We start from the raw sequence: 278,037 nt of genomic DNA, 5'->3' as shown, positions 1-278,037 counted from the left end.
CTCCTGGAGGTGTTTGTGTCCCAGCCCTGGTGACACCCAGGGGACCCACACGAGGCCAAGGGCTGCAGGGTGACTGCTCACCCCCAGACAGCTGGATTTGGGGTTGGCACAGCTGGATTTGGGGTTGAAATAGCTGGATTTGGGGTTGCCACAGCTGGATTTGGGTTTGCCACAGCTGGATTTGGGGTTGGCATAGCTGGATTTGGGGTTGGCACAGCTGGATTTGGGGTTGGCATCGCTGGACTTGGGGTTGGCAGAGCTGAATTTGGCTTTGGCATAGCTGGATTTAGGGCTGGCACAGCTGGATTTGGGGTTGGCACAGCTGGATTTGGGGCTGGCACAGCTGGATTTGGGGTTGGCAGAGCTGGATTTAGGGCTGGCACAGCTGGATTTGGGGTTGGCAGAGCTGGATTTAGGGCTGGCACAGCTGGATTTGGGGATGCCACAGCTGGACTTTGGCCCAGCCCTGCATTCTTCCCAACCATCCTCCTCCTGCCAGGGTCCCTGAGGTGCTGTGGAGCCGTGTGTGCCCCATGGGGAGTGAGGGGCTGGGGGAGGAGGGGAGGATGATTTTGCATGGAAAAATTGTGGGAAAACGCTGAGTCCTCTCAGGATCTGTGTTCCTCCAGCTCTGAGCATAAACCCACGGTTGGGGTGTTTGGGCTGTGTTTGGGCTGTTTGCAGCCCTGTTTGGGGCTGTGTTTGGGCTCTGTTTGGGGCTGTGTTTGGGCTGTGTTTGGGCTGTGTTTGAGCTGTGTTTGGGGCTCTGTTTGGGGCTCTGTTTGGGGCTGTGTTTGGGCTGTGTTTGGGCTGTGTTTGAGCTGTGTTTGGGGCTCTGTTTGGGGCTCTGTTTGGGGCTGTGTTTGGAGCTGTGTTTGGGGCTGTGTTTGGGCTGTGTTTGGGGCTGTGTTTGGGCTCTGTTTGGGCTGTGTTTGGAGCTGTGTTTGGGCACTGTTTAGGCTGTGTTTGGGCTGTGTTTGGGGCTGTGTTTGGGGCTGTGTTTGGGGCTGTGTTTGGAGCTGTGTTTGGGCTGTGTTTGGGGCTGTGTTTGGGCTCTGTTTGGGCTGTGTTTGGGCTCTGTTTGGGGCTGTGTTTGGGGCTGTGTTTGGGGCTGTGTTTGGGCTCTGTTTGGGGCTGTGTTTGGGGCTGTGTTTGGGCTGTGTTTGGGGCTCTGTTTGGAGCTGTGTTTGGGCTCTGTTTGGGGCTGTGTTTGGGGCTGTGTTTGGGGCTGTGTTTGGGCTGTGTTTGGGGCTGTGTTTGGGCTGTGTTTGGGCTGTGTTTGGGCTCTGTTTGGGCTCTGTTTGGGGCTGTGTTTGGGCTGTGTTTGGGGCTGTGTTTGGGGCTGTGTTTGGGCTGTGTTTGGGCTCTGTTTGGGGCTGTGTTTCGGGCTGTGTTTGGGGCTGTGTTTGGGGCTCTGTTTGGGCTGTGTTTGGGGCTGTGTTTGGGGCTGTGTTTGGGGCTGTGTTTGGGGCTCTGTTTGGGCTGTGTTTGGGGCTGTGTTTGGGCTGTGTTTGGGGCTGTGTTTGGGCTCTGTTTGGGCTGTGTTTGGGGCTGTGTTTGGGCTGTGTTTGGAGCTGTGTTTGGGCTCTGTTTGGGGCTGTGTTTGGGCTGTGTTTGGGGCTGTGTTTGGGCTGTGTTTGGGGCTGTGTTTGGGGCTCTGTTTGGGGCTGTGTTTGGGCTGTGTTTGGGGCTGTGTTTGGGGCTGTGTTTGGGCTGTGTTTGGGGCTGTGTTTGGGCTCTGTTTGGGGCTGTGTTGGGCTGTGTTTGGGGCTGTGTTTGGGCTGTGTTTGGGCTGTGTTTGGGGCTGTGTTTGGGGCTCTGGGCTGTGTTTGGAGCTGTGTTTGGGGCTGTGTTTGGGCTGTGTTTGGGGCTGTGTTTGGGCTGTGTTTGGGGCTGTGTTTGGGGCTCTGGGCTGTGTTTGGAGCTGTGTTTGGGCTGTGTTTGGGCTGTGTTTGGGGCTGTGTTTGGGGCTGTGTTTGGAGCTGTGTTTGGGGCTGTGTTTGGGCTGTGTTTGGGGCTGTGTTTGGGGCTGTGTTTGGGGCTGTGTTTGGGCTGTGTTTGGGGCTGTGTTTGGGGCTGTGTTTGGGGCTGTGTTTGGGCTGTGTTTGGGCTGTGTTTGGGGCTGTGTTTGGGCTGTGTTTGGGGCTGTGTTTGGGCTGTGTTTGGGGCTGTGTTTGGGCTGTGTTTGGGGCTCTGTTTGGAGCTGTGTTTGGGGCTCTGTTTGGGCTCTGTTTGGGCTCTGTTTGGGCTGTGTTTGGGGCTGTGTTTGGGGCTGTGTTTGGGCTGTGTTTGGGGCTGTGTTTGGGGCTGTGTTTGGGCTGTGTTTGGGGCTGTGTGTGGGGCTGTGTTTGGGGCTGTGTTTGGGCTGTGTTTGGGGCTGTGTTTGGGGCTCTGTTTGGAGCTGTGTTTGGGCTCTGTTTGGGGCTGTGTTTGGGGCTGTGTTTGGGCTGTGTTTGGGGCTGTGTTTGGGGCTGTGTTTGGGCTGTGTTTGGGGCTGTGTTTGGGGCTGTGTTTGGGGCTGTGTTTGGGGCTGTGTGTGGGGCTGTGTTTGGGGCTGTGTTTGGGGCTGTGTTTGGGGCTCTGTTTGGGGCTCTGTTTGGGGCTCTGTTTGGAGCTGTGTTTGGGGCTCTGTTTGGGCTGTGTTTGGGGCTCTGTTTGGGCTGTGTTTGGGGCTCTGTTTGGGGCTGTGTTTGGGCTCTGTTTGGGGCTGTATTTGGGGCTGTGTTTGGGGCTGTGTTTGGGGCTCTGTTTGGGGCTGTGTTTGGGCTGTGTGTGTGGGGCTGTTGTGTGGGCTGTGTTTGGGGCTGTGTTTGGGGTGTTTGGGGCTGTGTTTGGGGCTGTGTTTGGGGCTCTGTTTGGGGCTGTGTTTGGGCTGTGTTTGGGGCTCTGTTTGGGGCTGTGTGTGTGGGGCTGTGTTTGGGCTGTGTTTGGGCTGTGTTTGGGGCTGTTTGTGGCTGTGTTTGGGGCTGTGTTTGGGCTCTGTTTGGGGCTGTGTTTGGGGCTGTGTGTTTGGGCTGGGTTTGGTGGCTCTGTTTGAGCTGTGTTTGGGCTCTGTTTGGGCTGTGTTTGGGCTGTGTTTGGGGCTGTGTTTGGGGCTGTGTTTGGGGCTGTATTTGGGGTGTGTGGGGCTGTGTTTGGGCTGTGTTTGGGGTGTGTGGGGCTGTGTTTGGGGCTGTGTTTGGGCTGTGTTTGGGGTGTGTGGGGCTGTGTTTGGGCTCTGTTTGGGCTGTGTTTGGGGCTGTGTTTGGGCTGTGTTTGGGCTCTGTTTGGGCTGTGTTTGGGCTGTGTTTGGGGCTGTGTTTGGGCTCTGTTTGGGGCTGTGTTTGGGCTCTGTTTGGGCTGTGTTTGGAGCTGTGTTTGGGCTGTGTTTGGGCTCTGTTTGGGGCTGTGTTTGGGGCTGTGTTTGGGGCTGTGTTTGGGGCTCTGTTTGGAGCTGTGTTTGGGGCTGTTTGTGGCTGTGTTTGGGGCTGTGTTTGGGCTCTGTTTGGGGCTGTGTTTGGGGCTGTGTTTGGGGCTGGGTTTGGGGCTCTGTTTGGAGCTGTGTTTGGGCTCTGTTTGGGCTGTGTTTGGGCTGTGTTTGGGGCTGTGTTTGGGGCTGTGTTTGGGGCTGTATTTGGGGCTGTGTTTGGGCTGTGTTTGGGCTCTGTTTGGGGCTGTGTTTGGGGCTGTGTTTGGGCTGTGTTTGGGCTCTGTTTGGGGCTGTGTTTGGGCTCTGTTTGGGCTGTGTTTGGGGCTGTGTTTGGGCTGTGTTTGGGCTCTGTTTGGGCTGTGTTTGGGCTGTGTTTGGGGCTGTGTTTGGGCTCTGTTTGGGGCTGTGTTTGGGCTCTGTTTGGGCTGTGTTTGGAGCTGTGTTTGGGCTGTGTTTGGGCTCTGTTTGGGGCTGTATTTGGGGCTCTGTTTGGGCTGTGTTTGGGGCTGTGTTTGGGGCTGTGTTTGGGGCTGTGTTTGGGGCTGTGTTTGGGCTGTGTTTGAGCTGTGTTTGGGGCTGTGTTTGGGGCTGTGTTTGGGGCTGTTTGTGGCTGTGTTTGGGCTGTTTGGGGCTGTGTTTGGGGCTGTGTTTGGGCTGTGTTTGGGGCTGTGTTTGGGGCTGTGTTTGGGGTGTTTGGGGCTGTGTTTGGGGCTGTGTTTGGGCTGTGTTTGGGGCTCTGTTTGGGGCTGTGTTTGGGCTGTGTTTGGGGCTGTGTTTGGGGCTGTGTTTGGGCTCTGTTTGGGCTGTGTTTGGGCTCTGTTTGGGCTGTGTTTGGGGCTGTGTTTGGGCTGTGTTTGGGGCTGTGTTTGGGCTGTGTTTGGGGCTGTGTTTGGGCTCTGTTTGGGCTGTGTTTGGGGCTGTGTTTGGGCTCTGTTTGGGCTGTGTTTGGGGCTGTGTTTGGGCTCTGTTTGGGCTGTGTTTGGGGCTGTGTTTGGGCTGTGTTTGGGGCTGTGTTTGGGCTGTGTTTGGGGCTGTGTTTGGGCTGTGTTTGGGGCTGTGTTTGGGCTCTGTTTGGGCTGTGTTTGGGGCTGTGTTTGGGCTCTGTTTGGGCTGTGTTTGGGGCTGTGTTTGGGCTCTGTTTGGGCTGTGTTTGGGCTGTGTTTGGGGCTGTGTTTGGGGCTGTGTTTGGGCTCTGTTTGGGCTGTGTTTGGGGCTGTGTTTGGGCTCTGTTTGGGCTGTGTTTGGGGCTGTATTTGGGGCTCTGTTTGGGCTCTGTTTGGGGCTGTGTTTGGGCTGTGTTTGGGCTCTGTTTGGGCTCTGTTTGGGGCTGTGTTTGGGCTGTGTTTGGGGCTGTTTGTGGCTGTGTTTGGGCTGTGTTTGGGCTGTTTTTGGGCTCTTTTTGGGCTGTGTTGCAGCTCTGCTTGGGGCTGAGCTGGCTGTGTTGCAGCTCTGGCAATGCCCAGCCCAGCAGCCCTGTCCTTTCTCCCGCAGCCCCCCAGAGTCACCATGCCCCCCACTCCGTGCCCCCGGAGCTGCTGCCTGCTGCTGCTGCTGTGCCTGTTCCCCCGCGGGCTGGGGGCAGGCAGGGAGAGCCCCCCCGTGTCCGCAGCCTCCTTCCTGCAGGAGCTGCTGCAGCGCTACGGGCAGAGCCAGAGGCTGAGCCTGGGGCAGCTGCAGGAGCTGCTGAACCGCCTGCACCTGGGGCTGGGGCGCGGAAACGGCAGCGAGCAGAGCGGCCAGAGCAGCGTGGCCCGGGTGAGACACAGCCCCGGGAGCCCCAAAAACCCCCAAACCCCTGGGAACCCCAAACCCCTGGGAACCCCAAACCCACCAGCACCACAGCGTGTCCCGGGTGAGACACTGCCCCGGGAGCCCCAAAAACCCCTGGGAGCCCCAAAAACCCCTGGGAACCCCAAACCCCTGTGAACCCCAAACCCACCAGCACCACAGCGTGTCCCGGGTGAGACACTGCCCCGGGAGCCCCAAAAACCCCCAAACCCCTGTGAACCCCAAACCCACCAGCACCACAGCCTGTCCCGGGTGAGACACTGCCCCGGGAGCCCCAAAAACCCGGGAGCCCCAAAAACCCCCAAACCCCTGGGAACCCCAAACCCCTGTGAACCCCAAACCCACCAGCACCACAGCGTGTCCCGGGTGAGACACTGCCCCGGGAGCCCCAAAAACCCCCAAACCCCTGGGAACCCCAAACCCACCAGCAGCGCCGCAGCCTGTCCCAGGTGAGACACTGCCCTGGGAGCCCCAAAACCCCCGGGAGCCCCAAAAACCCCCGAGGAGCCCCAAACCCCTGGGAGCCCTAAAAACCCCTGGGAGCCCTAAAAACCTCTGGGAGCCCCAAACACCCCCTGAGAACCCCAAACCCCTGGGAACCCCAAAAACCCCTGGGAGCCCTAAAAACCTCTGGGAACCCCAAAAACCCCTGGGAGCCCCAAAACCCCTGGGAGCCCCAAAATCTTCTGGGAGCCCTAAAAACCTCTGGGAGCCCCAAACACCCCTTGTGAACCCCAAACCCCACCAGCAGCGCCACAGCCTGTCCCGGGTGAGACACAGCCCTGGGAGCCACCAACCCTGGGGGTCCCAAAACTTCATGTGAGCCCCAAAACTTCCTGTGAGCTCCAAACCTCCCTTTGGGGTCCCCCAAATCATCCCTGTGGACCCCCAAAACTTCCCTGTGGACCCCCAAAACTTCTCTGTGAATCCCCAGATCCTCCCTGTGGGTTCCCAAACTTTCCCTGTGGACCCCCAAATCCTCCCTGTGCACCCCCAAATCCTCCCTGTGGACCCCCAAAACTTCCCTGTGGACCCCAAAATCCTCCCTGTGCACCCCCAAATCCTCCCTGTGGACCCCCAAAACTTCCCTGTGGGTTCCCAAACTTTCCCTGTGGACCCCCAAATCCTCCCTGTAAGTCCCCAAATCCTCCCTGTGGACCCCCAAAACTTCCCTGTGGGTCCCCAAATCCTCCCTGTGGACCCCCAAAACTTCCCTGTGAGTCCCCAAACTTTCCCTGTGGACCCCCAAATCCTCCCTGCAGACTCCTGGCCTCCCCCTGTGGAGCTGTGGGAATCTCAAGGTGCATTTCTGTGGTTTTTTTCCCCCCTCCAGTGCTTCAGCTCTGTGGAGCTTTTTGCCATCCACAACCTGAGCCAGGGCTCTGCTGTGGGGCACAGGGAGTTCCAGGAGTTCTGCCCCACCATCCTGCAGCAGCTGGAGTCAGGGGCTTGTTCCTCTGAGAACCTGCAGGAGCAGCAGGAGGAGCAGCCAGAGGAGAACAGACCCAGCTCTGCTGAAGGTAATTGGGGTGCAGTTCCCAGTTCTGGGCTGGGGATCCTCCCAGTAAAGGAGTTTTGCTGGTTTGGATGGTGCTGGGATAAGCTCTGTGCCTCCAGAGCAGCTGGATGGGCACTGGGGATGTGCTGGGAGATGTTTGCTGCTGGTTTGTGTCCAGCTTGGAGGGATGTGCTCAGTGGCACAGAGGGGAAAAAGTGTGAAATAGCCATGAAAATGTGATCAAATATCAATATAACTCTGCTGTGAGTTCCTGTGAACCAGGGGAAAAAAATGTGAAATATCTATGAAAATGTGATCACATATCAATATAACTCTGCTGTGAGTTCCTGTGAACCAGGGGAAAAAAATGTGAAATATCTATGAAAATGTGATCACATATCAATATAACTCTGCTGTGAGTTCCTGTGAACCAGAGGAAAAAAATGTGAAATATCCATAAAAATATGATCAAATATCGATAGAAATCTGCTGTGAGTTCCTGTGAACCAGGGGAAAAAAAAGTGAAATATCCATAAAAATATGACCAAATATCGATAGAACTCTGCTGTGAGTTCCCATGAACCAGAGGGGGGAAAAAAAGTGAAATATCTATGAAAATGTGATCACATATCAATATTACTCTGCTGTGAGTTCCTGTGAACCAGAGGAAAAAAAAAGTGAAATACCCATGAAAATATGATCAAATTGCTGTGAGTTCCTGTGAGCCAGAGAGGGAAAAATGTGAAATATCTATGAAAATATGACCAAATATTGATATTACTGTGCTGTGAGTTCCCATGAGCCAGAGGAAAAAAAAGTGAAATATCCATGAAAATATGACCAAATATCGATATTACTGTGCTGTGAGTTCCCATGAGCCAGAGAGAAAAAAAATGGGAAATATCTATGAAAATATGATCAAATATCAATATAACTCTGCTATGAGTTCCTGTGAACCAGAGAGGGGAAAAAAAGGGAAATATCCATGAAAATATGATCAAATATCGATATTACTGTGCTGTGAGTTCCTATGAACCAGAGGACAAAAAAAGTGCAATACCCATGAGAATATGATCAAATTGCTGTGAGTTCCTGTGAGCCAGAGGGGGATAAAAAGTGCAAAACCCATGAGAATATGACCAAATCTCAATATTACCGTTCTGTGAGTTCCCGTGGGTGGGAGTGGGTGACCCCACCCCCGAGCCGGGGGATGCTCACCCAAGGACCCCAGTACCTCCCCCTCCCCAAAACCCAGAGTTTTGTTGCAGCTGGAGCCCCGGAGCCCCCCGAGCCTCCCCGCCCGGGTGATGCCAGCCCCTCGTCTCTTCTCGTTCCGCAGCGTGGGGCTTTGGTTTTGTCAGTGTGTCGGTGATTAACGCGGCCTCGCTGCTGGGCGTGCTCCTGGTGCCCTGCCGGCAGAAGGCGTTTTTCGGCCGGCTGCTGCTGTTTTTCGTCGCTCTGTCCATCGGCACGCTGCTCTCTAACGCGCTGCTGCAGCTGCTCCCGGAGGTAGAGCCGCCCCTGCCCCTCCTGCCCCGTCCCCGATCCATCCCGGGGCTCCCTCCGAGCGCCAGGAAACCTCCGGAGCCGCGGGGATTGCGGGGAGGGGGTGCTGCGAGTGCGGGGTGGGCTCAGCTGCGGGGTTAGTGCTGGAAATGGGGTCAGCTGGGACTCTGCTCTGAGTTCTGCTGAGCCAAAGGGGAAAAAAAAAGGGAAATATCCATGAAAATGTGATCAGATATCGATAGAACTGCTCTGAGTTCTGCTGAGCCAAAAGGGGAAAAAAAAGGGAAATATCCATGAAAATGTGATCAGATATCAATATAACTGCTCTGAGTTCTGCTGAGCCAAAAGGGGAAAAAAGGGAAATATTGATGAAAATGTGATCAGATATCGATAGAACTGCTCTGAGTTCTGCTGAGCCAAAAGGGGAAAAAAAAGGGAAATATTGATGAAAATGTGATCAGATATCAATAGAACTGCTCTGAGTTCATCTGAGCCAAAGGGGCACAAAAAAGGGAAATATCCATGAAAATGTGATCAGATATCGATAGAACTGCTCTGAGTTCATCTGAGCCAAAGGGGCACAAAAAAGGGAAATATCCATGAAAATGTGATCAGGTATCGATAGAACTCTGCTGTGAGTTCTGCTGAGCTAGAGGGGGAATAAAAAGGGAAATATAGATGAAAATGTGATCAGATATCAATATAGTTGCTCTGAGTTCCTCTGAGCCAAAGGGGAGAAATATCGATGAAAATGTGATCAGATATCTATGTAACTCTGCTTTGAGTTCTTCTGAGCCAGAGGGAAAAAAAGTGAAATACCCGTGAAAATGTGATCAGATATCAATATAGTTGCTCTGAGTTCCTCTGAGCCAAAGGGGGAAAAAAGTGGAGTATCCATGAAAATGTGATCAGATATTGATATAACTCTGCTCTGAGTTCCTCTGAGCCAAAGGGGAGAAATATTGATGAAAATGTGATCAGATATCCATTTAACTGCTCTGAGTTCCTCTGAGCCAAAGGGGCACAAAAAAGTGAAATATTGATGAAAATGTGATCAAATATCGATATAACTCTGCTCTGAGTTCTCCTGAGCCAGAGGGAAAAAAAAGTGGAGTGTCCATGAAAATATGTTCAAATGTCCATATGACTCTGCTCTGAGTTCCTCTGAGCCAAAGGGGAGAAATATCGATGAAAATGTGATCAGATATCAATATAATTCTGCTCTGAGTTCTCCTGAGCCAAAGGGGGAAAAAAAAGTGGAGTGTCCATGAAAATGTGATCAAATATCCACATAAAAGAATTACCTGGAGAAACACCAGCTTCCTCTGCAATCAGCCAACTTTTACAAATCCTTTAATTGCTTTTTTTTTCCTCCCCCTACCTGGTTTCCCAGTTCTGGCTTCCATGAGGTTTCCTGGTGCTCTGATGGGACCGACAGAAATATCACTAATTAATTGTGTTGTAATTGAGCAGTTCTGGAGCTGAATAAATAAACCCCCCTGGACTGGGAACCTTTGGAATGTGGTCCAGGTACCTCCTCGGAGGATGAGCTGGATTTGGCACATCCACCTTAAAATTCCAGTGGGTTTTCCCCATGGGTGTTGCTTTGCTGCCAGGCAGCAAACACCTCATCTGAGCTATGAGATATTTAATTTTTTTATTTTGTTTTTCAAGGCTTCTTTTTCAGCTCCAGAACTACAACTTTTATTTGCTGGAGACATAAAAATCGAGCACCTCCAATTCCAGAAGTGTTGGAGGCACGCTCCAGCCCCAGCAGCAGCTGCCCCAGCTGCAGGGCAGGGCTGGAGCGTGGAGGTGCTGGGGGAAGCTGGCTGCTGTTTGGCTTTGGGAATGGCTCACACAGCAGAGCTGGTGGCTAGCTGGAACCCAACCTGGCTACCAAACCGGCTTTTCCCAAATCCGCCCAGCGCCGGCTCCTCCCTTGGGCCGGATGAAGGAGAATCACTAATGAATTTCCTCTTCTCTCCTTCCCTCCCTCTGCCCTGCCGTGGATCCTCCCCTGCCCGTCCCCACGCTGCTCCCATCCCTTCTCCCCTCATCTCCTGGGGTGGGCTTGGCTCTGGCCAGTCTGGGGTTATGGTTTCCTCTGCGTCTCCGTCATCTCCCTGTGCTCGCTGGTGGGAGCCAGCGTGGTGCCCTTCATGAAGAAGACATTTTACAAGAGGCTGCTGCTCTACTTCATAGCTCTGGCGATTGGAACTCTCTACTCCAACGCCCTCTTCCAGCTCATTCCCGAGGTAGGGACAGGATGGGGGCTCTGGGATTGTGCTTTGCTCTCTCTCTGGGGCTGTTTCTGGCTGGAGAAGGGGAGCCCAGAGTTGGAGGTATGGAGGGCTGGGAGGGAATCCTGCTCAGGGAATCATTTTATTGCCTTTGCTGGCTTTTTCTAGCCCTGAGGGCAGAGCAGAGCCTGATTTTGGGATCCCCACCCCAGTGCAGCATCCGATGCCTTGGGTGAGGGAGTGAGGGAGATCCAAAGCGCTCAAAGATTTTTTTTTTTTTTCCCTGAGCTTGTCCTGTCTGCTCCTCAGTGAGAGCTCAGAGCTGTGTCACCCCTGCAGTGTCACCCCGGGGGCAGAGGCAGGTGAAGGACCTGCCAGGACCTGCTCCTCACCCTGCCCCTGTCCCCTGCAGGCGTTTGGCTTCAACCCTCAGGAAGATTATTATGTCTCCAAATCTGCTGTGGTGTTCGGGGGCTTCTACCTCTTCTTCTTCACAGAGAAAATCCTCAAGATGCTCCTGAAGCAGAAGGACCAGGTGAGGCAGGGCAGGGGTGGGGAACAGCAGGGATTTGGGATGGGAGGAGGAAAAAGCAGGGATTTGGGATGGGAGGAGGAAAAAGCAGGAATATTGAATGGTGGGGTGGGAAAGAGCAGGAGTTTCAGGGTGGTGGGATGGGAAAGAGGAGGAATATGAAGATGGCTGGGTGGGAAAGAGCAGGAATTTTGGGATGGTGTGATGGGAAGGTGCAGGAATTTTGGGATGATGGGGTAGGAAAGAGAAGGAATATTGGGATGGTGGGATGAGAAACATCAGAAATTTTGGGATGGTGGGGTGGGAAGCACCAGGAATTTTGGGATGGTGGAGTAGGAAAGAGCAGGAATATTGGGATGGTGTGATGGGGAGCACCAGGAATTTTGGGATGGTGGGGTGGAGAGCACCAGGAATTTTGGGATGGTGGGGTGGGAAGCAGCAGGAATTTTGGGATGGTGGGGTGGGAAACAGCAGGAATTTTGGGATGGTGTGATAGGGAGCACCAGGGATTTTGGGATAGTGGGGTGGGAAGCAGCAGGGATTTTGGGATGGTGGGGTGGGAAGCAGCAGGATTTTTGGGATGGTGTGATGGGAAGCAGCAGGATTTTTGGGATGGTGGGGTGGGGAGCACCAGGAATTTTGGGATGGTGGGGTGGGGAGCAGCAGGGATTTTGGGATGGTGTGATGGGGGGCAGCAGGAATTTTGGGATGGTGGGGTGGGAAGCACCAGGGATTTTGGGATAGTGGGGTGGGAAGCAGCAGGGATTTTGGGATGGTGGGGTGGGAGCAGCAGGAATTTTGGGATGGTGGAGTGGGGGGCAGCAGGGATTTTGGGATGGTGTGATGGGGAGCAGCAGGAATTTTGGGATGGTGGGGTGGGAAGCAGCAGGGATTTTGGGATGGTGGGGTGGGGAGCAGCAGGGATTTTGGGATGGTGGGGTGGGAAGCAGCAGGAATTTTGGGCTAACACCAGCCCCTGCCCCAGCAGCACCACGGGCACAGCCACTACGGCCCCGAGGCCGTGCCCTGCAGGAAGGACCGTGAGGAGGGGGTGACAGAGAAGCTGCAGAACGGGGACATGGACCACATGATCCCCCACATCCCCGGGGAGCTGGAGCACAAAGCACAGAGTGGGGACCCCACGGGGGTGGTGGGGTCCCTGTCAGTGCAGGTGAGATGGGGTGGGACCGTCAGAAAGGAGCTCTGCACCCCAAAATCCTCGGGGTGGGGTGGGAACAAACAGCTCTGCTGGTTTAATCAGTGGGGGGAAGGGGAGCAGAGACCCCATTGAGGGGCTGGGGGCTGTTTTGGGGGGGCTAATGGTTGTTTTGGGGTGCTGATGCCTGTTTTGGGGTGCTGATGGCAGTTTTGGGATGCTGATGGCAGTTCTGGGGTGCTGATGCCTGTTTTGGGGTGCTGATGGCAGTTCTGGGGTGCTGATACCTGTCCTGGGGTGCTGCTGCCTGTCCTGGGGTGCTGATACCTGTCCTGGGGTGCTGATACCTGTCCTGGGGTGCTGATGCCTGTCCTGGGGTGTGTGGCAGGACCTGCAGGCCTCCCAGAGCGCGTGCTACTGGCTGAAGGAGGTCAGGTACTCGGACATTGGCACCCTGGCCTGGATGATCACACTCAGTGACGGGCTGCACAACTTCATCGACGGGCTGGCCATCGGCGCCTCCTTCACCGTCTCCGTCTTCCAGGGCATCAGCACCTCCGTGGCCATTCTCTGTGAGGAGTTCCCACACGAGCTGGGTGTGTCCCTCCCTCTCCCTCCCCAGTCCTTTTTTCACCCCAAAAAGGTGAATTTTGGGGGTGGGATAAACAGTGATGCTGCTGGAAAGGGTGGGGTGTAAACTGCTGTGAGTAATGGTTGCTCTAAAAATAACGGGGTAATGTGATGTCTGAGGTTTAAATTTAGATGGAGGCATCTGAAGGGAAAAAAAACCACACAAAAAAAGCCCTCAACACCTCTGTTTGGGAGGGGGAGGTGGGTTTGGGTGGGTTTGGGGACAGTGCTGTGGTCAGTGAGTGGGAGGCAAGTTTGGGTGGGAATGGCTGAGTTTAGGAATAGTGGTGAATGTCCAAATTTAGGGGTAGTTGAGGGGGAGGCAGGTTTGGGTGTGAATGTTCAAATTTAGGAATAGTAGAATGGTCAGTGAAGGAGGTTTAGGTGTGAATGTCTGAGTTTAGGGGCAGTGTGATGGTCAGTGAAGGAGGTTTGGGTGTGAATGTCTGAGTTTAGGGGCAGTGTGATGGTCAGTGAAGGAGGTTTGGGTGTGAATGTCTGAGTTTAGGGGCAGTGTGATGGTCAGTGAAGGAGGTTTGGGTGTGAATGTCTGAGTTTAGGGGCAGTGTGATGGTCAGTGAAGGAGGTTTGGGTGTGAATGTCTGAGTTTAGGGGGCAGTGTGATGGGGTGAAGGAGGTTTGGGTGTGAATGTCTGAGTTTAGGGGCAGTGTGATGGGGTGAAGGAGGTTTGGGTGTGAATGTCTGAGTTTAGGGGCAGTGTGATGGGGTGAAGGAGGTTTGGGTGTGAATGTCTGAGTTTAGGGGCAGTGTGATGGTCAGTGAAGGAGGTTTGGGTGTGAATGTCTGAGTTTAGGGGCAGTGTGATGGTCAGTGAAGGAGGTTTGGGTGTGAATGTCTGAGTTTAGGGGCAGTGTGATGGTCAGTGAAGGAGGTTTGGGTGTGAATGTCTGAGTTTAGGGGCAGTGTGATGGGGTGAAGGAGGTTTGGGTGTGAATGTCTGAGTTTAGGGGCAGTGTGATGGTCAGTGAAGGAGGTTTGGGTGTGAATGTCTGAGTTTAGGGGCAGTGTGATGGTCAGTGAAGGAGGTTTGGGTGTGAATGTCTGAGTTTAGGGGCAGTGTGATGGTCAGTGAAGGAGGTTTGGGTGTGAATGTCTGAGTTTAGGGGCAGTGTGATGGGGTGAAGGAGGTTTGGGTGTGAATGTCTGAGTTTAGGGGCAGTGTGATGGTCAGTGAAGGAGGTTTGGGTGTGAATGTCTGAGTTTAGGGGCAGTGTGATGGTCAGTGCCAGCAGCCACAGGGAGCCCACACTTGATCTGGCACATGCTGTGACTTTTGGGGTTTCCTGTGCAGTCCAGTTGGATTCTGATCCTTCCAACTCAGGATATTCCAGGATTGTCTGAGTTCAATCCCAATGCTGCTGACAGCCCTTCCCTCCTCCTCCTCCCATCTTCTTTCCCCAGGGGACTTTGTGATCCTGCTCAATGCTGGCATGACCATTCGCCAGGCTCTCTTCTTCAACTTCATCTCTGCCTGCTGCTGCTACGTGGGCCTGGCCTTTGGCATCGTGGCTGGCAGCCACTTCTCTGCCAACTGGATCTTTGCTCTGGCTGGAGGGATGTTCCTGTACATAGCACTGGCTGACATGGTAAATCCTGAGCCCAAATCCTGAGCCCCTGGGATTTCCCTCTTGGAAAAGCTCGGCTTGCCCTCTGTCCCCTTGGCACACGCAGGGGGACAATCCCCGGGATGGGAGGGTGCTGAATGTTTGCTGAGGGGCTGGCACTGAGCCCTGCCATCCCAATTTTTCCTTTTTTCCCCCCAGTTCCCTGAGATGAACGAGGTGAGCCGTGAGGACGAGCAGAAGGGCAGTGCCCTGATCACCTTCGCCATCCAGAACGCGGGGCTGCTCACGGGCTTCACCATCATGGTGCTGCTCACCATGTACTCGGGCCAGATCCAGATAGGGTAGGACCAGCCTGAGCTGCAGCCCTGATCCAACTTTTCCATGGTTTGGGGTTTTTTTTGGGGGGGGGGAAGGTTTTTTTTTTCTTTTTTTGTTTTCTTTCCTGCTGCAAACATAGACGGTACCTGTGCGGGCACTGATTCACACTACAGGAGAGACGTTGCTTTCAAAGCTGTTCCAAGGATTTGATTTTCTGGTTTAAGGCTGAGGGGAGTGGAATTCCCCTTCCCACAGGACTGACCTGACTTTTTCCAGTGTCATATCCCTTGTCACCTCTCCCAGGAAGGATGGAATGGGGAGACAGGAGCTGCTCCAGCCCTGCTGCTCCTCTGGAGCTCCGAGTGCTCCCGTGGGATGTGACACTGTCCTGACCCCTCTGGGTCAGGGGACAGATGGGGACAGACCCTTCCCTGTGCCCTCTGAGGATGAGGAGCTTCAGCCTGGCACCATCATCCGACTGGACGGTGCCCTGGCACCAGCAGGGTGAAGAGGGCAGGGGGTTTAAAGCACATTGTGGGTGTCAGTGCTGGGAGCAGAGGACACTGAGGTGGCTTGGGGTGACACTTGGGGTGCTGGGAGGATCCTGCCAGGATGGCCTGACCCCCTCCAGTCCATGGAATCGGGGGCAAATCCCACCTGCTCTGCCAGGGCCGGTGAGAGGGGTGGGAGCAGAGCCCTGCCCTGCCACAGGCACCTTTCCTCAGGTTGTGTCCAAGCTCATGGTGACACCTGGGAGCAGCCACCGGCTTTTAGACACTGCTGAGGTTCAGGGTGGGGTGTTTTGAAAAGCAGAACTCAGACTGTGAACCTCTTCAGGTTGTGTGCTGCCAGCCTTGGGGAGTAGCCAGAGAAGGGTGTCCAGGCACTTCCCAGCTCTGCCTCCAGGCTGGCTTCCCCAGATTCACTAGGTGAATTTCTTATTATCATATTGATAAGGTTGCCCACCCCACCTGTGTTGCTGGAGGTTCCCCCACACCCCTTTTGCCCCCAGACCCCTCAAGCTGTGCCTGCTGTGACCCTGTGTGGATTCTCCTGGTTTGGTGCTGGGTGGGGATGGAGCAGAGCTGCAGGTGCTCTGGAAGTGTCTTCCTTCCCTGCCCACCTGTGCAGGTGTTGGGGTGTGACAGGGTGGTGGCACCACGAGCTGAGCCTCCCACACCTCCCCTGAGCAAAGCAAACCTGAGGCTGTGCCAGGTGTTTTTCCAGAGGGATCTCAGGATCCTCATGGATCATCACCTGCACTCTCACTCTGGCCATTTCACCCTGGCTCTTGGCTTTGTCTGCACCCCAAACCTAAATAACTTCTAGAGGAGTTTTTTTGGGATCACCCTTCACCTGGGTGATCCCTCAAGGAGAGACAGGCTCTGCTTTGCCCTGTGGTGTCACTTGAGGATTGTCACAGCAGCCGTGTGGCCCTGCTGCCTCTGGCAACCATCCAGCACCTCGCAGGCATTCCCTGTGCTCCTGCTTCCAGGACAAAAGTGGCACTGCAAACATTTTCCTTGCTTGAGAGAGCTGCAGTGCCAGCTGACTGAGTGGATGTGGAAAATCTGAGTCCTTTCACTGGCACAGGTGCCCTCTCCTCTCCTCTCCTCTCCTCTCTCTCAAGGAATCACTTGGGAAACTCCGTGTGGCTGGCAGGGCACTGGAGGACGGGGAGGAATCCAGGGGTTTGTCCCCTCTGGAGGTCCCCAAGAGCTGGGGAGTGGCAGAGAGCCAGCAGGATTCACTGTGGGAATCACAAATCCCCTGTCTTCTCATTTCCTATTTATCCCTGATTCCTGAAAAATCTGCAGCCTGGAGATTTGGGGTGAGATAATTGAGAAATGATGCTGCCCTGCCAGCAAGGAGAGCTGTTCCCAGGCTGGGCAGGCTGGCACTGCCAGAGGGAAAGGGATGGGAAGTCACCCAAATCCAGCTCCTTGTGGATTTTCATCCATCTCTCCAGCTGGGAGCTCAATTTCCATCTCAGTATTTCAATTATAAACTCAGGTGTCGGAGGAGAGGACGCGCCGAAACAAAGAGCGTTAACTTTAAAAAAAAAAAAAAAGAAATAAATTGTCACGTGGCTTGTACAGATATTTGTAAAAATCCATAAATAAAATATATTCTGTAATGCTGGAGGCCCCCAGGCGTGCTCCCTGCTGGTGTGGGATGCAGGGGTGGGCAGCAGGATTTGTCTGGGTGATGCAATCCTGCTTTTCCAGCTGGGTTTCTGTGGCTGTGCAGTGCAGCACGGCTGACAGGAGGTGGCACTGACAGCCCCAGCCTGGCACGGCCTTTGCACCTACAAAAAACATATTTTGTTTATTTTTTTAATTTTTTTTTTTCTTACTAATTTAATTTTTTAATTTATCTGAAATATAAATTTGGCTGGGAGGTGTGGGATGCTGGTTCCTCTGTTTTCCTTGTTTCCTACCCTCCCCTAGGAAAAAAAAAAAAAAGCAAACTTTGCTTTTCTATTTCCCCTTTTCTGCCTTTTTTCTACACCATTCTATCCCTTCACCATCATCAAACAATTTTTAGAAACCCTGTTGCAGCTAAAGATACCAAATCGTGACATGTGTTTTGTAAAAAAATGAATGTTTTATTAAGCAAGGAAGGTCCCAGTGAGCATTGGACTTGCTCGTGCCCATCAGCATTTCTAGAGGGGCTTTGGGTGGGTTTTTATTTGCCACAAAATCTTTGCGTTCTGCTAAAAGCCTGAAATGTGAGTTACCTTAAAAAACGGTGCTGGATCCGCTCATGGAATTCCTGGAATGGTTTGGTTTGATTAAAGCACATCCAGTTCCATCCCAGCCCCTCCTCACCCTCACAGCGAGGAATTCCTTAACATCCCATCCAAAACTACCCTCCATCTTCAAGTGGTAGGAACAGATAGAAGTGTTTTTCCTTTTCCTTAAAACATTTATTTTTTTCTAAGGAATATCAGCTGTGGAGCCAGCCTGGGAGGGGGTCTGAAGGGGCTGCAGGAGAGATGGAGAGGGATTTGGGATTTGGGATGAGGGAATGGCTTCCCATGGAAGGCCATTGACCCGCTCCCCCTCAGCGCCATTCCCGGGCTCCCCCTCAGCGCCATCGCCCCGCTCCCCCTCAGCGCCATCGCCCCGCTCCCCCTCAGCGCCATCGCCCCGCTCCCCCTCAGCGCCATCGCCCCGCTCCCCCTCAGCGCCATCCCCCCGCTCCCCCTCAGCGCCATCGCCCCGCTCCCCCTCAGCGCCATCCCCCCGCTCCCCCTCAGCGCCATCGCCCCGCTCCCCCTCAGCGCCATCCCCCCCGCTCCCCCTCAGCGCCATCGCCCCGCTCCCCCTCAGCGCCATCCCCCCGCTCCCCCTCAGCGCCATCGCCCCGCTCCCCCTCAGCGCCATCCCCCCGCTCCCCCTCAGCGCCATCGCCCCGCTCCCCCTCAGCGCCATCCCCCCGCTCCCCCTCAGCGCCATCCCCCCGCTCCCCCTCAGCGCCATTCCCGGGCTCCCCCTCAGCGCCATCCCCCCGCTCCCCCTCAGCGCCATCCCCCCGCTCCCCCTCAGCGCCATCCCCCCGCTCCCCCCTCAGCGCCGCCGCCATGTTGCCGCCCCCCCGTTGCTTAGCAACGCCCCCTTCCCCTTCCAAGATGGCGGGCGGGGCGGGGCGGGCGCGGCGCAGGCGCGGGCGGGTTGGGGGGGGCAGAGGGCGGAGGGCGGTGTGGCGGCGGCGGCGGGGGCGGGACGGGGGGAGCGCAGCGCCGCGGAGCCGCCGCCGCTGCCGGGGCAGCCCAGCGGGTCCGGCCCCCGCTGCGGGGTGAGGGGAGCGGCGGAGCGGGGCACGGCGGCGGGGGGAGCGGTGCTGCTGCCGCCGCCGCCACCATGTCCGGGCGCGGCCACAACAAGCTGCCGACCACCGAGCGCATCGTCAAGGGTGAGGGGGCGGCGAGGGCGCCCCCTGCCTGCGCGGGGGGCGCCGGGGCGGGGGGCGAGAAATGGGGGGCGAGCGAGGTTTTGGGGAGGGGTCGCCCTGAGAAAGGAAAGGGGAATGGTTTGTGAGAGGGCATTTGGTTTGGGGGAGGCCGGAGAAAAGGAGGGGGGGAAGCGTGGTTTTAGGAAACCCCGAGAAAGGAGGAGGCAGCGTGGTTAAAGGGGGGGGTCTCCAAATTGAAAAGAGGGGAGGCTCATTTTGGGGGGATCCGTATGTTGGAGGAGCTGGGAGAAAGGAGAGGGGATGTGGGAGAAAGGGGAGCCTGGTTTAGGGGGTATTCCCGAGAAATCAGAGGAATATGTCTGGTTTGGGGAGGGGGTCCCCCGGTTAGCGGAGTTCCCCCCTCAGGCTGGGGAAACCCGGAGAGAGGGAGGGGGAAGGTTTGGGTGGGGGGATCCTGTTCTGGAAGGGGGGTCTCGTTTGAGGGGGGGTCCCCAGCTTGGGGGAACCCCGAGAGAGGGCGAGGACTGTGTGGTTTTGGGGGGAAGGGGGATTGTTCTGGCAGGACAGAAAGGAAGGAGCTGGGGGTCTTCTGGTGGGTGACCCCCATTTAAGGAGGATCTGTTTTAAGGGGTTCATCCTCTGATTGAGGGGGACACCCTCAGGCTGGGGGGAGGCTGGAAATCAGGGGGACAGTGTGATTTTTTGGGGAGACAGAGTGAGGAGGAGAGGCCTGGAGCTGCCAGGGATTGGGGGGGTCCAGTGGGACACCCCCTTAGGGACAGGGGTGATCTGGGGGGACACCCAGGTTCTGTCAGAAACCTCTGCAGAGGAGCCCATTGGGGGATCATCTCTTTGATCTGGGGGCGTTTCTAGGGGTCCTAAAGGCTGCAGCCCCCTCCCTCCATTCTGCGGGGTGACAGCAGAGCCACATCCCTGCCGTGACCGATGATCCCCATCCCACCCCAAAACCCACTTTGCTAAAACGGGGGGGCTCCCTTGAAGCTTTGGGGTGAAGGAGCCGTGAGATCCCTCCCTGCCCTTCACCCCTCCAGCCCCCCCAAATTCTCCTTTGATTTTCCCCCTCCCCAAGCCCGCTGCCCCCCTGCGCGGCCCCGGTAGAGCCGCTACTATTTTGGAAAGAGCAGAAGACACCGAAGCAGTTAATGAGGAGAGAACTACGTTAGCGGAGAAACTCCTGCCTGGGGAGGAGGTTGGAGAGAGGAGACAGGAGGGGAGGGGGATGCACATTTTCTGCCCTCATGGATCCGCTGCCATCCTCATCGCCGCGCTCCGGGAACATCCAGCGGGAGCCTCAACTTTGCCCGGGAGGCTCCAAGTTACACAATCACCCCCTTATTAAACCTCCTCCCTCCATGGCTTCCATCATTTCTCCGCTGAAATAAAAGCACCGATTTTTCCAGCAATGATTAAAACCCACAGAGCTGCACCCACCATCTCTCCCTTCCCCTCTGCATGTACCCAAGCGATTTTTATTATTATTTTTTTACCCCCCTTGGATTTTTTTTTTTTTTTTTTCCTTTTTAGCCTTTAGCCTGTCATGTGGCCGATCACATGTTTGATGTTAATAACCTCAAACCCAGGGAAAGGGGATCCGGAGCGTGGAGGCCCCTCAGGCTCCGGGGGGGAAGCTTGATTTGATTTTATTTCATATTTTTTTTTTTTTTTTAGGAATAATCCCCCAGCACTCAGGGATTTTTGGGGATCCCAAGGCTGTGGTGATTTGTAGGTCTCAGAGTGACCAGTGCTGTCTGTAAATCTCCTGTAAATCCCAGGCAGCTGCCTGTGTTTAGGAAAGGTAATGTCAATGCAGCCATTATGATTCAGCTGACTCGGCTCTCTCTCCTTTTTTCCTGGGATTTCCAGATCCCTGGAATCCCTTTCAGACATCCTGCTGCTCCCTCTCAACCCAAAAAAAAACCCCTACTAATTACATTTATTAACCCCTATCAATATCATGTAAAAACTCAAAACCTACTCCTTCAAAATCACCCCCAAAACATCCCAAAAATCGCATTTTATTCCCCCTCAGGAGAGCTGTGGAAATTTGGGTTGAAATATCCTCAGGTCAGGGTTATTGTTGAAAGGTGGTGGCATGGTTATTAATAATTAAAAGCTGAAGATAAAAAGCTCATTTTGTTCCGTGGAAAATGCCTGCAATTAAATAGGATGTGGAATTTTAACTATGTTTAACCTATATATTTACATCTCCAGGGCCTTGCAGGAGGCCTGAACTATAATTACATTTAAGCAGAGGAAATGCAGTTTGGGCCTAAAATTTGTTCATTATTAAAATTGCAAATTTTGGGGTGTGTCAAGAAATGATTTTTATTAAAATCTTGCATTTTTGAGATAGGCCATGAATTGCTTTTTTTTTAGATTGTAGATTTTTTGGTGCTTCAAGAAATTATTTTTATTAAAATCTCAGGTTTTGGGATTTTTCAGGATTTCCTTCTTATTAATATCTCAAATTTTTCAGGCAAGAATTATTCATTTTAGCTTAATTTTAGCAGGAAATTGATGGTGATAAACACCATTAATATCCAAATTTTGGTCTCCACAGATCACTTGGGGAATCTTCTACTGGAAATCTGAGGATTTAGGGAATTTGTTTTTCTTCATTAACCCAAAATTAACCTTAAATTACCTGATGCATCCATGAGATTATAGATCCACATCCTAAAAAAAAAATCCCCATTATTCAGGCAGGTGGGAATGATTCTTTGAGCTGCTGCAGTGGATACATCAACAGATAAATATATATATATTTTTAAATTTTCTGCTCATTTTTTGGGTTGAATTTTGAGTTTCTGCTGGAAGGTGTGAAATCCTCAGGGGAGCTGAGCTGTGTCCAGCTGCATCCATGACAAATCCTTTAAAAATTCAGGATATTGGCACTGTAAGATGTCCTGGAAAATCCAAATTTCCCCAAGTTTTGCTTTGCTGTCCTCCCTTAAAAACTTTCAGGCAGCTTTAGCCATGTCCAGTCTGGATTTTTTATTTTTTTTTAATTATTATTTTTTCCCCCAAATGGAAAACATTTCAAGTTTGTGTGGGAATCTCCTGGGTTTGTTTGGGGTGGAATTAGTTTATTTTGGGGTGGAATTAGTTTATTTATTTTGGGGTATAATTAGTTGATTTTGGGATAGAATGAATTGATTTGGGGTGGAATAATGTGATTTTGGGGTGGAATAATGTGATTTTGGGATAGAATAATGTGATTTTGGGGTGGAATAATGTGATTTTTGGGGTGGAATAATGTGATTTTGGGATAGAATAATGTGATTTGGGGTGTAATAATGTGATTTTGGGATGGAATGTGGTGATATTTGGATGGAATAATGTGATTTTGAGGTGGAATTAGTTGATTTTGGGATGGAATGAGTTGATTTGGGATGGAATAATGTGATTTTGGGATGGAATGAGGTGATTTTGGGATAGAATAATGTGATTTTGGGGTGGAATGAGATGATTTTGGGATAGAATAATGTGATTTTGGGGTGGAATGAGATGATTTTGGGATAGAATAATGTGATTTTGGGGTGGAATAATGTGATTTTGGGATAGAATAATGTGATTTGGGGTGTAATAATGTGATTTTGGGATGGAATGTGGTGATATTTGGATGAAATAATGTGATTTTGAGGTGGAATTAGTTGATTTTGGGATGGAATGAGGTGATTTGGGATGGAATAATGTGATTTTGGGATAGAATAATGTGATTTTTGAGATAGAATAATGTGATTTTAAGATGGAATAATGTGATTTTGGGATGGAATAATGTGATTTTGGGATAGAATAATGTGATTTTGGGATGGAATAATGTGATTTTGGGATAGAATAATGTGATTTGGGGTGTAATAATGTGATTTTGGGATGGAATGTGGTGATATTTGGATGGAATAATGTGATTTTGGGGTGGAATTAGTTGATTTTGGGATGGAATAATGTGATTTTTGAGATAGAATAATATGATTTTAGGATGGAATAATGTGATTTTGGGGTGAAATGAGGTGATATTTTTTAATATCACTACAACTCTGGGAACTGGAGCATTGGATTTTCTCCAGGTTGAGGATTTTCATCACAGAGCAAGCACTGATAAAAAACTCCCAAGTAGGTTTTTAATTGAGTGAAACCTTCAAATACCAAGAAAATTGTGAGGGTTGAAACTGCCAGCTTGGTTTGTTGAATGTTGATGTTTTTGCAGGAATTAAGGAATAGCTGAGGTGGAAAAGGAGCTCTGGAACTGGCTAAAAATGGAATCAAGGCCAAGGTCCATGTGCTCAGAACTTTGGGATGCCAAGGGAAAAGTGTGAATGCCACCAGGGTCAGGACATGCAGGGGGATCCCCAAAAAAGCAAATTGTGTCATAAAACAGCAACTTGGCTGGGCTGAGCTCAAAGAGGAGTGGGGTGAGGCAGTCCCTAAAGCTGGCATCCCATCAGATTTATTGGGAATGTTGGATTTTGGGGGGGATTTCCAGAAAAAAAAAACCTCAATTTGTCCAAATAATTCCAATATTCTTAATACTGTTGCATATAAACAGGGAAGATACTTGGTTATCCATAAATGGGGAAAAAAGGGGCCAGCCCAAAAATGAAGCCAAAGGTAAATATTTTGGGCTAACACAAGCAGAGTGTTGCTGAGGTGCCTGATTTTGGGCTGAATCTCTGGATCCTGGCATGCAGGGATGCTCTGCTGGCTAATGAAGGTGCTAATTAACAGAAATGTTATTAAACCAACATCAGGGCTGATGGTTTGGGCTGGGATTTATTTCTTATTCCCTCTGGGAATAGCAGTGAGTGCTGGAGAGGGGAAGGTGTTTCCCCAGGATCTCACCCTTTAATCTTCTTTTTCTGCCTATCAAACTGAGCAAACTTCATCCCATTTTCCCCACTCAAGGCCATGAAGGGTTTCACAGCAATAAATGAGGCTGGATGAATTGGCTATCAGGACAAAATGTTGTTTTTTATGTGGGGAGGGATGCACTGGAACACTCAGGCTGTTCCTTAGGAAGTAGGGCAGGGTGCTGGCTTAAAATAGCTCCCAGCTCTGGGCTGTGCTGGAGGAGCTATTTAGGTAAATCCTGGGGTCTCAGTGGGGGCAGAGCTGCCTGCTAATCTAAAGATACTCCTTGCAGATCTATATTTGTCCAGGATCCTTCCCACTTGGCTGCTTTTCCAGGTATTCCCTGCCCCATCCTGCCAGGGGATGGCTCAGCTCCTAATGGAATCGAACTTCATTAACAGCAGGGAGGGAATATTGCTTGTTTCAATTATTTATTGAATTGTTAGCCCATCATGCAGGATTTGGCTCTCCTGGGAGTGTGGAATCCTGGGATGGTTTGAGGTGGAAAAGGATTTTCAAGTTTGTCTCATTGCAGCTTTTTGCTCTAAGCTTGGTCTTGGATAATTCCAGAGATGGGGAATCTGCAAATATCCTGGGAAAAGCTCTCAGGGCAGAGGTGAGGTGGAGGATGCAGGGTGGGTGCTCTAAAGAAAAAGGAATCTCAGTGCAGATTGAAAGGATTTTTCCTGGCAGCATGTCCAGCTGTTCTCCTGATTTTCCAGCCTTGCTGCTGGAGCATCAGGCCAGGGGTGGATCCAACCCAAACCATTTTGGGATTGTGTGATCTCCCTGTTCCCACTGGAGCACAGCTGCATGTGGAGCCTCTCTGAGGAGCTCAGGATGGAGTTATTTCTCCAAAATTCCCTCCCAGCCTTCCATCTGAGTGTTCCTTTTGCCATGGTGGGTCTGTAAAATAAAAGTTTAAAAGCATTTTCCCTGCTCTGAGGTGGATCAGGGGAGAATTTCTCACGATGAATTTCCCAGGGTGAATTTCACAACAGGCAAAAGTGGTGTCAACCTAGATTTCTCCACAAGATATTCCCTTTTTATCAGCTGCTGAGCCTAGCAAAACGTGCTAAAATGGCTTCTCAAGCAGAATATTATCCCAAAGGTGATGTCTTGGAAAAATACCACCAGGATTTCCTGGAGGAAGAGTGACCAGGGCACAGAGGCTGGAATTGCTGCTCCTCTCACCCTGGCAGGTCTGGGAATCTGCTCTGGAAGCAGCACTGGGACTGATTCATCCCCATTTTTTTGTGACTACTTTTTTTGTTTGTTTGTTTGCAAATTGCTCTGGCTGCTATCCAGATTTGAATTTGTTTGCAGCTCTTTTTGAACCATCAGTATAGATATTCCCATATGGGTGTATCTATATGTGGGTATAGATATTCCCAAAATTGGGAGTAAGAATCTTACAAGGAATGTTTTATACAGAGTTTATCCCAGTCAGGGTGAGGATTTGGGACCAGAGATGGGAAGAAAAACCAACCACAATTGATCATTTAATGCTGCCATTGCTTTTGCTGGCTCCACTGGCTGCTCAGAGCGTTTCTGGGGGTTGCTTAGCCCAGGATTCCATTGGCCAGAGGGGATTTTGGGGCACGTTCCCGGGCCGGTGCTGCACTAACGAGCCGGGAGTGGCCGAGCCTTGGCAAAGGGGTGGAGAATTTCCCTCTGCTGACATCGAGGAATCCCCTCCCGCCTCCTCTGGGAGCTCACTCTCCTTTAAAGCAGCAGCAGCTGTTTGCTCCAAACTTCCTCCTTTTTCCTCTGTTCCTTTTCCTGCCTTCCTTTTCCTCTCCTCCTTTTTCCTCCCTTCCTTTTCCTGCCTTCCTTTTCCTCTCCTCCTTTTTCCTCCCTTCCTTTTCCTGCCTTCCTTTTCCTCCCCTCCTTTTCTCTCCCTCCTTTTCCTTCCCTCCTTTCCTCCTCCCTCCCTTTTCCTCCCTTCCTTTTCCTCCCCTCCTTTTCCTCTCCTCCTTTTCCTCCCCTCCTTTTCCTCCCCTCCTTTTCCTCTCCTCCTTTTCCTCTCCTCCTTTTCCTCCCCTCCTTTTCTCTCCTTCCTTTTCTCTTCCCTCCCTTTTCCTCCCCCCTCCCTTTACTCCTCCCTTTCCTTCTCCTTTTCCTCCTCTTTTCCCTCTTCCCTTCTGCTCCTTCTCCTGCTCCTTTTCCTGTTCATTTTCCCTCCTTTTCCCTTCTTTATTCCCTCCTCCTTTCCCTCTTCAGCTTTTACAGCAACTCCCTGAAATCCCACATTGAAAGGGAGACACCAGCTTTATTGAGTGATGATTTCCTGGGAATACATTGATTTTTAACCTCTGGAAAGTTTCTAGAGCTGGAGAATCTCCCACAGAGATATTTTTCCAGGCTGGAATTGCAGTTTTGGGCTGTCCTTGCTGAGAGGACTCAGCTCTGGGCTGATTAGCTCAATGACAATCCCAGGAAAATCCTCCTCAGTGGCACTGCTGAGGAGCCAGATGTGAGCTGCAGACTCAGAGCACCTTGTGGGTTTATTTGATCAGAGCAGGGAGCCTGAGGACACCCAGTGCCCATGAGAGTATTTGTGAGATCTGTGACCCACAGGGAGCTTGGGCAGGGTCATTCCAGAGGCAGGACAGATGTGGGCTGGGAGGAATGCCAGGAGAGCTTTGTGAGCAGCTCTGCTGTTCTATTCACCCCTCCAGTTCAACCCTCCAGTTCCAGTTCAATTCAAACCTCCAGTTCCAGTTCAACCCTCCAGTTCCAGTTCAACCCTCCAGTTCCAATTGAACCTTCCAGTTCTAATTCATCCTTCCAGTTCCAATCCAACCCTCCAGTTCCAGTTCAACCCTCCAGTTCCAGTTCAACCCTCCAGTTCCAATCCAACCCTCCAGTTCCAGTTCAACCTTCCAGTTCCAGTCCAACGCTCCAGTTCCAATTCAATTCAAACCTCCAGTTCCAATTGAACCTTCCAGTTCCAGTTCAACCCTCCAGTTCCAATTGAACCTTCCAGTTCCAGTTCAACCCTCCAGTTCAACCCTCCAGTTCCAATCCAACCCTCCAGTTCCAGTTCAACCTTCCAGTTCCAGTTCAACCCTCCAGTTCCAGTCCAACCCTCCAGTTCCAGTTCGTCCCTCCAGTTCCAATCCAACCCTCCAGTTCTAATTCATCCTTCCAGTTCCAGTTCAACCCTCCAGTTCCAATTGAACCTTCCAGTTCTAATTCATCCTTCCAGTTCCAATCCAACCCTGGAATTGGCCAATTTTTGGGTTGAATTCCTGCAATTCTGTGATTTTTGGGTTGAATTCCTGCAATTCTGTGATTTTTGGGTTGAATTCCTGCAATTCTGTGATTTTTGAGGGGGGAATTCCTGCAATTCTGTGATTTTTGGGTTGAATTCCTGCAATTCTGTGATTTTTTTGGGTTGAATTCCTGCAATTCTGTGATTTTTGGGTTGAATTCCTGCAATTCTGGGTGATTTTCCAGCCTCCTGTGCTCTGCTTTTATTTCCATTTTCATTTCCAACAGCTGCTTTTTTTTAACCACAAACCCACCTGGCTCCTGCTCAGCCCCAGACTCTCCCAAATTTTGGGTGTTCCTTCTGGAAATTTGATTTTTCAGGGCCAGAATTTGCTCTGTGGCTTCATCCCAGCTCTTTGCAATAAAAGTATTTTTAGGGTTATTGTGAGGAGATAATTCTGGTTGTCCTACAAAAAGGAATCCAGGTGAGGATCAAACAGGATTCTGGATAAAAATGAGATATTTTTAACTCCATCCCATTAAAAGAGCTGCTGATCTAGAGAAATTCAGGTAAACCCAAATTTCATGGTTTTCCTGCAGCACTTCCAGGCTTCAGGAGCAGAATTTTGATTTTTTTTATTTTTTTATTTTTAATTTTCTTTTCTATTTGTGAGTGTTTGAAGCTTCTGAAATCTGGAAGTTCCTTACCCAGAGGAAAAAAAAAAAAAAGGATTGGAACATGCAAAAATTTAGGAGAAAACAGATGGAAATGACAACAACAATAAATAATAATAATAATAATAATAATAATAATAATGAAAATGATGGTAATAATAATAATAATTCCTGGCTCTTGCTTCATTTATACAAGAAAATGTCTTCTTTATTTGGTGATTTTTCTTTGATATTAATTTTTATTTAACAAGGGAGACATTACTGATTTCCTCAGGTGGGAGGTGATGAAGTTCCACTTTTTTTTAATTCTTTTTTTTTATTTTTTATTTTTATTTTTTTCCCCTGCAGCTGGAACAAGCAGCTCTGTGCCAAAACAGGGTCAAGCTGCCCCTGCCAACCCTGGAAAATGACACAGATGATTTATCAGAGTTTGATCCAAGGGAAAAAAAAAAAAAAATCAAAATATCAAACACAAACACACCTGATTTTACAAGGAAAAAAAAAACAAACCTCCCAGAAATCAGGATTAAGATTATTAAAGCAAAGACATTTTGTGTTTAATCACCAAAAATTCATGTGGTTTAATCATTTGGGGGAGAATAAAGATTATTCCATGGAAAATGGTGAGAAATAGGGTGGTCAGATGCCAAAAACTGAAAATCCACCTTTTTCCCAGCAAAAAAAAATGTAATTTTAGTGCTGGATTTCATCACATTATTCCACTCTGAGCCCCAGAATCAGCTTGAAATGGATCAAAAAACTCCATGTCTAGTGTAAAAATAGTTTTTAAGATATAATTTGCTTTAAAAGTAGCATAAACTAATAAATATCTTTGTGATAAATAAATTATTTAGTTAAATATCACCCAGTAAAAAACACCTACTACTAATGTATCAATTACCAACCACTATAAAAATTGATTTAATTAATATTTTAGTTTCTTTCATTTTAATAAAAATCTAAAACCACAACCCGTATTAAAACTGGTATAAAAATCAATTAAAACCACAAGCAAAAAACCACCCATACTCTAAAATCTAAAAAAACAAACTCAAAAAATAACCATATAAAACAATTCCTAAAATATAAAAAAGTTTGAAAATCTATAAAAGATCCATAAATGTACAACAGGCTAATAAATGTAAAAAGTCTCTTTAAATTAAATACCAAACAACCAAGCATTATGTATTGTTTTATATTAAAAATTTTAAAATCTAAAATAAAACAAAAATTAAAATATAAACCTCATTTTTCACAAGGAATGGATTTTTTTTTTTTTTTATTATTATTCACTCCCAGCTGTGCAGCTGCAGCAAAAACCTCTCTGGGGTTTCTTTTTGAGGATTTTTTTGAATTTTTTGGGATGATTTTTGGGGGATTCAGAGGATTTTTTCCCAGAGCAGTGTTGGGCTGCAACAAAACCTCTCTGGGGTTTCTTTTTGAGGATTTTTTTGAATTTTTTGGGATGATTTTTGGGGGATTCAGAGGATTTTTTTTTCCAGAGCAGTGTTGGGCTGCAGCAAAACCTCTCTGGGGTTTCTTTTTGAGGATTTTTGGAATTTTTTGGGATGATTTTTGGGGGATTCAGAGGATTTTTTTTGCCCAGAGCAGTGTTGGGCTGCAGCAAAACCTCTCTGGGGTTTCTTTTTGAGGATTTTTTGGGATGATTTTTGGGGGATTCAGAGGATTTTTTTTCCAGAGCAGTGTTGGGCTGCAGCAAAACCTCTCTGGGGTTTCTTTTTGAGGATTTTTTGGGATGATTTTTGGGGGATTCAGAAGATTTTTTTCCCAGAGCAGTGTTGGGCTGCAGCAGGGGAGCTGCTGCTCCTTTTTCAGTCATGAATGCTGAAATATATAAACAATCATTTGTGGATCACTCTGCTTCCTCTCTCTGGAGGTAGGGTTGGGGCAGCCCTGCTGAAAATGAATTTTAAGTGGATTTTAAGGACAGAAATAGAGAGAAATGGGATTTTTTTTTTTTTTTCCCCTGTGCTGCTGGTGGTGGAAAAACAAATTCCCCAAATTCTCCCACCCTTAACTCTCCATGTCCTCTCAGAGTGCTGCAAATCCCCCAGGACAACCACATTAAAAATCATTTCCCAACCTCTCAGTATCCCAAAAAAATCCCTTTTTCCACTGGAGCCCCATTTCCACCCTGCTCATTTTGCCTTTTCTCATCCCATCCAATCCTTTTATCAGCCCCACATCTTCCCTCCCTGCCAACCCTGCAGTGACCCAAAAGGGGAAAAAATCCTGCCCAGTGCTTGTTTCATCCATCTCCAGAGGTTTTTTTTGTATTTATTTATTTTTTCCTTTTGAACAGAACAGTACAAACCTGGAATTGGCAGGGAAGGCTCTGGGACACAATTCCAAAATCATCCAAATTTGCAAATTGGAGCCACCTCTTTGCAGCTCCCCCTTCATCAGAGCCACTCCTGCACTCCCTGGGGTTGGAAAATTGGTTTTTTTGGGTTTTCAGGGTGAATTGCTGCAGGATTTGCATTTGAAAAGGAGCAGTGGCACTGCTGTTCTCACTGGGTTGTTTGCCCAGCTCCATCCTGGAAAATTCAATATATTTTGGTGTGTCATGGGGTGTGCAGGTTGGGCAGCTCCAGAATCCCCAGCTTGTCACCAGCCCAGAGCCCTGAGTGCCACATCCAGGGACACCCCTGGACAATCCCTTCCTATATTTAACCATTTCCAGGAAGAAATTCCAGCCTGAGCTCATTCCCTCTCCTCCTGTCCCTGTTCCCTGGGAGAAATCCCAAAATCCCCCCAGTGTCCCCTCCTGCCAGGGATTTCTGCAGAGCCCCAAAGTCCCTCCAGTGAGCTGGAGAATCCTCTGAATTCTTCAGGGAGAAATCAAAGTGCAAAAATACAATAAAAACCTTTAGATAAATTACAGTGTATTAAACCACTCATAAGTTTAAATTTTAAGATAAATAAATCAGTAAGTTTTAGTGTGAGCCCTAGTGCTTTTAGTAAGTGAAAAGTTTTAAATCCCAAAGTAGCAGTGTGAGTTCTAATGAGTTAAAAAAAAGTTTTTCCTTCTAGTAAAAGATGTTTTCTAAGCATAACAGAGCTGCAGAAATCTTAACCTCACACCTGGAGCCTCTCCCCATCCCCTTGATCCCCCCAAAAACTGGGCACAGCCCCAGGTGTGGCCTCAGCAGAGCAGAGTGATGGATGAGGACAGGCATTTATTGTTATTTATTTATCTGACTTGCATCCCAGGTATTCCAAATTTTGGGGGTGCCTGGCAAGGTGGACAGCAGAGCTTGCAGCACTTTTTGGGGGAGGTTTTTGCCAGCTCCCTGTGGGATAAGAGGCTTTTCTTAAGAGGCTTCTGCTTTTGGGGGGTGAAACTTGGAGTTCTTGGAAGAGAGGAGCAAATTCTGCTTTTTGGGGGTGGAACTTTTTGAGGTGAAAAGCAAATCCTGCTTTTGGGGGTGAAGCTTTTTGAGAGATTGGGAAAGAAAGCAAATTCTTTGTGGGTGAAAATGAGTTCTTGGAAGAGAGAAACAAATTCTGCTTTTTGGGGGTGAAGCTTTTTGAAGTATTGGGATGAAAAGAGGAGCAAATTCTCTGTTGGGGGCGAAACTTTTGAGACATTGGGAAGAGAGGGACAAATTCTGCTTTTTGGGGTGAAATTGAGTTCTTGGAAGAGAGAAACAAATTCTGCTTTTTGGGGGTGAAACTTTCTGAATTCTTGGGGTTAAGAGGAACAAATTCTGCTTTTTTGGGGCTGTGTGGTTTCCTGATAAGTCAAAGTTTTCCATGTTGATCCTCCTACCTGGTTCTCTGGCTCCTGCTTTTCCTGGTTTTGCTGATATTCCCATGGAATCTTTGGTGGCTTCAAACCCCATCCCCTCAGGGTTGGGAGGCAGCTCTGGGACAGGCACAGGTGACATTTAGTGGGATTTTAAGCAAGCTGAGAGGTGAATCAGCAGCTCTGGCTGTTTCACATCATCATTGCAGTGAAAATCCCATTTCTGGCTGTCGGCTGGAGGCCGGGAAGCAAATGCTGTCTCCGAGAAGCTCCGTGGTGCTGACTCCTTGCCTTGCCTTTGCAGCTGTCCCATTCCCTCCCACGCAGAGGCTGACTCTGAAGGAGGTGTTTGAGGATGGGAAGCCCAGGCTGGATGTCCTCAAGAGCCACTTGGTGAAGGAGGGAAGGCTGGAGGAGGAGGCGGCGCTGAAAATCATCAACGACGGCGCCGCCATCCTGAGGCACGAGAAAACCATGATTGAGGTGGAGGCTCCAATCACAGGTCAGAGCCAGGAATCCTGGAGAGCAAAATAACAAACCAGCATCACCCCAGCAGGGGGGTTTTGTTTGGTTTTTAACTCTCCTGAGCTGTCAAAAGAGAGGATTTTGCCACGCTGTCCTGGTTTGGAGGACAGGTGTCTGCCAATAAAGGCAAGAGCTTCTCTTGGAAATGGAGAATGTAAACCCCCTAAATCCAAATTATTATAATTGTGAAATTAAGGGGCTCTCAGGCAAAGATATGGGAATAGGAATAACAGTTCTTTATTAGGAAAATGAAAATAGAAATGCAGTATTACACAGAACAATCCCAAACCCTGCCAGAGTCAGAATCCAAGCTGACACAGTCAGTCAGTCAGGGTGGTGGCACAGTCCCATTCCATGGTGCTGCATCCTCCTGCAGGGGCAGATGTGGCTCAGCTGGAGCAGTGCTCCTGGAGAAGGTGCAGTTTCCTCTGAAGGTGCAGGGATGATGTGGAAGGGTCTGGTTTTCCTCTGGAATCCAGTGGGAAAGGCTGCTCTGCTGTTCCAAATCTCAGTTTTTCTCTGGGTAGGAAAGGCTTGGCTCCTGCCCTGGCTGGAGCATCTCCCAGTGGGATGATGGAATTTTATCAGCCATGCACTGGGACTCACTGGCCATGAACAGGAGATATCTCCTGGAGGGAGGATGGGCTGTGGGAAGATAAAGATGATTGTCCCAGCTGGTTTAAAGATGGCCCATTAGCAGATAATGTGTGCCAGGAGATCAGGGTCACTGCCCCACCCAGTTTTTAACAATGGCCCATTAACAGGAGATATCTCCCACAGGGATAGGAATCGCTGCCACACCCAGTTTTTAACAATGGCCCATTAACAGGTGATACCTCCTGGATGAAGGGTGGGTCATGGGAAGATAAAGATGATTGCCCAGCTGGTTTTTAACAATGGCCCATTAGCAGATAATATGTGCCAGGAGATCAGAGGCACTGCCCCACCTTCAGCAGATGGTGACAAAATTCACATTTCTGTCCACATTAACCCAACTCCTCACTGCTGTTGTGGCCTTGCTTTTCTCACCTTGGTAATTCTGTCTCTTTTTTTGTGCTCTTCTTCCTCCCCCAGTGTGTGGTGACATCCATGGGCAGTTCTTTGACCTGATGAAGCTGTTTGAAGTGGGAGGATCACCCAATAACACTCGCTACCTCTTCCTGGGGGACTACGTGGACAGAGGCTACTTCAGTATAGAGGTGACCAAAGAGCTGGAGCTTGGGGGTGCTGGGGGTAAAAGAACCCAAAGTGTTGAACCTCAGCTAAAACCCAGCTCAGAATCAGTTCAAATCCAGCTCAGAATCAGTAAAATTCAACTCAGAATCAGTTCAAATGCAGCTCAGTAAAATATAACTCAGAATCAGCTCAAATGCAGCTCAGTAAAATTCAACTCAGAATCAGTTCAAATGCAGCTCAGTAAAATATAACTCAGAATCAGTTCAAATCCAGCTCAGAATCAGTAAAATTCAACTCAGAATCAGTTCAAATCCAGCTCAGAATCAGTAAAATTCAACTCAGAATCAGTTCAAATGCAGCTCAGAATCAGTAAAATTCAACTCAGAATCAGCTCAAATGCAGCTCAGTAAAATGTAACTCAGAATCAGCTCAAATGCAGCTCAGTAAAATATAACTCAGAATCAGTTCAAATCCAGCTCAGAATCAGTAAAATTCAACTCAGAATCAGTTCAAATCCAGCTCAGAATCAGTAAAATTCAACTCAGAATCAGCTCAAATGCAGCTCAGTAAAATGTAACTCAGAATCAGTTCAAATGCAGCTCAGTAAAATACAACTCAGAATCAGTTCAAATGTAGCTTAGAATCAGAAAAATGCAGCTCAGAATCAGCTCAAATGCAGCTCAGAATCAGTAAAATGCAGCTTAGAATCAGTTCAGATGCAGCTCAGTAAAATTCAGCTCAGAATCAATAAAATTCACCTCAGAATGAATGAAGTGCAACTCAGAAGCAGTTCAGTAAAATACAGCTCAGAATCAGTGAAAACCAGCTCAAAATCAGTTCAAATTCAGCTCAGAATCAATGAAACTCAGTTCAGAATCAATAAAATCCAGTTAGTGCAAATCAAAATCAGTTCAAATGCAGCTCAGTAAAATATAGGTCAGAATCAATTAAATCCAGCTCAGCATCAGTAAATTACAACTCAAAATCATTAAAATCCAGCTCAGAATGAGTCCAAACAGCAATCCCAGATCTGTCCTGCTGGATTTACCCTCCAGTGGAGTTTTGCATGGGATGAAAGCAATGCTGATAACTCACAGAGGGATTTTGGGCAGGAAAATGTTGTCCCAATCTTTGGATCCTCTCTCAGTGCCACTGAGGTGGCAGTGATGGGGTTAATCCAACCTCTGCCTTCTGGAGTGGTTTTAATGTCACTTGGAGCTGTCACTCAGGCACAGGCAACAGGATCCCAGCAGAGAGTGGGAAGAAAATGTTGGAAAAGCTGCAGGATTCAGGATTGAGCAGGAAGAGAAAGAGCCTGAGTCACTGCTTGCCTCTGAAAAACCTGGAATGGGAACAGGAAAAGCAGCAAAAATCACCTGGGCTGGGACAGGGATTTGCAACTCCCTGGGATTCCATCAGCAGGAAATTGGGGAGTTGTGGGTGTGGGGGATAAAGGATTCAGTGGATCCCTGTGGGGCAAAAAAATTGGGATTTCTTGGTGTGGGGGATAAAGGATTCAGCAAATCCCCATGGAGCAAAAAAATTGGGGAGTTTTGGTGTGCAGGATAAAGGATTCAGTGGATCCCTGTGGAAAAGGAAATTTGGGAGTTCTTGGTGTGCAGGATAAAGGATTCAGTGGATCAGGAAATTGGGGAGTTGTTTCTGTGCAGGATAAAGGATTCAGTGGATCAGGAAATTGGGGAGTTGTTTCTGTGCAGGATAAAGGATTCAGTGGATCAGGAAATTGGGGAGTTGTTTCTGTGCAGGATAAAGGATTCAGTGGAAATCTGTGGATCAGGAAATTTGGGATTTCTTGGTGTGGGGGATAAAGGATTCAGTGGATCAGGAAATTTGGGATTTCTTGCAGTGCAGGATAAAGGATTCAGTGGATCAGGAAATTGGGGATTTCTTGGTGTGGGGGATAAAGGATTCAGTGGATCAGGAAATTGGGGAGTTGTTTCTGTGCAGGATAAAGGATTCAGTGGATCAGGAAATTGGGGAGTTGCTGCTGTGCAGGATAAAGGATTCAGTGGATCAGGAAATTTGGGATTTCTGGGTGTGCAGGATAAAGGATTCAGTGGATCAGGAAATTTGGGAGTTGTTGCTGTGCAGGATAAAGGATTCAGTGGATCAGGAAATTGGGGAGTTGCTGCTGTGCAGGATAAAGGATTCAGTGGATCAGGAAATTGGGGAGTTGTGGGTGTGCAGGATAAAGGATTCAGTGGATCAGGAAATTGGGGAGTTGCTGCTGTGCAGGATAAAGGATTCAGCAAATGCCTGTGGCTGCTGCTGGCCCAGTGCAGAGCTGGGATGGGACAGGAAGGGACAGCTCTTAGCAAATGCCACAAATCCCAAGGAGATGCAGCCATCTGATTCACAGAGGCAGGGCCCAAGTGGAAGGGCAGCTCTTATCCAGTTGGAAGCAGAATGAGGAAGGGTTTTTGGGGAGCTAGGGAGCTGAAGTGTGGCAGAAATCAGCTGGATGACACAGGGAGTGATTTCTTCTGGAAAAAAAGGAGCTGCAGGAACAGCTGAGCTCTGCAGAGGAACCTTCAGCCAGTGAGAAATGTTTAGGGAGGAACTGTCAGGAATGAGTGCAAGGGGTTCTTTGAAGGATTCTGCAGAGGATTTAGGGAGAGCAGGGCTGACAGCTTGAGCTCCAGCAGCCCCTGGCTCCCTTCCAGCCCTGAGCTCTGGAATCCTGCCAGGGAGCCAAGGTGTGAGGAGGAGGAGCTGGGGCTGCTGGGGAGGAAGGGGAAGGACACATCCACTGCTGGGTTTGCACTTGTGGGAATGTTTCACCTGCAAAAGGGATTGTATGGCAGAGCAGCAGCTCCTTCTGAGAGAAAAGGAGGATTTTTTTGGTGTTGAGCTCTGTGTGTGTGTGTCTGGCTTGTGTAGAAAAGTGCTGCTCCCACTCTGCTCTTAGCTCAGGATTTCATCTCAGATCTCCAGAAGTTCTGGGGATCAGCAGCCTGGTGTCTCCATGCTGGGATCATCACAGGATCATGGAATGGTTGGGGTTGGAAAGAACATTAAATCCCCTCCTGTTCCACCCCCCTCCCATATCCCAGGTTGCTCCAGGCTCCATCCAGCCTGGCCTTGGACACTGCCAGGGATGGGGAAATCTTCCCCAGCTTCTCTGGGCACCCTGTGCCAGGGTCTCTCCACATCACAGGGCAGAAATTCTTCCCAAACCTTTGGTTCAAATCCATTCCCCCTTGTCCTCTCTGCCTGTGATAATATGGAAGAATTCCAATTTGGTGTCTCTCCTTGGAGAACTGAAGTGGTAGAGCTAAAAAGATGTTTTATCTTTTATTTCCTGCTGCTTTTTCCTTTCATCCTGCCCCAGATTCCTCCTGGAGAATCCCTCTGATCCCACAGCTCAGGGTGGGCACAGGCAGGGGCTACTCCAAACACCAGGATAAGGCAGAATCCCAAATTTTCATTCCCACGTGCCTCTCCCTTCTACCTGGTGCACTGTGCTGGAGGAGATTCCCACCTGGATGCACAAAATCTGCTTCTGTAGTAAACAGCAGGTTTGGAATATCCCAGATGGAAAAAAAAAAAAAATCCAGTTTTTCCTTGTGAGGTGACCCTGGGAATTTAGGGAGCAACAGCCTCATGAGTCACCACACAAAATTTGGATCCATGGGGAGATGAGCAGAACCAGGCACTGGAATATCCCTGTGGATTCCTTCCAGCTCAGGATATTCCACAATTCCACAACTGTGACCTTTTAACAGAATGAAATAGGAGGGGATGCTTTAATTGCATCCTGCTGCAGGAAATGATGCCAGAGTGGGGGCCAAGGAGGTGTAAGGGCCAAATATCCCTGCCAGGTGTTCCCTGTGCCTCCAGGTGTTTGGTTGTCCAGGTGAAAGGAGGAATCTGTGGCTCAGATTCCACAATTCAACCCCCTCCCACCCCCTGGAAACCTCTCAGCTGGATGTTGGCAACAAATCATTCAACAAATTCTTGCTGAGCCTCTGGCTTAGGGGAAATTCTCATTGAAAAAACATGAATTCCCAGTATAATGAGGCCATGGAGAGTAGATTGGTTGCTTTTTTTTTTTTTTTTAAAGAAAAGAATTGTGAGGGGAGGGGAAGAAACATGTGAAAAATGGAATGCTGCTGGAAGGGTTTGCTGTCCCACAACCCACTGTGACAGCCAGACTCATGAATCTGCTCCCAGATCCCAGCTCCAGGCTGACAGGCAGCAGGGAAATCAGGGTGAATTCCTCCTTTGGGACAAGCTGAAGGATCCCCACTGGGGAATAATGATCCTTTCATGGAGCTTTTAATCCCAAATCCCACACTGGGCACAAGAGAGCTCTGTGCTCCTGGTAGGGAAGGACCATCCCAGTCCATGAGGCTGGAAAACAATTCATGGTTTTGTGAAATTAGGAAGCAAAAGAGTTGTTAAGGCCAGGAACAGAATCCATGGAAAGAGGAAATTTATCAGGAAAAGTGCTGTGATAATGGATGCACCTTTCCCAGGCCACTTTTTCCAATCCAATTATGACAGGACACAAGATTGCTGCCTAATTATGGAATTATATGTTAACCTTGATTGGATGCACTTTTTACCCAGAATAATATTAAATATCCAGAGTAATATTAAAGAGTCATCCCTGTAAAGTGGGAGTGAAGGTGGGTTTGGGAATTCTGCCTCTGGCAGGCTCTATGTGTAAAACTTCCTTACAAATTCCAGATTTTGGGAATTTGTGAATTTTGGTGAGGGAGGTCTGGGTAGGGCAGGTTTGGCACTCTTGCATTTTTGGAGTTGCAGATCCAAATTCTTCTTGGAATTCCCTCCCTGTGTCCTGCTGAGCTTTTCCTTTCCAAGTGGATCAAACCCTTGGCTTCAGCCTTCACCCTGAGGTGCAGAATAAGGAGAGAAGGAGATTATTTAACATCATTTAAACCCAAAAAGCTGTGACTGCCTGGATTTGATTATTGCAAACAGGCAGTAATCAATTTTGGGGTGCAGCAGGGGAAGGGATCTGTGCAAAACACCAGGAAACATCTGAAGCATGTGAGAGCAGGAACTCCCTCATTGCTCCTTTCTCATTGCAGCCCCTCTGGAGCCCTGGAGGGCTCTTCAGTGTCCTCCTTGTGCTGGCACCTGGCAGTCCCCAAATCCTTGGGAATGGCCACTCTCCACATCCCAGGAATGATTGTGATGCCAAATTCAACCCCAGTTCACTTCAAACCCCTTCAAATATGATTTAAAATCTCTCTTCTGCAAGCTGCCACCCTCCCATCCATCCCAGCCCTCCCCTGTTGCTGCTGTATCTCTGCTTTGCTTCTTCCTCCAAGTCATTTAGTTCATTTCTAGCAACTTCCAAGCTCTCCTGCCAGCCCAGAAAAGTGACATTTCACTTGCAAACACAGGGAGGTTAAAGCTTTAAATCCCAGAATAATTACAAATGGTTTTGTTGGGAGCATTCCTCCTGGTAACAGATGCAATAAAACATCATTCTGGCTACTGTTCTCTTTTGGAATTCCCAATTAATCAAGTTGTTAATGTGGGGTTGAATTCCAAGTGAGCCACAGGCAGTGCTCTGCTGCTCCTCAGGGTTTTTGGGATCAGCTGGGCTGATTCCTGCAGAGCTTTGAGTGCTGAAACACCACTGGGAACCAGCTGGGACCTGCATCTTTGGGTTCCTGGGGGTCTCTGCCCTGGATCTGGGATGTTGGGGGGTGTAACCAGACCTGGTGCTGCTTCCCATTCCCAGGATAATCCTGTTAGAGGCTTTAACCCAGATCCTGCCCTGCAGGATTGTCCTTGCACAAGGAGGGCAAAGTGCCAACAGCCTGACCCAGGGTGGCTGAGCCCTGGCACCCCCAGCCCTTCCCTCAGCCTTTTTTTGGGGGAAACCAACATGAAATATTTCTGCTGAACCCCCACTTTAGGCCTGACTTTGTTCTGTGCCTCATCAAAGGCTCAGGTTTTGCAGGTGCAAAAAGCCCTTTGCAAAGCTTTGCTAAGCTAAGCTTGTTTATTGGGCTCAGCTTTTCCTGTTTTCAGCTTGAACTTCACATGACTGTAGAGCAAGCAGAAAAACCAGGCAGGGGGGGGAGAAATCAGTGGGGAAGGTGAAATTGAATTTTCCAGGTGTTTTTAGGCAAATGTCTGCCTGCTGCTCTCACTGCTCTGCATCCCACTGGAACATCTGGAGCAAACAGCTGGTTCTGCTTTGCTGCTCTGCTGAAGAGTTTTGGTTTTTATTTCCTTTGGTTTAAGCTGCCCCCACCCAGCCCTTGAGCTGCTTTCTGTTGCCTCTGACCTCATCTGTCACTTCTCCAAGTCAGCCCTAATATAGAGAAATCCCAGTGGCTTTTCCAGCAGAAGATCCACTGCCCATTATGGAGCTGGGTTCCACTTTGGGTGTCTTCCCAGAACCTCTTAGTGCAGTCTCAGCCTGATGAGTGGCCCTGGGAAAGGATTTTTCTGACCTTGCCCTGCTTGCCTCTCTTGCAGTGTGTGCTGTATTTATGGAGTTTAAAGATAAATCATCCCAAAACCTTGTTCCTCCTTCGAGGGAACCACGAGTGCAGGCACCTCACAGAATATTTCACCTTCAAGCAGGAATGTAAGTAGCAGCAGTGGGAGAAGGATTGGAATGCATTTAAATAATTCATTTTAAAATATATAGTTAAAAAAAAAAAGGGTGTTGTGAGAAGATGTGGGCTTCAGTTTTTGTGACATCAGAGCTGTAAAAACCTCGTTGTCTTGTTTTCCTCTTTCAACCCCTGTTATAAAAAACACCCCAAAACCCAAATCTTTAAATTCTGCTGAGCACCAAATGTGGCCTTTTGGTTTCAAAGACTGAGTGTGGATGGAAGAGATGAGCCTGACCAGCAAAAAGACTCCAGATTGTGCAGCTGGGATCAGTGATGCACTTGGGAAAGGAGCTTTGCACTGGGGGGATCATTTACCTTTCAGATTTTTAGGGTTTTTTGTTTATTTTTCAATTAAAAGATGGCTTTGTGCACAGAGTTTGAGCATTTTTAAGGGAAGGGATGGGGTGGTTTCATCAGCATCCCAAATTTATTCCATGATCCCAGTTTTCATTGTGTGGAAATACTTCATCTCCTTTGTGCTCATCTCAGTGCAGGTGTTTAGAAAAAAGCCTGAAAGGTGATGAATATTGTCCAATTCCAGATTAAAAAACTCTTTTCTTTTACACATCCAACAATTCTTTTCCAAGTCAGAATTTTCACAAATACACAGGTGCAAGCTTTGATTCCAAATCAGAATTTTCATGAATATTCAGGTACAGAGTTTGATTCCAAATCAGAATTTTCACAAATACAGAGGTGGAAGGTTTGATTCTAAATCATAATTTTTACAAATACACAGGTACAGAATTTGATTCCCAATCAGAATTGTCACAAACATGCAGGTGCAGAATTTGATTCTAGACCAGAATTTTCACAAATCCACAGGTGCAGAATCTGATTCTAAATCAGAATTTTCACAAATCCACAGGTGCAGAATTTGATTCCCAACCAGAATTTTCATGAATACACAGGTACAGAATCTGATTCTAAATCAGAATTTTCACCAATCCCCAGGTACAGAATTTGATTCCCAACCAGAATTTTCATGAATACACAGGTACAGAATCTGATTCCCAACCAGAATTTTCACGAGCACGCTGTCGCACAGTTTGATTCTAAGGAACACCCTGATGCAAAACTTAATTTTTGGGCCATTTTGATTTTGAGCTGCCATTCCTCCTTTAGAAATAGAGTTCCCTGAGTTTATTGATCAGCACTTTACCCCATCAGAGCCTGTTGAATCCCCCCTGCCAGGTCGAATCAAGTACTCGGAGCGAGTGTACGACGCCTGCATGGACACCTTTGACTGTCTTCCTCTTGCTGCCCTCCTCAACCAGCAGTTCCTGTGTGTGCACGGGGGCCTCTCTCCAGAAATCACATGTCTAGATGACATTAGGAAAGTAAGTCAGCTCCATGGAGTTCTCCTTTCCTTGGCAAAACAATCTCTTCCCAGCCATTTCCCTCAGTTCGTGCTGGTGAGGGTCAGGGGGGCAGGTGGAGAGAGTTTAAACCACTTTTAAATCTTTTTAAACAGAGGGTTTTAAATCTCTGCAGTTTGGGGACATCTCTGTGGGCTTGGTGTGTGCTGGGAGAGCTTCTCTGCCAGCAAGAGGGCAATCAAATCCTAATGCAGGACCTTTAGCAAATCCTTCCATCCCAAACCCTCATTCACACAAGGCAGTGGTGCCTGGGGTTCTGACTTTTATATCTTCAGATTCTGCTGCTTAGTGTGTAACTGAAACTTCACATTGGGTGTTAGTAAGGTGTTAGTTGGGTGTTAGTAAGGTGTTAGTTAGGTGTTAGTAAGTTCACTTCACAGGGTAGTTGGACAAAAGAGCCAGAAAATCAAGGACACACAGTACCCAAAAAGCAGAAACAACAGTAAGGGAAAAGAGAAAGCCCAGGGGGCTGAGACTTCATAGCCTGGGGCTGTGGTTGGATGGTTGACCCCAATGTGTGGATGAACCAAAATTTCTAAAAGAATAAAACTCAGGATCCCTCTTGGGTTTGATTTGTTGTAGCCCCATCCAGGCTCTTGCACTGCCCTTCAATAAATTCTGATTTTATCCCTTGTGCTCTGCCCAGTCTGTGCTCCAGGCAGCAGTGGGGTTCCCCCTGGGTGGGTTTGGGGCTGCAATCCTCCCCAGCTCCTGCTGATGGTGTGTCCCCTCTCCAGTTAGACAGGTTTAAGGAGCCTCCAGCCTTTGGTCCCATGGTGACCTGCTGTGGTCGGACCCCTCGGGAGGATTATGGCAACGAGAAAACCCTGGAGCACTTTGCCCACAACACTGTCAGAGGCTGCTCCTATTTCTACAGGTGAGGGCTGCTGCAGGGGGCATTTCTCTGCCCTCACACTGAAATCACCCTTCAGGCCACTCTCTGCATCAAATTCTCCTCACTTGGCTCTAATGCACAAGTTCTTGTTTGGTTTTTGACTCTCCTGTAATACTGAGCTGTCTTTGGATAAGTTACTTTCTAGAATTGTCTCAAACAGCAGAGATGATGCTTTGGACTGGCCCTGCCAGTGGTTTTCAGCACCTGGATCTCTAGGAAATAATCTCTCCTTGCTAAAAAAGGATTTGTGCTGACAGTCCACTAAAAACCAGAACCCTTTACATTCATTTTTGAATGAAAAACATGTTCTGGGGTGCTGCACAGAAGCTGGATGTTTTCTCCAAGTGGTTTCTCCCTGAAACCAAGACCACCCGAGCTTTCCTTTGCTCCCTGCTGAGTTCTCCTCCCTTTTTGTTTTCCAGTTATCCTGCAGTGTGTGAATTTTTGCAGAACAATAGTTTGTTATCTGTAATCCGAGCTCATGAAGCCCAGGATGCTGGGTGAGTGACCCTGCCCAGGGGCTGGGCTGGGTTTGGGCTGGGCTGGGCTGGGTTTAGGCGGGGTTTGGGCTGGGTTTAGGCTGGGCTGGGCAGGGTTTAGGCTGGGTTTAGGCTGGGTTTAACTCCTGCCCTGTTTTGCAGGTACCGAATGTACAGGAAGAGCCAGACCACGGGCTTTCCCTCATTAATCACAATCTTCTCTGCACCAAATTACTTAGATGTCTATAACAACAAGGGTAAGGGCTCTGCTGCCCTTGGGGGGGTCAGGAAATCCCTCTCCACTCTCAAAATCACAGGATAATTGAAGTTGGGAACCAAGGTCGTTGAGTCCAAGCTGTGCCCAGTCTCCACCTTGTCACTGAGTGTCACCTCCAGGAGTTCCTTGGACACCCCCCTGGGCAATCCCTTCCTATATTTAACAACCATTTCCAGGAAGAAATTCCAGCTGATTTCACCCTGAGGCTGTTCCCTCTCCTCCTGTCCCTGTTCCTGGCAGAAATCCCAAATCCCCCCAGTGTCCCCTCCTGGCAGGGAGTTGTGCAGAGCCAGAAATTCCCCCTGAGCCTCCTTTTCTCCAGGCTGAGCCCCTTCCCAGCCCCTCAGCCCCTTCCCCAGCTCTCTTCCCTCCCCTGGATTCCCTCCAGCCCCTCTGAACTGGGCCCAGCCCTGGAGGAACCTCCCCAGCACAGAGGGACAATCCCTGCCCTGCTCCAGCTGCCACCACACTGGTGTTGCTACAAAAAATACATTATTTTTGATACCAAACCCTCTCCTCCAGTCACATTCTTGTGCCTGGAATGAAAGAGAGCTTTGTGTGCTGAGCTGAAGTGCTTGACTTCATGTGTTAGTGGTAATGAACTGTGGAGTCACAAGGGCTGGAGTGGAGCTTTCATTCCCACTGGATTCTGCCATCCCACAGGAGCTCCTGGTGCAGGAAAACTTTCCACTTCCCTCTGCCCCTAAACCATGGAGGTCATGGTGATATTTTCTGCAGTTGGGGGGTTTTTCACCCCTCACTTTGGATCTTGGCTCTGAGCTTCACTGTCTAAGCTGAGAACCAACTTAAGGAAACCAAAAAATTATGGTTTAAACCTTCTCATTTTGGGGAGTTGGTTGCTTGATTCTGCACAAATGTAAACTGGTGTTGATAAAATGAAGATTTTTTTTTTAATACTGGTAAAACTTCCAGAGGGAGCCAGGCTGGGAGAACTGGGGGTAAAAAAGGAAAAAGCTCCTGCCAGAGCCTGGAGGGGCTCCAGGAGAGCTGGAGAGGGACAAGGGATGGGGATCCTTCAAATCCCTTCAAATCCAGCCCTTTCCTGGATTCTGTAGCTGCAAAGTGCCCATGGACATTTATTCCATTTATTCCCTTTTCTCCCCCAGCTGCTGTACTGAAATATGAAAACAATGTCATGAACATCAGGCAGTTCAACTGCTCCCCTCACCCCTACTGGCTCCCAAACTTCATGGATGTCTTCACATGGTCCTTGCCTTTTGTAGGGGAAAAGGGTAAGAGAGATTTGGGTTTCTGTTCCAAATTCCCTCAAATCCTGAGTGTCACAGTGCTGAGGGTGTTGCAGCTCCAGGCAGCACAGGGGAGCAGTTCAGGCTCAAGGAAATCTCCATTATTGGGTTAAATTCTTGCAAAAAACAGCTGTTGATACCCATTTCATAAAGCTTTTAGCAATAAAACCTCCTTTTTTGCTCTTCCTGCATTGCTGGTGGAGCTGATCTCGGGTGCTGTAGCCCCACCTCAGAATTTGGAATTTTAAATTCCTCTTGGCTCCTGGCCCACCAAAAAGAAGCATTCACTTCAATCCAAGGCTTATTTTGTTCTGAAGAAGGCAAAGCAGCTTAAAATATGACCAAGACTTTGCCTCAGCTTTTCACCAAAAAGATTTTTACCTCTCCAGATGAGCCTGAATTCCACCCCAGTCCCCATTTTGCTGCTTCACCTTCACAACTCCCAAAGGTTTTTTTTTTGACTTTGAGGCACCTAAAGTCGAATCCTCCCCCCTCCCCAAATTTCTCCCTTCTCAGAGGCAGGCTGTGGTGTGGGTGGGGATGGGGAGGGGGTTCTGGAGGCTGCCCAGGCTGTTGTGCAGGATGTTGGCAGCTCCTGTGATGTGCCTTGGCACAGCCGGCGCCGCTCGTCTGCTCCAGCAGCCTGTGCCTGAAAATCTCTTCAGGCTGCCACTTGCAGGGCACAGACAGCCCTGAAATCCTTCCCTCATGCTCCACACCCCCCTGGGCTCTCTGACCCCTCTGCCTGTGATTTGCAGTCACTGAGATGCTGGTGAACATCCTCAACATCTGCTCCGACGACGAGCTGATCTCGGACGGCGACGAGACCTTGGAAGGTAAAATATCCCTGCAGAGCAGGGCAAGGCTGGGCAGCTCCTGGAATCCTCAGCAGCTCTTGATTTATAGCTGCATGCCCAGCCATAGTTCCTTTTTGCCCAACCTTTGCAGTTTTGGGTAGGGAATTTTTTTTTTTTTGGTTTTTTTTTTTCTCCTTTGCTGTTCAGTCACAGAGCAATTAAATGACATTCACTGCCACAGACTCTTCTTGCCAGCTACTCTGGGAATGGTTTCCTGCTCCTTACACAGGCTGCTGGTTGGTTTTTTCCCCCCAATTCAAAATTTTCTGCACCAAAATATCCACCCAATCTTCTCATCTGTTGCAGTGAACTCCTCTCTAAAGTGGCTTCTCGTGTCACCCCTCCCTCCCCAAAAATGCCAATTTTGGCTCTGGTTTTAAGCTGTGAATGAAGGGGACAAAGCAGTGGCTGAGCTGCTGAGCAGTTTGGATTTTGGGGGGACTCAAGAGTGAGGTGGTGACCTGAGGAAGCTGAGGGGGGCAGCAAGAAATGGGGCCTGAGCTGTTTCAGCCCCAGGTGGAGACTCTAACCCTCTTCTCCCATTGCATTTCCTTTTTTTTTTTGGTTTTTTTGTTGTTTTTTTTTTTTTCTTTCCTCCCTCCCATAAAAATTAAATTTGTTTCTTCTATCTCTGTCTTCATCTACTTGTTTCTTGGTGTCTCCTCTCCCTGAAGATCACTACATTTCAAGCTATCCGAAAGGTACCCAGCTAGAATTTGCTACCAGCTTAATTATCACTGCCTGTGCCACCAGATCCTTGAAGTGGATTTCCAGAGCTGACTAGTGGGGCAGTCTCTTCATCCCCTTTCAGTTTTAACATAAGCTCCATGTGTTTTTTAACCCTTCTGTGTTCCTGCAGGAACTCTGAGAAACGGGGCTGACGTTTCTACCTGGTTCTGAATGCAGCCACGTAGTGCATGGCTGAGCCATGGTGCATGTTAGCCCTGCCTTTGGCTTCCCTGTCCCTGATGTCACTGGGCCACGTGAGGATCTCAGCTGAGAGGAGATGGATTTTTTCCTTCTTTTTTGACCCTCAATTTTCCCTTTTGGTTTCAGCTCCTTACGTGCTTTTTTTTTTATTATTTTTTTTAATTATTTCTATTGTTGTTTCTGTCTCCTGTCGGGTGTGCAGAGTGGAAGGGGAGCTCCCCCCATCCTGTTGTGTCCTTGTGGGGTCAGAGCAGAGCTGCCAGGCTCAGGCCAGCCCTTGGCTGTGCTCCTTGGATGTCACAGCTGATGCTTGGGTGCCCATCAGCCATCAGATCCCCCTGTGCTCTGCCTTGCAAACCGTGTCCTCATGGCTGAGTCATTTGTGTCCCATCCTGTGCAGTGTCAGCTGCCAGTGACACCCCCAAACCCCTGTCCTGTGCTGGTTCTACTCTCTTCAGCCCTCTCAAGTTCCCTGTGCCATCTTGGTGTTGCCCTCCTCACCTCCATCCTGGTGCCACCCTGGTGCCACCCTTCCAGCACTGTTCTCTCTCTGGTGTATCAATCTGTACAAACCATGATTTTATTTGGTTTTTTTTTTCCCTGGAGTCAGGCAGGTGCTTCATGCTGAGGTTCCCTGGAGAGCAGGAAACCCCCAACGTGCTGCTCTTTGCTCTTTTCTCTCCCTAAGGTGGGACAACAGTGAGGAAGGAGATCATCAGGAATAAGATCAGAGCCATTGGCAAGATGGCACGGGTGTTCTCAGTTCTTCGGTGAGATGGGCTGGGCTTAACTGGGGCTGGGCCTAATTTGGGCACTGAGTTTAATTGGGCTTCATTCAGGGACTGGGTTTAATTTGGGGACTGGGTTTAATTTGGGCACTGAGTTTAATTGGGCTTCATACAGGGACTGGGTTTAATTTGGGGACTGGGTTTAATTTGGCTTCATTCAGGGACTGGGTTTAATTTGGGACTGGGTTTAATTTGGGCTTAATTCAGGGACTGGGTTTAATTTGGGCACTGAGTTTAATTTGGGCTTCATACAGGGACTGGGTTTAATTCAGGGACTGGGATTAATTCAGGGACTGGGTTTAATTTGGGGACTGGGTTTAATTTGGGCACTGAGTTTAATTTGGGCTTCATACAGGGACTGGGTTTAATTCAGGGACTGGGTTTAATTCAGGGACTGGGTTTAATTCGGAGTCTGAGCTTTATTTGGGCACTGAGTTTAATTTGGGCTTAATTCAGGGGCTGGATTTAATTTGGGGACTGGGTTTAATTTCAGCATTGAGTTGAATTTGGGCTTAGTTCAGGGACTGGATTTAATTTGAGGACTGGGTTTAAATTGGGGACTGGGCTTTATTTGGGGACTGGGCTAAATTTGGGGCTGAGCTTAATGTGGCAACTGGGTTTCCTTCAGGGTCTGGGCTTAATTTGTGGACTGAGTTTAATTCAGGGACTGGGTTTAAATCTGGGAACTGAGCTTAATTCAGGGGCTGGGTTTAAATTGGGGACTGAGTTTAATTTGTGGGCTGGCCTTCATTTGGGGACTGGACTTCATTTGGGAAGCAGGCTTAATTTGGGGACTGGATTTAATTGGGGGACTGGGTGATGGGGAAACACTGGTCAGGGTAAAAAAAAGAGAAAAACTTCCTAAGGCAGGTGGTTTTTCCTGACTCTTTCAGGACACATTTGCCTGAAAGGAAGTTGTAGCCAAGTGGGGCTTGGTGTTTTCTCCCAAATAACAAGTGACAGATGGGAGGAAACAGCCTCAAGCTGCACCAGGGGAGGTTCAGGTTGGACATTTGGGAAAATCCCTGCATGGAAAGGGTTGCCAGGTGCTGGGATGTGGTGGAGTCCCCAGCCCTGAGGGTGTAGCAGGTGTGTGGATGTGGCTGTTGGGGACTGGGGTGATGATGCTGATGGTGGATTTGGTGATTTAGCAGTGTTTTCCATCCTTAATGACCCTGAGTGTCCACACCCCCCCTGGAGCCCTGTCCTGGCCAGGGTGTGACTGGTGCTGCTGTTCCTGCAGGGAGGAGAGCGAGAGCGTGCTGACCCTCAAAGGGCTGACCCCCACAGGTACCCTGCCCCTGGGAGTGCTCTCGGGGGGGGAGGCAGACCCTGCAGACTGGTGAGTACCCCTGAGCCCCCTGCCCTGCCCCAAACCCCCTGCAGAGCCCCCACAGGCCCGTGGGGAGCAAGGATTGCCAAGCAGGAGCAAGCAGAGGTGTAGGTGGGGATGTGCAGAGATGTCCCCGTGTCCCCTGGAGGAGGAAAACCCACAGCACACCCTGCCTTAAAAGCATGTTCAGTGCTTAATTGTTTGTTTCTGCAACCAGTTCTTGATCCTTTCTTCCCCTTCTAATGCTGCATGGTGCACATCCTCTGCCTCAGCTTGCTGTGCTGCTGCTGTGTGACAGCCTCTGTGTGGATGTGACAGTGACACAGCCTCTGTGTGGATGTGACAGTGACACAGCTGCTTGTTTGTTCTTTGTTCCACCAAACCCCTCCCAATCTGGCCCCTGTCAAGTCATGAATCCCAAATATGAGGAAGGTTCAGCCAAAGGAATGAGGTTCCTCCAGGGCTGGATGGTTCAGAAAAGTCTCCTCTCAGGTTTTGAGGTGCTTGTGGAGGTTTGTTCCCAAATTGTTGCCTCCCTCAGCAGCTCTGGGAGCAGGATGGAGTGAAGGATCTGCTCACAGGGCTGGTGCTCAGGGAATGAGCTCTCCCAGGGGGAATCCTGTAATCCAGTGTTTTAATCCTTCCCTGCCATCAGCCTTTGAAGCCTGGCACCTGCCCAGCTTCCCCCTTCCCATGGGCACTGGGGATTTCCTGCAGCTCTCCCTGAGCTGGGGCTGGGGTTTGCCTGGATTAAACAGTCCACGAGTCACAAACGTGGAAACATCACTGCCTGCTTCCAGGGAGGATGCAGCATCACCCCCAAGCTCATGGATTTCTCAGCCCACAGAGCAGGATGGAATTTTTTTCCCCTTTTTTATAGAAACCATCACAGCCCCGTTGCCCCAGTTCTGGGAACAGAGCCTGAGTGGGAAGGTGGCTGTTGCAGCAGCTCTGTCCCTGTATCCCACCAGCACAGGGTCATGCTGTGACATTCTCCAGCACCTTCCCCTCTCAGGGGGTTCTCTGAGGGCTACCAGGGATCTCCCCTTCCCCAAAATGAGCCTTTCCCAGGACAGAACAAACAAGCTGGGCCTTTGCTGCTGCCTCCCCCGCCCTGCCTGCAGGCTCCCCCTGCTCCCCCAGCTTCTCCTGCCCTCCTCACCCCCTTCCCCATCCTTCCCCCTTCTCCCACCCTCCTTTCCCCATCCTGACCCTTTCTCCCATCCCCTTTTCCCCATCCTGACCCTTCTCCCTCCCCCTTTTCCCCATCCTCCCACCTTTCCCTGTTTCACACATCCCTTCCCACTCCCAGTGAATTTATGGGAGCCCCGTCTGCTGGGTGAGGAGGAGGAGGGGGCTGCCCCCCTTTTGGGGTGCATGTGCACCCCAAAAAAAAAAAGGGAAACAGTGCTGCAGTGAGCCTTTCCCAGCCTTTCACAGCAGGGCTTGGCAAAATCAGCTGAATCAAGTCCCAGAATTGGGGCAGAGCTGTGCAGCCACAGCTCCATCCTTCCTCCCTGGCCTCCTGACGAGCACGTGGCCTCTCTATTGTATCCAGAATAAAAAAAGCTGCTGTTTGAGGCTAAAATCCAGGGAAATCTGCTTCCAGGGAAGGGCCTCCTCCCAGATGTTGAGGCAGGGCCTAGCAAGCTTGGACGCTGCTTGCAGCAGATTTAGGAAGGGGACATGCTCAGCTCTGTGGTGCCTTGTTGCTTGGTTACACTTTCAGGAACTGGAGCTGAAGCCAAACTGGATTTGGAGGCTGATTTTGCAACTCAAGGCACCAGGAGCAGAGCAGCAAGCACCTGCTGCTTGTCCTTGCCTGGAAAAGAGGGGAGGAGAAGAGGAGAGGCTGCCTCTCCTTCCTTCCCACTGCCCCAAACACCCCCTGGGGTCCTCCCCCACTCAGCCGTGCTGCTGGAGGGCGAATTCACACAATTCACCTAGCTGGGGGCAGAATCCCTGTCACCCTGCCCCTCTGTTCTTCCATCGATCAATCCAGAGCACAGGAGACTCCCCCTGAGCCCTTGGGGGTCCCCTTCCCCCTTTCCTCTCCACCTCTGTCACCTCTTTTCTCCCCTCTGGCCACTCGTTTGGCACACGGGGCTGGGGGGCCGCGCGCTCCGCGTCGCAGCCATGATGTCGGATCACTCACTGTCACTCTGGTTTTGTTTTTTTTTGTTGTTTTTTTTTCCTGTTCATGTTTTTTTTTATATATAATATTTTTTTTCCCTGTCCTTCATTTCTGCATGCCACTGTTCTTCTGTATTGCAGCCACAGTAGAAGCGTAGAGGCACGGGAAGGTAATGGCTAGACCCGGCGAGAGACATCAATCATCTCCGTGTGTGCGTGCTCATCCTAAGAGCTTCTCCAGCCCTTCACACAAGCTTTTGACTCTTGCATCACCAGAAGTGGGGGAGGAAAAATTAAAAAAAAAAAAATACCCAGGGGGTTGGTTCAAGGCTGTTGCAGCTTGAACAGTTTATTCCTTGCTGGAAATGCTTTGTTTGGAGTTGCCCGAGCGGTTGATGCTCTGACCTTGGGGTTGAGGTCCTGCCATGTGTCAGCACCATCAAAACCCCTTAAAAACCAGAATTTTGTGGTGCTGGTGTAATCCTTGACTTGCCCACAGCTGGGACAGGCAATTCTCTGCCTGTGGAGTGCAGGAATGACAGATCCAGGAGGATTTTTTCCTCCGTGCACAGGCTCTGCTTCCCAAGGGAAGTTGTTTGTGAGCCAGCCAAGCCCTTGTAAAAGATCTGGCACAGCCTCCTCTTCCTTAAATTCTCCACAGCACAAAGGAGTTTGACATTTGCTCTGTGTCACCAGGGCCAGGTGACGTGCTGGGATGGAACAGGGACATGAAATTCCTCAGTGGGATTCATCCCTCCCAAGCCTTGCCCGTGTGTCTCCTGGTCATGCAAGAATTATTTTTTTTTTTTGCCTTTGTGATCCAAGGACTAGCTGTTCCCTCTCCTGGTGTTGCAGTGTGTGGTTTGTGTCAGAGTTCAGAACCTTGTGGTGGTGTCTTTGTTCTGTTGTTCTGGGTTTTGCCTTTTTTTATTTATTTAACTTTTATTTTCTTTTTAATTGTTTGGGTTGTTTTTTTTTAGTGTCGTGTTTTTCAGCTTTGAAATTTTCCTGAGATTTCACTCTCTGGGGACAGCAAGCACTTGTCTGGTTTATCAAGTTCCTCCTGTTCTATTAAAAGAGGGGGAGGTTTGGGATATTGGGAGGAAATTCTTCCCTGGAAGGGTGGTGGGATGGAATTCCCAGAAAAGCTTTGGCTGCTTCATTCCTGGAAATATCCAAGGATGGAGAGGTTGAACCTGGGATAGTGGGACCCTGCCCATGGCAAGGGTTGGAACTGGATGGTTTTAATTTCCCAAACCATTCCATGGTTCCTTGAAAAGCAAATCCTAAACTTCTCTAAAAAAGAAAAAAAAACCTCCCAATCCTCATTTTCAGGAGCAGAGCAAATCCCAAACCTCTCTAAAAAGACCCCAAAACCTCCAAACCCTCATTTTGAGGAGCAGAGCAAATCCTAAAGCTCTCTAAAAAAGGAAAAAAAAAATTCTTAATCATCATTTTGGGGAGCAGAGCAAACCCAAAATTTACCTAAAAAAGTGAACCCAAAACCTCCTAATCCTCATTTTAGGGAACAGAACAAACCCAAAACCTTTCTAAAAAAACCCCAATCCTCATTTTGGGGAACAGAGCAAACCCAAACCCCCCAATCCTCACTTTGGGTCCCAAACTCAGCCGGGTGCTTCCCGTCCCCTCCCCTTTTCCTGCGCGTTCCGGCCCCTCCTTCCCCTTTCTTCCCCCATAACCACCCCCTTTTTTCCCCTATAACCACCCCCTTTCTTCCCCCTATAACCACCCCCTTTTTTCCCCTATAACCACCCCCTATTTTTCCCCTATAACCACACTTTTTTTCCCCTATTTTTCCCCTTTTTCCCCCTATTTCTCCCCTATAACCACCCCCATTTTTCCCCTATTTTTCCCCTATAACCACCCCCATTTTTCCCCTATTTTTCCCCTATAACCCCCCCTATTTTCCCCCATTTTCCTCCATAACCCCCCCTATTTTTCCCCCATAACCCCCCCCTATTTTCCCCCATTTTCCCCCCATAACCACCCCCTTTTCCCCCATTTTCCTCCCATTTCCCCCCCTATTTTTCCCCCATTTTCCCCCCATAACCCCCCCTATTTTCCCCCTATTTTCCCCCCATAACCCTCCCCTTTTCCCCCCTATTTTCCCCCTATAACCCCCCCATTTCCCCCCATAACCCCCCCATTTCCCCCCATAACCCCCCCTATTTTTCCCCCCATAACCCCCCCCTTTCCCCCCCTATTTTCCCCCTGTTTTTTCCCCCTATTTTCCCCCCTCTTTTTCCCCCCATAACCCCCCCCCATTTCCCCCCATTTCCCCCCCATTTTCCCCCCCATTTCCCCCCCTTTTCCCCCTGTTTTTCCCCCTATTTCCCCCCATTTCCCCCCATTCCCCCCCCCATTTCCCCCCCATTTCCCCCATTTCCCCCCCATAACCCCCCCATTTCCCCATTTCCCCCCCTTTTCCCCCTGTTTTTCCCCCTATTTCCCCCCATTTTCCCCCCATTCCCCCCCCATTCCCCCCCATTTCCCCCCATTCCCCCCCATTTCCCCCCCATTTCCCCCCTATTTTTCCCCCCATAACCAACCCATTTTCCCCCTGTTTTTCCCCCTATTTTCCCCACATTTCCCCCTCTTCCCCCCCTATTTCCCCCCTATTTTTCCCCCCATAACCAACCCATTTTCCCCCTATTTTCCCCCCCATTTCCCCCCCATTTCCCCCCCTGTTTTTCCCCCTATTTTCCCCCCCATTTCCCCCCTGTTTTTCCCCCTATTTTCCCCCCCATTCCCCCCTAACCCCTCTCCCTCTCTCCCCAGCCATCCGCGGCTTTTCCCCTCAGCACAAGATCCGCAGTTTCGAGGAGGCGCGGGGGCTGGACCGCATCAACGAGCGGATGCCGCCCCGCCGGGACTCGCTGCACTCGGACGACAAAAAACCCCAGTAACGCCGCCCTGCATTTTATTTATTTATTATTATTATTATTATTAATTATTATTATTATTATCGGGGTGGAGGGTGGGGGCAAAAAAAAAAGGGGGGAGAAATTTCAGTTTTTGCCGAGCTGGAGGCGATGTGTTTGTTCAGTTGGTTGGTTCTTGGAAGGGAGGTTGTTTTGTAATTTTTTTTTTTTTTTTTGGTGTTTAATATGTATGGAAATGGGGGTTTTTTTAAAATTTTATTTAGGGGTCGAGCCAACTGCTAAAAATGTCCCGGTTTTTTTTTTTTAATGGTCAATATATATATATAAAAATGTCTTTTTTTTTAAATTTTGTTTAGAAACCAATCCAACTGCTAAAAATGCCCCTTTTAAATTTTTATTTTATTTTATTTTATTTTAAAACCAGTCAAACTGCTAAAAATGCCCCTTATAAAATTTTTATTTTATTTTATTTTATTTTATTTTGTTTTATTAGAAACCAATCCAACTGCTAAAAATGCCCTTTTTTATTCATTTTATTTCATTTTATTTCATTCAAAAACCAGTCCAACTGCTAAAAATGCCCCTTTTAATTTATTTTATTTTATTTTATTTCATTCAAAAACCAATCCAACTGCTAAAAATCCCCTTCTTTTAAAATTTTTTATTTCTTTTCTTTCATTTTATTTCATTCAAAAACCAATCCAACTGCTAAAAATGCCCTTTTTTATTCATTTGATTTCATTTTCTTCGATTCAAAAACCAATCCAACTGCTAAAAATGCCCTTTTTTATTCATTTTATTTCATTTTCTTTGATTCAAAAACCCATCCCCTGCTCACCCTGCTGTCCTGCCCAGCTGCCCTCCCCGAGAGGCCAAAGCTCTGCAGGGGCAGAGGGTTGAATTCCCAAAAAAAACCCCAAAATTCACTCAAACCAGGCAGCTCCTTCCCTGCCTCCAGTTGGGTTGGTTTCCATTTCACTCCTGCTTTTTTCCCACCTTTTTCCTGCTTTTCTCACCTCTTTGTCCCCAAGGGTCCCCAAGGATTTGGGAGGTTTTTCCTGCAGGAATTGGGGGTGGGGAGGGCAGAGGGGGATGGGTGACCTGCACGTGCACGTGGCACGGTGCCTGTCCCACTTTGGGGACAGGGTGGTTCCAGTGTCACCTTCATGTGTCCCAGTGTCACCCCAGTGTCACCCCCTGTGCCCCAGTGTCACCCCCTGTGCCCCAGTGTCACCCTCTGTGCCCCAGTGTAACCCCAGTGTCACCTCCTGTCCCCCAGTGTCACCCCCTGTGCCCCAGTGTCACCTCCATGTGCCCCAGTGTCACCCCAGTGTCACCTCCTGTCCCCCAGTGTCACCTTCATGTCTCCCAATGTCACCCCCTGTACCCCAGTGTCACCTCCTGTACCCCATTGTCACCTTCATGTCTCCCAGTGTCACCTCCCTGTCCCCCAGTGTCACCTCCCAGTGTCACTCCCCTGTCTCCCAGTGTCACCTCCACTGGTGACACTGTGCCCCAGTGTCACCTCCCTGTCCCCCAGTGTCACCTCCCAGTGTCACTCCCTTGTCCTCCAGTGTCATTCCCCTGTCCCCCCCTGAAGCCCCCATCCCCCCTATCCCCCAGTGCCCCCCCTCTGTGCCCCAGTGTCACCTCCCAGTGTCCCTCCCTGTCCCCCCTGTCCCCCAGTGTCCCCTCCCAGTGTCACCCCGTCCCCCAGTGTCCCCCCTGTTCCCCAGTGTCCCCCCTGTTCCCCTTGTCCTCAGTGTCCCCTCCCTGTGTCCCCCCATCCCCCAGTATCCCCCCCCTGTCCCCAGTGTCCCTCCCCGTCCCCCCTGTCCCTCCGTGTCCCCACCCTGTCCCCAGTGTCCCCTCTGTCCCCCTGTCCCCCTGTCCCTCAGTGTCCCCCCTGTTCCCCAGTGTCCCCCCTGTCCCCCCCGTCCCCAGTGTCCCCCCTGTCCCTCCGTGTCCCCCCCCCTGTCCCTCAGTGTCCCCCCCTGTCCCCAGTGTCCCCCCTGTCCCCCTGTCCCTCCGTGTCCCCCCCCTGTCCCCAGTGTCCCCCCTGTCCCCCTGTCCCCCACCCTCCCGCTGATGTTTGCCCGTTCCAGAGGAGCCCTGGGTGCAGCTGGGGCGGGGGGGGGGTCGCTGATGGAGGTTTGGGGGTGACACTGCTGGGTCTGGCCAGATGTGACTGTGCACCCCCCCAGATTGGGGACCTGGGAAGGCAGGACGGGGTGGGCGTGGCAGGAATTTGGGCAGGAATTTGGGCAGGGTGTCACGGGCAGGGTGCTCCAGGTGTTTGCAGCTTTTGGGTGGCAGTGACACTGTGGCAGTGTGGCACTGTGACACTGTGACACTGTGACACTGTGGCACTGTCCTTCCCTCCCGGGGTTTGCTGAGGATCCATCTCTCACCTTCCCCTCTCCCGGGCCATCTTTGCTTTCCGGGCTTTTGTTTCTTCCCTCTCCAGAGGAAAGCACCAACTCCCAGGAATCGTTCATTTCTCTGAGCATCACCCATCCCCTGATCCCACGGGGCTCTTTAGGATTCCCTGAGCACACCTCTGGCTTTCCACCCTTTCCAGTCACACGCCTCCACTTTCCCCTCTTTGTATTTTTTTTTTCTTCTTTTTTTTTTGGTGTTTTTATTCCCCCTTTGACCCCTCGATTTTTCCAACCACGCCCACCGCTTAGCGAAAAATGCAACATGTTTGGAGCGAGCTTCTCTCCCCCCAGCCCGAGCAGCGGGGCCAAAAACATTTTGCCTTTTGTCTGTGATTATTTCTTTGTCCTTCCAGGGCCTCCTGTGAGCTGGGTGAGCCCGTCTTTGGTCCCCAGGCACACGCACATTGTGCCCGGGGCTGCCCGTGCATGTTCGGGCTTGTTGTGCTGACCCAGGCTGGGATCTCACCCAAGCTCTGCCAGGTTTTAGTCGGGACATTTGGGATGGGAAATGCAGGACCCCGAGCCTGGCACCCCCTGCTCCCGCTTTTGGGGGGGGTCAGCAGTGCCCAGCCCGTTGCAGAGGGGGCTTTTGTCCCCCCCACCCTCTTCTCCTTCTCAAAATCTTTTTGGATCTTGTGCTTTGTGGTTTAGGGGATCAAATCCAACCCCCTAATCCTTGGGGTTGCTGGAATTGCAGCTTCCCAGTGTCCCAGCCCTGGAAAAGGGCTGGATTTTGCTTCTGGCCCTGGACAAAGTGGCCAAGGGCTGGATTTTGCTTCTGGCCCTGGAGGAGGTGGCCAGGGGCTGAATTTTGGTTGCCCCAGCCCCAGAGGTGGTGGCCACGGGCTGGAAGTTGCCCCCATCTCCCCTGTTCCCTTTGCAGCAGTTCCCGAGGGGATGAGGAGCAGCAATGGGGCTCTGGGTGCTAATTACCCCCTCAATTAACATCCCCAAGCCAAGATCCCCCCTCCAACCTCAGAGCAGAACCCCCTGCCCCCATCCCCACCACATCAAACCAAAAAAAACAATGGAGAAATTCCCTTTTTCCTCCTTCTCCCCCCATCCAGCCCCCGGGAGCCGCCTTGGCTCCTGCCCGTCCCTTCCCCTCCCAGCTGCCACCTGCAGCTTGGACCCCCGGGATTGGGGGGACCCCCCAAGCCCAGGGAGCCCCCCAAGCCCAGGGACAGCCCCCACCTCCCCACAGCCTGGGTTTTTTTGCATGTTCTAGCAAGGTGCATGTCCAAGGAGGGGACTCGGCAATGGGGCGGGTGGTGGCTTGTGAGGTCAAGTTTAAATTTTGGGGTTTTTTGGGATTGGGAGAACCCCTGTGGCTGCCTCAGGCACGGATCCCACCTGGCCAGGGGAGCTGGCAGGGATGCAGATCCCACCAAACTCGGCCAGGGAGGAGCTGAAGCCCTCCAGGGGTGCAGGGATGGTGATTTTAGGGTTCTCAATGCTGAAGGATCATACACCCGTTGCCTGGAGACTGCCTCCTTTTTAATTTTTATTTTTATTTCTTGCTTTTTTTTTTCTTTTTTTTTTTTTTTTTTTCTTTTTTAGTTCTGTTGAAAGGAGAAAAAAATGGTGAAAATGTTATTTATTTGCAGAAATTATTTAATACAATTTCCTTTTTTTTTTTTGTGAAACAAGGAATGAATTTGTTAGAACTGTCTCGATGTAAATCGGAGTCATCTTTAAGGAGGAAAAAAAAAAAAGAAAAAAAAGTTAAAAATTGACACAATCACTGAGCTCCACTGTTGTTTTTTTGGGGGGGTTGAAGGGGGTTTCCTTGCTGACAAAAGAGGAATTTTGGGGGGTTTAGAGGCTCCCTGCAGGGCTGGGGCAGTGGCTCCCGGCTGATCCCGCCTTTGGGGAGCTCTGGGCTCCTGCTCCCCGTCCTTGCTAAAGAGCGCCGGGAGGGACGGGATGTGCCAGCGCTTGTTCCAGCCCTGCTCCTTCCGTGTCCCTGGGGGCTGTTCCTGCACAGAGGGACTTCTGGGGTCGGGAAATAGCGGGATGGATCAGCCCAGTGCCGGGCTGGACCCTGCCCGGGGATCCCCGTCCATTCCCGGGGTGTATCCTCATGGTCACAACCCCAATTCTGGGCTGGACCCTGCCCGGGGATCCCCCTCCATTCCCGGGATGGATCCAGATGGTCACAGCCCCAATTCTGGGCTGGACCCTGCCCCGGGATCCCCCTCCATTCCCGGGTGTATCCTCATGGTCACAGCTCCAATTCTGGGCTGGATCCTGCCCGGGGATCCTGCCCGGGGATCCCCCTCCATTCCCGGGATGGATCCAGATGGTCACAGCTCCAATTCTGGGCACGATCCTGCCCAGGGATCCTCCCTCATTCCCAGGAAGCTGCTGTGCCTCCCACCTGCGATCCATCCCCTCTCCCAAGCGCCAGCAGAATGCTCAGGATTTGCTCTGGAGCATTATCCCAACCACAGCAGCTTTTCCTTCAGGAATTCAGCGTCCAGCCTCGAGCTGGACTCACCACGTGCTGCCTCCCGACACCATTCCCACCCAGGGCAGGACACTCTGCCTCTCCCACCCTTTTCCTGGGTGTTCCCACCAAAAACGGGGAGCCCCCAATTCCCAGCACCGCTGCCAGACCCCGCTGTCGGCACGGGGGGGCTCCCGGCGCATCCCGGCCCACGGGAGCATCCCTGCGCGCTCCCGGCTGGCATCGCCGCGCTGAGCAAACAGGAAACACTCGCCCTTTGTTAATCCCGGCCCGGGCTGCGCGTTAAATATTTATCTGTGAGCGGAGGCTGGTGCTGGGAGCCGCGGGGAGGGAGGGAGGGACCGGGGCAGGGCCGGCGCTGGAGGCTCCTGCAGGGCACGGGGACGCTGCGTGGGGACCAGGAGGTGAGTGGGGGGCTTGGGGACCCCCTGTGATAAAGGGGGGCTGCTCCTGGCACGGCCAGCGGGAGCTGCGACCTGGCGAGGTGTCACTTGGTGGGCTGGAGGGGATTTGGAGGGGACCTGGAGGAGATGGTCACCCCTCGGCAGCAGGGATGGCATCGAGGGTCCCCTCGCTGGGTTTAACCCTGCTGCCATCCCTGCCCTTGTCACCCTGTGGTTTTCCAGCAGGATCAGCCCCTGTCCCCAACCCGTGTCCTTGCCACGGTGTGTGTCCAGCTGGCACCAAAGCATTGGGGTGGGAGCTGCGTCCCCCTGGGCCGTGGCAGAGGGAGGGACACCCGGCCCTGCCCCCAGTGTCCCCAGTGTCCCCGGTGTCCCCGGTGTCCCCGGTGTCCCCGGTGTCCCCGGTGTGCCCCGGGAGCAGCATCGCAGCCGGGCAGGGGTCTTGCCATCGCCCCCCCGCCCGCAGCAGCAGGGGGCGGTGGCGTGGTGGGGACCGGGGGGTGGCAGCGGCGCCACCATCGCCCCGGGAGCTCACGTGGGAGCTCACGGGATGAGGAAGGGCTGGGGCTGCCCCGTTTTGGGGGTGTCAGCAGTTTAGGGGAGCGGGAAGTGGCCGGCGGTGAGTGGTGGGTGCGGGCGCTGCCCGAGGGGGTGAGGGGGGACACGGGGCACCCCCCAGCAGGATTCCTTAGGGATGGGCGCATGGAGGGGTGCAGTGGGGATGGGGGCTCTGCTCTGGCTGTGCCCCCACACCAGGGCTTGGCGGGGAGCACACACCCCACTCCCCACTTCGGTCCTCACCTCAGCATTTCTCTCCTCATCCTCTTCCAAAAATTCCCCCTAAATCCCTTTCTCCATCGGGTTGGGAAAGCGGTGACGCTGGAGGTGCACGAGGATCTTACAGGGGGGTCCCCACTCCCCAAATCCCTGGGTATGGAGAAGTTGAAGGGAAGGAGAAATGCAGGAGATGGAGGGGACGGAGGAAATGGAGGGGATAGAGGGTCACCCGTGGGAAAGCGGGCGGCAGCTGGGGATGGGGGCTCTGCTCTCTCCGTGCCCCCATCCCGACGCTCGGAGTTCCACAGGAGCACAGACCCCACTCCCCTCCTCAGTCCCGCACTCCCTTCCCCCATTCTTTCCCGAAAATCCCCCCAAAATCCGCGTCTCCATCGCTCCGGGGGGCCGGCGGCGCCGGGCTCGCCCCGTTTCGTAAGCGGGGGCCGGGTGTGTGCGGGAACGCGTGCGCGGGGCGTGGGATGAGTTCAGCCTCTTGGCTGCGCTCCCTGGATCCCATCCCTGGAAATGTCACTGGAAACTCTGAATGGGCCGGCCCCGCTCCAGAGCTGGGGGGGCAGCGCACCCCGGGGGGGCCGGGGCACACGGGGACCCAACGCCGGGCGGGACGGCGGCTCCCGACCTTCCCGGGGGATGTTTTTGGGGGGTTCTGCCTGCCAGCCCCCCCCACTTTTCGCTGAGCCCCCTCCCTCCGCTGCTTCTCCCGGCAAAGTTCGTGCCGTGAATTTTTTCTTCCCTGCCGCTCGCAGCTCCGTCCCGCTCGCCCCGGGGCTCCCCAAAACCCCGCTGCTTCCCGGGGGTCCCCGTTGGCACCGCCCAGGAGGTAAGAGCTGGCTGGGGGGACCCCCGGGGACAAGTTTTGGGGGACCACTCCAAAGGAAGAAAAGGATGGGGCCGAGCTCTGTGTGGGTGCTGCTCTGGGAATGGCGTGGAGGTTTTGGGGGTGCCGTGGGGGGATGAGAGCCTGCACCCCATTTTCTGTGCCCCGGGGCACATCCTTCCCTGGTCCCCAGTTTCCCCGCGGGGGGTAATTAACATTAATTACAGCCTTGGGGCTGCGGTGTGGGGAATCGGGAGCCGAGGGGTCGCCAGGCGGATTTGGGGGTCCCACACACACAGAGGGCACCGTGCCGGGCTGGCACCCCCCGGGATGCCCCGTTTGAGGCGGGGTCTGCCCGTGGTGGGCACCTGGGCACGGAGCCAGGTGGGGACGGCACAGGTGTCCCCCAAAGCCGCGTTGCTGCTCTCCCGGTGTCGGGAACCGCTCCGGGGGTCCCGTGCCCCCCCAGCCGCCCCCCGGCCGGTGCGGGTGAGTCACAGCATCGCCCTCCCGACGGGCGGTGCCGCGCTCGGCCGCGCGTTCCCGGCTCCTCGTCCCTCCGTCCCCTCTCCCTCCCTGTTTGCGCTGCAGGGCGGGGAAATATTTCTGCCCTGTCGTGTTCCCGGCACTGGCAGCGCTCCCGGGCGGGCGACGCTGCTGCCGCCACGTGCCCGGGCGGGAGGGCACCGCGCCGGGATGCCGGCATCGCCCCGAGCCGCTCCGGGCGTGTTCTTTCTTCCCTGGGCTGGATCCATCCGTGCCAGGCGCGGGTGGTCTGGATCCCGCATGGAGAAGGCGCTGGGGACCCGTGCCAGGGCTGGCTCTGAGCAGGAACAGCTTCGCCTGGCACCGCGAGGCTCCCTGAGCTGGGGACGCTGCCACCCCACCGTGATGGTGTCACCCCACATTCAGATGGTGTCTGAAAAGCGGGCGGTGGGGCTGGGGGTCCTCCGAGCCCCCATCTCTCTGGCAAAGCCTGGGGATGCCCAGAAATCGGCACGGGACGCCCCGTGAGCACGGCTGCTTTTCCCGCAGGGCACGGGCACCATCGCACCCCCCGGCCATGGCGGGCCGGCTCCTGCCCCCCGACACCAGCCCGGCTCTGGGTGTGCAGGGCGTTCCCCACCCTCACCCACCTGTGCAGGTGACACGGGTGAGTGGGGCTGGGGGCTATCACGGGGATTAGGGGGGGCTGCACCCTTCCAATCCTCGGTGCTGCCGCCGTGCCAGCCCCTCCCTGTGCCACAGGTGCCCGTCATTCGCCACCGCGGCTCCAACACGCTCAACTTCCACTTCCATGACCCGGAGAGCCGCGGCACTGCCGAGAACGGGCAGGGAGCTGCCAGGAGCTCAGGTACAGCCCTGAGCATCCTGGGGACACCCCTGGGGGCACCCCGGGGGCTCCCCCGCCCGGTGCTCACCTGAGCCGTGCTCACCTTGTCCCCAGTGAATGACTGGTACCAGACCTGGCCGGCCAAGGAGCCGAAAGCCCCCAGCCCCCCGGTGCCCACCCACCCCACACCGACCCCCAGGGCCACCCCCAGCTGCCCGCGGCCCCCGGGCTGGTCGGCAACCTGGACCAAGGACAGCAAGCGGCGGGAGAGGCGCTGGGTGAAGTACGACGGCATCGGGCCCGTGGACGAGACGGGGATGCCCCTCGCCTCACGCTCGGTGAGTGGGGGCGCAGGGCGGGGGTGTCACCTCGCTGTCACCCCCTCACCACCGCAATGTGTCCCCCCAGAGCGTGGACAGCCCCCGGGACTGGTACCGCAGCATGTTCCGGCAGATCCACCGCAAGCTGCCAGGTGAGCGCGGGGGCGCGGGGGCGGCGCAGAGCGAGCACAGCCCGGCGCCCGCTCAGCTCCTCCATCCTCAGAGCCCGACTGGGACACCCATTCCTGCCCCAGCACCGCGCCCCCATCGCCCCCCAAGCCGCGGAGGAGGGGGTCGGCCCCGGCCGAGCCCCCCGGAATGCCCAACGGGATGGATTGGTGAGCGTGGCACAGGGATGGGGGTGCCAGGGGTGGGGGCTGCGGTGCCTGAACCCCTCCCGCCCTCCACAGGAGCCGCTGGGGTGCCACCGGTGCCACCGCCGAGCCTGGCAGCATTTTTGACTACGAGCCAGGGAATTTGTCACCGCGGGAGCAGGTAGGCAGCTCTTGGCACGCGGGGTGGGCACCGCAGTGGGCACGGACTGACTGACCCCCTGCCCCTTCCAGAGCCCGACAGCAGCACGGCCCAAGCGGGCTCAGTCCATCGAGGTGAGCTGGGGGTGGCAGTGGGGGTCAGGGGGTGGCAGCGGGGTCCTGGTGCCCCTGGGCAGTGCCAGCCTGGCCGCCACAGCCCCGCGCTGCCCGTGCCATGAGCAGGTGCTGCTGGAGCAGGAGCTGGAGCAGCTCAGCGAGGAGCTGGACAAGGACATGAGGGACATGGAGACTCGCAGGACGCCCCTCCAGGTACCGGGGCCCCTCCCACTGCCCCCGCAGGGCATCCAGCTGTGGGAACATCCAGCTGTGGGCACACCCAGCTGCGGGCACACCCAGCTGCGGGCACATCCAGCTGCGGGCACACCCAGCTGCGGGTTCAGCCTTTTTTCAAGGCTGGAACGTGCACATGGTGGGGTGCACAGCTGGATGCATGCGTGGCCGGATGCGTGCACATCTGGGTGCCTGCACAGCTGGCTGTGTGTGTGGCTGTGTGTGTGTGTGGCTGGAACCCTGCACATCTGGATGCCTGCCCGGCTGGGTGAACGCACAGCTAGCTGCCCGCACATCTGGATGCGTGCACAACTCGGTGCCTGCCTGGCTGGCTCCGCGCACATCTGGACCCACGCGCGGCCGCTCGGCGGCCTGGAGCCGTGGCTGCGGGGCTCTAGGACCCAGCCCGTCCGTCCGTCCGTCCGTCCGGCGGTTCATTGGCGCAGCCGAGCTGGACTCCTTCGCTTCCCGCCGAGACTCGGCCTCCTGGATGATTAATTTTTCTCTCCCACCCCCTCCCGCTCCTCCCGGCAGAACCCGGCGGCTGCTCCCACCGCTCGCTCCCCTGCTCCGGCCTCCCCGGCTGCTCGGTGAGTTCAGCGGCTGCTCCCCCTCCCCAGCACCCCAAAATCCCCCTGCCCAGACCCCGCTGAAGGAGAGGGACGGGACCCCGCTCTGGGGGTGGCGGGCGGGTTGTCCCTGCAGGGTTGGGAGTCCTCAGGCATCCCCCAAAGATCCCCACGGACCCCCCTGGTCCCCCCAGCGCCCGGCACGGGTGGGAGCGGCGCCGGGCCGGCTGCCCGCTGGGTGTGACCGGCCCGGAGCGGGACTGACCCTTTCCCCCGTCCCTGCAGCGGGGACACCGTGTCCCGGCGCTTGGCTCCTTCCCAGGGGAGGTGACGGCGCTCGGATTCCCACCGCTGTGTCCCCATGTCCCCACGGGCACAGCGAGGCGACAGCTGTGCCGGAGCACCCCGGGATGGGCTGGGGATCCCGGGATGGGCTGGGGACCCCAGGGTGTCCCCACAGACCCCTCCGTGCCCCGGCAGCGGCAGGAAAACAAACAAACCAGCGCCTCCTTTTGTAGGACCGACCGTAACTCCCCGGGGCGCACAGGGAGGGGTGGCTGCCCCCCTCCCCAACCCCTCCTCCGGCTCGGGGGGCGCATTTGGGCTCTTTAAGCGCCCCCCGGAGCGGGTTATTCATTAGCCAGCCCGCCCGCCCCTGCTCCACGCTTCCTGCTCGGCGGCAGCGGGGACGCGCTGCCGGAAAACTTTGGACCTGTCCCGCTTGGCTGCCTCTGGATGAGACCTGGGGGGTGAAGGGAGCAGACCCGGGGGTCCTGGTGCTGGGGGATCCCAGTATGGAATGGAATTGAGGGATCCTGGTCCTGTAGGACCCCGAAATCCTCGTCCATGGAACTCAGGGATGCTGGTCCATGGGATACAGGAGTCCTGAGGGTCCCTGATATCCTGGTCCATGAGACCCAGGGGTCCTGGTCCATGCAATTCACAGGACCCCGATATCCTGGTCTGTGGGACCCAGAGGTCTTGACACCCCCTAGAGCAGCAGGGTCAGAGCAGGGCTGGACATGAGGCTCAGCCCTGCCCTGAGCCACTGTCACCCCACAGGAGCCCCCTCTCACCCCACCGGCTGTGGAGCCCCCCTGTCACCCCCAGCATGGAGTGGGGTGGGCTGGGGCTGGCCAGTGACCGCAGCCACGCAGCCCCCGGCAGAGGTGAGCCCCCCTTTAGCCCCCCTGAGCCCCCCAAGCCCTGCCATGGGGCACCCGGCTGGTGACACCCCGCTCTTCACAGACACCCTCAGGCCAGGGACCCTCCCCAGCCTGTCGGACCTGGGGGACCCGGTGGAGGCCGTCAAGAAGGAGGAGAAGAAGGTGAGGCTGGAATGGTCCCACCCCATGCGGGATTTGGGATGGCTGGGATTGGGGGTGCCCCACGGCAGGACTTGGGGGGCTCAGGGGGGGTTTACTCTCCCTGTAACCTCTCCTCTGCCTCCCCAGATGAAAGCTGCTCGCCTCAAGTTCAACTTCCAGGCTGAATCTCCCAAGTAAGCACCGGGATCACCCCTGGGGTCCCACTGCACCCCTCGGGTGATGGATGGGGTCCCAGCACGTGGGGTGGCCGGGCTGAGGACAGGTCTGCGTCCCAGGACAGCTGTGACAGTGTCCCTTGCAGGGAGCTGACGCTGCAGAAGGGGGACATCGTCTACATCCACAAGGAGGTGGACAGGAACTGGCTGGAGGGGGAGCACCACGGCCGCGTGGGCATCTTCCCCTCCAACTACGTGGAGGTGAGCCCGGGGCTCGAGGGGACAGCGGGGACAGCGGGGTCCTGGCGCTGCCCCTCACCCGCGTGTCCCCCCCAGATCCTGCCCCCCACGGAGGTGCCCAAGCCCATCAAGGCTCCCACGCTCCAGGTGCTGGAATACGGGGAGGCGCTGGCGCTATACAACTTCAGAGGGGATCTGCACGTGGAGCTCTCCTTTCGCAAGGTACCGCCGCTCCCTGCTGTGCCATTCCGTGCCATTCCCTGCCCGTTCCGTGCCATTCCGTGCCATTCCCTGCCCGTTCCGTGCTGACCCGCGCTCTCCCCCCGCGGCAGGGCGAGAGGATCTGCCTGGTGCGGCGAGTGAACGAGAACTGGTACGAGGGGCGGATTTCGGGCACCAGCCGCCAGGGCATCTTCCCCGCCACCTACGTGCAGGTGTTGAAGGAGCCGCGCGTCAAAGCCACGGCCGAGGACATCCCCTCCTCTCCTGCCCCCGGGAGCCCCCGGCCCGCGGCCGCATCCCCTTCCCCGCAGCGCTCGCCCGCTCCCCGCACCCCCCAGGCTCTCCCCGGCTCCCCCCGGGAAGCCAGGCGGGGTCCCGGGGTGACGGGGGGGCGCCCCTCCTCTCCGCTCCACCTCGGCACCCCCACCCCAAAGCTGCCCCACGCTGGCACCCCCAGCCCCTTGGTGGCCTCTGCCAGCCCCCCACACCCTGCGGCCGCCCACCCCCAGGAGCCCCGGCGTCCCGCCTGGACCCCCGAGCAGGTGAGTGGTCCCCACCCTGGCATGTTGCCCCCACCCTGGCATCGCCCCCCAGCAGTGCTGGAGCTGCGGGTGCTGCCCTGAGCCCCCCCTGTCCCCCCACAGCGCTCGACACAAACCAGCGCCCGCCCCGAGCCCGCCCCGTCCTACAACGGCTCCGAAATCCGGTGGACACCGTAAGCAGCGCCAGGAGTGTCCCCAGGGCGCGGTGTCCCCACGAGGGACACGAGGGGGGTGGTCTCTGCGCAGGGGGTGGGCTCTGCCCATGTTTTTTCTCGCAGGTACCGCGCGCTCTACCAGTACCGGCCCCAAAACGCCGACGAGCTGGAGCTGCTGGAGGGGGACAGGGTGGATGTCATGCAGCAGTGCGACGATGGCTGGTTCGTGGGTGCGTGGCCACCAGCTTGGGGACAGGGATGAGGACAAGGTGCCACCCTCACCCCTCACCGCCTCTCCGCGTCCTTGTCCCCGCAGGAGTGTCCAGGAGGACGCAGAAATTCGGCACTTTCCCCGGCAATTACGTGGCGCCGGTGTGACCGGACCCCGGGGGGAGGAGTGGGGTTGGGGGCTTCTCCCCGTGTCCCCTCCGTGTCCCCCCACGGGGATGAAGCGTCCCCAGCTCCCTCCCGCCCCTATGGGGCTGCGTCTAACAGGGACAAATCCCCCGGTTCGGGGTGTCCCCCTCACTCCAGTGCCTTAACCCGCCCCCTCCTCACCGCTGCCCGCTGCCCCCACCCCGGGGGTCGCCCCGGGGTCTGTCCGGTGCGGGGTCTGACCATGACGGCCTCGACCCGCGCTGTGGGTCCGTGTCCGAGAGTCGCCTTCGCTTCTTTTCCATCATTAAAGCTGAGCTCAAGCCCGACTCTGCGAGCGCCGGGGTTGGGGAGGAGCCGCTCCCGGGACCCGTCCCACCGTGGGGAGGGGAGCGGGGGGAGGCGCTGCGTGGGGCCCGGGGATCCCCCCACGCCCACGGGCGGTGCCGTCGGTGCCGGGGCGGGTTCGGGGGGGGGAGGCTGTGCCCGCAGCTCCTCCCGAGGAGGCGGCGCCGTCCCGGGGCCGCGCTCGGCTCCGCAGCCCCGCGGGGCCGCCGGGTGAGTCCGGGGGGCTCGGGGGGGGGGGGTTTGGGGGGCACCGGCTATGGGGGGTGTCCGTCCGTCGGGGGTCCCGGTGCCCGGGGGTGGAGAGGGATGTGCGGGCATGTCCCGCCACTGTGTCCCCAGGTCCCCGCGAGTGCCAAGTCCCTGTGTCCCCAGGTCCCCGCGCCTCCTGGCATCGCCCGTCCCCCCCCGCTCGCCCCAGGCGGCACCGCCAGTCGCCGCGGGCACAAAGACATCGCTGTGCGGCGGGGACAGAGCCCGCAGGGAGCGGGGACACAGGTGGGGAGGGGGGTGTCCGAGGAGGGAGCAGGGAATGGTGAAGGGGTGCAGGACACCAAGGGGAGGTGCAGGGAGTGGAGAAGGAGCGCAGGGATGGAGGAGGGGTGCAGGGGATGGAGAAGGTGGGGTGCAGTGTCTAAAGAAGGGGTGCAGGCTCTGGAGAAGAGGTGCAGGGCTCTTGGGGGGTCTGGGGTCTGTGCCCAGCTGTGTGTGGGGGTCTCCGGGCTCCCCAGGGATGCTGAGCGGGGCTGAGCATGGGGAGGGGGTTTGGGGTTTCCTCCCGGCGCTGGAAGCCCGGCCCAGGAAATTCTTCCGGGCAGCCTCTCAAGCCCCTCTTTGTGCTCTTGGGATTTTTAACATTCCCGGCGGCTGCGGACGGGGTGCCCGGTGCCGGACGGGGTACCCGGTTCCAGATGGGCTGCGCAGCCCTCCCAGGCTGCGGCGGCATGGATGGGATGGGATCTGGTGTAGATTTAGGGGATGCAGCTGCTGCTCATTCCCACCCATCCCATGGGAGCCAAGGAACTCTGTGCCTCCCCCGGGGGATTCTCAGCGTCCTTTAGCAGTGTGGATTTGCTGTGGGATGAAGGACTGGAGCTGCTGGTCCTTGCTGGGTGTCGGATCCTGCTGTGGCGAGCAGCAGGACCCGTCCCTCGCTGCCACATCCTCCCCTCCAAACCTCACTGGCTCGGCTCTGCCAGGCCACAGCGCTGGCCTTGCTGCCAAGGCGTCACCGATTTCCTGCCTCGCTCCGGCTCCTGGGAACGACCTTGGCACTTCCAGCTGCACCGCCGGGTGCCTGGGACCCCCCGGGCGCCGGGGGAGGAAGCCACCAGCCTTGGGGACAAGAGGAAGCGGCGCTGGCTGGTGACACCCTGCGAGGACCTGGGTCCCCTCCCCGGAAGGAAAAAGCGCTGCCGGCGCTTTGGGGACCCTCAGGGTGCAGCGGGGACAGTGAGGCTCTCATTGGGTGGTCTGTGGGTTTGAGGGAGGGGGGTGCCCTCTGCCTCATCCCCTCGGTGCCCGGGATCGCTGACACCTCGTCCTGCCCCCCCAGAGCCGCCGCTGCCATGCCGGTGACAGTGACACTGCCCGGCCCGGCCCCGTGGGGCTTCCGCATCTCCGGGGGAAGAGATTTCGGGAAGCCCATCACCGTCTCCAAGGTAGGACATGTCCCCCACGTGTCGCCCGGGCCGGGGAAGGGCGCCGGGACGGGCCGGGCTGCTCCGGGGAGCGGATCCTGTTTGCTGTCCTTGAGGGATCCTGCTCCGTGGGAACGGCCCACGGCGGGTGACGGTGGCACAGGGAAGGGGGGCAGGCTCCCGTGGCCCCCGGGCTGGGCTGGGCTGTCCCAAATTTCCGGGTGTTGTTTCCAAAGCCGTGGTCCCCTCCTGGCAGAGGGTCTGATGCTGTTCTGTCAGGTGCATCCCAGCAGGGTGGGGTTCGGGGTTTGAGGCTGCACTGCCCGGGGGGGTCACCGGGGCCATGTCCCCTTCTCCATGGAGGTGACGGAGCACGGGAAGGCGGCCACGGGTGACCTGCGGCCGGGGGATGTCATTGTCACCATCAACGGGGAGAGCACGGCTGAGATGCTCAACGTGGAGGCGCAGAACAAGATCAAGCAGAGCCCGGGGCAGCTGCGGCTGGAGGTGGAGAGGTGGGTCTGGGGTCCCCAACCACGCGCGTGTCACTTGTTCCCCCTCCCCGGTGACTCTTGGGGCGGTGCCACCCCCGCGGGAGCCTGTCCCGGCTCTCTAATTAAGGAATCGGTGCTAATGAGGCCAGGTTGCCGTTACCTGGCCAACTGGTCCCAGTTGGGGACCCAGCGGCTCCCGGGAGTGTCACCCTGCCGTGCTCGGGGGTTTTGTGCTCCTGGGGCAGATCCCAAACCCTCCTTTGGTCCCCAGGTCCCCGGTGCCACCTCCCAGCCACACCAACGGGGACACCTCGCCAGAGAGGTTGGCCACACGTTTCCAGGTGAGCCCTGGGCAGCCCCCACACGCTCGGGTCCCCACCCGGGGCTGGTGGCAGCTGCTGGTGTCACTGTCATCCTCCCCTCGCCAGGACACGCTGCGGATGCGGGGTGAGAGCCAAGGTGTCCTGAGAACCCTGGAGCCCAGCCTGGCATCCCTCCCCCACCCCCCCGGCAGTGCCAGGTAAGGCAGCACCGGGCTGGGGCGGGGCTGGAGGTGGGGAGGGGTCTGGGGAGGGCCAGGGACCCCCCTGATGTCTCCGTCCTCTCCCTCAGCTCACAACCCTTGGAGCAGGAGTTCACCTGTCCTGGCCTCCGCCAGGTGAGCTGGGGGGGCTGCAGGGGGGCACGCAGAGATGCGGGGGGTGGGGGAAAACCTTCTGAACCTGCAAACCATCCCCCTCTGAACCCCCAAACCATCCCTCTCTGAAACCCCAAACCATCCCTATTTTAAACCCCAAACTACCCCCATTTTAAACCCCAAACCATCCCCATTTTAAACCCCAAACCATCCCCATTTTAAACCCCAAACCATCCCCATTTTAAACCCCAAACCACCCCTCTTTGAACCACCAAAACATCCCCCTTTCCAATGCTAAACCTTCCCCGCCTTGAGCCCCCAAACTGCCCCACTTTGAGCCCCCAAACCGCTCCCTCTGCCCCCCACGGCCACGTCGCTGTCCCTCGGGGTCCCCGTTTGCCGCGGGTGCCGTCGCTGTCCCCTCCCCGCCGCGCTGGCAGCGCCCCCGGCCCCGCGGGCACCGCCGCACCTGCCCAGGGATGTTTTGCTCCTCTTGGCAGCGGCGCCAGCCTGGGGAGGCCAAACCAGTTTGGGAAGGCGCAGCCCCGCTGCCGCCAGCCCGGGGCACTGGGGTGTTGGCCGGGCAGGGACCCACAGCACCGGGACACCCCGGAGTGGGACCGGGACACCCGGGAGTGGGACCGGGATAGCCGGGATGGGATCGGGATACCCGGGATGGGATCGGGATACCCGGGAGTGGCACCGGGACACCCGGGAGTGGGACAGGGATGCACCGGGAGTGGGATCGGGACACCCGGGAGTAGGACCGGGATGCACCCGGGAGTGGGACCGGGATAGCCGGAATGGGACCGGGACACCCGGGAGTGGCACCGGGACACCCGGGAGTGGGACCGGGATAGCCGGGATGGGATCGGGACACCCGGGAGTGGCACCGGGACACCCGGGAGTGGGACCGGGATAGCCGGGATGGGATCGGGACACCGGGGATGGGATCGGGATGCACCGGTAGTGGGATCAGGACACCCGGGATGGGATCAGGACACCCGGGATGGAATCAGGATGCCCGGGATGGGACCGGGATGCACCGGGATGGGATCGGGACATCCTGGGAGTGGGATCGCGATGCCCGGGATGGGATCGGGACACCCGGGATGGGATCGCGATGCCGGGGGCCCGGTGCCTCCTCCACCCCGGAGCTCAGTGCCAGGATCCCCGCGGCCGCCCCATCCCTCCCTGCGGGCAGCCGCTGGCTCCGCGCTTGGCGTCTCCCTCCTTCCCTCCCTCCCTGCTTTCTCTTTTTCTTGTTTTTCAAGCCCAAATTGGGAAGCGCCGCGGCCCCGAGCTCGGCCCTTCCCAGCTGCCTTTGGCCGCAGCCCCTTGGCTGCTCCGGCCGCCCGCTCCCTCCTTCCTCCCCAGCTCCTTCTTTGCTTTGCTGCCCGCTCCGAAGGGTCCCTCCCTGTCCCCGAGGGTCCTCGCTGGGTCCCTCCCAGTTCGGACAGCCCCGCCACAGGGTTGGGCACATGAGGATGCCGTGCTGGAAGCCCCCCACCCCAGCTCAGGGGGTCCATCCCACTCCTCCTCGCATCCCCGGGCTGGCGCTGGATGCCGGCGGGGATGAGGCCAAAGCCCGGCTCCTCCCGTGCCTAATTTTAGCTCGTCCCTCGTGACCCCACGGAGCCTCAGCGCTGCCCCTCTCGCTGTCCGTGGGTCCCCGCGCCCACGCCGGGGTCCCGCAGGGATTCATTCCCATCTGCGTGGCAGCTGCTCCCGGGAACATCGGCTTCCACTTAGGCGGGATTCCGCTTCCCGGCCTCGCTAAGCAGGAGCAGATGGAGGGGAGGGGACGGGCGCAGGGCTGGGTTTTGGGGTGGGGGTGCTGCCCCTGACCCCAGCCTGGGTGGGATGGAGAAGCAGCTGCCCCATGGAGCATCCCTGCATCCCTCTGGAGACCCGGGCTTGGGGAAAGGGGTTCCTGGGGGGAGAGGGAGGGTCTGTGGGCACTCTCAGGCCATTCTGGGGGGGCTGCCCCGGCGCCCCACCCCAGCCCGCCCCCCCAGGACATCCGGAATTTCTCCCCTGCCAGGAGCGAGGACGCCTGAGCCGCCAGAACAGCTCCCAGGGCCCCGTCCTGCCCCCACCCCCGGCGGAGCTCGGAGCCCCCCAGAGCCCCTGGGAAACCCTCGGGGAGAGGCGCCTCTCCTCCTCCTCTCCCATCACCTGCCACAGGTACGGAGCGGGCGGGGGGCTAAGGGGGGAGACACCGCCGCAGGGAAGCCCCCAGCCCCACATCCCCACTCCCGTTTGTCACCCGTGGGTGTTGAGGGAGCCCGTGGAAAGGGTTAAGTCACCTGCAGGCAGGTGGGGCCGTGGGAGGGCCGGGCAGGCCGGGGCAGCTCCCGGGGTGGAGGGAGCAGGTGGCGGCCGCGCTTTGGGGTGCAGCCGGGTGGATCCCGGAATCCGGCTGCTGGAGAACCCCCCCAAAAATCTCCCCACAGCCAGGGCTCGGAGGCGGCCATGAGGCGCTTGGAGGAGGACTCGGAGGTCTACAAGATGCTGCAGGAGAACCGGGAGCTGCGGGCGGCCCCGCGGCAATCCAGCACCTTCCGCCTGCTCCAGGAGGCTCTGGAGGATGAGGAAGGAGGTGAGGGGGGCACGGAGGGGGGTGTGGCACGGGGGTGGCGGGTCCCTGATGGCCTCGTGTCCCCGCAGGAGTGTTCCCCAGCCGGCTCTCGGCCGGTGCTCGCCAGCCCGTGGCCGGGGTGCAGAAGCTGCACGTCTGTGAGAAGTGCGGGAGCAGCATCGCGTGAGTGGGGCTGGGGGCTCGGGGAGGGGGTCCCGGGGGTGGGTCCATCCCTGCCATCCCTCCTGGCTAAACTAAAAAGGAGCTGAGCTCATCCCTGAGGCTGTCCCCGGGCAGGATCTGTCCCTCCGGGCTGGGATAAAACGCTGGGTGTGGCTGCAGCAGGATCGATCCGTGCTGTCACTCCCGGCAGGGTTCAAATGGGGCTGATTGTGGGGTGGGAACAGGATTCCGGGGTGCCAGAACAGGATTCTGCCTTGCCATTGCTCCCTCAGGGCGAAAATGGGGGCGGTCCTGGGGTGTGAGTGGGACCGGGGTGGTCCCGGGGTGTGAGTGGGACCAGGGTGGTCCCAGGGCAGGATCCATCGCTCCAGGGTCCCGATGAGGCTGACCCTGGGTGGGAGGGGACCCCGGAGACACGCAGAGTGATGATGGGGCAGACCCTGGGTGGGAGGGGACCCTGGGGACACGCAGAGTGACGATGGGGCTGACCCTGGGTGGGAGGGGACCCTGGGGACACGCAGAGTGACGATGGGGCAGACCCTGGGTGGGAGGGGGCCCCGGGGACACGCAGAGCGCCTCGCTGACCCCCCGGCTGTCCCCGCCCCGCAGGACACAGGCGGTGCGGATCCAGGACGGCCGCTACCGCCACCCGTCCTGTTACACCTGCGCCGACTGCGGCCTCAGCCTGAAGATGCGCGGCCACTTCTGGGTGGGGGACGAGCTGTTCTGCGAGAAACACGCCCGCCTGCGCTACCAGGGACCCCCGGGCGGGCCCGTCCCCCGCTCGGTGTCCCCCCGCTCCTGAGCGCCGTGACCCCAGGGCTGTCCCACCCCGCTGGGCTGGGGCTGAGGGCACTGCCAGGCTGGGGGGGGAGGGGATTTGGGGGGATGCGATGCCCATTTTCACCCCTTTGGGGGTGTGTGTGATGAGCTGGGTGAGTTCTCAGCCTGGGGGACACAGAGGGGACATTTGGGGAATATGAGGGGGGGTCGCTTGAGCACTTGGGTACCGGAGAGGGGGCTGGCACCGCTTGAGCACTGACTGCAGAGCGAGGAATTACACCAGATTCTCTAGAAATATAATATATATTTGCTCCACTGCCTTGTCTGCTCTGTGCCGAGTACTTGGGGCAGGGGAAGGGGGGTTTTACCCCAGACTCAGGGTGCGGACAGGGACCCCCCAAACCCCTCAGCCCGCACCCGGGGTGGGGGTCCAGGGCTTGGCAGGGGTCCGGAGCAGCGGCCCCGCTCTTTGTCTGCTCCCGGGAAGGTCAGGGCTGCCCGCGGGGCTGGTGGCCCCTCCCTGGGAGGGGTCCCTGGGAGGGGTCCGGGTTTATTGGGGGCTGTTGGCCGAGGCCTTTGTCCTGCTCCAGGTGCTCTTATCGCCTCTCCCCGCCCTCCGTGCCCGCCCGCACGGAGATGGCTTCGCTGTTATCTGGGGTTTGTTGTTATCTGGGATTTGCTGTTATCAGCGGTTTGGGAGGGACCTGTCCCTTCCCCTGTCCCCGTGCAGCAGGGACAGACAGGGCGCACCCCCCGCCCTGCCTGGGGTCTCACTGGGGTCTCACAGGGGTCGCCACAACCCCCAGTGAGCCCCGGGCTCTGTCACCATCGAATTCCCCAAGTAATCGGGGCTGGGAGCACCCTGGGACACCGGAAGGTGTCACCTGGCAGGGGTGGCACTGGATTGTCTTTAAGGTCCCTTCCCACCCCAACCGTTCCATGGCTCGATGACATCCAGGGAGGGAGGAGGATGATGATGGTCCTGCCCTCTACACACGGGAAAAAAAATGAATAAAACACTTTGAACCTTCCTGGGGTAACACAGCTGGGGCTGGAAGCAAAGGGGGCGGCCCCCCCCCCCCCCCCCCCTCCCCGGGGCTGTGCCGCCCCCCAGCCCTGCCCCATAAAGCAGCGGGGAGCAGCGCCAGTGCTCCGTGCCCGGTTCTCGGAGCCCCCTGCCCGGCTCCCGGCGCCCCCTGCCCGGTTCCCAGCTCCCCGTTCCCGGTTTTATCGCCGCATCCCGAGGATGCTGCGCCGCAGCGGAGCCTTCACGTTGCAGCCGCTCCGTGCTGATCTCGGTGAGTCGGTGGCCCCCGGGGCTATTGGCGACCCCCTGCATCTGCCCAGGATTGGGGGCTCCCTCGGGGTCTCCAACCTGCGAGGATCGTGCAGGAGGGGACCCTTAGGGATCTGTTCTGAGGTGTCTGTGCGGGAAAGGGAACCTGAGGTCTTTGGAACCCCAATTTGTGTCGTCTGTGCTTGAGAACGAACCTGGGGGTTCCCTGGAACCCCCAATTTGTATTAAAGAGGGTCCCTGGACCCCTGGCTTTCATCCCTGCCCCTCCTGGGAGGGGTCAGGCTGCCGGCGGCGCTGCGAATTCGGATTTCCCTTCCCGTGTTTGGGCTGACCAGCCCAAAAGTGGCGTGGGGGTCCCCAAAACCCAGGGCCCGTGTCCGTGTGTGCAGCAACACCTGGGAGGTACCAGGGGCTGAGCTGGAGCTGCCGATGCGGGGGGACCCCCAGGAGGAGCTGGTGGGGACCCGCACGCCCCTCCTCGCTCTGGTGACACCCCCGTGGTGGCAGGAGGAGTCCTGGAGCCTGTGGAATTGCGGCGTGTGGGGTTTGGGACGCTGGAGCTGCCCCCCGGAATTCCTGGGATTCAATCCTGCTGGGGCGGGCGGGCTGGGATTCAATCCCACTGAAGGGCCGGATTGTCCAGGGCTGGCCCTGAATTCCCTCTCCAGCCCCCGAGCGATGCACGGTGAGTGGCGCGGCTGCAGGAGAGGCAGGAATTTGGGAGAAGTGGGACTCCTCACCGGTGAATTCAGCCCACGCTGGAGCCCTGAGTGAGTTTTCTGGAATTCGGTGGGATGCAGGCGGCACCTGGCTGCCTGCCGGCTCCCAAACCCAGCTGGGCTGGGAAGGGAGTCCTTAACCACCGGCCCAGCCAGTATCGCCGATCCCAAACGCTGCGAGGAACCAGTTGGGAACCGGTCGGGTAATGAGGTGCCTCTGGATCCAGGGCCCGTCGCCGGCTGGGCTATAAAAGGCAGCGCCGGGACGCGCGCCCGGCACTCGGCTCTGGCTCCCGGCGATGTGGGGTGGCTCCCGCGCCGTCTGGAAGAGGAGGTTCAGCTGCTGTGAGTGTGTTTGAGGGGGTTATCAGCCCCCGAGGGGGATTTTGGGGGGTGGGCGCTCCGCTCCCACCTCCCGGAGCCCTTGGCCGCGGCCTGGCCGGGAAGGGAGCGAGTGTCGGGCTGAGATCTTCCCCTGGATGTGCCCTAATCCCACCCGGAGCTGCGGGGGTTGGGGGCGCATCCCGGCTGTTCTATGGGGACAAGTGCGAGGAGCTGGTGATCCCTGGAGCCGTCCCCGGTGCGGGATCCCTCGGCTGGGCTGTGTCCTGGGCCGCCCGCACCGAGCTGGGGTGGGCTACAGGAGGAACCCGGCTCACACCAGGGTGGGAGCCGTGGATGCTCCCTCAGCAGCGCAGCTTGGGAGCAGGAGGAGGATGGGGAGGCCGGGGCCGCGTTTTTGGGGAACAACAACAACGCGCCGGGGTTGTAGGAGCGCGTTCCCGGCTGCAGGAACCCTCTGGAGTGAGGTGTCTGGGCAGCGGGGAGAGCCCAGGGCGCGGCTGGAGCTGCTGTAGGGGGCTCGGGGGGCTTGGAGAGGTGCTGAACACCCACTTTGCTGCCCAGGGAGCCCCCAGCTGACCCCGCACATCCTCCCTCTCCCCGCAGATGGTCCCTGGGAATCGGCCGAGAGCTGCATCGTGCGCACCTCCGCCAGCGTCTACCGCCGGCTGCAGGAGAGCCCGCGGCAGCCCCCGCGGGCAATGAACACCCGAGGACCCCCCCAGCCACCCCCGCAGCCCCCCAGCAGCCCCCCGGCCGGCGGGAGGCTCCCCAAGTCCGAATCCGAGGATTCCGGCGTGGAGATGGCCAGCAACGAGCACTCGCCCTCCACCCCACTGGGCTCCGAGAGCAGCTTCTCCCTGGACGGTCTGGCGGCGGAGAAGCCCCCGGGAGGAGGAGAGGAGCCCCCCCGGGCCCCCCGGAGCCGCTCGGGCAGCAGGAGGCCGCCGCAGGCAGCGCAGAGGAGCAGGAGGCAGCGCTGCCCGCGACAGCTCAGCCGGCGCAGCGCCAGCGCCGCCGAGCTGGCACAGCCCGAGGAGCCCCGGGGGGCTGCGGCTGGGGGGGCTCGGTCGCCTCGTTGCCCTCGGGACCCCCCGGGGCGTGCCCGAGGTGTCGGGGCAGGGGCTGCGCTACCTGGAGCACGTGTGCCAGATGCTGGAGCGCCTGGCGCGGCTGCAGCAGGACAACCGCGCCCTGCGGCTGCAGGCGGGAGCGCGGGGCGCCCGCCCGGCCACGCTGGTGAGGGTGGGAGGACGGGGGGGCGTGGGGAGGGGGCGTGGGGGTCCCAGCTCGCACCCTGAGTGTCCTTGCCTCACCCCGCAGCCCTCCCGGCAGCTGCCAAGGCAGGATTTGGGCACCTGGAGGAATGAGAGGTTCCGGCCGCGCTCCTGCTCGGACAGCCAGGCACCAGGTGAGGGGGGTGGGATTCGGGAATGGCACCCGGGGCCAGGTGAGGGGGGTGGGATTTGGGAATGGCACCAGGTGAAGGGGGTGGGATGGCAGGACCTGGCACCAGGTAAAGGGGGGTGGGATTTGGGAATGGCACCTGGGGCCAGGTGAGCACTGGAGGATTCGGGAATGGCACCTGGCACCAGGTGAGGGGAGTGGGATTCGGGAATGGCACCTGAGGCCAGGTGAGCATCGGGGGATGCGGGAATGGCACAACCAGCGCCAGGTGAGGGGGGTGGCACTTGGCACCAGGTGAGGGGGCAGCAGGACGATGCCCCCAAACTTGACCAGCTCTGTTCCCCCACAGCAGCCGAGCCCGGGCCGTGCCGGATTTGGGGACACTCGCTCAGCTCCCCCAGCCTGCTGGACCCCTGCGAGGGCGGGGCGGGGGTCCCGGCCGCGGACAAGGTGGGCCCGGGGGGTGTCGGGGTGTGCTGGGGGGGGTCCCCGGGGTGCCCCCGCTGACGCCGCTGTCCCGGCAGGACGGGCGCTCGCACTGGGGCCGGGTGAAGGTGCTGCTCACCCGCCTGACCCGCCGCTCGCTGCGCGGCGGCCGCTGCAGGTAGGACGGGCCGGGTCCCGCTCCCAGCGCCGCACCTGGATGGAGGAACTGCGTCACACCTCACCTGATGACGTCACGCCTGCCCGGGGCCGGTCCCCGCATACTCCCTTCACTTATTTTTTTTCTTTTCCCCAATAAAATCTTTTCACGGATAAACACGCGGCTCTTAGCGAGGTGCTTTGCTGCCGCGCCCTGACGTCACACCCCTAAACCCAGCGTGACGTCACGCCAGCGCGCGTCACCGCCGCATCACTTCCCGCGGCTTTTCCGCCCCTTTTGTCCCACCGGGCCCGGTCCCGCGGCCGGTCCGAGCCCCCTGCCCTGGGTCTCCGCCCCGGAGGGGTCCCGCTGCCTCGGGCTGGGGGTGAAGCTTCTCCTTCCCCCAAAAACCTCCCCCTGGAGCCCCCCGGGCTGCTCCGCGGGTGGGTTGGTGGGGAGGGGGCGATGATGCTCTGGGGAGCACCGCGGCTTTCTCGAGGGGGTCTCCCCGCTTTGGGGGGGTACAGGAGGAGGGTGAGGAGGGGGTCGCTGCTGTTTTTGGCGCTGCCGGAGCCGCTCGTGGTGTCGCCAGCTCAGCGCGGGACGGGCCGGTGCCGCAGGTGAGGCAATCCCGTTATCCCTCCCTTTCCTGCCGACACTTGGGGCTTTTTCTTTCCTTCCTTCCCAGCGGTGAATCCTGAATCCCGCTGCGCCTCCCGAGTCCTCCCGGAACCCCGGGGGCATCCTCGGAGCTGCATCCCGCATCCCTCCATCCCATCCCATCCCATCCCATCCCCGGCGTGTCCTGCATCCCTCTCACCGCATCCTCCATCCCTCCCAGCATCCCGCATCCATCCCAACGCTCCTTCCCGGGAAACCTGAGTGCTCATCCCGGCCGTGCCCATCCTCACGGCAGAGCTGGATCCGAGCAGGGGTCCCAGGCAGTGCCCCCCGGCAGATCCCGGGGTGCTGGAGGGTTTTCGGAGCACACCCGGGGTCCGTGTGTTGTCCTCGTCCTCTATTTTCCAGCACTAAACTCCTTTCCATCACCCCCCTCTGCTGTCCTGAGCCCCCCGGGGTGGGGAGCGATGGGGAGGGGCTCGGGGAGGTGGGGAAGGGCAGGGCTGGGTGTTCCCAGGGTGGGGTGGGAGTCCGGGCACCCCCTCGGTGCTGCCCCTCTGCCACCTGCATTCCCTCTCACCTGGGGGACCCCGGCTGAACCCCCTCATCCCAGAGATGCTGAGGCTGCTCCAGGGGATGCTGATTCTCCTTTCAGGGCCCAGGTGAGGAGGAGGAAGAGGAGGAGGAGGGAGGTCTGAGCCTCTTTCCCTGCCCAGCACCCCTGGATCACCTGGAGCATCCGACAAGGAAAGTCAATGTGTGGATCCAGATGTGCGCTGATGTTGGCAGGCCTGGACAGGGTTAATTTATCCTGTTTGTGAGGAAAATCCTTGGGATTGGTGGCAGGCTGCTAAACCTGTCCTGAGGGGGTTGGGGGCTCTGGGGAGGAACAGTTGGGATTGCTGCTGCCACTGGGCTGACCCGAAATTCCTGATGGGGAGGAAAAAGGAGGAAGATTTGCTCACCAGCAGGGGCTGCTCCCCATCCTGGGATGGCCCCAGTGCCACTCCTGGATCTCCCCTCTGCTGCTGAGCTCCTTCCACACCGTAGAGTAACTTTCCCTCCCCTATTAATGACGCTGGCATCTTGTGGGTGGTGCAAACCCAGTAATTATCCACTTTCTATATCAGAGATGGAATCTCCTCCCCAACCTCTGCAGAGAGTGAATCCCTGGAACACCTGGGTGAAGTTTCTGTGGGTGAAATCCCTCTCCTGAGTGCTGGGATTTGTGGGTGCTCTGTGTGCAGGATGCTGGGCAGGACTGGCTGTGCCACACAGGGTGACAGTGACACAGAAAAAGCCACCAGGTGGGTTCAGGTGAGCCCAGGTGGGGTTGAATCCAATGAGGAATCAACACCTGCAGGTCAAGGAGGGGCTACCATGGATTTTTGCCACCCTGGGGTCTGCAGGACTCAGATCCTGGTGGGGGGGGAGTGTCTCCTGCTCAAGCTCATGGGCTCTGTGCATGGCAGTTAAATATATATATATATTTATAAATACCCATATTCTGTATATTTAGCATCCCTGCTCTGGGTAACCGTGGCAACCGGGTTTATTTTGCTTAAACCTGGCCTGGCATGTGATGTGGTGGGGAAGGAACAGCCAAGGGGAGAGGGAGGGATGAAGTTCTGGGAGCTGGGGAGGAGCTTTGGCAGGGGATGCTCTCAGAGGGATTTTGCTGTTCCTGCACTGGGGACGGCACTCCCAGGGCTCTGACCCATCCCCTGTGCCCCAGATGGGGAGAGAAGGTTTGGTTTTAGGGTTCCATCCCCATTTTCAGCCAGGTTTCTCAGGACACCCCTGCTGCTCCCAGCTTTGCCAAATCCAGGTCCTGGCAGCACGAGGTGCTGATGGTTCCCCCGATGTCTGGAGCTGTGTGCCCTCACCTGGACCAGCAGGACCCTCCTGCCACCCCAAAGCCAAGACAGAACCCTCAGAACCCCACCAGGGTGGGCTCCCAACCCCTCACCCCACTCCCATCCCAGCACACAGCCCCCTCCTTATCCTTAAAAGCGCCACCTCACTCCTTAAATTCTCCACATTTCCCTGGAAAACTCCACTCCTGGTGCCCCTCCGGGTTGTTGTCCCCTCCCGAGCCCCCCGGTGTCCCCCTGCAGTGGCGGCCGGGCGGCGGCAGCGGCCCGGCGGTGACAGCGACAGCGACACGGCCCCGGCGGTGGCACCGGCCCCGCTGCCCGAGACTTTATTGGGGACAAGCGAGAGTCCCTGCGGCATCCCAAGTGCGAGGGAAGCCCCCCCGGGTTTTCCCCACTTTGCTCCTGGCTGGGTTGTCTCCCTCAGGGATGTCCCCAGCTGTCACTGGTTTGGGGTTTGGGGTCCCCTGTGCCCACCCTGGGCACCCCCAGTTCCATTGCGGCGTTGCTGGGAAAAGGGGGATGGATGCTCGCCACGGGCAGCGCCGTCCTGTCCTCTGTGCCTCGAAAAATGGGATTTGAGTGATTTTTTTGGAGTGATTTTTACCTTCCCCTGAGGGTGCCTAAGGCACAAAATGAGGGGGAGGAGTGGGGGGTCTCACCCTCTGGGGGTCCCGAGGGAGGCACAAATCCAGCACATCCCCCTCCCCATCTCGATCCCAGCAGGATCCCTCCCTCTCCTGCTCCTCCACACCCCAAAATTTAAGGCGAAACTCATTCGTGGACAGACAGAGACGATCCAAACCCTGGCAGGAGCAGCCCCAGCCCCTCCAATCCATCCCGGGGATGGGAGTTGGGGTGCAGGGGGGGATCCCCATGCCCTGCCCGCCCCCTGCCCGCCCTCCCTCAGTCATCAGCCACGATGGAGAGCGCCCGCAGCTCGCTGAGCTTGGCCTCGTTCTCCCTCTCCCGCTGCTCATCGCTCAGCCCGGGCCGGTCGATCTGAGCCGTCAGATCCCCAAAAATCTTGTGCATCTCCGTGTAGTACACAACCTGGTGGATTAAAAACAAAAAAAGGGGGGATTGTGGAGGGAGGGGTCTCCTTTGCAGCCCACCCACCCCCTCGCTGCCCTCGGCCGCCCCTCGGCGCAGCGTTGGTGTTTAAAATAGCTCCCGCCCCCTCGGATTTATTACAACTCGACACGTTTGAATAACGCGCTGCCCTTCCCCATCTGCCGCCAGCAGCAGCGCCACCGTCCCGCAGCGTCCCTGTCCCCGCGGTGCCACCGCTGTCACCTCCCCGCGCCGGGCAGGGCGAGGGGGGCACGACCGCCAGGGCAGGGGGAGAGGAGGAGGAGGAGGGGGGGTAGAAGGGGGGGGGTGTGTTAATAACGTGCTAATTGGCACCGCCAATTATCTCCAGCAGCGCTCGCCGCGGGTCAGCGCAGGCAGATGGCAGCGGGGCGGCTGCTGGGGAGAGGGATCCAGAGGGGAGAGGGATCCAGAGGGGAGAGGGGGGGTCCCAGCCCTGCCTGGGGCACCCCCGGGGCTGTGGGACCCCCCCTGGCACTGTGGGACCCCCTGGGGGACCCCTGGGTGCTGCAGGACTTTCTGTCCTGCTTGCCAAACCCTGTAGGATCCCTGGCACTGTGGGACCCCCTGGGTGCTGCAGGACCCCCGGTGCTGCCTGTGAGACCCCAGGAACCTCTGGGTACCACACATCTGTAGGACCCCCGAGTGGCACAGCACCCCCAGAGCTGCCTGTGGGACCCCCCAGGATTCCTGATTCCTGTCCTGGACATTCCCCCCCAGGTCCCTCAGGGAGGGATTGGGGTGCCCTGTGCCCCCCAGCCTTGTCCCCATTTCCCAGAGGGGCCCCAGCATCTCCAGCAGCATCGGTGCAGACTCTCACAGTCTCCATGGAGACCAGCTCCCCTCATCCTGCTCCAAACCACGCTGATTTTGGGCAGCCCCAGGGGGATGGTGGAGCCCCAAATTTCTGCCTGAACCCCCCTTTCCCAGGCCTGTCCACCCCGGGGGTCTGGGGGTGCTCCCCACACAGCAATACTCATTTGCACTGTGACTTTTGGGGGCAGGGACCCCCAAAATCCCTGCACACCCCCCAGAGCACAGCCCCACATCCTCTGAAACCCCTGAGATGCCAAAAACACCCCAAATCCCTCTGCAGTGCCACGGGTGGGGAGGGATTTGGGGGGCAGGGAGCCCCCAAATGTCCCTTGTCCCCAAGCTGGAGTCACACATGGCCACGTGGCACTGCCAATTCCAGCGTGGAAAATGTGCCTTGGAATGAATCCTGGAGGGAGATGCTGCCCCCAGGATTGTCCCCAAGGTTGTCCCATAAGATTTGGGGACATTCATCCCTCAGGATTGATCCCAGGATTAATTTCTGGATTGATCCCCAGAATTTGGGGACAATTGTCCCCCAGGATTGGCTCTGGAATTGTGCCCCCATCAGGATTTGGAAATCTCTGAGGATTTCTCCCTGACCAGGATTGTCCCCAGGTTTGTCCCCCAGTGGATTGAACAGGCAGAGCAGTGTGAATTATTTGGTGCTGCTCCCCCTCTGCCCACATCCCACAGCCACTGATCCCTTCCCAAGGGACACCCCCTTGTGTCCCCAGGGCAGGGGGTGTCCCTGGGGATGCTCCTCTCCCCCAGTGCAGACCCAGCTGCCAGCCAAGCCCCCCAAAACTAAATCAAACCCCACTGGCACCAACCCCCCCGATGTCTCCAGTTGAAACAGGGAGGGGGTGCACCCCAAACTGGTGACAGTGACAGTGACAGTGGGGGTTGTGCCCCTGCCATCCCAGTACTTTTCCAGCTCTGGTGCCATATGCTCCATCCCCATCCCATCAAACCCAGCTTGCCTTTGAGCCTGAGCCAAGGGCCCGGGCTCCACCTGTCCTGAACTAATTCTGTTTGGGGACTCTGTGTTCCCTGCATTTTCTATAGACCCAGCCACTTGTTTGGGGTCAAAAAAAACCCCGTGGGCACTGCCAGGGCTGGGCTCCCCCAGCCCCATCCCTGCCTGCCAGCCTCACCTTCCCCCATCCCATCAAAATCCAGAGGAATCTGGTGTTTTCCAGCTGGAAAACAAAGCCCAGAGGGGGAAGGAAACGCTGTTCACGCCTCCCAACTCCAAAATCTCCCCCTTTCATCTCCATGTGGCCACTTCAAAGCCCCCAGCCAGGGAAATATTTGCCTCCCTTGGCTTGGCCTGGGCCCCGTGGGTGGAGAGAAGAATTTGGTGTTGAATGTTGCAGCCCTGTGAGCTGGGGACATGTCCTGGCACAGGAGACACCCCTGGGAACTCATCTGGCTTTGGGAGGGTCTCCCTGGGTCACAGCCATGGAGGTTTTTGGGGACAGGGTCCCTGTGCTCCCCTGGGAGGCAGCTGCTCCCTTCCCAGATCACTGTCACATTTTTTGTGTTGTTTTAACTCCTTAGTTTCCTCCAGGACAAAAAAATAAAGAAAATTACACAGTTTTGCCTTTGGATGGGGGTTTGACCCAGGGAGAAACAACCCCAAAAGTCACAGCACCCTGCACAAGGCTCCCTATCCAGGTCACTGTCACACAGATTTTTGTGTAACTCCCTGCTTTCATCCAGACCAAAAAATAAAGAAAATTACATTGTTTTGCCTTTGGATGGGGGTTTGACCCAGGGAGAAACAACCCCAAAAGTCACAACACCCTGCACAAGGCTCCCTATCCAGGTCACTGTCACACATTTTGTGCTGTTTTAACTCCCTGCTTTCATCCAGGCCAAAAAATAAAATTACACAGATTTGCTTTTGGATGGGAGGGTTTGACCCAGGGAGAAACCACCCCAAATTCAGAGCACTCTGCTGCCAGCCCACCCCATCCATCCCTCTCCTTGTGGATGCAGCTCCAGCCTCATCCCACTCCTAAAGAGGCAGGAAATGCTGAAAATAGAAATTCCATCGAGGAACACGACCCCCCCCCATCTCAGGGAGAGAAATTTGGGCAATATTCCTGTTCTCACCTGGCCTGGGGATGCTCCCAGCTGCCCTCCCAGCCAGGTGCCTGCAGGTGAGCAGCTGCCAAAGCTGACTCAGGGCTCCTGCTGCTATTCCTGGCTCGCCACTGACTCATTAGCTTGGGTAAATCACATTCCTTTTCCATTTTATTTCAGCCACTCGGGTGGGAAAATGCTTCTCAGAGCTCCTGAGCCAGGGGGGGCACAGCACAAACACTCCAAGCTTTCCTCCTGGGGGAGGAGGGATGAGATGAGGCTCCCAGGGAGGGAGGGAGGGATGTGAGGAGCTGCATCCATCTGGGACCAGCCTTAGCCCAGCCTACATCAGAGGGATGCATCAGCCTTGTTGTGACTCTTTTTGGGTGTTAAAAAATGGGATTGCACTCGGTTTTCCCAATAAATTCCTCACCTGAAGAGAGGCAGGGCAGATAGATGGGAAAGCAAGGAGAGGATTCCCAAGGGAGAGGAGTGGAGAGTGGCACAAACAGCCCCTGCTGCTCCCTGCTCACCCATCCCAACACCCTCCTCACCCCAAATTCCTGGGAAATTGGGACACAAACAGTGAGAGAAGCCAGAGGGGCAAAGCTGCTCTCTGAGGAAACACCACAAACCCCTGCAGAGGGCAGAGAACATTCCCATTTCAAGCTCTCACCTCCAGAGGGGTCTGCAGGGGGAAAGGGCCAGCGAGACCCTGGGGTGGCTCTGGGAATTCTGGTTATTCTGGGCTGGAACAGGGACAGCAGGAACAGCATCCCCAGCACCCACCCTGCAGCACAGGCACCATCTGCTGGGTGGGTCAGCCTGCAGCTCCACACAGAGCCCCCCCAGCCCAGGTGAGATGGAACACCTGCTCCTGCAGCACACCTGGGCCCCAAAATGCTGCAGGGAGCAGCCCCTGGTCTGGGTTCTGCTCTCCTCACAGTGCTGGGTCACCCCTGGGGTGCCAGGGGTTCTCAAAGCTTGGTGAGACCCCAACCCTGCCCCTCTGCAGCCTGAGGGGATGGGAAAGGCAGGAGGAGGAGGATTGCAGTGAATTTTGGTTATTCAGGGCATCTCTTCCTGCAAATCCTTGGTGTGGAGACGCCCCAGGAGCCTCTCCTACACTCAGACCCTCCAGATGAGCCCAAACTCCCCAAACCTAAACAAGAATGAGTTCAGGACTCCAGACTCCAGGAGATGGCATTCCAGGGGGGACAGAGAGGGGACAGCAGAGGGGCAGTGCCTCACCTGAGCCCTCACCAGGGACTCGAAGCTGGGCCTGAAGAAATGGATGCGGCTGTTGTAGAACTTGGGCATCTCCTCCAGCAGCTGCTTGTTCTTGGCCTCAAAATCCTCCTTGACAGGGCGCAGCTCCTCCCGGGCCTGGGGACACGGGGGACAGGGAGCGCTGGGGACAGCCCGGGACACGGGGCTGGGCTGTGGGGACGGCATGGGGACACCTGGGGGCATCCAGTGGGATCTGATCAATGGGATCATCCAATGGGATCTGATCCATGGGATCATCCAATGGAGCCTGGTAGAACTCAAGTGACCACCCAATGAAACCTGGTGAGATCCAAGGGACTTCTCAACAGAACCCAGTGGATCCAAGTGACCTCAGTGGATCAACGGATCAGTTCCAGGGATGGGACCCTGGCAGACCCCACGCTCTGACCCTGGAAAGCCACAGCACACCCAGAGAAGGTGTGTCCTCTGTCCTTCACACAAACAGGGACACAAAGCAGAGCTCAGAACGTCCCTGTCCCCTCACCCTCTGCAGGACCCACCCCCACTGTCCCCCTGACCTTCAGCTCAGAGCACCCAACTGGCTCCTGCCAGCAGAGCGTGGGGAGAGCGGGAAATGTCCCTGGGATGGTGTGGAAAGGGCAGGAGGGGGTGGGCAGTGAAATATTAGACTGGTTCATGTCTGCCACTTAATCCTGGTGCCATTCCGGCGGGAGGGGGGAGCGGGAGAGCCCGGCCCTGGGGACAGGGACAGGGACAGGGCATGGAATGGGACAGGGCATGGAATGGGACAGGGACAGGGACAGGGACAGGGCATGGAATGGGACAGGGCATGAACAGGGACAGGGACAGGGCATGGAATGGGACAGGGACAGGGACAGGGACAGGGCATGGAATGGGACAGGGCATGAACTGGGACAGGGACAGGGACAGGGACAGGGGCAGGGACAGGGGCAGGCTGGGGACAGGGACAGGGACAGGGACAGGGCATGGGACAGGGACAGGGCATGGAATGGGACAGGGACAGGGACAGGGACAGGGCATGGGACAGGGACAGGGACAGGGACAGGGCATGGAATGGGACAGGGACAGGGACAGGGACAGGGCATGGGACAGGGACAGGGACAGGGCATGGAATGGGACAGGGACAGGGACAGGGACAGGGACAGGGACAGGGCATGGGACAGGGACAGGGACAGGGACAGGGACAGGGCATGGAATGGGACAGGGACAGGGACAGGGACAGGGCATGGAATGGACTGGGACAGGGACAGGGACAGGGACAGGGACAGGGCATGGAATGGGAAACTTCATCCTGGGATGAAATTCATGGAGAAAATCCTGGGGAGAAAATCCTGGATGGAGTTCATGGAGAAAGGAGTTAATGGGGAAAGTCCTGGGATGGAATTAATGGGGGAAAATCCTGGAATTGAATTAATAGGGGAAAATCCTGGGGAGAAAATCCTGGGATGGAGCTCATGGGGGAAATCCTGGGATGGAATTAATGGGGGAAAATCCTGGAATTGAATTAATAGGGGAAAATCCTGGAAAGAAAATACTGGGATGGAGCTTAAGGGGAATGGAGTTAATGGAGAAACTGCTGGGATGGAGTTTATGGGGAAAATCCTGGGATGGAATTAATGGGGGAAATCCTGGGATGGAATTAATGGGGGAAATCCTGGATGGAATTCACAGGGAAAATCCTGGGATGGAGTTTATGGGGAAAATCCTGGGATGGAATTAATGGGGGAAATCCTGGGATGGAATTAATGGGGAAAAGTCCCAGTATGGAGTTAATGGGGAAAAAATCCTGGGATGGATTTAATGGGGGAAATCCTGGATGGAATTCACAAGGAAAATCCTGGGATGGAGTTTATGGGGAAAATCCTGGGATGGAATTAATGGGGGAAAGAACAGAAAACCTGGAGCAGACAAGAGATGCCAATTTGCATCTCAATAATTAAAAATACCTGAATGAGATGAAGCCTGTCCCTTTATCCAGACCCTCTGCCATCCCAAATTCAAGATTGCTCAAAGCTCTTTAAACTCAGTGTTTGTAAAGAATTATTACTTTTTTTTTTGGGGGGGGTGGGATTAGATAAAAAATTCATTAAAGGGAAAAAAAATAAATGAACTAACTAAACCCTGTTTAATCAGCAGAACAAAAGAATTCTCATTTTTTCAGCTTTTTGCTGAGGCTGAGCAAAATAAGCTGCTTACTGTTAAAGCAGAGGTGCCTTTTGTTCAACACAAAACTTCATTTTTTTGGGGGGGAAATTCATCAGAAAAACACATTTTCTTTGAGTCTGAGAATCAATTGTTCCTGGGAGGATCAAGCCACGTGCTGGAGCAACAGATTTAGGGGGAAAAAGGTTGATTTAAATTAAAAAAAAAATTAAAAAACCCAAAAAAACCCCCAACAAACTCATCACAATTCTGCTAAAATTCAAAAGAGAGGAAAAAGAATCTTGGCTGTGGAGTTCATTTTCTCTTGGAAAAAATTCCATTTCATACTGGAAAAAAAATTCCATTTCATACTGGAAAAAAATTCCATTTTATACTGGAAAAAACTTCATTTTCTCTTACAAAATTCCATTTCATCCTGGAAAAAAATTCCATTCTCTCCTGGAAAAAATTTCCATTTTCTCCTATAATATTCCATTTTCTTCTGGAAAATAAAGTCCATTTTCTCTTGAAAAAAAATTTCCATTTTCTCCTATAAATTTCTATTTTCTCTGGAAAAAAGTTTCGTTTTCTCCTATTAATTTCCATTTTCTCTGGAAAAAAGTTTCCATTTCTCTTGGAAAAGCAGCTTTACCAAAGCAACGTTGTGCTGTCCAAAATGTGATTTTTTCCATGGCTAAAAACCTCCCAGAATATTCCATTCTTGGCACATTTGAGGGAAAAGCTTTTCCTGGTTTTTTCCTGATTTTTTCCCGAATTTTCCCTGAATTTTTCCTGAATGTTTCCTCGATTATTCTTGAATTTTTCCTGGGTTTTTCCTGAACATTTTACGAATTTTTCCCTGTTTTTTCCTCATTTTTTTCTGGACTTTTCCTGTTATTTTCCCAATTTTTTTCTGGACTTTTCCTGGACTTTTCTGGACTTTTTCATGAATTTCCCCCGAATTTTTCCTGAATGTTTCCTCGAATTTTCCTGATTTTTTCCTGTTTTTTTCCTGAATTTCCCCCGGATTTTTCCTGAATTTTTCCCAATTTTTTTCTGGACTTTTCCCAGATTTTTCCTGAATATTTTACGATTTTTTGCCGAATTTTCCCCAAATTTTTCCTGTTTTTTTCCTCATTTTTTCCTGGTCTTTTCCTGAATTCCCCCCGAATTTTTCCTGCACTTTTCCTGGTTTTTTCCTGGATTTTTCCTGAATTTTCCCTGCACTTTTCCTGATTTTTTTCCTGAATTTTTCCTGAATTTTTCCCGAATTTTCCCCAAATTTTTCCTAATTTTTTCCCATTTTTTTCCTGACTATCCCCCAAATTTTTCCCAAATTTTCCCCATTTTTTTCCTGAATATTCCCCAAATTTTCTCCAGATTTCCCCCAAAATTTTCCCATCTTTTTCCCATTTTTTTCCTGAATATTCCCCAATTTTTCCCCGTATTTTTCCCAAATTTTCCCCGTTTTTTCCCCTAACTTTCCCCGAATATTCCCCAAATTCCCCCGAATTTTTCCTCATTTTTTCCCGAATCCCCCCGAATTTTTCCTCATTTTTTCCCGAATTCCCCCCGAATTTTTCCTCATTTTTTCCCGAATTCCCCCGAATTTTTCCTCATTTTTTCCCGAATTCCCCCCGAATTTTTCCCCGTTTTTTCCCGAATTCCCCCGAATTTTTCCTCATTTTTTCCCGAATTCCCCCGAATTTTTCCTCATTTTTTCCTGAATTCCCCCCGAATTTTCCCCCGTTTTTTTCCTGAATTCCCCCCGAATTTTTCCTCATTTTTTCCCGAATTCCCCCCGAATTTTTCCCCATTTTTTTCCCGAATTCCCCCCGAATTTTTCCCACGTTTTTTCCCGAATTCCCCCCGAATTTTCCCCGTTTTTTTCCTGAATCCCCCCGAATTTTTCCCGTTTTTTCCTGAATTCCCCCCGAATTTTTCCTCATTTTTTCCCGAATTCCCCCGAATTTTTCCTCATTTTTTCCCGAATTCCCCCAAATTTTTCCTCATTTTTTCCCGAATTCCCCCCGAATTTTTTCCCGTTTTTTTCCCGAATTCCCCCCAAATTTTTCCTCATTTTTTCCCGAATTCCCCCCGAATTTTTCCTCATTTTTTCCCGAATTCCCCCGAATTTTTCCCCGTTTTTTCCCGAATTCCCCCCAAATTTTTCCCTGTTTTTCCCGAATTCCCCCGAATTTTTCCTCATTTTTCCCAAATCCCCCCGAATTTTTCCTCATTTTTTCCCGAATTCCCACGAATTTTTCCTCATTTTTTCCCGAATTCCCCCGAATTTTTCCTCATTTTTTCCTGAATTCCCCCCGAATTTTTCCTCATTTTTTCCCGAATATCCCCCGAATTTTTCCTCATTTTTTCCCGAATCCCCCCGAATTTTCCTCGTTTTTTCCTGAATTCCCCCCGAATTTTTCCTCATTTTTCCTGAATCCCCCCGAATTTTTCCTCATTTTTTCCCGAATTCCCCCCGAATTTTTCCCCGTTTTTTCCCGAATATCCCCCGAATTTTTCCCCGTTTTTTTCCCGAATTCCCCCGAATTTTTCCCCGTTTTTTCCCGAATCCCCCCGAATTTTTCCTCATTTTTTCCTGAATTCCCCCCGAATTTTTCCCCGTTTTTTCCCGAATCCCCCCGAATTTTTCCTCATTTTTTCCCGAATCCCCCCGAATTTTTCCCCGTTTTTTTCCCGAATTTTTCCCCGTTTTTTCCTGAATTCCCCCCGAATTTTTCCCCGTCTTTTCCCGAATCCCCCTGAATTTTTCCCCGTTTTTTTCCCGAATTTTTCCCCGTTTTTTCCCGAATATCCCCCGAATTTTTCCCTGTTTTTTTCCCTAATTCCCCCCATTTTTCCCCGTTTTTTCCCCCATTCTGGTGCCCATTACCTGGTGCAGTTTGGCCAGGACTGGCCCCGTTCTCTCCTTCTCCTCGTATTTCTCCAGCCTGCTCTGCAGCCGTTTGTAATCCTGCAGCGTTTGCTCCCTGCGCTTGACGGCCACACTCAGGCTGGGGAAAACACTGCTGAACCTGGGGAAAAATGGGAATTTGGGGGGTATTATGGGATGGGAAAATGGAATTTGGGGGGTATTATGGGATGGGAAAATGGGAATTTGGGGGGGATTATGGGATGGGATAAATGGGAATTTGGGGGGTGTGATGGGATGGGATAAATGGGAATTTGGGGGGTGTGATGGGATGGGAAAATGGGAATTTGGGGGGTGTGATGGGATGGGATAAATGGGAATTTGGGGGGGGATTATGGGATGGGAAAATGGGAATTTGGGGGGGGATTATGGGATGGGAAAATGGGAATTTGGGGGGTGTGATGGGATGGGATAAATGGGAATTTGGGGGGTGTGATGGGATGGGAAAATGGGAATTTGGGGGGGGATTATGGGATGGGGAAAAAATGGGAATTTGGGGGGTGTGATGGGATGGGATAAATGGGAATTTGGGGGGTGTGATGGGATGGGATAAATGGGAATTTGGGGGGTGTGATGGGATGGGATAAATGGGAATTTGGGGGGTATTATGGGATGGGAAAATGGGAATTTGGGGGGTGTGATGGGATGGGATAAATGGGAATTTGGAGGGTGTGATGGGATGGGATAAATGGGAATTTGGGGGGTGTGATGGGATGGGATAAATGGGAATTTGGGGGGGGGATTATGGGATGGGAAAAATGGGAATTTGGGGGGTGTGATGGGATGGGAAAATGGGAATTTGGGGGGTGTGATGGGATGGGATAAATGGGAATTTGGGGGGTGTTATGGGATAAATGGGAATTTGGGGGGTGTGATGGGATGGGAAAATGGGAATTTGGGGGGTATTATGGGATGGGAAAATGGGAATTTGGGGGGTGTGATGGGATGGGATAAATGGGAATTTGGGGGGGGGTTATGGGATGGGAAAATGGGAATTTGGGGGGGATTATGGGATGGGATAAATGGGAATTTGGGGGGGGATTATGGGATGGGATAAATGGGAATTTGGGGGGTGTGATGGGATGGGAAAATGGGAATTTGGGGGGGGATTATGGGATGGGATAAATGGGAATTTGGGGGGTGTGATGGGATGGGATAAATGGGAATTTGGGGGGTGTGATGGGATGAAAAAATGGGAATTTGGGGGGGGATTATGGGATGGGATAAATGGGAATTTGGGGGGTGTGATGGGATGGGATAAATGGGAATTTGGGGGGGGATTATGGGGTGGGATAATGGGAATTTGGGGGGTGTGATGGGATGGGATAAATGGGAATGTGGGAGGTGTGATGGGATGGGATAAATGGGAATTTGGGGGGTGTGATGGGATGGGATAAATGGGAATTTGGGGGGTGTGATGGATGGGATAAATGGGAATTTAGGGGTGTGATGGGATGGGAAAATGGGAATTTGGGGGGGGATTATGGGATGGGATAAATGGGAATTTGGGGGGGTGTGATGGGATGGGATAAATGGGAATTTGGGGGGGGATTATGGGATGGGATAATGGGAATTTGGGGGGTGTGATGGGATGGGATAAATGGGAATTTGGGGGGTGTGATGGGATGGGATAAATGGGAATTTGGGGGGTGTGATGGGATGGGATAAATGGGAATTTGGGGGGTGTGATGGGATGGGATAAATGGGAATTTATGGGGTGTGATGGGATGGGATAAATGGGAATTTGGGGGGTGTGATGGGATGGGAAAATGGGAATTTGGGGGGGGATTATGGGATGGGATAAATGGGAATTTGAGGGGGGTGATGGGATGGGATAAATGGGAATTTGGGGGGTGTGATGGGATGGGATAATGGGAATTTGGGGGGTGTGATGGGATGGGATAAATGGGAATTTGGGGGGTGTGATGGGATGGGATAAATGGGAATTTGGGGGGTGTGATGGGATGGGATAAATGGGAATTTGAGGGGGGATTATGGGATGGGAAAATGGGAATTTGGGGGGTGTGATGGGATGGGATAAATGGGAATTTGGGGGGTGTTATGGGATGGGATAAATGGGAATTTGGGGGGGGATTATGGGATGGGATAAATGGGAATTTGGGGGGTGTGATGGGATGGGATAAATGGGAATTTGGGGGGTGTGATGGGATGGGATAAATGGGAATTTGGGGGGTATTATGGGATGGGATAAATGGGAATTTGGGGGGGTGTGATGGGATGGGATAAATGGGAATTTGGGGGGTGTGATGGGATGGGATAAATGGGAATTTGGGGGGGTGTGATGGGATGGGAAAATGGGAATTTGGGGGGGGATTATGGGATGGGAAAATGGGAATTTGGGGGGTGTGATGGGATGGGAAAATGGGAATTTGGGGGGTGTGATGGGATGGGATAAATGGGAATTTGGGGGGTGTGATGGGATGGGATAAATGGGAATTTATGGGGTGTGATGGGATGGGATAAATGGGAATTTGGGGGGTGTTATGGGATAAATGGGAATTTGGGGGGTGGGATGGGATGGGATAAATGGGAATTTGGGGGGTGGGATGGGATGGGATAAATGGGAAAAATGTGGGAATGGAAATGGGGGTGGGAATGAAAGGGGAATGAGGGGAAATAGGAATGGAAGGGAAAGTGAGAATGAGGAAAAATAAGAATGGAGGTGAAAGAGAAAATAAGAAAAAATAAAAATGAGAGGAAAAGTAAGGATAAGAGGAAAAATAGAAATGGAAGGGAAAGTGAGAATAAGGGAAAATAGAAATGGAAGTGAAAGTAAGAAGGAGAGAAAAAGTAAAAATAAGACGTAAAAATAAGAGTAAGAAAAAAAAATAGAAGTAAAAATATAAATGTAAGTAAAATATAAATATAAATATAAAAAATATAAATAAGAATAAAAATAGAGATAAAAATAAAAATATAAAAATAGGAAAAACATAAGAATATAAATATAGCTATAAATATAGAGATACATATAAAAATTAAAATTAAAATTAAAATATTATAAATATAAATATAAACTATATAAAATAAATGTAAACATAAATAAAAAATAATTAAATGTGTATATATAGATGCATATAGATATATGTGTGTGTATAGAATAAATATAAAATAAATAAAATAATATAAATACAAATACAAATATAAATACAAATATAAATATAAATACAAATACAAATATAAATACAAATATAAACAGACATCCCATGATATTCTCCCTCTGCTCCAGGCCTGAGGAAGGAGCTGGAAAATCCATCAGGGAGGATCAGCTGCTCTCCCTGCCCTTGCTTTTTATGGGCACCATCCCATAATATTCCAATGCCTGAATGCAGCAGCAGGAAAATCTCGGTGGAAAATGCAAAATTCTACTGGGAGAGGGAAATGGCCATGGAGGGAAGGGCTGGAATTCCTGAATTTAGGGACTGAAATTCCCAGAATTTTGGGGCTGAAATTCCTAAAATTCCCAAGATTTTGGGCTGAAATTTGCAGAACGTCTGGGCTGAAATTCCCAAATATTGAGGCTGAAATTCCCAAATTTTGGGCTGAAATTCTCAAATTTTGAGGCTGAAATTTCCAAGATTTTGGGGTTGAAATTCTCAGAATATTGAGGCTGAAATTCCCGATACTTGAGGCTGAAATTCCCAAATTTTGGGCTCAAAATCCCAATATTTTGGGCTGAAATTCCCATATTTGGGGCTGAAATTCCCAAGATTTTGAGGCCGAAATTCCCAGATTATTGTGGCTGAAATTCCCATAATATTGATGCTGAAATTCCCAAATTTTGAGGCTGAAATTTCCAAGATTTTGGGGTTGAAATTCCCAGAATATTGAGGCTGAAATTCCCAGAATTTTGTGCTGAAATTCCCAAGGTTTGAGGCTGAAATTCCCAATATTTGAGGCTGAAATTCCCAAATTTTGAGGCTGAAATTCCCATGATTTTGGAGCTCACTCCTGCAGCACTTCCAGGAATTTTATTTTTTTTTCTATTTTTTAAATTTTTATGTTCTCCTCACTATGGGATGTCCTGCAGCTCCTGCAGGAATTTCTCCCAATTTTTAACGATGGGAAGGATGGAATCCATCAGAGTCTTTCCTGGTTTATTTTATTTTCTGCCCCTTTTGGGGGAAGTTTTTTTATTCTCAAAACATGGAATAAAAAGAGAAAAAAAAAAAAAAGGGAATAAAGACCAAGTCCCCAAAGTGTCCATTTATTTTGAAGTTAAATTTGGGTTTTAAAATAAGAGGAAAAAAAAAAACTAAAAAAAAAATCAGCTCGATTTTGATTTTTTTTTCTCCCTTCTTTTTATTCAGTCCAATTTCACAGCCAGCAATGGAAGGACACTGTGCTCAGGCAAAACTTTTTAAAAAATTAAAAAAAAAAATTAAAATATCTACAGGGCTGGATCTGCAGAGCCACAGCAGCTCCTGTCTCACAAGGATTTTTCAAGCACAGATTTTACACTGAATTTCCCAGAGCTGGGGGAGGCCATGGCTGGCTCTGAGTGTCCTGAGCCACTGGGAATTGTGGAAAATCCTGAGAATTGTGGAAAATCCTGGAAAATCCTGGGAATGGTAGAAAATCCTGGGAATGGTGGAATCCCAAAATGAGTTCCAGGGATCAGAAAGTTTTTTTTACAGCTTCTCTGGGCAACCTGTGCCTCCCTTTGTCCTCCCAGGGAAAAATTCCTTCCCAATATCTGAATATCTGAATTAAATCTCTCATTTTTTATTCAAAGCCAAGGCAGCATTACTGAGGTTCCCTCAGTGTCCTTGTCAAGCAGGGGAGGGTTGGGTCACTTGTGGCTTCTCTGGGCACCACTGAGAGACCCCCGTGCCCACTGAGAGACCCCCGTGCCCACTGAGAGACCCCTGTGCCAGGTGAGAGACCCCTATGCCCACTGAGAGACCCCTGTGCCCACTGAGAGACCCCTGTGCCCACTGAGAGACCCCCGTGCCAGCTGAGAGACCCCTCTGCCCACTGAGAGACCCCTGTGCCCACTGAGAGACCCCCGTGCCAGCTGAGAGACCCCCGTGCCCACTGAGAGACCCCTGTGCCCACTGAGAGACCCCCGTGCCAGCTGAGAGACCCCTCTGCCCACTGAGAGACCCCTGTGCCCACTGAGAGACCCCCGTGCCCACTGAGAGACCCCCGTGCCCACTGAGAGACCCCTGTGCCCACTGAGAGACCCCCGTGCCCACTGAGAGACCCCTGTGCCCACTGAGAGACCCCCGTGCCCACTGAGAGACCCCTGTGCCAGCTGAGAGACCCCTGTGCCCACTGAGACCCCTGTGCCAGCTGAGAGACCCCTGTGCACAATGAGAGACCCCTGTGCCCACTGAGAGACCCCCGTGCCAGCTGAGAGACCCCTGTGCCCACTGAGAGACCCCTGTGCCCACTGAGACCCCTGTGCCCACTGAGAGACCCCTGTGCCCACTGAGAGACCCCTGTGCCCACTGAGACCCCCGTGCCAGCTGAGAGACCCCTGTGCCCACTGAGAGACCCCCGTGCCCACTGAGAGACCCCTGTGCCAGCTGAGAGACCCCTGTGCCCGCTGAGAGACCCCTGTGCCAGCTGAGAGACCCCTGTGCCCGCTGAGAGACCCCTGTGCACAATGAGAGACCCCTGTGCCCACTGAGAGACCCCTGTGCCAGCTGAGAGACCCCTGTGCCCACTGAGAGACCCCCGTGCCCACTGAGAGACCCCTGTGCCAGCTGAGAGACCCCTGTGCCCGCTGAGCTCTCCCTGTGCCCACCAAACTCTCCCTGTGCCCATGAACTCTCCCTGTGCCCACCAAACTCTCCCTGTGCCCACCAAACTCTTCCTGTGCCCACCAAACTCTCCCTGTGCCCACCAAACTCTCCCTGTGCCCAGGAACTCTCCCTGTGCCCACTGAACCCTCTCTGTGCCCACCAAACTCTCCCTGTGCCCACCAAACTCTCCCTGTGCCCACCAAGCTCTCCCTGTGCCCACCAAACTCTTCCTGTGCCCACCAAACTCTCCCTGTGCCCACCAAGCTCTCCCTGTGCCCACCAAGCCCCCCCTGGTTCCATTTCCAGGCAGGACCAGCCCAGCTCCAGCAGGAATCTCCAGCCCCTCTGCTCCTGGAGGAGCCAAGGAGCCCTGAAGTGCCCTGGGCTTCCAAGCCCTGCCCAGGTTTTTGTCCCCGTGGGGACAGAAAGACGATCCCCAGGCGAGTGCCAGGGGTGCCAAACGCCCGTGCAGGGCACAGGTGCCAAGTTCCAGGGAGGAATTCCTGCCTCCAGTGTCCCCACAAGCATGCCATGCACGTCACTGACACAGCCCTGCAGGCAGCAGCAGATTCCCCAAAACCTTCAGCCACCAACCCCTCCTGGCAGCAGAGGGGCTGGGATCAACTGGGAGCAACTGGGAGCAACTGGGAGCAACTGGGAGCCAAGCAGCTCTTGGGGAATGGAGTCTGAGAATTCCCCACTGAATTTCAGGGATGTGGGAAAAGAGCAGGGAAAGCTCACGAAGCAAATCTGGGATGTTTCACTCATCCATTCCACTCACTTGGAGCAAGGGAAGGATTCCTGACCCTGTGGGATGCTCAGAGGAAAACTCTGGGGTAGTTGTGGGTGTTTATAACAAATCTGGGAATAAAAAAAAACCCTTAAAACTGAGTTCAAACACCAACCCAGCAGCACTAAACCAAAAAGTGCCACATCCATGCATTTGCTGACTGATGGTTACTCCAGGACAGGTTGTGCCAGGATTTGACAACTCTTATCACCAAAAAAAAAAAAAAAAAATTCTAATATCTGATATTATCAATAACCCCAACACTCCTCCCTGTGCTCCTCATTAGGCAACGAGGGGTCTGACAGCCAAAACCACTGTCCCCTGGAACCTACAACATTCTTTAAACACAAACCCAAGAAAATCCAAGGAAATTTGGTTGGGACTGGGGGCAAAGTGAAGGTAAAGGAGCACAGAGGGTATTAGAACCCCTGCCATGAAAGCAGCTTGAGCAATAAGCTGCTGCTGCTGCTCCCTGTCACTTTTTAGGGAAGGCTGCTGAGAGGGGATTACAGCCCAGGCAGCTTAAGGGGAGCAGGTGAGGGGAGATCTGCAGGGATAACCAACAGAAAATACAAATTATCTGCCCCTGGCTGTGGGGGGAAGCTGTGGGTGAACTCCTCACAGGTTATCCTTGGATAAAAACCAGCTCAATCACCCTGATCCTGCATCCCAGTGTGTTCCCAGCTCATCCTCAGCTCAGGAATTAGAGGATGGGGTTGGAGAAACAGGAGATAAAAGTGCCCCAGTTGAGAAATCTGGGAATTGGAAATTGGGAATTCCTTCCCATCTCTCTGCTGGGATGGTTGAGGAGTGGCAACTCACTGTTTTCTCACCCTCTCCATTCCAAATTTTCATCCCACTACTTCTGCCAACCCCCATTTATTAGTGGGAACGGGGTGCTGGAAAAATAAATGGCAAAACCTTTATTTCTGGTTTCCAAGCACCTCCAGCACCCTCACTGGCAGCCTGTGAGCTGGACCTGGCTGGCACACATGTGCCATTATTTTTGGGATGATATCTTGAACAAGAAATAAAAAAAAATAATAATAATAAAAAAAAGGAACAGCAGAGCTGGGAAGCATCAGATGCACAGAAAATTGAGGTGAGGGAAGTTTGGAGAGGCACCAGGATGGTTCAGGGGATTCCTGGCATTCCCCAGCTGGTGCCCACACATCCTTCCACCCACCAGGAAGGGGGGAATCCAAGCCAGCCCTTCCTGCTGCAGGGAAAAGGCCCAGCAATGGGGAGGCAGCAGGAGGAAGTGGCAACCAGGGGATTAGTGGCCATGTGGCTGCTGCAAATCCTCATTAGGGGCTTGCTAAGGACAGGAAAGCTGCTTGAGCTGCTTCCATCCTGCCCCTGGAGCTGCTCCTGGCCAGGTATGGCTCCTTCCTGCCACCCCTGGGCCACCCCTGGGCCACCCCTGGCTCCTTCTTGCCACCTCTGGGCCACCTCTGGCTCCATTCCTGCCACCTCTGGGCCACCCCTGGGCCACCCCTGGCTCCTTCCTGCCACCCCTGGGCCACCCCTGGCCCCATTCCTGCCACCCCTGGCTCCTTCCTGCCACCCCTGGGCCACCTCTGGGCCACCCCTGGGCCACCCCTGGGCCACCCCTGGCTCCTTCCTGCCACCCCTGGGCCACCCCTGGCTCCATTCCTGCCACCCCTGGGCCACCCCTGGCTCTTTCCTGCCACCCCTGGGCCACCCCTGGCTCCATTCCCAGTCCCCCAGGTCTGACACCCACCCCTGAGTGGTGGCACCTCAATGGCAGCACACTTTGTGTCACCCCTGCCAAAGCCAGGGTGACCAGGACACCCCTTTGGCAAATTTTCCAATTTTGGGAGCAGGATAATGCCCCAAATCAAAGGGATTTTACTATGCCAGGGTGACCAGGACATGTCTCATCTCCCAATTTTGGGAGAAGGACAATGCTCCAATGGGGTGATGCTGTGCCAAGGTGACCAGGACATTCTCATGGCCAAAAAATCAAAAATTTTGGGATAAGGACAATGCTCCAATGGGGTGATCCTGTGCCAGGGTGACCAGGACAACCCCATGGCCAAAAAATCTCAATGTTCCAAGGGAATGGCACCAATTCAAGCTGCCCATGACATACCCATGGCCAAAAAGTCCCCAAATTTTGACAACAGGAACCTGCTCCAAGGGAATGGCACCAATTCAAGCTGCCCATGACATTCCCATGGCCAAAAAATCCCCAAATTTTGGCAACAGGAACCTGCTCCAACCCCCCTTGCTCTGAGAGGGTCAGACAGAGTCAGTTCAATTGAGACTGAAAGTCTCTAAATCCTGTGGATTTCCAAACCACCTGGCTCCTTTAAGCTGCTTCCTTCCTTAAATATGGACACACAGGATGGAACTTGAATTCTCCAGCCCCAACCCCTGACTGGGAAGAACTGGGAGAGTGGAGTGAAAATCAGATTTTTGCCCCTGCTCTGAGATTCCACAGCAGCTCCCAAAGAGGAGCCAGCCCTGCCCAGCTCCTTGCCCAACCCATCCCCTGAAAAATGCAAAATTCTCACTGGAGCTTTGCTCTTTCCCTGAAAAGAAATGAGTCATTCCCAGCCAAAGGCTTCTTGGGGCTCCAAAAGCCAAATTGTGAATAACCCTAAGAGCCCAGAAGCAGAAGGATTGAAACAATAACCATCCACACCCCCCACACTAAATCTACTACTGCTTTTATTTTTTTTTATTTTTTTTTTTTAATTTGGTTTAACAAATTCCCCAAGATTTGCCTGGAAACTCCAATCCCTGGACAACTGAATGGAGATTTTACAGCCCATGTGCCTCTGATTACAATATATTACCACTAATGATAATTGTTCTGGATTATACTTATCTGTTTCTTTGGCTAATAAACTATAAAAGACCACCAGGGAAGATGTAATAAAGTACAGCTGTTGCAGCAAAAAAAAAAAAATTAAAAAAAGCTTTTTTTTTTTTTTTTTTTTCTAGGTCACAGCAAATTTGGGAGAGGCTTGGGAGAGTGAGGGGAAGGAAAACCTGAGTGGAAATAAGAAGAGCTCCTCAAGGCAGCTTTCATTAATCTGGAATTTTTCTAGCAGAACCAGCACTGGGGTTTATCTGCCAGCAGGACAAGGGGAGGGAGGTGCAAAAATCTGCATTTCTCTCCTGCATCTCATCAGCCTCAAAATGGACCCTTGGGCTCCTCAGAAATGTTCCTGGCCAGGGATGCACCTACAAAGGGGAAGAGGAGGGAAGGGAAGGGGAGTTTTTTGTTAAAGGCACAAAGGGTGAAGATTTGTAGGTGCCAAAGGGCAAGAAAAGGAAAAAAAAATATAAAAATCCCAAATCTCTCATCTTTTTAGGTCAATGGAAATCCAGGAAGTTGGAGGGAAACATGAATTTAGGGGATTTCGAGAAATAGGAAAAAGGTTGGGTGGGATCTGATCCACATCCACCCCCTCCCTCTGTCCCAGGGGGATCCAAATTGGATTTTTCCACCCCAAAATCCCATCTAACCTTGTCCCCTGGCAGTGGGAGCCATTCCCTGGGTCCTGTCCCTCCATCCCTTGTCCCAAAATGTCCCAAATCCCTTCCCAGATCTCCTGGAGCCCCTTTAGGACTCTCAGGTCTCCCTGGAGCCTTTTCCTCTCTCTGTCCCAAAATTGGGGAATTTTTGGCCATGGCAATGTCACTGTCACCTCCTTTGCCATGAGCAGATTCTTGTTCCCAAAATTAGAGAATTTTTTGGCCATGGCAATGTCACTGTCACCTCCTTTGCCATGAGCAGATTCTTGTTCCCAAAATTAGAGAATTTTTTGGCCATGGCAATGTCACTGTCACCTCCTTTGCCATGAGCAGATTCTTGTTCCCAAAATTAGAGAATTTTTTGGCCATGGAATGTCACTGTCACCTCCCTTGCCATAAGTAGGTTCCCAAAATTGGAGAATTTTTGGTCATGACAATGTCATTGTCACCTCCTTTGCCATGAGAAGATTCCTCTTCCCAAAATTGGAGAATTTTTGGCCATGACAAAGTCACTGTCACCTCCTTTGCCATGAAACAGGTTCCTCTTCCCAAAATTGGAGAATTTTTGGCCATGGCAATGTCACTGTCACCTCCTTTACCATGGAACTGGTTCATTTTCCCAAAATTGGAGAACTTTTGGCCATGGAATGTCACTGTCACCTCCTTTACCATGGAACAGGTTCCTCTTCCCAAAATTGGAGAATTTTTGGCCATGGCAATGTCACTGTCACCTCCTTTACCATGGAACTGGTTCATTTTCCCAAAATTGGGGCATTTTTGGCCATGGGAATGTCACTGTCACCTCCTTTTCCATAAGCAGGTTCCCAAAATTGGGGAGGTTTTGCCCCCCCATGGGCACCTGGAAATGGTTTAATTATCCTGAATTCACCAGCCCAGAATTTCCAACCCAAAGCAGCTCTGCATGGAAAGGGAATTGTCTTTCATTTCACCAACTAACACAAGCTGAGAGGGGAAAAAAAAAATAAAAAATATAAAAAAAAAAATAAAACCAACCCAGAATATCTCAGAAAACACAAGTTCTTCCAATTTTAACAGAATGCTGGAAGGAAAAGTTAATGTATCTTTCATGAGGACAATCTAGATAATAAGCAACACAATTCCACAGCAAAAGGCTGGGATTTTTTTAGTTTTTTTTTTCATTTTTCTTTCTTTCTTCTTTATTTTTTTTTCCCTTAAATTTCTGGTTGTAAAGAAAGGACCAAGGTAAAATTTGAGTCACCAAACATCCCCCAGCCAGGAAAATTCTGTAACCTCAGGTGTGAAATGATCCATGAGATTTTTTTACTTTCAGATTTGGGCAGGAACAACAACTTCAAATAAAAAAAAAACTAAAAAAAAAAACCTAAACCACGACAAGCCCTGTGTGTGTGTCAAAGCTAAACTGAAATTGTTATTCAGCAATTTGCAACACTTACTGTCATATTAAAGTAATTTCATTTTATTTTTGCTGGCTGGTTCTGCTCCTGTAAGAAAACAGCAAATCTGGGGGATTTGAGGGGATATTTGGGAGAGAATTGAATTTATCCTGTAAGATTTGGGGAGCAAAGCCTGGGAAAGGTGGAAATTTTCCAGGCCAGATGGGACAAAATTCTGGGATTTGGGTGTTTTCCCCTCATTTCCAACTTCCCTGGCTGCAAAGGCTCTGCAATCTTTCCTTCTTTGCATGGAAATATTATTTATAAACATGCAGGAACTTTCACTTTCTCCTTTTTTATTGAGGAAAATTTCCAAATGAAAAGAAACTTTTCCTCAACCAGCCAATTTCTGACCCCCCTGGATGATCTCAAGCTCTTTGCTGGAGTGAAGAGTTGATAAAAAACCAACACATAAACAGAGTGAAATTTGAATTATTCATCTTTTGGGGGTTCCTTCCAGCTTAGGATATCTAGGATTTTTTTACCTCAGGAGTTTTTTAAGCTACAGGTGAAAGCAGCAGTGGATCTAAGTGGCCAAAAAGGTTAATTTATTATTAATTAGGGTATCCAAAGTGTGGCCAGCCCCTGTGCAGGACCTCAGGATGAGCACAAAGCCCAGGAGATGATGGGTGGTACTCACTTTTTCAAAGGCTCTATCACTGTCTTTTGGATCTGATTCACCTGTGGAAAGCAGAAAAAGGAGGATTGAATATCAGGATGGCTGGAAAAAAAAGAAAAAATCCCATTATGGGATGGGGAGGGATCCTGGGAACAAGCACCATGTGCTTTAAAGGGAGGGAATTTCTCCCATGGGAGATGAAATTCCAGAAAAATGAGATTAGAGAAACTTGGCTGGGGATGAAAAGGGAAAGAGGTGAAACAAAATTCTGGACAAGGGATGGAGAGGAGATTTTGGGATGGAATTTCCAAAATTCCAGCCCCTGGATCCCTGGAATGTCCCATGGCCAAAAATTCTCCAATTTTGGGACAGAGAGAGGAAAAGGCTCCAGGGAGACCTGAGAGTCCTAAAGGGGCTCCAGGAGATCTGGGAAGGGATTTGGGACATTTTGGGACAAGGGATGGAGGGACAGGACCCAGGGAATGGCTCCCACTGCCAGGGGACAAGGTTAGGTGGGATTTTGGGGTGGAAAATTCCAGTTTGGATCCCCCTGGGACAGAGGGAGGAGGTGTCCCCATGGCAGGGCTGGCACTGGGTGATTTTTAGGGTTCCTTTCAATCCAAACCATTCCAGAATTTTTTGGAGAGAGATTTGGGACAAGGGATGGAGGGACAGGACCCAGGGAATGGCTCTCACTGCCAGAGGACAAGGTTAGGTGGGATTTTGGGGTGAAAAATTCCAGTTTGGATCCCCCTGGGACAGAGGGAGGAGGTGTCCCCATGGCAGGGCTGGCACTGGATGATTTTTAGGGTTCCTTTCAATCCAAACCATTCCAGAATTTTTTGGAGAGGGATTTGGGACAAGGGATGGAGGGACAGGAGCCAGGGCAGGGCAGGGTGGGATTTTGGGCAGGAATTTCTCCCTGGGAGGGTGGGGAGGGGCTGGGATGGATCCCCCATTCCTGGAAGTGTCCATGGCAAATTTGGAGCATCCTGAGACACTGAGAGATTTCCCTGCCTATGGGATGAGCTCAAACCCCTCCCAAACCCAACCACTCCATGATCCCACATCATTCCTACCTTTCCATGATTCCCTGGCTCTCCCAGCCCCATCCCCACCCCCACCTTCTCCTGGTTGAAGGAGTCCATCCTCCTCATGGCCGTGTCAAAGGCTGTGACCATCTCCAGGAAGGAGGGCTCCTGCTCACACAGGGGGTTGGACAGCAGGTCTGAGGAGATCTTCACTGCAGACTTGGACATGGCTGGGCCAAAAAAAATAAAAAAAAACAGACAGGGTCATATTTCCTGCAGCACTTCTTCATTTTCTTGTGTCTTCACTCAGGATTGGAAACACAACGGAGATGAATTTCTCGTGTTCGGGGTGGATTGTTGATCAAATCTTACCCAAAGTATAGAAAGTTCTAAAAGTGAGTAAAATGGAGCTGAATTAGGCTGGTTACAAGGTCTTGTAAAGATAAACAGTCCAATAAATAATTAACACCTGTATTATTTATACTTTTGAGCCAATAACCAAACTCCTGTGACACTCAGTGCAGCCAAAAATCACTGCCTGAAATCAAGAAGGAGAAGACAACATCCAAATCCTTTATCTTGTCCCACACCTATTACTATATTATAAAAAACCTCAAATTTAAAACTCTTCATCATGTGAAATCACACACTCCTATTTAACCACATGATTTTAACTCCACCACCCAAATTTTGGGAGCTTTCTCCAAGCCCTCAAGTCACAAGCAGTGTTTTCCTGAGGGGTCAGTGCCAGAAAACACAGAAAAATCAAAAATTCCAAGTTTCTGGGCTCCAATAATTTCCCACTGCAAAAATGAGGGAGCTGAGGAAGGCAGGAGGGGCTCAGCTCAACCTTGCAGGGAGAGAGAAAAGCAAGAAAAAGGCACCAACTCATTCATGTAAACACCCAGAGAAGTGTTTTTATATAAGTTATGTCTGAACCACTCCAAAGTGAGCCTTGTGATGCTGCCAGAAATAATCCCAGACTAACAAAAGCACTGTTCTCTTTAAAAAAAATATATAAAAAAAGCCCCAGAGATGGGGGTTTTTATACATCTTCTCTCGACAGACTATTAAGTGTCACTCTCAGCCTCACTACAGCTCTTCTACAACAAGAAAAATCACAGTCCATTAAGTCTTTCAAATGGTTTTGCAAAAAAAAAAAAAAAAAAAAAATGTATTTGAAGTGGATTTAGTGGGAAAGGACCAGACTGGCAGGGCTGGGAGACAAGGTTTCTCTTTCCTTCTCCAAACACAAAGAGCAGGGACACAAGTTAAGTGTTTTGCCCTCAATAATCCTAAATTTGGTGCTGGTGGAGGATGAGTGAGGGGGGATATGAAGTCTCCCTACAGGTCCTGGCAGTGCCACCAAGGAGTTCAGAAGCAGCAGGTCAGGATCTGACTGAGCATTCTGCTTGTTTTCCATCAGCACTTGGAAAATTCAATGACAGAACCAGCACACAAAGCAGCAAGAAATTAGGGAAGGTGCAGAATGGGAAAAAAAAGACTAATGCAAAGGAAAGAATAAATATAAACAGGGATAAAATAGAAAAAAAAAAAAAAAAAGTTCTTTTTCCTCAGTGCTGGAAGTTATTCCAGTTAGAGATCACAAAGCCAGATGCTTGAGCAGTGCAGTGGAGGAGCTTTGGAAAGACTCCCTCAGATATTAAAAGTTCAAATCATGTGAATAATGGGGCTTAAGATCCATAAATCAAGGGGTTAAACATTCTGATTGAAAGGTTACACACAATTATAATGGAGAGAGCTCAGAAGCAGCAGAGCTGGGAGCTCAATGCAGAACAAACCTCTCACTCTGGAATAACAAAGCTCCTGGATCCAGCTATTATCCAAACATGAAGGCTTTGGGCATTTAAACCTTGAAACAGATGGGATAAAATCCATATGTGTGACCACATCTGAGGAGGGATTTGTGCCAGAAGGGGATGGAGTTAACAATGGCACAACTCCTTTGGTTGGAAGGAAAAATGAAGTTTTTTTTTTTTTTCTTCACAGGAAAGGAGTGGAAGGGAACTGGAGGGAGGGAGTGGCAGGGTCAGGCTGGGAGGGTGGGAATTGGGGGGGGGTTGGGCATGTCCAGGGGGAATTTGGGTCAGGAATTTCCTCTGACATCACCTGGAGAGAGATGAAAATTGGGGTCTGAGAGTCCCAGGGCAGGGAGGAGAGGAGAGAGAAGGAGAAAAAGAGAAGGAGAAAGAAGAGAAGGAGAAGGAGAAGGAGAAGGAGAAGGAGAAGGAGAAGGAGAAGGAGAAGGAGAAGGAGAAGGAGAAGGAGAAGGAGAAGGAGAAGGAGAAGGAGAAGGAGAAGGAGAAGGAGGAGGGATCACCTGTCCCTCAGGGTGGTTTCAGGGGGGGCCTCCACTGCTCTTTTGCTCATTAAACATGTGAGATGCAGCTCCAATTAAAGGAATTTCAGATTTTAGAGTCCAGAAGAGCCAGAGAACAAACCTGAGCCATGGGAATCCCACGAGTTACCTGCACCTCATTCCACAGGAGAGCTTTCAGCTCCAGTTAAGAACATCCTCCTGCTCCTTATTTCCATTTTATTTCCCCAAGAGGGTGGGGAAGGGGCTGAGTGACCTCCAGCCATGGTCAGGGAGTGCTGCCAACCCCCATTCCCTGTGAGGAAGGACCTCACTGGGATATTTCCATGCACAGGAATCACTCTTGTTCTGAGCTGAGCTTTTTGGGAAGAAGGTGGAGACTGGAGCCACCACTCCTTTGCCAGGGAGTGTTTGTAGGAAGAACCAACCCCCTGAGCCTGGAGGAATGAGACAGGAGGACAAAATGCTGGATTTGGGGGCTGGATGTTGGGAAGGGGCACCGATCCACCTCCTGCTCCTCCAGCCCTCCCTCAGCGGGCTGTGTGCTCCCTCCACTCATCATTTTGAGCCTTTAAATGAGAAATCAGATCTTCCTGGCTCTGGCCAAGGCTCATTTGTGACTCTGCCATGGAACAGAACGGAAAAAGAAAGTCCTCCCACAGCTCCTCGGGGACTTGAAATGCTCCATATAAACAACGCCCACTGCAAAGGAGGGGAGGGGAATCCTTAACGAGGAAAAACTTACCAAGGATCCCTGACAATGACCAGAGTCCTCAAAAAGGGCAATTTGCACCCTGGAAAAGAGCCCGGGGGTGTTTGGTGCTTTCCCCACCCCTCTCCCCGTGCTGGAAGGGTGGGGGAGCAGGGAAGGGGCTGGGTGTGTGTTGGTGTTGTGTTTGCGACAGGAAATATCCACACACACACAGGTGAGAGGCTGGAAAACCCCAAATTTGCCTCCTTCCCCCTGCCCTGCCCTGCTGTGAGCCCAATCCCATGGGGTGAGTGCTGGCACAGTGCAGCCCATTCCTGTTTGTGCTCTCTGCTGCAGGGTCCTGCCCTGCTCAGCTCAACAAACCCCAACTCTGCTGGATCCACCTCTGGGCAGGGCAGACTGTGAGCAGAGGGATGTGGCACCTGTGTCACCCCCAAATGTGTGGCACCTGTGTCACCCCCAAATGTGTTTATTTCACCCACTGGCACCAGGGGAAGCCAAGCCAAGCAGCCACTGAGGGAATGAGCTGGGTCATTCCCAAAGGAAAGCTGCCAGCTCAGCATTTCCCACGGGAAAACACAGCCAGCTGTGGCCAGCTGTGCCCTGCAGACCCCCCAGAGCCACCCCACCTTCCTGGGGCTGCAGACAGGGAGGTGAAAGGCCTGAAGGAGGTGAGAAACCACTGCTGGCACTACTGGATAATCTCAGACCTGGAAGAATAACTCCTGGCTGATTTTTTTTTTTAATTTTTTCAGCAACTGAGGCAAAGGATTTGTCCAAGGCCATAGAGCTCAGGAGACAGGGATGAGCCCACAGCAGTGCCTGTGTTCCCTGGGCTGAGCTGCTGCTCACAGCCCTCTCCCAGATGGCCTTGTAACTAAGCAAACTGAGTGGGACTGAGCTCTGGATTTGTTTTCCAGACTTGTCACACATTACTCATGTGATCTCGAGAAAAGTCACTTCATCTCTCTGTGGCCAAGTTCACAGTCAATGTATCCTCCAGTCACTTACCCAAATCTGCATCTGTGCTTTTCTTCATATCCTTCTGAAGTTTTTTGGTCTGATCTTCCAATCTGAGAGATGGGAGAAAGAAAGGAGAATCTTGGAAAGAAAGGAACTCAAGTGTATCATACGTGCAACAAATCATTTAGGGGCTGAATATGCTGGCTTCTGGTGGGAGTTAAAAATATCCAGGCAAGGCTTGATGAAGTTCAGTGCAGCTCAACCCTTTTGGGTTGTTTTCAGATGGTTTTTAACCTTTTCAAGTTGGTGATCTCTTATTCATAGTTTGCATATTTCCTCCAAGTTCTCACACTTAGCACAAATGGTAAAGCCAAATGCTTCCAGATGATCCCTGGGAGCTCCTGTGACACAGGCAGGATGGCAAAGCCCCTCCTGCTCCTCTGAGGTGTTGGGCTCTTTGGGGACCCTGAAGCTTTCTGGCAATTTTACACTTTTTTTTTTTTTTTTTTTTTTTTTTTTTTTTTTTTAAGCTGCCAGAATCTGCAATCCCACTGTGAATACTTCTGAGGACACCTTTGAATGCTCAGAGAATTGGAAATTACAGGGCAGTGAGGGATTTGCTCACTGGGAAGAGCAACCCTGGCTAAAATCCCCTGGGAAGATGCAATGGGAGGAGGGAAGCACCTGGCCAGTCCTGTCTGACCAGTGTGGCTGATACTCACTGCTGCAGCTTCCCATATTCCCTTTCAAAGTCTCTCTCCACCTGTGGAAAGAAGAGATGGAAATCAGCTCCAGGGGACTGCAGGGAAAGCTGTCCTGGGAAATGCCACTGAGCCCAGCACAAGCTGCAGCTTTAATGGGAGTTATGCCTCAAAAGTAAAGGAAATTTTGGGGTTTTTGAGCTCCAGAATCTCCTGGAACCAGCACCAAACATGTCAGCTGGAGCCAAGGTTGTTCCAGCACAGGGATTGATGGAATAAATGGGAATGCTGTAAGAGCAGGGAGGTCACAACCCAGCACAGGCTGAGCCTTGTTCCCTCCCAAAAACTGAGGGAAGCTCTTCTCCTCCAGCCCCACTGAGCACCCTGAGGTGGGTCTGGCTCTTTCCTCCTTCCTCATCCTCACCAGGATGGCTGAAATTTCCCCTCAGAGCCCTCCCATCTCTGCATTATTCATTATTTCATGGCTCCCTGCCATGAAATCCTGGGCTGGAGCAGAACCCCAATGTCCTGGGACACCTCCAGGAGGGAGGGGAACCCTGAGCTCCGAGCTCCGAGCTCCAGCCCATCCTTCTCCCCATGCTACCTCACTGCCTGCTCCCTCCTACTTGCTAGCTGGCAGCAAACCTCCAGTGATAGGAGATATTTTAAGGAACTTTTCTTTCCATGCTGACTGTTTTAACACACTTAAAACATTCATTCCACACCTCGTCAACCAGAGAAGCAAATGGATTTCAATTGACCAGCCAAGAGTAAATCCGTGTGCGTTTGTTGTCATGGGATCAGAGCTGGGTTCAGTTGTGTTGTCAAGCTCCCTGTGCTATTAAGGAAATGCAGGGTGGTGGGAGCAGCCAGCACTGGAAGGATCCAAAGGTTTGTTCCAATTCTTCCTGCTGGCCCTGAGATTTCAATCCCAGGCTCGATGCTGCACCCTGTTTCATGGGGATCTTTGCTTGTCCAGCAGAATCGCTGCTAAAAGCTTGGTGGGGGTTCAAGATGGAGGTAAAAATCTCCTTTTTGGGCTGCACTTGGACTCCACCAGCCTGAGCTGAGGGCTCAACCACATTCCAGCCCCATCCCAGCTCCCAGCTGTCCGCACCATCCGCTCCCACCATCCGGGGGATGCGAGCTGGGCTCTCTCTCCCTCCTCCCCATCCCCCTGCTCCAAAAAAACCCTCCCCTCGGAGCTCCAGCTCCCTTTTCGTGCTGCTAAAATTGGGTGCTGGAGAGAACAGCCAGGGAGCAGTGTGGGGGCAGCTCACACGACTTGTGCCTGGCGTTGGGGGAGCCGCAGAAATCCCAAATCCGCGGCAGCTGCCGCCCTGCAGGTCAGGTAACGGGCCCATAGTAAAGCTCAGCCTCCATCCCCGTGCCTGTTCCGGCTGCTCAAACACCCAGGGGGGCTATTACACTCTATTTATAGGCTTGAGGTGTGAATTGTTTTGGTTGCAAACCACACAGGGTCGGGCACGACTCAAAAACCTGCCCCCCTTTCAAAGGCTGCGGGTCTCGTTCCTTTCTCGTTCCCTCCTCGTTCCCTCGCTGTGTTTAGGAGGATTTGCTCAGCAACCAATTCCTCCAAAAAGCTGGAGGGTTTGGCTGTGGAATACCTGCAAATATTCAGGGTTTCTGTCGCTTTTTTTTTTGCTGTCGGATTTGCCAGTTTCTGGGCAATAATCAAAAGGTATCGTTGCTTAAAGGGCGTGGAGCAGCTTGTAGGGCTTGAAGGGGGTCCAGGAGAGCTGGAAAGGGACTTGGACAAAGGGCAGGACACGGGGAATGGCTTCCCACTGCCAGAGGACAAGGTTAGATGGGATTTTGGGAAGGAAAAATCCTTCCCAAAGGAATTGCCAGAGGAGCCGTGGCTGCCCCTGGATCCCTGGGAGTGTCCAAGGAAAGGTTGGAGCACCTGGGACAGCGAAAAATGACAGGAGGAGAAACAAAATGAATTAAAATCTCCCTTCCCACCCAAACCATTCTGAGATTTTAGGATTCATCCCATAAAAAAGACAAAACCTCCTTGTGAACACCCCCCCAAACCCTCTGAGCTCCCCCAAAAGCCCCATCCCAGATCCAGAGCAGGATCCACACGGGATGGAGGTGACTCCACACAGAGCCACTTTCAGCTGCCCAGCCTGACTCACATCCCCAGCCCCATCTCCCAGACAGCTGCCCAAGGATTGCTCTTATTTTTCACGCCCACAGGCAGCAACTGGCTCCCAGTCCCCACAGTCTGGGAGCTGCTGGGAGCTTGGATATCCCACAAAAAAACCCAGCTCTGCAGAGGGAAAAGCTGCTCTCACGTGCTCCCAGCCAGCAGAGTCACAGCAGAGCCCTGCAAGGAGGACAGGCTGGGAACATTTTGCAGAGCACACAGTAATTCCCACTGCCAGCAGCTCTCCATGGTCACAGAGGCTGCGAGAGGATCAGCACGTTAAGAGTAACGAGAACAAGAAGTACAGGCAAGAAAATTACAATATCCTGAAGGGAAGTTTCCCTATTATTAAAATAATCCCACTGCTCTGCAGCCTCTTTCTGAGAACTCCAAATCAAACCAAGCTTTCTGTATTGAACCTTTTTTTTTTTTTTTATTTTAATTCTTCCAGGCACAGGGGCTGGGTAATGCAAAAATCGCTCGTCTCGGGGTTTTTATTTAAATCTACATCAAGAGAGATGAGCTCTCAAAAGCTTTGAAATAAAACAACATTCTCTCCCTCATACAGTCCTTTTTAATTTCTTTTTTTTTTTGTTTGTTTGCAAACACTGGGCCTCCCTCCCAGCTGTGATCAGATCCCCCCTGCTTGAAGGGCAGGATCTTCATCAGCACCCTGGTTATGAGGCAATGGAGCAAGACTGAACCAACACTACAAAGAGATGGAAATGAGGGACTGTGAGGAACCTTCCTATCCCCCTGGGGTTCATGTTTTTCCCTGGAGGAGGAAGATGAGCTGATTTCTGCATCTTCCAGTGCTCTCAGCCTCTCTGTGGACCCTGGGAAGAAGAGGGAAGTGTGTGTTTCCTTCTCCCTCTTCTCCAAAATAAACCCAAACCCACAGAATTAGGCTGTGAATTCTGTCCTGTGATGGAATTTCTGCTGAGCTTTTGCCATCCCATCAAGAATTTCAAGGTAAGTCCCACGGGTGAATGGTCTGAGCCAGAGCTGAGGAGTGCAGGTGGATCTGGGATGTCACACACTCCACATCCCCCATCCTGCAAGAAAACTCCCCAGAAAAGTGGCAAAGGCAAAAAAAGAGGCACCTCCTTTGCAGAGACCAGTTTGGCCAGAAAGGATTGAAGACAAAGAATGAAAATGAGCAGAATGATTTACCTGGCATTCCTTGAATTCACCCCACCATTCCCACGACATTTCCTCCATTGTTTTGGGATTTCCAGCTGGCAGGTGCAGCCCAAAGGGAAGGTGAGGTGGAATCCTGCTGTTCCTCTATCCCACATCCCTGGGGAGCTGCTGGGATGAGTCAAGGAAGGGAATTTTGGCAGCTCAGGTCTCCACTCCCTGCCAAGCTGACTCAGGAGGAGGAGGAGGGTGAATGGTCTGAGTCAGCCCAGGCCAGAGCAGGGCTGAGGGGAGCAGGGAGGGAGATGGGATCAAACTGGGATCAAACTGGGATCAAATGGCATCAAACCATCCTGAGGCTGCCTCTGCTCCCTGCTCCCCTCCCTGCCTGGATCATCCCAGCCCTGGTGAAGGGCAGGGAACAACCTCAGCTTGAACTTGAGCTGGAGCTGCAGCAGAGAGGAGAGAGGAGACAGCTCCAACCCTGCTGGGAGCAGAGCTGTCCCCAGGGAGGGACAACATCTCTGCCATGAGAGCCTTCCTGGCTGAGCAATAACCATGCAGAGATATAATTCTAACAGGTTTAACCCCTATCACTGGGCATTAGTTTAATTGGGCTGTGGGTCTGTGGCCCTGCTGTTCTCTCTGAGCATTAGTTCCTCCCACCCAGCTCCCCCAGCCTGGTGACAGCTGCTCTTTTCAGGGGAGAGGAGGGGAGAGATTATGCTGTCTGGAATTGGATTTGCCCAGGTTAAGGTGGAAACAAAGCACTGCCATGTCTGGGGAGGGGGAGATCACCTCAGTTCACCAGCTGATATTTTCTGCTGGGGTTTCCTTCTCCTTCCAGAGTTAAACTGTGCCTGACACTGTGCCCTTCTCACAGGATCACAGCGAGTGGGCACGGGGAGTCATGACTAATTCCTGGGCAGCCCAGGCAAATTGCTTTTCAGGACTGCTCCTGGCCTAGATCTGACATCAGCCCCAGCATGGAGACAACAAAAAAGCCTCTCTGGAGCCTCTGGGCAAAGCCACCCCCCTCTCCTGACTCCAGTCCCAGGCCTCATGGAGAGCCAAGGAGGTTACATCCTAACAAACCCTGCTTTTTTTTTTTTTTGTTGTTGTTGTTTTTTTTTTTATTTTTTTATTTTAAATCCTTCCCCTCACCATCCTCTTTTGTGGTCTGCTCTCTGTGAGTGGGAGATCCTCTACCCACAACCACTTCCCTTCCTATGGGCTTGGGATGCAGCCCTGGAGATGCCACACCTTCCCACTTCCTGCAGCAGGATCCAGAGCCCAACATCTGGAACATCCCAGCCCTTGGCTGCTGCTGCTGCTGCTCCCTGCACAGATGGAGCATCTCAGCCTGCAACTGGGAGGTAAATTTGGGGGCCTGCAGCTCAAAGCAAGGCCATCCCTGCCACACCACCATGGAATGCCTGATCCCAGGGGATATCTGTGGTTTCCTGCTGTTTGTTCTGCTTTGAAGAGCTGCACTCTCTGCTTGGTGTGAAGGTTTTGGGCTTCCTGTTTTCTGCTTTCCCTGTATCTGGTGCTTGGAAAGCAACACCACCATCATCATCATCATTATCATCATCATCATCATCATTATCAACATCCCAGGGCAAGTGGAAGCTTTTTAGAAATCAGTTTCCAACTTTGTTGACACAAAAATCTTGCTCCTGGGGAGCTGAGGGAGGAAGGAAGGAAAAGGAAAAGGCCTGGAAAGGCTCTGGGTGCTGAATGAACCTCTGCTGCAGGATATTCTGAGCTGTTCTATTTAATACACACACATGTATATATAAGCAAAGGCTGCCAACTGCTTCAGAACAGCACATTCCAGCAGCTCTGGGGAAGGGAAGATCTCAAAGGTGCCACCACTCATCTGAGCTCAGGGATTTTAGGGGAGAAAAACCTCTCCCAACAGCAAATGCAGCAGGAGGGGAGGGGAAACCAGCAAGGAAATGGAATATATTCAGCTGGGAGGTGAGAATGGGTGGGCTGGAGATGCCCAGCAGAGCAGAGAAATTGTTTTATGCTCCAGCCTGGAAGGACAGAGGGGCTGGGAATATTGGGAAAGGCAAAATGTTGTGGAGCAAGGGATGTGGGGGGTGCTGACACCAGCTGGGAGAGGTGTGAGGAGCTGCCTCACCTGAGGGATCACCTGGAAAAGGGCAGCAGAAAACACAGAAAAAAACCACAGAGGAATTTTACCAGTCCTGGCTGAAATCCTGCAGTGACAGTCTGGAGCTGTTACAGAAAATTGCTGCTCCACGGCAGCAGACAACCAGCAAATCCTTCAAAATCAAACATGACAATCAAAGCCTCGAAGGGAGTGGTGGGATTAGCCCTCTGCCTCCAGGGAAAATGTCATGTCCCAAGGAGAAACTGCCCCACGGTGCAGGTGCCCACGCATCCTGCAGCATTAGCTGGGTGTCCTGGAGAGGAAGGATCAGCATGGCAGTCTGTGCAGGGGATTAGGTCAGGGACAGGCTCTGCCTCTCAGCCCTCCCTTTCTAGAGCAGTTTCCAGGTGAGTTTTCAGGGCCACCTCCTGGGAGGGTTTTTTTTTGAGGTTTTGTTTGGTTTTGTTTTTTTTTGGCACAGGACAAATGCAAAGCCAAGCTGCTTAAGAAGGGAAAATACCACAGGCAGCTGCAAGCAGCAGCACTTGGGGTAGGAGCCTCAAATCCACGGGAATACAAAATGCTTTTTTAATTTGCTTTTAAAGCAAATGCTGTGCAGCACAAATTAATTCACGCCCGAGCACTAAGCATCTCAGCTTATAAGCCTTTCTTTGGAAACAGTTATATTCAGCGATCTGAACCACTCCTCCTCCTCCATCTGCTGCAAAAGGATGAACAAACAAGCCATTGCTGAAAGAAGGAAGGAAGGAAGGAAGGAAGGAAGCAAACCCGTTCAGCCATCCCCGAGCAAAACTGTGCCAGACCAACAGAGCTCCTTTCCCCCCACCTCACTCACTCACACACACACCCCTCTCCTAAAAAAATAAATAAATAAATAAATAAATTGATAATTTCAACAGATCCCCAAAGCTGAATCTCCTCCCTGCGCGGGGCACGAGGAGCCGGCGCTGGTCACACGCGGCAACAGGTTCTGCTGCTCCCGCTCCCTCCCACACGCTGCGAAATGGGACGAGTCAAAGAGCTGCCCTGACTCATCAGCCACATGATCCCAGGCTGCAGCTAAAAACGGGCGACTGCTTTACTCACTGTCTTGGGTACAATCTGTTTCTTGGGCTGCCCGATCTTGAACGGGATCCTGGAAAAGAGAGAGAGAGAGAGGAGAAGGGATGAGTGAGCGCTGATGGGGTTTGGGGTGGGTTTGGGGGTACCTGGGGATGTCCTGGCAATGCAGAGGGAAAAGGGGGTGGGAGAGGCTGTGGGGAGGATTCTCAGTGTTGTACAGTTTTATCCTGAGGGGCAGCTCGGATTTTGGGGAAGGATTCTTCCCCCCAAGACTGGAATAAGCAGGGAATGGGAACAGCCCTGGGGCTGTTCCAGGAGGGTTTGGGTACCACTCCCAGGGATGCTCAGGGTGGGATTTTGGGGTGGCTGTGCAGGGCCAGGAGCTTCATCAGTGATCCCACATATCCCAGGACATCCCATAATCCCACAACAGTGCCCTTGTCTGGATGATCCTCGTGTCCCTTTGATTCTCCAAGATCCAGTGGCACCCCTGAGTCCAGCCCCACACATCTCCCTCCACCCCAAACCAAGCCAAGGATGCTCCACAAACAGCTGAACAAAACCAAAAATCTGCTGGGGAGGATAAAATAATACTAAAAAAAAATTAAAAAAAACCCAAACAAAGCCTGTAAATATCTAGAAAGAGGATATTAAAAAAAAAAAGCAACAAGCTGGTGTCTGGAGCTGTGAGCTGCTTCAAAGGATTCCTCTGCTCCAACAGCTGGAGGAGAGGCTCACCTGCCAGCACAGCCTTCATTCTTAAAATCCCTAATTCCCAGGAAAATCTGGGTTACCTGCATGTGAGGAGTACTCTAAATAAATTACACAACATATGTAAGGGTGGCTGGGTCAGCTGGGAGCAGCCACGCAGGCAGCCTGGAAATAATTGGATTTCTTTCACCTATCAGTAGAATGAAAATCCAGGAATTCAGCTGCTGTTGTCAATGGATTTAATTAAGTTAAAGAGGTGCTGCTTGGTTCAAGCATCTCAGCCAAAAATCTCCCAAGGTTTTCTGGGTTGTGATGCTTTAAATAAATAGAAGAAAAAAAAAAATTGAGGTCATAATGACATTAAAATGGGGGTTTTTTTTGTGTGTGGTTTTTTTTGTTTTGGTTTGGTTTTTTTCATCCCAAACCTGCACCAGGAGCTTCTGGGAAAAAGGTTTTGAGTCCCCTCTTTTTAGACCAGCCCAAATTTTCATGTTCCTACACAAAACTTGAGATAAAAACACAGATTTTGGGACAGTGTTGGCTTTTCCCACTGCTGCTTTTCCATTTTCTTCCCACCAGCTCCACTCCCAAGGTCCCAGCACTGCCCCAATCCAAGAGCTGGAAATATTTTTATCAATGTAACCTGCAAAATCCAACTGTGTGCAAAGAGTTTGCAATGGAAGAAAAGGTGAGATGAAGCAAAAAAACCTGAATTATCCCAACCCTGCTCTTCCCACTTTTCCCATTGTTTCCAAACCAAAGCTGTAATTACCCACTGGGAATAATCCAGTCCTGCACCCCCTGTGACCCTCCCTGAGTCACCAGGTTTAAATTTAAATTTTTTTTATTTTTATTTTTATTTTCAGGAGAACTTCCTGTTTATGGTTCTCTGCTGGGACTGGTGTAATTTTGGGTTTAACCCTTTCCAGCTCCTGTGGCAGTGTGAATCACCCTCCTTTTCCAAACAAACACCACTCTGCTGTATAATTTCCCTGTCAATAACTGGGGGGGTGTGGTGCCTTACAGGAAGAAAACAAAAATATATGGGATTTTTTTTTTTTTTTCTTTGTGTTTTCCTCTGTGGGTCAAATATAAACCAAAATGAGGCACCTCCTGCCATCCACAGCCAGGTGCTGTCACTTGATGTTTTTGGAAGTGATGGTGAAAAGATAAAAAAAAAGAAAAAAGAGGATTTTACTCAGGGGAGTGTTATCCCTGTTAAAACCAGTTTGCCACTCTCTGGCAGGGTGGGAACAAGCAGGGAACTGGAGCCAGGCTGGTTCCTAGTGGGAAAGGACAATTAAAAAAGTGATTAAAGCATTACCTGCCCCTCTGGGGGTCACAGGGAACAGCCCAAAGTGATGCTGTCCACTGGAAAAATGGAATTCCAGGGGGATTTGGGGCAGGAAAATCCATAAATCAGCATTGGATGGTATCAGAGCTGGGAGGGAAGGCAGAGGGAGCACATTCCCCATCCTCACCCCATTACAGAACCCCAAAAAAAATCCCTTTTTTTATCACCCAGAATCAGTGGAGTGCTGCAGCAGTAAATATCTGTATCAGCATCGTGATGCCATTGGTAATTATGTCTGTCTCAGTAAAACCTCTAAAAAATAACCCTGTGCAAGTCAGGTCTGTTCCTCAATTATTTGTTCTATTTTACAATTTTACATAATTTTCCTGGTTTCTAAATCGCTGCTTTTTAATATGATTCTCTAAGAAGGTGGGGGGAAGAAGATGGATGAGCAGGAAAGAAAGAAGAAAAAAAAATAAAAATAAAGATATGGATTTTATTGGAGCTTTTAAACCAAATGGATTCAGCTCAAACCTGCTGCTGGCACCCAATTTTTTTGTCCCTTTGGGAGTTGTGTCCTTGCCTGCAAAATTATGAGGGGGACAAAGTGCAGCTGCCACAACCAAATTTGCTTGAAAATGAAGAGAAAGAAAAGACACAGTGAGGAAAATCCATATCTGAATTCCCTGATCTCAAAGCTGGCTTTATAAACACCAAAAAAAAAAAAACCCAGAATTGGTGGTTTATATTTTTTATTTTTTTTTTAGTGATGTCTGGTTTCTGCTGAGCGAGAGCAGAAGCTGGGCTTGTGTTTGGGGGTGTGAAATCCCTGGAAATCTCTCTGGATTCCTGAAGAGCTGAGCCAGCTGAGTCACCCCCAGCCCCCTCCCCAAAAACACACCCCCACCCCGGGCTGAACCCCCAAATGGGAGGGTGAAACTGCAGGGAGAGGGTGGGAAGAGCTTAAAGGAAGAAAAAAAAAAAAAAAATTAAAAAAAAAAAAGTGTGGGTGGAGAGAATCCTGCGAGCTCTACCCGGGGATGCTCAGGAACCCCAGGGAGGGGAAGGTGGGAGATGCTGGGCTTGATTTTCTCTGAAGTTTCCCCTGCAATCTCATCTATTTATTTGGATTTTCCATGTGCAAACGCTGGGCCACACACACACCCAAGCAGTTTATTCTGCTCTGGATGCACAGGAGAGTTGTTAACAAACCTCCCAGGCAGGGTGGGGGGGATACAGCTCCATGAGGTCTGTGGGGAGCTGCTGCTTCAAAACCATCCCAAAATCACCTCCCTGGAATGCAGGCAGGAATTAGCAGCAGGAATCAATCAATTTTTGATCAATTAAAGAGGATTGATCCTTTCCTAGGGTGGGCATCAGCCAGGGCAGCAGGGATGGAGCTCAGAGCCTGCCCAGGGGATGAATTCATTCCCAGTGGGGTGAGATCCTTTTTTTCCCAGCTCAACATCAGCTTTGCCACCCTTAATCAGGCCCCAGAAGACCCTTGGTAGATTAAGCAAGGGATAAACACCAAAATATTTTCACCCAGAGTTGATAAAAAGCTGTCCCTGGGGATGCTGAGCTGCCAGGCAGGGACTGGGGAGGGAGGGATGGACAGACAGACGGACAAGGAGGGACAGGGACAGCAGAGGATGGGGCACTTTGGATGTGAATTAATTGGGCAAAAGTGACACTGAGCCCTTAAATCCAATATTCCTGCCCCAGGTGGGCATGAGTGGCATCTGCAGGTATGAACTGGTGGCCCAAACTGGTTTTTACTGGTACCACTGCCAGACCACCTATTAAACCCACGTTTTGTGGGAAGTGCTTGCTTCCTGTGGAAAGTTTCAGGATTTTTTTTTTTCCCCTTTCTCTCTCTCTCTCTCTCATTGAAACCCCAAGTGCCAGCATAGCCTGGATCCCTGCCAGAGCTTCTCACTCTTTGAATTTCCACCAAAAATCTCAATTCCTTCACTGGAGAGAAACCTCCCAGTGCCTGCAGGCAGCAGGATGACACCCAGCCCTGTGCTGCCAGGGTCACCCTGACCCTCCAAGCCTGGTTTTCCCAAGGATTTTGGCATGTGGGATGAGGAGGGATTCTACAAACCCACCCCCTTTACACCTGATCCTCTGCACAGGCAAAATTCATCCCAAAGTTAGGGAATTGGGTTCTGCCCTGGGGTGGGAATGTTGCTGAGTCCTGGAGGGATCAAAGCTCTGCAAAGCCCAAGAGGGAGGTCAGGAGCACTGGAGGAAGGATGGGAACCTCACTTGTCACTCTGCAGTGAGTTTCTCCTCCTTCTCTGCAAGGGTGAAGCTTCCCTGAGGGATGGAGGAGTCAGGAAAAGACTTTTCCATCATAGAAGTTCAAAGCTGAGCAGCAATCCTCCCCAAAATCTCCCCCTGCACAAGGAGAATGCTGCACAGCAAAATCCCAGGAAGCTGCAAACCCCTAAAAAACACCTAAATGTGCAGGAGGGGGTGGCCCAGGTGAGGCAGGCTCAGGATTCCTGGATTCCTCCTCCCTGTGCTCCCATGGAAACCACAGGCACAGTCCCACCCTCTCCCCCCTCCCAGGAACTCATGGCAACGGCTCCAAACACAGCTCAGAGCAAAAAATAAAAAATAAAAAAATTTAAAAAGGCAAAAAAAAAAATTATTCCAACGGATCACAAACAGCTTCTGTCGAGGGAGACTCTGAGCCAAACCCTCTGTGGGGAGGGGGGAGGTCATGGGTGGGGATGGAACCCCTGGGGCAGGTGAGAGCTCCCACCTGGATTCAAACCATCCCATGACACAGGTGAGAGCTCCCACCTGGATTCAAACCATCCCATGACACAGGTGGGAGCTCCCACCTGGATTCAAACCATCCCTGGGGCAGGTGAGAGCTCCCACCTGGATTCAAACCATCCCTGGGGCAGGTGGGAGCTCCCACCTGGATCCCAACCATCCTATGGCACAGGTGAGAGCTCCCACCTGGATTCCAACCATCCTATGGCACAGGTGAGAGCTCCCACCTGGATTCCAACCATCCCTGGGGCAGGTGAGAGCTCCCACCTGGATTCCAACCATCCCTGGGGCAGGTGAGAGCTCCCACCTGGATTCAAACCATCCCTGGGACAGGTGGGAGCTCCCACCTGGATTCAAACCATCCCATGGCACAGGTGAGAGCTCCCACCTGGATTCAAACCATCCCATGGCACAGGTGAGAGCTCCCACCTGGATTCCAACCATCCCTGGGACAGGTGGGAGCTCCCACCTGATCCCAACCCCATCCCTGCAAACCTGGAGGCTTTAAGGCACACAGGGATGGCAGGTAGAGCTGCTGCAGCAGAGAAGGGAAAGAGAGGTGTAAAAAAAAAGGAAAAAAAAGAGGTGTAAACACTGATTTTCTGGATTTTAGGTCAGGCCAGGGAAAACAAGGCACCTTTGCTGAAGTTTGGCAGTGCAGGGATGAGCTCCTGGAGCAGTGTCAGTGTTAAGCAAATCAAAAATAATGTCAGAATCCTCTTCTCCCACCCATTCCAAGAGGAGCATGAAAAAAAATAATGATATTTTACTCACCCATCAAAAGAAAATTACTCACGCCAGGCGCGTGGGCGAGCAGAATTTTGCAGGGCTGTTTTAGGCCCTGACTATGCTACAAAAATATCCATTTTAAGCACAGTTGTGAAACACCCAGAGCACTGGGATGGAGCTACCTGGACCAAAACAGGTGGGAAAATGAGCAATTAATTGAGGAATAAACCACTCTGAGGCCTGTGCTGGTGGCAGGGGAGGTGGCTTTTCCCAGCTGCTCCACCCTGGGAAGTTTCAGCACCATAAAAACTTTTTGGGATGTGCAAAGCTCCTCTCACTGGGAGGTGTTTGGAGCCTCTGGTATCCACTTGCTTCATCCCAGATTATTTTATCCCGTGCTCATCTCCTGATCCCAGTATCACTGAAACCTGCAGGGAAGGGGGAGAGTTGCCATTGGCCACGTGGGGATCCAAAAAAAAATAAAAATCAGTGTTTGCAGAGGGAGGAAAACAGAGCCTGGGGATGTGTTTGGATTGCACCTGCTCAGAGTGGCTCCAAAAGGTGGGAAATAGCAGGAATAATGTGTGGAAATGGGTGACATGGAAAACACCAGGAATAACCCAAAACCTGGGAAAATCCATAACAAAAACACCAGGAATAACCAAAACCCTGTGGAAATTCATAATACAGAAAACACCAGGAATAACCAAAACCTGTGGAAATTCATAATACAGAAAACACCAGGAATAACCCAAAACCTGGGAAAATCCATAACAAAACCACCAGGAATAACCAATAATCTGTGCAAATTCATAATACAGAAAACACCAGGAATAACCCAAAACCTGGGAAAATCCATAACAAAAACACCAGGAATAACCAATAATCTGTGCAAATTCATAATACAGAAAACACCAGGAATAACCAACAATATGTATAAACCCATAACACAGAAAACACCAGGAATAACCAATAATCTGTATAAATCCATAACACAGAAAATACCAGGAATAACCAGCAAACTGGGAAAATTCATAACAAAAACACCAGGAATAACCAAAACCCTGTGGAAATTCATAACAGAAAACACCAGGAATAACCCAAAACCTGGGAAAATCCATAACAAAAACACCAGGAATAACAAAAACCTGTGGAAATTCATAACACAGAAAACACCAGGAATAACCAAAACCCTGTGGAAATTCATAATACAGAAAACACCAGGAATAACCCAAAACCTGGGAAAATCCATAACAAAAACACCAGGAATAACCAAAACCTGTGGAAATTCATAACAGAAAACACCAGGAATAACCCAAAACCTGGGAAAATTCATAACAAAACCACCAGGAATAACCAATAATCTGTGCAAATCCATAACTGAAAACACCAGGAATAACCAATAATCTGTATAAATCCATAACACAGAAAAAAACAGGAATAACCAATAATCTGAATTAATCCATAACACAGAAAAAACCAGGAATAACCAACAATCTGTATAAATCCATAACACTGAAACCACCAGGAATAACCAATAATCTGTATAAATCCATAACACAGAAAACACCAGGAATAACCAATAATCTGTATAAATCCATAACACAGAAAAAACCAGGAATAACCAATAATCTGTATAAATCCATAACACAGAAAAAAACAGGAATAACCAACAATCTGTATAAATCCATAACACAGAAAAAACCAGGAATAACCAATAATCTGTATAAATCCATAACACAGAAAAAACCAGGAATAACCAATAATCTGAATTAATCCATAACACAGAAAAAAACAGGAATAACCACCAGCCTCAGTCTGAGGCTGTGCAAACCCATCCTCTGGGAGAGACTGGCAGCTCCTCCTCATCTCCATCCACTATGAGGTTTGGTTTGATGCTTTTCAGGAAGCTTAAAAAACAATTTATGAAGTCAAAAATGGGACACTGGGGGCACAACTCATCAAAGCAACAAGCTGCCAGCAGCCCTTAAATCTCTGGGGATTTCCTTGACACAAAAATTGAAAATGTGAGTGGTCAGGAGCCCAAATGGTGACAGTTTGTGCCATGTCTCTGCAGGACAAAGCTTCATCCTCTTCCTGGGCTCCAGCAGCCCTGGAAAAGGAGGGATTGATCCAGGACTGAAAGTGCCCAGACCCACATGGAAGTTGAGTTAAACTCTGGAAAAGGAGGGATTGATCCAGGACTGAAAGTGCCCAGATCCACATGGAAGTTGAGTTAAACTCTGGAAAAGGAGGGATTGATCCAGGACTGAAAGTGCCCAGATCCACATGGAAGTTGAGTTAAACTCTGGAAAAGGAGGGATTGATCCAGGACTGAAAGTGCCCAGACCCACATGGAAGTTGAGTTAAACTCTGGAAAAGGAGGGTCTGATCCAGGACTAAGGGTGCCCAACACAGAGACCCACATGGAGGTTGAGTTAAGCCCTGGAAAAAGATGAACCCAGGACTAAGGGTGCCCAGAGCCCCCTGAAGCTGAGTTAACCCTGGAAAAAGAAGGAATCAGCCCAGGGCTAATGATGCTCAACACCAGACAGACCCCCATGGAATCTGAGTTAACCCTGGAAAAAGAGATCAAGCCAGGACTAAGGGTGCCCAGACCCACATGGAAGTTGAGTAAAGCCCTGGAAAGAGATCAAGCCAGGACTAAGGGTGCCCAGACCCTCATGGAAGTTGAGTTAACCTGGAAAAGAAGGAATCAGCCCAGCAGTGAGGGTGCCAGACCCCCATGGAGCTGAGCTAACCCTGGAAAAGGATGGACCCAGCAGTGAGGGTGCCAGACCCCCTTGGAGCTGAGTTAACCTGGAAAAGGATGAACCCAGCAGTGAGGGTGCCAGACCCCCATGGAGCTGAACTAACCCTGGAAAAGAAGGAATGAACCCAGCAGTGAGGGTGCCAGACCCCCATGGAAGCTCTGAAGCTCCTCCCTGAGTTCCTTCCCTCAGATTTCCAAGGAAAAAGTGACTCCACCACCTCATCAAGCCAACAGTGTGGCTGAGCAAAGCAGAGCTGAAGTGACTGCAGAGGATAAATGGGTATTTTGAACCCAAATGCCCAGTTTTAATCAGTATCTCTGCACCTCGTTAATTATTAATGTGCCTCGTTATGTTATTGCAGAACATTTCCAAACCACAACTTCCACAGATCCCAACCCAAAAAATCTTCATTTTCACCATGGAACTCAACTTTCCAGGCAAGAAAAAGTCCAGTGCTGGATCTCTGGGATTATCCAGGATGAGAAATCACACACAGCAATCCAGATTAATTTCTAGTATTATTAATTAATACAATTCAATTAAATAAGCACCAAAGGAATCAGTGTGTCCAAACTGAGCCCTCATCTAAACACATGAGAATTCTTCTTTCCTCTTTTTTTTTTTTAAGGGAAAAGTTTTATTTCCATGGAGTTGGAGTTGATTTTACAGGGGACATTTGGGGACACTCCATGTACCTGGGCAGGGGGGAGGGTGGGAAGGGTCTGGGGGTGCTGAGGGGGCACAGGTGAGGGGTGCACACCTGTGTGGGGACAGCAGGGACAAACTGGCCAGGACTGGGACAAACCTGGACAGGATTGGGACAAACTGGACAGGATTGGGACAAACTGGCCAGGACTGGGACAAACCTGGACAGGACTGGGACAAACCTGGACAGGATTGGGACAAACCTGGACAGGATTGGGACAAACTGGACAGGATTGGGACAAACTGGTCAGGACTGGGACAAACTGGCCAGGAGTGGGACAAACCTGGACAGGACTGGGACAAACTGGCCAGGAGTGGGACAAACTGGACAGGATTGGGACAAACTGGCCAGGATTGGGACAAACTGGACAGGATTGGGACAAACTGGACAGGATTGGGACAAACCTGGACAGGACTGGGACAAACTGGCCAGGACTGGGACAAACCTGAGCAGCACCGGCTCCGCTCCGGGCCCATCCCAGCTTGAAGGAGGAGCCGGTACCGGGCGGGCCAGAGGCGGAGGTTCCGCTTCCCGGTGCCCGGTCCCGGTTTCCCCTATCCCGCTCTCCCCTATCCCGGTTTCCCGTGTCCCGGTTTCCCCTATCCCGGTTTCCCCTATCCCGGTTTCCCGTGTCCCGGTTTCCCGTGTCCCGGTTTCCCCTATCCCGGTTTCCCCTATCCCGGTGTCCCCTATCCCGCTCTCCCCTATCCCGGTTTCCCGTGTCCCGGTGTCCCCTATCCCGGTTTCCCCTATCCCGGTTTCCCCTATCCCGGTTTCCCCTATCCCGGTGTCCCCTATCCCGGTTTCCCCTATCCCGGTTTCCCCGGTCCCTATCCCGGTTTCCCGTGTCCCGGTTCCCCGTGTCCCGGTTTCCCCGGTCCCTATCCCGGTTTCCCGTGTCCCGGTTCCCCTATCCCGGTGTCCCCTATCCCGGTGTCCCCTATCCCGGTTTCCCATGTCCCGGTTTCCCCTATCCCGGTTCCCCTATCCCGGTTCCCCTATCCCGGTTTCCCCTATCCCGGTTCCCCTATCCCGGTTTCCCCTATCCCGGTTTCCCCGGTCCCTATCCCGGTGTCCCCTATCCCGGTTTCCCGTGTCCCGGTGTCCCGTGTCCCGGTTTCCCGTGTCCCGGTTTCCCCGGTCCCTATCCCGGTGTCCCCTATCCCGGTGTCCCGTGTCCCGGTTCCCCGTGTCCCGGTGTCCCCTATCCCGGTTTCCCGTATCCCGGTTTCCCGTGTCCCGGTTCCCCTATCCCGGTTTCCCCGGTCCCTATCCCGGTGTCCCCTATCCCGGTGTCCCCTATCCCGGTTTCCCGTGTCCCGGTGTCCCGTGTCCCGGTGTCCCGTGTCCCGGTTCCCCGTGTCCCGGTGTCCCCGCTCCCGCTCTCCCCTCACTCACCAGCTCATGTTCCCCCTCCGCCCCGCGCCGCTCCCGGAAGTTCCGCCGCGTTTGGCCCCGCCTCTTCCGGGAGCGCACACGCACCCCCGCGGTGCCGTCGCGTGACGTCACACACACGAGCGTGACGTCACGGGAGAGGCGCGCGGAGAGAAAAGCTGTAAATTCGTCGGATTTTGGTGTAAAGGGTGGAAATGGGGCGGGAGGGGGTGGAGTTAAAGGGGTGGGAGCTGTGGAGAGTCCTCGGGGCGGGCGAGGAGGAGAAACTGCCTGGATCATCCTGGGGCGGGAAAAGAAAGGGAATTACATGGATCATCCTGGGGTGGGCAAGGAAAGGGAATTACATGGATCATCCTGGGGTGGGCAAGGAAAGGGAATTACATGGATCATCCTGGGGTGGGCAAGGAAAGGGAATTTAATGGATCATCCTGGGGTGGGCAAGGAAAAGGAATTACATGGATCATCCTGGGGTGGGCAAGGAAAGGGAATTACATGGATCATCCTGGGGTGGGCAAGGAAAGGGAATTACATGGATCATCCTGGGGTGGGCAAGGAAAAGGAATTGCCTGGATCACCCCAAGGTGGGCGAGGGCACAGGGAGGGGATGCCCAGGAGCATCCCAAAAGTGGGAATTTCCTGGGATCATCCCTTAAATGGGTGAGGATGCAGCGGGGGGGATGCCCAGGAGCATCCCTGGGGTGGGTGAGGGGGAGGAATTGCCTGAGAGCATCTTGAGCTGGATGAGGGCACAGAGAGGGGGTGCCCAGGGACACCCTGGGGTGGGATTCCTGGGATCACCCTGGATGGGGTTCCTGGGATCACCCAGGATGGGGTGCAGGGGGTGCCCAGGGTTATTCCCTGGGGTGGGATTCCTGGGATGGGGTACAGGGGGTGCCCAGGGACACCCTGGGGTGGGTGACAGCAGGGGGAGGAGCAGAACTGCCCCAGTCAAGGAAATCCAAGGGATGTGAGTCACCTTTGGAAGAGCAGGAACACCCAATTTTGGGGACAACCCCCCTCAAACCCACCTTGAGGAGGCAGAACAGGGGTGAGATGAGCAGCAAACTCATTTTGGTGACCAAAAACCCACCGTGTCCTCAGCCCTGAACCATCCACCACCTCCCTCCAGAGCCCCCCACGATCTGGGTGCCCCCAGACCCCCTGTCACCTGCCCGGGGTGACATCCTGGGCTGGTGTCACCAGCCACATGCCAGCACACGGGGTGGAGGCCCGGGCTGGGCGCCAGGGGTGGCTTTATCAATTAGCAGGTGGAGGTAAACAGCACGGTAATTACAGCCAGGGAGGATGATGCTAAACTGGGAAGGTGTTACCGACACCGGTGAGGACAGGGAGGGATTAGCCCAAAAGGAGCGGGGGGGGGGGCAGATCCGGGGGGGTGGCAGCCCCCAGCAGTGTCACTTGTGTGCCAGGAGGAGGGAAAGGGATGGATTTTGGGGTGCTGGTCAAAGGGAACCCCGAGGGGAGGCAGCCAGGAGGGTCCCTGACATCCCCACAGGTGTGGGCAGGGTGAGGAGGAAGAGGAAGAGGAAGGCTGGGGAGGTTCTGCTGGGCCAGGCTGCTGCTGCTGGCCTGTCCCCACCTCACTGTCACCTCAGGGTGCAGGGGATGGGACAAGACAGAGCTGGCACCAGCCTGGATCTGTCACCCTGGTGGGCACAGCACTCAGAGTGCTCTTCTGTGGAGGCTCTGCTGTCTGTCCCTCTGTCCTGGGAGGATGAGAGTGGCCAGAACACCCATCCAGGGGTGGGGATGGATCCACACGGAGTGGGAGATGAGGGTCAGGCCATCCAGAACCATCCAGAACCATCCAGAACCATCCAGAACCATCCAGAACCCATGTGGGTGATTCTCCTGCCGGGCAGTGACAGAAGCCGAGCCAGAGGTGAGAAGATCAGGGAAGGATCCCACCAACATCTGTCCTCCAGCTGCAAACCAGGAGCTCCTGGCTGTGCATCCAGGGATGGAGTCCCAGCTCTTGGTGCTCCTCCTGAGCAGCAAATCCCATCCTGTGGAGAGCTCCTGGATCCAACCACATCCTGCAAAGCCCCGAGGACCCTCAGCGGGGAGGAGCGAGGTGTCGGTGCCTCCTCAGCACCTCGGTGCTCCCTCTGAGGAGGGAAAAGCAGCAAGTTCTGTGGAGCTGGTAGGTGCCTGGAAGCCTTTCCCTCCTCCCCAGAGCGCAGATAGCCCAGAACAGGGATGCAAAGTGCCGTGTTTCCGTAGCAACCAGCATTTTTTCCTGCAAGGTGCTGCACGCTCCCCGCGCTCTGCCACCCAAGGGTGCTGCTCACCTTCCTGCCCTGCCCCCTGCCCAACAGGGTCCCCAGTGCCTGGTGGGCTCCTTCCCTCCTCCTCCTCCTGCCCCAGAGCACAGAGAGCTCATAAGGAGTGAGGATTAACCCCACACAACAAAGCAACAAGCTGCCAGCAGCCCTTAAATCTCTGGGGATTTCCATTATAAAAAAAAAAAAAAAAAAAAAAAAAAAAAAAGGATGTGAGTGCTCAGCGGTGCCCAAATTGTGACAGTTTGTGCTGGACAAAGCTTCATCCTCTTCCTGGGCTCCTGAAACCAAAGCCTGGAAAAGGAGGGATCAACCCAGCAGCAGAGAGACCCACATGGAAGAAGGAGCCCAAAGTGTTGGGTGGCTCCTCTGCTGTGCCCATTCCACGATCTCCAGTGATTTCCAGCAGGAGCCACCAGTGCAAATGGGCACCTGCAGCACCTGCAGCACCTGCAGCACCTCCACAGCACCCTCAGGTGAGGCTCTCCCTGTGCATGGCACCTCCTGTTCCTTCCCAGACACCACGATGGCTCCCAAAATATCCTGCAGCCCCTTCTGGCTGCAGGACCTGCAGAGCACACAGGGAAGGACAATCCCAGCTCATCCAAACACTCAACCACCAGGAATCCACAATTAGACTCCAAAAACAAGTCCTCAACACCACGAGATGCCACCCCTGGCTAGGCCAGCTGCGCCCTGAGTCACTGTCAAGCCCTGGATCTTCCCCAAATTATAAAACTTTCCAAGCCAGGGAGCTCAACAATGGGCAGAGCTGCCCTGGAATGGCTGGAGCAGCAGGAAAATTAAAAAAAAAAAATCTAATCTGACAAGTGTGTTTTCATACCCAGCAGGAAAAACCACAGTGCAATGCACGGGGAAGGAGGACACTGGTGAAATACCCAATCCCAGCACAATCCCAGCACAATCCCAGCACAATCCCAGCACAATCCCAGCTCCAGCAGCTCCATCCCCATCCCTGGGGAAGGCTCCAAGTGCCACCACTCCAAACATCCAAACGCCTCCCAAAATCTCCCACTCGCTCCTCGTGCCCGCGCCAGCGCTGAAACCCGCCGGGTTATTTTTGGGTTATTTTTATCCTGAGCCATCCAGGCTGGGAGAGGAAAAAAAAAAAAAAAGAAATAAAAATCCCCTGTGGGTGAAGGGCACGGGGGCATTACCGGCTGAAGCAGCACGATCCTCTTTGGTGGCCCAAAGTCACCGGAGCCGCGGCAGCAGCGGCGAAACCGCGACGGGTCACGGCGGCACCGGGGGACGGGACGGGAGGACAAGGACAAAGCAAGGGCAGGGCTGTGGGGGACCCAAATCATGGCTGGGTGGCCAAAATCTGTGTTGGGTGGCCCAAAATCTGTGTTGGGTGGCCCAAAATCTGTGTTGGGTGGCCCAAATCCCAGTTGAGTGCCCCAAAATCCGTGTTGGGTGCCACCAAATCATGGTTGGGTGCCCCAATCTGTGTTGGGTGCCTCCACCCTGACTGGGTGACCCAAAATCTGTGTTGGGTGACACCAAATCATGGTTGGGTGCCCCCACCCTGACTGGGTGACCCAATCTGTGTTGGGTGGCCCAAAATCCGTGTTGGGTGGCCCAAAATCCATGTTGGGTGACACCAAATCATGGTTGGGTGCCCCCACCCTGACTGGGTGACCCAAATTCTTATTGGGTGCCACCAAATCATGGTTGGGTGCCCCCACATCCCAGTTGGGTGCCCCCATCCTAACTGGGTGACCCAATCTGTGTTGAGTGCCCCAAATCATGGTTGGGTGGCCCAAAATCCGTGTTGGGTGGCCCAAAATCCGTGTTGGGTGACACCAAATCATGGTTGGGTGCTCCAAATCCTTTTTGGGTGCCCCCAATCTTTGTTGGGTGTCCCAAAATCCTTGTTGGGTGCCACCAAATCATGGTTGGGTGGCCCCAAATCCTGTTTGAGTGCCCCAAATCTTTGTTGGGTGGCCCCAAATCATGGTTGGGTGGCCCCAAATCCTGTTTGAGTGCCCCAAATCTTTGTTGGGTGGCCCCAAATCTTTGTTGGGTGGCCCCAAATCCCAGTTGGGTGCCCCAAATCCCAGAAAAAGGGACCCAAGGGCGGCACCAGTCGCCTCCAGGGTCACCCAGCTGGGTCTTGCTGTGCCATCCTGTGGATAGAACTGAAGGAGAGGGAGGGGGGGCTGAGAAAAAAAAAAAAGTGGGTTATTGCTTCTTTTTTTTGTTGTTGTTGTTTTTTTAAAATCATGTAAAAAAATAATATTTAAGGAAATACAGCACTAGGAAAAAAAAAATTCTGTACAGACAGGTTTCACACAGCACCCACTTCCCTGCACATTTCAACCCTTTTTACACTCCTGTTACACAGCAAAACCTTTCTTTTTTTTAAACTTTCCAAACCAATATAGATCATTTTTAAGCAAATAAAGATATTTACTACAGATTTTGATTGTCAGCAAACACAATATATTTACTGCATTAGCATTTGCTCACAGTGCAAATGGTACAACAATACATCAGTTCAATATTTCTGATTTTTTCCCTTAAAAATGCTGTATGCATTAACTATCATATTTGCATTACAACATGACAAATGAGCAAATGAAATGTGTGTGAAAATTATCACCTTTTCACAATATCAAGCATAATTTTTTTTTTTTTAACCTTAGTATAAGGTACTATAAATCCAAGAAATAAAAACATCCACAAAATATATTACATCTGGTATGATTTTTTTTTTTTCTCTAAGTACTCAACTTTATACAAAAGTCTTTCAAAAAATATCATTCCCTTAGGTTTGTGTGGTTAAACCTGATTGTGGTTTGTTTTTTTTTTTTTTTTTTTTTTTTTTTGTTCCTTTCAGTTCACATAAATTAGACTGCATTCTTCCTCTTCTCTTTATTTTTTGTACGTTTTTAATGTGGTTTTTTTTGTGTTTTTTTTTTCACATGCAGACATCAAACCTGGATAGCACGACCTTTTGGCAACAAAGATTTTTTTTTCTTTTTAAGTCATTATTATTTTTGCTTAGTTTAGCTTAAATGTCTGAGCACAGTTTTATTAAAACAAAAGAAGAAAAAAATCAGAGCAGTCATGCAATGACATGCACATACCAGAAGGAGAAAGAAAAAAAAAATAATAAAATAGAGGACTAATTGATTTTTCTCCTCCATAGTTGGGTGGTTGTTTTAAAGTGACCAAATAAAATAAAATAAAAATATCTCACATTATAAAAAGTATTCAGCAAAATACTGGGGTGCTTTTTTTTTTTTTCCCTGTATTTCTGTAAAGAATTTCCCTTCTGCTGAAAAACAAACCGAAAAAAACCCCAATAATTATAATAAAAAGGAAAAAAGAAAACAAAAACAAGAAAACAAACCCAAAAGCTGCTGCCGGGACATCGCTCCCCACCCCCCCCCCCGAGGTTGGGGGGACCCTCGGAGCCGCCCCCCGCCCCCCAGCCCGGCGGGGGGGCTGAGCCCTCTTACCTCCAGCAGGGGAGCCGGTGCTTGGGGACACGGGGGGACACAGGGGGACAATGGGGGGACAACGGGGGGACAACGGGGGGACAACGGGGGGACAACGGGGGCTCCAGGGCAGAGGAGAGGAGCCAGATCAGCTCCATCCATCCATCCATCCATCCATCATCCATCCATCCATCCATCCATCCGTCCGTCTGTCCGTCCGTCCGTCCATCCATCCGTCCATCCATCCATCCGTCCATCCGTCCGTCCATCCATCCATCATCCATCCATCCATCCGTCCATCCGTCCATCCATCCATCCGTCCGTCCATCCATCCATCCGTCCGTCCGTCCATCCATCCATCCGTCCATCCTTCCATCCATCCGTCCGTCCGTCCGTCCGTCCATCCGTCCGTCCATCCGTCCATCCGCCCCCTCGCGGATCCTGGAGCCCCGGGGGAACCAGGATGGCACCGGGAGCGGGGGTCAGATCCCCGGGCAGGGCGGGCGGCTCGGAGCGACCCCTGGGATCCAGGAGAGCCGGGATTATTCCCGGGATCCGCCGGCCGGGCAGCCCGGAGCGGGGCGGGATGGAGGCGGGAGGTGCCGGGCGAGGTGCGGGAGAGCCGGGATGGGGCAATCCAGGCGGGATCCGAGTAATCCAGGTGCGGGAACAGGGTGCGGGCAGCAGGGATCCCGCAGAGCCGGGCCAGCAGGGTGCGGACAGCAGCCGGGATCCGGGAATTGCGGGAGCGGGCAGCCGGGATCCGGGCAGGGCGGGCGGCCCGGCCCCGCGCCGCGCGGGTGGAAGCGGCCGGGATGTGGAAGGTGCGGGAACAGGCAGCCGGGATCCAGGTGCTTGCGGGCAAATCCCAGCGCGAGTCCGGGCAATCCGGGTGCGGGCAGTGCGGGTCCCGTCGATCCAAGTGCAGGCAGGATCCAGGTGCGGGCAGCCCGGAGCCGGGCAATCCGGGTGCAGCACAACCCCGGTATCCCCAGCACCGTGGGGTTCCCCCCGCAGCGGTGCCGAGGGCAAGGGGAGGAGGAGAAGGGGTGACACCGCGCCGCCCCCCACAATCCCTCAAGCGCACGTGGTGACGGCGGGGGCGAGGGCGACGGGGGGCGAGGTGGTGGCGGTGGCGGTGGGGGGCGCGGCGGGGGGCTGCCCGCCCGAGCCCTTCTCGGCCTTCTTCTCCTTCTGCTTGAGGTGGATCTTGGCGTGCCGCTTGCGCTCGTCGGAGCGGGCGAACTTGCGGCCGCAGAACTCGCAGGCGAAGGGCTTCTCGCCGGTGTGGGTGCGGATGTGGGTGGTGAGGTGGTCGCTGCGGCTGAAGCTCCGCATGCAGATGCGGCACTGGAAGGGCTTGTGGCCCGTGTGGATGCGGAGGTGGCGGGTGAGCTCGTCGGAGCGGGAGAAGCGGCGGTCGCACCCCTCGGCCGGGCAGGCGTGGGGCCGCTCGTGGAGCGGCGTCTTGCTGGGCCGGTTGGGATACTTGCGGGGTCGGATGGGCTTGAGGGTGAGGGGCGGCTGCGGCAGCCCCCCGAAACCCGGGTGGATCTGCTTGTCCTTGAAGGCCTTGATGGTCTCCAGCGGGGTTATGGGGGGCGGGTTGACGCGGATGGGGTCCAAGCTCTGGAAGGGTTTGTGCTCCGTGATGGTGCCCATGTCGTTGGGGTGGTGGTAGAGGTTATAGTCTGGGATCATGGGGAAGAGGTTGCTGTCCAAGGCGGGTTTGGCCGCCTGGTAATCCTGGGGGGAGTAGGTGAGGCCAGGGTTGCTCTGGGGGTCGTGGAAGGAGACGGGCTCTGGGTAGAGGTCACTGCAGGAGGAGTAGGGTGGCAGCGCGGGGTACATCTGGTCCACCTCGCCCTGCGGCGGCCCCATGCTGCCCGCCGAGCTCTGCGTGCTGGTGAGCGCGCCCGAGGACGGCGGCACCCCCAGGATGCCGGCGCTCATCAGGCTGATGATGTTGTCCTGGCACCAGTTGGAGGGCGAGTCGAAAGCGAATTTCCCCAGGTAGGTGACAGTCTTGTTGCCCGGGGCGGGTTGAAAAGTGCCCGAGTAGGAGGACAATTCCTGACCGGCCTTTTCGTTCGCTAAGCCAATGTCCATAACATTATCTGCAAAGTGCGAGAGAAGCGGGGCAGCGTGAGCCGGGAGGGCCCGGGGGGGAGCACCGGGGACGTACCGGGGGATGCTCCGGGGAGCGGGGACGCACCGGTTCCTCCTCGCCCCGCTCCCCCCTTCCCCTCCCGGCTTCCACCCCGCGAATGCGGCGCTGCCTGCCGGGGGTCCCGACGATGCGGGGCCGCCCGCGCCGCCCCCGCGAGGAGCTGCCCGGGGTGGGTGGGTGGGTGTGTGGGGGGGACACCCCACCGCCGCGCCGCCGGGGGGGAAGGAGGTACCTGCGGCTACAGGTAGGATTCCTCCCCGTCCAGCCCCGGCAGCGCTGGGCACTCCGCGGAGCCGGGGCTGCGGCCGCCGACGCCGTTACCAACTCGCCGCCTTCCCTGCGCCGAGCCCCGGCGAGGAGAAACACGGGGATGGGGAGGGGAGGGTGGGGGTTTAGCCTGGCGGGGCTCCGCGTGGGAGCGGGGACACGCGGGGAGCACCCGCCCCCGCCGCCCTCGGCGCTCACCTGTGCCCCCCAGATCCTCCCTCTCTCCTGTTATCCTGTCACACCCCCCCCCCCCCCCCCCCGTTTTTCCCCCAACCCCGCGCTCCGGGAAACTCGGCGCCGCGTCCCGGGGAGCCCACGCTGCCGCCGCCGCCGCTGCGGGGTGTGGGGGGGCGGCTGCCACGGCCACGCGCGTCCGCGGCGCCTCCGCACCCGCGCGGATCCCTGCGCGACACGGGGGTGCCCGGCCTTTCCCCTCGGCCCCTCCGGTTTTTCCAGCCGGGTTCTCCTCCCCACGGAGCCCGGCCGCCGTCCCCGTACCTGCGGCGGCGGCTCGGCGGCGGCAGCGCTCGGCGGAGCCCTGCAGCGATCGCGCGGAGACACGGCGAGGAAAGGGGTGGGTGGGTGCGGGGGGGGGACGCTCCCCAGCCCCAGCTCTTCCCTTCCCTCCGAGGCTCCATGACACCCTACCCACAGCATCCTCCTCCTCGCCCCACCGGCTCCCCCCCCGCTCCTGCCTTTTCCCCATTTTCCTCCCCCCCCCTCCTCTTTTTACCTGCAGCCATCTGGTTGTAGTGAGCCACCGAGTCGCTGGTGCTGGAGAAGATATTCAAAGAGTTGGGGATCTCCTCTGGGTACAGATTGTCAGGCAATTGGTTCATCAAAGTGTTCATGGTCCCCGGCAGCTTCTCCAGTAGTTTGCCTGTCATAGCACTGGAGGAAAAGGCTGGTTCAACGTGGCTCCGAGCTCAGCTCCCGAGGAAACAACATCCGAGTGGCAAATCCGTGCGAGGGAAATCATGCAAGAAGAAATGTTGGGGCGGGGGCGGCGGGGGGGAGGAGGAGGAGGAGGCGGTGGGGGGGGGGGGGCTGGGGGTGGCCGGGGAGGGGGGGGCGCGGGGGGGGCGCGGTCCTCCGTGGGTCCCTTGGTGGTGTTTCCTCGAGGGGGAGGGGGCGATCTGGCTGGCAGATGTGGTTGTAGAAGCTGGGGGGGTGGTGGTGGGGGGGGAGGATTTAACCCCTCCTCTCTCTCTCTCTCTGTCTCTGTCTCTGTCGCCGGCTCCCGGCCCCGGCCCCGCTCCCCCCGCGCTCGGCCCCGCTCCGCTCGCCGGTTCCTTCGCTGCCGCCCGACTGCTCCGCCGGGGACTCCGCGGGGCCTTTATGCGGGAGCGCTCCGTGACGTAGCTGCCCATATATGGACAGACAAAGCCGAGCCGAGGCCGAGACGTCACAATGGAAGCTCCGCACAATGGAACGTTGGAGAGAGAGCAGGAAGCGGGGCCGGCGCGCTCGGGGACGGGGGACAGGGGACCGGGAGAGGGGACCGGAGACCCTGCACCGAGCAAAGGGGACCGGGCACGGACACCGGGCTAGGGGGAGCGGGAGCGGGGCAGGATGCACCACGGGGATGGTGTAAAGGGGATCGGTCACCAGGCATGTTGCACCGGGGAAAGGGTTCCCGGTACCGGGCATCCTGCACCGGGCAGTGGAGACCGGGATCTGAGCATCCCGCAGCGGATAAAGGGAACCGGGCGGGTACCGGCACCTCGCAGCGGCAAAGGGGCACCGGGCACCCTGCACCGGGCAGTGGGCAGCAGGAACCCTGCGCGGGGCACCGGGCATCCTGCACTTGTCACCGAGTGCGGGGTACCGAGCACGCACCGGGCATCCCGCACCGGGCACCGGGCACCGGGCCGGGGGTCTCGCATCCCCCGCGGGGAGCGGTGCTGTCCCTCTGAGGAGGGCAGCAGGCGGCGGCTCCAGCCCTTCCAGCCCGGATCATTCCCTCCGGGAAGCAGCGGGGGCGCGGGGACAATCCGCCCCCGCCGTGCCTGACCCTGCGGCCGCCCCCGGGGCTGCTCAGAGCCGCGCTCTTACCGGGAGGGTTTTCAGAGCCACGCTCTTACCGGGAGGGATTTTTTTTTTTTTTTTTTTTACCTCTAGTGGAGACCAGGACTGGCCACAAACCCCATCCCGCAGCCCAGGCTGGCACAGGGACGGGATGGGAGCCGTGCGGGGAAAGCCACAGCGCCAGGCAGTGGAGTTTGGTGGGAAGGAGAGGGTCAGAGTGGGGGGGATGCAGAAACCTCCAGCCCCTCGGTGTGGTGGCAGTGGTGACAGAGGGGATGGCTCTGCCCCGAGACGCCCCCTCCCCATGTCCCGACTCCCGTGGCGAGCAGCGCTTGGAATACTTTAAAAACAGGTAACACTTGTTGGTCGCCTGTGATTTTAACCTCACCTCCCCCCTTTAAAAGTTTGGCACTTCCAAGGCGTCAGTAATTAGGTGGTTTCGTGCTAAGTGTGCCAACTGATGCTATCTTTAAAACCCTCCGAGTTATATAGCAAATGTATGGAAAAATGCTGTGTTGCAATAGCTCCACTTACCCAATTCCTGCAGGGCCGGCTTTGCCATGGGAGTGAAATCCGGGCTACGGGAGGGCTGCGGCGGGAGGGGACGGGGGGCACGGGCACACCGGGGCTCCGGAGGTGCAGCCAGGCCCGGGAGCTGTCACTGCGCGGTGCCGGCGGCCGCTCGGGGCGGGGGGCCGGGGGCGCAGGGTGAGGGGAGTGGTTTTGGGGGTGTGGAGGCAGCGAGCCCCGATTTGAGCTGTTTGTGACCGCAGGGGGAGGAGGGGTTCATGTGTTCCATCAACTTTAGGGTCACCGTTCACTTTAGGGCTCCCCACATTCACTTCAAGGCCGCTCACATCCACTCCAGGGCCCCCCACATTCACTTAAAGGCCCCCCACATCCACTCCAGGGCCCCCCACATCCACTCCAGGGCCGCTCACTCAGTGCAGCCCCCCAACCGCTGCAACCCCAATTCTGCACTGGTGCCCCTCCATCGACGGTCCCCTCTTCCATCAGAAGTTCCCCCTACGCTGTGCAGAGCTCCCCAACCCGTGCAGAGCCCCCCAACCCGTGCAGAACCCCCCAACCCGTGCAGAACCCCCCAACCTGCTCAGACCCCCCAGCCTGCACAGACCCCCCAACTTGCACAGACCCCCCTCCCCTTGCACCCCTATCACCCCCATCCTTTGCAGGGCACTCTCCTCGTTTTGCACCCCCTCTCTCCGTCTCTCACCCTACCTTTCACCCCTTCCCCCGCCCCCCCAAAATCATCACACCCCCCCCCCCCGTTTCCAGCGCATCCCCCGCCCGCCCCGCCCGTGGCCCGGCGCGGCCCGGGGGGAGCGCGGCGGCGGCGGCGGCGGCGGCGGGAGGGAGAACGGGGGGGGAGAGCGGGGCGGCGGCGGGCGGGCGGCCGAGGGGAAGCGCCATACAAGGCCTGGATCCGGCCCCGCCTCCGCTCCCTTCTTTGGCCGCCGGTTCCGGCGCCCCCGGCGCTGCCGAGGTGCGGGGCGGGCTCGGGGCGCGGAGGGGGATCCATAACCCGCGACCCCCCCCCGGGTAACACCGGGCCCTCCTCACCCCCGCGGGGGTCCCGCTGACACCCCTGTGCCCCCCAGGAGTGCCCCCCGTGTTTCTCTGTCACCGCATTCCCACGGTGGCAGCGCGCCCGCCGCCGCAGAGCCGGGGATGCTGCGGGGTCCCCTCGGCTCCCACGGCCCCGCAGGTCAGAGCAGGGAACCCCCAAAATTAAGCTGTGCCTCCTCAACCCTTAAATGTACCCGGTAACAACAGCACCACTCATTTCCTCCCGATTTATGGTGGAGGGGTTTGTTCCCGAGGGTCCCGTGGGCGATTCCTGCTGGAAAACTCCGCATCCCCACGAGTGGCGGCCCCACAGAGCCGGGGGGTGTCTGTCTGCCCCCCGAGGGTGACAGTGACACGGGAGTGTGAACGCTCACCTGCCCACCCCGACACGAGTGGCACCTGCTCCCCGCTGGGGACGCAGCCGTGGGGCTGTGGGTGCACCCCAAAGCCGCGTGCTGGGGTTTAGGCTGGGTTTAAAGCTCCTGAGTCATGAGGAGCTGCCGCTAAACCCGGCTGGTGAGAGCGGGGCAGCTCAGGCACTGACAGCGGTTTGATTGGGAACGGCCTAAAGCCAAAATAAACCCAGGCAGACTTAGACTGGCACGGAAACGGCCGCATGGGGGTTGGACTGGCTTAGTTACAGCTCAGCTTAACGGGTCGGAGCATCCCGAGCAGAGCTCTTTACCCGACGGGAGGGGGGAATAAATAGAGACAGCCTCACCTGGGACGCTCTGGATGGTTTTAAATCCAGCCCAGGCTGGATGGAGTCTGCAGCTCAGAGGTTTCACTTTTTTTTTTCGTCATCCCACACACCTTCCTCATGTGAACCCCATCCTGAGCCGGGTGTTTCAGTAACTGGATCATGGGTATCCCATGCACGTGGATCTTCCCCTGCCCAGCTCCAGTGAGACCCCACCTGCCCTGCTGGGTCTGGGGGGCACGGGAGGGACGGGGAGCTGCTGCAGGAGGTCATGGAGCTGGAGCCAGGCTGGGAGAGCTGGGAGTGTTCACCTGGAGAAGGGAAGGATCCAGGGAGAGCTCAGAGCCTGAAGGGGCTCCGGGAGGGCTGAGGAGGGACTGGGGACAAGGATGGGGGGACAGGATACAGGGAATGGCTCCCACTGCCAGAGGGCAGGGCTGGGTAGGATATTGGGATGGAATTCCTGGCTGGGAGGATGAGGAGGGGCTGGGATGGAATTATCAGAGGAGCTGTGGCTGCCCCTGGATCCCTGGCAGTGTCCAAGGCCAGGATGGGCGAGGATTGGAACAACTTGGAATAGTGGGAGGTGTCCCGGGATGAGTTTTAAGTTCACCCAAACCACTCCAGAAATTCCACGAAATGCTGCCACCCCTCCTCAGTCCCAAATGTCCCACACCAGCATTGCCTCATCCCCCCTCACCTCACCGTGCGACAAACAGGGACATTATTTAACCATGTCGCAGCCTGGCCAATCCCTGTGACACCCACCCAACAAGGACCCGAGAGCCCCCCGAGCGCCCGCGCCCCGATCCTGCCTCGGGGGCTCTGTGATGCTGAGAGCAGCCAAACCCCATCCCCAAAATCCCGCTGGCCCCCGTGGGGCCCGGACCGTGTTCCCCTGGGTGCTGTCACCTGGCAGGTGACTTCTTCCCCCTCCTCTCGGTTTTGTGACCCCCCTCGGGCCGCGGTTCGTGTGCCGGGAGCGCTGCAGGTGCTCGCTGCGCATCCTCGGGGGACCCCCCGGCCTTCCAAAAGGTGAACTCACATTTTAGGTTTTTCACCCAATTAACGGCAGTCTAATTGTTCTTACAGGGAGGGGAACGCGAGCCAGGTTTTCGTGCCTTGTGGCGAGGCTGAGGGCTGCTCGCTCCCTAAAATTCACTCGGATTGAGCTGAGCACGGACAGAGCTGAGCCTTGAAGGCTGAGGGACATCACCGATTCAGCGTTTCAGGAGCCCGGCGAGGCTCCACACGATGCACAGCTCAGTGTTTTAACTCCACAGAGGCACCGAGGGACCATCCGTAATGAGGGCGATGATCATCGCCATTGTCACCTCATCCCGGCTTACGGAGGATGCTCAGGCACGGAGCCCGGGGCGCACACCGAGCCTTTCGTCCCCAGCCCTTGGATGAGCTGCAGATGCAGATCTGGGGCTGGTAAGGTCACAGACTCGTAAACAGAGTGTGGCTGGTGGGGACCTGAAAGGTCACCGGCCTCCTCCCCCCGGGGGACGGCGATGCCAGCGCCGCGTGTGTAGGCGGCTGCATGGATGGTCGACAGCACCAACTTCTCTCGAGCAGCTTGGAGAGGGGAAAAAACACACCCCGAGCCACCCAAACCACGGGCTGAGTGGGAGATGTCTGATCAAACATCAGCGGTTTCTCAGAGCTGTGAGTTCGGTTTTGTTTACAAGCGCCGGGCTGATGTGACGCTTCAGGGGTGTTCTGGTTCACTCTGGAGAACAAACAGCTGGCCAGATGTGGCTGTACCAGAATAACCAGCAGGTTATTCTCTGAGCATCCCATGGCCTGGCATGAAAGGTGCTCAGCACAGGCAGGGAAGGGATTCAGGATATTCTGTAATTTCTGGGGGAGGAGAGACTTTTTCTTTATTGCTTGTGGGAAATCCTCATTGCAGGCCAAATTCTGGCTGAAGGAACTTCAGCCAGGAGAAACTTCAGGGCAACCCTGCTGATCCCAGAGCAACACCCTCCCAGCCTGTGTCCTTCCCAACTCACTCTCCTGCCTCACCTTGGTTTCCCTGATTTGCCTGTGAAAACTCCACACCCTCCTCCTCCGGAAATATTTGGAAACACTCGAGCTGAAATATGCATGGAAAAGGAGATGGGCATTCCCTCATGGAAAAGGGAACTGGCATTCCCTCATGGAAAAGGAGATGGGCATCTCCTCATGGAAAAGGAGATGGGCACTTCCCTCATGGAAAAGGGAACTGGCATTCCCTCATGGAAAAGGAGATAGGCTTTTCCCTCTTGGAAAAGGAGATGGGCATTTTCCACTTGGAAAAGCAGATGGGCATTTCCCTCTTGGTAAAGGAGATGGGCATTTCTTTCTTGGAAAAGGAGATGGGCATTTCCCTCTTGGAAAATGAGATGGGCATTTCCCTCTTGGTAAAGGAGATGGGCATTTCCCTCTTGGAAAAGGAGATGGGACATTTCCCTTATGGAAAATGAGATGGGCATTTCCCTCATGGAAAAGGAGATGGGCATTTCCCACTTGGAAAAGGAAATTGGCATCTCCCTCTTCCTGCAGGGGAGGAAGGGACCCACAGGCAGAACTTGCTGCCCTGGGGTGTCCCTGGGTAGATCCCAAAGAATGGATCCCCACAAGCCAGATTTGGAAGCATGGGAGCTCTGTGGGTGGCTGTGGGAAGCCCTTTCCTGCCTCAGTTTCCCCCGTGGCAAGGCAGAGATCAGCCCTGCCTCACCCTGTGTGGCAGCAGGATGAACAGCTCGGGATGGGGAGGAAAAGCCCTTTGGAGCAGAGCTCCAAACATCTTGCTGATCCTGAAATGGGTTCTGGATGGCCGGGCTTGGTTGCTGAAGGGAACAGCCCTGGGAGATGGCTGGAGGCCAGGGATGCACCTGCAGGAGAGTTTGGGGTGCTGTGGGGAGAGGCTGACCCCAAAGAGCATTCTACAACTGCTGATGCTCCCAACCCCACAACTCCTGATGCTCCCAACCCCACAATTCCTGATGCTCCCAACCCCACAACTGCTGATGCTCCCAACCCCACAACTCCTGATGCTCCCAACCCTACAACTCCCACTGCTCCAAACCCCACAACTCCCACTGCTCCAAACCCCACAACTCCCACTGCTCCAAACCCCACAACTCCCACTGCTCCAAACCCCACAACTCCCACTGCTCCAAACCCCACAGCTCCCACTGCTCCAAACCCCACAACTCCTGATGCTCCCAAACCCCACAGCTCCCACTGCTGCCCCCAACCCCACAGCTCCCTCTGCTCCCAGGGGAGGGTGGGTGACCCCAGGCTGTGCCAGCAAGGTCCTGCTGGGTGCTCTGGGTGCTCTGGGACCCTCTGGTCCATCTCAGCCCGACTCAGGTCTGGCTTCCCAAGCCTTTCCTGTTATTATCCAGCTGGGGAACGATAGCAGCAGCAGCTGGTGCAGTGTGACCTGCAGATAAGGAGACAGCTGATTAGCAGGGAAACTACAGAGCAAACCCAGAGTGAAAGTGGTCCCAAGGGAGCAGCAGCGGTGGGAAGGATGGGATTCCAGCCAGGAATCAGGCACAGCTGAAAACCCAAGGATGATTTTATGGGACAAGCAGCAACCTCAGCGTGGTGACCCCAGGCAGGAGCCCTGGAGTGACCCCGAGAGAGGGACCACAAAGGCGCTTTTCAGCGTGAAACCAAGAAACAGAAGAGGAACTGGAGGCTGGAATTGCAGCCCCCAGAGCTGTGCCATGACACAACTCTGTGAGTGAGCGAGTGATTCCCTGACGGAGAGGAGCAGAGGACGTCAGGACCCCCCAAATCTGCAGCATCCAAGGGAAAAAGGGCTGGGAGCTGTGTCAGCACGGAGGGGTGAATCCAGCACGGCGGGATGTCCTCCCAGACAGAGAATTCCAAAGGCTGCGCGCCTGGGAAAAAGCGCTGCTGCCGAGGGCTGCGCTAAAGCCGCGCAGGAGAAACTGGGCAGAGGCCAAAGGCGAGGGATCCGTGAGCCATTGAAACCAGCCCGGGGGGGAATTCGCCATTTCCGAGCAATGAGGAAATGCGAGGCTGCCTGAGGAGCCGCGGGGCTGCGGGCAGGGAATGGGAAGCGAGAGCAGCCGGCAAGTGAGGACAGGTCGGGCCGGGGCCGCGGGGCGAGTCCGTCCGTGCTGGGGATGCAAAGCCGGCAGGCATCGCCCCATCCATCCCAGAACGGGATAAACAGGGCACAGCTGCTGCGCTGGGACCACCGCGGCAAAAACGCTTTGGGGTTTTTTTGTTGGTTTGTTGGTTTTTTTTTTGTTGTTGTTGTTGTGTCGAGGAGCGTTTTGGGGCAAACCACATCTGAAGGTGCTCGCGGCTCCTGGAGGAGTGGGAGAGGCTGAGAGTTTCCCGCTGCTGCGGACAAAAAAAACAGCTCAAAGCCGCTCGGGGAGCAGCTGAAAGAGGAAACAAAACCTGGGCTGGGTTTCTCCCCACGGAGCATCCCGTGGATGCTCATCCCGGGGTGCCTGGCAGCGTCTCTGGGCACAGCTGAGCTGCTGCTTTCCCTCAGGAACTGCTGGAATTTGCATCCCAGGACGCTGCCAGAGCCTGGTCCAGCCCCAGTGAGCAGGATGGGGGTTGAAAACCCCAAAATCAACCAAAATCTAACAGGGCAGCACCACAAAGCTCCTCTGGTGTTATATTTGGACCCCCAAAAAATAATGAATTATTGCTAATTAATGAAACCATCAATGCAGGACCAACCTTTGTGCCCCTCTGGGTGCTGGCACGGTCACAGAGGTGGGGACATGTCCCTGTCCTCGCCTTGCCTGCCTTCCCTATTACTTCAGGAGCCCTAAATTCCTGCCACAGCCCAGCTGCCTCTCCCAGGGCCCGCCCAGCTGCCAGTGCAGCCTCCCAGCCCCATCCCCGTGCCAGGGCACCCCCAGACCGGGGGGTTTGTGTGCCCCCAGCACTCGGACGAGGGCTGGCAGCTCCTCTCTGCCTCCTGCCAGCGTCGCCCACCCTGTGGCTGACGTGCTCAGCATCCCGTGGGGCTGATGCTGCTGCTCTGCCCGGGGGATTCTCCCACGTGGGGCTCCCAAAACGGGCTGGTCCCCAGCAGCACGTGGGGATTTTGGGGGTTATCCCTCCTGCCCTGTTTCCCGGGGGAGAGTGCAGCCAGGCTCGGCTCGGGGAGAGCAGAGATGTGCAGATAGGGGAGCTGCGAGGTGTGAGATATCAGCAATTAATTGGTAGGTTGATATAGTTATGTGCTTAGATCATCATCAGCTGATCCTGCTAATCCCTTCTTGAGCAAGTCTCCTGCTGGGGGGGAGCTGCTGCCTGGCACTGCCTTGTCCCTGTGCCATCCCCAGGTGCCACCGAGGCTTTTGGGGTGCCAGAGGTGCCCCCCACCCCCCACCTTTAATCTGCATTTTCCTGGGCTGAGCCTTCTGCATTAAACCCCCCACCCCTTGAGCCAGGGGCTGAGACTTTCTCCCATTAATTATTTCAGTGATTATTAAAAACAGGTAATTGTTATCCTGCTGGCTTAGGGCTCGTGTTTAGCACGAGCTTCTCCTGGCCTCCAGCCCAGTTTTGGGAAGGAACACCCCCCTGTGTGCTGCTGGGTGCTGCTGTTGCTCACCAAGAGCACTCAGTTTTCACGAGTTCATTGTGAATTTTTAAACTGTGAGTCCTCCTTTCCCTCAGTCATGCCGTGGAGTGGGTGGGTTTGCTTCAGGAAAGGGGCTGGTGTTGCCCAAACCCAGCTCAGAGCCCCATCCTGGGAGAGCAAAGGGGATTTGTGTCCATCCCACCAGCCATGCCCGGGCTCAGCTCAGCTCACAGCCCCCCAAAATCTCTGGGATTTTGTGTTTCCATGGGTTTGTGGCCTTGGAACTGGAATTGCTGGGATATACTGGTGCTGTAGGTCCAACCCCACTGCCCCACACCTGAGCTCACCCCGCTCTCTTTTCTCCCAGCCCTTCACACCAAAAAGTCACAAAGCCACGGGAGTGGAAAGTCGAGGTAACAAATACAAATAAAACTTCCTCTGGAGTCTAAAAATGACACCCATAGACAGCAAAAAAAAACCCTCAGGGTGACAATAACAGGGGATGGAGCTATTTCAGTGTTGGTCTGTTCCATTGCAGCGCTGGGCTTGTGGCTGCTCAAAACCAGCCACTTCCCCAGGGACGTGACGTGTTTCCTTTCCATCACAAACTGATTTTAGAAGCAAAACTTTCTGCATTTAGGCAGCTGAGAGGTTCAGCTTCTCTTTTCTGTCTGGTGCTGAGGGTGAGCGAATGGAAGGAGATAAAAGGGGTGGGACCAGCAGCAAGTGACTGTACCCTGCTTCCTCCTTGGGAGTTTTTTTTTTTTTTTTCCTTTGCTCTTTCTAAATAATCAAAAAGTGAAGCAGAAAACCACAATTAATATTTTCCACGCCGTGGAGGCCTCGGGTGCATCCCAGTGAGAGTTTGTGGTGCCAGGCTGGTCAGGGCTGCTGCTTTAGCAGCTCTGAGTGTCCCCACAGGGGCTGGTGCTGTGTCCTGGCAGGGATCACCAGCCACAGGGGCAGCTGAGCAGATTCCTGACCTGCATCATCCCTGTCCCAGCTCCATCTCATCTCCTTCTCCATCATCTCCATCATCTCCATCATCTCCATCTCCATCCCTATCATCTCCATCCCTATCATCTTCATCTCTGTCTCCATTCCCACTTTCACCTTCATCCCCATTTTCATTCTCCATCTAATCCCCATTCCCATTTCCATTCCCATTCCCATTCCCATCCCCATCCCCATCCCCATCCCCATCCCCATCCCCATCCCCATCCCATCCCATCCCATCCCATCCCATCCCATCCCATCCCATCCCATCCCATCCCATCCCATCCCATTTTATCTCCATTTCTATGCCATCCCATCCCATCCCCATCCTCATCCCCATCCTCATCCTCACCTCCATTAATGTTTCCCCATCCCCATTCTCATCTCCACTCCCCTCTCCTTCTCATACTCATCCTCACTTTCATCCTTGTTCTCCATCTACATCCCCACCTCCATTTCCAACTCCACCCCCATTTGTGTCCTCATTCCCATTCTCCCTCTGTCCCTATTCCCATTCCCATTTCCATTCCCCATCCCATCCCATCCCACTGATCCCAATTCCTCAGTTTCACTCCTCTCACCCCTAACCAAACCCAGGAACCAGGTGATAATTTCCTAGAAGGACAAACATCCGTTTTCCCTTTTTTCCACCCAAAATAACCCCCAGGCACGAGGACAGGGCAGGGGGAGGATGCTGGAGTTTGGCTGCAGGATGTCAGCAGAGCTGTGACCTCTCATTTACACCCCAGCTCACTCTGACCGGGCCAATTACACCCTGCTGAGGGCAGGGATAGAAAAAGAGAAGGAGAAATCCAACTTTAGCAGACTTCCATGACATCTCAGTGTCATTTCCTCTGCTGCTAATCTTAGCCCCAGTGGCAGCAGGGTTCGTGTTGAGTCTTTTTTTGTTTTTTTTTTCCCCGGGTTGTGGTGTTACCCAGTTTCCTTTTTTTGTTGCTTTGCTTCCCAGAGGCTCCTGCAGCTTCACCCGGAGTTGTGTGGCCAGGGTGAGCCTGGATCCTGCTGCTGCAGCCCCCCAGATCCACCCTGATCCACCCTGCAGGGGGGGCACAGAGCTCTGAGGGACCCTGATGTGATTCAGCCCCTCCGAGGCAAAGAGTCACTTCCTGCAGGGAAAAACCAGGCCAAATTTAACCCCCAGTGCAGGATTGAAACTCACACTTAACCCCCAGTGCAGGATTGAAACCTGCATTGAACCCCCAGTGCAGGATTGAAACTCACACTTAACCCCCAGTGCAGGATTGAAACCTGCATTGAACCCCCAGTGCAGGATTGAAACCTGCATTGAACCCCCAGTGCAGGACTGAAATCCATGTTCAAACCTCCCTGTGCAGGATTGAAATTCACATTTAACCCCCAGTGCAGGATTGAAATCCATGTTCAAACCTCCCTGTGCAGGATTGAAATTCACATTTAAACCCCAGGATGGAAATGCATGTTCAAGCCATCCAGTGCAGGACTGAAATTCACATTTAACCCCCCAGTGCAGGACTGAAATCCATGTTTAACTCCCCACAACTGAAATTCACATTTAAACCTCTAGTGAAAGATTGAAATCCATGTTCAAGCCCTCAAGGCAGGAGTAAAATCCAAATTTAACCCCCCAGGCAGGACTGAAATCCGTGTTTAACCCTCCAGAACTGAAATCCATGTTCAAGCCCCCCAGGTAGGACTGAAATCCACATTGAACCCCTCAGGACCAAAATCCACATTTAGCCCCCCAGGACTGAAATCCACATTTAGCCCCCCAGGACTGAAATCCACATTTAGCCCCCCAGGACTGAAATCTGCTCTGACTGCCAGGACCCTGCAGGATGGCACAGAGACCTTTTTTTGGCATCTGTGTCCCAGACCCAGGCAGTGATGCAGAGCTGAGATGCAGCAAGCAGAGCACCCAAACCCCTCTGCAGGATCCCTGTGCCCTGAGCCAGCCATTCCCTCGTGCCTCAGTTTCCCCTGGCTGTCCTGGGGATCTCATTCCTGGCCATGGGCAGGACATTGGTGGCTTTGTCACAGCTCAGATTGGGATGTGCTTCAAGGAGGACCCTGCAGGCTGGTGAATCTGAGCCTTGGGGAAATCTGAGTCGGAGATGAAAGCCTAATTAAGGAGCTAATTAAAGGGGAGGTCTGGCTAAGTGGCCAGTAGGCAGAGCTCTGCTGATTTATGCCTTTAATCTTGGTTTTGCTTTCCAAGAGGAACGGGCTGAGGGCAGAGGCAGGGCAGGGCTCAGTTCCCAGCTCCCACACCGTGCCACCAAGGGATTTCTGCACAGCCATCACTGTCCCTGTCCCCCCTGGGTGACCCTGGGGTCACCCAAACCAGGCTCTGGCTGGTCCCATCACTGCTGATCCTGCAGAGTGCCAGGTGCTGTCCCCACCACAGAGCCCTGGGTGCTCCATCCAAATTTTATTTGACAAGCTGCAGGCATCAAACTCCAAGTCTCCAGGGGGTCAAGTCAGAAAAGGGGTTGAGGGAGGGGAAGGGGTGATGCCAGAACTCCTGGGACACCTTCTGGCACATTCCCCAGAGGGAGAGAGAACTTGGCTTTGGGAAGGGAAGGATTGGTGGCTTTGGGCTGAGAGCAGGGTGGGTTCATCCTCCTTGAGTCCTGAGCTCCAGACAGAGGTGAATCTGTGGTGTGGAGATGTGCAGGACCAGGAAGGGATGGCCAGAGTTAATCCTCGTAGTTTTTGGTGAGGAACTGGGTCGAGGCCACAGGCTGGCCCAGACTAAAAACCTCCACGAACTCCTTCAAGTCCCAGGTGCCTGGGGAGAGAGGAAAAAAGGGGTGAGCAGGGCTGGAGAGGGGAACAGCCATGTGCAGCTGCTGCTCTGCCCCAAACCACATCCTGCACACCCCAGGGGCCCCAGGGACAGCGGCGAGTCACGGGGAGCCCAGCCCTGAGCACCCCGGGGTACCCGGGGCTGGCTCCTCTCTGCCCCCTGACCTTTGCAGCAAACCTTCCCAGGAGCCCACCCTGGCTGGAAATCCCCCTGGGGATGTCACAGCAGATCCCCTGTCCCCCTCACTGGTGTTCACTGAGCTGCTGCTGCCCCACAGCCTGCTGGAGCTGAGGGGGCTCCTCATTCCTCAGCCTCCTCCCTCAGGGCTGCCCTGAGCCCAGGAGCCCCCCAGGTCTGGGGGCAGCTTGTGCTGGACCCAGCTGTGCTTTGGTTGTGCTGGATCCAGCTGTGATTTGATTTGGGGGGCAGCTTGTTCTGAATCCAGCTGTGATTTGATTTGGGGGCAGCTTGTTCTGGACCCAGCTCTGGTTTTGTTGTTCTGGACCCAGCTCTGGTTTTGTTGTTCTGGACCCAGCTGTGGTTTTGTTGTTCTGGACCCAGCTGTGGTTTGGTTGTTCTGGACCCAGCTGTGTTTTCCCCGTGTCGGTGGCAGGGAAACCCTCTCCAGGGCCGAGGGCAGCAGGGATTCCCTCCCACCCGGCAGAAATCCCCCTGTGGCCGGCGAGGGTCGGCACCGAGCCCGGCTCTGGCTCCGGAGCATCCTGCCCTGCCCCGAGGGGCTTTCCCTGGCACCCAAACAGCTCAGGCTGCCCCTCCCTGGCCCAGCGGGGAAAGGGGCCGCTGTTTATCTCAAACCTCTTATCTCCTCTTCCTGGCTGCTCTTGAATGTCACGCGGCAGCCCGGCAGCCTTTATCTGCTGTCACATCTCAGCCCGACCCGAGCACCGCGTCCCCTCTGCCCTTGCAAAAGTGCTGAGCAAAACCCGAGCTGCTGCATCACCTGCGTGGGGGTGCTGACGGCTCGGGGAGCTGCTGGAGCTCCCACCTCGGGCTCTGAGCTCCAAAAAAAGCTCTGGAGATTCTCGTGGTGACGGCGCCGCACGCTGTGACCTCCCTGGTGCTCCAGGGCCAGGGAAGGAGCTCAGAGGATGCTCAGGAAGGAGCCTGGAGCTCACAGGATGCTCAGGAAAGAGCCTGGAGCTCACAGGATGCTCAGGAAGGATTCTGGAGCTCACAGGATGCTCAGGAAAGAGCCTGGAGCTCACAGGATGCTTGGGAAGGAGCCTGGAGCTCACAGGATGCTGAGAAAGGAGCCTGGAGCTCACAGGATGCTCAGGAAGGATTCTGGAGCTCTCAGATGCTCAGGAATGATTCTGGAACTCACAGGATGCTCAGGAAGGAGCCTGGAGCTCAGAGGATGCTGAGGAAGGATTCTGGAGCTCAGAGGATGCTCAGGAATGATTCTGGAACGCACAGGATGCTCAGGAAGGAGCCTGGAGCTCAGAGCATGCTGAGGAAGGATTCTGGAGCTCAGAGCATGCTGAGGAAGGATTCTGGAGCTCGCAGGATGCTCAAGAAGGATTCTGGAGCTCACAGGATGCTGAGGAAGGATTCTGGAGCTCACAGGATGCTCAGAAAGGATTCTGGAGCTCGCAGGATGCTCAGGAAGGATTCTGGAGCGCACAGGATGCTGAGGAAGGATTCTGGAGCGCACAGGATGCTCAGGAAGGATTCTGGAGCTCTCAGGATGCTCGGGAAGGAGCCTGGAGCTCACAGGATGCTCAGGAAGGAGCCTGGAGCTCACAGGATGCTGAGGAAGGATTCTGGAGCTCACAGGATGCTCAGGATGGACTCTGGAGCTCACAGGATGCTCAGGAAGGATTCTGGAGCTCACAGGATGCTCAGGAAGGAGTCTGGAGCTCAGAGCATGCTGAGGAAGGATTCTGGAGCTCGCAGGATGCTCAGGAAGGATTCTGGAGCTCACAGGATGCTGAGGAAGGATTCTGGAGCTCACAGGATGCTGAGGAAGGATTCTGGAGCTCACAGGATGCTCGGGTAGGACCCTGCATCCCAAATCCCGGCTGGGATGAGATGTTGGAATGCACCAAGCTGCTGCTGGAGGTCCCAGGTGTCTCCTGCCACCCTCCAAGGACCTAAACCAAGCTGAGACCACGGACACTCCCAATGTCGTGCCCTGGGGTCACCCCAGCCGGGACACAGAGCCACAACCACCCCCAAATTCCACCTCGGCAGGAAGGGGGCAGCTCCTCACTGCGGGGTCACAGCCCAGCCCCCCCAGCGCCGGGGGTCCCACTGAAGGTGGCACCGGGGGAAGGAGCCCCGGGGGGCGCCGCTCCCGCTGCGGCCGCTGCTTCTCCCGGCGCCTTTCATATGCAGGCATTAAAGCGCTGGGAAAACCCCACGGGGGAGCCGCCAGCGCCGGGGTGAGAGCAAAAATCGGCTCCCCCGACTCCCAGGGGCGCCGGGGCTGCCGGTGATGCTGGGATGAAAGGAGCCGGGGGAGGCAGAGCCTCGGGGGGCTGTGCCCTCGCCCCGCTCCTGGAGCTGCAGTTCTTCCTGACCTACTTTCCTCGCTCTTGTGCCCGGCCCCGTCGGGGGAGGTGTGGACACTGCTGAAGGCCAAAACACATCTTAGCCAGGCGAAACTCAGGGGCTGAATCTTTTTCTCAGGCCATGAAAATTTCTCAGCTCCAGCGGGGATTTTTCCCAAGCTAGAGGCTTTTCTCTACTGTAAACACGAGAGAATGAATTATAACAAAAGATGAACACCTGCTGGATCCCTGGGAAAGCCTGGGACAGGAGATGCCTCTTTCTCAGACCAATGAACTGTCTGTATTTTGTTTTTCACAAACTGTCTTATTTAAGGCCATGGCTTCCTTCAATAAACTGCTCTTTCTAAGAGAGTGCCTTGTTGCTGTGTCCTTTCACTGCTCCCCAACCCTTTTACAGCAACAGGTAGATGTTTCTCTGACGTGCCTCATGACCATCATCAGAGATTGAGACACAGGACCTGAGTTCTGGCCTGGCCCAGGTGGGTGCTGGCCCAGGGCTGTTTGTAGCTGTACCTGGTGCTTGCCCAGGGCTGTTTGTGGCTGTACCTGGTGCTGCTCTCAGCAGGTGCTGCTCACAGCTCCCTGTTCCTGCACCTGTTCCTTGGAGCAATGATCTCCACATACAATAGTCCATAAATCTCCCCAGCTTTTGGAAAAGGACTCCACTCACTTTGGAAAAGGACTATAAAAAGTGACTTTCCTAAAGAGACTCTGAGATCTCTTTCTCCCCAATGGATTGAAGACACTTCCATCGTTGGACAATCACAAGGATTCATCTCTTCTGTTGGTAGCTACATCCCATCCTTCCTCTCTCTCTCTCTCTCCCTCTCTCTCTCCTATGACAAAACTGAATTGTTTTCACACCATAAACTGCATTGCTGCTTTCTGCTAAACAAACCTCAGTCTCTGCTTTTGTCTTTTGCACCCTGGGGTCGCAGGAACCATCGTGACTCTCGCTGGGGTTGAGCAGATGCTGACAGGAGGGAAAGCCCCGTGGCGGGGGGGGGGATTCACTGGATGCTGCCGGATTTGGGGACCCCTCTACACCAAACCCAACCCCTGGCGCATCCCCAGAGCGGGTGTCACATCCCAGCGTGACCAGCTCCCTGTGCCACCCACCCCAGCTGGCTCCCAGGCTGGGGACAGTGAGTCACTGGAGCGGGGGCCAGCCGGGGCGCCGAGGTCGCCGTGTCACCGTCCCCTCTCTCCCTGCCACAACAATACGGCGTTTCATCCGCGAATTGGTCCTCTTTCAAGCCTCATTTCCCAAAGGATTAAATCATCCCACTCGGCCCTTATCTGCTCACCCGGAGGAAGAGGAGTGCCCGCTGACACCCACACGTGCGCGGCCGCCTGAGCCCGGAGCGGCCGCGATGGGGAAACTGAGGCACGAGGCAACCGCTGGGCTGGGGGAGCTGCCGCTGATCCCACAGCTTTCCCAGCGCTGCCCTCGCTCCTGCCCACCCCCCGAACGCCTCCTCCCCCGGCCCCCTGGCTGTAATTTATCAGCCTCATCAGCGGCAGTGCTCTCCTGATGGGAGCCCTGATGCTTCTCTGCCAAGATTAATGATGTCCCAGCGGAGGTGGGCGGGAGGTCGGCAGCTGCTTTGGTCACCATTAAGTGACACCCGGGGACTCGGGCCGGCACCGCGCTCTCCCCGCAGCCCTCGGCCGCCTCCCGTCCCAGCCGCAGCCTTTCCCTCCCCTCCAGGGCCCAGTCCAACCCGATTTTCCAGCTGGGTGGATCGGGTTGGAGGCGCACAAGGTCGGCTCATGAGTCAATGAGCGCCGCGGCCCCGATCCGGAGCTGGAGCTGCAGAGGGATGGAGACACATCCCTGTCCCTGCTCCCCTCAAAGGACTTGTTGCTTCCCGGAGGCAAAATTTCTGGGAGGGAAAAATAATCATTAAAAAAAAATCCATTCCCGGGTGTAAAACATCTTTCCAGGGCAGGAGGGAATTTGGGAACGCTGGAGCTGATGGGAAAAGGTGGAAGCAGAAGGATGAACTCAGGTGTAATTAAATCTCCAGATTTTTGTGCTAATTCAAGATCCCCCTCGGTGAAAGCTGTGGTGGGAACTTTAATTCCCCAGCACCGGCGCCGGGCTCTGGTGGGTGCCCGAATTCCCCCGGCTCAGGGATTTCCCGTGGATGGGAAGCCTGTGGCGAGCTCGGGATGCCACGGCGGCTGTGACATTTCACAGACCACGCATCATTATCACCCATCTCCCCAAACCACGGCTTGCAACGCTCCTGGCTGCGAGGGAAGTGGGGCGGGGGGCAGGAAGAGCCGTGGGGACACCCCAAATGTCCCCACCTTCGGTCCTGAGTGCTCACTAGTGGCACGGCCAAAAACTGAAGTGAATCAGGCTGCAGAGGAGAAGCTGAGGCTCTGAGTTATTTGCCCGAGGTCACACAGAGCCGGCTGGTGCCGGGATGGATCAGGGTGTTGTTTTTTTTTTCCCCTGATGAAACACAATTTTTGCTCAAGAGCCTCCCTGGAGAAACACCTCGGCTGTAAATTAATTTCCACATTGCCACGAGTGACAGGGGGACGGGTCAGGGTCCTGCAGCTCTTCCAGCACCCGACCTGTGCCCGTCAGTGCCATCCCAACATCCCAGGGCAGGGTGGGCACTGGGGACACCCTGGAACTGTCCCCACTCCCTCTGAGCTGCTGGCGCTGCACAGCCAGGCAAGGAGGGAGAAGAAAAACAGAAATTTGGGGTTTTTTTCACTCTCGCCGTTGCCCCTCGCGTTTGTAATTCCCAGGGATCTTTTCCAGGAGCGGGGACAGGCGAGGCGGGCAGGTCCCGGTTTAGTGCCCTCTTCTGGAGGCTCCGGCCGAGCTCCTGCCATCCCGCCTGCCACTGTCACCTCCCCCCGCCTCGGGGACCTTGGCCCGGGACCTTTGGCGTCCGAAACACACCCCGTGCCAGGGGGGAATTTTTCTGGTGAGGGATGCCCAGCACGGGGATGCAGCACTGGAGGCTGGGATGGGCCAGTGTCACCCCCTGTGCCCGGCCAGGACATGTCCCTGTCCAGGGTTGGTGGTGATGGGTGTCCCCATCCTTGGTGAGATGGAGATGTCGCTGTCACCAGATGTAGGACAGAGTAAAAACAGCAGGATGGGGTTCATTTGAGGCCAAATGAGGTGGGAAATTCCGAGCAAGGATGTGAACTGTGCCTGTGGCATCGCCGGGAGAGCCTGCATGGCTTCTGCTGCTGGAGAGCAGCAAGCAGAGCCCGGGCTGGGTGAGAATCCGAGATCCTTTGGGATTGGGGTCACCCCCTCCTTGTTCCCACCTCCTGCCAAAGGTGTCTGCTCCTCTCCCCCGTGTGCTGCCTTCTGCACCAGCAGATCCATCAGCCTTCACCCCACTGCCTTGGGGATGGATTTCTTTAAAACCCTCGAGACACTGAAATCTCATCATTTGGCTGCTTTTAGGGCTGATTTTCTGGGAATAAAGATGATGAGCTGTCAGTGTCTCAATCCAGCAGCATCCCCTGGCCAGGCCAAGGATGTGATGCAGCAGTGAAATGGTTAAAAATAACCTTCAACCGAACTCCTTAAACACCAGCCAGATGTGGATCTGCCTGACCAACGATGCTCAGGAATGGGATGTTACAGGAAAACACCCGCTGGGTCTTTCCCAGGAAGGGCTGGGAAATGCAGATGGGATGGAGCCAGCGCCGGGCGGGGAATGCCCGGCCAGCCCCTCACCCAGGGGGTGAAATTTGGGGGGCTGGAGCATCATATCCTGCTAATAAAGGGATTTATCTGGAAAAAAACTCCTTGTGGGGGTCTCTGCGTCCCTTCCCAGATGAAATGTGGGGATAGCACCGAGCCCCCTCCTCCGAGCCGCTGGCAGCGGGGTGACATCGGCGGGTCATTAAGAAGCGCAGTTAATGAGCCAGAAAACAAAGCCAAGGGCAGCCAGAGCCCGCAGGGAGATTCGTGACAGCCATGGGATGAGCACCGCGGCTCAGGGCGGGGGAAGGGGCGGTCAGGGGCTCCCCGGAGCCCCCCGGAGCCCACCCCCGCCGCGGGCCGTGCTCTGGGGGTTACCGGAGCGCTGTGAGTCAGGCCCAGACGCACCGACCTGACCTGCCCGTCCAGCCCTGCTCATGTGGTCCCAGCTGGGAAAGTTTGGAAATTTCCCTTGTGGAGGCCACGTGAAGCTCAGAACCCCGAGCTCCAGGCAGGGCAGGGAGGGGCCCAGGCTCGGCAGAGGGCAGGACGGACCCCTGCCCACCCCGGGGATGGAGCAGCACCAACCCTCCCCTGAGAACCTCAGGGGGGTCTCGGCTGCTCCATCCCTCCCGTGTAAGATTTTGGGAGGAGTCGGGGAGCTGGGAGTTGGCGGGCGGTTGTGTCAGCCGGGTTTGAGCAATCCCTTGCTAAACCTTCTCCCCGGCTGATCCTTATCCGCCTGCTCCGAGCTGCCGGTGATGCAACAACTCCCGCGGCCGGGCTGGGGTGGGGGGATGTGCCAGCGAGGGCTGAATTTCACAGCCCACATCTCTCCCTGCTTCCGATCCCGCTAGCCAGGCCCTTACCAGACCTTTCCCAAGGGTTTTCTGCTGCCTGGCGAGGATTTAACACCTCACCCACGTCCCCTCTAAGGATCCCTTTGCACCCAGCGAGCATCCCCAGGCTGCTCGGCGTTAAAAATCCCCTCGGGGCAGGGAGGGAGGGCAGAGCGGGTTCTTACCCAGCGAGACCCTCTCCTCCTCGCTCAGGGCGATGGTTTCGTGCTCCGGCTGCTCGTAGATGCGGAACTGGTAGCGGTGGTAGCCGCTGTAGCGCGGGGGTTTGGGCCGGCTGTAAGCTGGGTGTAAAAGGGAAGGGCTGAGCATCCCCCTGAGCCAAAATTCCCGCTGGAGGCGGCTCTGCATCACCAGCTGGCTGAGACCCCATCCCCTAATTTGGGTCTGCATCACCCTCCTCCAGGCTGGGATCTGCTCCCTGCACTGGGACCCCTCAGAGTGGTCACCAAAACCCCGAATCACCCCGAGCTCTGTTCCACCCCCATTCCCACATCTGCACCCTCACTGGGCGGGGTGGGGACAAACCTGAGACCCCCTCAGCCCCCCACCAGGGCCAGCCCAGTTTTTAAACCACTTTTGCCTCAAGAAGAAATAAGAGAAAAAGTGGCTCTTGCTTCAGACAGAGCCCAGCTGTGCCCTGGGGAGCTCCTGGTGTCCCCCCCTTGTGTCCCTCCCTCGTGTCCTGGTGTCCCCACCCCAGCCAGCAGTGCCACCCCCTCGTCCCAGCTGGCTGAGACCCCTAATTTGGGGTCTGCACTCACCTGTCAGGACCTTCCCTTTGACATTCCCAACACTCAGATCCGAGCCCTGAAAGGACAAAAAGAGGGAGGTGAGGTGAAACTGGGACCCTCAGGAGAAACACCTGGGGGGATGGACCCCTCCTGCCCCCCCCAGCTGTGCCCACATCCCCTCAGGGATTCATTTCCCAACATTTTGTGTGTTTTCTGTGCAAAGATCATTTGGGAGCCACATCTCCCAGGTGGGTGAGAAGGAGCACGCCAGGGTTTTTATTTGTTTATTCGGGATTTAGGGCTCAATCCACCATGCCCTGGCACAGAGGTGACACTGCTGTCACCTGCACACGGGGACTGTGAACAGTCTGGAGATCCAGGTACACCAGGAAAGCCACAATAATTCCTTTAAAAGCCTCAGTGCTGCTCAGCACACCAATATTTGGGAGATCTGCCCCATTCCAGGTGGGATTGTGGTGATTTCCAGCAGCATTCCCATGGCAAAACTTTGGCTTTGCTCCCAACAGAAACTTCTCCTTGCAGAGCAAGTCCCACTGGAGGCTTGGCTCCCCATCCCCATCCTGGGACAGCGAGCATCCTCTGGGAAAGGCACAAAAACAGGAGCGGCACCACATCCCAGCCTGCACATCCCACCTCACCCCTGACCTGCTGTGCTATTCCCGGCCATTCCCAACCTCCCAGCGCTTGTAAATCCTCTCCTACAGCACCCGTTATTCCAGTCCTGCCCACACACGCTCTGCTGCCAGGGCTCCTCCGTCCTAACCTGCCCTGGCAGTTATTATCCCGAAAATAAAAAAAGATGGCTCAGATAACTCGCAGCAAAAGCGCACGTGGGGAGCGGGGATCGGCTCCCCCGCGATCAAAGCTTTGCTTTCCCTGCTCTGCTCTGGGTCACGGGCGGGGACAGCTGCCCCTGGCACCCCGGAGGTCATGGGGAGCCGCTGGGGTTTCCGAATCTCGGCACCCCAAAATTTACGGGGGAGCCGCTGAGATCCCCGGATATCGGCACCCCAAAATTCACTGGGGAGCCGCTGAGATCCCCGGATATCGACACCCCAAAATTCACGGGGAGCCGCTCAGATCCCGGGTCTCGGCTCCCCAAAATTCACGGGGAGCCGCTCAGATCCCGGGTCTCGGCTCCCCGACGCTCCCTCGCCGCTTTGGCAGCCGCAGCCCAAATACCGCGGTGGCGGGAAGGTGATGAGTGAGGATTCGGGCGGGTTTGGGTGCCCGGGGTCACAGGGCAGGGCGTGGGGGAGAAACACCCAGGGGTGCTGGAGGGGGGCGAATGTGCCAAAACGTCCCCAAATGTGCAAACCCGGTGAGCCCATCCAGATGTGCGAACACCGCGCCCATCCAGATGTGTAAACACCGCGTCCATCAAGATGTGTAAACCCTGCGCCCATCCAGATGTGCGAACACCGCGCCCATCCAGATGTGTAAACACCGCGCCCATCCAGATGTGTAAACACCGCGCCCATCCAGATGTGTAAACTCTGCGCCCATCCAGATGTGTGAACACCGCGCCCATCCAGATGTGTAAACCCTGCGCCCATCCAGATGTGCGCCACCCGCCCGCCCACACGGGGCTGGCGCCTCCTCCTCCCAGATGTGCACATGAGCCCGAGCCCTCCAGCTGTGCCTGCTCCCCCAGATGTGGGATGGCAGGAGGAAGCTGCCGGCTCATCCCGGGCCCATCCCGGGCTCATCCCGAGCTCATCCCGGGCTCATCCCGGGCTCATCCCGGACCCATCCCGAGCTCATCCCGAGCTCATCCCGGGCTCATCCCGGACCCATCCCGGGCTCATCCCGAGCCGCCCGCCAGCCCCGGCTCTTCAAAGGCAGCGGCTGCGGGTTTCTCTCCGCCGCCGTGCGGGGACCGCGCTGCTATTCCTGGCTTTGCCAGGGGCTGATCGGGCCAGGCCGGGCCTCCTCCCCGCCTCCCTGCCCGCTGGTGTGGGCTGCCTGCTCGCCCCGAGATGCTGCGGGTTGCTGGCTAGCCCCGGGCATGGGAGAGTCAAAGGATAAAACTCCTTTTTAAGAGGCGAGAACAGGAAGAGGGCGGGAGGGAGAAAGTCGGGATGAGCACTCCAAACCCTGCCTTTTATTTATTTTTTTTTTCCTGCAATAGTAAACAGCTATCCTGGGAGCAAGGAGCGAGCTCTGGGCACGGCTGCCGGGAGACGGGAGGGATTGGAGAGGTGGGCTGTGACGCCCTGTGACATTTTCTCCTTGTTTTTTGCTCGGGGAATGGCTTGTAGGAGGAACAAACCCCCCTCTGCAGCCCCTTTCCCCTTTGCTGACACGCCGGGGAGGGCGAGGGGAGCATCACACTCCGGCAGCTCCCAAAGATCCCTGCCACGAGCCGAGCTAATGGACACTGATGAGCTGCCGCCTTTATTAATGCCCTTTTATGAGAGCATTAATAGTTCCTAATGACACCATTTGAGCTTCCCAGCCTTTTATCTCCTCTTTCTCTCTTTCCCCCGCCGAGGACACGGTGTAGGAGGTGGAATTAGATATTCCCACCCTCCGGTCTGGATGCTCGTGCGGAGACCTGGGCAGCCTGAAAAATCTGTGCCACACAGCTCGAGTGCCAGGAAATCCTCTCCGCGATTTTTTTCCCCTGGCCAAAGGAATGAGGAATTTTATCCCTGTAATTCCTGGTGCCCTGAACACCGAGCGAAGCTCCCTAAAATCTCCCGGCCAAGCCCTCGGTGCTGCCTGCACGTCGCAGCCGAGGGTGGTGGTGGTGGTGGGGGGGAATAAATAAATAAACAAACACAAATAAATTAAAGGCAGTGAGTCACGTTGTGTTTTCCTCTTGATCTTTTTTTGTTTTGTTTTGTTTTCTTTTCACCCCCCCCTTCGCTTTCTTCCCCCTCTCCAGAACGTGTCTGATCCCATCGGCGAGGAGGGGAAGGGATGGGTGGCGAGTTCTCGCCAGCGATTCGCCCGGGCGAGGACGGAGGGTTATGGAAAGTGGGTGTGGGAATCGGCACAATCGCTGGCAGGGGACCAGGACAAACAGATGACGGATGGGACCCAGGGAAGTGCAGCCGAGCAGGGCTGGGCTGCTCCTGCCCGGCTGCGAGCGCGTCCCAGCCCGGCCCCGGGGACCCCGGCTCGGAGAGGGGGGGGTTAACCAGGTGCGGGGGCTGCATCCCATGGGAAACAACCCAAAATTCATTATCCGAGGGCCGAGCTGATCCCAAACACCCGGGGCTCCTCCTGAGCCGCTCCTCGCGAGCAGGAATTCCAAAGCCCCGTCGGGAGCCGGGATTGCTCTGCTCGATTCCTGTGATCTTTGGAATGAGGTCAGGATGAGGAATTGGCTCCGGCAGCGCTGGGGAACATCCCGGCAAGGGCAGAGCCGCTGGGATGGCAGGAACGGGGTAGGGAAGGATGAGATGCTAATTGCAGGTGGATCTGGAGCTGTTCCACCGCGTCCTTGCAGAGGAAGGTGAAGGTTTTGGGGTTTCCTCCTCCCTCGCCACCACATTCAGCAGCAGTGGGGGGATCACTCCTCCCCCAGCTGCCAGAAACATCCCGGCTCGTCCTGCTTTCCAGCAAAAAGCATGTGAGCAAAGAGCCGATCCAGGAGAAGCTCTCCCTGCCATTATCCCCGCGCAGGGCAGGGCAGGGCCGGCTCCCAGCGCTCCCAAACTCCCAAATTTCCCTGCCCAGCTCGGTTTGCACAGCTGCTGCTGCTGGGTCTGGGGGCTCCCAAACCGCTCAGGCTGCCCCGACCCTCTCCAGCTGGAATTTGGTGCCCAAAGGATCTGTCAGCCCCGACCCTGCTGCTCCTTTTGTGACAGAAATGTCACATCTCATCATGTCACTGTTTGTCACTGGATTGTGAGAGAAAAAAATTTACAAAACAGGAGAAACACAGAAATATTTCCATGGATGAAGCAGAGTGGGAGTGACCCCCAGCCTCTCCTGGCTGCTCCGTGTGTTTGGTGCATTCCCAGGGCAGGGAATGACAGCACAGGGGGTGAGACCCCACAGAGGTCGGATCCCATCACATCCCAAAGCCAGAGAAACTTCCCCTTCCTGCTGGAGCTTCCCCAGCCCCAGCCCTGCTCCCAGTTCTGGATGCTGGGATGACTCAGGGCCCTCTCTCTGTGCTCTGAGCTGGTTTCACTCTCAGGGCACAGCTGGAGACCAGGCCTGAGGCAGGAATAATTCCCAGAATTTCCCTTCTCCAAAATACCAGCACCCCACGTCTCCAGCCAAGATTCCCACCCGGATCCTCTCTGCCCAGACTGACTTTTCCTCCCATGTGTGTAAAGAACAGGAGTTCAATCTCTCTCCAGAGCCTCCTGCTGCTCTCACAGGCTCCAGGAATGTCCCCAAGGAGGGTGGGACATGTGGAACCAGCCCCTCTCCAGCTGCCAACCCCCTGACCCACAGCTCATTATTTTAATTGATTTATTATTTAATTTATTACATTTTATGTTCATGGGATTTCACCATTCTGAGTGATATTGGACTAGTTCCCTGTCAGTCTGCACCTGAAAAATTGATAAATCACCAAAATCTGAGCCACATCCAGGCAGAAAAAAAGTGGAAAAATTATTTTCCTTTTGCAGGGAACTTCTTTTCAGGGCAGATCCAGAAAAGCTGAACTTGGGTGTGTTGGGATCTCACAGCTGATGGATTTGTCTGTTCGGGGACTGACACAGCCACAAACACCAAAACTGATAATTTTGGGTGATTTTAACCCCAAAATGGTACCAGGACACCCCATCCCAGCAGGCACTGATTGCACACCCTCATCCCAAAAAATCCTCATGGCCCAGGGATGTCACCAGACCTGCAGAGCCTCTCCCACTTTTCCAGCTCTGAATTCCCAGGATTTGTCCCCACAACCTTTAGGATCCTCTTGGCACAGCCCAGACATTTTTCCCAGCTCCCGATAAATGGGGAAGGCGACCATAAAAATAAATTAAAAAATAAATATCGGGCAGGGTTGCAATTTAAATGCAACTTTGTCTGATCCACCCTAATGCCTCAGGGGAGGACGTGCCACGGGTTATTAACTCAGCAAAATAAACATAAATCACCTCCCTGCCTGCCTCTTTGCAAGGTTTTTTTTGTTTTTCTTTTAATCTAGAAATAAAAACCTGCACTCCATAACCCAAACCATTCCTGGCAGGGAACTTTCTTGGGATTCTGGCTGAGGATGGAATTGCCAGTGCCAGAATCTCCCCCAAAATTGTGCTGGGTGGATTTCCAACAAAATCCCTGCCTGTCTGCACCTTCCCTGCAGGATGTAGGTGAGGGGTCCAAGCCAGCAGGGAGGAGGCTGTGATGACACCAGGAGGGTTTTGAAACCTCAGACAAAACATTTGTGTTGAAAAAGGAGAAGGGTTTTTTTTTTTTTTTTTTTTTTTTTTTTTTTTTTTTTAATAGAACACCTGCGGGTTGGAGAGCTGAATTTGGGAGGTGAAATCGGTGGCTTTGCCAAAAATATTTGTTTTTTGGAGTTTCCCTGCTACCCCTTCCCTCCTCACCCCTGGCAAGGAAGAACCAGGGGTTTGCTGAAGGGAGAAAATTGAGTAAGGTGGGGGTTGAGTAAAATGAAAGTTGAATAAAATGAAGGTTGAACGAATGATGGTTGAATAAAATGAAAGTTGAATAAAGTGAAGGTTGAACAAATGATGGTTGAATAAAGTGAAAGTTGAATAAAACAAAGGTTGGATAAAATGAAAGTTGGATGAAATGATGGTTGAATAAACGATGGTTGAATAAAAAGAAAGTTGGGTAAAATGATGGTTGAACAGATGATGGTTGAATTAAGTTGGATAAACTGCAAGTTGTATAAAATGATGGTTGAATAAATGAAAATTGGATGAAATGAAAGTTGGATAAAGTGAAAGTTGGATAAAATTATGGTTGAACAGGTGATGGTTGCAGCAGGTTGTGGGGAGGGCTGTGCACCCCCTGCTTGCCCTGCTCTGCACCCTGGGGACTCGGGGGGGGCTGCACCCCAAATCCGCCCCAAATCCAGCCTAAACCCCTTTTGGGGAGCCCCACAATCGCCTCCTGTGCTGTCACACCCCGGCCCATCCCCCGGGCTCTGATAAACGATGGATTCGATCGCTAAGAACAACAGGGGTGTTGATGGCAACCCCGGGGGTGTCGCAATTCAGGCGAGGTGGCTCCTGGATGAGTCACCCTGACCCGGGGCTGGCCCGGCTGGGGGGGCTGGGGTGGGATTCGTGCTGCTCAAGGACCCGGAGCCCCCCCGAGCATCCTCTGCCTGCTCGGGGGGATGCAGCTCTGCTGGGGTGGGGAGTGGCGCTGGGTCTGGAGGAGGAGGAGGGTGAGGATGGCTCAGGCACAAGGACAAGGACATTTTGTGGCCCTCGCACTTGCCACACCCATTTTCCCAGACCACACCTGCTTTTGGTGGCCTGGGCTCTGTCACCAGCCCAGTCCTTGCCAGGAGCTCCCTTCATCCTCCCCATCACCCCCAATTCGGCTGGGACATCCCCAAAATGCCACAAGAGCTCCCAACTCCACAAAACCCCTGAGATTCCAGCAGGGGCAACAAACTTGACCTGACCAGAAAAAAAAAAAAACAAACCAAAAAACGGTTTGGGTAGGACTGGAAAGGTCTTTTCCATCCCAGTCCTTAGGAGTGGAAAACTTGCTGTCCCTGCTTGTAGCTTTAAGATGAGTTTGCTTTTCCAGCAGCAGATTTCCGGAGGATTCTTGGAGAAACACCAAATTTTGCCTGATTCAGTCATTTAAAGGCCTGCAGCCTGAATTCTGTGTGGATGAGAGCAGAGCCTGCACTGCAAGCTTCCCTTGGGATGCATCCCCGGGGAGGTTTTGCTGCTGTGTCACTTTTGGGGACAGGGATGGTTCCCTTGGGTGGTTGGGGACGTTCCCAGTGCTGCCACCATCCCGGCTGTGGCCACCTGGGGCACGTGGCCCTTGGTCCCCTGAGCCACACATCCCTCTGTGAGGCACAGCCACGAGCAGTCATGGAATGGGTTGGGTGGGAAGGGATTTAAACCCATCCAGGGTCACCCTGCCATGGCAGGGACACCTCCTGCTGTCCCAGGTGACCCAACCTGGCCTTGGGCACTTCCAGGGATGCAGGGCCAGCCATGGATCCTCTGGGAATTCCATCCCAAAATCCCACCTAGCCCTGCTCTGCCATTCCCTGTGTCCTGTCCCTCCATCCCCAGTCCCTCCCCACTCTCCTGGAGCCCCTCAGGCTCTGGAAGGGGCTCTGAGCCCCCCCTGGATCCTTCTCCTCTTTTACCCCAGCCTGGCTCCAGGGGGGCTCCATGTTCTCCCTGTGATGTTGGGGACCCCGAGCTGCAGGTGGGGCAGAAGTGGAAAAATCCCCTCCCTGCACTTTCTGTGGTGATTTTGGGGCTCCCACTCAGCCACGACCACCAAGAGATCTCAGAGGGATTTGGGGTCGGACACTGAGCCTGTCCCTCCCCCAGACCCAAAACAGACCCCAAATCCCACCCTGCATGGACCCCAAATCCCACCTCACATGAACCCCAAATCCCACTCCACATGAACCCCAAATCCCACCTCACATGAACCCCCAATCCCGCCCCACACGGACCCCAAATCCCACCCTGCACAGACCCCAAATCCCACCCCACACGGATCCCAAATCCCACCCTGCACAGACCCCAAATCCCACCCTGCACAGACCCCAAATCCCACCTCACATGGACCTCAAACCCCACCCCACACGGACCCCAAATCCCACCCCACACGGATCCCAAATCCCACCCTGCACAGACCCCAAATCCCACCTCACATGAACCCCAAATCCCACCTCACACGAACCCCCAATCCCGCCCCACACGTTCCCCCAATCCCGCCCCACATAGACCCCAAATCCCAACCCACATGAACCCCAAACTCCACCCCACATGAACCCCCAATCCCGCCCCACATAGACCCCAAATCCCAACCCACACGGACCCCAAACCCCGCCCCACACGGACCCCCAATCCCACCCCACACGGACCCCAAATCCCACCCCACATGAACCCCAATCCCACCCCATATGAACCCCAAATCCCGCCCCACACGGACCCCGGTCCCGCCCCGGAGGGGCTGTCGGGGGGTTCCAGGGGATGCTCGCACACGCCGCAAATCCTCCCCTGCAGATTCCTGCTGCCCGGGGTGTGTGATCCCGTCCCAGGCACCTTCCCGGGCGCGGGGGCGGATCAAAGCCGCGCGTGCCAGTCCCGCTCCCGCTCTGCGCCAATTTGGCTATTTCGGTTTCCCTAATCTGATGGGCTTGGGGGGCTCATTTATTCCATTTATTCCTCTGGGCTTTTTTTTTTTTTTTTTTTTTTTTTTTTTTTTTCTCTGTTGTTGTTGTCTCTTTTCCCCTTCCTTCCGCTGGCCAAAAATTCTCCTTTTCGCCCCCGATGACGGCAGCCCCGGCCGGGAGGGGACCGCGCATCCGGGCGGCCGCCGGCTCGCCCTCGCCGCTCCCCCCAAAAAATTCCCCCCACGCCGCTTCCTGACGGCTGGAATTGGCAACACTCGTGGGGAGAGTCCGGAGCTGCCCTTGGGACGGGACAAACTCCAACCGGAAACTTTCCGCAGCAGCACCGAGTTTTTTTTTTTCTCGCTTTTTTTGGGAAGGATGGGATGCTCAGGAACGCTTTGGGTCATGAGGAGGAGCCAAACGCAACTTTTTAATGGAGTTTTTTTGGCTGCTGAGCATCCCACGACCCGCTGGATTTTGGTAGAGCTGCTGATCCCTCCCCAAAAAAATGCAAGCGCAGCAGCAGGAGGAGGACGAGGGGTTAAAGGCAGCGCTGCTGCTGCTGCTCTCCTGCCAAAAGGCGCTCCGAGACTTCCCTTTCTTCCATAAAAGTCCGCCGGATCCGCGCTCCCGTGGGATGCGCGGGGAGGGGGCTGAGCCGCCCTACCTGGGGCGCGTGCAAGCGCCGGGGGCTGTTTGTGCAACGCCTCCCAAAAATTTAAAAAAAAAAAAAAAATCCCCAAAAAACTCTCCCTGCCCTGGCTCGAGTTGTGGAGAGGGAAAAACTTCTCTTTCTTTTTTTTTTTTTTAACATTTTTTGGGGGCTGCCCCGTTCCAGCCAGGCTGGGGAGAGATGTGGGGAAAAGCTGGGGAAGCACGTGCTGCTCCTCACGGAGTTCCTGCATCCCTCCAAAAATCCCTTCTCCCTTCCAGGACACCCAGAGGGGCTGGAAAGGCGCTGGACAGGCTGGTGGGAAGCAGCAACACAAGGGATGTCCCCCCACGGATCCTTTTTCTGCTCCATCTGTACCCAAACCTTGGACCTCCCCGCATCCCAAAATAACCCCTCAACTCCAGCCCTGATTATTTTGGGACACTTGATGCAAATACAAACACCAAGAGATCTTTTCCCAGCTCTCTTCCCAAATCAAGGGGTCTCCCAGAGGAACTGGGGCTGCCCCATCCTCGGGAATGTCCAAGGCCGGGTTTGGAACACCCTGGGATGGTGGAATGAGGTGAATTTTACGGTTTCTTCCAACCCAAATCAGTCCATGATCCTATAAAACTGCGTTTTCCCAGAAATTTGGATGGAGTAGAAACGCAAAAAGAAACGTTAAAAGAAACGTAAAAAGAAATGTAGAAGGGAATGTAAAAGGGAAATGTAAAAGGGAATGTAAAGAGGAATGTAAAAGGGGAATGTAAAGGGGAATGTAAAGGGAATGTAAAGGGAATGTAAAGGGGAATGTAAAGGGGAATGTAAAAAGAAATTTAAAGGGAATGCAATCAGGAGCTGCCCTTCCCCACAGAGATGCCCAAACTCCCCCCACGCCTCTCTGAGCTCAAACCCCACAGATTTAGGATTTACACCCCAGTACAGCCCCGGGGGGGACCCCAGCATGTCCCTGCATTCGGGGGGGTGTCCCCGAAGTGTGGGGGTCCTCCCCTGACCCCCCCCTCCCTCGCAGGCAGCTCGCCCGAGCCCCGGCTCAGTTACAGCAGCAGACGAGATGTCATCACACCGAGAGCCCGGGGCTTGCATCACAAGTGTCTTGCAACCAAGAAAGCCAAATTTTTACAGGAGCAGCACACACGCTCTCCCTCTCTCTCTCTCTCTCTCACACACACACACAGCCTCGGTAATTAACTTAATAGGTTTCTTACAGAATGCCCCGTGAGTGATGCTCAACATATTCAAGTGTTGACAAGACGGCGCTGAACCCGACGCCTACACAGCGGGCAAACGAGGCTCGGAGCAGACACACCTTCATTGTCTGAAACTTGGAGGAAAAACTCCAAACCCGCCCTTGTGAAACGGCGAGCCGAGCAGATGGGGCTGAGTAACCCTTCAGCTGCCAGGACCTGCCGCAGGACCTGGCAGGAGTCGGGTGAATGCTGGAGACCCCAAAATTGATTTATGATATGGTTGGACAAGGTGGAGATTGCAGCAGGTGCTTCTGTGTGTGTTTGGAATGTGTAATTGAGAATTTTTTTAGCCCTTTGGGATCATTATCCTTGATGCTTGTGGGTCCTTTCCACCTCAGGATATTCCACGGTTCTGTGTGAAATAAATCAGCAGCTTCTCACTCGTCTATAAAAATATTCACCCTTCAGAAATCGGCCGTAAATCCAAGGGGATGAACACAGTGTTTGCTCCAGGTCAATATTTGGGCCACTAAAATTAAAAAAAAAAGCTGCTGGGAAGTCCCTCCCTGTGTGTCACCTGCCCAATTCCAAGAAGAATCATCCCCTTCCCTCCTGCCTCAGTAATTGTGTCACCAAAACCACAATTTTGATTTATCTGTGCTGGGTGGACTCAGTCTCCATCCGAGGAAAACCAGCACTAAAGAGCCATGGTCACCCCAAAAAAAAAGGACAAAAATAAAACCACTGGAAGAAGGATTGATGGGAAAACCAGTTTGGATGGAATGATGTCGCAAGAGCAGCAGAGATCCATCCCCAGCTGATTCGGGATGGGATCTTGAGTCAGGAAAATTGCCCAAGACAGGGTGGTCGTTCTGTACAGGTTTCTCCAGGTTGGGAAATGTTCCTGCCAGGACCCGCGTGGAGCAATCCCATCCCTGTCAGCACAGCCCTGACGAGCTCCCAAACCCGTCCTTGTCCCCTCATTGTCACCTGCAGGGCTGTCCCTGTCGCCCTGGGGTGGGATGAGGTTGGGAAAATCAGTCAGGAGCTGCTGGTGACTCCCAAATGGAGCATCCAATGTTTGTCAGGAGGGTCGCAACCCCAAAATTTGTGGTTTTCCCCCAAATTTCCTGCAGGTTTTGTGACCTCGGGGCAGGCGCTGGTCACTGCAGAGATGGAGGATCTGTGGTGATTCCTCATTTTTAGAGTTGCAAAAGCGTTTTGATCAACAGGGGAAAAACACCAGAATTTTGGGCACAGCGATTTTGGGGGATTTTTCCACCACCAGAATATTTGGCACAAAAATTTTGGGGAGTTTTTCCAGCATCTGAACCTTGGGCACAGCAATTTTTGTGGAATTTTTCCACTACCAGAACTTTGGGCACTGCAATTTTTGGAGATTTTTTTCCAGCACCAGAACACTGGGCACAGCAATTTTTGGGGGGATTTTTCCAGTACGAGAACATTAGGTACAGAAATTTGGAGTGATTTTTTTCCACTACCAGATTTTTGGGCACAAACATTTTCAGGGATTTTTCCAGCACCAGAACTTTGGGCACAGCAATTTTTGGAGAGTTTTTCCAGCACCAGAACTTTGGGTACAACAATTTTTGAGGAATTTTTCCAGCACCAGAACTTTAGACACATAAATTTTTGGAGATTTTTCCAGCACCAGCACCTTGGGCACAGCAGTTTTTTGGGGAGATTTTTCTCTACCAGAATTTTGGGCACAAAAATTTTCAGGGATTTTTCCACCACCAGAACTTCGGGCACAGCAATTTTTGAGGAATTTTTCCAGCACCAGAACTTTGGGTACAACAATTTTTGAGGAATTTTTCCAGCACCAGAACTTTGGGTACTGCAATTTTTGGGGGGAATTTTTCCACACCCCAAGAGTGTGGATGCTGCAGACAAGATCTGTGAATCCACGAGGCTCCAGTGCACAGGAATTAAGGATTTAACTGGGAGTTAGCTCTGCATTGTCATGGAATTAAAGTTTTACCTGAGCGTTGCAGACAGAGGCTTAAAGATTTTACAAACACACGAGATTTACAGCTCTCCCAAATTTCAACACCTCGGGTTTACCCCTCCAGGGAGGATTTTGACTGGGTCTGGATGGTTTTCCTGATGAAACCTGGTGGGAATTGGGGCTCAGGTTTAACCCACGGCCACGTGGCACCTGAAATCCCAAATCCTGAAATCCTAAATCCTGAAATCCCAAATCCTGAAAGCCCAAACCTTGTCTGGGCTCTTGCAGAGATGGAGCCAAGTGGGATCAGAAACTAAAATCACACGAGGTAGAACAATCAATGCTCATTGGAGAAGGAATATTTGCATAAAAATCTCATTTTTTGTCACTCAGTGACAAAATTTTTGGGAGTTGGAGCATCTGTCCCACCATTAAATCACACAACCAAATTGAGCCCCAGCTGAGAGTGAGGGCAGCAAACCCTGAACACCCACCAACCCCTTCCTGAGCATCCCCAACCCCAAATCCTGGCTGGAAACCCATCCCAGACCCCCTCCAGAGGAGCCACTGAGTCAGGGGATCTCTCTGAAGAATTCAGAGAGAAATCAGAGTGCAGGGATTGAATTAAAGCCTTTGGATGATTGAAGGATATTAAACCACTCACACATAAAATAGACATTTAAGTAGAAGTTAGTAATTTTAGGGTGAGTTCTGATGCTTTTGGTAGGTGAAAGGGTTTAGATTCCAGACTAGCAGGGTGAAAAATGTGCTGAAAATTGAAACATCCTGATACCTTCAGCAGAAGCTCCAATCCCACACCTGCAGACAGCACTTGGGACATTGAGTGTAAGACTATTATTCCGTTTTTAAGCACAACAAGACAGATTCCATGTGCAGTTCTACACTGAGCTGGTGTGCTAGGAGGCTCCAATCTGCTATCAGTGCCCATCAGGGATTGCAGAGGTGCAGGAGCTGTGCAATCCCTCCCACACTGGGAACGGGAGCTGCAGGCTGGGCCCCGATGGCAGCAGGATAAAGCTGCCCTTACGTAAGGCTGGTGTGCAGGATCCACTTGCTCCAAGCTCAGCCAGGGCTGGGATATTCTGGGATGTACAAGGAAATCTCACCCTGCTGTCCTCCAAGCTCCCCTTCCCAAAAATTTGGTGGTTGTTCGTTGGGGTGATGGTGATTGTTAATAATAATAACTTGATTCCCTCGTGCTCCAGTTTTGCCCAGATCCCTGGCAGCCAGGGCTGGTGATTTAGTGCAACTTAATTATTCTGGGTGTTTCATCACCTCTTGTTTTTGATGTCTGTGTCTCTGTCAGGGCCTCACCTTGGTGACTAAGAGAGCCAGGGAAACAAAGTGCTGGAAAAGGGAGTGAAAAGGGGAAAAACCCTGAGCTGGAGGGTGTTTGGGAGGTGTCCCGTGGGGATGCTCCTGCTGCAGGGTGGGATGAACCCCTGGAGCCCCTCATGGGGTCTGGGGGGGCTCCCACCCAAAGGTTTCCAGCCATCCCCAGGAGCAGAGGGGGCAGAATTCCATGTCTGCTCCTTCCCAAATGGAAATGATGGTGCAGAGCCTTGTCTGCCCCTTAAACTCCTCCCGGCTCCCTCGGTCCTGGGGAGGGCTGGAATTGCTAAATTTGGCTGGGAGCTGCCAGCTGGGGGCTGCTGATGGAATTCTGGGGCTCCAAACCTTCCATCCCCACCATGGGGTGTGGAGGAGCCACAGCAGAGCCTGGAATCCACCCTGTCCCCCCAGAGAACCCCAGGAACGCACAGGGGGACACAGGGGGGCAGGAATTCCAGCTCCAGGGGTGGCAGGGGGAGCATCCTGCAGGAATGGGGCTGGCAGGGCCAGCACTGCCCCAAATCTGTGGGATTTTAATGAGGAATTCAAACCAGGAGCAGGTGGGATGGGGGGAGCACCATGATCCAGCATTTTGCACTTGATGGGAAGGGGGAAGAATCTCTTGGAGTGGATGAAAAGCTGCTTTGGGTGCAAAAAGGGATGTGGGGCTGGGATTTGGCACTGGGATGTGGCACTGGGATACACATTTGGGACTGGGATGTAGCACTGGGATGTAGGGCTGGGATGCAGGGCCAGGATTTAGCATTGGGATGTGGCACTGAGATAAAACTGGGATTTATCACTGGGATGTGGCACTGGGATAGAACTGGGATTTATCACTGGGATTTCTCACTGGGATACAGAACTGGGATTTCTCACTGGGATACACATTTGGGACTGGGATGTAGCATTGGGATGTTGGGCTGGGATGCAGGGCCAGGATTTAGCACTGGGATTTATCATTGGGATGTGCTAATGGGATGTGGCACTGTGATTTCTCACTGGGATTTGTCACTGGGATTTCCCACTGGGATATGGCACTGGGATAGAACTGGGATGTGGCACTGGGATTTATCACTGGGATGTGGCACTGGGATACAGAACTGGGATATAGAACTGGAATAGAACAGGGATGTGGCACTGGGATAAAACTGGGATACAGAACTGGGATGTGGCACTGGGATTTCTCACTGGGATGTGGCACTGGGATACAGAACTGGGATGTGGCACTGGGATTTCTCACTGGGATGTGGCACTGGGATACAGAACTGGGATGCGGCACTGGGATTTCTCACTGGGATGTGGCACTGGGATGTGGCACTGGGATTTCTCACTGAGATACAGAACTGGGATTTCTCACTGGGATACAGAACTGGGATGTGGCACTGGGATTTCTCACTGGGATACAGAACTGGGATTTATCATTGGGATGTGACATTGGGATTTCTCACTGGGATAGAACTGGGATGTGGCACTGAGATTTATCACTGGGATTTCTCACTGGGATAGAACTGGGATACAGAACTGGGATTTCTCACTGGGATTTCTCACTGGGATTTCTCACTGGGATTTCTCACTGGAATTTCTCACTGGGATGTGGCACTGGGATGTTGCCTGGCATTTCCCTTTTGGGGCACAGCAGGTGCCCAGGCAGAGCAGATGATGCCCCTGAATCCATCTGGGATCCCTCTGGCACCAACTCAACATCCCAAAAAACTCCACCCCACCCCAGGAAAACCCAATCTCCACTCCCAGCTCTGCCAAACTCCGCGAAAACCAGGAATTCTCACCAAAAAAAAAAAAAAAAAAAAAAAAAAGGAGGAGAGAGAAAAGAGGATAAAAAAAAAAAAAAAAGCCACAGCATTCCCAGTATTTCCCTGTGTGTCTGTGGCCTGGCACAGCCCTTCTGCTCACTGCTCTGTTTATCCATGACAGACAACTAATTAACATGGGAGCCTCTTGAAAGGTCTTTTCAGAGGTAATGTTCTGACAGAGGATGTCAGTGAGGAGCAGTGATTTGTCTAAGCAGTGATCACATTGTTTCAGACTGAATGAGGTGAATATTAAACTGCTTTAAATGCACTCTTCATAAAGCACTAATTACATACTCCCGGGGGAGTACGGGCAAGGAATACTAAACAGCCCAAAAGTCAACAGAGTGCTTTTTATAGTATGTTGCTGGGTTCTGTGTTTTTCTGTCTTTCTTTCTCTCTCTCTCTCTCTTACAGTAAAATCACAGCACGCTGAAGAATACACATTTATAGCACAATGCTTCACATCTAATTATATGGCAATCATTAGTTTTAACCTGGGTGTATTATATTTTCTTTGATATTTCGTGCCCCCCGGCATCTCTTTGCATAGAACACTTCCAAAGGCATTTTCTCCCCTCCCTGGAAAAAAATGTGCTTTTTTTTTTTTTATCCTCCTTTCCAGTGTTAACATTTGCTTATAATTTTTTTTTTTTCTCTCCTTCCCCCTAAACAATTTTTTTTTCTTTTTAAATTGGCAGGAATAAAAAGGGGTAAAAAGAGGGGAGGAGGAGAAATCCGTTTAATCCAAATAAGAACCTGTTCCCTCCCTCCTGGAATCGTGCACTTTGTTATTACCAAGGTAACTCCACTGGGGTTTTTAAAGGGGAAAGGAAACACAGAATGGGCCATTAATGAATTCCTGCAGATCCTGCTGCACTCCTGGTCTGGCTGGGCCAGAATTCCTGATTGAGGGTGGGGGGGGAACAACTGCTCCACGAATTTTTTATTTATTTTAATTTTTTTTTAAATAGCACAAACTTGGGCGGAGGGGGAAGATTGAATCAACCACAAATAAATCCTCCCTGCACTGAAAACCTCGAGATCTGCTCATGCAAGAAATGGGGAAAAGAAAAGAAAATAAAAGAGCAGCATGTGACAGGCCTGGGTGTCCTCGAGGAACCTGCAGCTCCCTCTGGGAAAGGAAGGGAAAGATGGGAAGAGCTGATGGGGGCAGGGATGAAGAGCACCAGGGATGTTTGACCATAAACTACCCCCTAAATCTCCAGGTGTGGCTGAAATTTGTGAGGAATGGCTCAAACAGTGACTTGGTGCCTCCCAGCATATTCTGAAGGGGCTCCAAGGAAGAGGAAAAGAGAATTTTCAGCAGGAATTTCAGCAGGAATAATGGATTGAAGCTGAAAGAAGGGAAAATTAGCTCGGATGGAGGGAAGGAATTCCTCCCTGTGAGGGTGGGGATGGAATTCCCAGAGGAGCTGTGGCTGCCCCATTCCTGGAAGTGTCCCAGGCCAGGCTGGAGCACCTGGGACAGTGGGAGGTGTCCCTGCCATGGCTGGGATGGGATAATAGGATGGGATAATGGGATTTAAGGTCTCTTCCAACCCAAATCATTCTGGGGTTGAAGGATTCTGAGTGCACAGGGTGGGATTCATCACATGGAGCTGTGGCTGGAATGGATCGAGTTGGATTCACACACAGAGGTCACAGCTCAGAATCAGAGGTTGGGGAATCACAGAACCATGGAATTGTTCAGGTGGAAAAACCCTCCAAGCTGTGCCCCATCCCCACCTTGTCACTGTCACCCACAGGGATGGGCACTGTCCCCCCTGGGCAGTTCCAATCCCTGCCCACCCTTTCCATGGGGAAATTCCTGCTGGTTCCACCTTGAGCTGTTCCCTCTCCTCCTGTCCCTGTTCCTGGCAGAAATCCCAAATCCCCCCAGTGTCCCCTCCTGGCAGGGAGTTGTGCAGAGCCAGAAATTCCCCCTGAGCCTCCTTTTCTCCAGGCTGAGCCCCTTCCCAGTTCCCTCAGCCCCTTCCCAGCCCCTCAGGAATTCTCCAGCCCCTTCCCAGCCCCTCAGGGATTCTCCAGCCCTTTCCCAGCTCCCTCAGGGATTCTCCAGCCCCTTCCCAGCCCCTCAGGGATTCTCCAGCCCTTTCCCAGCTCCCTCAGGAATTCTCCAGCCCTTTCCCAGCTCCATTCCCTTCCCTGGATTCCCCCCAGCCCCTCTGAACTGGGCACAGCCCCAGGACCCTCCGGCCACCCCGGGGGTGCAGCTCCTCCTGCCACTTTGTCACTGGGGTCACCCCAAGGTCACCCCCTGCCCCAAACCCACCCCACCAGGCTGTGGATGTTCTGTCCATGCCCAGGACTCCCCATTCCTGGGATCCATCCCTCACCAGGTGCCCACAGATCCAGGAACATCTCTGGGCCCTTCCTTCGAGGTGCAAACTTCCTTTAGAGTTGTTTTTTTTTTTTTCTTTTCCCTTTCCTTTAAAGAACATGAAAGAATCTGATAATTACTTCTATCTACCACCCAACTGTACTAATTACCAACCTATTTCTTCACAGTATGACAGACACAGGCTCTCCAAAACACATAGAGATAAATTAGCACTAATTGGTTTTCCTCTGGCTGTTTGAATTAGTATTTAAAGCTCCAATTACAAAGCAGAATAATTACTATTAATGTCCTGTCTCAGTACAAAAGGCAGATATCTCTGAGCGAGTCCAGGTGTATTATTACACCGATTACAGGATATTTAACCTGGCTCGTTAAGACAAAGACAAGGGAAACTTTAAAAAGAGAGAAGGGGAAAAAATAAAAAAAGGGAAAGAAAAACCGCAGATGGTGGCAGGTCCCTGCAGGGGATGGGTGGGGAGGGGGGTCCCTGAAACCTGGGAGGAGAGAGGGACGAGCAGAGAGGGAGGAAGAGCGGGAAAGGGAAAGAGGAGGAGGAGAAAAGAGCAATTCCTTGGGGAGCAAAGGGAATTGTGGGGTGAGGGGAGAACGAGCGCTGCCCCCCCAGGCAGAGTCCAGAGAGCGGAGATGGAGAGACACAGGGGGCGTGAGCCATGGCACCGTGGGGACAGTGACACCGTGGGGACAGTGACACCGTGGGGACAGTGACACCGTGGGGACAGTGGCACCGTGGGGACAGTGACACTGTGGGGACAGTGCTACTATGGGGGACAGTGATACTGTGGGGACAGTGACACCGTGGGGACAGTGGCACCGTGGGGACAGTGACACTGTGGGGACAGTGCTACTATGGGGGACAGTGATACTGTGGGGACAGTGGCACCGTGGGGACAGTGGCACTGTGGGGACAGTGGCACCGTGGGGAAAGTGGCACCGTGGGGACAGTGACACTGTGGGGACAGTGCTACTATGGGGGGAAGTGACACCATGGGGACAGTGGCACCGTGGGGAAAGTGGCACCGTGGGGACAGTGACACCGTGGGGACAGTGACACTGTGGGGACAGTGCTACTATGGGGGACAGTGACACCGTGGGGACAGTGACACCGTGGGGACAGTGGCACCGTGGGGACAGTGACACTGTGGGGACAGTGACACCATGGGGACAGTGACACCGTAGGGACAGTGCCACCATGGGGACAGTGCCACTATAAAGACAGTGACACCATGGGGACAGTGCCACCACGGGGACAGTGCCACTATAGAGACAGTGCCACCATGGGGACAGTGACACCACGGGGACAGTGACACCATGGGGACAGTGACACCGTGGGGACAGTGATACCATGGGGACACTGCCAGCATGGGGACAGTGCCACCATAGGGACATGGGGTCACACAGTGTCAGAGGGTGGCATTGTCCCTACAGTGGCACTGTCCCTATGGTGTCACTGTCCCTGTGGTGTCACTATCCCCGTGGTGGCACTGTCCCCATGGTGTCCCTGTCCCCACTGTGGCACTGTCCCCATGGCAGCACTGTCCCCACCGTGTCACCATCCCCACAGTGTCACCCTCCCCGCGCTGTCCCTGTCCCTGTGATGTCACCATCCCCACAGTGTCACCCTCCCCGCGTGTCCCTGTCCCCACAGTGTCACCCTCCCCACAGTGTCCCTGTCCCTGCGGTGTCCCCATCCCAACAGTGTCACCCTCCCCGCGCTGTCCCTGTCCCCGCGGTGTCACCATCCCCACAGTGTCCCTGTCCCCGTGCTGTCCCTGTCCCCACCGTGTCACCCTCCCCGCGCTGTCCCTGTCCCCACAGTGTCACCCTCCCCACAGTGTCCCTGTCCCCGCGCTGTCCCTGTCCCCAAAGTGTCACCATCCCCACAGTGTCACCCTCCCCACAGTGTCCCTGCCCCTGCGGTGTCACCATCCCCACAGTGTCCCTGTCCCCGCGCTGTCCCTGTCCCCACCGTGTCACCCTCCCCGCGCTGTCCCTGTCCCCACAGTGTCACCATCCCCACAGTGTCCCTGTCCCCGCGCTGTCCCTGTCCCCACCGTGTCACCCTCCCCGCGTGTCCCTGTCCCCAAGGCCCCACCCCGGGCGGGGGGCACACCCTGCCGGCTCGGGGGGCGCCGTGGGCCGTGCCGGGGGGGGACGGGCGGGCCGGGATTTCTTTTTGCGAGCGAAGGTGGGTGGCGTGCGGGGATGCCAGCTGGCGATGGGCTCTATTTCTACTGACAAGGCTTTACCCTGTAGGTGTGAGGAATTCCAATTAAATATTCAGCCTATTTGTCTGTGTGTGGGAGAGGGTTTGCTGTGCAGGAGGAAAGCCTCGCCTTCAGCTCCGCAGCGAACCATTAAGAGAGAAATTAGCTCCGTTCATCAAGGGAAGCCAGCCGAGGGTTTTCCCCTCGCTCTCCTACCTGGTTCCATCCCTCTCTGCTCAGGAGCAGCGGGGAATGAACCCATCGCTGAATCGAGAGCCCAGGGGGGAAAAAAAAATCATTTTCCCCCCATATTTTGGGATACGATCCCGGCTCAACCCACCGCAGAGATCGATGTGTCGGGAGAGGGGTCGGAGGCGTGCGGGCACTGAGGATTTAATTGCTCTCGCATTTACCGGCCACCTCCTCTCCGAGTCGTTTACAAGACACTAATTAATCACTGGCAAGCCGAAGCTGCGCTGCCGGATGATCTTTTTGAAGGTGGGGATGCCCCCTGAGAGCCGCTGCCTTATCGATGAGCGGCCCTTTGCGCGATCGATGGGGCGGCAACGATCGTCCCTTGCCACCCCCGCGGCTTTGGGGTCGCGTTCAAGGCGGCTGAGAGGGGGGAAATCCCCGGGGAATACACCCAGACCATCATCCGAGGGAGAGATTGGGGTGAAAAATGGCATTTTGGTACCAGGATGCTCCTTGAGAAGCAGCGGGGCAAGAGCAGGATGCAGCAGGAGTTTGGGGGAGAGCTGTGCTTCCAAAAAAAAACTCCACCAAAATTTAAAAAAAAAAAAAAAAAGCCACCACCGAGCTGATTTCACCATTTTCTGGAGCTTGACGTGTTTTTGCCCTTTTGAAATAACTTTCCATCTCAGAATACCCAAATTTTAAATAGAACCTAAAGTGACGAGAATAAAAAAAAAAAGAAGAAGATGACTTTTTCATGAAACCACAAACGATATCCTGTTTTCCTGCTCTGTTTTGGGGGAAACAAGTTGTTCCTGATGGGAATGAAGCTGTAATTTCCTTCTCCTGAGGGATGGCAAATGTCCAGGCTCCTCCAGGTGAGGGGCACAGGTCCTGGGACCCCATTCCCCACATTTTAAATAAAAAAAAACACCTGGGAGTTGAAGCCAAACATATTTTGGAGGAAGATGAAGGTGATGGGATGCTGTGAGAGGGGGGATATGGGACATTTAGGGGCTCTGCTCTGTCCCCTTGGCTGATCAAACCAGGCCCCACTGGGAGGAGGAACTGGTTTTGAAGGGTTTAAAGCCCTCACTGGGAATTTCAGGCAGGAAAATGAATCCTGGGATTGAATCCTGGGAATGATTGGACCAAATGAATCCTTTGGTTCAACTCCAGCCCTGCTGCTTTTGGATCCAGGCTGTGGGGACTGGGACAGACATCCCACCCCTGAAACAGAATTTCCTGGTGCATCTGAGAGTTCCAAAATTCCTCAGGAAGGAGAAGCCTTGCCTGGATCCCCTGGGATGATCCCAGCCACGCTGAACTTCCCACAGGATGCAGGGATCCCTTCCCAGAGTGAAGGAAGGAGTTTTCCTGTTCCTTCCCAAACATGGGATGCAGGAATCAGCTTTCCAAATCTTTTCCTCATGCATGGAAGGCAGAGAGGAGCTTTCCTATCATTTTCTATTCCTGGGATTCAGGGATGAGCTTCCCTAACCCATTCCCATACTGCAGAATAAAGAAATGAATTTTCCTACCCCTTCCCACACATGGGATTCAGGGATGAGTTTCCATTCCCCTGCCATCCACAGGATTCAGGGATGAGTTTCCCTGCCATCCACAGGATTCAAGGATGAATTTTCCTGCCCCTTCCATATTCAGGATTCAGGGATGAGTTTCCATTCCCCTGCCATCCACAGGATTCAGGGATGAGTTTCCATTCCCCTGCCATCCACAGGATTCGGGGATGAGTTTCCCTGCCATCCACAAGATTCAAGGATGAATTTTCCTGCCCCTTCCATATCCAGGATTTAGGGATGAGTTTCCCTGTCCCTTCCATTTCCAGGATTCAAGGATAAGTTTCCCTGTCTTTGCCATCCACAGAATTCAAGGATGAGTTTCCCTGCTCCTGCCACACTCAGGATCCAGAGATGAACTTCCCTGTCCCTTCCATATCCAGGATTCAGGGATGAGTTTCCCTTCCATATCCAGGATTCAAGGATGAGTTTCCCTGCCATCCACAGGATTCATGGATGATTTTCCCAGCCCCTGCAATATCCAGGATTCAGGGATGAGTTTCCCTGCCATCCACAGGATTCACGGATGATTTTCCCAGCCCCTACCACTCTCAGGATCCAGAAGCCTTATGGAGTTTCCCATCAATCCAAACCCTGACAGTTTCATGTGGCACAAAACCCCTTTTTGGGGCCGAGCATCCCACAGAGGAGCAGAACCCCTCAGGGACCAACCCCACACCTCCCTCACCCCCCGGCAGCACCCACAGCTTTCAAATCGGGACCAAAATCCCTCCCCAATCCCAAACCCGGGGGCTCTATAGCAACCCGCAGCTGCCGGGGTCTGACTCCAGCGCTCGGCTCGGCGCTGTCACTTCGTTTCAGGCTACCCCGGGTAGGTGTGAGGAACTCCAATTAAGCATTCCTCTGGCTCCCCGTGCGGGGGGACAGGCTCTGCAGTGGAGGAGGGAACCTCGCCGGTGACTAATCGCTCAGACACCCGGTGTCTGTGGCACCAGGGGAGGGCAGGCTGAGGGTTTTCCTTCACCGTGCAGCTGCCTCTGCATTCCCTTTTCGGGAGCGATCGCGGCTCCCCGCCGGGCTCGGGGGCTCCCGGCGGAACTTGGAAACATCCCAAGCATCTTTCCGGCGCTGCGGATCTCTCTGCTGCCGCAGCCTTTGCTGCTCTGCCTTGCACAGCCCCAGGGGAACTTTTTATTTTTTTCACCCCTCCCCAGGCGGATAAAACACATTCCTGGGGTTTGAAGGTGCCCCTGCCGTGGAGGAGTGGTTGGTGTTTTGGTGCCCTTTGGATGAGCATCCCCAAATTTGGGCGAACAGCGATAAATTTGGATGCTGAGCCCCAAAATGAGTGTCTGGCTCTTGCCCTGGGAGCGGAGCAGAGGATCCCAGCCCGGGCCACCACTCCAGTCCTGACACAGACGTGACAAATTTTGCATATGCAAACATCGCTTCCCACATCCTCCCATCCCCTATGGAAAATCCCAGCTGGATCAGGGTGATGCTCAGCACAGCCAAGCACCCCAAAACTGCTCCTCCTTCCCGGATCCAGGACAACCCCGGCACCAACTCCCTGGGGGGAAGCGATGGGACAGCGAGGGTGACACCGAGGGTGACAGCGAAGGGTGGGACACGCGTGGCCACCCTGGGGACACCGAGGCTGGTCCCCAAGCTCTGTGAGCGGCTGTCTGAGCAGGGCAGGAGCCGGGACGGGCCCGGCCCCGCCGGCAGCTTCGCCCCCGCTCCCCGGGGAGGAGAGGAGGGGGCCGGCGGCCGCCCCCCGCCACCGCCGTGGGCAGCGGCAGGATGTGCTGTCCCTCCCCTGCACTTCCCAGCGAGCACTTTACATAACTTCTGCTGCTTAGTCACAGCTTCGGCTCTTTTTTTTTTTTTTCTTTCCCTTTCCCTTTTTTTTTTTTTTTTTTTTTTTTTTTTGGAGCGATTTTCTCAGCCGCATCAGAGCGCGAGTCATTTCGGCAAAGGGAAGTCCCTTCCTTTCTTCCGTTCCCTTGGTAACTGCACAAATTTGCTCTTCAAATGATTCATGACCGGGGTGCTGTAGGAGTTCCCTCCTCCAACACAAATCGCTCCCACACAGCCACACATGCCCGATTAATCATTGATCAGTGTCTCTTCCGCAAGGTACGCCCGGCTCCAGCGCTCTCCTCCGGCCACCAGGATGCTCCTGGAACCCCTGGATGCTCACAGCTCTCCCCAAATATGGGACACGGGCACGAGTTTGTAAGGAATCCCATCCCCGGATGGGTTTTCTGGGCTGTAAATTAAATATTTCCAGGTTGGTGACAGGAGCAAGAGATGGGATTGGAGCTCGGCGCCGCTGCTGGTGATGGATAAACCTCCCCTGAACTCCCAACTGCCTCAGCACAACTTTATTCAGGATCTGATCCTTGTTTCCATCCCAAACTTGCTGTGATTAAACTGAAAAGCCAGAGGGACACCCCCCTCACCGTGACCGTGTTGGAGGAACGGAGCCCAGCAGCAGAAAAAAGGCGTAAAAGAGCCATAAAAGAGCTGCAAAAGTCATTTTTGGAACCCTGGTGAGCGAAGTGCCACAAGGCCGAGCATCATCGCAGGGCCACGATGCTCCTCACACACGGAAGCATTTTGGGATGGAAGCTGCCAGTAATACCTCGGCTGGAAAATAAAATTAATCTGCAAAAATCTCTCCCTGCCGGTTTTTTTTTTTTTTTTTTCTTTTTTTTTTTTGGTAGGTTTTATCTGATTTATTCTTTCCTCGTTAAGAGGAGCTAATTAACAAACCATCGTTTAAATAAACAGCAGCCAGAGTGTTTGTAACCTCGGCTTTATTGAATTGTGACAAATTAGTAGCCTCTGCGTGTTAAATGAAACAGAAGCATCGAGGGGGGAAAAAAAAAAACCACAAAACCCCTGAATTCCCATCTGGATAACGATCCTTGCTGCGGACACGGAGCAGAGGGAGAAACTCTTGGCCAGTGTGGCAAAATCTTAAAAATAACCCCAAAAACTGGCGGGTTTGGGAGGCTGAACCCTTCAGGGCTGTGGCTTCACCCTGAATTCATCCCTAGGGAATGGCAGGGTCGGGATCAGCCTGGGCCAGGGCTGGGGTGTGGATAAACCAAAAAAAATTCCCAAAATTCAGCAGAGCCATTGCTGGTGCTTCCAGCTCCTGGGAATTGCTGAGTGACAGTCCAAGGGATTTGGGAGTGCAATTACCTGGGAGAGTTAATGAACTAATTAATCACTCCGGGTGAGCACTCCCAAGCAGGGATTTGCAGGGATGCAGCAGTGGGAACAACCCTTGGCATCCCAGGGCACAAATGAGGGAATAATGGAATTGTTTGGGGTGGAAATGCCCTCCAGGATCATCCAGTCCAACCTGGAACTGCCAGGGCCAGCAGTAAAAATTGTCCCCAAGTGCCACATCCACGTGGATTTAAAATCCCTGCCCAGGACTGGACAATATTAGAGGGAAGAAATCATCTCAATATTCAACCTAAACCTTTCCTGGCACAACTTTTGTCCTATGGTTTGATAATTGGGAGAAGAAACTAATCCACAATTTCCTTCCAGGCACAGAATCTCCGTTCCAACCTTTCTCAGGGTGAGAAATTCATGGAGTCAAGAGTGGTTTGGGTGGGAAGGGACCTGAAATCTCACCTAGTTCCATGGGCAGGGGCATCTTCCACTGTCCCAGGTTTCTCCAAACCTTGTCCAACCCAGCCTTGGGCACTTCCAGGGGCAGCCACAGCTTCTCTGGCAAATCCATCCCAAGGCCTCACCACCCTCAGAGGGAAGAATTTGTTCCAAAGGAGCTCGGAGTGCAAAGAAAACTTCCCCCTGAGCTGCAGCCTCTTTACTTATTTTGGGTTTTAATTTTTTTTTTTTAATTCCTTTTATTAATAAAGGCTTCATTAACAAGCAGCGACAGAAACTCACACCAGGGAACTGAGCATTCCGAGGAGCCAAGTCATCAATTAAATCAACATTTCCCTCTGTTCTTTCCCTTTCAAACCCTCGGTTTCATCACCAAAAAGCTGAGTTGAGAGGGCTCCAGTGAGGAGGAACAATAGCAGGGCACCAACTCCTACATCTGCCCCTTCTCTCCCCTCAGTGAGGTGGGGACAGCCATCCCATAATTCCAGGAATCCAAGGAAAGCTGTCCCAGCACATCCAGCAGCTCCCAAAACGTGGAATCCTACTGTCTGCAGGGTACCCAAAACCTGAATTTTCCCTTTTTCGAGTCAATTAATGATTAAAACTCACTCCTTGCCCTGTCTCCTGCTGGGATGGCGAATGCACCTGGGCCAGGAGTGTCCCCAAGGTGTCCCCACAAGCAGCAGGAGGGGCAGCATTTATCTGAATTTTGATAAATCCGAGTGCACTGGGTAAGCTGGAATGGCCTTCCACGTGCTCCAGAGGAAAAGTTTCCTGCAGAGCACACGGGTCCCTTTGGGATGGGGACAGGGCCACGAGCAGCCCCTCTCCCATCCCTGCCTGCTGCAGAAACCCCATAATTTTTAAGGTTAATAAAGCCCTTGTTTGCTTAAGGCTGCACCTGTTTCTATGGTGACACTGGCAACCCGGCGCCTGTTTATCAGCCGTGACATATTGGTGACAAAAGGTCAGAGGTGCTGCCAGCACCTGGGGACAGCAGTGCCACCATCCCTGGGCACCCAAAACACACCCACCCCCACCCGTGGGATCCCCACCGTGCCCTGCAGAGCCGTGGGAGGGTTGGGAAGGCGATGGGTGGGGATGGATATTCCCAAAATTCAGGTGCAATTCCCAAATCCAGCCCGGAGCCGCTCCGTGCCTCAGTTTCCCCAGCCCTGGGAGGGGTTGGTGGTTGATCTGAGCAGAGCCTGGCGGGTCCCGCTCGCTCCCAGCCTGGCTCAGGATTCCTCCTGGCTGCCAGAACCCGTTTCCATAACGACTTTTCTGTTACAAACATATTTTGATAAAAATAAAGTTCCAGCGCGGCGAGGCTTCGGTGGAGTACAAATTCACTGCTCTCGCCCTCCCCCTTCCTCCTCCCCGAGGAGGGGGAATAAAGATGGAAAGCTTTCCATTTGAAGGGCAGTATTTTCTCCCTTCTTTTTTCTTTCCCCCACTGAATACAAAATGGAAAAATCTTGTTTACTGGGGGCTCGCTGTAAACCGGTTCCGACTCTGCCTGGTTACCTGATGCTCTACAGTATGTACAGGATAATGTGATAAATTCATTTCCAATTCACTGCATTATCCTTTGAATATTTTAATGACTCATTGAATGGAGTAAAAAAAAAAAAAAAAAAAAAAGAGAGAGAGAGAAAAAAAAAGCTATTTCAAATGAACAATTATGCTGCATTAGAGTAAAGGCTGATTATATTTAAACACTGCTTCCATGGATAACGGGACATATCGACCTCCGCCTATAAGAGCTAATTTGGCTCTTATCTCTAAATAATTTTACACTGCAAATTACCATGAAAACCTAAAGGGCTTTAAAAACATTCATCAAAAGATATTATTCCACTTTGTAGCAACATTTTTATTTAAATTATTTTGAATAGGAGTGAAAGCATCTCTGGTGTTTGACAATCGGAGCGGCGGCGGAGCGGCGGCTGATAAGGAGGGGATGGGATGGGATGTTCCATCCTGAAAACCCACCTGGGAGAGCAAATCCCCAGCCAGAGCCCCGAGCTGGGGCCGTGCCAAAGTGCTGCAGCACCCAGCAGGGGCGTGTGCTGCTGCTGGAGCTGCTCCCTCCCAGCTGGGGGGTGGCAAAGGCTGGGGGATGGCGGAGGGACACGGCACGGGGTGGGGATGGTGGTACCCAAAAAATGGTGGGGTGATAGCCAAGGAATGATGGGGTGATAGCCAAAAGATGATGGGGTGATACTCAAAAGATGATGGGGTGATAGCCAAAAAATGATGGGGTGATAGCCAAGGAATGATGGGGTGATAGCCAAAAGATGATGGGGTGATACCCAAAAGATGATGGGGTGATACTCAAAAGATGATGGAGTCATACCCAAAAGATGATGGGGTGATATCCCAGGGGATGGTTGGGTGGTACCCAAAAAATGATGGGGTGATACCTAAAAGATGATGGGGTGATACCCAAAAGATGATGGGGTGATACCTCAGGGAATGGTTGGGTGATACCCAAGAAATGATGGGGTGATACCCAAGGAACGATGGAGTGATACCCAAGGAATGATGGGGTGATACCCAAAAAATGATGGAGTGATACCCAAAAAATGATGGGGTGATACCCAAAAGATGATGGGGTGATCACCAAAAGATGATGGGGTGATACCCAAGGAATGGTGGGGTGACACCAGTAGGATGTTTGGGTGGTACCCAAGAAATAATGGGATGATACCCCAGGGAATATTGGGGTGATACCCAAGGGGATATTGGGGTGATACCCCAGGGGATATTGGGGTGTTATCCCAGGGGAATATTGGGGTGATACCCCAGGGAATATTGGGGTGATACCCAAGGGGATATTGGGGTGATACCCCAGGGGATATTGGGGTGTTATCCCAGGGGAATATTGGGGTGTTATCCCAGGGGAATATTGGGGTGATACCCAAGGGGATATTGGGGTGATACCCCAGGGGATATTGGGGTGTTATCCCAGGGGAATATTGGGGTGTTATCCCAGGGGAATAATGGGGTGATACCCCAGGGAATACTGGGGTGATACCCCAGGGAATACTGGGGTGATACCCCAGGGAATACTGGGGTGATACCCAGGGATGTTGGGATGATACCCCAGAGATATTGGGGTGATACCCAGGGATGTCAGGGTGATGTTGGGGTGATGCCCAGGGAATGGTGGGCAATGCTGGAGAGATGCTGGGAGATACTGGGGTGACACTGGGGTGACACTGGGGTGACACTGGGTGACACTGGGTGATACTGGGGTGGTACCCAAGCCCTGCTGGGCCATACTGGTCCATACTGGGGTGACAGCAGCTCAGTGCTGGGGTGACACTGATTGACACTGAGGTGACACTGGGCTGGTACCCAAGCACTGCTGAGATGATGCTGGGTGACACTGGGGTGACACTGGGTGACACTGGGGTGACACCAGGACACTGGCAGGTGCAGAGACCCCACCAGCCCCCCCAGCACAGCACTGGCCACCCCATCCCTCCCAGAAAAAGCCACTCAGAGCCCCCCTGAGCACCAAAGCAACAGAAGGTGTGGTGCAAAGCCCACACGGTTATTTTCGAGCCAGTGTGCAAATAAGGCTGTCAGCTGAACTCCTCGGAGCCAAGACTCCCATATCCCCCCCAGGATCTGCATCTCAACGAGACACCATGTGGCTGAGCCCACATTTGGGGCTGGGGGATTGGGAAAACTCCCAAAAAAACCCCAGCAGGACACGTCAGGACACCCCCAGCTCGGGCAGCCGGCTGAGGTGGTTTTGTCCCGGTGTCCTCACATCGCAGGGATGATTTTTTTGGGTTTGTTGTGGGGTTTGGGGGTTTATCTGCTTTGCTGTGTGTGTAGAGGAGAGATGCATACACACACACCCACGGGAGATAGAGGGGATATATTTATCCCATCATTATAGGGATGATATCAATGTATAGGTTTTATATAGAGTAATGCATGGAATCAGTGAGTGGCTCACGTTGGAAGGGACCAGCAGGAGCAACGAGGCCAAATCCCTGCTCAGATATCTCTGTTTATATTTATATTCTTTATCTCGTGGTGAGAAAGCTTAAGGAATTGTAGGGGCTGGGATCAGATGGGAAAAACCCTTTTTCTTCCCCAAAAATCTCCTTTTTTTTCCCCCCCCACCCTCTTTCATGGCCTCACACAGAATTTTTGACCTTAGAGATCACAAATGGCATCACTCAAACACCAGGAGGAAAAAAAAAAAAATAATCCCTTTCCATTCGTGCTGCAGGTTTGAATCCCACATTTGCCTTCTTTGCTTAAAGGATTTTATACTCCAAAATAAAAAAAATAAAAAAAATATATATATAAAAAAAAAGGAAAAACCACAATAATTAGCAAGAGGGAAGGATCTGTGTACAGAAGGAAACACAGGAGCTTGGGCTCCTTTGCATTTGGTAAATATTAAAATTAATGAGAGACTTTCAGGACCCTGTTGTTAGAAATGCAGAAGGGTTTCTGTGAAGGATAAAAACACAAAACAACACGAAAAAAAAAAAAAAAAAAAAAAAAAGAAAACAACCCTGTACACAAATTCCTGCAATTATTCCCGATGCTTCCTATTTTTCAGCCAATTATGGAATTCATGGAAAGTATTAATATCCCGTTTTAATTTGCTTAATATGCCCATTAACAATAAAAAGTCTAATTAAGGTATCTGTACAAAGAGCCCTCAGCAGTAATTTCAGAGAATAATAGAGGAGAAGGACGAGATATTTCTTGTTAAATGCACGCTGCAAATTAATTGATATCTTAATTAGGCTTTAGTACCCAGATTATCAGCTAGATTGATTTAGGGTTGCAAAACCTCGTTGTTTTTTTTTTTTTTTTCAAGACATGAAAACAAGCAGGAGGGGAACAAACCTGTTTTTCCAAAATATTTCTGGCAGCAAAGCCACCAGGAAAAGGGGAAGGACTCACCCCATGGACACAGGGCCACAATTCATCCCCAAACTCATTTCCCCCCTTGTTTTCTCACTAAATTCAAACCATCTTGAATCCAAAAGAAATCTTATAATACTAGAAGAGGAATCGAGATTTTCACCAATCCTACTTTTATAACCACAAAACCCAACTGGCAGCAGGAGCTGTTTGGAAGGACGAGTTGTCTCCGTGGAGAAAACCGGTGGTGGGGAGTTGGCAAAGTGTTTTTTGGGATTTTTTTTTTTTTCCCACAGCGTTTCCTTAGGAGAAGGGGGGGGGGGGGGTAAAAAAACCAAAAAAAGCAATATTTTTGGAGCAGCCTGGCTCTTTATAGCCTGAGGAAGCACTTCCCTACCTACACGCCCAGCACCGTTTGCATTTCTCATCCTCCGGGGTTTCACCGGGCGGAGTTTGCATCCCAAAGGAAACCCAGCCCTCCCCCAATCCTCGGGAATGACCCCGAGGGACTCACCAGGATGTCGGTGACCATCCAGTGCCTCCAGAACTGGAACTTGGGCTCGGCTCTGTTGGGAGAGTCGGGATCCACCATCACCAGGACGTATTTTTGGTCCTGCAAGAGACCAGAGGGGGATGCTCTGGGTATGGGGTGACAGCAAAGAAAAAAAAAATCCCAAATCCACGTTTTCCCACTCTTTCCCAGCAGGTGCACTCTGGTGGTATCACCCCACAAACCTGCTGGGGGTGATTGAATCCCAAATTTTTTTCCAGAAGAAATATGCGGGTTCTGCCTCCTCCAAATTCACCGAGGAGAATTCCTGCTCCTCTCACCACATCCCACCGAGGAGCAGGATTGAAGCCACTCTGGTATTTTTGGAATCTAAGTGTGGCTGGGGACAAGCTGGACACCCCATCCTCCATAGGGGTGGCTGTGAGGAGCCAAACTCTACCCCAAACATCCCAAAATACCCAAAAGATGTTCTTGGAATGCTGCAACAAAGCACCTGGAGGGGTCAGGTACCACTCTTAGGTGATGGAATTGGGCAAAAAGTGATGGGATTTATGGATAACACTGGTTTATCCCCCCAAAAAACCCCACAACCCACCCCAGAACCCCAGTGAGTGTTCCCAGCACCCAAAGGTGCCCCCCACACGTGGATATTTTGGTCTGCCCAGGACGGAGCTGCGCTGGAAGTGACCTCAGGAGGGAAAACCTGCTGATCCGCAGGGACTTGGCAGCACCTCCGGCACCAGCTTATCCCGCCAGCACCCAGATTAAGGGATCTGCATCCCAATAAACCCTCCAGGTGCGTCTGTCGGGGCGGCAGCTCCTCCCGCCGCCCCGGGGGCAGCGCTGGCACCAACAGCCCGGCGATTCAGCACCGCAATTAACCGGAGCTCCCGCAATTAACCGGAGCTCCAGCAATTAACCGGAGCTCCCCGGCCGCTTGTGAAACCGGGCAGCGATTTGCACCGCCAGGATCTTGGGGCTGACTCAATGTTTTTGCTCCGTTTCTCAATCTTTGGTTGGGGTAAAGAGGGGAAAAAGCTCCTGGGGTGTTGGCATAAGCAGAGACCCCCCCTGTGCCCCCTTCCCCTGGCATCCCACGCGCCTCATAAATCTCTTTATGAGACCCCCAACCTTCACAGGCAGCTCCGGTTTTAAGCAGAAAATGAGGATTTCAAACCCATTTAGCCAACAGTTGTGGAGAAAATCCCAAACTCCTGCAAAACCTCCCGGCCCAGCTCGGTAAATCCCAACCTGGCATCATCCAGGGTGGGTGGAGGGGGGGGGAATTGCATCAACCCTGCAGATGTGAGCGTGGGAAAGGGGCTGTGCTGGCCTCACCACGTGAGGATGAAGGTCAGGACCTCCAGGCTGAGCCCTCACCACAGCTGGCCAAAAAAATCAAAAGTAAAAAAAAAAAAAAAAAAAAAAAAAAAAAGAGAGAAGGGGAAGAAGCAGCAAAATTCCTTAACAGCACCAAAATCAGCGATTAATAAGAAGGAGGAGGAGGAGGAGGGGAGGGGGGAGAAGAAGCCCAACAACCCAAAAACCCTGTGCTGGAAGTGTGAAGGAATTTGAGCTCTAACTTTGGGGAGGGTGGGGAGCCGAGCTCGGCGTTTCTGAATCTCTCAGCTCTGCTCGGAGCCCAGCTGGTGGGAACAGAACGTGTAGTCATGGGACTGTCATCGTGTGCTGTCCAGGTTAACATGTAGCATTTCTATTACTATTAACAGACTTTCTGCTCCTCACTCCATCTGTTCTTCGAAATAATTGCAGTTGTACAGACCATGCCTTCGCTCCAGGCAGGCTCTGGGGAGAGGGTAGTGCTTTTATGCAAAAAAAAAAAAAAAAAAAAAAAAAAAAAAAAAAATTAAAAAAAAACGGAGAAAAAAAAAAAGTGTTAAAAAATAACAGCAAACACGAGAATAGAGTGCAAGTGAAGCTAACAGCAGGCTGGGAATTGGGGACAGATTGTGGCCTAGAAAGGTGACAGCACATGCAGTGGGGCCGGACCCTGCTGGGGACAGGAGCTGGGGTCAGCACCCTGAGCCCTGTGGGATTTTTCTCTCTCCTCACCTGCCGGCCACCCCTAAGAGCCACAATCCCTCACCTTCCACCTAAAGATAGCAAAGCCCTCCCCGAGCCCAGCTAATCCCTCCTGCTCACCCCACGCTGCTCCCTAGGCTGAGGCAGCACCCCAAAAACCCCTGTGTGACACCCCAAAGGTGAGGGGGGTGGTTTTGAACTGCTTGCAAGCAGCAGAGTGTGGTGATTTGGTTTTTATTTTTTTTTTTTTTAATGCTGAAATCCCTCCTCGACACAGGCTAACAGCATTAGCTGCTGTCAGGGCTGCAGACAGGAGCCAGCCCCGAGTGACACGGGAGCTGCTCAGCTTTACAAGCATGAAGCAGCCCCAGGGATTTTGGGAGAGGAGGAAAAGTGGCTTTAGATCAGAAAATTCCTCCTTGGTGCACAGGAACAGGCGGCATCTTGCTGTGCAAAGGGGAGGGAGGAAGGGGGAGAGGGAAGAAGGAGCCGCTTTGGGTTGCTGTGGATGGAAATTTGGGGGGAAAAAAACACGCCCAAAGGTTTGTCACCCATTCCTGCTTGGCTGTTGGAGTGAAGGATACAGTGTGTCCTATCATGGAATGGTTTGGGTGGGAAGAGAATTTAAATTCCATTCAGTTCCATGGGCAGGGACACCTCCCACTGTCCCAGGTTGCTCCAGTCTGGCCTTGGGAACTTCCAAGGATTCAGGGGCAGCCACAGCTCCTCTGGGAATTTCATTCCAGCCAGGAATCCCTTCCCAAAATCCCATCTAGCCCTGCTCTCTGCCATTCCCTGTGTCCTGTCCCTCCATCCCTTGTTCCTCTCCAGCTCTCCTGGATCCCCTCCAGTTCTGGAAGGGGCTTTGAGCCCTCTCTGGATCCTTCCCTTCTCCAAGCTGATGTGTGACACCAACTATGTCACCCTTCTGTGGCCACCCTTCCTCACCCCAGCACTCCTCAAAATCCACATTTCACCACTGGCAGCATCTGCTGCCTTCCCAAGGACTCAAATCCACATCCCTGCACGGAGCAGCAGAGCTGGTGGCAGGTGACAAGATCTCTGCATTCATTCCGTGTTTTCCCTGCTAATTGTTCCTAGAGGGGAGGCAGCAGCGAAATATCCAGTTATTCCTGCAGAAAGCATTAGCTGCTCCAATTAGGCACAGGTTTAGGGAAGTGGCTCCGAGCAGGCAGGGACTTTTCCAAGAGGCAGGAGAGGGATTTTGTGCGCTGAGGATACACACGGAGCTCAACAGATCCCGCCGAGCCGGGGCTGCACAGGAATTAAAGACTTATCCAAATGAGAGCAAATAGGGTGTTAAGTGACACACATGTAGAGCGAGCGGTTTCCTTGGAAACCAGCGCACATGGAAGCAGCACACATGCAGGGATCCGGCGATTTCGGCAGCTCTGCCCTGCCGGGGATGCCTGGGTTGGGCTGGGTGTGCCCAGGGCTGTCTGTGCTGGTGTGTCCATCCCCTTGGTATCAGGGAAAACGGATTAAAATGTGCTTTATTCTGTGAAACGGGGATGGATGGTGCTCAAATTCCAAAATTAAGGGATGCTGGTGGGCCAACATGGGGAATGAACAGGAATGGATCCAACCCAACACCCAGAGCTGTTCCTTGCCCGTGCCCACCTGGATGTTTCCAGCCCCACTCAAGGCACCAGGTGAAATTTCCAGCTGCCCCAAATCCTTGACAGCTCCTAAGGAATTTCCCCGGGTGCCGAAGGAAATGATGGCACAGACAGGTTGTGAAAAAAACCTTTCACCTCCCTGGGAGCTGCAACCTGGCATTGCCACAGCCTGGATTATCCTGCTGGGAAGGATTTTGATGGCACGAGATGATCCAGGCTGGAGGATGGAGCCAGGGAAGAGCTGGGTTTATACAATTACAAACCAGAAAAACCTCAACCAGAGCAGGGTAGGAACCCCTGGCTGAGCAGGGAGCTGGGAATAAATCCCAGGATGATGGGAAACATCATCCCAGCTCTCCCCAGGGCTGCTGGAGGGTCCAGCTCACGCCCCACCAGCGCAGGAGTCGGAGGTGGAAGCGCCGCCAGCACCAGCTGAGATTTGAAATCAATCTGGGCTCTTCTCTTGGCTTGTCCCCAGTACTAAAAAGTTTCTATAACAGGCACTGACTTCACAATTCTGCTGTTGCCTCGCCAGAGAGAAATTCCAGCTCCTTCCTCGGCAGCAAAGGAATTGTTTGTGCCCGAGTTGTGTTGTGGCTCGGGGAAGGAGCTGCAGGATTTCACCTCCTCGTTTTTGCCACTTCCATGGGCCCAAAAAAAAAAAAAAAAAAAAAAAAACCCAGCTCAGCAAAATTAACCCTCCTCTGCAGGACTTGCCCAAGGGGACAAGTGGCACTGGCTGAAGGTTTGACTCAACTCTCCCAGGCCTGGCTCCCGATGCCCAAGGGAACTTCATTGAATTTCCAACTCAGCTCTCCCCATCCCTCTGCTCTCTCCCTCGGGGCTCCCTCACCGGCCAAATATTTATGCAGCCTAATGTCTTAATGAGGATTGATTCATCCAGGATGGTTGAGGAGTGTGTGTGAAAGGTCTGTTCCCAGATTAAGGGTTTGGGATGCTTTAAGGAATGGATTATTTGCTCTCAACAGTTTGCTTTCCCTCTTAGCGAATTCGAGCAGCAATAAAACAGCGATGAGGGTGTTACACACCCAACACAACCAGGCAGAAAGTGGGATGAATATTCCAAAGGCTCCATTGTGCTGGAAATGCAGGTGCAAATGCAGGTGTGGTGTTTGTGGAGCACTTTTGGGGAGGGAGGGGAGCAACAAGCTGTGAATCCCCAATCCATGACCCCACTGCGGCTCTGCTTTGGCTTCCCCAAATCCAGAGGATTCGAGGGGGATGGAGCGAAATGTCCCAAATCCAGGAGGGAACAAACAGGCTGAGAAGTGCCCTCTCCACCTCCGAGCTGTGCCGTGCCCTCCTTTTCCCCGGGAGCTGTTTATCCAGCCTAATGAGCGCCGCAATCACCCGGCCCCGGGCTGGGGACAGCGCGGCCCCGCTCCGCGGGCAGGGCAGGCGGGACGGGCTCGGCAAACGACACATTTCCACATTTCCACATTTCCACATTATTTCCACGTTCCACAGAGTGAGGAGGAGGAGGAGGAGGAGGCGGCGAGCGGCCGCAGTGGCAGAGCGCTGCCGTCCAGCCCAATTACTATCACGCGGGGGGACACATGGATTGGTGACATTTGACATTTTCTACACAATATTTTGATGCAGAATGGCACCTCCGTCACAAATTATTTTCCAAAACTTGGCTTGGGTTCTGATGGCGTTTTTTTAAAAAAAAAAAAAAAAATTTCTTGGTAGGGGGGAAAAAAAATAAGAAAATAAAAGCGTTCCACTGGTGGGTGGCATTTGCAGGCGAGCAAAGAGAAGGGTCTGGTGTCCCCTCTGTGAGCCACCAAGTGGGAAAACAAAGGGGAAAACGCACCCAGAAATTCCAGCCTTTGCTCCCATGCACCCACAAGGTCCTGGGGGACCCTCGAAAGCTTTTCCCTGCTCCCTGCCGTGATTCCTGAGATCTCTCAGCTCGGGAGCATCGGGGGCCCCAGACCCCTCCTGGCAAGCCAGGGGTTCTCAGCGCTGGGAATTGCTGAACTCGGTGCTACCAGACACCTCGGCGAAGCTGAAATGACTTTAAATGCCTAAACATTTTAAAACAAACCCTGGAACAATTCAGCTCCGAACTCCTCGCCTGCTTTCTCTCCCTCCTCGCTCTCTCTCTCCCATTTTTACGGTTTCCAGAGCTGTTTTACGCCTCATTACCTGCACACTGTGAGTGATGTCTGTCGGTCCTAGAGCTGTAAATACCTTAAATCATGCTTCATTAAGAATATCTCTGGTGCTATTAAAGAGCTATAATAGACAACGAGTTAACAGATGATTAAATATGAACTCCATTTGTGTCACTCACCGCGGGCAGGAAGAGGCTTTAAGTTTTTTAAACTCGCTCTCATTATCTGGGGAAGTGGCGGGGATGGAGGGGGATGGAGGGAGGCTCGCCTGGGATGAAGGGAGGCTGGCTTGGAAATGTGGGGATGGGCTGGAGCGAGGCTGGGATGGGGTGGGGAGAGGCTGGGATGGGGTGGAGGGAGGCTGGGATGGGATGGAGGAGGCTGGGATGGGGTGGGGAGAGGCTGGGATGGGATGGAGGAGGCTGGGATGGGGTGGGGAGAGGCTGGGATGGGATGGAGGAGGCTGGGATGGGATGGAGGGAGGCTGGGATGGGGTGGAGGGAGGCTGGGATGGGGTGGAGGAGGCTGGGATGGGATGGAGGAGGCTGGGATGGGATGGAGGAGGCTGGGATGGGATGGAGGGAGGCTGGGATGGGATGGAGGAGGCTGGGATGGGGTGGGGTGGAGGGATGGGGACATGGAAATGGAGAGATGGGGATGGAGAGGTTTCTGTGTGGGATCAAAGGATGCTCACACAGAAATGGGGGGATTTGGGAATGGAGGGTTGGGAATGGAAGAATCCTCACATGGAGGGATGGGAATGAAAGGATGCTCAATGAAATTGGAGGAATGGTCCTGTGGAGCTGGAGGGATGGGAATGGAGGGTTGGGAATGGAAGAATCCTCACATGGAGGGATGGGAATGAAGGGATGTTCAATGGAGATGGAGGAATTCTCCTGGGGACACAGAGTGATGCTCGTGAGCAGCTGCAGGGACAGGAATGGAGGATGATCTCTGGGGAGGCAGAGGGATTGTCCCATGGGGATGGAGAGGTGGAAGGATGCTGTGAATGGAAGGATGGAGTGGAAGAAAGAGGTGGAATGTGGATGGAAGAATGTTCTGGAATGTTGGAGATGGACAGAGGGAGATTGAGGGGCGGTGGAGGGATGGGGATTTAGGGATGGGGATGGAGAAAGGGGAGTGAAAGGATGGTCACAGAGATGGAGGAATGAGGATTTAGGGATGCTCACATGGGTAAAGGAATTATTGGGAAGGGATGCAGGGATGTTCCCATGGACACAGAGGGATGCTGGCCCCAAAACCAGCAACACCCAGGAGGCACCAGCTCCTCCACACTGTGACTCCAGGCTGATGATCCTTGCCTGGATTTTCCCAGCTGGGTTCTGGTAGCTGGAGATTATAAATAAAATCAAATAAAGGAGGAGGTGGGCAATGAGATGCTTTGGATGGGACAGGATGAGAAGCTGGAAGGAAGGTGGATGGAGTGAGGGATGCATGGATTCCTGGGAAGAAGGGCTGGAGGGTGGCAGTGTGGATGGAAATGCAAAAAAGGTTGAGCATTGCTGGCTCTCCAATACCAAAATAACTCAGCACAAACGAATTGCCAAAGCACAAATTAAATAATAATTAATACCATTAAAATCCCATGAGCACACAAAAATACTGAGGAAAATTAAATAATGAGTGTTTTCTTCTCTTCTGGATTAGATCCTGCTCTGTGAAAAGAAAGAGCATTTTCACAGGCTCTGGAACAAAGTGGAATTATCCAACTGTCACAGTCCTGGATTTCTGCTGGGAATGGGGTGTGGATGGTGCTGAACACCCAGAATATCCCAAAACATGGAGCTGGGGAAGCCCCAGGAGGGGCTGAGGGGCTGGGAAGGGGCTCAGCCTGGAGAAAAGGAGGCTCAGGGGGAATTTCTGGCTCTGCACAACTCCCTGCCAGGAGGGGACACTGGGGGGATTTGGGATTTCTGCCAGGAACAGGGACAGGAGGAGAGGGAACAGCTCAGGGTGGAACCAGCAGGAATTTCCCCATGGAAAGGGTGGGCAGGGATTGGAACTGCCCAGGGGGGACAGTGCCCATCCCTGGGGGTGACAGTGACAAGGTGGGGATGGGGCACAGCTTGGATTTGGTGGTCCCAGAGCCTTTTCCAGCCTCAGCCATTGTGAGGGAGGATTTGGGGACAGGGACAGACCCTGGCTGTGTGACCTGAGCGTGGCCCCTGTCCCAGCAGTGTCCCTGTGCCCTTTGTGGGAATCACAGCACACGAGGGGGGTTCAGAGGAGCCCCCCCAGCCTTTCTCCCACCCTTTTCTCCCTTAGGATCAGCCTTAAACCCACCCAGACACAGACAGAGCACTGTGGGAGAACACTGGGGGGGCACAAGACCCCCACAACCCCCAAACCCCATCTCTGCTCCAAGAGAAAACCCACAGCCTCACCCCTTATGGAGACAACAAATCCCCCCTCCTCCAACCTCTCATTGCCCATTCCCCACCCCCCCAAAGCAGCGACCCCCGCCCGATACAGCGACCCCCCCTCAAAGCAGCGACCCCCGCCCGATACAGCGACCCCCCCTCAAAGCAGGGACCCCCGCCCGATACAGCGACCCCCGCCCGAAGCAGCGACCCCCGCCCGATACAGCGACCCCCGCCCGATACAGCGACCCCCCCTCAAAGCAGGGACCCCCGCCCGATACAGCGACCCCCGCCCGATACAGCGACCCCCCCCTCAAAGCAGGGACCCCCGCCCGATACAGCGACCCCCGCCCGAAGCAGCGACCCCCGCCCGATACAGCGACCCCCGCCCGATACAGCGACCCCCCCTCAAAGCAGGGACCCCCGCCCGATGCAGCGACCCCCGCCCGATACAGCGACCCCCCCTCAAAGCAGGGACCCCCGCCCGATACAGCGACCCCCGCCCGAAGCAGCGACCCCCGCCCGCCCCCGAGGCCACCGGGGGGTCCCGGGGAGGCGGCGCTGCTGGCGGTGGGGACAGTGACACTGCTGTCCCCAAGGACGGCGCTGGCGGGGCCGGTAATTGAATTTCGGCGCCGCGGGACGGAGTTAAGTGGGAAAATCCATTTCCGAGCAGCCCGAACCTTCTGGCTCCTCATCAGAGCCCGCGGGTCCCCCCCAGCCGGGGTCAGGCCACCAGCGTCACCCCAGGAAATTATCCCGGCGCCCCTCGGGAGGGAAAAAACCCATCTCGGTTCAATTTGGGGGGAAATTAGAGAGTTTCAGGAGCTGCTCCCTGGGGATGCGGCAGCGACCCATTGACCTGCGGGAAGCCCCGCCCAGGATTTGGGATTTGCTGCTGCCGAGTTGTGAGGATCCCAAAAAAGAGGAGACGGGGCCTTTATCCCACCCTTATGCAGCAAATAGAAAAACTTTTTAAAAATAATATATAATATATAATATATAATATATAATTAATATATAACATATAATATATAATATATAATATATAATATATAATATATAATATATAATATATAATATATAATATATAATATATAATATATAATATATAATATATAATATATAATATGGAATAGAATATATAGCATAGGATATATAATATATAATAAATAGTATATAATATACAATACAGAATATAGAATATATAACATAGGATATATAAGATAAGATGTAGAACATATAATATAGAATATGAAATTTAGAATATATAATCCAGAATGTAATATACATCATATGTCAAAAATAAATATTACACATGTTCTATATTTTCATGTAGAATGGATACATTTGCATATTTTAATATCTGTTTCTAGATTTATTATCATATATTTTACATGGAAATATAGACTGTATTCTCTATATATTCTCTATATAATCTTTACATATTTTATATATGCTCAGTATGGAAATATAGAAAATATTCCAAATAGATAGAGATATATTAGAAGCACAGATATATTCCCAATATTAATAGGACCCTGCCTTGGGATCTCATTAAAAAGCTCTTTAAATCTTGGAATAATGGGAGGGATCTACCCCCAGCAAGAGCTTCGGGAAAACAACCAAGAGCTCACCCTCCCTCCACACGAACTGCTCTTGCCAGAAACAGGAGGGAAAAGATGCTCAGCTCAGAACTTCCCTCCCTGGTAAAATATTTAATAATAAACTCAGAGGAGAAGCCAACTGTCTCCCTTGGATGTGGTTTTCATTTGGAAGTTAATGGGAGTTTTATTTCCAATCCAAAATATCCTTTTCTTTTTTAAATTTATTTTTTAATTCCTGATGCACGTTTTGTCCTGATAAATCCATCCTGTCACGGCGAATAAATTCCAAACGGGATGGACAGAGGGATGACACCCGTGTCACACTCCATTCCCTTCCAGCCACCCTTTCCCGAGGCTCCCGACCCCCGGCCCTTCCACAAGATTTGGAAACACCCCGAAACATTTGGAAACACCCCGAAACAACATTTGGAAACACCCCGAGCGCCACAACAGCCGCGTTAACGCGTTAATTCCCACGATGCCTCGGCGCTTTGAAATCCCAGAAAAAAAATTTAAAATATACAAAAAAAAAAAAAAAAAAAAAAAAAAAAGAGGAAAAGCTGCAACGAGTCCTGTGCAAAGGACCAGGGCATCATTAACGCAGCCGGATCCGTGTCGCAGGCTGCAGCAATTATTCCCGGGTGGAACACGGCAAGCTGTGAAGAGCTTTCATTACCAGGGGTGTTGCAGGTCCCTCACCTCTGGCCAATCTCCCGCTAAAAACGGGCATTTTCTGCGCCGCCATTTAAATCCCTAATTGCTCTGATTGGGGGGCACGCGGAGCACGGAGAATTCATGACTGGGAAATCTATTAGGCAATAAGTTGGTTCCTTTTAGGCACCTTCGAGTCGCCTGGTCTCAATCGCTGCCCGGCTTCCCGGGGGGAGGGTGGAGGTGCTGATTTCCAGGGGGTGCAACCTGCCCCGGCTCCCCTGCGCCTCAATTACCTCCCCTGCTCATCAAGGGGGGGATTTAATTAGGGAAGCAGCCCATGGGATGCTGCTCCTGCCTTGGGAATGCAATTCCCTGCTTCCAAGTATCTCCTCTCTGACCCACCCACGATGGGAATTGGATGGGGTTTCATCGTTCCTCAGGCCGAGCAGGAGGTGTTGGCTCCAGGGGTTCTCGGTGTGGGTCAGGAATGATCCCTCCATCCCTATTCCTCCCTTTCCTATACCCATGTTTGCTCCAGGAGTTCTCAGATTTGGATCAGAACTGATCCCTCCATCCTTATTTCCCCCTTTCTTGCATCCGTGTTTGCTCCAGGGGTTCTCAGATTTGGATCAGAACTGATCCCTCCATCCTTATTTCCCCCTTTCTTGCATCCGTGTTTGCTCCAGGAGTTCTCAGATTTGGATCAGAACTGATCCCTCCATCCCTATTTCTCCCTTTCCTATACCTATGTTTGCTCCAGGGATTCTCAGGTTTGGATCAGAACCGATCCCTCCATCCTTATTTCCCCCTTTCTTGCATCCGTGTTTGCTCCAGGGGCTCTCAGGTTTGGATCAGATCTGATCCTTCCATCCCTATTTTGTCCTTTCCTGCATCGATGTTTGCTCATGGGGTTCTCAGTGTGGATCAGATCTGATCCCTCTATCCTTATTTCCCCCTCTCCTGTATCCATTTTTTTCTCCAGGGATGCCTAGGTGTGGATCAGGTGAGTTCCCTCCATTGCTATTTCTCCCTTTCCTGTATCCAAGTTTGCTCCAGGATGCTCAGGAATTCCTCCATCCCTCTTTCCTTCTCTCCTGCATCCCTGTTTTCTCCAAGAGTTCTCAGATATGGATCAGATGTGATCCCTCCATCCCAATTTCCTCCTTTTCTGCATCCCCTCTTTTCTCCAGGGATGCTCAGATGTGGATCAGATATGATCTCATTTTCCCTTCTCCTGTATCCCCTGTTTTGTCCAGGGATGCTCAGCTGTGGACCAGGTGTGATCCTATTTTTCCTTCTCCTCTATCCATGTTTTCTCCAGGGATGCTCAGGTCTGAATCATTGTAATTCCTTTTCCCCTCTCTCCTGCATCCCCTGTTTTCTCCAGGGATGCACAGGTGTGGATCAGATATGATGTTATTTTCCCTTCTCCTGTATCCCCTGTGTTCTCCAGGAGTTCTCAGGTGTGGATTAGATGTGATCCTTATTTTCCCTTCTCCTGTATCCCCTGTGTTCTCCAGGGATGCTCAGCTGTGGATCAGATATGATCCCTTTTTTCCCTCTCCTGTATCCCCTGTGTTCTCCAGGAGTTCTCAGGTGTGGATCAGATGTGATCCTTATTTTCCCTTCTCCTATATCCCCTGTGTTCTCCAGAGATGCTCAGCTGTGGATCAGGTGCGATCCCTTTTTTCCCTCTCCTGTATCCCTTGTGTTCTCCAGGAGTTCTCAGGTGTGGATCAGATATGATGTTATTTTCCCTTTTCCTGTATCCTCTGTGTTCTCCAGAGATGCTCAGCTGTGGATCAGATATGATCCCTTTTTTCCCTCTCCTGTATCCCCTGTGTTCTCCAGGGATGCTCAGCTGTGGATCAGATATGATCCCTTTTTTCCCTCTCCTGTATCCTCAGTGTTCTCCAGGGATGCTCAGCTGTGGATCAGATATGATCCCTTTTTTCCCTCTCCTGTATCCTCAGTGTTCTCCAGGGATGCTCAGCTGTGGATCAGGTGTGATCCCTTTTTTCCCTCTCCTGTATCCTCAGTGTTCTCCAGGGATGCTCAGCTGTGGATCAGATATGATCCCTTTTTTCCCTCTCCTGTATCCTCAGTGTTCTCCAGGAATACTCAGGTGTGGATCAGGTGTGATCCCTTTTTTCCCTCTCCTGTATCCCCTGTGTTCTCCAGAGATGCTCAGCTGTGGATCAGGTGTGATCCCTTTTTTCCCTCTCCTGCACCCATGTTTCTCCACAGATTCTCAGCTGTGGGCCAGCAATAATCCCTCCCCTCTCCTAATCCATATTTTCTCCAGACTCTGAATCAAACACAATCCCACCCATCCCCATTTCACCCTCCCCACTTTCCCCCCCCAAACAACCCTTTGAGACCCAAACCAAACCCACTCCTACACCTTTTTTTCTATCCCCCCTTTGTATCAAAACGAGCACATCCACCGGGAATGCACCAGAAAACTCCCGAATCCCGGCGCTGCCATTCCCACCTCCCTCCCTCCCCGGGGTGAATTGTGCACCCCGGGGTTATCCATTCCCCGGGGGTGTTGCTGGAAAAGGGAGACAATGCTTTTATTGTCCTCTTCCTCCCCATCCCCGTTCCCAGGCGCCTTCCAGGAGTGCATTAAACGATGCGATTAACATCTGTCACAGCGCTCCCGGGGGAAGCAGCCGCACGTGCAGGGGGTGGGTTTGTTTTGGTGGCTTCAGCTCCTTTTTCCAAGTTCCCAGAGCAAAGGGGGGAATTGGATTTCTGGGGGGGTGAAGAGTCCCGCGGTTGGAGCAGGATGGGGATGGTAAATCCCGGTTTTTTTGGGGTGATGGGTTGAGACAAATCTGCTCCTTTGGGGTGGGAGGGGGTTTGGGGGAGATGCTGAGGGGTTGGAGCAGAGGCAGCAGCATTCCATAATTCCAAAATATACCCAAACCCCAAAAATCCCCAAAACCCTTTCTGGGGTTAGATGAGTGTAGATTCCCCCCATTATTCCTACACAATTTAAAATGAGATCTCACAGCAGGATCCTGTTCCCAAGGGCTGATCTCCCTTCCTGTTTATACCCAAACCCCAAAAACCCCAAAAACCCTCTCTGGGGGTAGATCAGTGTAGATTCCCCACATTATTCCTACACAATTTAAAATGTGATCTCACAGCAGGATCCTCTTCTTAAGGGCTGATCTCTCTTCCTGTTTATACCCAGACCTCAAAAATCCCCAAATCTCCTTTCTGGGGGTAGATGAGTGTAAGTTTCTCCCATTATCCCCAAACATTTTGAAATGAGACCTCATGGCAACTCCTCTTCCCCTGTTTATCCCCCAAAATTCAAACCCTGCTGGGAAAAAACTCCCATTTCTTCCACATTTTCATTTACTCCTGGTAGGAGCTGAGCCTGGCACCTTTAACCAACCACCCAAAAAAAAAAAAAAAAACCACCAAAAAATCCCCTGTGGACTTTGGGGTGCACCCAAAAATCCACCAAAATCAGCAATGCTGGGCAGGGATGCTCCAGCATCCAGGAGATTGGGATGGGAAAAAAAAAAATAAAATTTAAGAGGGATCAACCTCTTCTGTGGGATTTTTTTGGGAAGGAAAGAAAAGGATGAGCAGCATCTTCTCAGGACAGGAAGGAGGGATGGGATGCTGCTCCCACAGCCAGGATTCCTTTTAATTGATTTCTCATGGTTTGGTGGCTCCTGGCTTTAATTACAACCCAAATGTTTGCTGATGCAATTATGGTGCACACGCCATAAAACTGTTAGAGGGTGTCACCAGGTCGTGGGTCTTCATTTATTTATGGCCTCCAGAGGGGAAAAAACCAGAAATTCTGCTTTCTGCCCAGATCCCTGGGGATCAATCCTAATCCCAAAGTGGGTTTCTTTGTGGCAGGGCAGATTTGGATTTTTTTTTTTTTTTCTTTTGGTTTAATATATTAAAAGGGAGAAAAAAAAAATAAAAATATGCCTTGCAGCAGCTCGTCTGGGGGTGAAATAATCCACTCAACATTCTGATTATCAGCTAATGCACATTTGCATTAGAATGGGATAGAAGAGCTCCCAGGATGGAGCAAGATCCCCACGGATCAGCCTCTGGCCTTACACAGAAAAGCCACAGATCCTTGCCCTGAGCATAAAAACACCCAGGGATGCAAAGCCAGACACAGCATTAAATATATGGGATATAAAATAAGTGTATGGGAAAGCTGTGCTATATATAATACACTGGGAATATTTATATATTCATATATTGAGGAAAGTACATTGCATAATAAGTATATAATATATTGGGACTATATTAATACCCCCCAGTATTAATTATTTTATATATATTGGAAAGATACATAATATATATATACAATTATTTTGGAATATATATCATTTATATAAGATTATTTGGAATATATGCACAATATTCTTTGGAAGTAAGAATTGCCATGAGATTTCATTACGAAATATTCAAATTTAGGAATAATGGGGGGAAAAAAAGCAGAATTAGCCAGGGCAGCTGGTCCTGAGCTTTTGTCAAATCCTGGGATTCTCCTAAAGGAATTCCTCCCACTGGGATGGCAACACCAATCCCATGGAATTGAAACCATTTAAACCAGGTTTAAATCCTGGGGTTCTCCTAAAAATTTGGGAATTCCTCATGCTGGTGGCAGCACCAATCCCATGGAATTGAAACCATTTAAACCAGGTTTAAATCGTGGGCTTCTCTTAAAGTTTTGGGAATTCCTCATGCTGGGATGGCAGCACCAATCCCATGGAATTGAAACCATTTAAACCAGGTTTAAATCGTGGGCTTCTCTTAAAGTTTTGGGAATTCCTCACTCTGGAATGGCAGCACCAATCCCACGGAACTGTAGAAATCCAGCAGCCCCCCCCTGGTTCTGGGTCTTTTCCCATTTAATCCCCCAGGAAACCAGGAGCAGCCACCTCACCCTGGCTGGAAGGAAGCTGAGAAATGGCCAGTGTTGGAGCTGCTGCTCTCAGCCCCCAGAGCAAAGCCTGACTCTGCACCTTTCCCACCTCAGCTGTCAGCAGGGAGCTGCTCAACCCCCCCTGCAGCCTCGTTAAAAATGTGATGCTTCCCTAAGGCGAGCCAGGCAGACACGGCCAAATTAACGAGGGCTGGATCAGACTCCCCTTCCCCAGGAATAAACCTGGGCATGCAGGGAGAAGAAGGCAAGGCTGGGTTTGGGGAGGTTGTGTGCTCACCAAAAGAGCAATCCTGTCCTTGTCACTGTTAATCAGGAGGGAAATGCTGCAAAGGGTGGGAATTCAATCCCTGCCCCAACCCAGATCCTCTGGATGAGCTGTGCCAGCAGCAGGTTTGCAAACACATCCTTGCAGCTCTCCCACTTCATTTCCCCCATTGGAAAATAAATAAACAGCATTGTTTGGTTTTGGTTATTTTTGTGTTTGTTTGTTTTTGTTTTTTTTTTTTTTAAATCTCTTTTTTCTTTGTGCAATCTGGAAAGGGGCACATTTCCAGCAAGAAGCTGGGATAGGCTGGAGGCATCTCCAGCTGGGCAAGGGGCACCTTGTCTGTGTGACAAGGAAGGATTTGTGCCCCAAAACCCCACAGAGCACCCACAGTTCCAGGCCAAAAAAAAAAAAATGGGATTTGGTACCTCTGGAATAATCCAGCTGATTTCCCACTGGAAATAGAGATAAAACCCTAGAACCATGTCTGGAGCTAAGGGGACACCTGTGCTCCATCAGCAGCATTTGAGGGGCTCAGGGATTTTGGGAAGGCACTGAGAGGCTCCTGTCTGAGGGCACCTCTTTAATCCCAACCCCTTGAAACCGAAATAAAGCTCCAAACAATCCTGAACCAACCCCTCGAGCCCAAACAGCAGCGAGATTTGGGAGCCAGTCCAAGCTCTGCAGCTTAGGCCCATCTCCAAATATCTCCCAACAAGTTTATTTATGGAAAATAAAATCAGTCCAAGATGTTCACAGCTCAGGAATATTTAATGCTATTTGGTGAGAAAGTATTTCCAGCGAGGAGGGAAGTGTGTGGCACCCCCAGCCTGGGCACTGACCCACACCAGTCACCCCAGAGCCCTGGACTGGTCTGACTGGACCCAACACCCCTCACTTCATTCCTCCTGAATTAATCCTGCTGGATTAATTGGCTCTGGGGTGAGGTGATGGGGAGAGGAGGTGCTGAGGGATCTGTGCTCCTGCCCCTGGGTGCCACCTCATGGACCTGTCCCTTCCCTGTCACCCAGGAGCAGCAAGGACGATTTCCCCAGGTGGGAGAAGGAGGGGAGGGCAGCAGAGTGAGCCCAGATGATGCTCAGACACAGATCCCCCCCTCTGGCAGCCAAAATCCCGGGAGCTGCAGCCACCGTGGTGACCCACAGAGGTCACAAGTGACACTGAGCTGTCTGCTGGGCCAGCCCGGGGTCAGGGGCAGGCTGGGGGCAGCACTGATGGGAGGCACTTTAATAGACACCTGTCACCTGATGGGAGGGTTAATGCATCCCCCTGATCCCGTGGGATGTCCCCCTGATCCCACAGGAGCCACATCCCAGCTGCCACCACACTCTGGGCTGTCACCTTGGCCAAGGGAGGGAGGGACAGCACCAGGCCCAGGCCTGGACTTTACAAACAGCTCCAACATCCCTGGAAGACGTCTCAGAGTCATGCACGGGCTTGGAAATGTCTCCCATTAGAATTCTGAGTCATTGGTGACTCAGTGACATTTCTGGAATGAAAAGGCAGTGGCTGGCCCGGCCCTGGTGGCCACACCACAACTCCAGGGCTCATTTCTGATCCTGTTTCCCAAACAAACAACCCCCCAGAGCCTGGATGTGCAGCCATTCATGAGTTGTCCTCTGGGATGGCAAGTTTTGGATTCCTACCCTGAGAAATTCTGTTTTGTGTGGGAAAAAACAGGGATCTGAGCCCAGGACAGAGCCAGGTGTGGTGGCAGCAGCTGGAGCTGCCCCAGGGATGTGATGTGCAGGGTGGGATTCCCTAAATCTTTATGTTTAAACACAAAATCCTTAGAAAGAAATAAAAGGAACTTCCAACAGACCAGGACTGACACACACAGCCAGGGTCAGGCTGCTGCTGCAAATTCCTGCAGGAAAAAGGGATTCAGGAGCTCTTGGGCACTACAGGGTTGGAATGGTCACACTGCTGGTTCCTGGGGACAGGCATTTTCATTAGGGCAGCTCTCATAGCTCAATTTATCCTGGGAATGGCCAAATCCAGGGCAGGAAACACTCAGTGAACTGATAACCCTGGATCACACAGTGGTTGTTCCCCCTCTCCTCACGGTCCTTTTACAGCCCTTTATTAAAGCACTCAGTTTTAGAGCTGGGAGGAAGCTGCCCCCAGGGAAGGAGTGGATGCTCAGGGACAGGGATGCTTGGAGGGTGGAGGGGCAGGATGTTCAACAGCTGGGGGACTTGGAGGGTGGGATGTTTGGAGGTCAGGATGCTCAGAGGTTGGGATTATCTGAGGTCAGGATGATCAGAGATCGGGATTCTTAGAGAGAGGGATGCTCAGAGCCAAGATGCTCAAGATGCTCAGAGATCAGGATGCTCAGAGGATTGGATTATTGGAGACCAGGATGCTCAGAGACCAGGATTCCCAAAGGCTGGGATGCTCAGAGGTCCTTGGATGTTGGAATGTTCAGGGTCTGGGATGCTCAGGGTTTAGGGTGCTCAGAGTTTAGGGTGCTCAGAGATTAAGGTACTTAGGGATCAGGACCTTCAGATGTCAGGATGCTCAGGGATCAGGATGCTCAAGGATCTGGATATTCAAGGATCAGGATGTTCAGGGATCAGGATGCTCTGGGATCAAGGTGCTCAGGGATCTGGAAGTTCGAGGATCAGGATACTCTGGGATCAAGGTTCTCAAGAATCAGGAGCCTCAAGTATCAGGATACTCAAAGATCAGGATACTCAGGGATCAGGACTTCCAGATGTCAGGATCTCCAGATGTCAGGATGCTCAGGAATCAGGATATTCAGGGGTGAGGATGTTCAGGAATCAGAACCCTAGGGGATCAGGATGCTCTGGGATTGGGTTGTCCAAGAATCAAGATGCTCAGGGCACAAGATGCTCAGGGATCAGGATGCTCAGATATCAGGATGCTCAGGGATCAAGGTGTTCAAGGATCAAGATGCTCAAGGATCAGGATGCTCAGAGCACAAGATGCTCAGATATCAGGATGCTCAGGGATCAAGGTGTTCAAGGATCAGGATGCTCAGGGATCAGGATGCTCAGGAATCAGGATGCTCAGGGATCAAGGTGTTCAGAGTTCACGGTGTTCAGGGATTAGGATGCTCAGGAATCAGGATGCTCTGATATCAGGATGCTCAGGGATCAAGGTGTTCAGAGTTCAAGGTGTTCAGGGATCAAGATGCTCAGATATCAGGATGCTCAGGGATCAGGATGCTCAGGAATCAGGATGCTCAGGGATCAGGATGCTCAGGAATCAGGATGCTCAGGGCTCAGGACCCTCAGATCTCAGAGTGTCAGTCCCTGCTGTCACACCCACACTCCCCAACACCCCAATCCCTCCACGCAGCACCCACAGCACACCCTCAGCAGAACCCCAAACAGAACCCAACCATGTCCAGGCTCTTTGGAACTCCAGGAAAACAACCCCAGCCGGGTGCAGGAGCCTTCCCCTCCCCTCCATCCCGCCCTCCAGCACAGCTCGGCACCGGGAGAGGCTCGGGCGTCGCCAGCACACATCAGAGCAGAAATAAACCCGCAGCCATCCCCCCCTCCCCATCCCCGCCGCCCCCTTTTTTTACTATTATGTCTGAGAAGAGACGTCTCTGCTGGTTTTTTTCCCGGTGATTTAATGGCTCGGTGATGAGGGCTGCCTGGCTGGGATACAACTGAGCTCTGGGCATGGCCAAAAGGAACGGGGGGATCTACAACGAGGAGGGAGCAGCGAGTAGCAGCGACGGGTGATTGACAGCGAGTGAAATGGAGCGGCCAAATTCCATTGGCGCGGCTGGAAAATCCCGGGACGCTGCCCAGAGCTGATGGCTCCTTTCCTAGGGTTTTGCCAGAGCTGGCATTTGCCTTTCATCCTCGTTTAATTCACTCTTTGGAGGCTGCCACGGGGCTGTGTGTGCCTGGTGAGGTTTGAATTGCATTGGTTTTTTTTGTGTGTGTGTGTTGAGGTGTGGAAAGACTTGCCTTGGCCTCAAGCCCTTGGGAAAAGCAGCACTTGGAGGGCAATTCCTACACTTGGTGCAGGTGATTAAATGGTTTATTAAGGGTTTTCCTGGAAATCCTGGTGTCTGTTGGATCCCACAGGGATCCACCTGCAATATATCACAATATATCCCAAATACTGGATTTTACTGGGAAAACCACATGTGTGAAGGCTGCAGGGGCCAGAGTGGCTTTGCACATCTCACTGTCCCTGCAGTGACATTCCAAAATAAGACCAAAAGGTAACAAAAGTCTCATTTTCCAAACATTCCTTCACTTCCCAATGGGAAAAGTGCCAGACTGGAGCTCCCTCTTTGCCAGCAGCCTCCCCTGGACCAGCTCATCCCATGGGTGTCCCAGCCCTGCTGCTGTACCCAATTCCCAAATTGACCCAAAAACCAGGCCAAAAAACTCCAGCAGCAACCCAGTCCTGATCCTAGACCCAGCACGTGCCTCCCACTCCCATCCAGGATTATCCCCCCAAAATAGCCGGGTCCAGACAGGAATTTCACAGTTTTAGTGGAGAAAAATTCTGATTTTGCAAATCTGGTGGGTGCAAGATGCTGCTCCCACCCCCCAGGGTCATCCTGGCCCTGGATCTGTCCTCCCTCCTCTGGGTGATGGGGAAGGGGCTGGGAGCATCTTGGGGGCTGCAGAATTTTGGGGGGCTCCAGAATTTTGGGGGGAGGCTCAGCAGGACAGGGGGTTCAGCATTTTGGGGGGCTGCAGGATCATGAGGGTCTGCAGCACTTTTTTGGGGGTGCAGCAGCTTGGGGAGCTGCAGAATTTTGGGGGGCTGCAGCATTTTGGAGGGTTCAGCAGCACAGGGGGCTCTGCTTTTGAGGGGGCTCAGCATCTTGGGGAGCTGCAGAATTTTGGGGGGCTGCAGCATTTTGGAGGGTTCAGCAGCACAGGGGGCTCTGCTTTTGGGAGGGCTCAGCATCTTGGGGGGCTGTAGAATTTTGGGGGGCTGCAGCATTTTGAGGGGCTTTGACATCTCAAGGGGCTGCAGCATTTTGAGGGGGCTCAGCATTTTGGAGAGTCAGCAATTTTGGGGGTCTCAGCATTTTGGGGGAGCTCAGCATTTGAGGGAGCTCAGCCTCCCCTCCTCTCCACATCCCAAATATTTGTTTAACCGGGGAATTCCCTCCGCACATCCTCGGGGCTCCTCCAGCATTCCCAAAAAAACCCAAAAACCCTCTGGAGAGAGGGAGCCACCACCTCGATCCCCCGGGGCTGTGTGAACGCACCAGCCGCCACCTCCCGGTGTCCCCAGTGTCCCCTGGTGCCACCACAACGCGTCCCCCCCTCCTCGACCCCGCCAAAAAACTCCTGCGATTTGATCCTCTGCTTAATTCCTGCTCCTCATTAATTTATTTCCTGCTCCCCATTAATTCCTGCTCCCCGTTAATTCCATTCCTGCTCCCCATTAATTCCTGCTCCCCATTAATTTAATTCCTGCTCCCCATTAATTTAATTCCTGTTTCCCATTAATTCCTGCTCCCCATTAATTCCTGCTCCCCATTAATTCCATTCCTGCTCCCCATTAATTCCTGCTCCCCGTTAATTCCATTCCTGCTCCCCATTAATTCCTGCTCCCCGTTAATTTAATTCCTGCTCCCCATTAATTCCATTCCTGCTCCCCATTTATTCCTGCTCCCCGTTAATTTAATTCCTGCTCCCCATTAATTCCTGTTCCCCATTAATTTAATTCCTGTTTCCCATTAATTCCTGCTCCCCATTAATTCCCAATCAGGCTCTGAACCTTCTCTCCGAGACGATGCCGAGATCAAATGCGTAGTTAAGAGACGAGTCGGACATCAAAGGGAGAAGTTTTGTTTTCAGGAATTTTTTTTTTTCCTTTTTTTTTTAAATCCCGGCGAGGCGGCGCCGGGAAGCGCGAGCCGAGAGCTCCCTCTGCTCCCAGAAAAAACCTTCCAGGATTTCCAAACCTCCTTCCCCAGCCCTGCAAACTCGTCACACCCCCCCGGGGGGACAAGCACAAGCTGCTGCTCGGGGAAATGTTTGCCCCGGGGGATGAATTGGTGTTAAAAATGTGTCAGGGAAAGGATAAAAATGGTCACAAGCCCCGTGGGCACCCCAAAAATGCATCAGGTTCTGCAGCAGGGGAGACCCCGGGATGGAAAATTTCATCTATAAATCATAAATATCTGGTTTATCAATTGATTGGAGGCGAATGGCAGCACTTGGAGTTCCCTCAGGATGGGGGGAAAATAAAATAATTTTTATTTCCATCGTTCTGGAAGTGAAATAAATAAATACCAGGCCAGCGAGGTGGATTTGGGGCAAAGAGGAGCTCAACACCCAAAATAAAAGGGAAAATCAGGGTGCAGAAAATGATTTCACTTCCAATGAAAACGTATTTTATTAGAGGAAGCAGATTCATCTTGGGTGGGGGATCCCAATAAAAGCAATATCCCATCTGTGATATCCCATCTCGCAGGGAAAATGAGTTATTAAAGCACAAGATGAATGGCTTGCAGTGCAGCTAAGTGCTCCAGTTAAGAGAAAAACAGTTCTAAACTTCCTCTTTGCCCCAAAACACATTCCTCCCCCTCATCCTCAAACTTTGGTTCTCTCTTTTTTTTTCCCCTTATCAAAATTCCTGAAGGGAAATTTTAATAGAAATAAAAATAAGGTGAATTTAGACGGGTGGTGATGGTTGGTTTTGTATTTTTTTTTTCCTTTTCTCCTCTCCTTCCCCCAACTTAAAAAAATAAAATAAAATAAAATAAATACACTTGAGGAATAAAAATAACCCGGATAAGTTCAGTTGTGGGGAAGGAGGGAGGATGTAAATGAAGGAGCATTCTCATGGAGAGCAGGGCGCCTCGGCTCTGCATGAATAAATAGGGATAAAAATGTAACTCTGCACACAAAACTCCCATCCCAGCACCCCGAGAGGGCTGCAGCAGCACAAGCCACCAGCAATCCGGGATTTTTGGGATTTAGGGGGAAAAAAAAAGTGTTGGAATGGTGATTTTGGGGGGCTGTGGTGCCTCCCTCGGATATTGAGGCTGGTGGGGCGGGTCCACTGGGCACAGGGGGCAGTGAGGGTTTGTCCCAAATCCTTGGATCATTCAGGATCACTGAGGGTGTCCCATTCCCACCTTGGTCACCTCCAGGTGTCCCTTGGACACCCCCAGGGATGGGAATTCCCAAACCCTTCCAATCTTTAACAGCCTTTCCCGTCAGGAGATTCCTGCTCACGTCCACCCCAAACTTCCCCCGGTGCTGATCCCACGAGCTCCAGGAGCGCTCAGGATCCTCCTCCACCCAGCCCAGCACTCAATCTCATCACCAACATCCCTTTCCTCCCGAGATCCAAACAAACAGGGATGCTGGGAACTCACCCAGTGACTCAATTATTCCAAAAATCTGTGCTGAGAGGTGAGACCAGCTCCGAGCACCCCAAAACCTGCCGGCAGCACATCCCACCAGCCGGATCCCCCCCCCCCCAGCATCATTTTCCCCACTTTTTTCTCCACCATCCCCTGCTTTCCCCCCCTTCCCCACCCAGGCAGGATCTCCCGACCCCCCTCCCTTCTCCTGGCTCCCCGTTACACAACCCTGCTCGGGAGATCCTACGTGGGCAGCCGTGGGTTTTCCTGGGAATCGACAGCAGCTCAGCAGAACATGAGCATCTTACATAAACAGCCCCGTGAATTCCCCCTGCGTGGGGGCTGCCCGAGAACTCTGGGAGCCTCCTTTCCCCCCACCCCATCCTCATCCCCATCCTGATTTTTCATTTTTTTTCCCCCCTTTTTTTAATCGTTTTTTTTTATCGTTTGTGGGGGGGGGGGGAAAGGCAGCGCTCGACACAGAGAGAGAGAGAGAGAGAGAGAAATGACTCAAGTGTTTTGTAACTTGTCACATTCGGAGCTGCAATTTAGAGGCAGGAAGGAGGGATCCAAAATAGTCGCCCCAACCCCGGATTGTATAACCGAGATTCCCCCTCCCCTCCCGGCGGGGGGAAAAAAAAAGGAAAAAAAAAAAAAAAAAAGGGGAATTTCTGCTGGAGATTGGCAGCTGGAAAAAGGCAGGAGAGCAGGAAGGAGCCCCCAAATTGGGAAGAATTACTCATCCATGGAAAAAAAGGCTCCTGTGCCGGCGAGGAGATGCTGCAGGGGAGGAGGGAAGGCTCCGGGAATGATGCTGCGAGCCCGGGGCTGGGGCTGAGCTCCCCGGGGTGCTCCCCGCGGTGGGAGGTGATTTTGGGAGCGGCAAAGCAGGACCGAGCAGGATTCCCTGCCGGGAAGGGACCTGGCAGAGCTGCTGAACGGCACCCGCTGCCAAAATTTGGGTTCAGAGCAGCTCGAGATGCCAGAGCCGGGCTGGGAGATGCTCGGATAATCCCGCGGGAGGCGGCACCAGGGTCAGGGTGTGCTCCTCTCCCTCCACCGGCACCTGGAAATTCCCGATTCCCAGATTTTTTTCATCACCAGATTTTTCATTCCCAGTTTTTTCATTCATCCCAGAGGAACCCTGGCTGCTCCCAGAGCCCTCTGAAAATCCGGGAGAGCAGCACCTGCCTGGAGCAGGCAGAGTGATGGAGCAGAGACTCCCCCAACACACCCAGCCCAATATTCCAGAGATCCTGGAGCTTTTTTTTTATCACCAGATTTTTCATTCCCAGTTTTTTATTCAACCCAGAGCCCTCTGAAAATCCAGGAGAGCAGCACCTGCCTGGATCAGGCAGAGTGATGGAGCAGCATCACCAACACACCCAGCTCAGTATTCCAGAGATCCTGGAGCTTTTCCCAACCCCAAAAAAAGTCCAAGGCCAGAGCTGTGGAGCAGAGGCCTTCCAAACAGTACTTGGCAATTCCCAATTCCCAGATTTTTTTCATCACCAGATTTTTCATTCCCAGATTTTTATTCATCCCACAGGAGCCCAGAGCCCTCTGAAAATCCAGGAGAGCAGCACCTGCCTGGAGCAGGGAGAGTGATGGAGCAGAGACTCCCCCAACACACCCAGCCCAATATTCCAGACATCCTGGAGCTTTTCCCAACCCCAAATAAAGTCCAAGGCTGGAGCTGTGGAGCAGAAAAGCTCCACGGAATCAGGATCTGGGGAGGATGAAGATGAGGAAGATGAAGAGCAGTCATGCCCAGCTCCCCCTTAATTAAACACAATTCCAAACCCCATAAATTCAAATTTTCAAGCGCCAGGAGCACGGGGAGGGACCTGCCAGGTGCTATAAACCCTCCTGCCCACCCCAAATGGCGTTAATGGCTTTTGAAGGAGCCCGGGCGGGTCCGGGGGAGGTGACAGATCCCCTCGGGGCTCATCGATCTGCCATCGATCACCCCGCGAATGTTCAGAAACCCAGACGGGCTCCGGCTCCGGGATCTGCGGGGGCTGAGCCTCCTCAGGCTCCCCTCAAAAATAAATCACATAAATCCTGCATTTGGGGTGAGGGGAGGGATCTTTGCAGATTTTTCTCCGGTGTCACCCTGGCTTAAAGGCTCTGAAATTCTGAGTGCCCTACACTCACACTGGCTGCGGCAGGGAAAATCCAAAGATGGGGCGAGGGGAAAGAAAAATCAGGTTGTTTTCCACAGATTTGTCTGTTTACACAACTCGGTTTGGCACTGCAATTAATAAAATTCATGTAAAATATGTAATTTTTTTTTATGCCCACCTGGCAGGTGCTTCCCTGCAGCTTTGGGATTGACAGGTGAAAATAAAGTGGATATAAACCGAGATAAAAAGCAGAATTCCCAACAAATTCTAAAAAAAAAATCTCAACCACACTTTTTTTTAGGATATTCCACTGGAATCCTGGGCACATCCTATCCCCTCAGACACACCAGCACCAGTTCCCACTGGTTCATTCCACACAAAACGTGCATCTGCTGGAGCCACACAATTATCTCTGGGAGCAAAGCGTTGATGGATGGAAGTTTTAATTACCAAACCTCCTCATCCTCCCCCATGCACAAAAAGTGCATTTGCTGGCATGTTTTATTTCATAATAAAACACGGCCAAATTCCACACGGGTGGAACACGTGCGCGGGGCACGGGAGGGACGAGACGAGCTGGAAATTTGTCACCAGAGCCGGGAATTTCTGTTCCTGTGATCTCTGTAGCCCCCAAATCTGCCGGGGAAGGAGGGAGCAGCACACACAGGGGGTGGGGAGGGGTTCAGGGATGGATCCCAGCTCCTGCCGGGGTTGTGGGGACCGACACGTCCCCAAAGAGAAGGACAAGCCTTAATCGCCATGGACAGGGCTGAAGGGTGGCCCTGTCACCCATCAGGATCGTTTAAAGCTTGGGAAGTGCCCAATTCCCGTGGGGAACGCCCGCCGGAGCTCCGTGCTCATATCACTCCCAATCTCATTTCGCTCCTTCACGCTTTTCGCTGTCGCGGTGACACCGAGCGAGCCCCGATCACGACACAGGGACCTCCCTCTGCCCCAAAACCTGCCTGCCGCCCTCAGCTCCAGCCTGTTGGAGCCTGCTGTGATGGATTTTATCATTCCCGACCTTAAACCCCCTCCCCTTCCTTCCTTCCTTTCGCCAGTAAATCCTCCAGCAGGAATTTTTTTTTTTTTTTCCTTTTTCCTTGGAAATTCACAGCCAACCTGCTAATGAGTCTTTGTGAAACTTGTGCCTTCTTACCTCTAATTTTACAGCCTGTTCGGATTTGAGCTCTGTGGACAGCCTCACATTTGGTTGGGAATTATAGGCTGAGTGGCTGTTCTCTCCTATTATTGTGCTGTCAATCTCCTATTAGCACATTATAATATGCTACACTGAATGCATCTGTTCTGTAGATCACAAGTCCTAATTGTCATTTGTTGAATCACTTTGTCTTATATGATTGTTAAGCAATTATTTCACCCAAAGCAGCTTAAACTTTGATTACTGTATAGTGTTTACAGGGATCAAAGGGAAAAATCAGCGGCGGCTTCAAACATTTTTTTTCTTTTTCTTTTTTTTTGTGCTGAGGAGCGAGTGGGAGATGCCAACACACAGGGGTGACCTGGGGGTGCTTCCCTGCCATCCTGCCTTGGGGAATGGTGTTTGTCCAGGATGGTGAAAGGTCCAGCAGTGTGGGGGTCAGGAGATGGATGTGAAGTGACGCTGCTGCCAGGATTGCTCACGGATCCAGGCTCTGCTGGCGTGTGGCACCAGCTGCCTGCTGCTCCCCTCGGGAGGAACGGGGCCTGGTGGGGGGACAACACCCCTGGGGTGTTGTTAAACAGCCTGAACATCCCGGGGCTCATCTCCCACGGATCCAGAATCCCAAAAATCCCAGGGCTGCATTTCCCACGGATCTAGAATCCCAAAAATTCCAAGGGCTGATCTTCCACGGATTCAGAATCCCAAAAATCCCAGGCCTGATCTCCCACAGATTCAGAATCCCAAAAATCCCAGGGCTGATCTCCCACGGATTCAGAATCCCAAAAATCCCAGGGCTGATCTCTCATGGATTCAGAATCCCAAATATCTCAGGGCTGATGTCCCATGGATGGAACATCCCAAACATTCCAGGGCTGATATCCCATGGATTCAGAATCCCAAAAATCCCAGGGCTGACCTCTCATGGATTCAGAATCCCAAATATCCCAGGGCTGATCTCCCACGGATTCAGAATCCCAAAAATCCCAGGGCTGATCTCCCATGGATTCAGAATCCCAAAAATCCCAGGGCTGATCTCCCATGGATTGAACATCCCAGGGCTGATCTCCCATGGATTCTGCATCCCAAATATCCCAGGGCTGATCTCCCATGGATTGAGCATCCTGAGCATCCCCTCGGGTGGGACCAGGGCCTGCTGGGTGGAGAACACCCCCTGTGATGTTAAACCTTTCCCAGCCAGGGGAAAAAACCTCCCTGCTCCCCAAAAGGATGGGAATTGGAGCAGTGCATGGCTGGGAGGGATCACATCCCGACTAAACCCCAAATAAATCCTCATGGAAGAGGCAGCAGGGGGTCAGCAGAGGACAGGGCTGAGGCAGCACGCAGAGCCCTGGGCACACACATTTATTTTGGCTTTGCCACCCCACTCCAAAGCTCTGGCAGGGCCCTGGGGAGGCTCAGATCCCTCACCCCATTCCCCCTCCAGGATCCCTCTGAAGTCCGGGCTGCTGGAATGCGATCCCAGGGCATGGGAGCCCCGCCCGGGGAGGGGCTCATCCCCGGGGGCTGGGGCTAATCCCGGCAATCCCAGGAATGCTGCCCATTGTTTGAGAGGACTGGGAGAGGGAGAAAAACCAGGCTGGTGGCTCCAGACGGCTCCCCGAGCCAGCAGCCATACACAAACTGTCAGCAATCTTCTGCTTCCCAGCCTCTTCTCCATTCGGGCTTGGAGGGAACCTGAGTGCCACTAAAAGGGTCCCTCCCTCCCTCCCCGGGCAGCTGAGTGTCCCCTGTCCCCTCCTGCCACCCCTGGAGAGGAGATGGAGCAGAGCTGCCCTTGCCTTTGTGAAAATTCATTAATTTCCTCACGCAAATGATCGTCTGAATAACGGGAAATCAGCCCCCAGAACACAAAACCCTTTATAAATCAGGCCTGTCCCCAACCAGGGCTTGTCCTCAAACAGGGACTGGCCCCAGCCAGGCCACCAACTGCTTCACTAAACGGGAAAAAAAAATCAGGGAAAAGAACCAGAGTGGACTTTCTGTGGATTTTGGGGATTTTTTGCTCTTCCCTCCCTGTGCTGATTCCCCAACTCCCAGCCCTGGGTTCTGGTCACAATTTAGGCACAAAAAGCTGCTGGGTGCAGCCCCAAGCCACCCCTGAGGGTCCCATCCCATGGAGGAGCTTTTCATCCCAGCATGGAAATCCCAGAGAGATGAGGAGCAGCAGGAAGGAGCTGAGCTCAGGGATGTGCCAAAAACAAGTTTACAAAGTTTGGTTTGGGGTAGGAACCCTGAGAAAAACACTTTATATCTAGATTTTATCAGAGAGAAAAAAAAAAAAAAAAAGCTAATTATTCCCTGTATCCTAAAAAAATGATGGCACAGCCCAAAGAAGCCTCTAAGGAAGTTGTCAAACCTTGGGATAAAAACAAATCTGGAGGAGCAGGTACAAGGTAGCAGCTCCAGCACAGGTAAAATTGCTTTTTAACAAGGAGACAAGCCCCATCCCTGGCATCTGCTGTATGTTTTCATAAAGCCCAGAAAATTTGCTTTTAAAAGGCCAGTAAATAAAGTTCCTATCGATTTGATCTCCAGTGTAATCTGTTTTTCTGTCTGCCACCACGAGTGGCAATAAAAGGGAATCAGGGTTGGGGTTAATGCAGTGATCCATCATCCTCGGGGGTTTGCACAATCCACAAACTGCCCCAAATTGGTGCAAGGGCCAATTTTCTTTTCCAATTTATTTTTGCTTGAGCGCAGCAATATCGAGGCAGGGGGAGAGGATGTGTTTCCCCTCCTTCCAGATGTTCTCCTGCTTCCCCTGGGCTGGCAAAGGGGCAGCAGTTTGGGGTTTTTGGGGAGGTGCTGTGGGTGTTTGGGGTTTTGGGGTCTTTGGGGGGTTGGGGTTGATCAGGAGAGTTTTGCAGGGAGGATTGAGGCTGATCTGCCATGGATGGAACGTGCCAGGGCTGATCTCCCATGGATTGAACATCCCAAATATCCCAGGGCTGATCTCCCATGGATTGAACATCCCAAATATCCCAGGGCTGCATCTCCCATGGATTGAACATCCCAAATATCCCAGGGCTGATCTCCCATGGATTGAACATCCCAAATATGCCAGGGCTGATCTCCCATGGATTGAACATCCCAAATATCCCAGTGCTGATCTCCCATGGACTGAACATCCCAAATATCTCAGGGCTGCATTTCTCCTGGATGGAACATCCCAAATATCCCAGGGCTGCATCTCCCATAGATTGAACATCCTGAACATCCCAGGGCTGATCTCCTGTGGATTCAGAATCCCAAATATCCCATCTCAGGGCTGATGTCCCACAGATTCTGCATCCTGAATATCCCAGGGCTGATCTCCCATGGATGGAATATCCTGAATATTCCAAGGCTGCATTTTCCATGGATTGAACATCCTGAACATGCCATGACTGCATTTCCCATGGATTCTCCATCCCAAATATCCCAGGGCTGATCTCCCATGGATTGAACATCCCAGGGCTGCATTTCCCATGGATTCTCCATCCCAAATATCCCAGGGCTGCATTTCCCCTGGTCTGAACATCCCAGGGCTGATCTCCCATGGATGGAACATCCCAAAATTCCCAGGTCTGCTCTCCAGACATTCCCAGTTCCCCAGGACAGAGCAGTTACAGTTTTCCCAGAGTATCCAAACCATCCACAACCTCTCTCCTGTCCCTGCAGTCACCCCAATCCTGTTCCTCAGAGATGCCCCCACACACAGCAGTGACCCCACTGCACTAAAAACTGCCCCAAAATTGGTTTTTTTGGGCAGCAAATTTATATTTGATAAAGCTGGATTGGACAGCTCAGTGTTAAAACATGACAAAATATTTGAATCCACCCTAAAATGATGCATTAAAATCCTTTTGCTGCTCAGCTTTGTGAGATTCCACCCCAATTCTAGCCCCTTCACCCCAAACCATCTTCACTGAGGACAAAGAGCACAAAGGTGACCCCAAATATCTGGGAAACTTCCCATTCCACCCTTCAGAAAAAAATTATTTCTAGAGAGAAAAAACAAACACTCCTGATTTGGCTTTTTTGGAGGTTGTTTTTCTTGAAGAGACAAAGTGTTCCACAGAGAGCTGACACTTCCTACACGAGTTTGAATCCTCAAACCCCGAGATTTTTCAGGATGGGAAAATCATCTCCAGCTCTGCCCAGGGGGATGGACATCTCCTCCCTTCACCAAATTTTTATACTCTCATTAGGGTATTAATTAGGAATAATTGGATTTTCGGGGTTTAGAAATAACCACTCGTAAAGTATAAAAGCAATTTTTGTGCCTCAGTTGTTCTTAATTGATTTAGGGTGAGTTTAAGGGGGGGGAAATGTGATCTAAAAGGGTCTTTAGTGGTTCAGGAGTAAGGAAATGGTGTGTTTTTATAAATGGAAATGGAAACTACAGGATTAAAATGAAAGGAAAAATAATTTCCCACATCCCCGGGAAACTCCAAACTCCTGGGAAGGTGGGGGTGGGGCTGTGTGCAGCAGTGAGGAGGATTTTTAAATTTTTGAATTTTAAAATTTAACTTTTTTTTTTTTTTAATTTTGGATTTTTAAATTTCTCATTTTTAAATTTTATTTTAATTTTTCAATTTTTCAATTTTTCACTTTCTTAATTTTTACATTTTTAAATTTTCTCTTTTAAATCTTTTTAAATTTTTAAATGTTTTAATTTTTAAATTTTCTCATTTTTAATTTTCTCATTTTTCAACTTTTTAATTTTTTAGGGCTTTTTTTTTTTTTTTTGGCGGCGGGGAAGAATCAATCAAACACCTTGCAGCAAAAATTCTCCTTCCAACCTTGTGATCCGCAGGGGGAAGAAACTTCCCAGAACGGATCGTTCACACTCCAGAGCCCGGGAACGACGGAAATTATGGGATGGGAGGGGCTGGGGTGTCCCCAAAACACCCTTATTGTCCCTGGCACAGCCCGCGGCAATCCCAGCTCCTCCCAGTTTATCCCAGCTCCTCCCAGTTTATCCCAGCTCTTCCCAGTTTATCCAAGTTTCTCTCAGTTTCTCCATTTTCCACATTTCATTCCAGTTTCTCCCATTTCCTCCCAGTTACTCCAATTTCTTCCCAGGTTCTCCCATTTCTTCCAATTTCTTCCCAGTTTCTCCAAATTTCTTCCAGTTCTTAACAATTTCTCCCATTTCTTCTCAGTGTCTCCCAGTTCTTCCCAGTTTATCCCAGTTTCCCCAGTTCCTCCCATTTCTTCCCAGTTTATCCAAGTTTCTCCCAGTTTCTCTCAGCTTCTCCAAGTTTCTCCCATTTCTTCCCATTTCCTCCCAGTTTCTTTATTTATTCCCAGCTTCTCCCAGTTCCTCCCAGTTTATCCTATTTCTTCCCAGTTTTTCCCAGTTCCTCCCAGTCCGGGCGGTGCTGGAGCTCGGGCAGTTCAATGCTGCCACCTGGTGGTGACAGGAGGGAACGGCAGCACCGGGATCCCCAAATCCCAAATCGATCCCAAATCCCAAATTCCATCAGGAGATCCCAGAGCCTGGGAGGGCTTTGAAAAATTGTCTAAATTTTTTTTTATTATTATTATTTTTAAAATCACGATCCTGATCATGATCCTCATTTTGATTCCAATTCTGATCCCGATCCCAGGAAAAGTCATTCTGGTCCCAATCCCAATCCTGATTCCAATCCTGATCCCAATCCCGATCCTGATCCCGATCCTGATTCTGACCATGATCCAAATCCTGATTCAAATCCTGATCCCAATATCGATCCTGATCCCAATCCCAATTCCAATCCTGCTTCCAATCCCAATCCCGATTCTAGTCCTGATTCCAATCCTGATCTCAATCCCTATTCCAATCCTGACTCCATTCCCAATCCCGATTCCAATTCTGATTCCAATCCCGATTCTGATCCTGATTTCAATCTTGATTCCAATCCTGATTCCGATCCCAATCCTGATACCGATTTCAATCCTGCTTCCAATCCCGATTCCAATCCCAATCCCAATCCTGATCCCGATTTCGAGCCCGATTTCAATCCCGATTCCAATCCTGCTTCCAATCCTGATCCCGATTCCAATTCTGACCCCAATCCTGATCCCAATCCCAATTTCAATTCTCATTCCAATCCCGATCCCAATCCCGATTTCAATTCTCATTCCAATCCCAATCCCGATTTCAATTCTCATTTCAATTCTCATTCCAATCCCGATCCCGATCCAGATTTCAATTCTCATTCCAATCCCGATCCCAATCCCGATTTCAATTCTCATTCCAATCCCAATTTCAATTCTCATTTCAATTCTCATTCCAATCCCGATCCCAATCCCGATTTCAATTCTCATTTCAATTCTCATTCCAATCCCGATCCCAATCCCAATCCCGATTTCAATTCTCATTCCGATCCCGATCCCAATTTCAATTCTCATTCCAATCCCGATCCCGATCCCGATCCCAATCCCAATTTCAATTCTCATTCCAATCCCAATCCCAATTTCAATTCTCATTCCAATCCCGATCCCAATCCCAATCCCAATTTCAATTCCCATTCCAATCCCGATCCCAATCCCAATCCCAATTTCAATTCTCATTCCAATCCCGATCCCGATCCCGATCCCAATCCCAATTTCAATTCTCATTCCAATCCCAATCCCAATTTCAATTCTCATTCCAATCCCGATCCCAATCCCAATCCCAATTTCAATTCTCATTCCAATCCCGATCCCGATCCCGATCCCAATCCCAATTTCAATTCTCATTCCAATCCCAATCCCAATTTCAATTCTCATTCCAATCCCGATCCCAATCCCAATCCCAATTTCAATTCTCATTCCAATCCCGATCCCAATCCCGATCCCAATCCCGATTTCAATTCTCATTCCAATCCCAGTCCCGTCCCAGCCCCTCTCACCTTCCTGGCCCAGGGGAAGCGCACGCGGGGCTCGCCCCATTCCAGGCTGAGGCGCTGCCGGAAGTTTTGGCACTTGGGGATGTAGGAGCAGCTCACGTCCCCCATCTCGGGATAGATGATCTCCACATCCCCCCTGCAACAACGGGATGGGGGAGATGAGCTGGGGCGGGAATTGGGGTTGGAATGGGGATGGGAATGATGGGGAGGAGCTGAAACTGGGAATTGGGGTTGGAATGGGGTTGGGATGGGGTTGGGAATGATGGGGAGGAGCTGGAACTGGGAGTTGGAGTTGGGATGGGGTTGGGAATGATGGGGAGGAGCTGGAACTGGGAGTTGGAGTTGGGATGGGGTTGGGAATGATGGGAAGGAACTGGAGGTGGGAATTGGGGTTGGGATGGGGCTGGGACTGATGGGGAGGAGCTGGAACTGGGAATTGGGGTTGGAATGGGGATGGGAATGATGGGGAGGAGCTGAAACTGGGAATTGGGGTTGGGATGGGGTTGGGAATGATGGGAAGGAACTGGAGGTGGGAATTGGGGTTGGGATGGGGCTGGGACTGATGGGGAGGAGCTGGAACTGGGAATTGGGGTTGGGAATGATGGGGAGGAGCTGGAGCTGGGAATTGGGGTTGGAATGGGGCTGGAAATGATGGGGAGGAGCTGGAACTGTGAATAGGGGTTGGGATGGGGTTGGGAATGATGGGAAGGAGCTGGAACTGGGAATTGGGGTTGGGATGGAGCTGGGAATGCTGGGGAGGATGCTGAGATGGGATAATGGAAGTTGGGGCTCTCCTCCCTCTCTTAAGGAGCAGCAGGAATTTCAACATTCTCCAGCAGATTTTGGGAAGGAATTCCCAGCTGGGAGGGTGGGAAGGGGCTGGGATGGAATTCCCAGAGCAGCCCCTGGATCCCTGGGAGTGTCCCAGGCCAGGCTGGATCCCCCTGGATCCAGTGGGAGATGTTGGAGTTGGAGCTGGGTGGGTTTTTCCCACCCAAACCATTCCAGGATTCCATGGAAAAACCTCTCCCTCCTCCCTCTGAGCTTTTCCATGGAAAACTTCTGTCACTTCTGTCATCCCTGAGGCTGCCTAAGTCACTTCCAAAGGGAAATGACTCCAGAGATTCCCAGGAAAAGGAGGGAAACAGCCCTGGCCAGGGGGACACTGGAATGAGCTGGGCCAGGAGGGGACACAGGGAATGCCTGGGCTGGGGGGGTGACAAAAAACAGGTTGGGGAGGTGACAAAGGCCAGGCTAGGGGGGGTGACAAAAACCAGGGGACAAAGGCCAGGCTGGGGGGTGACAATGGCCAGGTTGGGAGGTGACAAAAACCAGGTTGGGGAGGTGACAAAGGCCAGGTTGGGAGGTGACAATGGCCAGGCTGGGAGGTGACAATGGCCAGGCTGGGGGGTGACAATGGCCAGGTTGGGAGGTGACAATGGCCAGGTTGGGAGGTGACAATGGCCAGGTGACAATGGCCAGGGAGCCTCTCTCACCTGCAGAATTTCTGGTCGTTGTCCCGCAGGGGCTCGAAGACACAGGGCACCGTGTCCTGGTTGCCCCGGGCCCCGGGGAGGAGCAGCATCAGTGACACCAGCACAGCCCCCAGCAGCTTCATCCTGCCCTGGGGACAGGGGACAGCGAGGGTCACCCCACCAGCACCCCCAGCTCAGCTCCCAGACCCTTCATTTCCTCCTCCAGCTCTTTAATCCTATTTATTCCAGATTTGAGCTTTGCCAGGAAACCCCAAAATGACCCCAAAGCTTAGAGAAACCTTTCCCACAGGGCTGACGCTTCATCCCCTCCACGTGGCGCTGGGGACATGCCCATGTGGCGACACCACAGCCATCCTGGAGGGGACAGATCCCCCCATCTCCCAAAAATTTTTATCTCAGGAGTGGCTGTGATCTATCCAAACCCATCCCCGAGGACACACAGGACAGCAGGACGCGTCCCCAACCCAGGGCACGCTCCTTGACCCAGCCACCCCTTCCAGCTCTTCTCCACAGCTCTGACCCCCCATTTTCAAGCCTGGGGGGGGGTCGAGGGGACACGGGGGTGGCCAGCAGGGCCAGCCGTGCCCGAGCCACTCACCGGGAGCAGGGGACGCGGAGCAGCTCGGAGGCAGCGCCCGCAGTTTTGGAGTTGCCGTGGAGATTGTTTCCTTGGCAGGGAAGGACCAGAGGGATCGGGAGCGGAGCTCAAAGCGCCGGGAAAGGGCAGCCGAGCGCTCCAAACCCACCAACGGCTTTTGGGGGGTTTTAACCGCCCCCCACAAACCGCCCCAAACGGCGGCGGGTCCCCCCGAACCCAACCCAACCCCCCGCCCCGGCAGCACCGAGGGTTGCTCGGGTTAATTAGGGAGCCCAAGTTTGATTTGAGCTTCTCTTCCATTTGTCTAATGGGGATGAGGCACATGCGGATGAATGAAATAAAATTATAATAATAATATAAAAAAAAAAATTATAAAGAGCCCGGTGTGAGTTGGGAATGGGGATTACATTATATAATGGAGCTGGGGCTGCACGCTCGGAGAACGCGAGAGAAAGAGGAGCCGGGCTTAACTAATTAGAAACATTAATGGATTGGGAATGATCGGGAGCTTTTAGGGGCTTTAATGGCTCCCGTTCCCACGCTGCCGAGATGGGCACAGCCCGTAATTAAAGCCTGAGCCGGCAAATGGGCTCAAGTGAGTCAGGCTTTTCCCAGGAATGCCGGGCTGGTGAGTCAGGAGCGCCCGCAGTGGGGTTCGCACCCTGACGGTGGCACAGGGACATGGGGTGTTGGGAATTTGGGATGCTCAAATCAGCAGAAAATGCCCAGAAATGTGGAAATGGGATGGTGAGAACGGCAGGAATTTCCCTGAAGGAATGGGGATGTGGCTGAAAGTTTGAGAGGGAGTTGGACAGCGGGAGAGAGGGGGAAGGAGCTGCTGGTAAAACTGGGATGGTTTGGGATGGAAGGAGGTGAAATCCCATCAGTGTCACCCCTGACATGGCAGGGACACCCCCAACTGTCCCAACCTGGTCTGGGACACCCCAGGGATGGAGCAGCCACAGCTCCTCTAGTGGGGTTCGCACCCTGACAGTGGCACAGGGACATGGGGTGCTGGGAATTTGGGATCCCCAAATCCAGGGATCAGCAGAAAATGCCCAGAAATTTGGAAATGGGATGGTGAGAAGGGCGGGAGTTTCCCTGAAGGAACGGGGATGTGGCTGAAAGTTTGAGAGGGAGTTGGACAGCAGGAGAGTGGGGAAGGAGCTGCTGGTAAAATATGGGATGGTTTGGGATGGAAGGAGCTGAAATCCCATCAGTGTCACCATTCCATGGACACCCCCAGCTGTCCCAGGTGCTCCAACCTTTCCTTGGACACATCCAGCTCCTCTGGGATTCCATCCCAGCCAGGAATTCCATCCCAATCTCCTGTTTCCCAGTTGGAATCCATTCCCTGTGTCCTGTCCCTCCATCCCTGTGAGGAGCTCTGAGCCCTCCCTGGATTTTTCCCTTCTCCAGGTGAATATTCCAAATTCTCTCAGCCTTTCCCCCAGCAGCTGCTCCACTTCCAATTCACCCCAGCCACACTTTTCCTGTGCCCCAAAATCTCCCTCCAAACCCCCATTTTCCATTTCAGACCCAGAGCAGCTCTGTGACCTCAGCTCAGGCTCAGGATCCTAAGAACCCAAAATGGGATGAACTCAGAACAGAAATTATTTTTTTTTCCATGCCCAGAGGTTGAGAAAATCCCTTTGCAGAGCCAAAATCAGCCCCTTGCACCTGGAGACCTCACACAGATCAAGAAACAAGATTTACCAAAAACCTGCAGGGGATGCTCAGGAAGCAAAACTCACAATTAAAAAATAAATTAAAAATTAGCATTTGCTTTTTTTTTTTTTGCCCCAACAAAGATTAAATTTCCTCCACTCAGCAGAGAGAGTTTAAAGCGCACCATTAAACTTTTCCAGTTTTTTCCAGGATAAAAAAAATCCATGGGAAATTGCTGCCAGGCCTGGATTCCCTCTCCTGTGTGACAGGGGCAGGAAATCACTGGAATATTTAATTTTTAAACTCCAGTGTTTAAAACCCAGACCAGGGTGACTCCAGATGGAAAATCAACCCCAGGGATTTCCAACATCATCATCATCTTCCTCCTACCTCTGCCTGGAGATCTTCAGAAAAGGAGAAAGAAAGGGAAAAAAAGGAGAAAAAAAAGGAAAAAATGGAGGAAAAAAGTGGAAAAAAAAGGGGAAAAGAAGCAGAAAAAAGTATGAAAAAAAACCCAGAAAAAAAGAGCATCAGTTTCCCCTCTGGAGGAGGATCCTGGTGTCAAACCAGGTCTGAGTTCTGTCCCAGGGTGTTCCAGGTTCCCTGCCCTGACTCAGCCCTGTGGGACTGCAGGAATCTCGTTTTTCCAGCTGGGTGTGAGGGAACTCCAGGAATTCCCTCCTGGAATGGGGTGAGAAATGAAGAGAAGCTGCCCTGCTTCAAAATTTCCTTTTTTTTTTGGTAAAAACATGATTGAAACCCAGTTAAAAACTCCTCTCGCAGCTTCCATGAGGGATATTTCCCCAATGTTCTAGAAATAAAAATAAATCTTCCAAAGTAGCACAAGATTAATTGAATTAATCAAGTGAAGGGATGGATGGAATAAAATTACTGCAGCCCCAACATCGATTCCTTTGGGAGGAGATATTTAAATAGAGATACAAAAATAAACATGTTTTGCATTTTTATCCCCAGCAAACAGCTCCAAAAGCTGCTAAAAAGAACTGTCAAAAACCAGAGGCAGGTGAGGAAATTAATTTCCTGTTGATTTCCCTGGCACTGGGCACTGCCAGGGGGTCAAAATATTCTATTTAAGCTCCAGATCAGGCAAAAAAAAAAGCAAATTTTCGAGCATCAGCTGAGAGTGAGGAGCTCTCGGAGCTTCCGGCTTTGTTTGTTTAATGAGGAACCGCCGCTTGCCCAGCCGAGTTTCGCTCTAAAAGTTCGTGAAAATCTCATTTTCACATCTCAGGAAAGTATTGTTTGGGGTTTCCTCCCCGGAACCGCCTTCCTGTTGATGTGACATGGAGATAAACGTATTTTTAAAATTTTTTTTCATCTCCTTGCTTGATAATAAAGGGACATTTTGCCTTTTTAAAACAAATTTTAATTTATTTTGATTTTTTTTTTAAATTTTCATCCTTTCTTTGTGCCTGTCCCCAGGTGATCCCAGTCTCGTGACACAGGAAGCCCTGGGGTGGGTTTTTATGTTTTTTTTTTTTTTTTTTTTATCTTAATTTCAGGCTGAACAAAATTTTTAAGTCACCACTGAAGCCCTTAAAAACTCAAATCTTCCTCAGCAGCGATAAAGCTCTGGCAAAAACAAGGATTTATTCTGCTTTTCAAGAGCAAAACTATTTCAATATTTCAATAAAATATTTCAATATTTTTATATAAATATTTCATTTAAAATGTTCTCTGGGCTACCAGCAAGACCCACAAGCATCAGCTCAGCTTTTCCTTCAATAATCCAGCATTTCCCACTGATTTGGGACAAAATCTGAATACTTCCACCTCAGTGCCTCAGTTTCCCCCAGACTCCAGTGAGCAAAGCACCTGAGCAACTAAAAAAAAATATTAAAAAATCAACACCTACAGGGTGAAAAATCACTAAAATAAAGTATTTACACTGCTGATAGCGAGTTTTGGCAGAGCCTGGGTAACCGGGGGAATTCCCTCGAATTTTCCAACCTTTTAATTCCTCAGCGATGAGAAAAGGAACCAAACCCCCCTCGCATTTTCCTCCTTCCCTTCTCTAACCCAAGGTCGCCTTCACCTTGTCCCAGCCGAGCCCCTGGGCAAGAAATTTGTGAATCAAAAACTCCGCTCGGCCCAGGACAAGTTGTAAATTTGCATCTGAAGCGATCCGCGGGGCAGGCTCAGCTCCTTGGGGAATTTTTAAGTGGATGTGGGAGATTTATTGAGCTCGGGAGTTCCCCTGGGTCCTTCTGGAGCCGCTTTGGGGTCAGGGGTTAAAAACCCCGCGTTGTACAAAGCTGAGTTTAAAGCTGAGCCTGGATTTTTGCAGAGTTAATAAGAGGCTGTGGCAAAAATCTGGAGGGATGGGGGTTGAATTTATCTCTCCAAACGCTTCCTGAGAGCCACGGGAGAGCTTCAAACTCCGAGTGCAGGCTGAGATTAGCAGGGAGGGATTTCTGGCTTTTCCCTTTATACCTGCCAAAGCTCCAGCGCTGAACTCTCACCCCCTCCTGGCCCATTTTCCTGGCCAGCAGCTGCGCTGGGCGAGCTGGATTAAACCATCAGCAGCGCTGGGAAGGTCACGAGTGACCGCAGGGAACCCCCCAAAAAAAGGGGGGTGGATCCAGAGTGAGCTCTGAGCAGGAATCTCTGTGGGATCGGGGGAGGGATCCGCGATGCTTTTTGTCTCTGGGGTTGGCAGCACCACGGATCCCATCGGGAGCTGCCAGCGCGGCACAAAAAGCAGCAGAGCAGCCCCGGGGCTGCTGCGACCCCCAAAATCTGCCCTGGCACCACCCCCACCCCCTCTGACTCAGGGGAACAGGAATATCTGATATTTCCCAGGGAAAGCACCCCCCCCGAGCCGTCCCCTTCCCTTTCCTTCCAGCCCCTTCCCATCCCAAACCTCAGCTCCAGCAGCACGGGCAGGAATTATCCCAACCCCATCCCCTGCAGCACCCGCGGGATCTCAGGATTTGGGGGTCTCACCCCATGCCCATCCCAATCCCGGGGTGTTGCCCCATCGCTGAGCCGCTCCGGCCCGGGGGGAGGTGACCTTGGGGACAGGCGGGAGGTGGCACACCTGGCGCAGCCCCCCCGTGCCACGGCAGGTACCTTGTGACTGCTCCTGCCGGAGCTGCGGCGCTTTCTGGGCAAGGGCTTCTATTTTGGGCTGGATGTTTTCACTTGGCCTATATTAAGCGCATTCATTTCGCAGTCACAAGGCAGCGCAGAGCGGCGAGGGAGCCGCTTCTCCCCCGGCAGCCGCTCCCCGCTGCTGCCCCATCCCGCATCTGTCAAATTCCTGCCTCCAATTCCCGCATTGAGCACTCCCGGCTCTTTCAATCCGCCGGGAATTGCAGCAACACCGACACGCGACAGCAGCGTGGAGGGGAAGGATTGAGAAACCCTCAGGTGTGACCTCTGCCAACCTCGCCGCGCTCCCCGGGGATGCCGTGTGGGCGCAGGGATCGGCTGATGGAAGCGTTTCCACCTTTTCCCTCTTCGCCTCCCACTCTCCTGGGCGCTGGGAAGGAGATGAATCTCTGCCCCGTGCCTCGTGGACGCTCTAATTGTAATTACAGCCCTTCAGGGATGACAGCAAAAAATAAACAAACACCTCTTCCAGGTCCCACGGCCCGGCTGGATGAGGCTCGTGGGAAAGCCCTGGGGCAGCGGGATAATGAGGAGCTGGCTTGAGGAAGGAGCATCCTCTGCTCTGACTCAGCTCGGGCGAACTGGGATGGACTGGGAGGGTCCCAGTGCCCACCCTGCTGCTGTCCTGTGCCACCGGGCACCGGGACCCGCGTGGAATCCTGGCTGGCTGGGCAGGGATGGGCTATAAATAGCAGCGTTTCAGATTCAGCCTGCATGAGGCTCTTCCCTGCAGTCCCTGGGTTATTTTCTCCCTCTTCCCAAAGCTCTCCGCAGCCTGGGATGAAGGGGAGCACAGCCCGGACCCTTCCCTAAAATCCTGCAGGGCAAACCTGGAGCTGGAACAGTTAAATTGGTTCAAATCCCCGATGGTGATGCACTTAGACCAGATTAACCTTTGCATCAATAGGTTCCCAAATCGCACTGAACTGGCTTAACCCTTCCCTAAATGGGTTTAACTGGTTTGCAGCGGGGGCTGGTGGAGCTTTAACGAGCTCACAGCTCGGTGTCAGCGGTGGCGCTTTCCAGGGGAGCCCTGAGCCCCCTCAAGACCCCCCAAAAGCAGTATGGGGGCTGGAAGGAGGTGAGGTCACTTCTTATATTTGGGGTGAACCTTTGAGCATGAACATCTTTTCCAGAACATTTTCCAGCTTCTCCCCTGCCCAGATGTTTTCTCGCAGCCCCTGGCTCTGAAGGGGACCCCAAAATCTCCTCTATTTACCCCAGCAGATTCACAGAGCCGCTGCCTTTACATCCCAACAAACCACCCAGCTGCAAAGCGACAGAAAACAGCCCGGGGTCCCCAACACCGGCAGCCAGACCCCCCTTTTCCACCTACCCCTCTTTCCAGCACCAGTATCGCCAGTCCAGGGCAGCTCAGAGCTTGTGCCCAGCCGGTTCTGGCAGAGCCCCAGCTGAGTCTGGAGCCAGCGAGGCCCGAGATCCCCCCAAGGGTGATGATTTAGGAACAATTTGGGCGAGATCAGGACCATTTGCAGATGCTCCAAGACGCGGCCACAAACCCGCCCTTGCTCCAGGCGGGGAACGTTTCCCTTGGTTTATGACCTAGCAAAAAAAAAAGGAGTTTTTTGGTACCTACAACCAAATAAGGCGGGGAAAAAAACCCAAACCCCAGAGTTTCCTCCCTAGCCCAGGCCGGAGCACTGCAGTGGGGACGGAACATTCTGGAGGTGCCAGAGCCCCGTGTGTGCCGAGCTGCACGTTCCTGCTCTTATCAAACCCATCGGGATCGGCTCCAGCGGCAGCGCTGCCAGCCCCGGAGCGGCTCCAGGGGCTCCTCCCGCCCCATTGTCCCCTCGGCTCCCTCCTTTCCCACGGAGTCACCTCTCCATCCCGCTGATTCACGCTGGTGGCTCGTGGCTCCTTTCCGTGGCCCGTGGCCATTTCCCCGGTTCTCATTGACTCACCAGAGCTCACCCTCTACTTTTCCAATTCTCATCCCGGGTATTTCTGGTCACTCGGACTCACCTGGGGTTTCCCTTCCTTTCCTGCATCCCTGAGGATCATCCCAGTGCAGGACCCTCGGGTTGGGCAGTTCCCAAAATCACCTTCCAACCAGCAGAAATGCTTTTCCCAGATCTCAAGGCTGCATGGAGTTTCCTTTTCCAGCAGCAAAAGATTCTCCCCATTTCTCACCCTGGCTGGCATCTTCTGCTGCATTTGTTTGTTTTTGGGGTTTGTTTTTTCTCCACAAATCATGGGGGGAAAAAACCCAAAATATTTGCAGAATTTAGATGCAATCAGACTTCCCATCCATCCCTTCCTCCATCGTGAAACCATCCCATAGTTTGTTTTCTCCAGCTGCAGTAAAGAAAACATTTAGGAACGAGTCTGAAAGACTTGGGAAGTGTGGGGAAATTTGATTTTTTTTGGGGGGGGAGCAGGGAGACGCGGGCCCCGGCTCGAGCCGGCGCGCCCAGAGCCGGCCTGAACGGCTCGGAGTGGAAAATTCCCGTCGGTCGAGCTGGGATTGTGGTCCAACAGGTTTTTAGTCCCAGCCCCTTGAGTTGTGTCAGTGCAAAAACTCATCCCTAGGGCATTTGTTTGGATCACATGGGCGAGCGTATAAAAATGGGTCCTGCCTGTCCGGGCCAGTTTGCACCTGGAAAGAGAAGGCGGCTGCTGGAGGGACAGAGCGGGGCCGCTGCGCTCAGGTAACCACAAAATTATCCCCAAATTCTCCCATGGAGAGGCTGAGGATTTCCCCACAGGGAATTTGCGGGGGAATGCAAAGGTTCTGAGGGTTTGGAAATGCGGGAATTGTGCAGGAGAAGCTCCAATAAGAGCTCCGAGCGCTCCCGGTGCCCCAGGGCGATGCAGCCCCTCCGGAGCGGGTGGCACTCGGGGTGTGCGACCCTTGGGGTGCCTTGGTGGCCCCCGGGGCAGGGAGGAGCTGCTCGTGTGAGGAAACACCGAGATGTGCGGGCATGGAGTGTGGGAGCTTTTGTGGGGGGAAGGACAAACTCTGGTTTTGAAGTTTGCGGTTTATTCCATCGGGCGTGGGTGAGAAGAGCTGCCAGCCACAGCTCAGGGCAGAGCAGAAAGAAAATGGGGGGACAGGAGTTCTAAGAGATAAGAGAGGGGAGTAAGAGAATGAGGGGAGTGAAATAAGAGAGGTAAGAGAGCGATTTTCCCATTTACAACACAGTAAATCTTCTATGTTGAATATTTAATTTCCACTAATCTAATACAAGATACAAATTGTCTAATATTTGCATACAACCTATGGGAATATCACTATTTTTTACAACTTTCTTATCTCTAAACCTTATCTGGGACCCTTCCTGTCTCTGCTGCTCTTCGGTATTTGCAGCATCTGCCATTATCTAAACAAAGGAAAGAGAACTTCAATCATCCACATTGCTGCTCTCAGCCACACAGTCGAAAACTTCTTTCATTTCTATCTCGCTTATGGTTTCCATATTCTCAAAACCTTTTGCTAGGCAATCATATAAGGTTTTCCTGATTTACCCTTCTCAACAATGGAGCTTCCCGGTGTGGAATTTCGCCCTGCTCATCCCGCGGGTGAAGTTGGGTTCTCTCTGGGCTCCTGGTCCCTCATTCTGGCCACGAAGCCACGGAGCTCTGGCTGGTGTCACCTCCCTGCCGCCGCCGCTTCCTTGGCCCTTGGGGTAGGGATTGTTTTTGGGGAGCCAGGAGCTGTTTCACAAGCCAGGGCAGAGGCGCGGCCGCTCCCAGGGTGAGGGAACAGCGAGATTTTCGTGCCCCGGGGCTCCTGGCTGCTCCCAGGGCTGTCACCCCTCTTTTCCTGCTCTTTCCACCCTCCTTATCCCCGCTGGGATCTCCAGAAGTTTTCTCCCCACTCAACGCTGCTGCTTCTCCTTCTCTGCTCTCCATCCCTACTTGGAGACAGTTGCTTGGAGACAGACTCCCGGTTCTTTGATTTTTAATCTCTTTTTTAAATGGGGAAACAGTGGGGGTAAAGCGAGACCATGGCACGATGGGTGCCGCCGCACTGGTTGGGAGCAGAGTGGGAGGAGAGTCCAGGAAAGATCTGATACCAGAGGGAAAGGTCTAAACCGAGCAAAACCGGCATTTTTCCCTCAGTAGGAAATATCCAAACCCCCACCAAGCCCCCCCGAGCTCCGTGTCCAGAAACAAGTCCCAGAAGGGTCCCGGTTTCTCCCTCTCCCCCCAGCCCCACACCCAAGCGCGGCTTGAGAATGAATTCCTTGGCTGGGGGTGGCTTGGAGGGTTATTTTCCTTTTCTGACGACGAGCCCAGGCTGGTTGGCAACATTATCCTCCTATTTTCTGCATTGCTCTCCGTAGCAAGAGAAACCAGGAGAAAAAGGGAAACAGAGAAGCCACAGGATGCACCGTTATAAGAGGAACTTTCCCCAAAATAGAAGCTTTTCACAGTTTTTTCACGAGGCGTCAGCAGCTCTTAATGCTGTATGAAACTGTGAATCCTGCCTGGAGCAGCCGGCGGGAGCCTGTCAGAGCTCCAGGCTGCAGCTGCAGCCTCTCCCTGGGTTTGGGGTCCCCAAAACCTGCCCGGGGTGTCGGGAACGAGCAGCTGGAAGCTGTGATTCCATCCCAGCAGCGTTTTCTGCACCCCTCGGGGTGGTAAATCCAAAATATCCCAGCTGGAGGGTGCAGAAATCCTGCACGGATGGAGCAAGACCTTGAATTTCGCCCTGACCTGGTTTTTTTTAGCTGTAAAAGATCCGTCTGGAGAGCCCCAAATGTTCATTAGCTCAGCGCTGGGGCGAAGGGACGCTGGGCTTGTGTGAGGAATTGCGTTTTACAGGAGCACGCGGCTCCTTCTGGGTTTAAATATTTATCAGCTGAGCGATGAATCGCTGGAGTTGTGCAGCCCTATCGATGGCAGGGTGAGCTGTCACCGTGCTGGTGGCAGGGCGGTGGCAGGTGGCTGATTCCAGGGCTGGGACACGGCATCCAGCTGAGGCAGACAATTCCTGCGTGTAGGGAATTTCCAGATCCCCCCAAAGTCCTGGCTCGCAGACAGCCCCTGCTGCTTTGGCACGGCAGGGGATGGAAGGTGCAAAAATGTTCTTTTTTTTGCTATTTTAGACCTTTCTTTGTGTTCTCAGCTGTTTTCCCGAGCTCTGCTCCTCACCAGTGTGGTGGCACATGCCAATGAGTCCTTTTGTCCCCATTGTTCCCCCATCGAGGTTGAGTTTTGCAAAGTTATGGTTGAAGATTTCTCCCGGCTCCAGGTGGATACTGAGCCTGGAATTGCCATTTTTTGGAGCTGCCATCTCGTCCCTGGTGGCCCATGGGGTGCTTGGAGCTGCTGTCCTGAGCAAGGAGACCCATTGTAGGGGGCCCAGGAAGCCAAATTGCAGAATTTGGGATTTTTAGAGAAGCAAAACAAGAGGAGTGACCCTTGCTGCTCCTCCTGGTGAATCCATGGATGGAACCCTCTCCCTGCCAGGAGCCAGGACTGTGCTGGCTGTGCCAGGAGCAAATCCCAGGCTGGACTCTGCTCCTGACGTGTGCAGGATCCAGTGACGGGGAGGAGGGACAGCCCCATGCCCTGCCTCGCTCCAGAGCCTTGGGCAAAGCCACCATGCCAGGGGACTCGGTGGCCTGCTGGCCACCCCAGGGGGCTCAGATCCACGGGGGAGGCTCTTAGCCCAAGGGTGAGGTGCTTGGAGAGGGGGTGGGAGCTGGGAGAGCCTCGTTGGGGCTGAGGGGATGTTGTCACAGGGACAGCTCTGTGTGTGTCCCATGGATTGATTTATTCTGGCTGATTTGTGGGGTGGCAGAGCTGGCAGTGAGAATGGGGACAATGAGGAGACAAGGGACAGCTCAGTCCCCACACCAGGACTCTGCTTGACCAGCCTAGGACTTGCCTTCCCAAATCCTGTCTGATTTTGGGGTGGGAGGTGACAGAGTGGGGAGGGGGTGTCTTTAAGGTGTGACTCCGTGTTTGGGGTGGTCCCACAGATGCCTCTCCTTGCAGAGCCTGCCACGAGGAAGAGATGGAAAGCCCAGGGAAGGGCAGCCCCGGCGGGAAGATGACAGCCATGGCTCGCAGCCTGTGAGTACCTCCCGTGCCTCCTCCTGGCACTTTTCCTCCGGGGACTTTGCTCTTTGCTCCCAAGCCACACCATGGATGGGCTGGAAAACTCCCAGCAGAGCAAGGCAAAGGATCCCAGCACTGGAGGCTTTGGGAATGTGTGGTCCCACGGTTTTTGGGTCCCAAATCTGCTTTTCCCAGCGAGGGATGCATTGCCTTGGTCTGTGCCAGCGTTTCAGCCCCCTGCAAGGTGAATGATGCTGGATTTGGGGGGCAGAGTGGGGGGCAGAGCCAGGGAAGCTGCAGAGCATCCAAAGAGCATAAGGAAAACGGGTTTGGATTTGGATGACTGTGTCCTCCTGTCCCCAGCCAGGCTGGGCAGGGACAGGCATCACCTGGGAGAGGTGGAAACGCCCTTGGATTTAAATTGGAGAGTCATAAATTTTACTGGGGCTGGAGCAATGTCCACTCATATCTCAGATATCCCGAGGGCTTCTTCATCCCTGGCTGGGAACGGGAAGGAGGGAGGATGCTGTAGGGTGAGAAGGGTGTGACCCCCAAAGCTCAGATTTGGGCATGGAGCTCTTTGCTGGGTGATCATGGAGCTGGAGAGATGAAATTCCTTGGGGAATTCCAGTGGCTTAAATTGGAGAGATGGGAGCAAAAGGCCTTTTAATGACAGCGGTGCTGAGGAAGGGGATCACTGGGCAGCTATGCCATTCCATGCTGAGCCATTCCATGCCATCCCAAGCCATGCCACAGTGCGGGTTCGCTGGGGAACAGTCAGCTGAGACTTTTGTTTCCTCCTCCCACGGAGAAGAGGAGCTGTGAGCAGCCCCCACAGCCGCTCCCTACCCCTTTCCCCTGCCCCGTGCCCATCCTGGCTCCTCCATCCCCCGGCTCCTCCATCCCCCGGCTCTCTCCTCCCAGAAAACCTCCTCTCCTGGGAAGGAGGCCCGTGCGAGCTCCGCAGCCGGAGGTTTCTCCTGCCAGTGACAATCGTGCTTTTGTTTTGCCTGGCTGCGAGAGGGGCAGGCGGGATTTTGGCTGCCCAGAAAGCTGCCGGGAACCCTTTCTGCCACAATTAAGCACCTGCTACAAGAGAGCAAATAAGCCAAATCATGCGGCTGGCAAACAAGCTTTACGTGTTCCTTCCCCGTGACCCACTCCAAGAAGCAGAAAGCTCCAGGCTCTGCGGCTCGGCTGCTCGCAGCTCCTCTCGCCTCCTCAAAAGGGCTTTCCCCTCCCCAAATTAGCGGCTCCATCTCTTTCTGCTATGGAGAGACAAATCCCCGTGCTGCGAGTTCGGTGAGGAGGGGGGCGATAGCCGGGCTGGGGAGGGGTCTGCGTTTGACGCCGTTCGCTGCGGGTTTTGCATCAGCGCCGGTGGCAGCGCGGGCTGGGAAGGGATCAGGCCATGCAGGGGCCGAGCTTAGCGCGGCTCAGCGGCGGGGATGGGCAGGGAACGGCTCGGGGAAGGGATGGCGAGCATCACATGATGCGGATATTCGGGGTCAGAGCAGCGCGGCCGGCGCTGCCCGGCGCCTTCCCGGCAGCCGCGCTGCAAAGATGACTCGGAGGTTTTAGGGGTTTTTTTTTTGGTGCCCAGTGGGTTCAGATTTTGGGGAGCTGCCCTAGGGGTGAGGAGGGGTGTGCAAGGAGAGCGGTGGAAAGCGGGAGCGCAGCGTGTGGCCTGTGCTGGAGGGCACGGAGGGATGGAGCAGCTTTGCTCCCCACGCCGTGAGAAGGTTTTGGGGGTGTTCTGGGGGGGCTGTGGGGCTTGTGAGGGCCCACGCATGGCCCAGCTGGGAGCTGACAGCCTGAAATTCGGGGAGAGGGAAAGATGCTCAGAGGGATGCAGGAGAGGGTGCACCCCTTCCCCACATCACTGGGGGACACGGTGGGGGGGGATTGGATGCAGAGGAAGGATGGAGGTGAGATTTAGGGAGGATGAGGGTGTCACCCCCACTATGGATGTCACAGAACATGAAGGGCAGGGTGAGAAGGGCAGGGGCAGGGTGGGGGGCTCATGCTGAGGGGGAATAGGGATCCGTGGGATGCAGGATTAGGGGGCAGGATGGAGCTCCCTGCATGGGAGGGTTTTAGGGCCGGGGGTCCCAAAGCAGAATTGGGGGCACAACAGAGGGAGGTTTAGGGCAGGATTGAGGGGGGGCACAACAGAATCCCCTACAAGGGACAATTAGGGACACGATGGGGGTCCCAAGGCGGATTTAGGGGTGCGCCACAAAGCCCCCCAGCGAGGGAGGTTTAGCAGCAGGATGGGGGTCCCACGGCAGCACTGGGGGCCACAACAGATCCTCCTGCAAGGGACACACTGAGGGTCCCCACCCGCGGCAGGACGCGCCCGTACCCCCCCAAGGAGCCCCCCCGTGCCTCTCTCAGCCAATGCACGGCAGCGGGGGGGGGCTGGGGGGGCGGGGTTCTGCCGGGGCCGCTTGTTTTTTGTGAATGAAAGGCGGGGCGGCCGCGACTGCAGCGCGCAGGGCAGCGCGCAGCGCAGGGCCGCGATCCGCGCAGGGCTCCGCGCAGCGCAGCGGGCCGCGGATGCGGAGATCGGGGCGGCCGAGGAGCCGCCATGGGCCCCCCCGGGCCCGGCCCTGAGCCGCCCTGCCCTGCCCAGCCCAGCTGCGCCGTGGCCATGTCCGGAGGGGCGAGCCCGGCCCCGGCCCCTGGGAGCCGCCGCTTCGTCTGTGTTGGTGTAAGTAGCGGGGTGCAAATATCGGGGTGTAAATACCGGGGGACCCCCCCCCTTCACCCCGCGCTTCCGCGTCCCGCTCCGCCTCCGCGCATCCTGCCCGGCCCGGCCCGCGGGACAGGGGACAGCGCGGGCCCGGCCCTTCGCCGTGTCCGGCACCCGATCCGGGGGATTCGAGCTCCCCCCGGCCCCACACCCGCTCCCGATGCTCTCCACTCCCCTCGCTGTGTCCCTCATCCCCGATCTGGGTATTCTCAGCTCCCCCCGGCCCCACACCCGCTCCCGATGCTCTCCACTCCCCTCGCTGTGTCCCTCATCCCCGATCTGGGTATTCTCAGCTCCCCCCAGCCCCACACCCGCTCCCGATGCTCTCCACTCCCCTCGCTGTGTCTGGCACCCGATCCGGGGGATTCGAGCTCCCCCCGGCCCCACAACCGCTCCCGATATTCTCCACTCCCCTCGCTGTGTCCCGCATCCCGATCCGGGTGGTTCCAGTTCCCCCCCAGCCCCACACCCGCTCCCGATGCTCTCCACTCCCCTCGCTGTGCCCCGCACCCCCGGTCCAGGTGCTCCGAGCACCCCCAAGCTCCTGGCGATGCCCCCCAGCCCCCATCGGCTGCTCCGAGCTCTGCTGAGGCTCCCTGCGATGCCCCGCACCTCCGGCCTAGGTCCTCCTCAGTCTCCTTGCCATGTCCCGCACCCCCGATCTGGCTGCTGCCAGCGCCCCCAAGCTCCTGGTGATGCCCCGCACGCCTGGCCTGGGTCCTCCCCAACCTCCTCGCCAGTCCCCGCAGCCTCTCCCGGTGTTTTCTGTCCCCACAGCCACGATTCGGGTGCTCGGAACACCCCTGAGACCCCCGCAGTGCCCGCACCCGCTCTGGATCCTCCACGACCCTTTTGCGATGCCCGCACCCCCTCCCGATATTCTCATCCCTTTTGCGATACCCGCAGCCCTTCCTTGTATTCTCATACCCTTTGCGATATCCCGCACCCCCTCCCGGTGTTCTCATCCCCTTTGCGATATCCCGCACCCCCTCCCGGTGTTCTCCGACCCCTTTGCAATACCCGCACCCCCTCCCGGTGTTCTCATCCCCTTTGCGATATCCCGCACCCCCTCCCGGTGTTCTCATCCCCCTTTGCCATATCCCGCACCCCCTCCCGGTGTTCCCGACCCCTTTGCGATATCCCGCACCCCCTCCCGGTGTTCTCATCCCCTTTGCCGTGTCCCGCACCCCCTCCCGGTGTTCTCATCCCCCTTTGCCGTGTCCCGCACCCCCTCCCGGTGTTCTCATCCCCTTTGCCGTGTCCCACATCCTCTCCCGGTGTTCTCATCCCCTTTGCCGTGTCCCGCATCCTCTCCCGGTGTTCTCATCCCCTTTGCCGTGTCCCGCACCCCCTCCCGATATTCTCATCCCCTTTGCCGTGTCCCGCACCCCCTCCCGGTGTTCTCATCCCCTTTGCCGTGTCCCGCATCCTCTCCCGGTGTTCTCAACCCCTTTGCGATATCCCGCATCCTCTCCCGGTGTTCTCATCCCCTTTGCCGTGTCCCGCAGCCCCGCTCCCGCCCCTCCCGCCGCCTCCCCCGGCCCGGCCGTGCTGCAGCCCCGCTCGGGGCCCCGTTTCTCCCGCGGCCTCCGGAGCCCCGGCGGCTCCCGTGGGCCCCGCTCCTCCCGCACCCCCTCATTTCTCTGCATCGCCGCCCTTTCGGGGCGGTTTCTCCCCGGTTTTTGGGGGTTCCCCTCCCCTGGCGAGGTGCAGGATGGAGGATTTGGAGCCTGGGAGTTGCTAAGCGACGGCTCCCGGGGTGATGGTGCAGTTGCCGTGGCAACAGAGGCTGGGAGCCTGGAAGGAGCAATTTTGGGGTTCTCCTTGGGGTGTGGGTTGGGTGCCCGTGGTTTGGGTGGGGGGCTGCTGGCTGGAGCAGCCCTGCTCCTCTGGGAAGAGATTTCCTTAGGGGGGGAACTTGGCAGCTCGGGTTATTTTTACTCTCCTGTTCTCAGGGCAGAGGTGATGGTGGGGAAGGTGAGGAGGAGGTTCAGCCCCTCCTGGGGTGGTGTTGTGGCTCTGTGGGGTGATCAGTGCTCCCCAATTTGGTTCTGCTTTATTGGGAACCCCCTTTCTGTCCCTGCTGCTGTCCCCTTCTTCCCCCCCTCACAGCAGCCACTGATCCCACAAGGATTTAGCTCTTAATTCCCATAAGGCAGCAGACTTTCCGAGCTGGCTGGGCTGGGGGTGGGCTGAGCTCCCCACGAGGGACAAACATCCCAAGTGCCAGCTGCAGTTGTCACTCCTGTGCCTTCCCCTCCATCCCAACGAGCCTGGCTGGGCCTAAAAATAACCCCAGCAAATCTGAGCACTCACATCAGAGATCTGCTGGCCCCACAGAGCTGAGCTGATCCCTGGGGATGGCAGCAGAGTGGGATGGAAATGGATTCTGAGAGGCTAATGAGGAAGGAACTCACTTGCCCTGCTGCTGCTCCTGCTCTTCACCACCCTTTTGGGATGAATTCCCTGCATCCCAAAGGATGGAGGGAGCCTGGAATGCAGTGACAGCCACCCAGAGAGGGACCAGCCCTGCGTGGAGGCGCTGGCAACCGAGGCCACCTGGATTTGTGCCACCTTTGCCTCCAGCTGCCCACGGGGCTCAGTCCTGCCCAGGTGTGCCAGGGAGGCTGAGCACAGAGGGAGCTGCTAACATTGGGAAGTCCTTGCCAGGCTGCTGGTTTGGGGAGCTCTGGTCCCACGTGCAGGGCTCGGTTGCCATCGTTACTCGGTATTTTCGCTCACTGCGCTGGTGGTTTATTATAGAAGGGAGGATGCTGCAGGAGGGAGCACAGAGGGGGAAGAGATCCCTGGCCTTGGGAAGTTCAGGGAAATTGGGATGTGGAGAATTTGGGATGTGGGGGGTTTTTGTCCTTTTTGATATCCTGAGGAGGAAGAGATGTGTGGCGTTGGGAAATTCGGAGAAATTGGGATGTGGGGTTTTTCTGTCCTTCTTGCTATCTCAAGGGGGAAAAGATGCATGGCTGTGGGAATTTCAGAGAAATTGGGATGTGGGGTTTTTCTGTCCTTCTTACTATCCTGAGGAGGAAGAGATCTGTGGCATTGGGAAATTCGGAGAAATTGGGATGTGGGTTTTTTTGTCCTTGCTATCCCAAAGGGGAAGGAATCCATGGCCTTGGGAAGTTCAGAGAAATTGGGATGTGGAGAATTTGGGATGTGGGGTTTTCTGTCTTTTTTACTATCCCAAGGAGGAAGAGATCCCTGGCCTTGGGAAGTCCAGAGAAATTTGGATGTGGAGAATTTGGGATGTGGGGTTTTTTTGTCCTTTTTGCTATCCCAAGGGAGAAGAGATCCCTGGCTGTGGGAAGTTCAGGGAAATTGGGATGTGGGGTTTTTGTCCTTTCCCCTATCCCTCAATCCCCTCAGTGCTTTCCCCCCTGCAAACCACATAAACCCTGGGGTTGATGCTGTGATGAGTTAATTCTGGCTGATTTAGGCTCTGGCTTTGAGCAGGGAATGGGTGGCACACCTGGGCACACCTGGGTGCTGCTCATCAGCTTTGCAGCACCAAGGTCTCTCTCGGGAGTGTTGGGGTCACACCTGCTCCTGGGAGCTCTCCCCATCCCTGTGGGAAACCTGAGGAGCTTCTTCTTGCTGCCCTCAGCTGGGATCAAGTATCCCCTCAGGAATGGGGTGGGAAAAGGGGGGCAGGTCAGTGTCCCCTGCCAGGCAGCACTGTGTGCACTCAGGAAGCTCTGGAAGCTTCTCTTGCAAATGCTGAAGGAGAAAAGGAAGAGGAGGAAAGGAAGAGGGAAAAAAAAAAAAAAAAAAAGCCTCATCTCACATGAACAAGCATGAGCTGGGAGGGAGGAGGGCACAATCCAACGCAGGCCATGTGTCTGACGTGGCACAGCAGCCACAGTGCCACCAGAACATGAAATTTTAAAGGGGACTGATGGGGACAGCGAGCTGGGAAGGGCTGAGCTGCTGCAGAACTTCCCCGAGCTGCCAGGCAGTGTCAGCATCCTGCAGCTTTGTGCCTCTCTGATGCTCTGGAGCCTCTCTGGCTGTGTTTGCTGAGCCCTCCTCACCCCCCTGCAGGTCCCAATTAATGGATTCTGACATGGATTATGAGAGGCCAAACGTAGAAACCATCAAGTGCGTCGTGGTCGGGGACAACGCGGTGGGCAAGACCCGGCTCATCTGTGCCCGCGCCTGCAACGCCACCTTGACCCAGTACCAGCTGCTGGCCACCCACGTGCCCACGGTGTGGGCCATCGACCAGTACCGCGTCTGCCAGGAGGTGAGGGCTACCAGAGCTGCTGGGTGGGCTAGTGAACACCCCCTGGGAATCCTGAGGAGGTGGGCGTTGTGGTTGACTCCCCTGGTGGGGTTGTTGTGGGGATCAGGGATTGAGGAACTCGGGGGTTTTTGTGTTCCTGCAGGTGCTGGAGCGCTCCCGGGATGTGGTAGATGATGTCAGCGTGTCCTTGCGCCTCTGGGACACTTTTGGTGACCACCACAAGGACAGGCGCTTTGCCTACGGCAGGTGGGGACAGGCAGAGCCTGGTGCTACCCCAGTGTCCTGGTTTGGAGGACAGGTGTCTGCCAATAAAGGCAGGAGATCCTCTTTGAAATGGAGAATGTAAACCCCTTCCCTCCAAATTATTATAGTTTTGAAATTAAGGGGCTCTCAAGAAAAGATATGAGAATTAGGAATAACAGTTCTTTACTAGGAAAATTAAAATAGAAATGCAGTATTACACAGAACAATCCCAACCCTGCCAGAGTCAGAATCCAAGCTGACACAGTCAGTCAGTCAGGGTGGTGGCACAGTCCCATTCCATGGTGCTGCATCCTCCTGCAGGGGCAGATGTGGCTCAGCTGGAGCAGTGCTCCTGGAGAAGGTGCAGTTTCCTCTGAAGGTCCAGGGATGATGTGGAAGGGTCTGGTTTTCCTCTGGAATCCAGTGGGAAAGGCTGCTCTGCTGTTCCAAATCTCAGTTTTTATCTGGGTAGGAAATGTTTGGCTCCTCCCCCTGGGTGGAGCATCTCCCAGTGGGATGATGGAATTTTATCAGTCATGCACTGGGACTCAGTGGCCATGAACAGGAGATATCTCCTGGAGGGAGGATGGGCTGTGGGAAGATAAAGATGATTGCCCAGCTGGTTTAAAGATGGCCCATTAGCAGATAATGTGTGCCAGGAGATCAGGGTCACTGCCACACCCAGTTTTTAACAATGGCCCATTAACAGGAGATATCTCCCACAGGGATAGGAATCGCTGCCACACCCAGTTTTTAACAATGGCCCATTAACAGGTGATACCTCCTGGATGAAGGGTGGGTCATGGGAAGGATAAAGATGATTGCCCAGCTGGTTTTTAACAATGGCCCATTAGCAGATAATATGTGCCAGGAGATCAGGGTCACTGCCCCACCCGGTTCCAACAGATGGGGACAGAATTCACATTTGTGGCCACATCAACCCAACACACCTGGACAGGGAGGGACTCCCCAAAACAGACCTTGACCTCCTTTGTCCCCTGCCAGGTCCGACGTTGTGGTTTTGTGCTTCTCCATCGCCAACCCCAACTCCCTGCACCATGTGAAGACCATGTGGTACCCGGAGATCAAACACTTCTGTCCCCGTGCCCCCGTCATCCTGGTGGGCTGCCAGCTCGACCTGCGCTACGCCGACCTGGAGGCTGTCAACAGGGCCCGGCGGCCCCTGGCCAGGTGGGACCCTGGTGGCCTGGAGACGTCCCTGCCCGCCCTCCTTATCCTATCCTCGTTAATTATCTCCCGTCTCTTTCAGGCCAATTAAACCTAACGAGATTCTCCCCCCGGAGAAGGGCAGGGAGGTGGCCAAGGAGTTGGGGATCCCTTATTACGAGACCAGCGTGGTGGCCCAGTTTGGAGTCAAGGACGTCTTTGACAACGCCATCCGCGCCGCCCTCATCTCCCGCCGCCACCTGCAGTTCTGGAAGTCCCACCTGCGCAACGTGCAGCGGCCCCTGCTCCAAGCCCCCTTCCTCCCCCCCAAACCCCCTCCTCCCATCATCATCGTCCCAGACCCCCCTTCCAACAACGAGGAGCGTCCTGCCCACCTCCTGGAGGACCCCCTGTGCGCGGACGTCATCCTGGTGCTGCAAGAGAAGATCAAAATCTACGCACACAAGATCTACCTCTCCACCTCCTCCTCCAAATTCTACGACCTGTTCCTCATGGACCTGAGCGAGGAGGAGCAGCAGGGCGCGGCGGCGGGGCACGGGCACGCCGCGGCGGCGCCGCAGCAGGAGGAGAGGCACCACGGGCGGGATTTCCTCCTGAGAGCCGCCAGCTTCGACATCTGCGAGAGCGCCGAGGAGGCCGGACCCGGCCAGCGCCAACCGTGCCTTAGAGCCTCCACCAGTGACGGCATCCTGCGGGGAAACCGCTACGAGGGCGGCCAGCGCCGCGGCCGCAACCTCTCCTCGTGGAGCCGGGCGTTCACCAGCATCCAGGAGGAGATGGCCGAAGACCCGCTGACCTACAAATCCAAGCTGATGGTGGTGGTGAAGATGGACGCCTCCATCCAGCCGGGACCTTTCCGGGCCGTGCTGAAGTACCTGTACACGGGGGAGCTGGATGAGAACGAGCGGGAGCTGATGCACATCGCCCACATCGCCGAGCTGCTGGAGGTGTTCGACCTGCGCATGATGGTGGCCAACATCCTCAACAACGAGGCGTTCATGAACCAGGAGATCACCAAAGCCTTCCACGTCCGCAGGACCAACCGCGTCAAGGAATGCCTGGCCAAGGGGACTTTCTCAGGTAGCATTTTTTAGGGGGGGGGTTTCACTTGGTTTTATTCTGTGCCTACCCTGGGGTTTTGGTCATGATTTGCTGTTTGGGGGTTTTTATGGGGTTTTTTTTTCCCCCGACAAAGTGAGTGTGAAGTCCTTCTCCTGCTCCCCAGCTGCTCTGTTTATTTACAGAAGAGCTGCAAAGGGTGACTTCCTCCTCTCCCAGCCTGGATTTTCACACAAAGGAGATGAACTTCCTAATTTTCAGGCTTGGATGCTTGTTAAGTCTTATCTAAAGCAGAGAGTTTGCAGCATTTCCAGCCAAAAGCGAGCTGAATTGAGCTGGTTCCAAGGCCTTTTAAAGCCAAACAGTCCAATAAAGAACTAACACCTCTATTATTTATACTTTTGACCCTCCTGTGCTTGTCCCCAAATGTCACTGATTTATGAGGAGCAATCCTTAGTAGGATTTCCCCATCTTTCCAGCGAGCACCACGAGCCTCCATCCCGAGGTGACATCCCAGTGGGATGTGAATGTCCCAACCTCCCTCTGAGTGGATTTTTTCCATGGAGATGGATCCTAATATGGCCAGGCTGTCCCTGTCAGGGCCAGATGTGTGGTGGCCTTTGCACACCCCTGGGAGAAGCTGTGGAGAGCCAGGCAGGAGATCCCCAGTTCTCCAAGGGCTCAAATTTGGGTGTGACATTTGCTTCCCCTTGCTAACAAAAGTGTTGTGACCTGGGAAAACCCCTTGGAACGGGCAGAGCAATGCTGAGGATTTTCCCTGAGCTCCCTTGAGCTGGCAGGGAATGCTGGATCAAAATTGAGATATTTTAGGGGAAAATACAGGATATAGCAGACTCTACTCCCTTCCCTCTGCTGTCCCTGGGGTGAGGTGTTTAGTGCCACCTCTCTGTAAAGGTGGTACTTAATATTGGCTTTTCAGTCTTCATTTTCTTCTGTCTTCATCAGATTAAAAACACAAAGGAGATGAATTTTCTCATGTTCAGGCTTGCCTGTTTATTCAATCCTATTTCAGCATTTCCAGCTAAAAGCGAGCAGAATGGAGCTGACTGGAGCTGCTTCCAAGGCCTTTAAAAGCCAACCAGCCCAATAAAGAACAAAGACCTGTGTTATTTACCCATTTGACCCTCCTGTGCTTGTCCCCAGATGTCACCTTCGTGCTGGATGACGGTGCTATCAGTGCCCACAAGCCCCTGCTCATCTCCAGCTGCGACTGGATGGCCGCGATGTTCGGTGGCCCCTTCGTGGAGAGCTCCACCAACGAGGTGAGCACAGCTGCCAGGCAGGGCGTGGCACAGCTTGGGGACACGGCCAGGAGGTGACAATGGGGGTGGCTGTGTCTGGCAGGTGGCACTTCCTCACACCAGCAAGAGCTGCATGCGGGCGGTGCTGGAGTACCTGTACACGGGGCAGTTCAGCTCCAGCCCCGACCTGGACGACATGAAGCTCATCATCCTCGCCAACCGCCTCTGCCTGCCACACCTGGTGGCTCTCACAGGTGAGTCTGGGTGGCTGTCACTCTGTCCCATCCCCCCTGAGCCCCCGTGTCCCCCCTGAGCCCCCGTGTCCCCCCCTGCAGAGCAGTACACGGTCACTGGGCTGATGGAGGCGGCGCAGATGATGGTGGACATCGATGGGGACGTGCTGGTGTTCCTGGAGCTGGCTCAGGTAGGACAGCAGGCTGTGCTGGCAGGGCTGGGGTGCTGCAGGGGACACACTCAGGGGTGTGGCAGGGCAGGGGGTGACACACAGCGGGGTCTGACAGGGCTGGGGGTGACACAGAGAAGTCTGGAAGGGTTGGGGGTGCTCCAGGTGACACACAGAGGGGTGTGGCAGGGCTGGGGGTGACACAGAGAAGTCTGGAAGGGTTAGGGGTGCTCCAGGTGACACAGAGAGGGGTCTGACATGGCTGGGCGTGACACAGGGGACACAGAGGGGTCTGACATGGCTGGGGGTGACACAGGGGACACAGAGGGGTCTGACATGGCTGGGGGTGACACAGGGGACACACTGAGGGGTCTGGCCTTGGATGTCCCTGGGGCAATGAGGTGAACCCCTGGTGCTGTCCCCTCGCTGGTGGCCTGAGCTCTGTCCCCTCTCTGGTGGCCTGAGCTCTGTCCCCCCCCCTCCCAGTTCCACTGCGCCTACCAGCTCGCCGACTGGTGCCTGCACCACATCTGCACCAACTACAACAACGTCTGCCGCAAGTTCCCCCGCGACATGAAAGCCATGTCGGGAGGTGAGCCGTGACAGGGGAGGAGACAGGGGAGGAGACAGGGGCGGTGACAGGGGCGGTGACAGGGTGACAGGGGAGGTGACAGGGTGACAGGGGAGGTGACAGGGGAGGTGACAGGGAGGTGACAGGGTGACAGGGGCGGTGACAGGGGTGCTGACAGGGTGCTGACAGGGAGGTGACAGGGTGACAGGGGCGGTGACAGGGAGGTGACAGGGGAGGTGACAGGGTGACAGGGGAGGTGACAGGGGCGGTAACAGGGAGGTGACAGGGGAGGTGACAGTGGAGGTGACAGGGCGGTGACAGGGGCGGTGACAGGGAGGTGACAGGGGAGGTGACAGGGAGGTGAAAGGGGCAGTGACAGAGGCAGTGACAGGGGAGGTGACAGGGTGACAGGGGAGGTGACAGGGGCAGTGACAGGGGAGGTGTCAGGGGAGGTGACAGGGTGACAGGGCAGTGACAGGGGAGGTGACAGGGTGACAGGGGAGGTGACAGGGGCGGTGACAGGGGCAGTGACAGGGCGGTGACAGGGGCGGTGACAGGGAGGTGACAGGGGCAGTGACAGGGAGGTGACAGGGTGACAGGGCAGTGACAGGGGAGGTGACAGGGTGACAGGGGCGGTGACAGGGGCGGTGACAAGGGCGGTGTCAGGGGAGGTGACAGGGTGACAGAGGCAGTGACAGGGCAGTGACAGGGCAGTGACAGGGAGGTGACAGGGCCGTCCCCGCTCCTGGCGCCGCCCTCACCCCCGTGTGCCTGCAGAGAACCAGGAGTACTTCGAGAAGCACCGCTGGCCGCCGGTGTGGTACCTGAAGGAGGAGGATCACTACCAGCGGGCGAAGAAGGAGCGGGAGAAGGAAGATTACCTGCACCTCAAGCGGCAGCCCAAGAGGCGCTGGCTCTTCTGGAACGCCTCCTCCTCCCCTTCTTCCTCTCCTTCCTCGTCGGCAGCCACAGCCTCCTCTTCCTCCTCCTCCTCCTCCTCCTCGGCTGTGGTTTGAAAGCCCCAGCGAGACGGGGAGGAGGAGGAGGAGGAGGAAGAAGGAGGGTGGGATGCCCTGCCCCAGCACCAGGCACGAGTGGAGCGGCACAAGCCCCGCAGAGCAGGAAGAGGCCACCTGGGAGGGGCTGGTGGCCACTAAGGAGGGGCTCAGGGCCACCAGGGAGAAGCTCAGGGCCACCTCCTGGAGCCCAGCAGAGCCCGAGCAGCAGGAGGAACTCACAGTTTGCAGGAGCACGAGGGGTTGTGCCGTGTTTTCGGAGTTTTTGTTGGAAATTGGTTTTGGTTTTTTTGGGGGCAGCACGAGGAAGAAGGTGACAAAGAAAAAGAAGGAGAAGAAGAGACATATCCTGCTTCCTTTTTGATCTGGAACCAGAAGCTCTGGGATGTGGTTTGGGTGTCTGATGGCATCTCACCACCTGGAGCCACCCTGGGGGTCCTGCAGCCCCCTGCACTCACAGGCACAGGGCAGGGGACCCTGGTCCCCAAAGCCACCAGGCACTGCAGAATTTCCCCTACAAGTGGGGTCTGTCCTCATTCAGGGCACGGAGGGGATTGCAGTCCTCTCCTCCCTGTTCTTAACTCTTCAGTTTTGTTTAGATAGAAAACTTAAAGCAAAAAAAAAAAACCAAAAAAAAAAAAAAAAAAAACCAACCCAACCCAATCCCACACCAGAAACCAACCCCGAGCCCTGGGCTTGGGATTTTAGCCTGGAAGGCTCCATTGTAATAAATGGTGTTTTGAAAGCCCAGCGTGGTCCCTGTGTGTGTGGGAGGAGCTGCTGGACAGGCTCATCCTTGTGGTGCCATCACCCCCCTCCAGCACTCCTGGCACGGGCAGGGACAGAGGGACCCAAACCCCTGCTGGCACACCAGCCAGGTGTCTTTTGGCACATCCAGGTGGCTTTGGCTGTGTCCCCAGGGCTGCCAGGCTGGGCAGGAGGCACCCAGAGCTCCTGCAGGGGATGGGGAGAAGCTCCTCAGAGCCCATCCCTGCAGAGGAGCACCTGGGGCTGCTCCCAGTGCTGTCCCCTCCTTTTCCACACAGCTCCTCTTTTCCTGGAGCCCTTGGAGCCTCTCACCCCACCCTCAGCCCTGCTGTTCTCACCCTTGGAGCAGGTAGGAGCACGAGTTTCTCTCTTTCTCACACAACTGGGCACTCACTGAGTGCTGTTCACTCCCCTGGCACTGATCCCTGCATGTGCCTGGCTCAGAGGGCACAGGGCAACAAACCCTCCAGGCAGGACAACTCCTTTTCACCCTTAAAAACAAATCCCCTCCACAGGGCAGGGGCTGGAGAGCAGCTCCAGGGGTGTTTTGGGGGGTTGAGCAGAGCCCTTTTCTCACTAAGCACTGCATGGATTTGCAACACAGCTACTGCAACACACAGAGCCCTGGCTGGGTGTGCCACCCCCAGAGGGACACAGGGACAGGGGTCACCCCCCTGCTGTGGCAGGGGACTGCTGGAGGGTAAATAAAGGCCAGTGTGGGTGCTGAGCTAGAAAGACCCCTGGAGACCATTCCAGGAGAGAAATAATCCCTGGTGGGAATAAATAATTGCTGAGCAGGGCTGAGTCCTGGAGCAACTGGTGTCCACTGGGACCCTGGACAGGCCCTCACCAGACTTCTGGAGGGGAAAAAAAAACAATCAAACTAGACAAGAAAATCTGGAAGATTATTTCTTTTGTTTGTTTGTTTGTTTTTAAAACGTTAACTCTTCCTTCATAAACACAGAAATGTAAAAAACTGGAAAATAAAGACTGGCTGGGCCAGAGCTCTGTAAAAAAACACAATCATGCTTAATAAAAAAAAAAGCAAAAAAACCAAAACATGATATTTTTATACACATTTTAAGTTAATATATAAATGTTTGCAGTTGCTAAATAAATAAAATATACAATTTTACACCGTGAATACATTCTTGGAGTGTGGAGGAGAAGGGGGAGCAGCAGGAAAGCTGCTGAGCAGCCTCCCACCCCACTGGGGAAGGTCCTGGTGGACTGAGGAGCCAGCTCAAGTATTTCAGTAGCTTTTCCAGCTGTTTGCAGCTGGGCAAAAACCAAACCTGAGCTCTGTGTGAGAGGCAGTGATTGAAGAGCTGCCCTGGGCTGAGGATGGGCAGCAGGTCACAGTGCAGTCACCTCTTCACACTGCCTGGGGACATGGGGACAGCACAGCCACCCCTGGCCATGGCTAACCTGAGACCAGCAGGGCCACCAGGGGATGATTTGTCCTTTTTCTCAGCTCTGAGACATCACCTGCAGCTCTGGGGCCTCCAGCTCCACAATGTGGATGTGCTGGAGCAAATCCAGAGATGCTCTGAGGGCAGGCTGGGAGAGCTGGGATTATCCAGGCTGGAGAAAAGAAGGTTCTGGGACATCTTCAAGCCCCTTCCAGTGCCTGAGCCCTGCACTGTCCCTTTCCCCAGGCACCCATAGTGCAAATGAATCACCCCAGTCTCTCCTCCACTTCCAGTTAAAACCTGGCTCCTAATGGTACAAAACAATGGAAAATACTATTTTCTCTATATCAAGTAACCCAAGGCTCCAGCTGAGCTTGCAGAAGCACTCAGCACACTGAGTGAAGCTTGCTCAGAGATGTAGAAGCAGAAGCCATTTCACAATGCCAGGAATCCTTTGATCAACAAAGATGATCCAGTTCAAAAGCACAGGGATGCCAAAAACCCTTCAAAATCCTTTCTGATTTTGTGCTGATGCTGAAGATCCAGGCAGTACCGTTGGAATCCAGAAATGATTTGAAATTCTTGGCATTGAGATCAAGAAACCAGCCTGGGTTCTGTGAGGGAGCACCAACATTGAACCTGGGATGCAGCTCGTACTCTGCTGAGGATCAGCCCTCCTGGCTCTGCTGAGCTCTGCTGCCTTCCAAAGGAGCCAAAGGAGAGCTCTGAGCAGCCCAAATTCAAGTGTTCTGGGAGGTATTTGACAGCTCTGGTTTGAAGGAGGGAGGTGCAGCCTGCTCACTGCTCCCTTCAGCTCCAACCTGGAAAAGTCCCTTCTGGATCAGAATGGAGGAGATTTCCTCTGCCACTCCACCCAGGTTGAGCTCCTCCAGGACCTCCAGCAGTGTGTTGACAGAGGCTTTGGTGCCCTCCCTGCTCTGCCACGTGAACAGCATCTCATAAACTCCATCCTCTGTCTTGGCCATGGCCACGTCGTTCTCCTCCAGCTTCAGGTGGCGCCCGAATTTCTTCCAGTTGTCAGTGAGGACTTTTTTAGCAAAGGTGTAAAAGGAGCATCTCAGCACTGGAGGGGGAAAGGGACAGCTCAGAGCTGGGGCAGGAATCTCAACCCCCAGCACATCCCCCTGGGCAACAGATCTTACTGAGAATGGGATCCTCCCCTGGTGCTGGAACCAGATTCCACGTGGGTCTCGCACTTGGCGGCTCCTTGGGTCTCACAGTCCCACTGGGTGGTGTCACCTGCAATGACAATGTCACTAATGGAATGACAATGTCACTAATGGAATGACAGTGTCACTCCTGGAATGACAATGTCACTCCTACAATGACAATGTCACTCCTGCAATGACAGTGTCACTCCTGCAATGACAGTGTCACCCCTGGAAGGTCAATGTCACTCCTGGAAGGACAATGTCACTAATGGAATGACAATGTCACTAATGGAATGACAGTGTCACTCCTGGAATGACAATGTCACTCCTACAATGACAATGTCACTCCTGCAATGACAGTGTCACTCCTGCAATGACAATGTCACTCCTGGAAGGACAATGTCACTCCTGCAATGACAGTGTCACTCCTGCAATGACAATGTCACTCCTGGAAGGACAATGTCACTCCTGCAATGACACTGTCACTCCTGCAATGACAATGTCACTCCTGCAATGACAGTGTCACTCCTGCAATGACAATGTCACTCCTGGAAGGACAATGTCACTCCTGCAATGACACTATCACTCCTACAATGACACTATCACTCCTGCAATGACAGTGTCACCCCTGGAAGGACAATGTCACTCCTACAATGACAGTGTCACTCCTGCAATGACAATGTCACTCCTGCAATGACAGTGTCACCCCTGGAAGGACAATGTCACTCCTGCAATGACAATGTCACTCCTAAAATGACACTGTCACTCCTAAAATGACACTGTCACTCCTACAATGACAGTGTCACCCCTGGAAGGACAATGTCACTCCTAAAATGACAATGTCACTCCTACAATGACAGTGTCACTCCTAAAATGACAATGTCACTCCTACAATGACAATGTCACTCCTACAATGACAGTGTCACTCCTGTGTCACTGTGCAGCTGGGAAGCAGCAAAAGAGCACAGCAACACAGCTCCTCTTCCAAGCAAGAAGGAGCAATTTATGGAAAAGCCATGGTATTTATATAAGGGAGATTGCAAAAAAAACAAAGTGGGAAAGAGTCCTTGGTCAAAGAAGGCAGCACTTCTGAAAACAGGAAAACAACTGAGGAGACACTCACAGGGCTCAGTGCTCAACACCAGGTGTCTGCCTGTGTTTTCTTTCTACCTCCCTTTGTTTTGTCTCTGAGAAAGATTCCCCAGCCTGGGAAAGATCCAGGCTGGAGCTGAGAAGAGTCAACAGCCTGGGAAAAACCAGATTAGGTTTCCCCAGGAGCTCTCAGCAGTGTCCACACTCCTGGAATGACCCAGCACCCACCAAGCCCACACCAATGTGTGATTTGTGGGGGTTGGAGACCCTCTCCCTCTGTCCCAGGGCAGCTGGGGCAGGAGGTGACCACCCACCCAGGACATCCAGGCTCAGGGATGGCAGCAGGCTCTGAGATGGACTCTGTCCTCCACCCTGGCCCCACAATGAGCCTCCACCACCCCCTGAGTGTCCCAGCCCTGGGAGCCCCCAGGATGAGCAGGTGTTGGCCAGGCAGGGTGGGCAGAGGTGCCACTCACCGCTGGCTCTGTGCCCGGGTCACGCTGCTCGTTGGTGGCATTGTCCCCTGACTCCAGGGTCACACTCTTGTACTTCAGCTTCCGAAACATGGAGCTCTGTCACCAGGGACAAACACAAACATGGTTTGGGCAGGCAGGAGCCTGCCATGGAGCCAGTCCTGAGCCTGGCAGAGCTCTGGGTGAGCACAGCCCTGGCACCTCCACTGTGCAGCCTGCATGTGCCAGCACTGCCAGCAGGAAAGGGTTAATGGCACTGGGGAGGGGGCTGGGAGCAGCCAGGGCTCCACCAGAGAGTCTCCTCTGCTTGGCCCAGCTCTGCAGGGATGAAACTCATCCCCAGCTCCTCCAGCCTTCCCTGGAGCTGCTGGATGAGCCTCATCCCCTGTTCCTGCAGCATTCCCAGCTGGATGAGCCTCATCCCCTGCCCCTCCAGCCTTCCCAGGAGCTGCTGGCCAAGTGAGGAGCAGAGGGAATGGAGGACCCCAGCCCAGCCCACAAACAGAGCCAGCCCCCATCTGCCATCCCAGGAACTCACCATCATTCTGCAGTGTCCCTTGCTGGAGGATCTCCCATCCCCTGGAAGATGGAAACAGTGCTGTGACCCCTCTTCACCCAGGCAGGACCTTCTTCCCACCCAGCCCACACCACATCAGAGTCCCCAGCCAAGGTGGGTGTTCTGGGGGTCCCTTTCCCACTCAGCCCACAGCAGGTGGGTGCTCTGGGGTCCCTTTCCCACCCAGCCCATACCAGGTGGGTGCTCTGGGGGTCCCTTTCCCACCCAGCCCATACCAGGTGGGTGCTCTGGGGTTCCCTTTCCCACCCAGCCCATACCAGGTGGGTGCTCTGGGGGTCCCCTGCACTCACCTGGGGAGCTGCAGGGGCGTTTCCAGAGGCAGAACCCAGCCATTGACAAGATCACAATTATCATCACTGCAATCATCACCCCAATGGTCCATTTGCCTGAAGCAGATGACACAGGGCTGTCAGCAGCTGCTCCTGCTTTCCCCCCACCTCATCCCACCCCATCCCACCCCATCCCACCCCTCAGCCCATCCCCATCCCCAGCATCACTTACTGACTGTGCCACTGTCTGGGGCAGAACCACACTGCAGGTCACTGTCAGCTGAGCAGGGTTTCAGCACCTCTTGGCCCTCAGGACACCTGGGGAAGGGGACACAGGGTGGGCTCAGCAGCAGCAGCCCCAGCTGGGACCCCCAGGAGCCCCCATGGGCACCTGACCCACCTGGGCTGGCACTTCTGGCACATCTCACAGGGGTGCTCCGGGGAGCAGAAGGTGCCCTCCTTGCAGGCACACACCGTGTTCCTGGAGGGCTGGCAGGGGCTCAGCTGCACCTGGTCTGTGGGACAGAGGGGACACAGCTCCATCCTGCCTCTGGGGAGGAGCTGCTCCCTCCCTGCTGCCCTTCCTGCCCCCAGGGAACCAAAGCAGGGCTGGATCAAACTCCACCTCATCCTCCTCATCCTCACCAGATGTGGGTGTGGCACAGATTCCAGCCCCAGCCACTCCCTGGGGACACTGCAGGTGACATCAGAGAGCTCAGCTGGACCCAGCCCGAGCCATCAGCCCTGAGCTCTTACCTTCCCTGCACTTGGAGCACTCCTGGCAGGACTCAAAGGTGTTTGGATATGCCATGAACTCCCCCTCTCCACAGGGCTCACACCTGCCAGAGCCGTGCTGCTCTTGACACCTTTCTGCAAGGTAGGTGCCTGAAGAGAAAGGGAAATTCTCAACACACAAGGAAGGGGCTGAGGGAGCTGGGAAGGGGCTCAGCCTGGAGAAAAGGAGGCTCAGGGGGAATTTCTGGCTCTGCACAACTCCCTGCCAGGAGGGGACACTGGGGGGATTTGGGATTTCTGCCAGGAACAGGGACAGGAGGAGAGGGAACAGCTCAGGGTGGAACCAGCAGGAATTTCCCCATGGAAAGGGTGGGCAGGGATTGGAACTGCCCAGGGGGGACAGTGCCCATCCCTGGGGGTGACAGTGACAAGGTGGGGATGGGGCACAGCTTGGATTTGGTGCCCTTGGAGGTCTTTTCCAACCAGCAAAGCTCAGAGGAGCCACCAAAAGGGAAATATTCCCATTCTGAGTGCTGGGATCCAGGAGAGGGGAGCAGGGCAGAGCTGCAGCTCTGGGTCAGGTGGGGTCAGTGCTGAGACCATCTCACCTGCAGGGCACCTCTGGCAATCATCTCTCCCTCCCCAGATGGAATCCAAGGGATCCAAACTGTCCCTCCTCAGCGTGACAGCACCACTTCCCAAAGCAGCTGCCTGCTAAAAACACAGAAAAATCCAGTTAAAACCACCCCAAGCCACAGGGCAAGGGGGAGAGGGAAGGGTGAGCTTCAGCCAAAGGCACTTCCCACAAAACCAGGGCTGGTTTTTCCTTGGCAAAGCCTCTGGAGGAGCTCTGGAGGTTTGCAGGGGAATTCCATCTGCCAGGTTATCAGCAGGGCAAAGAGCCACCAACTCCTTTTCCTTCCCCAAATTCTGAGAGGCACCAACAGCCCCGAATGGAAGGGAAGGGTTGGGAGGAGGAAGGGGTTTGTGGCAGGAAACCAGCCCCGTGTCAAGGCTGCAAGGTGCCCACCAGAAACCCCTGGGCTGTCACTCTGGGGTCCCAGGGGACAGCATGGCCTTGTGCTGTCCCTGCTATCCTGCAGGATCAGGAAGAAAAGTCACATTTCCTCCAGCTCTCCACACCCTTTTTCTGCTGGCTCAGCTCCTTCCGCCCTGGGTCACTCCAGGGGGGTGATGCTCATTTGTCCCCTTTGGTTTTGGGGAGTTTTTGGGCAGCTCAGTGTCCCCAGTGTGTCCAGTGCCATTGGGCTCTGAGCCAGCAGAGAGCTGCTCCTTGGATATCCACAGATATAAACTGGATATCCATAGAAATAAAGTGGATATATATAAATTTTATATCCATGGATACAGAGCTGCCCCTACCTGCACCAGCCTGGCAGGGAGTGACATGACTCAACACTCAGGGGCTGCAGGAGAAACTTCTCCCCTCCTGTCCTCAAATAAAAAAATCTGCCTTTTAAAGCAAATATTTCTGCTGTGAGTCAGAAGCTGCCTGGAATGGCTGAAACAATAGAGCTGCCTCCTGTCCCCTGCTCACAGCACCTCCTCCCCGGAGGCTTCCCAGGCAGAACAAGACAAAACTGGCTGCAGCAGGTCTGGGGGGAAGGGTCATGGGGCTGCAGAGGTGACACAGAGCCAGAGCCACCACTGACCCAGCCTGGGAATGGGGCCAGCTCCAGATCTTGGCCTGGAGGGATCAAATCCATGTCCCTCCAACACCTTCTGGCTCTTCATCTCCCAGCATCTGGCTCTGCTTCTTTTTTCTCCAGCTAGGAACATTTGCAGGTTGTAAAGTGATTTTTTAAAATCCACTTGAGGAGCTCCAGCCACAAGAGCTTCACCCATTGTGGTCCTGGCAGTTCTGGGAGTGAAGGGACAATTTATCCCACTTCCAGGGAGGGAAAAAAAAAAAAAATCCATATTTCTTTTCTAGCTAAACGGTGAGGGTAATGACAGTGACACCACAGCGTTTTGTGCAGTTTGGGGAGGCCCCTCAGCCACGGGCTGTCATTGCTTTTCAGGGAGCAGCAATGAATGCATGATAAGGTTATCAGCCCACAGCACCCCAAAACTGTCAGTGGGACAATCCAGCACTGGTGGAATTCACTTTTCACCCACAGCAAACAACCCAAGAAAGGCAGAGGAATTAGAGACACAGGAATCCCTTTTAGCTAAAAGCCTTTTCCTTCTTGGGGGGATGAATTCTGGAGAAAAAGCTTAGGAAAGCAAAAAGCTTTGAACTTTCCCTACTTCCATCCCAATTTGGTTTTTCTCCTGGGGTGATCCCAAAACTGTAGCCAAGGAGAGACCCCTCACTGAACTGGGAGAGGAAGGAACATCCCACAGCCCCTGATGGCAGCAGAGAAGGGGATGAAAGCAATGCTGGGCACACCTTGGCTGTTCCAAGGACACTGGGCTGATTCAGGCAGGGATTTTCCCCTGGAATTCCCACGTGTGGAATTTGAGCTCTAACAAACTCAGAATCCAGGCCATTCATCCTCAAAAAGCCGTGGCCCGTGTCCATGTGTGACGCAAGGAGAGGGGACACACACGCAATATCACCCGATGCCACGTGAGTCACCTCCCCGGATTTATCCCGTTTTTCTCATGGAAAACGGGATAAATCAAACACACCTGAGCCTGCTCCGAGCCTGCCCTTAGGGCACGGGTTTAGTAAGGCTTGGTTTTATCAGAGTTTATCTAAATAAACTCTGTTAAACAATGTAGGGGATGAACTGGATGAGAAGCGCTTCCTAAAAACCTGTTCTGGGCAGCGCTGATGTAATTCCGGGGAGGGAGCAGCACTTGCTGCTCTTTTACTTTTACACACTTTTACTGCCCTGGAATCACAGGCCAGCCTCGAATCCTCGTGACTTCATCCAGAGCTCAGGTATTTCCCAACTCTACAACATCCAATCTCAATATGGGAAATATGATATGGCCAGGGGGGATTTTCTGTCCTAAATCCTTTAGTGCTGGGAGTTTGGCCAGCACCTGGGCAAGTCGCATTCCTGCAGGACCATCCCAGCCTGATGTGATCAGACGGTGCTGCCACCAGATGCCACCAAAAACGACTTGGGAGTGGAAATCCCCTTCCCTGCTGTGACCGGCAGCTCCAGTCGCCATCCCAGCCCTCGCCAGGGCCCCGCTCGGGGCTGAGATCGCTTTTCCATCTCTTCCCATTGCAATTCCAGGCTGAGATTTCCCCTCACTCCCGGTTCAATCTCACATCCTCCCGTACCCCGAACTCCGCTGTGCCGAGCCCAGATTAACCCTTCCCTGCCCAGATTAACCCTTCCTGGTCCTCACCTGCCCATTGAACCCCCCCGGTCCTCACCTGCTCAAATGAACCCTCTTGGTCCCCACCTGCCCTTCTGCACCTCCCTGGTCCCCATTTGCCCAGATGAACCCCCCTGGTCGCCACCTGCCCATTGAACCCCCCTGGTAGCTCCTTGCCCATTGAACCCCCCTGGTCCTCACCTGCCCAGATTAACCCTCTGGTCGCCACTTGCCCATCTGAAACCCCTTAGTCCCCATTTACCCATCTGAACCCTCCTGGTCGCCATTTGCCCATCTGAACCCTCCTGGTCGCCACCTGCCCATTGAACCCCCCGGTCCCATCGCCTTGCCCCCCGCCCCGAGTCAGATAAACCCCCCCACACACCTTTTCCCCGTCGCCCCAGGTGAGCCGCCCAAATCCCCCAAACCCCCAGAGCAGGTGAGTCCCTCCGTGCCTCAGTTTCCCCCCGACTCACACGAGCCTTTTCCCCCAAGGTAACCCCACCCCCCTCACCTCCATCCAGGCGCACCCCCCATTCACACGGCTCCCCCCCCTCACCCTCGGTAGCCCCCAAATCCCCCTCCCCACCTTTTTTTCTCCCCGCCGCTCCGAGCCCCTCGACAGCGCCGCAAGCCTGGGCATGTCGCGACAACACCGCGCGGCCCCCGCAGGGGTCCGGACCCCCTCGGACCCCCCCCAGGACCCCCCAGGACCCCCGTCCCCACTGACCGTGACCAGCAGCAGCACACGGAGCCAGCGCCGCCGGGAGCGGCGCATGGTGAGCGGCGACAGCACGAACCGGTCCGGCCAAATTTCGGGACAGCCGGCTCTCTCCAAATTCCGGGACACCCGGGTCTCTCCAAATTCCGGGACACCCCGCTCTCTCTCTCCAAATTCCGGGACACCCGGGTCTCTCCAAATTCCGGGACCCCCAGCTCTCTCTCTCCAAATTCCGAGACCCCCAGCTCTCTCTCTCCAAATTCCGGGACACCCCGCTCTCTCTCTCCAAATTCCGGGACCCCCAGCTCTCTCTCTCCAAATTCCGGGACACCCGGGTCTCTCTCTCCAAATTCCGGGACCCCCAGCTCTCTCTCTCCAAATTCCGGGACACCCCGCTCTCTCTCTCCAAATTCCAGGACCCCCAGCTCTCTCTCTCCAAATTCCAGCACCCCCCGCTCTCTCTCCCCAAATTCCAGCACCCCCCGCTCTCCCCAAATTCCACCACCTCCCGCTCTCCGCAAGACGCAGCGCAGAATGGGCAGGCAAGGAAAGGGATTTTTTTTTTATAGCTGGGCGGGACAGGGAGGGGAACAAGGGGCTGTCCCAACCCCTTCTCGGCTCAGACTCGTTTTTTTGCGGCTCACGAGTGTGCAGAAAGTGAAGATACCAGCCCCGATATGAAGGTTCATTTTTTGCACATTTTCGTAGCCCCAAAACCACTGAGGTTCCTGTGTGTTGTCTGGTCAGTCCGAGAAGCCGAATTTTCACAGCTAGCTTCAGTTTTTACAGCCGAACTTGCTTTCAAAACTTGGCCTGCCTTTAAGTTTTCCGCACTTTCATGTTCTCATTGTTTTCGCTCACTCCTCAAGTGACGACCGAATAATTTTCCCGAATCACACAATCACACAGGAGCGTTCTGGGATCATTTCTCAGGGTGTTGCTTCTTCTCCATCTTGCATTTTTTTCCTATCACTCATTAACTCCAGTAAGCAGAACTTTTTTTTTTTTTTTTTTTTTTTTTTTTTTTTTTTTTTTTTTTTTTTTTTTGTGTGTGTGTGTGTGTGTGTTTTGGGGAAAGGGTGTTAAATGGTTAATTCTTGGAGGGAAATCGCAGAATTCTGATGGGTTAGGATTAGGGTTACGGTTAATGTGTAAATGCACAGCGGTCTTTCAAAACTGTCGCCATCTCACCCCTGAGCTGGGTAGTGGGGGAATTCCGCCTTTTTTTTTTTTTTTTTTCTTTTGTGGGATAGAACCCGCGATGAAGGGCAAAAAAAAAGTAAAAAGTTAAATCTTGAGGCTTTCTGCTGTTACACAAACGGCTCTGCTGCTGCACGTTATCAGGGGAGTTGTGTGAAAAAATGAATTCCAAGAAAAGTCTGATTTTTGGATTTTTACTGAGATGGTGGAGGTGTGGTGGGATGGAGCAATAGAGGGGCTTTAGGAAGGACAGGAATGAGAGATCTCAGCCACTTCCAGCACCTAAAGGGACTCCAAGAAAACTTTTCCAAGTCTCTTCCAACCCAAACCATTCCAGAACCGGGATTCTGAGAGAAAACCGAGGCACAGAAGAGTTATAGATGTTTTTCTTAGGCTTGAACTCTGAACTAATCCTTCTGGCACCTCCCCGGTGACTCACCGGAGGTTGTTAAAAATCCTGTTTGCTGCCGCTTTCCTAAGCAGTGCCCCAGGCAGGAAAATCTGCAGGTGATGGGCTGAAAAATACCATCGGAATCAAGGCAAGAAAAATGCCACCAAGCACCGAGGCAGAAAAATCTGCAGGTCACGGGCTGAAAAAGGCACCGAGGCAGGAAAATACTGCTCGGCAAAAAAAAAAAAAAGGGCTCAGTGGCCCCCAAATAGCAGCCCCTGCACACTTGGATCCAACTGGATGAGTAGGATGGCAGCTAATCCCCTCCGGATTTGGGGGTTTGGGTATTTGGGGAAAAAAATAAAAATTCTCTTTGGTGGTTGCGCTCAAGCCGGGACAAGCGGCGGCCACCTGGTTTTCTCCTCGCACAGGGAATTTTTCAGCCTGGCTGTGGCACGATGGATGAAGCGTGAATTCGAGGAGGAGAATAATTCCTGCTCGTTTCCTGGGGTGGGTACTTCTATTACAAGCCCCAAAAAGTATGCGGAGCCTTTTGTTGAGCTAAAATCATGTGTTCTGTGCTTTGGATACCGGCTGCTGCTGAAGTCATTGAGTCCTCAGAGAATGATTAATTTTTTTTTTTTTTTTTTTTTTTTTTTTTAGAATGAGGTTTAGGTCTAAGACTACAGCTAAGTGCAAACGGGATGGGGAAGGATTCATTCTCTCAGATTAAAAAAAAAAAAAACTACCTGATGCTGTTTAGGGAGCTGAATTCAGCCAGGAAAAATCGGGATGTGTGGCAAGGAGCTCATGGGACATGCACAGTTCATCCTTTTTCCACGGCCACCCCTGAAATCCTGGGATCTCATCCTCCTCCCACCAAACACTTGTTGGGTTTTCTCTTTTCATCTCATTTATAAACCTGACCCAAGTTATCTGTGCTGACAAACCGCAGGGAGGATATTTGTACAAAGGCAGCTCAGTGTCCTGCCCGAGGGGATTTAAGGTGTGGGGAAAGGTCAGAGGGGTCACCCCCTCCCTGTCCCCTCTCCCTGCAAGAATTTCCATCCTGTGGTTTTTTATTTAAGGTGGATTTTTTTTGGGCAGCTCTTTCACGAGTGAGAAGGGGTGTGTGTTTATCTCCCAGCACCAGATCTCCAGCCCTTATCACCCCCTGGTTATCCCACAGCTCCCTCTGCACCAGGAATCCTCGGGGCACGTGGAGAAGAAAAATTCTTCTGGTTTTGGGGTCTCAAATCCTCCCCTGGTTTGCTCAGTTCTGCTGAAAATGAAGAATAAAACGAGCATGAGGGTTGGAGCAAGAGCTTGAGTTCTAAGCTTGGTTTTTGGGGCCAGAATTCCAAGGGTTTGGGTCATAAAATTTCCAGGATTTTGGGGCTGAAATTCACAGAGTTTTGGGGCTGAAATTCACAGGATTTTGGGGCAGAAATTCACAGATTTGGGGGCTGAAATTCCCACATTTTTGGGGCAAAAATTCCCGGGGTTTAGGGCTGAGTATTCCAGGACTTTGAGGCCAAAACTTTCAGGTTTTTGGGGCCAGAATTCCTGGGGTTTTGTGGCAAGAATTCCCTGATTTTGGGGCAGGAATTCCTAGGATTTTGGGCCTGAAATTCCCAGGATTCTCAGGCTAAAATTCTGAGAGTTCTAAGCTTGGAATCGCCAGGTTTTTGTGGTCAGAATTCCTGGAGTTTGGGTGATAAAATTCCCAAGATTTTGGGGCTTAAATTTCCAGATTTTGAGGCTGAAATTCCCAGGATTTTTGGGCTGGAATTCCCAGGGTTTAGAGCTGGGTATTCCAGGATTTTGAGGCCAAATTTTCCAGAGTTTTGGGACCAGAATTCCTGGGGTTTGGGTCATAAAATTCCCAAGACTTTGGGGCTTAAATTTCCAGATTTTGGGTCTGAAATTCCCAGATTTTGGGGCTGAAATTCCCAGATTTTAGGGCTGAAATTTCCAGATTTTGGGGCTGAAATTCCCAGAACTCCTGCTCTCTGTCTGTGGAGAGAGTCCAAAAACCTGAAATCCCCACAGGGAGTGAAGCAATAAAGGGATGAGCGGGAAAGTTGGAAAAAAAAAAGAAAAAAAAAAAGAAAAAAAAAAGAAAAAAAGAAAACTCTTATCAGGCAGAGTTAATGTGTAACCTCACTCCTGACACACTTCAGCTCCTCCAAACGTTCCTGCCCACTGTGACTCAGTGTCTGTTTGCTCTGCCTGATATTGGGCTTGGGGGGGCTCTAATCTCCCCCCCCCAGAGTGTGACCCTCAATTTTGGGACCCCCAGCACACCCTGGGCTACCTGACCATCCCTGTTTTATTTTGGAGCATCCCCATCCAGTTTTTCCCTTCAGTTCTGAGCTGCCTTCCCTCCTGTTTTGGTGCCTGGCAGGCAGATAATTCTGACCTTCCACTCTCTTCTTCCTCCTGGTAAATAAATGATTTGTCTCATAAATTCCAAGTTCCTCTTTGAAGAAGAAATAATTAAAAAATAATTTAAAAAAAAGCTCTGTAGCAAGCTGTGAACTTCATGAATGGTGCTCAATTCCCCACTGCACCTTCCTTGGGCAAGTCTGGGCAAACCCTCCGTGCCTCAGTTTCCCCTCTGTGGTCAGAGATGTTCAGATTTCTGTCTTCACTCCCTTTTGCCTGCTTTGTTTTTGAGGTTTGTGGTGCGCTCAGGTGGATTTTTCATCCTTTTCCTTTCTCAAGGCATCTTCCCACAATGAGACCACCCCAAATCTTTTCCAGGCTGAACAACCACAACTCTTTATTCTTCCTAAATTTGTGTGCTGGATCCCTGCTCCCCCTGGGAAGGGCAGAGGGATTTATTGGGAATTATAGGATTTATCTTCCCAAATTGATGTGCTGGATCTCTGCTTTTCTGGGAGGGCAGAGGGGAAGGTGAATATTTGGAATTATGGGATTTATCTTCCCAAATTCATGTGCTGGATCCCTGCATGCCTGGGAAGGGCAGAGGGATTTATTTGGAATTATAGGATTTATTCCCAAATTCCTGTGCTGGATCCCTGCTTCCCCATGAAGGGCAGAGGGATTTATTTGGAATTATAGGATTTATGTTCCCAAATTGCTGTGCTGGATCCCTGCTTCCCCATGAAGGGCAGAGGGATTTATTTGGAATTATAGGATTTATTCCCAAATTCCTGTGCTGGATCCCTGCTTCCCCATGAAGGGCAGAGGGATTTATTTGGAATTATAGGATTTATTCCCAAATTCCTGTGCTAGATCCCTGCTTCCCCATGAAGGGCAGAGGGATTTATTTGGAATTATAGGATTTATTCCCAAATTCCTGTGCTAGATCCCTGCTTCCCCATGAAGGGCAGAGGGATTTATTTGGAATTATAGGATTTATCTTCCCAAATTCATGTGCTGGATCCCTGCTCCCCTGGGAAGGGCAGAGGGATTTATTTGGAATTATAGGATTTATCTTCCCAAATTCATGTGCTGGATCCCTGCTCCCCTGGGAAGGGCAGAGGGATTTATTTGGAATTATAGGATTTATCTTCCCAAATTCCTGTGCTGGATCCCTGCTTCCCCATGAAGGGCAGAGGGATTTATTTGGAATTATGGGATTTATTCCCAAATTCCTGTTCTGGATCCCTGTTTCCCCATGAAGGGCAGAGGGATTTATTTGGGATTATAGGATTTATTCCCAAATTCCTGTTCTGGATCCCTGTTTCCCCATGAAGGGCAGAGGGATTTATTTGGGATTATAGGATTTATTCCCAAATTGCTGTGCTGGATCCCTGCTTCCCCATGAAGGGCAGAGGGATTTATTTGGAATTATGGGATTTATTCCCAAATTGCTGTGCTGGATCCCTACATGCCTGGGAGGGGCAGAGGGATTTATTTGGAATTATAGGATTTATCTTCCCAAATTCCTGTGCTGGATCCCTGCTTCCCCATGAAGGGCAGAGGGATTTATTTGGAATTATGGGATTTATTCCCAAATTCCTGTGCTGGATCCCTGCTTCCCCATGAAGGGCAGAGGGATTTATTTGGAATTATGGGATTTATTCCCAAATTCCTGTGCTAGATCCCTGCTTCCCCATGAAGGGCAGAGGGATTTATTTGGAATTATAGGATTTATTCCCAAATTGCTGTGCTGGATCCCTACATGCCTGGGAGGGGCAGAGAGATTTATTTGGAATTATAGGATTTATCTTCCCAAATTCCTGTGCTGGATCCCTGCTTCCCCATGAAGGGCAGAGGGATTTATTTGGAATTATGGGATTTATTCCCAAATTCCTGTGCTGGATCCCTGCTTCCCCATGAAGGGCAGAGGGATTTATTTGGAATCATTTATTTGGAACTCTGTGTGCTGGATCCTTTCCCAGGAAGGGCTGAAGGATGGAAAGCAGGGGAGGAATTCCTTGTCCTTCATTCCTCACCCACCTCAGCGTGTTCCCCATCCCTCGGAGAGCTGGGGCTGAGCTCCCAGCTCGGATCCATCCTCCCCCAGCTCAGCACCAGCTCATTTTTGGCTTTTTGCATCCCCCAGCATGTGATTCCTGCTCCCTCCACATCAAGGCCAAACCTCTCTGGAGCCTCTTTGAGCTCAGCCTAAACTGCAGTTTCCTTCCTGGAACAGATTATTTATTTATTTTTTATTTTTTATTTTTTGACACCCTCCTTAACCCAGGCTGGATTTTTGGCAGCAGCAATCCCAGCTCCTAAAGTGGGAATGATTTTCCAGGCACAAAATGATGGTTTTTGGGGGGTTAAGGACTGGAGGGATTAATGAGAAATTTCGGTTTGGAAGGAGCTAAAAATAAACTCAGCCCGTGCTGAGTCATTCCCTGGTTTCCATTGGTTTTAAGGCAGCTCTGGGACCTTCTCTGCAGCGTTTGGTGGTGTCACCAAATTCCAGGGAATTTGGACCAACTTCATTTAATTCTGATTTTAATTCCCTTTTCTCTTAGAATCAAGCTCCAAATTTGGAAAAAAAAATAAATTAAAAAAATCAGGGATGAAACAAGAGCAGCTCCACCCAGGTCTGGAAAATCCCTTTCCCTGGCACTGCTCTGTGTCCTGACGGCCTCGGGCTGGAATTCCCGAATTCCCCAATTCCCCAATTCCCCAATTCCCGAATTCCCCAATTCCCCAATTCCCCAATTCCAAACAAGGAGTTTGATCCCGTTTGTCCCGGGGCAGCATCGAAAAATGGGCTGGAAAATCCCAGATTTGGGGGATGCAGGGACGAGAGTGGGATTGGAGCAGCCTGGGATGGTGGGAGGGGGATTAGGATGGGTTTAGGATGGGGTTTAAAATGGGGTTTAGGATGGGTTTAGGATGGGGTTTAAAATGGGTTTTAGAATGGGTTTAGGATGGGGTTTAAAATGGGATTTAGGATGGGGTTTAAAATGGGGTTAGGATGGGTTTAGGATGGGGTTTAAAATGGGGTTAGGATGGGTTTAGGATGGGGTTTAAAATGGGGTTAGGATGGGTTTAGGATGGGGTTTAGGATGGGTTTAGGATGGGTCTAGGGTGGGGTTTAGGATGGGGTTTAGGATGGGTTTAGGGTGGGTTTAGGGTGGGAGTAGGATGGGTTTAGGATGGGGTTTAAAATGGGATTTAGGATGGGGTTTAAGATGGGGTTTAGGATGGGTTTAGGATGGGGTTTAAAATGGGGTTTAGAATGGGGTTTAGAATGGGTTTAGGATGGGGTTTAAAGTGGGGTTTAGGATGAGGTTTAGGATGGGGTTTAGGATGGGGTTTAGGATGGGTTTAGGGTGGGTTTAGGGTGGGAGTAGGATGGGTTTAGGATGGGGTTAGGATGGGGTTAGGATGGGTTTAGGATGGGGTTTAAAATGGGGTTTAGGATGGGGTTTAAAATGGGATTTAGGATGGGGTTTAAGATGGGGTTTAGGATGGGGTTAGGATGGGGTTTAGGATGGGTTTAGGATGGGGTTTAGGATGGGTTTAGGATGGGGTTAGGATGGGGTTAGGATGGGTTTAGGATGGGGTTTAAAGTGGAGTTTAGGATGGGGTTTAAAATGGGATTTAGGATGGGGTTTAAGATGGGGTTTAGGATGGGGTTTAAAATGGGATTTAGGATGGGGTTTAAGATGGGGTTTAGGATGGGTTTAGGATGAGTTTAGGATGGGTTTAGGGTGGGGTTTAGGATGGGGTTTAGGATGGGTTTAGGATGGAGTTTAGGATGAGATTTAAGGATGGGGTTTAGGATGGAGTTTAGGATGAGATTTAAGGATGGAGTTTAGGATGGGGTTTAGGATGGGGTTTAAGATGAGGTTTAGGATGGAGTTTAGGATGAGATTTAAGGATGAGGTTTAGGATGGGGTTTAAGATGAGGTTTAGGATGGAGTTTAGGATGAGATTTAAGGATGGAGTTTAGGATGGGGTTTAGGATGGGGTTTAGGACGGGGTTTATTCTGGAATTCCAAGGTTCCATGACACAGGGACCAGGATGAGAAGCCCCAGAGTGGAACCCACAGAGGGTCTGACCCAGCCAAAGGTCCCAAATATTCATATAAATAAAATATACAACAGCTGTAATAATAAATATTAAAAATATGTCCTGGGTATATTCTTATTCTTATCCTTATTCTTATTTTTTTTTATTCTTATTATTTTTCTTATTCTTATTTTTTTTTCTTATTCTTATTTTATATAAAAATAAAACACATTATTTTTTTTATCCATAGGGACTATAAATATATAAAATCTCCCTCTCTCTAATATGAATTACAGTATTATAAAATATAATAAAAATACATTATATAACATATTGAATTAAATCAACTATATATAAATCAATTATTTATTAACTATAATATAGAATTATATTATAATATAATTTCATGTTATTACATAACGATATATTGTCATATCACATCTGTAACATATTATTGCATTATGTATGTTATATTGTATTATATTATATCTTATTTACAATACAATAACATATTTAATATATTACATACTAATTAATATGTAGCCATGATAAATATCAATTAACAAAATTTTGTCATTCTATTGTTTGTTATAGTATATATTATATATTAGTATATATTATTTTATACGTTATAAGATGGCATTATTATTATTTTTATATATGTTTAATGTTATATGATGAGTATTAATAATATAATTAATAATACATTGGTTAATTAATTAATAATTATTAATTAGTAACAAAACGAATATTTTCTATGTATATATATATAGTATATTTTCTACTCATATGGGAAACAAACATTATATATCAATTATTACATATAGCTCCAAATATCCCCAATCCCTGCCCTCTCGCCAACCGCCTTCCCATCACTTATGACCTCACACATAACGCCGCAATGACGTCACCACGACGTCACCGCGCGATGTGGGCGGGGCCATCGTGCCCCTCCGGACCGTACCACAGCGGGGGCCGGGGGGGGGGCGGCGCAGCCCATCCCCAGCGACGCGCGGGGGGGGGGTAACGCGGGGGCGGCTCCGCGCATGCGCCGCGCGCGGCTCCCCTGAGGCGGGCGGGCGGCCGGGCCGGGCAGGCCGCGGCCGAGCCGGGGGCTGGCGTAGATGTGCAGCCCGGGGGAGGCCCCCCCCGGGCCGGCCGCGGCCGGCGAGCTGCCCCCGGAGTGGGAGACGGATGACGAGCGCATGGCTTTCCTCTTCTCGGCCTTCAAGCAGAGCCGCGAGGTGAACAGCACCGAGTGGGACAGCAAGATGTCTTTCTGGGTCGGGCTGGTGCTGGCCCGCGGGCGGCGGAGGGGCGCGGTGAGGACGTGCCTGAGGGAGCTGCAGAACGGCTTCGAGCGGCGGGGCAGCGTCCCCTTGGGGCTGGGCACCGTCCTCAGGGAGCTGCTGAGGTAAAGCGTGAAGGGTGCGGGGGGACGGTGGGTCCGTGCCCGAGCGAGAACCGGGCGCTGCCCCGGAGACACGGAGTGTCTGTTTGTAGAAACCCGAGACGGCGAAATTGCCTCGGCATCCTGCGGAGCAGCGATTGGGGTGGCGCTGGGTGGGATTGGAGGTCATTCCATCCCAGAGGAATTGTGCGATTTGCGGTTTGTGCTGTTTGTGTGAATCGGAGCTCGCCCGGCTCGCAGGACAGGGGATCCCACGGGAAATTTTGGTGTTAAATAAAGGAATATTCCCCGGAATGTTGAGGTGTTGTAACGGGGGGTGGCTTGGGTTGTGTTTGCAAGCAGAGGTTTTGTGCTGTGAAATTGGTGTCTCCAAGAGACTCAAAACAGCAGCAGCTCTGTTGGTGACCTGAAAATGAAAACCAGTAGATCTGAGAAGCTAAAATTTGATATTGAGCCAGAGTTATCACGAAATGGCTGATTACCCCTAAAACTGACCCTCCCTGTTCCCTCAGTTTCGAGTCACAAAACTGGGAGCAACTCGCAAAACGGGAAAAAAAAAAAAAAAACAGTGAACAAAATGCACTAAACAAAAGGGATCCAGAGGAAGCAGGGGAGGAATGGAAACCTCTGTGTGCTTCCAGCAATAAAATCTCAAATTTGAGGTGCATCAGGTGATAGAAAACACCACTGGGGTGGAAGATGTGCAGGATATCCAAAGGTTCTACATGAATTATCTTTTCCCTAGACGTGGGAAGCTCCAGAGGGAGTCAGACTTCATGGCCAGTGTAGACAGCAGCTGGATCTCCTGGGGTGTGGGAGTTTTCATCCTGAAACCCCTCAAGTGGACCCTGTCCAGTGTGCTGGGGGACAGCAAAATCCCCGAGGAAGAAGAAGTTCTGATTTATGTGGAGCTGCTTCAGGTGAGTGTTGTGCAGAGTTTTGCTGAGCTTGTGCATCTCCAGGAGAGCCAGGAGTCATTCCAGGTGCTGGAGAGGAGGGGACAGGGCTGAGCAGATCTTCCTTGGTGCTCCTGAGGTGTTCAAATTATTCCAACTGCATTCCTATGGGATTGGGGATTTATTCCATCTGCATTCCCATGGGATTGGGGCTTTATTCCAAGTGGGATTGGGGCATTTTTCCAGCTGCATTCCCATGGGATTGGGGATTTATTCCATCTCCATTCCTATGGGATTGGGGATTTATTCACACTGCATTCCCATGGGATTGGGGCTTTATTCCAAGTGGGATTGGGGCTTTATTCCACCTGCATTCCCATGGGATTGGGGCCTTATTTTTATGCAGTTTTTTAGAGGGATTATTCCTTGTGTATTTTTTAGAACAACTAATTTTGATGCATTTTTTTAGAGGCACAACCAAACACAACTCCACAAACTAAACCCCAGAATCACCCACTCACACAGCTCAGGATTTAAAAACCACAAAAAACAACCCCTCAAGCACGTGCTGGCTGTGTTGCAGGAGAAAGCAGAAGAAGTTTATCACCTGTACCAGAGCTCTGCCCTCTCCTCCCACCCCGTGGTGTCCCTGGCTGAGCTCTGCTCCCTCTGTGCTGGGCTCTGCCCTGATGAAAGAACCTTCTACTTGTTGCTGCTGCAGCTGCAGAAGGAGAAGAGAGTCACCATCCTGGAGCAGAATGGAGAGAAGGTACAGGGTCCAGGTGACTGATTTTGGGGTGGTGCCATTCCTGTCTTGCATCCCATCTGCCTGCAGGGATGTGGGGTTTGGGTGTTGAGAAATTCTCATTCTGGGTTCTTGAATTCTTTATTTGTAATAATTCTGGTTGAATTCAGGAGTTAAAAACATGGCAGGTTGATTCAATCCCTCCCATCAGTGTGGAATTTCACATTGGTTTGGAAAGTTTTTCCTGTTTGTCACTTCCTGCAGAGGTGCAGGCACTCAGCTCTGAGATTCCACTTTCCCTGCAGTGTTCTGAAATCTGAGTCTGACATTCCCATCCACTTCCAGAATCCAGGTTTCAATCTTTAAATCTCCCAGGTTTCAACCTTTAAATCTCCCAGGTTTCAATCTTCACATCTCCCAGGTTTCAACCTTTAAATCTCCCAGGTTTCAACCTTTAAATCTCCCAGGTTTCAATCTTTAAATCTCCCAGGTTTCAACGTTTACATCTCCCAGGTTTCAATCTTTAAATCTCCCAGGTTTCAATCTTTAAATCTCCCAGGTTTCAATCTTTAAATCTTCCATTAAGGATTTTTGTTTCCACACTGCTGCTCAGGATATCCTGCCTAGTTTAACATTAAATCTTGTTGTGCCTGGGACATCCTCATGGTTCCAAAGCCTAAATTGGGAGTGCAAAACCTTCTTTTCCCTTCCTTTCCCTTCCTTTCCCTTCCTTTCCCTTCCTTTCCCTTCCTTTCGTTCCTTCTTTCTTTTCCTTCTTTATTCCTTCCCCTCCCTCCTCTCCCTCCTTCCCCTCCCTCCTTCCCCTGCCTCTTTTCTCTCCCTCCTTTCCCTCCCTCCTTCCCCTCCTTCCCCTCCCTCCCTCCCTCCCTCCCTCCCTCCCTCCCTCCCTCCCTCCCTCCCTCCCTCCCTCCCTCCCTCCCTCTCCCTCCCTCCCTCCCTCCCTCCCTCCCTCCCTCCCTCCCTCCCTCCCTCCCTCCCTCCCCCTCTCCCTCTCCAGAGTTCTCTAGCTCACTCTGGGGTTGCTGCAGGCTGTGCTGCTGTGATTTCAGATTGTGAAGTTTGCCAGGGGTCTCCATGCCAAGGTGTCCCCGATGAACGACGTGGACATTGGTGTTTATCAGCTGATGCAGAGTGAGCAGCTGCTGTCACAGAAGGTGGAGTCCCTTTCCCAGGAAGCAGAGAAGTAATTTGGGGAAGTCATTTGGGAACAAACATCTGTGGGTTGTTAGAATTTTGGGATACAATTAGAAGCTGCTTGCTGTTGATGAACAAAACAGTCCCAGCCTTGTGCTGGGGCAGCTTTTGTTCCCAGCCCTGTCCCTGTGCAGGGAATGGCTCTGAGGAATCTTTGCAAGGATTTGGAATTGATGGGAATTAACAGTGGTTTGAGGGTGGTTATATCCAAAATGTGGTCCCCTCAGAGAGAGGGAGAGGGTGGTTGTGGTTTGTAAAACAAGGGAGAAATTTCCTTTTTCTTTTTTCTCCATCTTCCAGGTGTAAAGAGGATGCCAGGAGTGCTTGCAGAGCTGGGAAGAAACAACTGGTGAGTAAAAATCTCAGAACTGGGTTAAATTTGGGGCTTCATCCCAGGGGTATGGGAGTGAAAACTCTCCTTAAAGTGAAGGATTAATTTTTCCAGACTGATGTGCTGAAGGGAAATGAAAATAAACTCTAAAACCCACTTGTTCAGGGATTCCTAAACAGCATTTTAAATGATGAGTGAATTGCTGCATCACTTGGACACACTAAACAGTATTTTATATGATAAATAAATTATTGCATCATTTGGACAGAATAAACACCATTTTAAATGATAAGTGAATTGCTGCATCACTTGGATACAATAAACAGCATTTAAAATTATAAATAAATTGCTGTGTCACTTGGACACAATAAACAGTATTTTATATGATAAATAACTTGGACAGAATAAACTACATTTTAAAGAGCCAGTCTGGAGTTCCACATCCCTCATTTTGCCACTTCTCTAACACTTCTTACACCTTTCCCAACATCTCAGTCTTTGCAAAAAGCCAGTAACAGACCATGACCTGCTCTGTGTGTGGTTTTGTGTGTTTTTGTGTGTTTTTGTGTGTTTCTCTGTGTTTCTCTGTGTGTCTCTGTGTCCCTGTGTCTCTGTGTGTCCCCGTGCCCCCGTGCCCCCGTGTCCCTGTGTGTCCCTGTGTCCCCATGTCCCTGTGTCCCCGTGTCCCCGTGTCCCCATGTCCCTGCGTGTCCCTGTGTGTCCCCGTGTCCCTGTGTCCCCGTGTCCCCGTGTCCCTGTGTGTCTCTGTGTCCCCATGTCCCCGTGTCCCCGTGTCCCTGTGTCCCTGTGTCCCTGTGTCCCCATGTCTCTGTGTGTCCCCGTGTCCCCGTGTCCGTGTGTCCCCGTGTCCCCGTGTCCCCGTGTCCCCGTGTCCCCGTGTCTCTGTGTGTCCCCGTGTCCCCGTGTCCCCCTGTGTCCCCGTGTGTCCCCGTGTCCCCGTGTCCCTGTGTGTCTCTGTGTCCCCATGTCCCCATGTCCCTGTGTCCCCGTGTCCCCGTGTCCCCATGTCCCTGTGTCCCCGTGTCCCCATGTCCCCGTGTCCCCATGTCCCCGTGTCCCCATGTCCCTGTGTCCCCGTGTCCCCGTGTCCCCATGTCCCTGTGTCCCCGTGTCCCCATGTCCCTGTGTATCCCTGTGTGTCCCCGTGTCCCCATGTCCCCATGTCCCCGTGTCCCCATGTCCCCGTGTGTCCCTGTGTCCCCGTGTCCCCGTGTCCCCGTGTCCCCGTGTGTCCCTGTGTCCCCGTGTCCCCGTGTCCCCGTGTGTCCCTGTGTCCCCATGTCCCTGTGTGTCCCTGTGTCCCCGTGTCCCCGTGTCCCCATGTCCCCGTGTCCCCGTGTCCCCCGGCAGGCGCTGCGCTGCCTCAGGTCTCGGCGCAGGACGGAGCGCCGCATTGCCGAGCTGCACTCCAAGCTGGACGCGCTGCAGGGGATCCTGGACCGGATCTACGCCTCGCAGACCGACCAGATGGTACCAGGGCTGCTCCTCCTGGGCTCCTCCTGGGTTCCTGGGCTCCTCCTGGGCTCATCCTGGGTTCCTGGGCTCCTCCTGGGCTCATCCTGGGTTCCTGGGCTCCTCCTGGGTTCCTGGGCTCCTCCTGGGTTCCTGGGCTCCTCCTGGGCTCCTCCTGGGTTCCTGGGCTCCTCCTGGGTTCCTGGGCTCCTCCTGGTTCCTGGGCTCCTCCTGGGCTCCTCCTGGGCTCCTCCTGGGCTCCTCCTGGGCTCCTCCTGGGCTCCTGGGCTCCTCCTGGGCTCCTCCTGGGCTCCTCCTGGGCTCCTCCTGGGCTCCTCCTGGGCTCCTTTTGGGCTCCTCAGCTCATCCCTGAGCTCCTCCTGGGCTCCTCCTGGGCTCATCCTCAGCTCCTCCCTCTCTCCCTGTGCTCCTCCCTCTCTCCCTGTGCTCCTCCCTCTCCCTGTGCTCCTCCCTCTCTCCCTGTGCTCCTCCCTCTCTCCCTGTGCTCCTCCCTCTCCCTCAGCTCCTCCCTCTCTCCTCAGCTCCTCCCTCTCTCCCTGTGCTCCTCCCTCTCTCCTGTGCTCCTCCCTCTCTCCTCAGCTCCTCCCTCTCTCCCTGTGCTCCTCCCTCTCTCCCTGTGCTCCTCCCTCTCTCCCTGTGCTCCTCCCTCTCTCCTCAGCTCCTCCCTCTCTCCTCAGCTCCTCCCTCTCTCCTCAGCTCTTCCCTCTCTCCCTGTGCTCCTCCCTCTCTCCCTGTGCTCCTCCCTCTCTCCTCAGCTCCTCCCTCTCTCCCTGAGCTCCTCCCTCTCTCCCTGTGCTCCTCCCTCTGTCCCTGTGCTCCTCCCTCTCTCCCTGTGCTCCTCCCTCTGTCCCTGTGCTCCTCCCTCTCTCCCTGTGCTCCTCCCTCTGTCCCTCAGCTCCTCCCTCTCTCCCTGTGCTCCTCCCTCTCTCCCTGTGCTCCTCCCTCTGTCCCTCAGCTCCTCCCTCTCTCCCTGTGCTCCTCTCTCTCTCCCTCAGCTCCTCCCTCTCTCCCTGTGCTCCTCCCTCTCTCCCTGTGCTCCTCCCTCTCTCCCCAGCTCCTCCCTCTCTCCCTGTGCTCCTCCCTCTCTCCTCAGCTCCTCCCTCTCTCCCTCAGCTCCTCCCTCTCTCCTCAGCTCCTCCCTCTCTCCTCAGCTCCTCCCTCTCTCCCTGTGCTCCTCCCTCTCTCCCTGTGCTCCTCCCTCTCTCCTCAGCTCCTCCCTCTCTCCCTCAGCTCCTCCTGTCCCTCCCTCATCCCTTCACCTCATGTCTGGGATTTTCTCTGCCCATTTCCTCCATTTCCTGTTTTTTTTCCTTGGGAATCAGCTCTGCAGAGGAGCTCCCACTGTTTTCACCAGCACTGTGCATCTTTGTCTTTTATTTTGAATTTTAAGATATTTCAGGCTGGACTTCACCAGCACTGTGCATCTTTGTCTTTTATTTTGAATTTCCAGCTTGGAGTTCTTGAGCATTATACATATTTTTCTTTTATTTTGAATTTCCAGGTATTTAATGTTTACAAGCCTGGAGTTCTTGTGCATTATACATCTTTTTATTTTGAATTTCCAGGTATTTAATGCTTCCAAACCTGGAGTTCTTATTCTTTCTCTCTTTTATTTTGCATTTCCAGGTGTTCAATGCCTACCAGGCTGGAGTGGGAGCTCTGAAACTTTCCATGAAGGATGTGACAGTGGAGAGGGCAGAGAACCTGGTGGATCAAATCCAAGAGGTACAAGAGCAAATAATTTTTTAATTATTTAGGTTTTTTTTTTTTTCCTTTATGGCACCAAAGCAAACTGACTTAATTGTGAGCTAAAATACCAAGAAGAACATTTCATGTTTTGCTGTTCTGTATTTTAATTTATTTTTGATTTGTGCATTTTGTGGGTTTTTTTTTTAACCAGCAGTATTGGGGAAGCAACCAGCTTTTCTAGAAAGTCTTCAAGTTTATTAAAAATACAATTGTAAAAACACAAATCAGACCTTTGGGAGCTGGAATGCAACTGTGTATGAAACAGCCTGACATTTCATTTTTATTTCATTTTTATTTCATTTTTATTTCATTTTATTTCATTTTTATTTCATTTGATTTCATTTTGTGTTGTTCTGTTTTTATTTTATATATTTTATTTTATTAGCTTCTATTTGACTCTATTTTGTTGTAATTCTATCAATTTTTATTCTATTTTTATTCTATATTTTATTTTATTTTATTCTATTTTATTTCATTTTATTTTATTGCTTGATTTTTTTTCCCCATAGGTTGCACTTGATCTCAAAAGTCTTTTCCAACCTATTTAATTCTGTAAATTTCAGTGAGGCACAGGAGTTAATTCTGCAGGAATTGAAGTGAGCAGAGCAGCCAAGGATTAATTTTTTAGCACCATCAGCTCAAAGTGAGATTTCAGCCTGAGCTGAGGGGCTGAGACATTTTGCTCTTCATCTTCCTGATTTGTGCAATTTCTTTATTTCTGTGAAAAAGCTCAAATCAGAGAGAGATTTTTTTTTTTTTACTCCCACTTTGAAATTCAAATGTGCCACACTTGGTTTTGTCATTTATCATTATGAAAAATAATAATATTTTATGTGAAAATTATGGTGGAAATGTCTTTTGCACTAATTCCTGCTGTCTTTAGGTCAACTTCTGATTTATTTTTTGTTATTTCTCCTTTTGAAAAAGCAGCTGCAGTAGGACACAAAATTAATTTCTCATCTTTACCTGCTTGTGTTTGTTTTACCTTTGTGTTTATTTTTAGCTTTGTGACACTCAAGATGAGGTGGCCCAGACTCTGGCTGGAGTGGGGATCAATGGTCTGGGTATGTCCTGGGGCTTTTATCCTTTGCTGCTCCTTCCCTGATCCCTCCTTTCCCTGATCCATCCTTTCCCTGCTCCATCCTTTCCTGATCCATCCTTTCCCTGATCCCTCCTTTCCTGATCCATCCCTTCCTGATCCATCCTTTCCCTGATCCCTCCTTTTCCTGATCCCTCCTTTCCTGATCCCTCCTTTCCCTGATCCATCCTTTCCTGATCCATCCTTTCCTGATCCATCCTTTCCTGATCCATCCTTTCCCTGATCCCTCCTTTCCTGATCCCTCCTTTCCTGATCCATCCCTTCCTGATCCATCCCTTCCTGATCCATCCTTTCCCTGATCCCTCCCTTCCTGATCCCTCCTTTCCCTGATCCCTCCTTTCCTGATCCCTCCTTTCCCTGATCCCTCCTTTCCCTTCATCCCTCCTTTCCTGATCCATCCTTTCCATGATCCATCCCTTCCCTGATCCCTCTTTTCCATGATTCATCCCTCCCTGCTCCATCCCTCCCTGCTCCCTCCTTTCCTGTTCCATCCCTGTCTCTGCTCCCTCCTTTCCCTGTTCCTTTCCCTGCTCCCTCCTTTCCTTGTTCCATCCCTTCCTTTCTCTCTCCTTTCTCTGCTCCCTCTTTTTCTGCTGTCTTTCTTCCTTGATCCATCCCTTTCCTCTCCCTGCTTTCTTCTCCCTCCTTTCCCAACTCTTATCCCTGCTCCCTCTTTCCCTGCTTCCTCTTCTCCCTGTTCCATCCCCTCCTTTCTCCCTCCTTTCCCAGTTCCTTTCCCTGTTCCATCCCTCCTTTCCTCTCCCTCCTTTCCTTTCCCTCCTTTCCTCTCCCTCCTTTCCCTGTTCCTTTCCCTCCTTCCTCTTTTCCCTATTCCATCCCTTCCTTTCTCCCTCCTTTCCTCTCCCTCCTTTCCCAGTTCCTTTCCCAGTTCCTTTCCCTGTTCCATCCCTCCTTTCCCAGTTCCTTTCCCTGTTCCATCCCTCCTTTCCTCTCCCTCCTTTCCCTGCTCTCTCCCCACATCCAGCAGCTTCCTATGGGAATAAACTTCCCCAAATTCCATCTCTTGGCTGGAATGGGGAGCAGGGAGTTCTCCCCTCTCAGTTTATTCATCTCCAAATCCTCGTGGTCCCTGTTTGGGGCTGGATTTCAGTCCCAAGCTGTGTAATGTTGATTGAAATCTATTTTTAGGGTGGCTGCTGCTTTGTTTTATTCAAGTGATGAGCTTTTTCCTCTGGTCTGGCTGTTGCTGCAGCTTGTTTGCCTCTGCTGAAAGGTGCCAGAGCTTCTTGGCCTCAGGGCCAAAATAAAAAAATTCTCCTCCCTGAGATCAGGAACGAATTTTCAGTCCTTTAAAAGAAGTACAGGAAATTCCTTGTGAGTAACAATGGAGAGGAATACCAGCTGTGTTTTGGATCTCAGTGCTGTGAGGATGCCCCTGGCTTCTCCCTGGGGCTGAAATGTTTTCTTTGATCAGCAGAGATGGACTCTGAGGAGCTGGAGAAGGAGCTGGACAGTCTCCTGCAGGACTCCAGCAAGGATTCCCTGGATCTGCCTGCTGTTCCCCAGAAGGTGCTGAGTGCCCCCATGGCAGATGCTGAGCTGGAGGCTGAGCTGGAGCAGCTCTCTGTGTCTGCTGGAGGTGGGAATGGCAGCAGGGCCTGGGGGAGCTGGGAATTGTGTCTGGTTCAGTTAAACCAGGCCTGGGAGAGCTGGGAATTGTCTGGATCAGAGTTAAACCAGTCCTGGGAGAGCTGGGAATTGTGTCTGGTTCAGTTAAACCAGTCCTGGGAGAGCTGGGAACTGTCTGGATCAGAGTTAAACCAGGCCTGGGAGAGCTGGGAACTGTCTGGGTCAGAGTTAAACCAGTCCTGGGAGAGCTGGGAATTGTTCTGGTTCAGTTAAACCAGGCCTGGGGGAGCTGGGAATTGTTCTGGTTCAGTTAAACCAGGCCTGGCAGAGCTGGGAATTGTTCTGGATCAGTTAAACCAGGCCTGGCAGAGCTGGGAATTGTTCTGGATCCTTTGCCAAGGATGGAGGGAGAGCTGCAGGCTCTGTGATGGAGCTGCTGCTTGGACTAATTGATTTTTAGGTTTAATGAAGTTGTACAAAGCCAGGCAGTGTTGGAAGGGATAAAACAGGATTTTTCCAGCACCTTCCCTGGAATCCTCTGTGTGGGACAGGCCTGCTTAACCTGGGCTTTATTTACTGATAAGAAAATTGAAAACAAGAATGAGAAATAAATAATATTTTATTATTTATGAATGATCTTTTTGGGTCCCTTCCAACTCAGGATATCCTGTGATTTAGTGAATGACCAGAGTTCATGGGTTTGACCTGAGCTTTCCCTACACCTGTCCTGCACAGTTTCAATTTTCCTTTTGGGAATCTCCTCATGAGCAATTCCACAGGATTGGCTGTGTAATTTCCCTTCTGTTTGAGGTTATAACCTCAATTTCCATAGAATTCCCAATCAAACATGAAACATGTGGTTCCAGGGGGATGGGGCTGAGCAGGGAAACACTGAAGCAGTTTGGAATTTTACTGGGGGGTTGTGGATGTGCTGAGGAATTCTGGAATTTTGTTGTGGATGTGCTGAGGAATTCTGGAATTTTGTTGTGGATGTGCTGAGGAATTCTGGAATTTTATTGTGGATGTGCTGAGGGATTCTGGAATTTTGTTGTGGATGTGCTGAGGAATTCTGGAATTTTGTTGTGGATGTGCTGAGGAATTCTGGAATTTTGTTGTGGATGTGTTTGCTGAGTTCTGATCTCTCCTCTGTTGCAATTCTCTTCACAGATCTGGCACAAAAGATTCCCTCTGCTTCTTCTGAACCCAAACCAGCTCTGGGACTGAACCTCTGAAGAGCCAACAGAATTCCTGTTGCTGCAGTTTGGGAAGTTGTCTCCATGTTCCTTAACTCATGACCAGAACTTCCAAGGAGGAGGGGACATCCCCTGTCCCTCTGGATCTGTCTCTGCTCAGCAGCAGCAGCTCCTGCCATGACAATCCACTCTGGACCTGGCCCCAGCTGGTTTTTGTCACCTCTGTGCCAACATCTGCACTGGTCACATCTGACTTGTGACCCCAAGTCACTGCCACATCCTGGGAACACAACTCCAGGGAAGATAAAACTCTTCTGTGTCCATAACAGTGCTCAGCTTTGGGTTTGATTTTGATTTCTCTTCCTTTGCTGTGGCTGGTGTTGAGAATCTGAGTAGCAGCAGCATTGCAGTGGCTCAACATTTGGCTGTTTGTGTGGTTGTTTTTTGAACACTTTTTGGCACATCAGTTACACCTGGTGGTTGTGTGTCCCTCCCTCTGCATCCTGCACTCACAGCCAGGCACTGGAACTGCTCAGCTTCAGGAGATTTTGCAGCAATGGCAAGCACAAGACAAAAGAATCACTCTGTCATGACATGAAAGCCTTAAAAGGGAGACCTGCAAAAGATTCCCCCAGAGGAGTTGGGGGCAGGGCTGGCTGCTGGCACTGGAAATTGGAGCTGCTGGTTGTTTTTGTGTCCTCCCTGCAGGCCAAACTGGTTGGCTCTGAGCTGCCATTTGTGCTGGGAGGAGAAGGGATCCCTTGGGAGAGCTCAGCTCCAGGGAACAGCTTTGCCTTCAGCCCTGGCACTGCCATCCCACAGGGTTGTGTGGTCCCAAAAAAACCCCAAACCCAGCCCCCTGTGGCTGTTCCTGATGCACAAAACCCCAAGCACCACAGCAGAGCCAAACCCTCATCTTTTGCAGGTCACTTTTTAGCCCTGCTGTGCACGTGGAAAGGTGGGAAGGTCAAATCCCTGAAAATGGAGTTTCCAGGAGGGGAATGTGCCCTTCCCTGGGCTGGCTGAGCATGGCAGGGCAGTGCCTGGCATGGAACAGCAGCCCTGTGCCCAAATCCCTGACTGGGAATGTGCTCCTGTACTGGGAATGTGTTCCTGTACAACTGGGAATGTGTTCCTGTACAACTGGGAATGTGTTCCTGTAAAACTGGGATGTGTTCCTGTACTGGGAATGTGTTCCTGTACTGGGAATGTGTTCCTGTACAACTGGGAATGTGTTCCTGTACAACTGGGAATGTGTTCCTGTACAACTGGGATGTGTTCCTGCAGCACTGGGATGTGTCCCTGCACTGGGATGTGTCCCAGCACTGGGAATGTGTCCCAGCACTGGGAATGTGTCCCTGCACTGGGATGTGTCCCAGCACTGGGATGTGTCCCAGCACTGGGATGTGTCCCTGCACTGGGATGTGTCCCAGCACTGGGAATGTGTCCCAGCACTGGGATGTGTCCCAGCACTGGGAATGTGTTCCTGTACTGGGAATGTGTCCCAGCACTGGGATGTGTCCCAGCACTGGGATGTGTCCCAGCCCTCCCCCCTGCCCCCTCCATCCCTCAGTGGCAGTTTGGGGTGATGGCAGTGGGGGCTGCAATTTCCCCTCCTGGTGATCATTTCTGCCCCCTCAGCCCCAGCCCGGGGCCAGGGCCATCCCTGGGAGTGTCCCCAGATCCAGGGGCATCCCTGGGAGTGTCCCCAGATCCAGGGGATGTCCCTGGGAGTGTCCCCAGATCCAGGGGCATCCCTGGGAGTGTCCCCAGATCCAGGGGATGTCCCTGGGAGTGTCCCCAGGTCCAGGGGATATCCCTGGGAGTGTCCCCAGATCCAGGGGATGTCCCTGGGAATGTCCCCAGATCCAGGGGGTGTCCCTGGGTGTGTCCCCAGGTCCAGGGGGTGTCCCTGGGTCTGTCCCAGGGGTGTCCCCAGTCCCAGGTGTGTCCCTGGGTGTGTCCCTGGGTGTGTCCCCAGTCCCAGGTGTGTCCCTGGGTGTGTCCCCAGTCCCAGGTGTGTCCCAGGGGTGTCCCCAGATCCAGGGAGTGTCCCCAGGTCCAGGGGGTGTCCCTGGGTGTGTCCCTGGGTGTGTCCCTGGGTGTGTCCCCAGGTCCAGGGGGTGTCCCTGGGTGTGTCCCAGGGGTGTCCCTGGGTGTGTCCCCGGGTGTGTCCCAGGGCTGTCCCCTCTGTCACCACTCAGCAGTTCCCAGTTCCCCATGGAATGCTGCACATTGAACCTCTTGTGTTCCTTTCCTCTGTTAGTAAATGGGAGAGAATCCCGGCTGTTTCCTGCCTGTGTGACGGGGGGGAGGGGAGGGACCCCTGGGGCCTCCTGTGCTTTTTCCCACTTGGAATGCAGGGATAGTCCTGAGCTGCTGTATCCAAACCCAAACTCAACAGCTGTTCCACCAGACTTTATTTAACCTGGGTTTGAAAAGCCCGTTATTAAATATTACCACATTTAATAATCTGTCTGGTTTTTTCCTGAACAACCTCTGCTGCTTGTTGGGTGTCATTTTGGACAAAATTCCTGCTTTTCTTTATCTTCCCCTTTTCTTTTTTATCACTCTGCATCTCCAACCTGCATTTTCACAGTCACAGCCCTTTGCCTAAACCATGGAGAAAAGGAAACCAGCTCTAAGGAACCCCTTGATTTTGTAGCAGACAATTCCTAAAGCTGATTTTAGGACAATTTTCCACCCAGCTTTGTGTTCTAATTGTAATTAAGCAGCTCAGACTGAGAGCCTGGTACTGATTTTCCCTCTGCCTGAAGAAAATCGATGTAAATTGAATGATTTGGTGTACAAAAAACCAAATTTCCTCTAAACCCACACTGCCTAAACCAGGAATTCCCAGGCTGTTGATGCTGTTTCCTCTGCTGAGGTTGGATCTGATCCCTGGAGTGCTCCCATGGATTTTTTTACAGGGCTCAGGTCTCACCTACAACCTGGATTTTTGTTCTCAGAACTTCCCTGGAAATCCAGAGGGATTTCCTGCAGGAATAAACATTCCCTGTAATGCTGGGATGCATCAGCAGTGCTGGGAATGACATTCAGGAGTTAAACCCGAGCAGCTGCTGCTTTATTTGGAGTGCTTGGTAATTTTCTGCCTTTGGTGCAGAGTGGGGGATGGAATCAGGGTGCCTGAAATGGAGAATTTTCAGGATATTTTGGTGAGGCAGCAGGGAGAGGAAATCAAGGGCAGCCTCTTGCTGGGTGAGGAAATTAAATATAAAAACTTTGAGGTGAATTGCCACCAAACTGGAGCTGTTTAAAAGAGTGCTTGAGGCTGGAAAAAAAGGAACATTATTATGAAATAATGCAGCTTCCTCAGGGGAGGGGATTTGATCTCTCACAGGAGGAGCTGCTGGGTTTGCCTGTGACAGAGAACCCGAATTTCTGCATCAGAAAATGCACAGAAATTGGAAAAATTGGATCCCATCCCATTATCCCATCCCATCCTCCCACAACCACCCAGCCAGGGGAGATCCTTTCCTACAGCCTCAGAGCAGGTTTAGGTTGGAAATTGGGATGAAATCCCTGATGGAAAATGTCAGGCACTGCAATGGTGAACTCACCATCCCTGCAAGGGTTAAAAATGCGTGGATGTGGCATTTGGGGACATGATTTGGGGGTGGCTGAGGCCACTCTTGGACCTGATGGTCTTAAGGTGTTTTCCAAGCTTAAAAATTCCAGGATTTTGTGTTTTGGAGCTCCTGGGGAGGAGGAGCTGGTTTGTATCTCAGAGGATTTCCTGGGATTTACTGAGGGGACAGATCAGTGTCACCCCTGCCCTGTCACAGGTCACTGTCACCCTGCCCTGTGTGACAGATCAGTGCCACCATTGCCCTGTCACAGGTCACTGTCACCTTGCTCTGTGTGACAGATCAGTGCCACCCTGCCCTGTGTGACAGTTCCAGTGCCACCATTGCCCTGTCACAGGTCACTGTCACCCTCCTGTGTGTGACAGTTCCAGTGCCACCATTGCCCCGTGTCACAGGTCACTGTCACCCTGCCCTGTGTGACAGATCAGTGCCACCATTGCCCCGTGTCACAGGTCACTGTCACCCTGCCCTGTGTGACAGTTCCAGTGCCACCATTGCCCCGTGTCACAGGTCACTGTCACCCTGCCCTGTGTGACAGATCAGTGCCACCATTGC

At 53.2% G+C, this 278,037-nt stretch overlaps 11 protein-coding genes and 2 long non-coding RNA genes across 22 annotated transcripts in view; 7 read left to right on the top strand and 6 right to left on the bottom strand.

The window, feature by feature from the left end:
* SLC39A14 (solute carrier family 39 member 14) overlaps nucleotides 1-15,267 on the top strand; it is a gene marked incomplete at its 5' end in the record, with an annotated part of 17,819 nt that extends 2,552 nt beyond the window's left edge. The window contains 7 exons of the mRNA XM_079328952.1: nucleotides 6,531-6,717; nucleotides 10,290-10,459; nucleotides 10,857-10,979; nucleotides 11,962-12,147; nucleotides 12,521-12,728; nucleotides 14,186-14,370; nucleotides 14,548-15,267. Of these exons, the coding sequence (XP_079185078.1) occupies nucleotides 6,531-6,717; nucleotides 10,290-10,459; nucleotides 10,857-10,979; nucleotides 11,962-12,147; nucleotides 12,521-12,728; nucleotides 14,186-14,370; nucleotides 14,548-14,694 (1,206 nt within the window). The 3' untranslated portion in view covers nucleotides 14,695-15,267. The remainder of the gene's footprint in view (nucleotides 1-6,530; nucleotides 6,718-10,289; nucleotides 10,460-10,856; nucleotides 10,980-11,961; nucleotides 12,148-12,520; nucleotides 12,729-14,185; nucleotides 14,371-14,547) is intronic.
* A 3,113-nt stretch (nucleotides 15,268-18,380) lies between these two features.
* PPP3CC (protein phosphatase 3 catalytic subunit gamma) lies at nucleotides 18,381-52,710 on the top strand (the record flags this gene model as incomplete). Its single annotated transcript, XM_079328974.1, is given in 18 exon segments — nucleotides 18,381-18,585; nucleotides 31,419-31,616; nucleotides 32,714-32,838; nucleotides 39,302-39,413; nucleotides 40,639-40,784; nucleotides 41,561-41,597; nucleotides 41,600-41,625; nucleotides 41,627-41,700; nucleotides 42,141-42,218; nucleotides 42,360-42,454; nucleotides 43,602-43,727; nucleotides 44,501-44,578; nucleotides 46,218-46,299; nucleotides 47,561-47,633; nucleotides 47,635-47,659; nucleotides 49,925-49,933; nucleotides 49,936-49,953; nucleotides 52,583-52,710. Coding segments are annotated over 18 exon segments (1,482 nt in total). The 5' UTR covers nucleotides 18,381-18,533.
* Nucleotides 52,711-57,892: 5,182 nt separating this feature from the next.
* On the top strand, nucleotides 57,893-66,008 carry SORBS3 (sorbin and SH3 domain containing 3). Of its 5 annotated transcripts, XM_079328754.1 has the most exons (20): nucleotides 57,893-58,001; nucleotides 59,504-59,620; nucleotides 60,659-60,769; nucleotides 60,865-60,970; nucleotides 61,064-61,287; nucleotides 61,358-61,421; nucleotides 61,493-61,607; nucleotides 61,680-61,764; nucleotides 61,836-61,877; nucleotides 61,986-62,072; nucleotides 62,628-62,683; nucleotides 63,725-63,831; nucleotides 63,911-63,990; nucleotides 64,117-64,163; nucleotides 64,292-64,406; nucleotides 64,482-64,607; nucleotides 64,718-65,149; nucleotides 65,252-65,322; nucleotides 65,428-65,534; nucleotides 65,621-66,008. In XM_079328754.1, exons 3-20 carry the CDS (start codon nucleotides 60,680-60,682, stop codon nucleotides 65,680-65,682), a joined length of 2,016 nt encoding a protein of 671 aa, XP_079184880.1. In that variant the 5' UTR covers nucleotides 57,893-58,001; nucleotides 59,504-59,620; nucleotides 60,659-60,679; the 3' UTR covers nucleotides 65,683-66,008. The 5 variants fall into 5 exon arrangements, with proteins under 5 accessions (XP_079184880.1, XP_079184879.1, XP_079184877.1 ...); XM_079328753.1 differs by lacking the exon at nucleotides 59,504-59,620 and having other exon boundaries at nucleotides 57,907-58,002; nucleotides 60,659-60,760; XM_079328751.1 differs by lacking the exon at nucleotides 57,893-58,001 and having other exon boundaries at nucleotides 59,128-59,619; nucleotides 60,652-60,760.
* On the top strand, nucleotides 65,924-72,613 carry PDLIM2 (PDZ and LIM domain 2; the record flags this gene model as incomplete). Its single annotated transcript, XM_079328768.1, has 11 exons — nucleotides 65,924-66,237; nucleotides 66,400-66,522; nucleotides 67,580-67,685; nucleotides 68,028-68,179; nucleotides 68,430-68,499; nucleotides 68,587-68,678; nucleotides 68,771-68,816; nucleotides 70,840-70,982; nucleotides 71,252-71,397; nucleotides 71,466-71,559; nucleotides 72,169-72,613. 11 exons carry the CDS (start codon nucleotides 65,924-65,926, stop codon nucleotides 72,362-72,364), a joined length of 1,482 nt encoding a protein of 493 aa, XP_079184894.1. The 3' UTR covers nucleotides 72,365-72,613.
* Nucleotides 72,614-74,147: 1,534 nt separating this feature from the next.
* LOC306813379 (uncharacterized protein C8orf58 homolog) lies at nucleotides 74,148-77,273 on the top strand. The gene is given in 6 exon segments (XM_079328774.1): nucleotides 74,148-74,703; nucleotides 75,307-75,779; nucleotides 75,781-75,939; nucleotides 76,024-76,111; nucleotides 76,457-76,557; nucleotides 76,632-77,273. Coding segments are annotated over 6 exon segments (951 nt in total). The 5' UTR covers nucleotides 74,148-74,657; the 3' UTR covers nucleotides 76,716-77,273.
* Nucleotides 77,274-80,079: 2,806 nt separating this feature from the next.
* Nucleotides 80,080-124,373, bottom strand: BIN3 (bridging integrator 3). Its single transcript, XM_079328775.1, has 9 exons — nucleotides 124,322-124,373; nucleotides 113,944-113,992; nucleotides 107,423-107,463; nucleotides 106,749-106,810; nucleotides 102,781-102,917; nucleotides 101,678-101,718; nucleotides 89,492-89,633; nucleotides 84,433-84,567; nucleotides 80,080-80,238 (listed from the first exon to the last, which is right to left on the bottom strand). Exons 1-9 carry the CDS (start codon nucleotides 124,327-124,329, stop codon nucleotides 80,092-80,094), a joined length of 762 nt encoding a protein of 253 aa, XP_079184901.1. The 5' UTR covers nucleotides 124,330-124,373; the 3' UTR covers nucleotides 80,080-80,091.
* A 4,691-nt stretch (nucleotides 124,374-129,064) lies between these two features.
* LOC306813475 lies at nucleotides 129,065-130,347 on the bottom strand. Its single transcript, XR_013776992.1, has 2 exons — nucleotides 130,173-130,347; nucleotides 129,065-130,129 (listed from the first exon to the last, which is right to left on the bottom strand). It is a non-coding gene; the product is annotated as an uncharacterized lncRNA (long non-coding RNA).
* Nucleotides 130,348-131,065: 718 nt separating this feature from the next.
* On the bottom strand, nucleotides 131,066-135,191 carry EGR3 (early growth response 3). 2 transcript variants are annotated; one of them, XM_079328766.1, is made up of 3 exons: nucleotides 135,088-135,191; nucleotides 133,259-133,416; nucleotides 131,066-132,205 (listed from the first exon to the last, which is right to left on the bottom strand). In XM_079328766.1, the coding sequence occupies exons 2-3, from the start codon at nucleotides 133,410-133,412 to the stop codon at nucleotides 131,166-131,168; spliced, it is 1,194 nt and encodes a 397-aa protein (XP_079184892.1). In that variant the 5' UTR covers nucleotides 133,413-133,416; nucleotides 135,088-135,191; the 3' UTR covers nucleotides 131,066-131,165. The 2 variants fall into 2 exon arrangements, with proteins under 2 accessions (XP_079184892.1, XP_079184893.1); XM_079328767.1 differs by lacking the exon at nucleotides 135,088-135,191 and adding an exon at nucleotides 132,491-132,595 and having other exon boundaries at nucleotides 133,259-133,384.
* A 10,639-nt stretch (nucleotides 135,192-145,830) lies between these two features.
* Nucleotides 145,831-219,520, bottom strand: PEBP4 (phosphatidylethanolamine binding protein 4; the record flags this gene model as incomplete). The annotated part of the gene is made up of 6 exons (XM_079328776.1): nucleotides 145,831-146,205; nucleotides 153,470-153,586; nucleotides 154,067-154,112; nucleotides 184,719-184,817; nucleotides 217,906-218,038; nucleotides 219,399-219,520. The coding sequence occupies 6 exons, from the start codon at nucleotides 219,518-219,520 to the stop codon at nucleotides 146,114-146,116; spliced, it is 609 nt and encodes a 202-aa protein (XP_079184902.1). The 3' UTR covers nucleotides 145,831-146,113.
* A 7,868-nt stretch (nucleotides 219,521-227,388) lies between these two features.
* RHOBTB2 (Rho related BTB domain containing 2) lies at nucleotides 227,389-244,338 on the top strand (the record flags this gene model as incomplete). 3 transcript variants are annotated; one of them, XM_079328995.1, is made up of 11 exons in its annotated part: nucleotides 227,389-227,471; nucleotides 230,770-230,847; nucleotides 237,647-237,848; nucleotides 237,991-238,094; nucleotides 239,097-239,282; nucleotides 239,362-240,359; nucleotides 241,503-241,621; nucleotides 241,704-241,854; nucleotides 241,936-242,024; nucleotides 242,490-242,595; nucleotides 243,352-243,731. In XM_079328995.1, 11 exons carry the CDS (start codon nucleotides 227,389-227,391, stop codon nucleotides 243,588-243,590), a joined length of 2,355 nt encoding a protein of 784 aa, XP_079185121.1. In that variant the 3' UTR covers nucleotides 243,591-243,731. The 3 variants fall into 3 exon arrangements, with proteins under 3 accessions (XP_079185121.1, XP_079185122.1, XP_079185123.1); XM_079328996.1 differs by lacking the exons at nucleotides 227,389-227,471; nucleotides 230,770-230,847 and adding an exon at nucleotides 231,998-232,134 and having other exon boundaries at nucleotides 243,352-244,338; XM_079328997.1 differs by lacking the exons at nucleotides 227,389-227,471; nucleotides 230,770-230,847 and adding an exon at nucleotides 233,275-233,545 and having other exon boundaries at nucleotides 243,352-244,338.
* Nucleotides 244,339-246,424: 2,086 nt separating this feature from the next.
* TNFRSF10B (TNF receptor superfamily member 10b) lies at nucleotides 246,425-254,190 on the bottom strand. The gene is made up of 10 exons (XM_079328951.1): nucleotides 254,119-254,190; nucleotides 250,697-250,802; nucleotides 250,110-250,238; nucleotides 249,754-249,868; nucleotides 249,586-249,671; nucleotides 249,375-249,470; nucleotides 249,046-249,086; nucleotides 248,511-248,606; nucleotides 246,934-247,030; nucleotides 246,425-246,854 (listed from the first exon to the last, which is right to left on the bottom strand). Exons 1-10 carry the CDS (start codon nucleotides 254,164-254,166, stop codon nucleotides 246,511-246,513), a joined length of 1,158 nt encoding a protein of 385 aa, XP_079185077.1. The 5' UTR covers nucleotides 254,167-254,190; the 3' UTR covers nucleotides 246,425-246,510.
* On the bottom strand, nucleotides 247,374-248,246 carry LOC306813523. Its single transcript, XR_013776997.1, has 2 exons — nucleotides 248,066-248,246; nucleotides 247,374-247,690 (listed from the first exon to the last, which is right to left on the bottom strand). It is a non-coding gene; the product is annotated as an uncharacterized lncRNA (long non-coding RNA).
* Nucleotides 254,191-263,199: 9,009 nt separating the features above from the next.
* On the top strand, nucleotides 263,200-274,292 carry CHMP7 (charged multivesicular body protein 7). Of its 3 annotated transcripts, none has more exons than XR_013776979.1 (10): nucleotides 263,200-263,565; nucleotides 264,308-264,482; nucleotides 265,042-265,227; nucleotides 266,274-266,407; nucleotides 266,719-266,767; nucleotides 268,121-268,240; nucleotides 269,870-269,968; nucleotides 270,996-271,056; nucleotides 272,241-272,426; nucleotides 272,530-272,669. XR_013776979.1 is itself a non-coding variant. In XM_079328764.1 (10 exons), the coding sequence occupies exons 1-10, from the start codon at nucleotides 263,276-263,278 to the stop codon at nucleotides 273,911-273,913; spliced, it is 1,344 nt and encodes a 447-aa protein (XP_079184890.1). In that variant the 5' UTR covers nucleotides 263,200-263,275; the 3' UTR covers nucleotides 273,914-274,292. The 3 variants fall into 3 exon arrangements, 2 of the variants coding, with proteins under 2 accessions (XP_079184890.1, XP_079184891.1); XM_079328764.1 differs by lacking the exon at nucleotides 272,241-272,426 and adding an exon at nucleotides 273,849-274,292 and having other exon boundaries at nucleotides 272,527-272,691; XM_079328765.1 differs by lacking the exon at nucleotides 272,241-272,426 and adding an exon at nucleotides 273,849-274,292 and having other exon boundaries at nucleotides 263,201-263,565; nucleotides 272,530-272,691.
* The last annotated feature ends 3,745 nt before the right edge of the window (nucleotides 274,293-278,037 follow it).

The sequence above is a fragment of the Erithacus rubecula genome (genome assembly GCF_903797595.1).
Source record: "Erithacus rubecula genome assembly, chromosome: 29".
Lineage (NCBI taxonomy): Eukaryota > Metazoa > Chordata > Aves > Passeriformes > Muscicapidae > Erithacus > Erithacus rubecula.
This window is presented reverse-complemented; position numbering and strand designations above follow the sequence as displayed.

Excerpts from the sequence above, each read along its gene's own strand:
- SORBS3 (XM_079328750.1), top strand. The coding sequence starts at position 60,599 with ATGCCCAGAAATCGGCACGGGACGCCCCGTGAGCACGGCTGCTTTTCC. Across the intron at positions 63,832-63,910 it reads CCACGCAGCCCCCGGCAGAG|ACACCCTCAGGCCAGGGACC; the intron begins GTGAGCCCCCCT and ends CGCTCTTCACAG. Across the intron at positions 65,323-65,427 it reads TCCGAAATCCGGTGGACACC|GTACCGCGCGCTCTACCAGT; the intron begins GTAAGCAGCGCC and ends TTTTTCTCGCAG.
- BIN3 (XM_079328775.1), bottom strand. Across the intron at positions 107,464-113,943 it reads AACAGATTGTACCCAAGACA|GTGGAGAGAGACTTTGAAAG; the intron begins GTGAGTAAAGCA and ends TTCTTTCCACAG. Across the intron at positions 102,918-106,748 it reads AAGCACAGATGCAGATTTGG|CCATGTCCAAGTCTGCAGTG; the intron begins GTAAGTGACTGG and ends TTTTTGGCCCAG.
- EGR3 (XM_079328766.1), bottom strand. The coding sequence starts at position 133,412 with ATGACAGGCAAACTACTGGAGAAGCTGCCGGGGACCATGAACACTTTG. Across the intron at positions 132,206-133,258 it reads CTACAACCAGATGGCTGCAG|ATAATGTTATGGACATTGGC; the intron begins GTAAAAAGAGGA and ends CGCACTTTGCAG.
- TNFRSF10B (XM_079328951.1), bottom strand. The coding sequence starts at position 254,166 with ATGCGCCGCTCCCGGCGGCGCTGGCTCCGTGTGCTGCTGCTGGTCACG. Across the intron at positions 249,869-250,109 it reads GTGCTCCAAGTGCAGGGAAG|ACCAGGTGCAGCTGAGCCCC; the intron begins GTAAGAGCTCAG and ends TCTGTCCCACAG. Across the intron at positions 249,471-249,585 it reads CCCAGACAGTGGCACAGTCA|GCAAATGGACCATTGGGGTG; the intron begins GTAAGTGATGCT and ends CATCTGCTTCAG.
- CHMP7 (XM_079328764.1), top strand. The coding sequence starts at position 263,276 with ATGTGCAGCCCGGGGGAGGCCCCCCCCGGGCCGGCCGCGGCCGGCGAG. Across the intron at positions 266,768-268,120 it reads GAGCTGGGAAGAAACAACTG|GCGCTGCGCTGCCTCAGGTC; the intron begins GTGAGTAAAAAT and ends GTCCCCCGGCAG. Across the intron at positions 271,057-272,526 it reads AGTGGGGATCAATGGTCTGG|CAGAGATGGACTCTGAGGAG; the intron begins GTATGTCCTGGG and ends TTCTTTGATCAG.